This window comes from Adiantum capillus-veneris, chromosome 17 (genome assembly GCF_014529385.1).
Source record: "Adiantum capillus-veneris isolate H3 chromosome 17, ASM1452938v2, whole genome shotgun sequence".
Classification (NCBI taxonomy): Eukaryota; Viridiplantae; Streptophyta; class Polypodiopsida; order Polypodiales; family Pteridaceae; genus Adiantum; species Adiantum capillus-veneris.
The window spans coordinates 123,907,487-124,195,844 of record NC_140947.1 but is presented as its reverse complement, the minus strand read 5'-3'; the positions used below and the strand labels follow the sequence as shown (position 1 = coordinate 124,195,844).

At 43.0% G+C, this 288,358-nt stretch overlaps 1 protein-coding gene across 3 annotated transcripts; it reads right to left on the bottom strand.

The window, feature by feature from the left end:
* Positions 1–68,457: 68,457 nt before the first annotated feature.
* On the bottom strand, positions 68,458–190,558 carry LOC147438012 (DNA polymerase eta-like). Of its 3 annotated transcripts, XR_015184918.1 has the most exons (14): positions 190,328–190,558; positions 190,098–190,235; positions 153,519–153,626; positions 152,802–152,894; positions 152,563–152,693; positions 152,385–152,460; positions 139,075–139,143; positions 137,890–137,970; positions 137,683–137,818; positions 137,385–137,460; positions 90,851–91,439; positions 90,374–90,758; positions 69,117–69,221; positions 68,827–68,965 (listed from the first exon to the last, which is right to left on the bottom strand). XR_015184918.1 is itself a non-coding variant. In XM_086487392.1 (13 exons), exons 1-13 carry the CDS (start codon positions 190,391–190,393, stop codon positions 68,739–68,741), a joined length of 2,175 nt encoding a protein of 724 aa, XP_086343518.1. In that variant the 5' UTR covers positions 190,394–190,556; the 3' UTR covers positions 68,458–68,738. The 3 variants fall into 3 exon arrangements, 2 of the variants coding, with proteins under 2 accessions (XP_086343518.1, XP_086343519.1); XM_086487392.1 differs by lacking the exon at positions 69,117–69,221 and having other exon boundaries at positions 68,458–68,965; positions 190,328–190,556; XM_086487393.1 differs by lacking the exon at positions 69,117–69,221 and having other exon boundaries at positions 68,792–68,965; positions 90,634–90,758; positions 190,328–190,556.
* Positions 190,559–288,358: the final 97,800 nt, after the last annotated feature.

The window sequence follows — 288,358 nt, the reverse complement described above, 5'->3', positions numbered from 1 at the left end:
GTCTACTCAAAAGATTTGTGCCGGACAACACATATGGTAGAAGCCTCCCCGAATATGTAAAGGATGGCCCGCCACATGAGCCGGAGGCCATCCTAAAGTCGCGTTTTGGGCGCCGGGGACAACTTTTCTATGTCAAATGGCGCAATCGCCCCATGACGGAATGCACTTGGGTACCTGAAGAAATCATGCTTCGACTCGGAAGACCCCTTGTGCTGCGCTGCGCTTCTACAACATGCCCACTGAAGAGGAGGACAACACACTACATGGCAACAACATAGAGTAGTCCTCCCCCCCACTTGTAACTAGCATCACCCTAGGTAGCTAGACATTTTTGACAACACTTCACTCCCCCCTTGTAAATATCCGCCTCAAAACCTCAACATCAACTTTTGTATCGGCACCTCTCAAAACCCCGGCTTGACGTGGGCGTCAAGTTCTCTCAACCCGGGGGTGTATATAAGGGAAGTATGTGCCACTTCCCCCAACTTGCCAGCCCCGTTTTCATGTGATTACTTGCGTCCCTTGTATTCGGCACTTTCTTATGATATTGATCATTCGTTCGCGTCCCTCACTCTCGTGTCCCTCTTGCGTTCAGTTTTCAAGTTGCGTTCTTGTGTATGTGTTTGCTTGCCTGCAGGTCCCGTTTGCATCGCAGGTGAGCCGACGCGGCCCCTTTTCCGCGACGCCCCGAACAAGGGCGTCACAGGTGGATTATTAGGTGACCACGGCCTGAGCAAGCTGTAGACGGACCAGGGGGTTGGAGCTGCGGAGCAGCGCAGTGCAGTCGGGGTTGTGCAAGGCGTGAGACGATGGGCTTAGTGGCAGATCGAGGGCAGCAAGGAGGTGACCGCCTGATTCCCGGAGAATCCATGGCGGACTTGTTGGGGACGCAATCCGGAATGAGTGCAGTTGACAGTGGGCTGGAGGGCTACACAGGCACCTTAACAGCAGGGATGAGGAGATGGAAAGGGCTACACAGGCACCTTAACAGCAGGGATGAGGAGATGGAAGCCGCGAGCCTGAGGCAGTCTCTCTCTCTCTCTCTCTCTCTCTCTCTCTCTCTGTGTGTGTCTCTCTGCAGTGTGGTGTAGAAAACTTTACGAAGATATAGGCTATAATGAGCAGGCCAAAATGTCACAGTGAGGCTGGCGCTGCCAATTAATTTCTTCTTTTTCAATCATCAATATCGCACGGACAGGAGTGCGGAGTGTGAGCCTCAATACTAAATAGTAAGTGCCAAGATGTTACTTAGTGCCAAGGGAGTGCGAGAGAGAACGTGGATGTCTGTCGACACTTGGGATTTGCGATGAATTAGAAAAGAACTCCGAAACAATTAAAAGCCTTGCAGTAGCCTCTCGGCTGGACAGAAAAAAGAACTGAAAGAGGGGTTGTTGTCTGGCATTTGTCGGGCACGCAGAGAAGCATTGGGGGCGTGTAACGATGCAGCATGAGAGGCAAGATGCTCATGTCTGACCTTGCAGTGCAAACAAGATGCTGCACAAAGCACGTCTGGAAGCGTCGTTTTTGCCTTAGAATTCCAGATTTGCAGAATCTGGGAACCTGATTGGGGTGTTACGTGGGCAAGCGGTTGAGTTGTGATGATGGGTGAATGAAAAGGTGAGGTGGCGATGCATAGTCGATGAGCTAGCTGAGGCAGCAAGTGCCAAGAGGCATGAAGGGACATAAGCGAGAAGATGGGCAAGCAGTGAAGTTTTTTTAATGTCGGGATCAGCGCACTCTTCAAGGGTGGGGAGCATCGCAAGTACAGAGGGCAGGCAACTGAGTGTCGGATCGGTGCTGGTGGTTGAGGTCGGCAGGTGCATTCTTGTGAGAACCAAGGATGGAGGGGCACTGCATCGTCCGCAAAAAGTGGTCAAGGTGCAGGAGGTGGGAAGAGGTGGGAATTTAGGGCTGGAACGGAACGTTGAAGCCCATGATGACTACCCTGACCCGATGGTCGCCAACAAAGCTGAGGTCTTGGTGGCAGGCAATTTTGCAGAGGGGAGGGTTGGCATGTCACTTTCGCCTGTGGACTCTCTGTTGGAGAAGGAATCTTTGCTCCTAATTAATTAATGAAAGTCGAATGGACCCAGTATGGCCCAAATCTGCTTTCTTTACAGTATGTTTTAAATGCCTGTATAGGTGAGGGTTTGCCTTCTTAATAAGGTGAAAGCTCACATTGGCATTTTAAAATCCCCCCCCCCCCCCTTTTAAAAAAAAAGAGAGAGGTAGTGATATGAGGCGCTTAAGTGAAAGCAGATTTGGGAGGTAAAATTGCCAAGCTCAATGAAGATAATCACTTGAAAGGTATTGTAGGGGGCTACCCCAACGGGAAGCAGCTTCAAAGGGCCCCTTTCAGGTATTTGAAGACTATACTTCCTTACAAGGTCTTGCCCCCAAATGTTGTAGATGGGTACATAGGACTTCGAAGGTGCTCTTCTTTAAAAAAGCCTTCGTTCGAGGAGGAAGAAAGTTTCAAAATGAAGCAATTCTAGAAAGCAAGGACCATTCAAGGATTTGCAAAACTCACAGAATGTGAGTGGCGATAGTATTAATGATCAAAAAATTTACAATAAAAACCAATAAAACCCCTACTCCATCCGAGTCAGGGTGTCTCCACAGCAGCATAATACATCACTGAACGGCTATTATGGGAGCCACTGGACCAGGCAGACAAGACCAGCAACACCGAAGGATACAGGATCCACATGAACCAGAAGACATGACTGGCTAACAATGAATCCACCCTGACATTAGTATAGAGACTGAACTAGGAGTCACCCAATCGATGAAGATCAAAGGGAGACCGAGTGAGGATTCCACCAGGCCGAATGGGCTGCCACCTAGCAAAGAATGTCCACCAGAGCGGTCTATGATAAAGCCGTAAGAGACTGATCGGAGCACATCCCAAAAAAGGAGAACCTACACATCATCATCCACACATTGAAGCATTCCATAAAATCCAAGCCTGCAACCTGCAACCTGTGGACAAGCCAAGGATGAGACTGGAGGACCCAACAAACATAGCACCAATCCACCACCCAAGTGGATGCCGACACCCCACCCCCCCTTCTTCTACAGCTTACGGGTCCTGCCTTCCAAGGGAGTTGGCCGCAACAGCACAAGAGGGACCGTACCAAATGCATGGAAGCCCCCGAGCTTGAAGAGCGTTGCCGGCTCCCCATGCCATGGCCGCCACCTTCGAGGATAGCTCCATCCAAAGTCGTGAGTCTGCAGCACTACCAACGCAACAGAGAGTTTCATTGCACGAGAGCAAGAGGCCCCCTTGGTGACCTGTTTCCAAAAATGTAAGGCCGTTCGACACGAGCGTGCAGATGTGAGGATGCCCATCCAAGGCCCCCTCCCCCCGGGGGCACCCCTAATAGCGGAGGCCTCTCCTCGCCACCTTCATCTGCAAGTATTGAAAAAAAATCCTTGAGAACATTAAGAAAAACTTTGTAGTAAAGATATCATGCATGAAAGCATGGAGTTTATATCTAGAATAGGGTCAAGGGTAGAGTCCAATCTGCAAGCCTAAGAATGGAAACATACTCTAAGTTTCTTGGGCTCATGAATTGCACACCCCCTTTTGAGGAAATGTTGTTCCCTCAAGGCACATGTAGTACTTGAGGTTGATTGCACGTCCTTTGCTAATTAATATACCATCTCCACTCACAATTGTGAGTATGGCAAAAAAAAAAACAAAGGCACATTTAAAAACAGTTGGCCAAGGCAAAATGAAAAAGAAGACATTTTAAGATATATTTTTTTTCATATTCACAATTGTGAGTGGGGATGTTATATATATTAACTTAGCAAAATGTACATTGAACCTCAAGCAATACATGTGTCTTGAGGAGACAACATTTCCAAAAGGGGTTGTACAAATCATGACCTAGATACTTTGTTCTTTCTTTCTCCTAGAGGTCGCTACATTTAAGAGCTTACTATGTGCAAAGCTAGTAGTATCCTTAACAAGGACTATATGGTCACGACGCGTGATATGATTGACAAGCAGAGCTCTACTCGCAAAGTGACCAATGGAAGGAGGCTAGAGTACATGACAGAATTTTAGCTCCAAAATTATCTTTTTGAAACTAGGAGTGTTAGGATGTGTGACATATCACCAACTAGTGGAATTCCCCTCTACATTAGAAGCCTACACATTTGACATCATTGTTTATGCCATCAAGTACTCTCTCCCAACTCTATAAAATAAGCCTAAGCTACACACTTTGTATCCAACTCAAATCCATGCACTACCCTTTATTCTAGCTAACTTTGTACTCATGATTTGCATATAGTTCAATATCAATCTACTTATGAGTTTTTACTTCCATTAGTCTCAATCTCTCTTTAATATCTTTGTATAATTAACCTACTAATCACATAATGAATGGCTCATTAAGGTTTCCACCATAATCACATTCCCTTTTATGTGGTATCAGAGCCGATGATTCATACCTAGGCCTAATTAATTCCGCATTGCTTGGTGTTTTTTTTGTATCATTTTCACTAGTTTTGTACTTTCAATTAATTCCTTTGACCTCACAATACAGTTTCATTGCGCATGTGCCTCGACATGAGCTTTTCATAGAGCCCTAGATTAGTGAGCATTAGCATCCTCAATTAAGCTTGACAATGTTGTGCTTAATCCCTTGTTTTTTTGCAGCAGCTCAGGGTTGTGTGTGTGTGTGTGTGTGGGTTTGCAACATTCAATGCTTAGTCAAGCCCTAAAAGGTTGCCCACACATAGCTCACCTCCGATTAGTGGAATTTAAAGGAAGCGGTTCTCACAGTTCTTGGGTTTGAATGAGAGCTGACCGGCGAGTCGCATGCTTAGTCGTTGTCCAATAGCCCTTTGCCTACCAACATTGGCAGCCCGTGTGTGCCCTTTTTCTCCCATCGTGCCAATGGAGCTAAACCACCCGCTCAGTTCAACTTAACCCCTTTTTGGGTCCACCTCAAAGAGCCCCCCTCCCATGTCTTTGCTTGCCTCAAAAGCTTTTTGGCCCTCTTGTTAGGGGCTCCATCCCATGACCACTTGAGCCAATCTTCTTAGCTATACCTTAGAGAAGAGGAATTTCCCACAACAGCAACCAAGAGTTTTCAAACACCAAAGAAATGTATGTGAAAACCAATCCCAAGATAGTAAAAACTCCATTAGCTTCACACCATACACTTGCACATACATATCCTCACATTTTGCACAAACTCTCTGCATTCATCCTTTGCATCGGACACAAAGCACAATCACTTTCAACTTCACAGAGATGAAAAATATATACAAGGATCAAAACTACTCGACACCGGTTAGCCTCACTTGCATACATTTGCACAAAATTTAGCACACATGCCATGCCAACATCGGCATCTACCTTGACAACACATTTGGAGGGGAGGAAAAGTATCAACAACAACGACAATTTGCATCCAACATCAGCAACAATGACATGCTTTGAAGATTTGCCCAGTAGGACTTCATCTTTGAGCTCCGACATCGAAGAAGTCCCATTTCTATTAGACCTAGCACCTAGTTGTCTGCCAATCTCTAGGGGAGGTGTATTTTGATCTTACAGCCAATTCACAAATCTCTAGGGAGGATGCTTTGACTTTGACCCTACACTTTGCTATTAAATTCTCTAGGAGAGGATACCTTTGTACTTTTGAGTGCTACTATGACACACATTGGAGGATTGTTGGGATGTGTGACACATTCGCACCACCAACTAGTAGAAACCCCCTCTACATCAGAAGCCTACACATTTGACATCACTGCTTGTACCATCAAATGCTCTCTGCCAGCTCTATAAAGAGACATAAGCTACACACTTTGAATCCAACTCACATCCATGCACTTGTGGAAACTCCCACTACATTAAAAGCGTATACATTTGACATTATCACTTGTGCCATCAATGATCTCTCCCAACTCTATAAAAGAAGCCTAAGATACACACTTTGAATCCAACTCACATCCATGCACTACCCATTATTCTAACCTAATTTATACTCATGATTTGCATCTAATTCATTATTAGTCTAGTTATGATCTTCTACTTCCATTATTCTCATCCTCTCTCTCCAATCTCTTTGTAATTAACCTACTAATCACATAATGAATGGCTCATTAACGTTTGTAATTACATGAGCAGATCCCCTTTGATGGGGGCTACACAAGGGAGATTTTAAGAAATTGTAATAAGATAGCATTGTCATTGGAGTGGGGGAGATCTTTCGCCATTTCAAATACTACCATCTTACATTGGGCCCCCTCGCTTTCCAAGCTAGGAGGAGGATCCTTGAATAGATTTTTAAGAAAAGTTGCTAGAAAGGTGAATAACAAAGGGATCTCCAAGTTGGCACATTTCTCTAACAATGTTAACTTTTGCTAGAAGGATGTGGACTAGTTGGTGGTGCAACATAGTATAAATGTGTATGAAAGGCTATTAATCAATAGACTTAAAAGTGTTGTGTAGTAGTCCAATGCCTATCGTTGGGATAGAGCCCAATTGGAAAGATTGGCATTGTCCCAAAGATAGAAATTTATCTCTTCCATAAAATATGGAAACTTATAACAAGATAATCTATAAAGAGGATTGTCATAATAATCAATATATAATTCTCCTAAACTATTTTCTCATGTTAAACTGATCATTTAATATGGGGAAGTTCCAGGGGAGAAAAAGCTAGAATATTGGTTAAGCTAGCAGACCGGCCACAATAGGGATCCAAAGGGGGGGGGGGGGCATCTACAAAAGAACCATGTGCAACAATGGGCTAAAAATACCCTAAGGTTCATCCCATTAAGACTTCCAAAAGGCTAAGGTTCCAAAATTCAAAGGTTGTGTCCAAAGGTCAACCTTAACACTAGGTTGGTAATGGGACACTTTTATGTCCTGTTAAGTGACCATTTTCCTTGAATTATGTCAAGAGTTTCAAAATGGATTTTGAGGTGCTATCTATCTAGAAAGTTGTCTCATGAGCTGAAAAAAACTCGACATTTTTTTGGAATATCAATTCCATCTTTAACCTTGTCCTTGCACAACATTTCACAACCTAAACTGTGTGAAAAAACGGGTCCTTTTTTTGTCTTTTTTCAACTTTTTGCAACTATACCACTCTAGAGTTCATGTTTGTGAGGTCTATAATGCTAGAGAACTATCTTTAGTAGTCCTCAACATGTCCTGATGCTTCTAGGGAGAAATAAACGTTAAAGTTGTAAGTTATGACCAAATTACAAAAATTGTCAAATCCTGTTTTTTAGCCAATTTTAGCTCTTCTATGATTTTTTTGGTGGCTTTCATGATATGCAAATGCAGTGTTGATTTTCTATGTCGCATATTGTAACATAAAGCTAATATTCCTTGAGTTTTGGGGCACCTAATACCCTATTTTGCATAATAGACAACGATGGTTGATTTTTTCAATTATAGAAGAAAACGAAACATTCTAGTATATCAAGTATAGCTTTTTCAATATTGTCAGTTTCTTGTGACAACTACATGCATTTTGTAGGTAGTAACCATATCTAGTCATAAGGATCAAATTTGGATAGATATTGAATAGTTTCTATGGGATTCTACAACTCATAATGTTGAACCCAGTTTTTTCATGTTTGTTGTATTTAGCACTTCATCTTTGTCCCCAAGATTCCCCTTGGTAAGAGATGTATTATTCTTTTGACATGCTCCATGGATCCTTATGAACCTAAAGGACAACAGAGAACTAAGAAAACATGCATATATTATTTGTATTGAGCGTGGCTATAGAAACTTTGATGATAGGTTTGCAGAAAGGTAAAAATTCAACTTTTTTGTACCTATTTCTTTTGGCAAAACAAAAAATAGTGAGTGAGAAGCAATCATATATTCTGATCACCAACCCATTGAAGTTAACTAGGGAATTTATCTCAAGTCCTACAAAAATCCCTAATCTTATTTTGATGCAACAAAACGTAAGAAATGACTGTTTTGATGAAAATGTACTGGTCCATCAACTTTGGAGGCTTGGTGTGACCAAAAGATGAGAAATTTTACAAGTTTCTTATTTTTTCCATGTGTAGTAGGCCTTGAACTATAACCTCATGAAAGGATTTTACAAAATGAGTGGATCTACTATGGTTTTGGACGTTTTTTTCAAAACCCTGAAAGGACACTTTTATGTCCTGTTAGGTTACCAACCTAGTGTTAAGGGAATTGGATGCTTTGCGTGTGACCAAAAAAGTCTTTGAATATCCCTACATAGGAGGGGGCGAGCCTAGCAAGTAGGGGATGAGAGAGAAGGCCACACACACACACACACAAGCTCCCAATACACAAAGGGAATGAGGGACACATGTCAGCTCCCTAAGCCAGATGCCCACAAGGTGTACCCAATTCCTATTGGATGACCCTTGAAGTGGACCAATGAGAATAAGGCTAGAGTAAATTAAGCCTAATTAATTTTAAAACACTTAATAAAAAGAACCAATGAAAATTAAGTCTCCTGGATGATTATTGGACAGCCCGTGAAGGGGTCCAATAGGAATTGAGCAGCCCAATGGGCTACTTAATTCCTATTGGTCAGAATGGGGAAAGGTCCAATGGGGATTTAATTCATTTAAATCAATTAATTTTAATTGATTAAGCTCTCACAAAAGGGGAAAGGGGGACACATGTCAGAAGGCTATCACTTATGCTGCTTAATAGCCATTGGCTTGACTTGGGGAGGTCCAATGGGGAGCCTGCAAGAGCAAATAGCAAGAGGGCTCGCCCAAGAGAGAGAGGGGGCTGATTTTTGCAAGGCATTATCACACACACACTCACACAATCTCATGTGTGAAGAAAGACAAGACTATCTCTTCCCAAGCTTTAATGGAGAGCTCATCACCTACTCCAAGCTTGTGAGATAGAAGCCTACATTGACACACTCTTGGCTTGTGGATGCAAATCCAACCAAGATCCAAGCTTCAATGCATGCTCATCTCCTCTATCAAGCTAATTACTAAGCTAAAGCTATGCTAATATGAGTGATTATGTGAGGAGATGTACATCTTTCTCGTAAGATACTCCTTCTTCCTCTAAATCTACTCTCATACCCTGCTAGCTCTCACCATCTTCGAAGGTGTGTGAGGTCTTGGGTCTGAGAACGGGGATAATTAAAGTTGTGTTTACTAAGTATTTTGCTTAGTGCATGAAGCTTTCATCTTCATTGCACTAGCTAGTCTTGAAGGAACACAAAGAATTGTGTTGTACAATGTCTCTCTTGATGGAAGAAACCATAATACAAAGCCTTTTGGAGGGGGGACCGGCTCCATGAAAATCCGGTCCTCAACTGTTGTCAATAGCTTAATTTCTCTCTCTTTTGAAAGTATTGTTGATGCTATCTAACTAGGTGTTATGCTTTTTGTTGACCTCTCCACCCAAGCACTCTTGTAATTCTCATTAGGAATCTATTCTAATGAAATGCCCACTATGTTCATGCTAATTTCCACTACACACAAGTTTTTAGGCCATTAAATGTTACATTGGTATCAGAGCACAAGGTTTCTCTTTTCTTGCTCAAGAAGGTAGGTCCTCAAGCTAGCTATAAATGGTTGGTATTATTAATTGCCTGTGAGTAAGTAGAATAGGGATTTTTCAGCGTTAACGGGGCATCACCGTCGAGAGCATTAGGAAAAAAATGGACTCTCCATGGGCCTTGTAAGAATCCCTAATTTAAAGGAAGCCTGCCAAGATTAAGGGGGACAAAGGCTTTGAATGGGGCTATTTTGGTAGGGTCTTCTCCACCTTTGACCCCTAAAAAGGTAGGGGGAAGGGAGGGTAACCATTTAAAAGGTAGGGAAGGGAGGGGTAAACCATTTCAAAAGTAGGGGGGTAGGGGGTCTTCTCTCTCTAACTTTTTGGCCAACTTGTAAGTGGCCTCTTAACTCTCCCATGCCACCTAAGCAAATCCGTGGGTCAAAGAGGTCAAAAAAATGACTTTTTTCAAAAAATTTCAAAAAAACTCTATTCCCCCCTAAAAAGTACCCCCAGCATATACACATAATAAAAAAAAGTTTTTTAAGTTAAATTACTCAAAATTCAACATTTTTTGACTCCCTCCAAACTTTTAGGAAATTCCTTCCAAAATTGAAAACTTTCCCTCCTAATCTAAGCTCCTCTCCTACACCCATCCCCCTTGCACCTGCACCTGCTGCTGCACCTACACACCCATCTCTCCATCCTTCAAGCTCCATCTCTCCATCCTACAATGCCTCTTGACGACGTGACCAATGTCCAAGCAAGCTCTTCACGCAGTAGGTCTCCAGGGTTTTTCCTACGCCTACCTCAAGAGTATGTTCCGACAAAGAAAACATGCTTGGGTACATTACCTTCAGCCAACGAATGCCGCGCTCAAGGGGAGAAGAATGTGGATCTCTGGATAGATGGATGCTTGTATCCAAAGGATCCTTCTCTCAATGTTCATCCGTCTTTTACAAACATTCCATCACTATTGCAATACGTTGGAAATGGAGAGCAAGGTTTGTTGGGCTACTGCAAGAGACTCAACAAACACGAGATTGCGCGGTCCGAGATCTACTTGCGTCATTGGCAGTTGCTCAATGGGAGTTTCCACAATCTTCAAGATCAGATGCAAACAGCTACTAGTGCGCTTGAGGAGGCAAAGAGCACCATCACAACCAAGGAAAATGTAATTAAAAAGCTTGAGGATACTCTTTCACACATGAAGAGTACTGCCATGGGAGGTAGGGTGAGGAAACGAGAGTTGTCTGAAATTCAGACTCTTGCACCACGTGGAGGTGCAAGAAAACAAAGGGTGACATCTATGAGGTAACATGTTCTGTCCCTCATGTTGTTTAAGTCTAGTACGGCTCATCATTGTTGTTTTGGGCAATAGGAACTTCGTCCAAGAAACGTGCGGCGGCGAGAATGCGGAAGCTAGGGCTACTTTACTTCGTTCTTGTTTCAACAAAGAGTATTTTATTGGGATGCATGATGCTCCAGAGGCAAAACACTTGAAATACGCAATCACTAAGAGAGTTCTTAGTGATTTTCCTAATATTGTCATTGATCTAGATGTTTAGGATATTTGTGATGCTGTTGGGATTAGTACCAAGGGCTATCAAGCAATACATCAAGTGTTAAAAGATGCATTAAGAAGTCAAGGAGTCACGAAAAACCTATTCCCACTTCCTTACAGAGTGCAAATTGCCAAGAAGGTGTCAAATGAAGATGTTGTTCACCGATTAGGGGACTACTGGTATATTGAAGACACGATGCCTCTTCAGCCGCTCCGTAGCAAATCACAAGGAAGGAAGGGCCGCGGGAAGGGAAGCGCTGTTGTTTCTAACAGTGTGTTGCGGACCGAAGGGTTTGTTTACACCAAATTCAACAATATCTTTGTGGACTTGATACGATTGCAGCAGTCCATGGTTGTTTTCTACAATTTGAGTGATGCAGGTTAGTTTAGAGTTGCCTACATGCTCTATCATTAGGGGAATTTTGAGGTCATTTTTGTGCCTTTTAGCGTGTAGAGAGAGACTGGTCTCAACCAATGGTTCAAGAGCTTCCGTTACGGAACCTCTATTTTTGAAAACTCACAAAAAAAGCAAATAGTCTATCTTTACCGCAACTTTGAGCTGGTAAATAGCAATGTAAACAAGTAAAAGTGCAAAGGCATTTAATAGCTGTCGCTTTTAGAAAGACGTACTTCTCATATTATATTGTTTTCATTTTGCACGTTGCCATCATAAAACAACGTTTGGATTATATCTCATGATCTTTTCCAGTTTTGAACCGTTTTTTGCACATTCTGCTTATTCTTCTCTTGAACTCAGACTAGACTTCTCTGCTCATTTCTTTTTTCACCATGGAATCTTCATCAAGATCAAAACGACCAAGAACTTCCATTGAAGCCATTATCACTTACAACACGACTGATCAAAATGGACAGAGTAGAATTTCTATATTCATGCCCATTGTAGTTTCTATAGACTTTAGACTCAGAAAATCTAGAACAATGTTTTCAGTGAAGACTTTAGACTCAGCAAATGTACTTGAATTTGTGGATGAGGGTTGGAACACCAAAACAGTGAATGGAATCACTTGTTATGTGCAAGCTGGCTCAATTGCTTGCAAATACATGATAGGGACACAAAACTTCATTATGTCATTTTATTACTGAAGATGGCACTATGTTGGTGGTCAGCTAACTCCACTTGATCAAGACATGGAGGACTTCATTGACAGCCCAATAGAAGACATTGATATATGGGTAAACAATGAGCATCTGTCAATTGTAAAGATAAGAGGCATGTGTAGCTTACAACAATTGAGATTGGACCTGCAAAATGATGAAATTGAACTGCCCACAACATTCTGCTTTCAAGTAAATGGTAGAAAGGTAACTATTATGCCTAAAAGTCTCTTGTTCTCTTATTGGTTCTTTATTTAACTTTGACTGTTTTTGTAGGTATCAAAAAGGAATGAAAACAGGCTACAGTGCAAGGACATCTTGGATGGCATTGTACATTTGGTGCCTTAAACATCCTTCAAGGCAATTTTGTAACACATGCCCTGCGAGGATCTTATTTTGTATCACATGACCTACAAGGATCTTATTTTGTATCACATGATTTAAAAGGATCTTTATTTTGTTATTGAAATGCAACTTTTTCAAACATCCAATGATTTGATTTTGTAACAGAGTCTTAAAACAAGTATTCAATTTCAAATATTTGCACTTACATACAAGGGTCCATACAAGGGCCAATTGGTTACAAGTGGGCTATAGAATAGACAATTGGATACAATAGAGAACTGAGAAGCTTGATACAAGTGGGCTACAATAAGCTAGAATAGTTTTTTGGCAGGAGTTTTCCTGTCCCTAGGGGACTTCCTTAATGGGGTTGGTGCTTTTGCAGGAGATTTTCTTTTTGAAGTGGGCTCTTTTGTCCTGGGAGATTTTCTTTTTGAAGTGGGCTTGACTGGAGGGCTTGAAGGCTGCTTCCTCTTTCTCTTATCATCCATCTCTTCACTTGCCTTTTCCTGCTCACCACTCTCTTCTTCATCTTCCAGCTTTGCTTTCCCCTTCTCTTCAACATCATCATCTTCAAATACCTCTTGCAGTTCTCCATTTGCTTCAATCATATACTTGATAATCCATGCTCTTGTCAACCATAGCACTCTCTATTGATCTATACAAGGCAATAGAAAGCAAGTTTTAGGAACAATAAAATGAGAAAAAATACAGCTGGCAAATATGAAATATGCTATACATCTATATCCTGATTGTCATTGCAGTATATGAAGTCCAAGAGGAGCTTGGCATTTGTCAATACCCTCCATCCACATGAATGGCTTTCAGGCTGGATTGGAACCTGCAATTCATTACATGTATTTTTGGGAAAAAATCTTTGAGGATAATCCATTGAAGTGAACAAAGCATAAATAATTCCAACCTTCACCACTACAAAATGGATGTCATTCAGCATCTATAAATCTTATAGTAGCACTATCCAAAATTCTTTATAAATGAGGTTCTGCTTTACTAAAAGTATGTGCTTATGGTTTACAAAATGTGTCTGCTGATATACTTACAATTTTGCTTGACCATGTACTCCAGCAAGAGAATTGACAAAGTAGCATTTTCTTTTCACAATATCAATTGCAATTAAACTCCAATGTGAGCTATAAAAACAAGCCTCAGTTAGCCTTCTAACGTGAATTAGCAAATTCTCTTCACAAGGTGTAGGTAGAAAACTTACCTCTCATGATAAGGAATCAAGAAAAATTCACAGATTTCCAAGTCCACATGAGTCAACCACTTTGTGAGCTCTCTAATGTTTGTCTCTGTCCTGAGAAATTGGGAGATAGCAGGGTCTAAAATCTCCACCTTTTGTTGAAGGTCTGGCTCATATGAATGCATCATTAACCTGGTAAAGAGTTCTTGTTATATAAAGAGTTCTTGCTATAAACAAAAATACAGAGGAAAACAAAAACAACCTAAGGCATGTGATAAGGAGTGGAGAATTCATCTCCTTGGTCCAGTCCTTGAGAATTTCCAAGGTCTCAGAGTCAAGTGAATTGTAATCCTCCCTAGGATCCTCCCCACTGAATAGAGTGACAACAAAACCAGTAGGATTGACACTCCTCAAGAGGGGCACTGGTTGAGGTTCCAACAGGTCAATCTCCTTTCTCTCTGCAATTTCCTTGTCTTACTTGGCTCTCTTTTTCCTTTCCTTTTCCTCTTCTTCAGTAATATCAAAAACTCCTACTTCAGGCTCCTTGGGCTTCCTCCATGGAGGAATGTTGAGAATATTGAATGCCTTTATATCATGCATAGGGACAGGCTCCAAATTTTTTGAAAACCTGTATGTCAGCCTCCTAAGAGTGATCATGTCTTTGTCCATCAGAGTAACCCTATGGGCATGAGCTGCACAAATATAGGCATCTTGGAAAATCTCAATCATAAAGTCCTCAGAAGCCTCTTGGATACATGCCAATGCAGTACTAGTCCACCTCATGGAAATCTTATACTCCTCTACAACTTGTCTGCACAGTCTCTGGAAGGGCAGTTTGGGAATTGCAAGATTGATGGCCTTTATGGCCTTCCTTATCTCTCTTAGACATTTGACCCCCTGCTTGAACTTTCTCTTTGTAAGGAGAGGCTTAAGCTGCACAGGCTTGGAAGCTTTCCTCTGATGTGTATCTTTCCTTTTGCTTGTTTTAGGGTCGGGTAGAGAAGAATCCTTCCTCTGAGATTTGGTCTTCTTTGTGCCAACAGAGGTTGGTTTGCCAGGATCTTTAGAAGTGGATGGTTGGTTTGGTAAAGTACTAGCTGAAGCTATGCTAGTCTTAGGAATCTCTTCTTCATCTTTGGATAGAGGCTCATCAACTTTCCTTGCAGTCTTCTTGGTCCTTGCCATCTTCAAAAGGAATAGGAATGATTGTTGCACAACAAACAACAAACATTAGTAACAAACAACAAACATTTTTTTCCTATTATGACACCCCGTGCGGGATAACCATAGCATTGGAAGTTTCCACCTTCCAAGCGGCTCGCGACCGAGTGACACCCCGTAGGCGAAATAGCAAAGCGAGGAAAAAGTTCACACATACAAAGATCGCGCACGGGGTGACGGGGTGACGATTGTTCTTCTTGGTCCTTGCCATCTTCAAAAGGAATAGGAATGATTGCTGCACAACAAACAACAAACATTAGTAACAAACAACAAAGATTTTTTTCCTATTATGACACCCCGTGCGGGATAACCATAGCATTGGAAGTTTTCACCTTCCAAGCGGCTCGCGACCGAGTGACACCCCGTAGGTGAAATAGCAAAGCGAGGAAAAAGTTCACACATACAAAGATCGCGCACGGAGTGACGGGGTGACAATTGTTCCAAGTGCAGGTAAAATTGGGTTGTGAAAGCAATGCAAGAATCGGATAATAGCGCAGCAAGAATCGGGAAAAATTGGGCAAGAATGTGCTCAATTTGAGTGCTTCTCGGGCTTGTATAGGGCACTATGCGCAACTCCCTAGGTGCACAACTCCCTAGGCGCATACTAGCCGTTGGGCACAAACTTAGAGGCGGAAACCGCTTGGCACACCCCCCGAGGCGGCATTTTTGGCCATATAAACAACCTACCCAACCCACTTTTCCGCTCATTGTCCTTCACAAGGCTAGAAATAAAGCCTCCAAGCGACACCTCGTGCGCGACTTTTGAAGGTGTCGACCGCTTACCCAGTGACACGCCGTAAGCGAATTTATTGAGTGCCAACTCTCTCCTCACCCTCACAGCTCGCATAGCAAGTGACACAATTTGTTGTAATTCTTTCTTGCTTGCTTAGATTTACAACTTGCATACTTGTTTGTAAACCATTATTAGTTTTTTGCATTATTAAGGAAGGGTAGTTTATTGATATATTTTAGTCATAGAAGAAATATATTTCTTAATGTCATGTCTACTTCTTAATGTCTTGATGGACTTCTCTTTTCTCTTTCTCAGACATTTGTGGATTGTCCTAATGGATACAGAGGATATGCAAGAGACCGCTGATGAGAGGCTGATGTCTTTTCTTTACAAAGTTAATGAACTTGCAAGATTTCAAAGTGTCAAAGAGATTTTTAATGATGCCTTTGAGCTTCAACTACTTGTGGATGGCTTCTCCACACAAATTAGTGAATTGATAGAGATATATACAGCATTGACCAAAGATCACAGGCTTGATAATCTTGTTCATTTTCTTGATATATGCAAAGCAGGTAGCTTGGCAAGGACAGGTATTGCAAAGAAGTGTTCAAGCCTTCATCCAGACTGGAAAAAGATCATAAAGCCTTGCAAATTTCATGGTAATATGCATTGCCAGTTGGTAGAGTATGACCTTGGACTTATCATTTTCTTCAATTTACTCCCAACACCAGAGGGCAAACGTTTTCCAAAGCAGATTTCTCAGGCTGAGGAGGACCGGGAGGAGGAGGAGGAAGAGGAGAGGGAGATGGAGTTCCATGAAGAGGAAGAGAAACTACAAAGCATTGAGATGTTGGACATTGCAAAATTTAAAGCAGAAAACATCACTAAAGTGGAGAATGTTGACATTGAGGATGAAGATGTTGATCCTTTGCATTGCACAACAACATTTTCCACATACAAAGTTAACAAAAAGGAATATGTTTTGCTGAATGACATTCAGCATCTTTTTGATCTAAGGGAAGTTTTGGCTGAGTGGGGATGTAATGACATAGGATTCATTGATTACTCTTCTTGCCCCTTAGCAGTCTTGGACACAGAGGCAGAAAATTTTATTGACAGCTCAAGTGTTGGATAGCTTGTGCAGGACATTGTTCTGAGATATGAGCAACAGGGTGTACGTTTTGAAGAGGAGTTCAATGAGATCCAAAAAAGGCTTAAAATAGAGCATATGGGAGAGGAAAAGACCAGAGATTATGAAGTAAGGGCAACTAGATCCATTGATATATGGGAACCTGCCTTTTTTGAGGAGGATGAGTCTCCTAAGGTATGTTTATGACCATTTTTCTTTGTCTAATTAATGTGCCAAACAATTAACCAAGACATATTTTTGCAGATTGAAATACTGGACACAAACAAATTCCTTGGCAGGGGGAAGGGTTCCAGACCATTAAATTTAGGAAGGAACCAGAGCTTGGGACACTTTATTGGGAAGCTCAACAAAGAGACTGTCATTATATTCCATAACAAGTTTACAAGAGAACCATTGCTGCCAATGCTTGCAATTAAAGCACTTGCAAAGGTTGTTGGTTCATATCAGCTTCCTCCAGGGTTAGAGAAGTTAATATTGGTGGAAAAGGAGGAAGCCATCAGAATTTTTGGATTCTTCCCTGGACTTATTGGTTCTAGAGCTGGTTATTTTGCCACAATGGCATCCTATGTGCTTGCCCACATCCTATGGGACCTCATTTCTTGATGTACCTTCAAGACCATGATCTTTGATGGCATTGTGGAGAGCTTTCCACTGGTTATACTTCACATTGGATGAACCCTTCTTAGCATTTACCTTTCCTAGTTTGCCATGAAACCCTAGGAAAGCTCTGCCCTTCACACCACCAACAAAGACCTTTCTAGGCACATTGTTTCCATTTGAAGATCTCTTCAGGTCTGTTTCAATCTTAACCTTATTGAGTTCACATTTCTAAACAGCTTGCTATAACCATCTCTGCTAATGCCTACCTTATCCATAGTATATTGCACATCCTCCTTGTCCAAGCAAGAGCTCTACAAAAATCCCTCAATGCACTGCTCCTTTGCCTTGTTAAACTTCTTCTCTGTGAAAATATTTTTGGCAACCTTGGGAGGTAAAACATCACAATAATGTTTAGCTGCCATTTCCATGTTTGATGCAGAGTTTGGTTGTAGCAAAGTCCTAAATCAAAAGGTACAAAATTAACTGATTATTGATCTTGTCCAAATGACACCAACAAAATAAACAAACAGTGATCAACTAAATTAAATCATTTAATAAAGAACAGCTGCAATAGGGTCTTAATAACAACCTAACAAAAAGATTAACAACCTAACAAAGAAAAGTAACCTACGCATATTAACAAAGAAAAGTAACCTAAGCATATTAACAAAGAATAGTAGCAACTTAACAATATAAAATAAGCATATATACCTTGCTGCTCTGATTCTCCTGCTGCAACCTCCTCCACCACGTCTCAAGGCTTCAATGTTCTTTGACTTCTTTTCTCTTTGTCTGTTTCCTAACATTGTATTCTTTCTTCTAGCTTGTTTGAGCTGAGTTTGTAGCTTTTCGTTGCTCTCTTTACATTCCTCAAGCTGTTGTTTAAGAGTATTTATCATTTGTTTGGCCAAATGATCTTCTAACTTAAGAATATCTCTCTCTACCGCAAGACTCTGTGTATAACCCAGCAACCCTCTTTGACCATCACCCACAAATTTTATCAAAGATGAACAATTTGATAATGGGGGAGTGCTCTTTGTCATTGGGTCCACTGGATACAATCTTCCATCAGTCCAGAGATCAATGTGTTTTTTTTAATCTTGCCGCATTGCTTCAAATATGGACGAGGACACCTCTGCACATTTGTTTCTCTTGCGCACTGGACAATATTCTTCATTTAGCTCAATGTGTAGATGGTATAAGCTTCTCTTCTCCATGGAAGTCTATTAACAGTATTTGTTAGAGATAGTACTATAGAGAAAAGCTCTGCAGATACGAGGAAGAAGACGACACAGAAAAGGTTTGTTTCAGCAAGTGAAATTTTGAATTTTGGGCCAGAACTGACGTTTTCGTTAGTTTTGGAGGGAGTATTTTTTAGAATACTAAAGATCCTAGAAAGATTTGACAATGACATGTTTCCGCGGAGGTAAAAAGGACGCAAACTCACCTTTTTACAAACATTTCACTATTTTTTAAATAAAGTATATATTCTCTCTCTACATATTCTTACAGGGCACAAAAGTGACCTCAAAATTCCCCTAATGGATGTGTCATAACAAGCATTCTGAGGCTTTATGTTGTTGGCAGTTCTTGAAGGCAAGCTTGTGTTCGTGCTGAGGTTGGATGAGTGTGTAATTGTTAAAGGGAGAAAGTTGGAGAGAATGAGCATCACGCTTGTGAATGAAGCCCTAGCTTATGCCAAGCAATCTTGCAGTTCGAGTGAAGCGACACAGCCCTCTTTTAGTGTGCAATCAGAGAAGGATATATGGTGTCTTGGTGCAATTGAAGTTCCAAAAGAGACACATGAAGTCCTTGCATGGATTTTCAGTAGAATCCCATGGGTCACAGAGGTCATTAAAGCTCAAATAAACGGTGAGAAGCTCATGGTTCCAGGACGTGGGGAGTTTGATGTTGAATGGCATTTAGGTGGTGATCTAAAGACCATAAAGTGCATGCTTGGATGCAAACAAGGTGCAAATTCTTTACTTCCCTGTCCATTCTGTACGAAAGGGCACAAGACAAGTCGAGCAACTCAAGTGGAAGGTCAGGACGAAGATAATGATGACCATATAAATAGGGAGTGGCAAATTTCGGTTCTTTCATGTGATATTCTGCAGGTGCCCAATAGGGATAGCAAAGATCCTAGGCGGAACCCCATAATTCCCTTCTCTCTCAACAATGTTCACTTTTGTACATTGCATGCGTTTATGCGAATATTTGATAGGATCCTAAAGCATCACATTGATTATGCTTTCACAATGAAGCCCCTTCAACGGTTAAAAGACTCCTTGCAGGGGGTGGAGACGCTCCTTAATGAGATTGGATGTCACCGATCAAGGGTGAACATTGTAGCAGAGACTTGTAGGGAGAAGACATATGAGGTGTCACAGAAGGTTTCCATGAATGGAGCCAAGGCACGTCGATTTTTCAAGAAGATGTCAAAGTCTCCAATGCAAGTATCCAAGGAAAGTGTCGATCTAGCAAGTGAGAAGCGGTGGGAGTTGTGGAAAGATTTGTGTTCATGCACGACGGACAAAGATCCCAATGTGGAGGTTGCTAACCAACGCAAGCTAGTATGGTCATCCTTTCAAAAGGTTGTGCAATTGATGAATCTTTCAAGCACCACCATTGAGCACCGAGAGGAGTTCAAGAAGGTGCTTTATGAATTCACAAAGGCCGCTAAGCACGGATGGTCTGAAAGCAAGATTACACACTACATGGTTTGTTTTTACGGACTTAATACATATGCCATGTTTGAAAATGCAACTTTTCTATTCGCTTATCTCCTTTTTGGTTGTTTTAGCACATTCTCTATGCGCATGGTGCATACTTCATGGACCGCTATGGTTCGCTTGATATATGGAGTACACAAGGCATGGAGAAGTCCCACTATCGAGCAAAAGGAGTCTACTTCAAGAATACTCGGCATGGTGGTGGTAGTTCACACTCCAACTACCTCCAAGAGATGTTTAACTGGTTTTTTAGGCACACCTTTGGGAGAACTCGTACTATTGAGAAAGCAAGAGAATTGATGTTAGCAAAGCAGTTACGCAACACTTCCCATACTGCAGCATCCGAGAAGTGGAAACGCTCGCGAGCGTCCCTGGGCCATGAAGCTTGGCGTGCAACTAAATATCAAAAAGGCGGCGTTTAGGCGTCGCGTCAGCCGTCCACATGATCCAGGTTTAGTTGTTAAATTCAATTGCTTTATTTGAGTTTCACTCAATTGGCCGCATAGTGTGAAAGGGCCCAAATTTCAAAAAAACCTATTTAAAGGTTGAAGGGGCTCATTTTGTCATTTTCCCTACTAGGTGCTACTATGGCAAGAACAAAACAAATGGCTAGGATTGCATATCCAGAGGGGCCGGATGGCCAATGACTCAAAGGTACAGCAACAGAAGCTGGAACTTCACAAGCTCAAGGTGAAGTCCACACAGAAGAAGCTGGAGCTTCAAATCAGCATGGCCAGTCCTCTACAATAGCAAAAGAGAGACGGAAGCATCGCATTGTTGTCTATTCATCGGACTCCAACGATTCTGATGGCAACAGGGAGGATGAGAGCGACTAGGGCAAAGAAACAAACAGCCAAAAGCAACCATCAGAAGGCTCCGAAGAGACGCAAACGGATGAAGATGCCCCATGGCTTGGCGTCCAAATACAAACTTATCAGGCTCACATGTCTATTGGGGGTGTTGGAATCAGATTAGGAGGTGTTGGAAGTGCCTGTGCAGAAAAAAATAGAAAGAGCATTGTCTACAAGAAGAGGAAGCAAGCTGCCCCAACGCGTGCCAAAAATGCACCTCCACGTCGACCTCAGAAGGTACGAAAGCGCAGCCGTGCTTTTGCGGAGATTCGCCACTATCAAAAGAGCATCGAGCTCTTGATTCAGAGGGCCCCTTTTGCAAGGCTATGCAGGGAGGTTTTGCAATTGTACAACACTCAGTTTCGGATGGGCGCCGTGGCCATAGAGGCAGTCCAAGAGGTAGCAAAGCAATATTTAACTGGCATATTCGAGGATTCTAACCTATGTGCCATCCATGCAAAGCGTGTAACCATTATGCCCAAGGATATGCAGCTTTCTCACCGTTTGCGCCATGAGGAGTAGCTTGTAATTAGGCATCAACCTTTTTGTATTTACGGAACTCCAAGATTGGGAATAATTTGAATACAAGCATCTTTTGATTGTATATCCCACTCTGTGCATTTTATTTGGAAGAATTTGAATATAAGCGTCTTTTATTGTATACCCCACTGCGCATTGTATTGTTTTAATTCTGTACCATGCAATGTAGCACTGGTTCAAGTTTTGTCTACCTTCTATTGTATGTATGTATCCATTAGCTTGTTATTGTGAAAAATTGCCTACGTTTAGCACCTTGGCTAAGTGGGGCATGCACTTCCTGATGTATCCATGCTATGTGACTCACTATTGCATGGCAAAAATATCTACAAAGTGTTGAAAATGGCTTGGAATGCCCCCAAATTGGCTGCCACAAGGACGCGTATTTGGGGCTTCCAGAGGCCTATGGATGGACATAATGCGTGCCCTTGTGGCAGCCTTTCCTAGTGCTTTCCAGACACTTTCCAGTGGTTTCTAGACAATTTTGACAAGCAATAAGTATGTTTTGTTCGCTTCAATTCTTCAATTAGCATAGATGCTGGTGGCAATAAACCCCCCTTAGTCCATGTCAGTCCTATACTCCAAAAAGGGCTTAGATATTGCCACAAAGTTTACTCTTGTGGTTTGTTAATACAACTTTAGGTATCTGGGGCAAGATGGGCTTAAGGTTACCTGGTCACTCTGTTTTGTAACTAGGTATGCTCCTATACTCCAAAAAGGGCTTAGATATTGCCACAGTTTACTCTTGTGGTTTGTTGATACAACTTTAGGTATCTGGGGCAAGATGGGCTTAAGGTTACCTGGGTATCCATGTCTTTCTCTTTTGCAACTGGGTATTAATGTCTTGTCACTCTGTTTTGTACCTGGGTATACTCTTAGATGTGTCCAATTTCATCTGCCACAAGGGCGCGCATTTTCACAGTTCATCAGCTGATGGAAAGCCCCAATGCGCGCCCTTGTGGCAGCATATTTTAGGGACTTCCAAGCCCTTTACTAGGCACATACATAACTTTGGAAGCCTAGATATAACAAAGTATGCATTTTTTAAATTTTAATGCCTGCCAGACCCTTTAGTAGTCATAGGAGAAATTATGGTGCTTCTCATACACAATGGAAGCCCAACATATAAGAAATTCAGAACCTTGCAAGAAAGAGAGTCATAGACAGCAAAAAGTAGTTTCATTAAAGAAATCAATGCTTTACATGGTATCCGGCTTTTGCTTTAGGATCTTTCTAATTACAATTTTCTGGCACTTGGCCTTTTGGAGTGGCTCCCTGTTAAGTAAAGTGGTTGTGATTTCTCGGGTGTCATTAACCCCTACAGCTTGGTTCATGCCGACATGGGCAATAAGGCGCCCGCGAAAGTTTACACCGAAAGTGGATATTGCAAAATCTTTCTTTACAAGCACTACAAGGTTGGCCGTTTGGGCAAGTGTTGTTAAACACAACGCCTTGGAGAGTGAACTGAGAGCAAAAATGTTGTAGCGACCATTGGGAGAGTAGTCGGCAGGGACAAACACCACGACACCAGTGGGAAGTGTGCTGAGGTAGTGAGCAAGTGTCGCTTGAGGTCCGAACGGCGTCCTCCTCCCCCCTGACCGTTGCGCCCAAGCGTCAACCTCCAGAACATCCTGCAGAACATAGGTTTTCTGAGATATGGCACAGAATTGTCATATAACATTAACAAAATCATTTGTAACAATCAAATGTAAGTGAGCATCTATACCTGTTGTCTACGATCCTCCTCATCGGCATCCGGGTGCAAGTAAAGATCAACGCTTGACTTCCCCTTTGGATCAAGCAAAACAGGTGTTGCAGCAGGTGGTGGTGAATCCACTCTTGCGCGTTTAGCCAAACACACGGCTTGCACGGCCACAAACTCCTCCTCAGAGACCTTGGCCTGCTCGGCCGCTGCCACCTTGGCTTGTGCGATCACCACTGTGTTCGCCAAAGTATTCCCCATGGGCAATAAGAGATCATCGTCATGGGAGGTGGTGGTATCAAGATCAAACTTGCCATGGGCATCGAGGATGGCGAAACACTCATCCATGCGAAGCTCAAAGGATTTCTCCAGATCGTGCATAAACACAAACTCCTCCCCACCCACCACAATGGAGGAGAAGCGGGTAATCTCTACCTCAGGGATGGCATCCCAAGTGGTGGTTCCTTTTGGCGGTCCGGAGGATGAACCGACTGATGGAGAGGCCTCCAAGAGGCCTTGAATCCCTACAGGGTAGGTCAAGGCAAGCGTCCTCTCCTCTGCGGATGAGTCAATGGCCGCGGGCTTGGGGTCCTTCACATCAGCCAATACCCCGTTGATCTGCAAGTGAGGTAGCACTACGTCAGGGCCTGTTGGGAACTCGTGAAGGAGGAAGATCATTATGGCCTGAACAAAGAAAAAAAAAATTCCGATCCTTCCCTTACGCATTGCTCGCACATCATCAGCTTCAAGCCGCACATATTGTCCGACGGGTTGTGCTATGGTGGCAAAGCGTGCAAGCCACTGATGAAATGGCCTATCCCCTTGGTAGATGTGGTGGAGAAGGCCTTCAGGGACCCATTGCCCTGGCCGGTTTGGTAACTCAACAATGAATCTCCCCATGCACGTGGAAATGTATGAAGTAATGTGCTCAAGAGATTGAGAGTGGAGGGTCAAGGTGGTTCCAAATCGGGTTGGGTTGTGAAAAATGCTTGAAGCTCAGGGCGATTTGCATGCCCAACCTCAGTAAGGAATGCATCTAAAGCACTAGTAGCATCCATTTCTTCTCTTTACGTGATTGGGTATGCTAGGTCTCTCTGCAATGCTGGGATGAAAATGGTGAAATGAGGAGGTGGTCCTCCTTATATAGACATATTCCATCTCGAAAAAATAAAAATAAATTTACACCACCTTAAAACTCAAGTACAACACCTTAAAACTTTTCAAAATCTTTAATAAAATATCCAATATATAAACGATTAAAGTTACAAGCCAATTCACTTAGACAAGATGATTTCATCTGTAGCCCAATCTTTGTAAACAAGCATAGTGGCCTCCATCCGCCTTCCAATCTATACAACCAAAAATGGCCAATCAAAATACAAAAACCCACAAAAAATAAGAAAAGGTAGCTAAGCAAGCACAAAGCAGACCTTGCGTTGTTCTAGTTTGAAACTTGCATTACCGACATCCTCGAATCCCATTATGACAAAGTGTTCCCGAAGATTGGCAAGAGTCCAATGCGGATTCACTGCAACCACCTCCACCTCGTTGTTCGGCATGCGGACACGAATTTCAAAGGATTGAATCTCTTCGGCTGTCAGCTGCAAGGGTATCCATTTGCCACGTTTGTGCATCAACCTCTCATAGCTAAACCGTGCATACAAGGTGCACCTTGCTTTCAAATACCGAAGGCAAAGCTGCGTGGGGGACACATTGCACTTATAACGGTCACCATCATGCAAACCGTCAACATAGCCCCAATTGACACCTAGAATGGTGTCCATTGCATCTATGTCAACTTCTTTGCAAACAAACATTGTTGGTGTTTCTACAATCGGCAGAGAGCGGAATGCATGCACAAACAAATGAATGGGACAATGCCAACTGAGACCCATCAATCTGGTTGCCTTACCAAACTTTAGGGACCCTTGGAAATCTTGCAGCACCTTGCGCTTGAAAGAAAGCAAAGCCCAATGGTCTGGAGTTGGCCATTGTGCACTCTGCAATGAGGGTGTCTCCACGGCTTCTAACCTACCATAGCTTTGGCTTGACTTCGGCACCACATACTTGTGGGAGTACATGAATATTCGCTGCTTGGTAAGTTTTTTCGATGAAACATTAGGAAACATAAGCTCCCCAATGTGAGCATGCACAACCATGAACGTGCCTGAGAGGCACTCAAGCGGCTGCTCCTCAACTAAGCTGGATGGAAAAACATCTTTACAAATGCCCTTAGTTAAACATAATGATCACATAAACGTAAACATGACATATGCATGGGATAGCTAAACCATGAAAACTTACAATGAGGTGCAAATTGAGTTGAAGCTCTCTTGAGGTGGAGCTCAGCTGCACTGTAGACATGTTTCACGATGGCCACCATTCCGGACTTTGTTTCTTTGAATGCCAATAGCCGGCCCTTCCAATGACGTTCTAATACGCCTCGACACCGTACGCGATGAGGTCCAGCACGTGACGGTTGCATGTAGATCCATGCACCTTTCTTAAATACTTGTGGGATCCATACCCCCTTTGAGTCTTTTGTGTTGTGCAACACAATCTCCTCTATCTCTGGTTTGGGCCGTCTATGCGTGGACATGCTTGGGAAGTTGGGCTTAGGAAGGGATTTGAAAGAGTTGAGTACTGAGGGGAGGGTGAGGTGAGCTGCCTATGGTGGCTATGGTGGCTTTGACAGTGGAGATAGAGAAAGAGGGGAGGAGTGAGAGGTAGAGAGGATAGTGGAGCTGTGGGCTATGGAGTGTGGGACTGTAGAGGGTTGATGGAGGTGTGAGAGAAGGGGGAGCTATGGAGAGAGAGGAAGAGAGTGGTGGAAAGCTTTTGGCTATGGCTGCCTTGACTGTAGAGAGAGAATTGGAGGAGGGAGAAGAGGGAGAGTGTGGGAGAGAAAAGTAATGAGGGAGAGAGAGAAAAGTGGATTTTGGGGGGAAAAATTGACTTTTTTAAGTTAGTTTATGTTTTGGGACAGTTTTGGAGGCAAATGGGTCAACTTTGGAACTTTAAAAAAAAAATTCAATTTTAAGGATTTTTAAGCATACGCTTTTTTTTTTGGGGGGTCCCTCCCTCTTTTATGACACCTCTCTCCTCCTATTTACCCCCCCCCCCCCCCTTAGCCTACCTCCCACCTCTCTCTAAGAACCGAGCATTGAAGAGGGAGACAATTAGGCTGCACCCCTACCATTCCTCCCCCTCTAGGTGATATCCCAAGAGCCTTCTCATTGGTTCTCCCTTAAGCCTTCACTAATCAAAAAGGCCCAAGGAGAGTCCATATTTTTCCTAATGGCTATGGTCATTATAGTGGAGTCCTACGGGGCTTGCCTACGGCTTAACCACTATTGAGCTATTAGAATCTTGATAGGAGCCGGTGCTGTTTTGGTGTCAAAAGACCCTCTCTTCTATTCCTTGCAATTAATGGTATTCGAGCCGCGGGTACAGTAGCTTGAGTGCTTTTTCTAAAGGGGTAAAGAGGAGTACCAACTAGGCCTTGAAGTGCCAAAGTACACCTAAAAGTTGTTAGAATGGCTGACAATAGTAAAGAGAGTGAAATTAATGTTGATAACTTTGATTTTTCTCATGAGCAAGCTACTAATGATGCTTCAATGCTTGTTAACTATCTTGTTTCTAGGCTTCAACAAGCCATGGTCAATCCATCTCTCCAAAGTGAAGTGCAACGGCAGCTCCGTGCTCACGGGATTCTCCAAGCTCATCACCATGACGAGAGAACACCCAGGACGCCTCCTTGTGAGACTCCCAAAAGAGGTTTCTCTCCGATTCGTGAAGAAGAAGAGAATCCATACAAAGGGCTCAATAATTTACTTCTTGTTAATGCATCTCCTTCCCAAAGGAGAATTCAAGAGCCTCCACCGAAGGAACGAGAAAGAAGTGAGTCTCCTGCCACCTTGGCGGAGATGGCTCCACGAAGACGGCGGGCTAAACGCTCTCCATCATCACCAAAGAGGAGAAGACCATCACACTCTTCTCCACGTCATAATTCAAAGAGGGATGATAAAAAGCAAGAGAAGAAAAAGGCGAGAAAGAGGACACCCTCTTCTCAATCTTCTTCATCCTCTTCCTCTTATGAAAGTGATGGTAAAGACAACGAAGATCAAGACAAGAAAAAGGCGAGAAAGAGGTCACCCTCTTCTCCACCTTCTTCAAATTCTTCACCTTCTGAAGAAAGTGATGGTGCAACCTTTGAACCATCAAAAAGAAGAGGCCATAGGAAATCCTATGCCTCATGGAAGAGGTCATCCAAGCTGAAGAAGTTCAAAGAGGGAGGGAAGAGCATCTCTTTCCTTACCTATGATGGCACCTTTGGTGCTATGGACAAAGTCTTGGCCTTTATCCAGCAATTTGATGCGGATTTTGGAGATGAGGGCTTTACGGAGTCCTCTAAGAAACGCCATGTAGCTATACACTTTCAAAAGTCCGCTAGGTAATGGTGGTCTAGCCTACGAGCCAACGGTGAAGCTCCACGAACATGGAAAGCTTTAAGAGATTCCATTATGAAGCAGTTTTTGGCCACCGATGCCAAAGACAAAGTACTCACCGAATGGTGAAGCTTAAAGCTCTCTCCCAATGAATCCATCCACAAATATGCAAGTTTTGGGACCTACAAATCAAAGCCACTGTCTTTAAAAAGTTGGATTTTGGAGAGCAAAAGCAACAATTTTGTGCGGGCTTAACCGAAGAAATGGCGGAGTATGTCAACTCCCAAAGGCCACGTACCATATTGGCAGTAATACACCATACTATGGTGGCCTCACGAATCAATTTGCAAACGGGAGCTAAAAGAAATAATAAGCCCCCGAAAAACAAGGGTTCCAATGAGCCTAAGGGGAAGGACAATGTCCAAAAGTCTCCTAAGGGAAACTCCAATAAAGCTAAAGAGAAAGGAGTTTACAAAGGTAAGAACAAACTCTCTCCTGAAGAGCTTGAGCGTTATTGCAAGGATAACCGTTGTTTCAAGTGCGGCGAACAAGGGCATGCGTACTACGCTTGTCCCCAAAAGAACAACCGCCAAGATCCTCCTAGAGCTTCCTTGGTTGAAATCCAAGAGGAGGAGACTCATCACAAAGGATCTCCTCTATGCCATGCTTGGGGAAAGGTAAGAGAACATGATGCTTTTATTCTCTTTGACCCTGGTTCTACTCACAATTTTATATCTATAGAGTTGGCCACCAAGCTAGGCATACAATCCTACAAGATGGGAGATGTCCTACCCGCAAACAGTGCCTTCAAGGGGCAAGAAGCTTCAGACACTCCCTTAATCGGGAAATTGAGGCTTCATGTCCAAGGCTATGTGGACAAAGAGGACTTCTTTATCTCTCCTCTCAAGCATGAGGATGTAATCCTAGGGGCACCATGGTTTGACCGCCTGGCTGCCGATGTTAAATTTCCTGAAAGGAGAATCTCCTTTAAGTTCAGGGAAAAAGACATGTATATAGATGGTAAGGAAATGGGTAACACTATCCCCATTGTACATACACCAGCTTTCAACAAGTCAATAAAGAGCTCTATTTCCGTGTACATGATTTTTGTTAAAGATTCTGAAAATGAACCTAATGCTTTAACAAAAGAAAATAAAAGCAACCAAAAGGAATTAGAGTTATCCAATTTTCTCAAGGGGTTTCAAAATGTTTTTATTGACGACATCCCTTGTGAGCTACCTCCTAAACGAGGTAATGATGACCATGAAATTGAACTTCTTCCAGGAAGTTCACCGCCTAAAAAACCTCCTTATAGAGTTTCCCAAGCTCAACAAGAGGAGATTATGCGGCAAGTGCATGAGTTAGTTGAGAAGGGCATGGTTAGGCCTAGCTCATCTCCATTTTGCCCACCTGTGCTATTAGTGCAAAAGAAAGACGGCACATATCGTATGTGTGTCGACTATAGAGCACTAAATAGGATCACTATCAAGAATAGGTTTCCCGTTCCACGGGTAGAAGACCTATTTGATAAGCTACAAGGATTGACCTAAAAAGTGGCTATCATCAAATAAGGATAGTTGATCAAGACATTGTAAAGACCGCATTTCACACCACATTTGGTCTTTATGAATACATTGGCATGCCTTTTGGCTTGACCAATGCACCAGCCACATTCAATTGCTTGATGGAGAAGCTTTTCAGGCCTCATCCAACCTTCACTGGAGTGTTCTTTGATGATATTATCATCTACTCTAATTCATTAGACGAACATAAGCAACACCTCCAGGTAATATTTCAAGTTTTGAGAGAGAATAAACTTCATGTTAATCGAAAGAAAAGTCAATTTTTCTTGCAAGAGATTCAGTATTTAGGTCATATTATCTCTCAAGATGGCATCCAAATGGATCCATCAAAGTTAGAGGTAATAAAAGGATGGCCTAAACCAAGGAATCTTCATGAACTAAGAAGCTTTATAGGTATGTGTGCATACTATAGACGCTTCATAGAAAAGTTCTCACAAATTGCGGGACCATTACATGACCTAACAAAGAAAAGCGTTAGGTATACATGCTCTGCTAAGGAGAACAATGCTTTTGAAAAGCTTAAAGAAAAGCTTATCTCTCAACCTGTGCTTACACTACCGGATCTCTCAAAACCATTTGAGGTCCAATGTGATGCTTGTGGTGATTGCCTTGGAGCTGTTTTTCTCCAAGAAGGGCACGCCATAGGCTATGAGAGTCGAAGGCGCGACCCTGTTGAGAAAGCTCTAGGCATATACAAAAAGGAACTCCTTGCAGTTCTACATGCCTTAGACTCATGGAAGCACTACTAGGAACTCCTTTCATTCTGCAAACGGATCACCAAAGTCTTAAGTACTTCATGATGCAGACCAAGCTCTCCGACAAACAAATGAGGTGGGCAAATTTCCTTTCTCAATTTCATTTTCATATTGCTCACATTGCTGGCAAGCATAATCAAGTAGTTGTACACTCTCAAGACGGTCGAGAGTGAATGCGGTTTCCATAGCAACTCACAATTATCTATCTTCAATGATAGATGAGTACGCTATTGATCCCGATTTTAGAGATGTGATTTCAGCCCTTGCATTAGGGAAGAAAGAAGAACCATTTACTTTACAAGATGGTTATCTTCTCTATCGCAATAGACTATGTGTTACTAAGTCACTACGTGAGAAAGTAATGTATGAATCTCATGCTCCACCGTATGCGGGGCATAGAGGGATTCAGTCTACCTTAAAGGGAATTGAAACATATTTCTATTGGCCTACCATGAAAGTGAACATACAAGAGTATGTTTCTAAATGTGTGGTTTGCCAAAAGACAAAATTTGATAGAGGGAAGCAACTTGGATTGCTTCAACCCTTGCCAATTCCTAATTCACCATGGGAGAGCATATCCATGGATTTTATCTTTGGATTGCCTAAGTCTATCCATGGGAATACGGGAATATGGACGATAGTAGACAGGTTCAGTAAACAAGCTCATTTTATACCTATCAAAAAGACTATCAAAGCCCATCAAATGGCAACCCTCTTCATTTCACAAATTTTCAAGTACCATGGCTTGCCAATGTCTATAGGGTCGGATAGAGATCCTAGAATGACCAGTAATTTCTGGAAGGGTCTCTTTGAGAATTTAGGAACAAGGCTAAACTTCTCTTCGGCCTATCATCCACAAACGGATGGCCAAAGTGAAATAGCTAACCTAACAATTCTCGATCTACTAAAAGCCTATGTAACGGAAGTAGATCAAAGATCCCAATGGGAGCAGTACTTACCCTTAGAGGAGTATGCTTACAATAACACTATACATACTTCCACGGGAAAAGCACCTTTCGAGGTAATTGAGGGAAGATCAAAAAGTCCCTTGCTACTTAAGGTACATGGGAAGATCTTCACTGCAGATGAGTATACCGGAGACCTACAAGAATATTTTCAAAAGATTAAGGATGCTATCTCTATCTCACAGCAAAGGCAAAAGGATGTTGCTGACAAGCACAGAAGAACCCAAGCCTTTAAAGAACACAATTCGGTCTTGTTAAAGTTTTCCAAGGCTCGATTAAGGCACACGACGGGCAAGAATCCTACGGGCCACCAAAAGTACTATGCTAAACTAGCAAAAAGGTACTATGGTCCCTTCCAGATTCTTTGGCCAATCAATGAGATGGCCTATCAACTCAAGTTGCCCAATCATTGGCTCATACACAATGCTTTCCATGTGAGCCTATTAAAGCCTTACAAAGGAGAGCCACCTCAAGAACCAACTATTGAAGACCCACTGGAGATCGAGGACCAAGAGGAGGTGTTGCAGCCGAAGTCCATTCTCCGACATGAAGACAAGGTATTAAGAGATGGTAAGACTATCCGACGATATCTTATTAAGTTTAAGAATTATCCTTTTGAAGATGCTAGATGGATGCAAGGCATACAATTAAAGGATAACCTAAACCTTGTCAATGCTTACAATGCTTCCCAAGAGTAAGCAAATGTACAAAATGTTAAAAATGAACAAAGTTTTTTGTCTTATAAGACTCTCTTTTTCTTTATTGTGCACAAAAATGAAGTAGTATGCATGCTTAGATCAAGTTTGCAGAGACGACGTCTTCCAAACACCAAGTAGAGCTTGTCACTCTACTATGGAAGACTAATAGGACTAATGTGCAGACATGCTTGCGGCAGCCTCAGGCTGTCAAGCGCCAAATGGACTAGTCATCCATTGTGGAATGATGTCGTAGGGTAACATACGGATCCTCTACCCGCTAAGAAAAGGACTCATGAATATGCTTTATCATCTCTACACCATAGTCGAGGACGACTATGATTTCAAGAGAGAGGTAATGTCATAATAATCAATATCTGATTCTCCTAAATGATTTTCTCATGTTAAACTGATCATTTAATATGGGGAAGTGATAGGGGAGAAAAAGCTAGAATATTGGTTAAGCTAGTAGACCGGCCACAGTAGGGATCCAAAGGAGAGAAAATAGGGATCCAAAGGGGGGGGGCATCTGCAGAAGAACCATGTGCAACAATGGGCTAAAAAGACCCTAAGGTTCAACCCATTAAGACTTCCAAAATGCTAAGGTTCCAAAATTCAAAGGTTGTGTCCACATTAGGAAAAATATGGACTCTCCTTGGGCCTTTTTTATTAGTGAAGGCTTAAGGGAGAACCAATGAGAAGGCTCTTGGGATATCACCTAGAGGAGGAGGAATGGTAGGGGTGCAGCCTAATTGTCTCCCTCTTCAATGCTTGGCTCTTAGAGAGAGGTGGGAGGTAGGCTTAGGGGGGGGGGGGGAGGGGGGGTAAATAGGAGGAGAGAGGTGTCATAAAAGAGGGAGGGACCCCAAAAAAAAAAAACGCGCATGCTTAAAAACCCTAAAAATTGAAATTTTTTTAAAAGTTCCAAAGTTGACCCATTTGCTTCCAAAACTACCCCAAAACATAAACTAACTTTAAAAAGTCAATTTTCCCCCCCAAAATCCACTTTTCTCTCTCTCCCTTATTACTTTTCTCTCCCACACTCTCCCTCCTCCCATTCTCTCTCTACAATCAAGGCAGCCATAGCCAAAAGCTTTCCACCACTCTCTTCCTCTCTCTCCATAGCTCCCCCTTCTCTCACACCTCCATCAACCCTCTAGAGTCCCACACTCCATAGCCCACAGCTCCACTATCCTCTCTACCTCTCTACCTCTCACTCCTCCCCTCTTTCTCTATCTCCACTGTCAAAGCCACCATAGCCACCATAGGCAGCTCACCTCACCCTCCCCTCAGCTCCTCATTCTCTCTCCACAGTACTCAACTCTTTCAAATCCCTTCCTAAGCCCAACTTCCCAAGCATGTCCACGCATAGACGGCCCAAACCAGAGATAGAGGAGATTGTGATGCACAACACAAAAGACTCAAAGGGGTAATGGATCCCACAAGTATTCAAGAAGGGTGCATGAATCTACATGCAACTGTCATGTGCTGGACCTCATCGCGTACGGTGTCGAGGCGTATTGGAACGACATTGGAAGGGCCGGCTATTGGCATTCAAAGAAACAAAGTCCGGAATGGTGGCTTTCGTGCAACACGTCTACAGTGCAGCTGAGATCCACCTCAAGAGAGCTTCAACTCAATTTGCACCTCATTGTAAGTTTTCATGGTTTAGCTATCCCATGCATATGTCATGTTTACGTTTATGTGATCATTATGTTTAACTAAGGGCATTTGTAAAGATGTTTTTCCATCCATCTTAGTTGAGGAGCAGCCGCTTGAGTGCCTCTCAGGCACGTTCATGGTTTTGCATGCTCACATTGGGGAGCTTATGTTTCCTAATGTTTCATCGAAAAAACTTACCGAGCAGCGAATATTCATGTACTCCCACAAGTACGTGGTGCCGAAGTCAAGCCAAAGCTATGGTAAATTAGAAGCCGTAGAAACACCCTCATTCCAGAGTGCAGAATGGCCAACTCCAGACCATTGGGCTTTGCTTTCTTTCAAGCGCAAGGTGCTGCAAAATTTCCAAGGGTCCCTAAAGTTTAGTAAGGCAACCAGATCGGTGGGTCTCGGTTGGCATTGTCCCATTCATTTGTTTGTGCATGCATTCCGCTCTCTGCCGATTGTAGAAACACCAACAATGTTTGTTTGCAAAGAAGTTGACATAGATGCAATGGACACCATTCTAGGTGTCAATTGGGGCTATGTTGACGGTTTGCATGATGGTGACCGTTATAAGTGCAATGTGTCCCCCACACAGCTTTGCCTTCAGTATTTGAAAGCAAGGTGCACCTTGTATGCACGGTTTAGCTACGAGAGGTGGATGCACAAACGTGGCAAATGGATACCCTTGCAGCTGACAGCCGAAGAGGTTCAATCCTTTGAAATTCTTGTCCGCATGCCCAATAACAAGGTGGAGGTGGTTGCAGTGAATCCGCATTGCACTCTTGCCAATCTTCGGGAACACTTTGTCATAATGGGATTCGAGGATGTCGGTAATGCAAGTTTCAAACTGGAACAATGCAAGGTCTGCTTTGTTCTTGCTTAGCTACGTTTTCTTATTTTTTGTGGATTTTTGTATTTTGATTGCCCATTTTTTGGTTGTATAGATTGGAAGGTGGATGGAGGCCACTATGCTTGTTTACAAAGATTGGGCTACAGACGAAACCATCTTGTCTAAGTGAATTGGCTTGTAATTTTAATCGTTTATATATTGGATATTTTATTAAAGATTTTGAAAAGTTTTAAGGTGTTGTACTTGATTTTGTAAGGCCAAGCGCCAGAAAATTGTAATTAGAAAGATCCTAAAGCAAAAGCCTGATATCATGTAAAGCATTGATTTCTTTAATGAAACTACTTTTTGCTATCTATGACTCTCTTTCTTGCAAGGTTTTGAATTTCCTATATGTTGGGCTTCCATTGTGTATGAGAAGCACCATAATTTCTGCTATGACTACTAAAGGGTTTGGTAGGCATTAAAATTTATAAAGTGCATACATTGTTATATCTAGGCTTCCAAAGTTATGGATGTGCCTAGTAAAGGGCTTGGAAGTCCCTAAAATATGCTGCCACAAGGGCGCGCATTGGGGCCTTCCATCAGCAGATGAAGTGTGCAAATGTGCGCCCTTGTGGCAGATGAATTTGGACACATCTAGGAGCATACCTAGGTACAAAACAGAGTGAGAAGACATTAATACATAGTTGCAAAACAGAAAGACATGGATACCCAGGTAACCTTAAGCCCATCTTGCCCCAGATACCTAAAGTTGTATTAACAAACCACAAGAGTAAACTATGTGGCAATATCTAGCCCTTTTTGGAGTATAGGACTGACATGGACTAAGGGGGGATGATTTCCAGAAGTATCTATGCTAATTGAAGCATTGAAGCAAACAAAACATAATTATTTCTTGTCAAAATTGTCTGGAAACCACTGGAAAGTGTCTGGAAAGCACTAGGAAAGACTGCCACAAGGGCGCGCATTGTGTCCATCCACAGGCCTCTGGAAGCCCCAAATGCACGCCCTTGTGGTAGCCAGTTTGGGGGCATTCCAAGCCATTTTCAACACTTTGTAGATGCTTTTGCCATGCAATAGTGAGTCACATAGCATGGATACATCAGGAAGTGCATGCCCCACTTAGCCAAGGTGCTAAACGTAGGCAATTTTTCACAATAACAAGCTAATGGCTACATACATACAATACTAGAAGGTAGACAAAACTTGGACCAGTGTTACATTGCATGGTACAGAATTAAAACAATACATTGCGCAGTGGGGTATACAATAAAAGACGCTTATATTCAAATTCTTCCCAATACAATGCACATAGTGGGGTATACAATCAAAAGACGCTTGTATTCAAATTCTTCCAAATCTTGGAGTTCCGTAAATACAAAAAAGTTTGATGCCTAATTACAAGCTACTCCTCATGGCGCAAACGGCGAGCAAGCTACATATCCTTGGGCATAATGGTTACACGCTTTGCATGGATGGCACAGAGGTTAGAATCCTCAAATATGCTAGTGAAATATTGCTCTGCTGCCTCTTGGACTGCCTCTATGGCCACGGCGCCCATCCGAAACTGAGTGTTCTACAATTGCAAAACCTCCATGCATAGCCTTGCAAAAGGGGCCCTCCGAATCAAGAGCTCGGTGCTCTTTTGATAGTGTCGAATCTCCACAAAAGCACGGTTGCGCTTTCGTACCTTCTGAGGTTGATGTGGAGGTGCATTTTTGGCACGAGTTGGGGCAGCTTGCTTCCTCTTCTTGTAGACAATGCTCTTTCTCTTTTTTTTCTGCACAGGCACTTCCAACACCTCATAATCTGATTCCACCCACTCTCCATCTAATTCGTGCTCTTCACTATTGACCGGATGTGATAGTGTAGGTCCACTCCCTTTAGGAAGTGTCTTACCCCCAATAGACATGTGAGCCTGATAAGTTTGTATTTGGACGCCAACCCATGGGGCATCTTCATCCGTTTGCGTCTCTTCGGAGCCTTCTGACGGTTGCTTTTGGCTGTTTGTTTCTTTGCCTTGGTCGCTCTCATCTTCCCTGTTGCCATCAGAATCGTTGGAGTCTGATGAGTAGACAACAAGGCGATGCTTCCATCTCTCTTTTGCTGTTATAGAGGACTGGCCATGCTGATTTGAAGCTCCAGCTTTTTCTGTGTGGACTTCACCTTGAGCTTGTGAAGTTCCAGCTTCTGTTGCTGTACCTTTGAGTCGTTGGCCATCCGGCCCCTCGGGATATGCAATCCTAGCCGTTTGTTTTGTTCTTGCCATGGTAGCACCTAGTAGGGAAAATGACAAAATGAGCGCCTTCAACCTTTAAATAGGGTTTTTTGATATTTGGGCCCTTTCACACTATGCGGCCAATTGAGTGAAACTCAAATAAACCAACTGAATTTAACAACTAAACTTGGATCATGCGGACGACTGACGTGACGCCCAAACGCTGCCTTTTCGATACTTAGTTGCACGCCAAGCTTCATGGCCCAGGGACGCTCGCGAGCGTTTCCACTTCTCGGATGCTACAGTACGGGAGGCGTTGCATAACTGCTTTGCTAACATCGACTCTCTTGCTTTCTCAATAGTACGAGTTCTCCCAAAGGTGTGCCTAAAAAACCAGTTAAACATCTCTTGGAGGTAGTTGGAGTGTGAACTACCACCACCATGCCGAGTATTCTTGAAGTAGACTCCTTTTGCTCGATAGTGGGACTTCTCCATGCCTTGTGTACTTTTTATATCAAGCGAAGCATAGCGGTCCATGAAGTATGCACCATGCGCATAGAGAATGTGCTAAAACAAACAAAAAGGAGATAAGCTAATAGAAAAGTTGCATTTTCAAACATTGTATATGTATTAAGTCCGTTAAAACAAACCATGTAGTGTGTAATCTTGCTTTCAGACCATCCGTCCTGAGCGGCCTTTGTGAATTCATAAAGCACCTTTTTGAATTCCTCTTGCGGCTCAACGGTGGTGCTTGAAAGATTCATCAATTGCACAACCTTTTGAAAGGATGACCATACTAGCTTGCGTTGGTTAGCAACCTCCACATTGGGATCTTTGTATGTCGTGCGTGAACACAAATCTTTCCACAACTCCCACCGCTTCTCACTTGCTAGATCGACACTTGCCTTGGATACCTGCATTGGAGACTTTTACATCTTCTTGAAAAATTGACGTGCCTTGGCTCCATTCATGGAAACCTTCTGTGCCACCTCATATGTCTTCTCCCTACAAGTCTCTGCTACAATGTTCACCCTTGATCGGTGACATCCAATCTCATTAAGGAGCGTCTCCACCCCCTACAAGGAGTCTTTTGACCGTTGAAGGGGCTTCATTGTGAAAGCATAATCAATGTGATGCTTTAGGATCCTATCAAATATTCGCATAAACGCATGCAATGTACAAAAGTAACATTGTTGAGGGAGAAGGGAATTAATTATGGGGTTCCACCCAGGATCTTTGCTATCCCTATTGGGCACCTGTAGCATATCACATGAAACAACCGAAGTTTGCCACTCCCTATTTATATGGTCATCATTATCTTCGTCCTGACCTTCCACTTGAGTTGCTCGACTTGTCTTGTGCCCTTTCGTACAGAATGGACAGGGAAGTAAAGAATTTACACCTTGTTTGCATCCAAGCATGCACTTTATGGTCTTTAGATCACCACCTAAATGCCATTCAACATCAAACTCCCCACGTCCTGGAACCATGAGCTTCTCACCGTTTATTTGAGCTTTAATGACCTCTGTGACCCATGGGATTCTACTGAAAATCAAAGCAAGGACTTCATGTGTCTCTTTTGGAACTTCAATTGCACCAAGACACCATATATCCTTCTCTGATTGCACACTAAAAGAGGGCTTTGTCGCTTCACTCGAACTGCAAGATTGCTTGGCATAAGCTAGGGCTTCATTCACAAGCGTGATGCTCATTCTCTCCAACTTTCTCCCTTTAACAATTACACACTCATCCAACCTCAGCACGAACACAAGCTTGCCTTCAAGAACTGCCAACAACATAAAGCCTCAGAATGCTTGTTATGACACATCATAGAGCATGTAGGCAACTCTAAACTAACCTGCATCACTCAAATTGTAGAAAACAGCCATGGACTGTTGCAATCGTATCAAGTCCACAAAGATATTGTTGAATTTGGTGTAAACAAACCCTTCGGTCCGCAACACACTGTTAGCAACAGCACCGCTTCCCTTCCCGCAGCCCTTCCTTCTTTCTCATTTTCTACGGAGCGGCTGAAGAGGCATCGTGTCTTCAATATACAAGTAGTCCCCTAATCGGTGAACAACATCTTCATTTGACACCTTCTTGGAAATCGCCACTCTATGAGGAAGTGGAAATAGGTTTTTCATGACTCCTCGACTTCTTAATGCATCTTTTAACACTTTATGTATTGTTTGATAGCCCTTGGTACTAGATCAGTGACAATATTAGAAAAATCACTAAGAACTCTCTTAGTGATTGCGTCTTTCAAGTGTTTTGCCTCTGGAGCATCAAGCATCCCAATAAAATCCTCTTTGTTGAAACAAGAACAAAGTAAAGTATCCCTAGCTGACGCATTCTCGCCGCCGCACGTTTCTTGGATGAAGTTCCTATTGCCCAAAACAACAATGATGAGCGGTATTAGACTTAAACAACATGAGGGACAGAACATGTTACCTCATAGCTGTCACCCTTCATTTTCTTGCACCTCCACATGGTGCAAGAGTCTGAATTTCGGACAACTCTCGTTTCCTCACCCTACCTCCCATGGCAGTACTCTTCATGTGTGAAAGAGTATCCTCAAGATTTTAATTACATTTTCCTTGGTTGTGATGGTGCTCTTTGCCTCCTCAAGCGCACTAGTAGCTGTTTGCATCTGATCTTGAAGATTGTGGAAACTCCCATTGAGCAACTGCCAATGATGCAAGTAGATCTCGGAACGCGCAATCTCGTGTTTGTTGAGTCTCTTACAGTAGCCCAACAAACCTTGCTCTCAATTTCCAACGTATTGCAACAGTGATGGAATGTTTGTAAAAGACGGATGAACATTGAGAGAAGGATCCTTTGGATACAAGCATCCGTCTGTCCAGAGATCCACATTCTTCTCCCTTGAGCGCGGCGTTCGTTGGCTGAAGGTAATGTACCCAAGCATGTTTTCTTTGTCGGAACATACTCTTGAGGTAGGCGCAGGAAAATCCCTGGAGACCTACTGCGTGAAGAGCTTGCTGGGACATTGGTCACGTCATCAAGAGGCATTGTAGGATGGAGAGATGGAGCTTGAAGGATGGAGAGATAGAGCTTGTAGGATGGAGAGATGGAGCTTGAAGGATGGAGAGATGGGTGTGTAGGTGCAGCAGCAGGTGCAGGTGCAAGGGGGATGGGTGTAGGAGAGGAGCTTAGATTAGGAGGAAAAGTTTTCAATTTTGGGGGGAATTTCCTAAAAGTTTTGGAGGGAGTCAAAAAATGTTGAATTATGAGTAATTTAACTTAAAAATATTTTTTTTATTATGTGTATATGTTGGGAGTACTTTTTAGGGGGGAATAGAGTTTTTTTGAAAGTTTTTGAAAAAAGTCATTTTTTTTACCTCTTTTGACCCACGGATTTGCTTAGGTGGCATGGGAGAGTTAAGAGGCCACTTACAAGTTGGCCAAAAAGCTAGAGAGAGAAGACCCCCTACCCCCCTACTTTTCAAATGGTTTACCCCCCCCTTCCCTACTTTTTAAATGGTTACCCCCCCCCCCCCCCCCCCCCTTCCCCCTACCTTTTTAGGGGTCAAAGGTGGAGGAGACCCTACCAAAATAGCCCCATTCAAAGCCTTTGTCCCCCTTAATCTTGGCAGGCTTCCTTTAAATTAGGGATTCTTACAAGGCCCATGGAGAGTCCATTTTTTTCCTAATGAAGGTCAACCTTAAGGGAATTGGATGCTTTGCGTGTGACCAAAAAAGTCTTTGAATATCCCTACATAGGAGGGGGCGAGCCTAGCAAGTAGGGGATGAGAGAGAAGGCCACACACACACACACAAGCTCCCTTTACACAAAGGGAATGAGGGACATATGTCAGCTCCCTAGGCCAGATGCCCACAAGGTGTACCCAATTTCTATTGGATGACCCTTGAAGTGGACCAATGAGAATTAGGCTAGAGTAAATTTAGCTTAATTAATTTTAAAACACTTAATAAAAAGAACCAATGAAAATTAATTCTCCTGGATGATTATTGGACAGCCCGTGAAGGGGTCCAATAAGAATTGAGTAGCCCAATGGGCTACTTAATTCCTATTGGTCAGAATGGGGAAAGGTCCAATGGGGATTTAATTCATTTAAATCAATTAATTTTAATTGATTAAGCTCTCACAAAAGGGGAAAGGGGGACACATGTCAGAAGGCTATCACTTATGCTGCTTAATAGCCATTGGCTTGACTTGGGGAGGTCCAATGGGGAGCCTGCAAGAGCAAATAGCAAGAGGGCTCGCCCAAGAGAGAGAGGGGACTGATTTTTGCAAGGAATTATCACACACACACTCACACAATCTCATGTGTGAAGAAAGAGAAGACTATCTCTTCCCAAGCTTTAATGGAGAGCTCATCACCTACTCCAAGCTTGTGAGATAGAAGCCTACATCAACACACTCTTGGCTTGTGGATGCAAATCCAACCAAGAGCCAAGCTTCAATGCATGCTCATCTCCTCTATCAAGCTAATTACTAAGCTAAAGCTATGCTAATATGAGTGGTTATGTGAGGAGATGTACATCTTTCTCGTAAGATATTCCTTCTTCCTCTCAATCTACTCTCATACCCGGCTAGCTCTCACCATCTTCAAAGGTGTGTGAGGTCTTGGGTCTGAGAATGAGGATAATTAAAGTTGTGCTTACTAAGTGTTTTGCTTAGTGCATGAAGCTTTCATCTTCATTGCACTAGCTAGTCTTGAAGGAACACAAAGAATTGTATTGTACAATGTCTCTCTTGATGGGAGAAACCATAATACAAAGCCTTTTGGAGGGGGGACCGGCTCCATGCAAATCCGGTCCTCAACTATTGTCAATAGCTTAATTTCTCTCTCTTTTGAAAGTATTGTTGATGCTATCTAACTAGGTGTTATGCTTTTTGTTGCTCTCTCCACCCAAGCACTCTTGTAATTCTCATTAGGAATCTATTATAATGAAATGCCCACTATGTTCATGCTAATTTTCGCTACACACAAGTTTTTAGGCCATTAAATGTTACAAGGATTGTCCGCTCATCCAATTTTGAAGGGTAGATTGGTCAGAAGAGAAGTGGTTGATGCATGCAATCAACATCTGGGAGGCAAAATGGCAAAGTTCAATGAAGATCTTCACTTGGTATTATTGGCGGGGGTAATCCCAACTGGGAATAATCTTCTTGCGAGAGGGACATTTTCTTTGGATGAGTTTTTCCTTCGTATTATATCCAAAAAAATTAAAAATATCAAAATTAAGAAGTAGTAGGAAGAGCTTTAACACTTCTCCAATAAAATATAGCCACTTTTGTAGCTTTAACACTAGTTTGGTACCAAAACAAGACACTTAAGTGTCCTTTAAATATTTAAAAAAAATTAAATGCTACTTGCATTAGACTGTGTATTTAAGAAAACCCTCTTGATATGCTTAAATATGCTAGCTAGAGGATCTTTTAAAGTATAACTTTTATTATAGAGTCTAACATGATTAAGAACTATACTCATCAAGTTGACCCTTTTAAGTCTGCGATTGATGCGTTAAAGAAATTGGCTTTTTAAGCTCAAGAAAAAATGAAGCAACCTTGTAGAAAACTTTAAGTGACTTTTCCACAATTGTGCTATAGATAACTGAAATTTTCATGTGCAAAAAACTTTCAATTTAAAGTATATAAAATAATGGAAAGTGCTACATGTTTTATATGGCCATTTCAAGCATATCGTTGTATACATTGAAAAACATGTTTTTGATGTATTTGTGAGTTTTAGAAAGTGATTCATTGCTTACCCTTTCCATGGAGGACTCAAGGTGGCAAGTAGAAGGGCTTTGGTATGCAAAAATTATTGGATCATTTTAAATATTCAAAATTGAGTAAGAGAAAACTTTGATATTTTCATTCTTGCGACATAAGCATTCCAAACCTCAAATAATATCAAACTTTCCATGTGGATCAACTAAATGTATCAAAGTATGTGGTACCTTGGTTTCAATGTTATTATGGAGAAATCAAGATTTTCAAGAGTTTTTTCACAATAAAGAATTCAAGATAGAGTTCAAGCAAAGAGATTTAATTGAGTTAGGGAGCCAAAAAGATACGTAGTTTCTTGGTTTCAACATATAAATTCATTTGCAATTGTCAAATTGTACTAGAATAGCCCCAATTCCATGAGGGGACCTTCGAAAGACCAAAATTATGCTCTTAATTAGCACGTGCACTACAAGAGGTTGGGTGCTCTTGTGACGCTGTTAGCGATGGAAATACATTGCGTTTTTATACTCCCCGATGTCGCTAAGACCATCGCTAACAGCGTTAATACGGGAACGTCACTACGAGCATCGCTATAATGGTCTTTATATGCGTCGCTATAATTGTCACTATATGGCGACGATCATAGTGACGTTTACAGGCCATTTATAGCGACGTTTATAGCAATGTTGCAAAGCCTTATATAGCGGCAGTCATAGCGACGCCCAAGAGAAAAAAAAATGGTGGCAGAGCATTGAATGCCCTGCCACCCATCAACCATATTGAATGTTTCATTAATTGATTCACCTTTGAAAAAAAGTGCAAGCTTAGATATAGACCCAAAGTAGTCACCCACAAGACAATATAACCATTAACTTCATCATCCATAGTATTGTTTGGAGAATAAAGATACAAAACTGACAAAAGTAAATTGATGAAAGTAAATCAATGACAATTGTACTAATCATAGGAAAAATCACTTGATTGTTAAACTTTGCAAATGTAATAGTTACAACACCATTGTCATTATTGAAAAAATATACATGGTTTTCAAAAAGATGTATAAAAGTCATCTCATGAGACATATGCTATGACAAAAAGAAACTAATGCTTTCTAGTTATGGCTAGACTAATGTCATCTAATCAGACGTCTCATCGCATCCAAGTGATGTATCTGTCGGATTCTGCAAAAAAAACAATAAGACAGCTTTCTGTAAGTATAAACATATAGCGACGTTTATAAAACAATACAACAAATAGAAAAGAGTAAACCCTAATACTAACCATGCCGTTGCGAGAACTCAGAATGTCTATCAGAGCGTTTAAACCCTTCTTGCCTGTGGGCAAGTACTCACGCTCGTACGGTGTGGAGTCACACCTGTCATCGACCACTGTCAAAATATACAAAGAATCCATTATGTTAGAATTTAAAAACCCCTAAACCCTAAACTATCAAACCTAGAGAGCAATGCAAAATCCTTACAAAATCGGCTTCAAATGATGTCCACCCGCCGCTCCCCAAGTGGTGCGAGCTCCCTGCCTCTACTCACGCATTGGCTGCTTCCTTTTGTTGCTTCCACTTGTCGGTATTCTCGTGTGCTTCTTTCTTTGCATTCTTCCAATATTCTTTGGCCAGTCAATATAATATGTTCCACCCATGCTTGATTGATTTTTGCACTTCAGAACGCTTGTGCTGCAGTATTCGCGCATTCGAACCTTCATCATGTCTTCATTGAAGCCGTCATCCCGTGGTTGAACGGGAAACTCGTCATGAAGTATGCTGATGACTCTGTCTTTTAAATCACTTGGTACTTCACTCTAGGTGTTTAGTATGTAGTGTCTAAACACGTGAGAGCAAAGACCGCGCATGCGCGAGATCACCTTCTTGCCTTCATCATCCAAGATGATGCCGCTGTTGAAGTCGACGGAGTAAGGCAAGCCCTCTCGCCGGTGATGCGTGAACCTGGGTGTCCCAGCAGGGGTCTCTAGCGGCGTGTCGATGGGGGTACGGATGTCGGGTGTCTCCACTAGAGTCTAGGCCCCGAAGCGAGGAGTGTCCAACTGGAGTGACTCCTGGAGGAGTAGCTAGTGGTGTGTAGCTGCTAGGAACGGCCGTCAGCCGTGCAAAACCTGGTGTAGATGGTGATGTCGTGGCTAGTGTCGGGGCGGTCAAAGAAGGGGAGGGTAAAGAGCCTCGCCGAACATGAGGCGGTGTCGAGGCATCGGCGGCGGCATCCCCACAACAACCGCCACCGCCACCACTAGAGTGTTGGTGCCTAGACGAGTGTGAAGATCGTCTCGTCAACACCGAAGCTTCAGAGTGTGCTGAATGCTTCGAAACAGAGGGAGACGCGGCCGGAGTAGGAACGCGTGATGGTGCGTCAGAGCGATGACGCTCCACGTACCACTGTCTTTGCTAGGGTGACAAAGAAGAAAGAAACTGCTCATCATCCATACCTGCATTAAACACACGAACATTTAAACTTAATATTCAATGAATGGAGAAGAAAACATGGACAAGCAGAGAGAGAGAGAGAGAGAGAGAGAGAGAGAGAGAGAGAGAAAGAGAGAGAGGGGACTCATAAAGGGGGAGCTAGAGATTCCTGTGTAGAGATATTTCGTTGAATTTCTGTGAATTTGTAAAAGCACTGCGCTCCGAATGCGATGGAAACTGAAGCTGCATCACGAAGGTCTGCTCATAGAAGTTGCTTACTCCACCACTAAATCTAGTTGATCGGGTGAAAGAGAGGCTGAGAAGCAGTAGTAGTGCTTCTTAGTGTCTCTTTCACCCGATCAGCTAGATCTAGTGGTGGGACGAGCAGCATCTATATTGAGCAAACCAGCTTCGCGATTGCAGCTTCAGTCTCTATCCCACGCGGAGCACAGTGCTCGTCGTCCCTGCTTGTGAGAACATACTTAGAGCATACGTACCTGGAGTGGACGCAAAGACCATTAAATACAATGACACAATGATGCAATGACCATTAAATATAATGATGCATATATACAAAAATGGACAAAAAGCCACGTGAATACAATATACATTATAAAACGGAGCTAGATTGTTCAAATACAATATTTATGGCTTTAAGAGGTCTGTCTCTTATCCTCGCAAAGCTCAGCATAAATTCCTATATCTATATAGAGCTCTCCGTTTAAACAGATGTCCCCCGTTTCATTTTGTAGATCCTCTGCATGCACCCCATAGAGAGTAGCAGCTTGATGCTCGTCTGGCACCACCTCAGCGGCTCCTGACTGAGCATCTTCTCCGATCTCCTCCATTGATGCCGTTGTGGTTGGCACATGGTAGACTTCATACGTCCGTGCACTATGAGGGGCTACCTCTATGACGTACCACCAGTTTGATGTAGACTTTGTAGGATGAAATATCACCTGCCAGAGCCACATAACTTACATGAGAGCTTCCAAGCACATAACTTCTAAAATGGGATGTTAACTATTTACATACTTACTTGTTCACAATGCTCGGGTAGTACAAAAGTGTCTCTTAGGTCAGTCCATTTCTTAGTTACATCCACCTCAAGAAAACCAGACTCTCCTCTATGCACAGTAGCGTTGCAACCCTCCATGATTATCTTGAACCATTGCACGTCGAACAAGTCGACAAAAAATCCTATATAATCGATCCTCAAAATCTCTTGTAGCGTGCCGAAGTAAGTAAGTTCCACCACCACAGGATCTGCATCAGAGGACCGTCATCGACTAGACTGTTCAAATTTTCCCATGATTCCACAATCTTGAGTAAAACGCTTTTTGTCAATCCGTTCCACCCTAAAATGTCGACCTTTACACCATGCTGCTGTGTATGACTTATATTACAACCAACAAAGATTATGGGCCGTTCAAACATCTAGAAAGTCACTAGTCGTACATTGCAAACTTACCTTGGTCACGCAACCTCGAGAGTACTCCCACTCCTTCTCAGTCACTTCTTCACCGCACTGTTGTGCGCTTTTCAATGGGTTGTGCAACTATCTTAAGCTCATGAATGCTGGTAGGATCCCCAAACCCGTCCGATAGTGCATCAGTGGTTGTCTTCCCCGTCTCCACTTGAATCGTGCCCTTTGTCGCTCTTGCTTTGCATCCTCATATTGTGAAGTCCACTTTTGCATCACTGGATTGTGAAGCATGCAAAATCGGTTGATTTTAGCCTCTAGATCTTCCGTCATCTTCTTCTCAACACCGAGATTGCACATGACAATCCTAGATATGCGCTCATCATCTATGGTTCACCATAGCGTGTCTCGAGCTTTATCAAATCTGTCTAGCCACTCTCCTATGTACAATAGGGACTTTGATACCAGCCAACCTTCTGCCATGCTACCCTCCGGACGTGCCTTTTGACGCACATATCCCTTGAGCGTTTTCATGAAACTTTCTAAAAAGAACATACATCTGGAATGTACTGTGCCAGCTATTTCCACCTCATCAACTATGTGAACAAGAAGATGCACTGAATGGTTAGCATGGTAGTAGGAAAGTGTTTCTCAAACATGCACACAACCTCCACAGCATTTAGTTTGGCAAATGGTATGGAGTCTACGTTGATCTCCTTTTGTGAGATCCATTGCACCAACTTCGCAAGTTTGTAGATTGTGTTACGGACGTCATGAGACAAACATCCCTCAATGGCCACCGGTAAAATAAACTGCAAAACACGTACAGTAATGATATTAAAGTCCACACACGAATTTGTTACACAATTCCCACTATGAACATAGTCTCTTCATCCCTGGGGGCAAACCGTCATCACACATCTCCTTCTGCTCTAACCATGCTTGTGCAGACATCCTCAGTGGCTCTCTTCCCAAAAAGTCGTTGCGTAACACATGATTCTCTGGAAGATACGCTTGATGACCTTCGTAGATTTGCTTCTTCAATGAGGGCGCCCGACGTGCATTCAGTCTAGGTCCACATGTGACACATGCTCTGTATCCGCTTGTTTGAAGCCCTGCATGTATACACATGATAATAGATAAGCTTGAGAAAAACCAATATTTACAGTGTTTGAGTGAGGAGTGTAAATCACCTGAGCATTCTTCTAGTCTGGGATAGTCATGCATGGTCCAAATTAGAATGCCTCTGATCAAAAAATTCCTTCGACTTGTGTGTCCGCTCATATTCACCACTTCTATGTCAATCCACAATTGTTGTAGCTCTTCCAATAGTGGACGAAGATACACATCCATATTCTTCACTTTATATCACCCCGACACAATCAAGCTTAGCCATGGTGCCCCTTCTTCGTAGTCAACCATGGGGGAATGTTGTAGTGACGATGACAACGGGCCATACATTGTAAGATGTTGATATCTGACCAAATGGATTTACGCCATCCATAGCCAGGCCTAAGTGCAACTTTCGAGCTTCCCTAGTAAAATCCGACCATGTTTCATCTATATGTTTGCAAGCTGCACAATCTGCAGGAATCCATAGCATACCATCCGAAGATTTATTCTCATCATGCCATGATGCGAGGGCGGCCATGGACTTACATTTGAAGAAATGCTTGATGTGAGGAAGCAGAGGAAAATGTCGCAAAACCTTTTGCGGAATTTTTGTTCTGTCGAGATCTACTCGATATCTCTCAGAATCACATTTCAGACACTTCTCCATGTCTATGTATTCCCCTCTGAAAAGAATGCAGTCGTTAGGACAAGCGTGGATCGAATTGTAATCCATCCCCAAGTTTTGCAAAATCTTTCTTGCTTCCTCTGTGGAATCTGGCATCACATTATCAGCTGGCAGTATGTGCTCTTTGAGCAATCTACACAACGAAAAAAATACGGTACAATTGTGTAAAAATCTATCAGATCATTATACATCTAGAGTTTTTTATTAAAGTAAACTAATTGTAATAGATCACCTGAAAAGCACTGTGACGCTAGTGTCACTCCTTCTAAACTTTGTCTTCATGTTGAGAAGAACCAGGAGCGCCTTCAATCTAGACACACGTGCTCCATTATACAATGGCGTATCGGCTTCACTTTTCATATCATCATAGATAAGCCTTTCTGAATCCATGATCGTCTCGATCATTTCATCGATCTTGGGCTCAAACATTGCCTTGTTGGGAATGTGGTCTGCATGATCATCCCCCAAGCTGTCAGAGGCTACATCTTGTGGCCTCACATATGCTGCTTGACCAAAGCGCCTGCGAACACGTCTATTGGGTTGCAAGATTGCTGCATGTTGGCCACCGTCAGAGTCCGAAAAGTTATAATTGGCAACAACTCGATCTATAATACATGGATCAAACTCGCCAAATTCGTGAACGTGTTTCAAAGAAACGCGTCTTGTCCGTCGCACAGCATGCTTGCATTGATTACAAGGACATAAGATCCTCATTGAGAGATAAGTGTTTCGGTTGGACGGCTCCATATCCTCGTCACTACTCATAATGAGGGTAAAAAACTTATAACTTGGACAAAAAATTTAATCTTCTATTGGAATTCTTAGTCTTTTCTCTCTCTCTCTCTCTCTCTCTCTCTCTCTCTCTCTCTCTCTCTCTCTCTCTCTCTCTTTGTTCACACTGTAAACTACCTCACATTCTCTAGTCATGTCCAATCCCCTCACAACTCGGTCTAGAGGTGCACGGAGATCAGAACCACCGGGTTATAATATCTTCTTTATTGGTCAATGCCTATATTTGTGGGTACAAGAAATCTACACACCCACGTCTACACAATAGTGCATGTAGTGGACAAAACCCCTTTGCCTCTTCTCTAGCTATAGCATTTCACAGCATCTTAACATCTTTTCATAGTAGATCTTTGTATGTAGCATGCAGGTACGCCATTCTTGCAATGTAGCTGATGCCTGCTCAAAGCACTTAATTCTTACTCTAGATTTGACGGGCTGTGGTATGTGTGTGTGTGTGTGTGTGTGTGACCCTTGGAATTGTCATCTTGCATCACTAATTTTTGTGTAGGCTCAATTTTCTCTTCCATTGGCTGATCATGATGGCTTATTGTATGGTAGCAGAGTCGAACATGCAGGTGGAATTGCCGGTCCGCATGGACTGTCGAGGCTGTGAGCACAGGAAATTTTCTCATGTAGGAAAACGGAGTGTTTTTCATATGAGCAAGTGTTTTTCATACAATGCTTACCATCATGAGCGCACCTTCATTGACATGCACTAAAATCTAACCTAAATCTAAAATAAGCTAGTCCATCAAACATAAATTTAGATCTAATTTAATCTTAAACTCAAAATAAACATAAATCTAATCTAATTTAACGTAAATCTAAATCTAACGTAAATTAACCTAAATCTAATCTAATATAACCTAAATAAACCTAAATCTAATCTAATGTAAGTCTACATCTTACCTAATCGTTAACGTCTCTTGGGATAGTTTACTACGACGTTAAAACTCTCTTCTTCTCGTGTGTGTGTGTGTGTGTGTGTGTGTGCCAATAAAAAGAGAAAAATGGTATAACCTTTCTATCACCCAAGTGTGGTAGATTGGTTATGCCATTTCCCTCTTGAATAACAGGTCTTGAGTTCAACTCCTCGTTGGCTAGATCTTTAAGGTCTCTTGGGATAGTTTCCTACGATGTTAAATTAAACTCTCTTCTTCTCGGGTGGGTGTGGGTGGGTGGGTGTGTGTGCCAATAAAAGGAGGAAAATGGTATAACCTTTCTATCACCCAAGTGTGGTTTATTGGTTATGCCATTTCCCTCTTGAATGACAGGTCTTGAGTTCAACTCCTCGTCGACTAGATCTTTAAGGTCTCTACGACGTTAAAACTCTCTTCTTCTTCTTCTTCTTCTTTTTCTTCTTCTTCTTCTTCTTCTTCTCTCTCTCTCTCTCCCTCTCTCCCTCTTGTAGTGGTGCTTAAGTATAAAATTATGCCCATAACTTACATGTGACTTGGAAACTAGTCTTTGCAGGGCATTCTATTGTTTTGTAACACTAAGTACTAACACTTGGCTTTTATAAACATTAAAAAATCCATCTCTACAAAAAGATATAAAAAATTTATGATTTTTTTTTGTAAAACGGCTTCAAATTTTACTAAAAATTATGGACTTACCCTAATTCTCTCCATAGGGATTGTATTTTGATATGGAGAAAAATCCATTGTTTTCTTTCCCTTATAACCAACCTATGATAGAAGAAAGGTATGAAAAACTTCTTTCTAGCTTGATAAAAAATTTTCCAAAACTTGGTAGGAAAACAAAACACTTAAGTGTCCAATTATAGGACTAGTGTTAAGAGACTTTTGTGAAAAAATCTCCAACACTACTGATGTTACATAGGTATAAAAATCTTTGATGGAATTAGAGTTGATAAAAAATAATACAAAGCTAAATGAAGGTTTACAGGTGTCTTTCCATGGATATCTTTGATAACTAATTTATTAAGACAGACAATTTTTGCTACTCTTTTGAAAGTAAATCAAATTGTCTTTAAGTAGACCCCAAATTCTTTGGAAAATACCTCAATAGGTATGTGATAGATGTACTAAGTTTTTTTTACCTATATTCAAAGATTGTCGATATCTTTTCCTGGGCATCTTTTACAACTCCATGTTAAGTAGTGAAGTTCCATTTTATGTATAATTTGATAATTTTATAAGAGTAAAATTTTTATTTTTAAGCTTTTCATGTAAATTGCATTTTTAAAGACTTTTTTTATATCTTAAACCCATACGTAAGAAATTTCATGAAGTTTTGATTCCACATACAAAAGCTATGTCTCATTTACTAGAATCCTGATCGGTGCCATTTTTGTGGCTTTTTAACTAGTTGAGTGGTGTAGAAGATGAATATTGTAGACTCGAATAAACCTTAGGATAAGTGGAGATATAAAAGGCAGCATGTGCTTCAGAATTCTATATAAGGACTTGTTCTCTTGAATTGTGGATGTAACTCATGTAACTGATGTAATTGAGTTCTTGAATATGACGTGAAACCAATACACTCTAACTGTCAGTGTAGATAGTGTGGGCAGTGTCCTGTCCAACACGCAAATCGGCCATAAGGCGTCTGAGCCATACACACTCAATCGTAGCTGTGAAAAATTCCATGTACTCATCCTCACAACTGGAAGTGGCCACAATAGATTTCTTCTCAAGCATGATATGCATGAACTCCCAAGCATGAAACAAAAACCACTCGTGGACACTCGCATGTCAAAACAACCAGCCGAATCTGAGTCCAAAAAATCATGTAAGTCTGGCGGCAATGATCTCCTCTTGAGATGAAAGAAGCCAAGATGTAAAGTGTCACTCAAGTAGCAAAAAAATCCTCTTGACATCCTGCCAATGCTTGGACCCTGGGCTATGCATGAATTGTATGATCAGTGAGACTACAAACTGCATATCCGACCTTGTGTTGCATACATAAATAAGGCAGCCAACAACAGTTTAGTAAAGAGTGACATTGGCAGGATCACTAGCATCATGAAGACTCAATTTCAAACATGTTTCCATGGGACTGGCAATAGGTTAGCAATCCTTGAGTCCAAACTTACATAGCAATGTCTCTATGTAACTTCTCTGACACAAGGCAATACCACCATCACACTGCTTAAACTGTATGCCCAACTAATGATGCAACAGCCCCAAATCTTTCATCTTGAAACTAGCATTCAAATCAGCCTTAAATTCAGCAATATGTCTCTCATTTGGTCCAGTGATCAACAAATCATCCACATAGAGAACCACAATGAGAAGTACATCACCCTCACGCTTTACATACAATGTGCTTTTTGTTAACGTTGGATTGTTACAAAAGCCTCATTTGACCAAATGAGTGTCAACCTTCTCATACCAAGCAAGAGGAGATTGCTTCAACCCATACAAAGCTTTCTTACATTTGCACACTTTATCTTCCTGCCCTTTAATGACAAAATGGCGAGGCTACGTTACATAAACTTCCTCACATATGTAACCATTCAAGAAAGCGATAACAATGTCTAATTGATGTACATTCCAACCAAAATGAGCTACTAATGCACATAGAAAACGCATAGTAGTCATATGACAAGTGGGAGCAAAAGTCTCTTCATAATCTATGCCTTTTTTATGTGCATAACCCTTTGCAACAAGTCAAGCCTTATAGCGATCAATCTCACCATTTGGCTTGCATTTCAATTTGTAAACCCACTTTGTACCAATGGCCTTTTTTCCAAGAGGCAAATCACATAAATTCCATGTATCATTTTCTATAAGTGCATCATATTCTGATTGCATGGAAGCCATCGAATTTTTTTATTTTTTTGCTTCATCAAAGGATAGAGATTCATCAATATTACATAAGGTGGACACAGCCAAAGCATAACAATCTGATGCATAAGATGCATGGTGAGAACCTGAACGAGTACGACTAGAGAAAGGTGCATCCAATTTACTATCACACGCAAAGTATGCACCAGCCATTTTGGCATACCTCTAGCCTGCTCATTTTCAATCATTTCCTCATCAAGTACATCATGTACATTTGCATCAGTAACAGGCTGATCTATAACATTTTCAAAAAACCCCATAGGCTGTACATTTGCCTCATTGCAATTTACATTCAAACTTCCACCACTAAAAAGAGGCAAGAAAGTGTCATAGGTGTCCTGTGAGCTTACATTATTGTCTCCAGTACATGACAGCAAGGACTGAATAGAACCCTCCACAAACACAACATCTCGTGAGACCAAGATACACTTTGTTTACAAATGATATAACCTGTAACCCTTGCTTTCAGCACTATAACCAATAAAAATACATTGGTTGGCACCCTTATCATCTAATTTTTTGGGTTGCATTTATGGCACCAAAGCATATGCCAAATAGCCAAAAACATGCATGTGCTCAATAGAAGGCTTTCTATCATGTCATGTTGCATATGGAGTCATAGACTACAAAGCTTTTGTAGGGCACCTCTTAAGTACATAAGTGGCACACATGATGGCCTCAAGCCAAAATAAATGCGGCAAAGCTTGACTTTTGACCATACATCGTGCCATTTTTGTAAGTGACCTGGTTTTTCTCTCAGCAACACCATTTTGTTGAGGCGTATATGACATTGTATATTGGTGTTTTATCCCACGACTAGCCAAAAATGCATTAAATTTATGAGACATGTACTCCTCCCCTCGATCTGAACGGAGGGTGACCATAGTAAATTTTGAGACATTTTCAGCCATAGCCAGAAATTGTTTGAAGCACAAAAACACTTCGTACTTTGCTTTAAGCGGATACACCCATGCATGCCTGGAGTAATCATCAAGGAAATTCTTGATTACTTGGTTGGTCTAAAAAGTTTTTTTGAACGTTGGCCCTTGCATGCAACAACTGGGCATTACTTCAAGTGTTAGAGCATCTCACTATACTACGGCTTTCAATATTTAGTTCATTACATGACTAGCCAACCAAACTTCTCATAGTTTTACATAACGTGTTGCTTTTTGCAACCTCCTAAAAATGGCACACAATGCATAACACTTTACAAAAAAACATTGTCGCATATTAATATCGCTCTCAGTACCAGACCAAGTTGGCACGCACTGCATAAATCTTTACAACAAAACACTTGTCATTGCTCTTAGCACCACATTAGTGTGATACAATAATAGGAGCATCTTAATCAGCATCTCTCTCTCTCTCGCTCTCTCTCTCTCTCTCTGTGTGTGTGTGTGTGTGTGTGTGTGTGTGTGTGTGTGTGTGTGTGCGTCAACACCATGTTTTTCCTCTCAAAAAAAGGGAAAATTACCAAAATACCCCTCTAACTTGTGGAAATTTCCAAAATATCCTTCAAATTTCAAAAATTCCCAGAATACCCCCAATATTTTGTCATAAATTCTCAAAATGCCCTTCAAATTTTCCAAAATTCCCAAAATACCCCCGGTTGTGATAGTAAAGTTCTCCAAAATTAAAAAAAAATTGTAGCTTTTCATAAGAAGGTTTATTTTCTATCATACAAGATGTTAAAACTGGAATTTGAGTTGGTTATGTAGGCTTTGGAGATGAATTGCTTCATTAATTTTAAACGTAATCGCCTTTTTTGTGAGGTCATTTTGTGAAAAATTATATGCTAAGCACTGAAAAATGGATCTCAATCTTCAAAAAGGAAAAAAGATTAAAAATTTTGAAGAATCTAACCAAAATAAATACAAGACTGTTTGGGAATTTCCACAAATTAGAGGGGTATTTTGCTAATTTTTCCTTTTTTAAAAAACTATTTCAAAGGGCGCGCGCCGGCATGGACACTTTTAGAGAGTTTGAGAGAGAGAGAGAGAGAGAGAGAGAGCGTTCAATCAATTATCTAGGAGTCGGGGCTGTCAGCACAAGATTTTCTCTTAAAGAAAACTCTCCAAAACAGTCCGCGTCGGCACGAACTCTTTGAGAGAGAGAGAGAGAGAGAGAGAGAGAGAGCGAGCTCCTTAGCGTTCTTCTTTTGTTCCAAGCTCCTTAGAGTTCTGATCATGGTGGTCATGGCTTTAATTTCAGCAACGCAGGCATAGCAGCACCTGTTGCATCATGATCAAACGTAAGATGAGTTTTCAAGCAACGTCAGCACCATGCTCACGTTCATCGTGCAGCACTGTTGCAATGTCGGTGTTGGAACATGCAAGATCTGATCAGCCAGTTAATTAGGCGGGCGCTCCAAGGTCAAACGATACCCGGTAAGCTCGATTACGTGAGCTACTACATGCAGCCCGTTTTGGGCATCACCTAGCGCTTCGTTTTCATGACAGTCAAAATCGCACGTGACCTCACGTGGCTCCAATGCTAGCCCTGCCACCCATGCTTTGAGCAACTCAACCTGCAGTCCATCTTCAACCCCTAAGTGGCTCCGCAACCCTTTCCGTAATCAGTGTCTTCGATTTGCATTGGCTTCTCTGCAATCTTCTGGGAACTCTTTATGATAATCTAAGCTTGTGTGAAAATTGGAGTAAGTGAGATTATATATGTTGATTGTTTTTTTGTGTTCGTAGTAGGGGGCTACAGAAAAAACGGTGAATCTCTCATGATGCCCATTGCGGGGGGGTGTATGCTATCTGAGCCATAAAGCAGAGGATGGAGGGCCAATCTGTGCAAAATTTTGCGCTCGGGGTTGAGCTTGGCAATGATGTGATGCAAGCGCTAGGAGGTTTTGGGCAAGAGGGAGAAGGAATGTTGGGAGGTGCAAATAAGGCTTTGTAAAGTTGAGGCCCCTGGCAACGAGCAGGTCTGCATGGTTGGTTTAGCGCATTGGGATTCTAGTCAAGGGTGATCTCTATGCATTCAAAAATTGTGGAGGGAGGGGCCTTTGCGGCCTTTTTATTAACAAAGCAAAACCTTATCAGATCCTGGAGGAGGAGAGAAAAAACTCCCTACGAATTGAAAACTTTGAAAGATGATCTTTAGTAGTAGGTAGGACCCCCAATCTCAGAAAAAAGAAAAACAACAGTTGGTCACTTAGTGGCCGGCAAGACCATCACTCTCGAGGTTGAGTCCTCTGAAATTATGGACAAAGTGAAGACTAAAATCCAGGACAAGGAGGGAATCCCTCCCAATCAATACCGTCTCAGTTTTGATGGGAAGTAGCTTGAGGATGGACAAACATTGGCTGATTAAAATATTTAGAAAGAGTCCACCCTCCCCACCTTGTACCCAAGAAGAGAAAGAAAAAAACTTACATCAAGCTCAAAAAGCTCAAGCACAAGAAGAAAAAGGAAAAGCTCGCCATGCTCTAGTCATAAGGATCAAATTTGGCTAGATATTGAATAGTTTCTATGGGATTCTACAACTCATAATGTTGAACCTAGATTTTTCATGTTTGTTGTATTTAGTACTTCATCTTTGTCCCCAAGATTCCCTTTGGTAAGAGATGTATTATTCTTTTGACATGCTCCATGGCTCCTTATGAACCTAAAGGACAATAGGGAACTAAGAAAACATGCATATATTATTTGTATTGAGCGTGGCTATTGAAACTTTGATGAATTACAAGAGGCTATTCATATTAGCGACGCTCACACAACGACGCTCAAAAAAAAATTTCCGGCGTCGTTATAAGCGTCGCAAATTTACAAAGAAATTTGCGACACTCATAGCGATGCCGGTTGGGCTAAAAAAATAACCGAGCGTGCCCAAAAACTCAGATCTCAGATCTGAGTTTTTCAGCGCTCTCGAGCAAGGAGCAAGTAACGTTCTCTCTCTCTCTCTCTCTCTCTCTCTCTCTCTCTCTTTTTCTTCTCCACACACACACACACACATACACACACGAGGAGAGGAAGGAGAGCCAGGTATGCTCCTTCCCTCTCCTCATTCTCATGTTCCCTTCCCCTCTTTCTCTCTCCCTCTCTCTCTCTCTCTCACACACACATAGTGTTTTTGAGAGAGAGAGAGAGAGAGAGAGAGAGAGAGAGAGTACAAACATAAACAAAAACGCACACACACATACATAAACAAAAAATGCACACACACATTGAGAGAGGAAAAGAGAGAGAGAGCATGCATAAACAAAAAACGCACGCATTGAGAGAGGAAAAGAGAGAGAGAACATGCATAAACAAAAAACGCACACATTGAGAGAGGAAAAGAGAGAGAAAACATGCATACGATCCAAAAAAACGCGCACACATTGAGAGAGGAAGAGAGAGAAACTAATTTAACGTCGTAGGAAACTAATTAAAATTAAAAGACCTAAAGATCTAGCCGACGAGGAGTTGAACTCAAGACCTATTATTCAAGAGGAAAATGGCATAATCAATCTATCATACTTGGCATGGGTGATAGAAAGGTTATACCATTTATCTCTTTTTATTGGCACACACATCCACACACGCGCACACACACAAGAAGAAGAGAGTTATAACGTCGTAGGAAACTATCCTAAAAGACGTTAAAGATTAGGTTAGATGTAGACTTACGTTAAATTAGATTTAGATTTATTTAAGTTAAATTAAATTAGATTTAGGTTTATTTTTAACTAGATTTACGTTTATTTATGCTAGATTTAGATTTACGTTATATTAGATTAGATTTAGGTCTCCATAGACTGCGATGTCTGCATGAAGCGGGTGAAGAAAGCCCTCAATGGAATATAGGGTATTGCTGCCTTCACTCATGGTGGGCTTCGTCGATCCAAAAGTACTGGTGAAATGTCTTCAGAAGATAGGGAAGAAGGTGGATCTTCAGGGCGGCAAGAGTCACTATATCCCCGACACAATGACCATCTAGACAACCTCTAGTCATTCAACAGCAACTTCAAAGTTAGTAACAAGAGCAAGAACGGTCTAAAGGGCCAATTGCTGTCGTCAGATGTGGATGGAGATGAGGCAGCGTCACCGCCGGAAGTTAACTCTCACATCTTTAGTGATGAGAATGCCAACTCTTGCCGAGTTATGTGAAAAATTATGTGTTAAATCAGTTTTAAGGTTCTTATAATCCCTGTTAGTTTAGTTCTTTGTTTTTAATATAACATAATTTACGTTAGATTTAGATTTATGTTATATTAGATTAGACTTAGGTTTATTTAGGTTTACCCACACACACACACACACACACACACACACACACAAGAAGAAGAGAGTTTTAACGTCGTAGGAAACTATCCCAAAAGACGTTAAAGATTAGGTTAGATGTAGACTTACGTTAAATTAGATTTAGGTTTATTTTTAGTTAGATTTACGTTTATTTAGATTTACGCTTATTTACGTTAGATCGAGTCCACGCAAGAATTACTTACGGTTTAGGGTTTAGAGTTAGACGAACAGTGAAAAGATGTTAAGATGCTGTGAAGTGCTACAGCTAGAGAAGAGGCAAAGGGGTTTTGTCCACTACATGCAGTATCATGTAGACGTGGGTGTGTAGATTTCTTGTACCCACAAATATAGGTATTGACCAATAAAGACGAGATTATAACCCGGTGGTTCTGATCTCCGTGCACCTCTAGACCAAGGTGTGCGGGGATTGGACATGACTAGAGAATGTGAGGTAAAGAGAGAGAGAGAGAGAGAGAGAGAGAGAGAGAGAGAGAGAGAGATAAGACGAAGAATGCCAATAGAATATTAAATTTTTTATCCAGGTTATAAGATTTTTATCCTCATTATGAGTAGTGACGAGGATGTGGGACCGTCCAACCGAAACACCTATCTCTCAACGAGGGTCTTATGTCCTTGTAATCAATGCAAGCATGCTGTGCGACGGACAAGACGTGTTTCTTTGCAGCACGTTCGCGAATTTGGCGAGTTCGATCCATCTATTATAGATCGAGTTGTTGCCAATTATAACTCGTCGGACTCTGACGCTGGCCAACAAGCAGCAATCTTGCAACCCAATAGACGTGTTCGCAGGCGCTTTGGTCAAGCAGCATATGTGAGGCCACAAGATGTAGCCTCTGACAGCTCGGGGGAGGATCATGCAGAGCACATTCTCAACGAGGCAATGTTTGAGCCCGAGATTGATGAAATGATCGAGACGATCATGGATTCAGAAAGGCTTATCTATGATGATATGAAAAGTGAAGCCGATACGCCATTGTATAATGGAGCACGTATGTCTAGATTGAAAGCACTCTTGGTTCTTCTCAACATGCGGGCAAAGTTTGGATAGAGTGACACTAGCGTCACAGCGCTTTTCAGGTGATCTATTACAATTAGTTTACTTTAATAAAACTCTAAATGTATAATGATCTGATAGATTTTTACACGACTGTATCGTATTTTTATGTTGTGTAGATTGCTTAAAGAGCACATACTACCAGCTGACAATGTGATGCCAGATTCCCAAGATGAAGCAAGAAAGATTTTGCGAAACTTGGGGATGGATTACAATTCTATCCACGCTTGTCCTAATGACTGCATTCTTTTCAGAGGGGAATACATAGACATGGAGAAGTGTCCGAAATGTGATTCCGAAAGATATCGAGTAGATCTCCACGGGACAAAAATTCCACAAAAGGTTTTGCGACATTTTCCTCTGCTTCCTCGCATCAAGCATTTCTTTGCCCGCCCCCACACCAGCCACAGCATCGCCATCTACGCCAGGTTTTGCACGGCTGACTGTTCCTAGAAGCTACACACCTCTACCTACTCCGCCAAGAGCCACCCCACTCGACACTCCTCGCTTCGGGGCCCAGACGCCGGTGGAGACACCTGACGTCCGTACCCCCATCGACACGCCGCTAGAGACCCCTGCCGGGACACCCAGGTTCACGCGTCTTACTCCGTCGACTTCAGCGGCGGCATCATCATGGATGATAACGGCAAGAAGGTGATCTCGCACATGCGTGGTCTTTGCTCTCAGCTGTTTAGACACTACATACTAAACAAATGGAGTGAAGTACCAAGTGATTTAAAAAACAGAGTCATCAGCATACTTCATGTTGAGTTTCCCATTCCAACACGGGATCAGCGCTTCAATGAAGACCTGATGAAGATTCGAATGCGCGAATACTGCAAACACAAGCGTTCCAAAGTGCAAAAAGCAATCAAGAATGGGTGGAACAGGCCAGATTGGCTAGCCAAAGAAGATTGGAAGAATGCGAAGAAAGCAGCGCGCGAGAATCCCGACAAGTGGAAGCAACAAAACGATGTAGCCAGAGCGCGAGTAGAGGCAGGGAGCTCTCACCACTTGGGGAGCGGTGGATGGGCATCATTTGAGGCTGATTTTGTAAGTGTTTTCGCATTGCTCTTTATGTTCGATAGTTTAGGGTTTATAAGTTTTTTAATTCTAACATAATGAAATCTTTGTATGTTTTGACAGTGGTCGATGACAGGACGTGATCCCACACCGTACGAGCGCGAGTACGCAGGCAGGAAGGGCTTAAACGCCCTGATGGACATTCTCAGTTCTCGCGGCGGCATGGTTAGTATTAGGGTTTACTCTTTTCTATTTTTTGTATTGTTTTATAAATGTCGTTATATGTTTATACTTACTGAAAGCTGTCTTATTGTCTTTTTTTGCAGAATCCGACAGATACGCCGCTTGGACGCGATGAGACGTCTGACTAGACGACGTCAGTTTAGCCGTAGCTAGATAGCATTAGTTTAGGGTTTCTCATAGCTTATGTATCATGAGACGGATTTTATACGTCTTTTTGAACCATGTATATTATTACATTTGTCACCGCAGTTCCTTTTGCCAATCAATTCTTTATGCCTATGATGTTGTACAATTGTCATTATTACATTTGCCAATCAATTCATTTTGCCTATGATGTGTACAATTGTCAATTTTGCAAACAATGCGTCTTGTGGGTGACTATTTTGGGTCTATTATCTACCCTTGCACTTTTTTAAAAAAGTGAATCAAGTACAATATGGTTGATGGGTGGCAGGGCATTCAATGCCCTACCACCAAAAAAAAATTCTCTCGGGCGTCGCTATAACCGTCGCTATTTATGGCTCTGTAGCGTCGCTATGAGCGTCGCTATAGTCTTCTGTGTAAACGTCGCTATGAGCGTCTCTATATAGCGACGCTTATAGCGACGCTCTCGTAGCGACGCTCGTAGTGACGGTTTTAGCGATGCCGGGGGTTATAAAAACCCAGTGTATTTCCGTCGCTAACAGCGTCACAAGAGCACACAACCTCTTGTATTCGAAAGGTTTGCAGAATGGTAAAAATTCAACTTTTTTGTACCTATTTCTTTTGGCAAAACAAAAAATAGTGAGTGAGAAGAAATCATATGTTCTGATCACCAACCCATTGAAGTTAACTAGGGAATTTATCTCAAGTCCTACAAAAATCCCTAATCTTATTTTTATGCAATAAAACGTAAGAAATGACTGTTTTGATGAAAATGTACTGGTCCATCAACTTTGGAGGCTTGGTGTGACCAAAAGATGAGAAATTTTACAAGTTTCTTATTTTTTCCATGTGTAGTAGGCCTTGAACTATAACCTCATGAAAGGATTTTACAAAATGAGTGGATCTAATATGGTTTTGGAGGTTTTTTTCAAAACCTTGAAAGGACACTTTTATGTTCTGTTAGGTTACCAACCTAGTGTGAAAAGTCCATAGATATGCCTTGTACTTATTGATATCCATAGAACAATTGATGACAAGTATAACTATGACTAAAGTTGTATAATGGTCATGTAATCTCAAAACATGGGAAGTTTCCACATGAAGCATTCTTAAGTTTCCAAATAATAGCTTTTACTAACAATGGTGCCAACATTTATTCCTTGGGTTCGAAAAAAAATCTCTCTATATCTCTATGTATATATTATTTTTTAAATTTGATTATTTATTTATTGAAATGAGTAACTCACGTGATAACTTTGCTCGGTTTTTTGTTTGCTCAAGAAATTTCACTCAATGCTTGGTACAACTCCAATTTCATCACCAAAATTGAGATCGTGAATTGTACATCTGTCATCCACAAATTTCACAACAAGACCATGTCTAGCAAGTGCAGACATAGACAAAAGGTTCTTCTTGATCCTAAGTACATAGAGTGTATCAACAAGTGTGAAATAAATGTCATTTGCAATAGTAAGCACAATCTTTCCAACTCCCTGAACCGGATAGGAGGCATTGTTGGGGCACAGGTGACTGAATTCCCATGAGGGACATCCTCAAGAGAGGTAAAAAAGTCACAATGAGAGGTAATGTGCTTTGTAGCACCACTATCAAAGTACCACACATGAGCATCTGCAGCAACTGACAACCATGCATCCGTGTTGTTGTCAACCATGGCAAATGCTACACTTGATGTGAAAACTGCTCGAAAAGAGGAGAAACAAAGCGAGAACAACACATGCTATATAGCACAAACCGTAGAAGACTGTAGGGGACCTATTATGCAAAAAATGGCACTGACAGAATTTTTGCACAAAATGACAAAATAGCATACGCAATACTGCTTGTAGTGGAACGGAGGCTGAAATGAGCCCAAATGAAAAATATGAGCAGACCGAGCCCTATGAGTTCTCTTAAAATATTTTTTGACCTGTTGACGCTCACCAAAGCTCATAAAAATTGAAGAAAGTGAGCAGGCGTGTGCTCGAGCTATAGGCAACTAAGCCCGGGAGGATGCAACCTGCTCTAATACCAATTGTTGGAATTAGGATTGCAGGATAACACACACAGCTTGGAGAAGATGAAGGAAGCTCAAGGCACACAACAAAGAGTATATTACTTAATGTGAAATGGAAAGATAGATAGCCCTAGAGTGATGGGTGTATATAAAATGCACGGAGGGGAACCTCCTAGCTAGGGAAAAAATGCCCCAACGGTCCTAAGTGTGTTCACACACATCACTACCACATGTATATGGTAGCATTTCCTACAACACCTATTTGAGCCATTTGAATGGACTCAAATTCTTGCAATAATGGATATCTATTTTAATGAGTCCACTCCAACGAAATCGTGTGATGAATAAGGATATGACATAATGCATATAATGTCAGTGACCGGGTGAACCTTCATCACACTTGGAACAAGACCATGAGGATCAAAGCTGAGATGATGAACCATACATCCAAATAGGATTGGGACATGATAGAATCATATCTGATGCTTACCTTGATGGGGGAAGCACTTTTAACTTCAGTATCTTTGAAACATGGAAACACTAAGACAACCAACTATTAAACCAAAGATAGCCAAATTTCAGGCCATTTCTCACAAAACCACGTATTCTTGGATGCTCAAGGTCAAAGTTAATGACTGCGTTTCTTTGAACTAGTCTTATGTGTTGCCTATAGGGAAGCTATTAGAGCAAGTTTTTCTTGGAAGACCAAGGATACAAACCCCAGTGTCCACATGAATTGGGCTAAAAGAGGAGCTCAATTCCAGCATGTGCGTGAAATTCCTTTAAGTTCATTCATTGGAAAAAAAACCAATGAATTAAAGAGGAATCCAAGGGCTTCCAAAATTTTACCAAAGTGAATGATACTTGGCAAGAAGGCCATTGAAGTAGAATCATTTGTTTTAAAAAAATGATGAAGCAACTACCTCAACCAGCTACAATAATTATGATGTGCTAGATGAGTGCAAAGCTATTATCAACCAAGGCTAGGGTACATGTTGCTTTTCTCATTTGTTCAAAAAAGACCTCATCTATGAGAACGCATATGGATGAAAATTAGTCAAGGTAAATGGAAACCCTCCTAAAGCTTAAAGAAACACGTTCAAGATGTTTGGACAATAGAAACAAAATTGAACGAGGATAGAAAAAGTGTTTTCATCAGTGTTGCATCCCATCACAAGAAGTTTGTACTTTAGGATAGAAAGATGGCAGTGCAACAACATATGTGGGAGGAGTGGAAAGTTGTATGATGGACCAAAGATGCCAAACATATAAATCTAGCCTAGCTCAATGAAGACCTAAAATTTATATATATTGTCAAAGACTTGTCACAATAAAAGCAACAGATTCTAATCAATACCCTAAAGGAATATAGGAATGTATTCGCTTGATCACGCAAGGATCTTAAATGGGTGGATCTGGAGATTTGTCAATGTATAAATTCCTATGCAAGATGACTCAAAACCTACACGTCAAAGGACCTACACATACAATGAAATTTTTGCAAAGAAGATCAAGGAGGAGATAGAAAAGTTTAAAGAAACTCACTTTATTTATGAGATGGAACACACTAATTGGGTGAGGGTATCTCCAATTGTGGTAGTCCTCAAGAAGAATGGAAAATTAAGAATGTATGTGAATTTCAATAAGTCAAACATGACTACCATTTGTGATAACTATCCTCTTCCAATCACATGACATGTCTTAGAAAGGGTGGCATGCAAGAAGCATACAATCTTCTAAATTTTTTTTCGAGGTATATCCAGCTGGCTATACATCCACCAAAAGATTAATATAAGACCACCTTTGCTACATGGTCGGATTTATTTTCTTTTATTCCATTTGGATTGACAAATGCTCCAACAACATTTCAGACACTAATGAGTCAGGCATTCAAAGAGTACCTAAAAATATTCTTGGAAGTGTATATCGATGACATATGATTCACTAAGGGATGATCATGTCGATCATTTAAGAAAGATCTTTGATAAGTACAGATTGTATAGCATTTGGATAAACATTGAGGTGTGTTCACGGTACAGAAAGGTAAAACCCTACATATAGTGTATAGAAATGTGATATCAACGGATCTTAAAAGATCAAGGAAATCACACAATTGGCTAGACCCACTATTTAGTGAAGTACATGCATTCATGGGACACTATGGACATTACCTAAGTTTCCTTTACATGTATTTGGTAAACTGGATAGATTGGTATTATCTCCTTCATGAAAGACATTAGATTGGAATCAAACATTTCATGTACATGTCAACACATCAAACTTTGACAACAGTTGTATATTGGAATATCTAGGTGGAGATAACACAAATTTTCCAATCTATTATGCAAGTAAACAACATAATATACTAGAGAGAAACTACAATGACCCAAAGAGAAGGGTTGGGGATGATATATGCTATAAAAAATCTTGGTATTATCTATTGGAAAATTTTGCATTCTTTGTGAATCCAAGCCTTACTTTACCTAGTTAACAAACCATATACCAATGGATGGATAGTTAGATGGTTTATAATATTCTTGAAATGGAACTTTTTGTCGTGGTATAAAAGGTTACAACACATATTGGGGTTAATCATCTATCCAAGTTTACATCAGGTGTTGGAACCAAAAGGGGTAGATGATGATATACCATATACCCATTTATTCTATGTTGAAATGGTACAAAGATGGTCTAAAAGTATTGTGACTCTAATGACCATTGTGCAATTCAATATAGAGATTCCATTGCCAACAACTCCCAAATCAATGATAAATGTGTCATGTATAGGTTGCTGGAAAGAAGATTTCAATACTAATAAAACTTATATTGGAATATTGATCTTATGTATGTAACCTCATAAGCAGAGTTTTTATTTGAGTCTCGTTTGTAAAATCATCACAAGTATACACTTTGCAAAAGATCTAACCATTAAACGACTCAAATGTCTTGGCATATATTGGCCACCAATGCAACAAGATTTCCATAAGTATCTAGAGAAATGCAAAAAAATACTTAGAAGTCATAAAGCTTGAAGTATTATTCTCATTGGTCTATATATGTTAGTTGTTTTAGGTATCGCTCAAGCTGGCATAGTTGACCATGTTTAATTTGTCTCTCTCATGTTGGTGTAGATGAGCATAAGAGTCAAAGTCTATGTATTTTTAGGTTGGTGGAGTGAAGGAGAAGAGTCCAAAAGACATGCATCAAGTATTGTCATCGCGATATGCTTGGTGATGTTCCATGCAATTTGGATCATTTTTGTGGGTGCACTTCACATGCTTGCAAATGTATAACAAACTTCTAGGTCTTTAGACTTTTCTTTCTAGACTGTTGATCAGCCAACTACGATGAAATTGGGTGAATAGGCTCACAAAGGTAGCAAAGATAAATCTTTATGGTCACTTTCTAGAAACTTGGCGGATGGTGGATCACAATCCATGGGAACTTGCTTTTCCTAATCCATGGACTTGCTTTTCCTAATGATGAAAATTTCCTTTGTTACCTTTCAAAGCCTATTCCTATCTCTTTTCAACTCCATAACTGTTATTATTTTGTAGATCACATGGTGATTGTAAAATCTGACTTTTAATCATGACTAAAATTTTCTTAGTTATTCTTTAGAGCTTGGTGTTGTCATGGATTGTAGTTGGTCATATGCTTCCAATTCTTCCATCAAGAACTAGCTCATCTGATCAGTTTTGCAAGTTCTTAGAACCCATGGATTGCAATCCATGGTGCATAATAAATTTTGCCATGGAAATTTCTCATGTGTCCTTAGTATCCACCAAGACAAGTGACGGTCTAACTTTGCATGGCAAGTTCATTCATTTGTATATAAATTACAATTAAGCACTTCTCTAATATTTTGTGCTACATTGACAACACTTCCTTGATTTTCCATTTACATATATCTCAACAACATTCAAGCCAACCGTAGCGACTTCTCAACAATGCATGTATACAGGCTTTAAACTTGTAAGGGGGGAATGTTATGGGTCATGGTGGTAACTCCATAGCAACAATTGTAACAGTAAAACTTTTTTCTATGAGATGAATTGTATTGGAGCAAGTACCCAAAGATGGTTGGAATATTGAAATGGTTGAAGTTATTGGCCAAGTCAAACATCAAAGCAGACATTAAAATACCCATTTGATTGGAAAATATCATTATATTTTTCACAAATCGGGAATGTATAGAACTACTCGGGCTCAATAAGGGTTCAAACTTGGAATGGGTTCATAGATGCTGAGCCTAAGTGAGTACATCATAGTTAAATGAGTTATTATTGAGCATACCTAACCTTTAAACGTTAATCTTTGTAGAATTACTAGGTATGGTAGTCAATTTTAACTCATTTTGAGAGGTTTTTATCTTAATTGAGCAATTCACAAGACAAAGAAGTTTCTGTCAAGAACTTAACTCAAGATTCTTGTCTTCATTAGGTAGTTTTCCAATTCCAAATCTACAATCTTGATTTCTTGCTTCTTCTCTTTAGGTTAACTGGTATCATTATGTGAATGTGTTGCTTAGAGACACTATCTATGGCTTAAATCTCTCATTTAAGTGGTTTATAATTGTGTTTTTTTGCTAATTTTTTAATTCAAAAAGGGTTAGAAGGGTAATGCTAAGCTAATGCATTTGTAAATATCAGGTATTGCTAAGCTAATGCATTTGTAAATGTGATATTTGTATATAAAACTAAATGTTCATTCAAATTGCTATATCATTATCTATGTTGACTTCCGTACTATTGATTATTCAAATCTGAGTAAATAACCGTCTTTATGTGCATGCCGCTACCTACAAGAATGGATCACAAGACACAACATTCAAAAAACTTACTATTTGTGTGCAATGTGTGTATAGCTCGAAAGAACTTGATTCAATGAGAAGCTCTTCAAGCAATTCACAAGCAAGGCAAAACAATATTAACACCTACCTCATGACATAGCAAATTAGACTAGCCAACTCAATGGTGAGAAACCAAAATTATATATTAAAGGATTGCAGAGTTTCTAGGAGCGTCAAGACTTTATGAACACGCACAATGCATCCAACCCACCCATGGTCACAATAGAAAAGTTAGCATGGCACTATAGCAAGCAACCCATATGTGCAAGAGAGGATACTCTTAGCATTACATGCACATGGAGAGAGTTTATTCCTTGGCCCGTTAAGCTACAAACACCATGGCATCCAGATCACATAACTTTGGAACCCATCTACTTGACTCATCTCCATCAAAGTCTCAACATAGCCACTTGCTTCACAAAACACCACTGTATCTTGTTTGTACAAATTGCAATCAAGCTTGTGTTGATTGAGGCTAAACAAGTAAATTATTAAAATGTAACACTTGCGCATCTTCAACCGGTGACACATTTTGTATCCCTCTTTGTTCCAATCTCTCGATCATGCACGTATGCAAAACTATACATCATTCGTCCAACATAAACACACATAGCATGCACTGTTGAGTTCCCTTCTAACCTACATATGCTTGATTAGGCTATCTATCTTTGAAATTATGTCATTCATTTCAAACCAAATTTTTTACCTAGTCGTAGTCTTTACTTCTGCTCACTCAAAACCTCTCCCATTATCAATAGAATGGTATCATTTATCCGACATAACCCTACATAGGGTGCGCTCACTATCAATTGTAAAGGTTTCTTGTACTCACATTCTACATCTACATTATGCTTTTACTGTTGAATTCACGAGAGTTTGTGACATTCTAGTCTTCCAGTTAGACATTGCAAAATCCATACTTCTTTTTTTATTTCCAAAAAATAAGTGATTCGTTTGAAGTACATATTTGTGCTCACTATCACCCCCTCCCATCAGTTAGATGAGGAACCAATACAAGCAAGTTTGTGTAGGAGGACCCGACAGGAGATAGATGTGCCTTCTCTGATGGAGGAGACACTTTTTCAGTTGGGTTTTCTTCCAAGCGACCGAATTGTCTGTGGTAGAGCACCCTTGAGAGCTGCGGGTACAACCAGGGGGGGGGAAAAAGAACAAAGGCAGAGGCAGCAATGGAAAGAGAAGCAAAGACAGAAACGCACAGATGACAGAGGTGCCTCACATCCCGTATGTAGCATACACAGCATCTGAACCACACAACATTCACCATCACTTTCTGAAGTCCAAGCCATCTCAATCATGCTGTTTGCGATGGTTGGTTGATCATGTCACAACTACACAACTTCCTCTGCACATCAATGAAATGGACCCAAAATGTGATGCACAGCTTTGTTCGATGCAATTTGAAGATACAAGCAACTATTTATAGGAGAAGAATTTGATAGAAGAAATCATCAAAGTCTCTAGAAAGAATAACATAACTAAGTTTCAAGAAAGTATACGATCGTTCCAAATACCACAATAGTATACATAGACTCTACAGAAACTTAACAATTTTTTGCTCTTACATATAATTCTGATATCCAAGACAAGGTTCCTTGTTGACAGAACCTTGTGTAGATTTCAACTGATTTACACCAAAAAAGGTCCTCGAACAAGGAGACCTCTTCATGATTTGCTTATAAAACCAGTCTGTACAAATGTCCTCTAAACTTGTGACCTCCTACTTTCTAAGAATGAAAAAAATTCGACAACGATAGTTGACCCGACTTGGAATTTGATGTTTTTGAGTTGCTGCGTTTTGTCACCTGTTTCTCTGGAGTATGTGCAAGCTTGTGATGCAAAGGCATGTGGCCAACTTCACAGGATGTCCTGGCCTCATATATTTCCTTCAGAATGCGGCACTGCTCATCCACATCAATATCCTTCATGTCCACCTCCAAGTCTGTCGTGGAGCCTGCACAACCAGCAGAAAGTATAGAGCATCAGGCAGATGCTGATTCAAACACATAGAAACACCAACTATTGCTGACATGATGACCCATGGGAAAATCTCAGACATGCATGCATGCAGCATGCGCACAATTCTCTTTAAAGTTCTGTATTACCAGTGGCAAGCCTCAAAGCAAGAAAAGGACGCAAAGCTCAATGATCTCATGTACAAATTGTGTCTCAAGTCCAAGCTTCAGACTGGCACAGGACCCAATGTACATCTGGGAACTCCAAGAAATTCTACTTATGTTACAACAAAGAAAGCGGCTCTGACCATACCATCAGAAATTGAGTTACAACAAAGAAAGCGAGATGTGCACTATTAATGTCAGCAAAAGGCCAAAATGACCTATGAGACCAAAAGTTACAACCATCATATGTGTGGGAATAGAAGTGAATAAAAGATGACCTAGCAACTAGTAAATGAAATACATAGAGCAGGGATGACTAGGGGCATCAAATAGTTACAGGAGACTAGAGAGAGAGAAAGAAGAAAGAAAGAAAGAAAGCTTTATTAACGTCTTCTAGACGCCAAAGTCAGCCTAAGAGACAAAACCATATACATGTGTGTATCCTCTGGATATCCAAAAAAGGACAAAAGTGCTGCAAATAAAAAATGATACAAACTGCTAGAAGTGGCTAGGATAATCTCACCTATCTTTGGGGAGATCCCAGATACTGTGTATAAAAGAGACAGATCAAGTAAGTGCCTCTATGACCAGCGGGGGAGCAGCAAACTCTACATGAATAATCTCATGCGGTATAGAGGCCTTTGCCCTAATCATCCGGGAAATCATAGAGACCAAAGGTCTCTCCATACATCTCCATCCATCAATACTGTCAGCTTGGCTATGATGGTTTATTGATGGTTCCCATATCTGCACTCCATAAAGCATAGCTGAAGTAACCAATGGGCATGGCTCTGGAGGGTCGGGTAGAGATTGCTGTCCTGGAACTTTGTAAAGAGATGTTGCATTTGCGTCCCAAATCTCGGTCGATATGATAGCTGGTGGGGGGAATGCTAATGAAAAAATCTTCAGGCTTATGAATAGCTTGTACAACTTGTAGCAGGAATAGTGTGTCGTGCTCTCTACTGTGGGTGCTCCTCAGTGCAATATGCATGAAACCTCACTCCAACGAATGAAAACACTGTAAACAATGAACAACAGAGCAAACTCAAATGACTCCACAGTAAACTCTGAATAACATGGGACTCCATTGACTCATATGAACCAGTACAAACTCTGGCTGGCAGCACACTCAGCTCCAAGCCCAGAACTCACCGGTACAACGGGGTGTCGAGGCTCAATTGTGTAGGGAGTGTGCAGATGTGTGGAGCTTGACTGAGCATACGACGTTGGACTCAAGACTCAAGAATCATAAAACCACCTACAATAACATCCCAAGACTAAGCAAATATGAGCCTATATACAAAAAGGGCAGCCAACGGATACCTCAAATATCCCTGACAGTCTAGCTGTGCCTATCTTCAAACTGTGGAGGGGAAGACCTGGCCACGGTGTCACTAGACCACCACTTCTGCCACGTGTCAAGTCTACCCAGTGTGAACCCACAACCACAAACTATAACTGACCACGAGCTGTAACTGTCTTTTCGTGCAAAGTGACAATGTAGCCCAGTTACAGGTTGCCCGCCACAAGACCACTCACCGTCCCGGAGAGTGGTGGTATAGCTATCTGCTGACTCTCCAAAAACTAGCAAACATTGTCGTAGGTGATGAATCTCTCCGCAAAAACTCTTGCATCAATGAATTCTCAATTGCATACATCCGCTTCATGTGTAAGTTGCTAGTGAAACATATGATAATGGAACAACACAGCGACTCCTTGCACTATACTGCTATGCCCCAGTACGCAGCTGCTTTGCTGAGTGGAAGAGAGGAGACCGCCAAGACCTGTTCTAGCAACCGTTGATAGTAGAAACTGATGGTGGGATGGACAGACACCTCGAGGTGGTGTGGGGGCTCAGTGTCTGTAGTGGCCCTGCGTTGAAGCTTCGCAGCAACCAAAAACTTATACAGTGAACTTTGAAGATGTTTGGTTAATTTTTTTTAGAACTAACGCGAGAGAGAGAGAGCGGCGAAAGGACACGTAAGATGACTCAAGGCAAGGGCGAGGGTCGATTGGGACTAAGGGCGAAATGGTGAATTATTCCATGCATGTGCTGAATGGCGAACGAAAAAATTCTTTTGGGCTTCAAGGGCGGGGATGAGGGCGAGGAGCGAGGGTGAGGCGGTGATGGGTGAAAGGTGAAAGGCGAGCGATTGGCCATGGACGAGAGAGGGGCAAAGGGCAGTCAGAAGACATCTCAGAAGGGAAGTTGTTGATGTCTATGGCAGTGTGGCGAGGGGGGAGAGCCTACCGGCGAGAGGACAAGAGGGTGAAAGGCAAGAGCTGGACGAGGGGCGAGAGGGCGAGAGAGGGGAAAGGCAAGGAGCTAGAGGTAGGATAAAAGCAAGGGCGAGAGGGGAGAGAGAGTGGCAAGGGGCGAGTGGCGAGAGGAGAGGGGTGACAGGGGATGTAGGTTCGAGTAGGGGTAGATATGGGCGATGGAGGTGAGGCCAACTAGGGATGAAAAGCTCAAAACTTCCAACTCAAACCATTTCTTTACTTAACTCTTCCAAATTCAAAATCACTAAACCAACAGGGCAAGAACTGTGAAGTCTCGCCTCCATCTCTATAGAGAAAACCGAATAATCTCCACAACTATACTCAAATAGGTCAATATATCTGTTGACAATGGAGAATTTAGACACGGCAATTATAGTACACATAAGATATATGACCATCATAAGTGTTATGACTCTGTTGTGAACCTGGACATCTTGTAGCTCTTCTGTTAGCTCACAAGGTACTTCAAAAATCTTGTAGTGCTCTTCAAAAAATAAACAGCCAGCATCTGGTGGATAGAGCTTAAGCTGACCTTTTCTAAGATTTGAAAGAAACATGCCTTCTGTCACAAGACGGGCACCACGTGCCAATAGAAAAGAACAGACTGAACAGATTTTTGGCACTTCAATAACAACTGAACTGAAAGAGAGAGACGACACGCGACACGGAGTGGCGGAATTCCACCCCAGAGAGTATTGGCCCCAAACCTTGGCGCCCCTTTCGGTATTTCTTTATATTGCATCAACACAAATACAAGCCGATACTCCAGACTATGCACCTTCTCAAGGAAGCATGCCAGAGAATGAGCCCTTAGCACATATTTAAAGGCCCTTGGCATATAGAAAGCAGTTTACATGAAAAGCCTTCAAACTCAAAAGCTTCCGGTCCAAAAGCAATGCCAAAAAGCTGCCAGCGCGTTTTCCGCAATTCCGTACAACTGCCACGTCAGCAATCAACGCAAAACGCGGAGCATTCGTACAACTGCCACGTCAGCAATCAACGCAAAACGCGGAGCATTCGTACAGCTGCCACGCCATCAGTTTTTGTGTGAGTGTGTGTGTGGGTCTTGCTTTATTTTACTTCCTTTATGTCACTTGGGCCCCATCGGACGGGATCCCCATAAGTTGGTAGGACTTCTTCTTCTGTTACTTGTTCTTCCTAGGGTTTAGGTCCCTCGGCCAGGATTTGCAAGTTGGCTCCATTCTTCAGGGCTTTGACACGTCAGTAGTTTGTGACATCCCCCCTTCTTGAAAGAACGTAATCGTCCGTGATTACAGCATATCTGCAAAACAACTCAAGTTAGCTCAAAAATTTTATGAGGGTCATTCCGAGGGACAATCAGTTTGCTCTTTTTGTTAAGGAGTTAGCTTCTCCTTTCGGCTCTTTTGATCAAGGAGTTGGGTTCTCCTTTCGTCCAGATCGGAACTGTTGATATGCTGGCATAGTAAAATTAGCCATCACACCCAAACCGCAGTGATCTTCCACGGGTGTCTTGATGCACTAAAATTACATACCCAGGCAATCTCATCCAGTTAGGAATATGTAATAGTTGGCACATCACAATGCAACACAAATGCTTACATATGCATGTCACAAGACACAACATACAGCGCCGTTGAGCACTCCCCCGAGACAAACGGTCTGCGGTATGAAGCTACTCAACGACTACCTCGTCACTCCCCCCGCAAATAACATAGAAAGGTCCAGGCCATGAGCTCAGAAGACTGTACAACCAAACGCTCCCCAGATCGCAATCTGCATTGCTTGGAGACTCAAGCATACAACCAAACGCTCCCCATGCATCGGCCTGCGTCGTTCGGAGGTTTTCTAGCATACAACGGAACGTTCCCCAGACATCGGCCTGCATCGTTCCGAGGTTTTCAAACATACAACGAAACTCTTCCCAGGCATCGTCGTGCATCGTTCCGAGGTTCAAACAATACCAAAACAGTATTTCTCACTTCTCCACCCGGGAGTAAAATCACCAATCATTGAAACCATATTTAAAACTAGAGTCAAACAATTCAAATCGGCACCAAGACACGTTTAAAACAGGTAGCATCCATTTCAAACAAATTTCAAACAATACTTTCTCAAACAATGTTCAAAAGTATCTAACTAAAAAACAACTAGAGAGGTCATTCAGGGCTTTGTTCTGACAACCGAACTTTGAGGACAATTGGCTTGCCCTTCTGCATCACGGTGATGGTTCGGTTCCGGACCTCGAAAGTTGCATCATTCTTGTCGTGCCAGGGTATGCCCAAGAGAACGTTGCAATTGCCCAACTTCATAATGTGGAAATCTGCTTTTCCATGATAATCTTGTATAGTCACTGGAAGTGCACCAATGAGCGGTACCACTTTCTGAGTTTGCCCCGTGGCTAGCTCAGCTTCAATTTCTCCACCCTCTACATCATAATCAAAGTGCATCTCTTCAAGAATTCTGGATGGATGAAGTTCTCCATAGCTCCGAGATCAAAGAAAATAAGGGCTTTCAAGCCGTTGACTTTTCCATAAGCTCTACATAATTCATTAAAACTCTCAAGGTGTATACCATAAATATCGGGTACTAGTCCAATAGCCTTCTTGGCCGGAGGTGGCCCTGGGGATCTATCTGACGTGGGAGCAGAAGGTTGCACTGAGGACGTCGAGGCTCGCTCAGGACATGTATTGAACGTATGCCCTGTTTGGAAACATTTGAAGCACCGGCCTTCTTGTAACAAGACGTCTCGTTGACGTTGTGTCAGACGAGGCCGTTGAGGTTGGTTTTCACAGGATTCCCGAGAATTTGTTCGTTGTTGCCGGGAGTTCTGGTTAGTGGCTGGAGGTTCTTCTATGGTAAACTCCAACTTTCTTTCATGAGCTTGTAGCCGACCACGGCATGGTCCATAAGCTCTTGCATGGTAGAGACTTGCTTGGAGAGACAATATTCCTACAATGGTGATGGTAGTCCAATGGTGTAGCGCTCGCACTGGTCCTCCAAGGAAATGAACTTAAAGAAGGACACCGGAAGGTACACATTGAGAACCTTTGGTTATAGTCGTCCATGGTTTCGGTGGCAAGCATTTTCAAGTTGCCCCAGTCTGCCAAAATCCGGACTTCAAAGATCAAAGTCATGTAACTACGTGCAAAAACTGTCTTGAAAGCTTGCCAGGTCCTTGGAGCATGCGGTTGTGTCGCGATTGAACTCCACCATTGCATAGCATTATCTTTAAGAAATCCCCCGCTGCTCGAGAAATCTTGGATTCTTCTGTATAGTTCCCCAAAGCATAGATGTTGTCGAATTGCTATAGGAACTGCAATGCTTTCTTGCGATCTACTGTCGTGCCGCCATCTTTGAAATCTTTGGGTTGGTTAGGCGCATATCCCGGGTATGGATAATAAGGGTATCCATATAGGCTCCAACCATTGTAGCCTGGTGGCGACGGTGGTGGAGGTGGTGGCAAAGGCGGTTGCACTGGATCAGGGTCAGATGGCTGCACCATATTCCTGAAGACTCCCCCCATTGGAACAGACGGCTGAGAAGATTGCCGATTAGAAGCTCTCATACTTTCTGATGCCGGAGGAGGAGATACCACCTTGGGTATCAGAGGGGGTAACATGTAGTTTAAAAATTGTTCAAAACTTTGCAACATCGGAAGATTCTGTTGAGGATGCCGCGAAAGAATATCGTGAAGCTCGTTGAGCAAAAAGTGCAAATATTCTGCTAAATCCATGAATTCTATGTCTTGGGTTCTTTATGGCTTATGCCCTGTAAGACATAGCAATGAAGACGGGAGCGCACCCGATGCGCGATGAAGTAAGGGTGGGAGTGGCTAATAAGTCCGGGGTCAGGAACCAAAGATACTTCAAGTAAAAATTCAAATATCTCTGTCTGCTCTTTTGTAGGACCGGTATGCTTTCAGAAAAGCACACGCCTAATGCTCTGATACCACTGTCACAAGACGGGCACCACATGCCAATAGAAAAGAACACGTTGAACAAACTTTTGGTACTTCAATAACAATTGAACTGAAAGAGAGAGACGACACGCGACAGGAGTGATGGAATTCCACCCCAGAGAGTATTGACCCCAAACCTTGGCGCCCCTTTCGGTATTTCTTCAACACAATACAAGTCGGTACTCTAGACTCTGCACCTTCTTCAGGAAGCATGCCAGAGAATGAGCCCTTAGCACATATTTAAAGGCCCTTATGAAAAGCAGTTTACATGAAAAGCCTTCAAACTTAAAAGCTTCTGGTCCAAAAGCAATGCCAAAAAGCTGCCAGTGCATTTTGCGCAATTCCGTACAATTGCCACGTCAGCAGTCAGCACAAAACGCGGAGCATTCGTACAACTACCACATCATCAGTTTTTGCGTGAGTGTGTGTGGGTCCTGCTTTATTTTACTTCCTTTATGTCATTGGGGCCCCATCGGACGGGGTCTTCATAAGTTGGTACGACTCTTCTTCTGTTACTTGTTCTTCTTAGGGTTTAGGCCCCTCGGCCAAGATTTGCAAGTTGGCTCTATTCTTCAAGGCTTTGACACGTCAACAGTTTGTGACACCTTCTTTGGCCTTTGCAAGAATTTCCCTATGCAGATTCCAAACGGGAGGATCCCTTCGCCGTACACTCACTGGTCTCACCAGAAGTTCTACAAGCCAATCTCTTTCAAAATCATCAGTGCTTGACTCTTCTGTAAATTCGAAAGAGGCTAATCTTATTTTCAATGACTCACAAATATGGCCGTTTGCTCAACATCTGGTCTAGCAGCGCTGGGTGATCATCACAATCGTCCAAGTTGACTTCTTTCATTGGGTTTGGAGAGGGCACTGCTGAAGATTTCATTGTAGGTGAAGGGGTTGCCGCTTCTAGGAGCATAGAGACATCATGAGCTGGTGTCCTATCAATATTGAAATCAGCATATTCTTGTAACCATCCTTGCAGAAGCCTGTCGTCGCAGGGTAGTTCATCAGACATAGAGGAGAGTTGTGGTTTGGTCGGAGAGTGATACACAGAGGGAGCTGAGGGGCAGATTAGTGTTAAGGTCAACTCCTCTAAAGGAGATTTCTTTCCTCTCATATGATCCTATATATGCTCACCAAGTATAAGGCCTTCCATTGCTGGAGCGCCTGAGTCATCATTGCTTCTAGGCTAGGCAAAGTGACTCTAAGGAAGTTGGGAGATGGGGTATCCTCACGCACGGATTGGATGGAAACCACATAACAAGGTATAGACTTTGTAGCTTCCAACCACAGATCTTCCTCTGGCCCGTCAAGTGGCGTAGGTTGTTCCAATTCGCAGTTGAACTCCACTGACAAAGAACTATGATGTACTATTGGATCCATGCCTCCTCCATGTCAAATGGGTTTCATTGGGGAGTCGGGAGTAAGTATCCACATAGCATTGTTTCCCAATCATAAAGTGCTTTAGTGTGCCGCAACCATGGTCTGCCGATGAGCAAAGGAAAGCCGCCCCCAACCTCGAGAAGACGAACCACAAAAAAATCCAGGCTAAATGTGAACCTACAAAGGCACCTTGTCCACTATGCCCAAGGGTAATCAGTTCTCTCGTCGGCCAAAGTCACTGTAAATGGGGCGGGCCTAGTAGTCTGGAGACCTAATGCCAGCATAGTGAATTCAAGCATCAGGTTGATGCCAAATCCACCATCAACTATGACACCTAAAAATTGTTGCCCCTGAATAGACACAGGTAGACGAGAACTCTTGTGATCACTAAGGGAAGCAGTGGGATAGGAGATTATGTAGGACTCACAGGGTCGCACTAGGAGGTGCCCGCCACTGGACCCTGCACGGGGATACAGAGATTGAATGACTGCAAGGGTGGCGCTTCGAAGATTTGCATCCAGCCTTAGCGTGTTGTAAAGGGACACTTGCCGAAAGGTGTTCTTCAAGATAGTCTCTGCTCTAGGCTTTTCTCCTTGGATCAGGGCTTTCTCTGGGACCCTTTCACAAGACAGGCACCACGTGCCAATAGAAAAGAAAAGACTGAACAGACTTTTAGCAATTCAATAACAACTAAACTGAAAGAGAGGGAGAGCACACATGGCACAATGGCGGAATTCCATCCCAGAGAGTAGTGGCCCCAAACCTTGGCGCCCCTTTCGGTACTTCTTTATATTAACTGAACTCAGTACAATGCCCGTACTCGCGCTCTGCACCTTCTCACTGAAGCGTGCAAGAGATTGAGCCCTCTGCACTTATTTAAAGGCCCTTGGCCTGAAAAGCAGTTACAATGAAAAGCTTCAAACTCAAAAGCAACTGGTCAAAAAGTGCCAAAAGCTGCCAGCGCGTTTTGTGGAATCCGTACAGTTGCCACGTCATCAACGTAAAACGCGGAAATCCGTACAACTGCCATGTCAACAGTGTCGCGGAAATCCGTACAGCTGCCACGTCAGCATGCCAACGTGAAATCCGGGATTCTGTACAGCTTTGCCACGTCATTAATTCCCCACGCAATTCTTCTTCTAGGGTTTAGGCCCCTCATCCAGGATCTGCAAGTCGGCTCCGTTCTTCAATGGCTTGACACGTCAACAATTTGTGACATCCCCCCTTCTTGAAAGAGAGTAATCGTCCGCGATTACAGCATACTTGCAAAACAACTCAAGTTAGTTAAAAAATTTATGAGGGACATTCCAAGGGAGAATCAATTTGCTCTTTTTGTTAAGGAGTTGGCTTCTCCTTTCGTCCAGATTGGAACTCCGAATATTCCGGCATAGTACAATTAGCCATCACACCCAGACCGCAGTGATCTTCCACGGGTGTCTTGATGCACTAAAATTACATACCCACGCAATCTCATCCAATTAGGAATATTCGGTGGTTGGCACATCACAATGCAACACAAATGCTCACATATGCATGTTACAAGGCATAGAAACATAAAGTCGCCGATGAACACTCCTCCGTGCTTCAAGTTCCCTGTGTAAAGAAGTCAAAGGGTCAAGAGGACTTTCCAAAAGTAGTGGAGTGGTCTCTAGCCAAGGAGAGTCGTTGAATAGCTTCCTTGCCCCTTCTATCCTAGTAGCAACAGCGACAAACTCCTCCAGAGCGGTTTCAGGTCAAAGACTCTCTCGAAGCTTTTTTTTTTGTATTTAGACATGGTATTAGATTCACAATTTGGTCTCATAGGTCATTTTGGCCTTTTGAAGACGTTAATATAACATTTCATTTCATTTCTCTCTCTCTCTCTCTCTCTCTCTCTCTCTCTCTCTCTCTCTCTCTCTCTCTCTCTCTCTCTCTCTCTCTCTCTCTCTCTCTCTCACGACATTGACAGAGAGGGCAACAGAGGCGCTCAGCTAGCAGGGACATGGATCCCTTTATTATTATATGCTGATGATATTGTGTTGATATCAGAGTCACCAGAGGGCATGCGGAGACAGTTGGATGCATTGCACAGCTTTGCAAAGGATAGTGGATTGTCTGTGAACCTTGGTAAAACCAAGGTTATGGTGTTTAACACCACACCACAGTGGGTCAAGAGATCGGCACCTACACTAGTATATGGTCAGGAAACTGTGGAGTACACAGATGAATATACATACCTGGGGGTGGTATTCGCAGGACCAAGGTTTACTCTGAGGAGAGCAGCAGAAACTAGACAGTCCAGAGCCTATGCGGCATTGGGAGGACTAGAGAGGATGTGCTCGCAGATTCAGTTTCAAGAACCACGAACAAAGTTATGGCTCTTTGATACTTTGGTTGCTTCAGCTATGCTTTATGGAGTCCAGGTTTGGGGACCATCTGTGAATCATGACAGTTGGAGGAGCATGGAGAGACCCTTGGTAGTTATGATATCCCGGATGATTAGAGCCAAGGCCTCCGTACCACATGCGATTATTCGAGCGGAGGTAGCCGCCCCTCCTATAGAGATTGAGGCTCTTACCAGATCAGTGTCCTTTATGCACAATCTATGGGATACACACAGAGGCAGATATACTAGATTGGCTCTTGAGTCCTCTAGACAGTTAGCGATGCAGGGAGACCCATCATGTTGGTATGCGCATATGACCTCATGGTTTCAGAGGCATGGTTTCAACATGGATAGATGCCTCCTTTTCAATATTCCTTGGATGTACCCTCCCTGCCAGTCACACGGACGGAGATCATTAGACTAATTCGTCAGGATCTTATACAGTTGGACACCAGGAGGACATGGGTAGAGCCGATGCAAGAGTTGGGCACGAAGATGGCTTTCTACAAAGAGCATCTTCTCCAACTCTCGGTAGATGGGTTTGTGATTCGTCAGAGCTACATGGACACTCATTTGTCTCATGGTCTGCGATGTGCTATTGGTCAGATTCACACATCCTCACATCAGCTGGAGATTGAAACGGGTAGATTCAGAGGGATACCACCGGAGTCTAGGATATGCCAACTATGCGATAGAGAGACAGAGACAGAGCTACACTGCCACTGCACTGTGTATGATGAGATACGAGGGCGCTTCCATTGCTTATTCAGGGAGAGTTTTGGACCCCTAGATAGAGTCATGAGGTATCACGATCAGAGATGCCTTGGCTTATATCTACTTGAGCTACACCGACATAGAGATAGTCTGCTAAGGAGACATGGCGTACGACAGTCACAGAGACAGATCACAGACTTCTTTGGATCGAGGGAGCCAGGAGACCAACCACCAGCACAGGGTTGTACCCACATTCATACCAGAGGCACCCTCATTGACAGGGCGACTGAGCTCGGGAGATCAAGACGACCACGACCGAGGCACAAGAGCACACTCCATCGACGGAGACTCCAACAGAGGATCAGAGGCATTCTAGCACGACACCCAGAGTGTCATTGAGGGACTACTCTACATTTTCACATTTTTTCACATTTCACACTTCATTTTCAGTTTTCATTTTTACATTCAATACTTTTTGTACTTGTACTTCAGACATTGTGTTAGATTCACCACTTTGTATCTGATGGTCTCATAGGTCATTTTGGCCTTTTGAAGAAGTTAATATATCATTTCATTTCATCTCTCTCTCTCTCTCTCTCTCTCTCTCTCTCTCTCTCTCTCTCTCTCTCTCTCTCTCTCTCTCTCTCTCTCTCTCTCTCTCTCTCTCTCTCTCTCTCTCTCGCGTAGCCCTGCTCGCGTAATCCTCAGCACCAGCACGTAGGCCTGCTCGCGTAATCCTCAACCTCAGCACCAGCATGCAACAACAGCAGCCCACGCATGTCTCATGGCAGCAGGGCAGCAAAGTGTGGGCTCTTAGATAGATGTGCGTGCAACCATGATCAGCGAGCAGCAAACAGCGTGCGGGCAGCGGGACACTCCCACAGAGGGGGCCACGTTCAGGTTGCAGTCAGCGCCCCGAGAGGGCTTATCAGAACCGTAGGCTGATCCAGTTGGGAGCTGCGTGTGTTCGTTCCATTATAGGTGCTGAATCAGCAGCAGACCCCCGCTGGGGCTGCATCTCAGGTCTTTGGAGTGGCATATGCCCTGCACCCTGCGGGGTAGCCTTTTTGTTGCAAGCTTCCCCAATCCAGGGGGCTGCGGGTCGTACGCTGGACAGTTTTGGGCAGGTTCAGATTCAGGACAGCGGGCGCAAGGCCCTCCATCACTTCTTGTTCTATTGCTGATGCCCGCAGTGGGCTGAGGTTGTGTATTTACCCGCATCGGGTTGTGGGTGTTCCATTGTCGCCTCGTCTCTCAGCTTTGTGTTTAGTGTGGACGTCTTGTGATGGAGGTCATGAGCGCAAACCCAGCACTTCCCGAGAGCTCTAGCCCCTCCCCTTGAGTGGTTTGCATGCAATGGCATCACCAGCAATGAAGAAATCAACTTTTATGACTACCAGCAGGAGGTTAGCAAACATGGAAAAGGAGATGAAGGCGTACAAGACAGAGATGGAAGAGTGGAAGATGGAGAAGGCGGTCTTTCTTCAGTGGAAAATCAGCGAGGCCGAGCTTCGAACTGTGGAGAAAATGGAGCATCGGGCCGAAATTGAAGACCTCAAGAAGCAAATTTCAGCCCTCAAGAGAGACCTAGCCGAGGCCACAGCCAATGGTGGACTAGCAGAGGGAGAAATCCAACCCTCAGTGATAAAAGAACTTAAGGTAATCAAAGAGCAAATGCAAGCCATTAAGGAAGAGGAGAAACAACAGGAAGCAAAAACTTCTTCATGGACAGATATGATTACCAAAACCCATAAGAAAGTGGAGGAAGCGGAGAAGTGGATTTCGGTCGCAAAGAAGGGCAAAGGCAAGGAGGTATCAATCCCCACTCCCACCATCATCAACATGACACTTTAGGAGGAACAACGAAGACGTATGAGGGCCTTGCATGTGAGGGTTACCGGCCTCAACGATCGGGACAAAATTGATGAGGAAGTACAAGAGCTCATGGTACTAATGGGGATGCAAAAACCAACACACACAAGAGCATGGAGAGTTGGTAAGAAAAGTGGAGGTACGGGGGAAACATCGAGAGGAAGAGCTCTCATACTGCGCTTCCCCTCTATTGAGGAGAAGAAGGAATTTTTGAGGAGGAGGCCCACTCTCAAAAAGACTGGTATCTTTCTTGGTGACGATCTCACCCTCTCACAGATTGCCCACATGCAGGAAGTCATGCCAGATTAGGGCCGCAAGAGAAAAAGGGAAGACAGCTTTTTATAGAGAAGGAAGAGTGGTCATTATAGAGAGATGCCCTACATGACGGTGCCAGACCTATGGGACCACACTTAGGATGGCGGTTTGGAACTGTAATGGTTCGTATAGACTTGATGTGGGGGTCTTTGAGGACAGCTTCAGAGACAGAGACATTGTTTTCTACTCAGAGACTCATCAAGCTCCAGGACAGTTGATGCCGTATATATCAGGATAAATATGGGAAACAGCTTGCCGGACATGCACCAGATCTGAGCATGGGACCAGAGGATCAAGAGGTGTAGCAGTTCTTTTCAGAGAGGAGCTCCAGCCACTAGTGCACATAGTTCGGAGAGATGATCAGGCCATATACATGTGGGTGAGGCTGAGGGCAGAGACTGGACGTTTTTTGTACATCGCCATATGCTATTTTCCTCCCAGCACTTTAGTATATGCTTCACCCAGTGGACAGTCTCCTTACTCTGTACTTGATGATGATATTTGCGAGTTCTCCAGGGATGGAGACATCATACTATTGGGGGATTTCAATGCCCGTACAGGCAGTTCACAGACGGTTTTCTATGACACCTCAGAGGAGATGCTCAGAGAGCTAGAGCCAGAGGAGATGGGGCTTGAGAGATGCTCACACGACAGAGACCATAAGAGTATGGGAGATACCTCAAAAGGAGATACGACTAGTCACAGTTTAGCCATACTGAATGGCTTACCGACATTCCCTTCATCTACAGGTTTTACTTGTTTTCCACACAGACATGGGGCCAGTATTGTAGACTATGTTCTGACACATCCGAGCTTTATCTCTCACATTCAGAACTTTACAACGGGGACCAGGCCTATTGGGATAGCAGTAGATCATGCACTTTTGACATTATCAGTCTCCTTTGAGTACAATACATCTCAGGCCCCACAAGGTGGTAGACATCCACGCTATACTTTTACACCAGAGACTAACTCAATCTATGAAGAGGAGATACGTAGACTTTTATGCACATCAGAGCTAGTATACACAGTGGAGGAGATCACATCTATGCTGACAGTGACATTACATAGGGCAGCAACAGAGGCATACCCACACACTCAGCCTGGTCAGAGACGTCGTTCTGGGCACATGCCTCAGAACAGCTGGTATGATGAGGAGTGTCGACAGAGGAGAGCTCAGATCCAGCAGGAGCTTGCACTGGGAGTGATCACCTATAGACAGTCTCGTATTGCTACACGACGACTAGTACGATGGAAGAAGCGAGCTTTCTTGGTCCAGATGGAGCAGGATTTATATAAGCTCTTCCTTAGTAGAGATTCAGGAGAGGCTTGGCGTCTATTCCATGAGCAATCTCCCCCACCAGTGATTACTTCTACGGAGATATGGGGGCAGTATGCAGCATCATTATACACTGTACCTGGACAACCACCACTACAAGATCCACCACAGCCATGTCCGGCTACGAGCACCTTCTTTACCACTGAGATGGTAAAGGAGGCCATTGACAGGATGAAGACCAGACGAGCACAGGATCGTGAGGGTTTGGTAGCAGAGCACATTATACATGCTGGGGACTTGTTGGCAGAGATGCTTGCACGGTTGTTCAACCGTGTCATGTGCGAGGGCTTTCCTGAGTCTTGGAGATTGTCTACTATTGTACCTATCTTCAAGACAAGAGACCCACAGTGCCGGGGAATTACCGTACTATCATGGTAGGACACACATTGGCACTGTTGTATGCATCCATCCTTGAGCATAGGCTGAGCAGTTGGGCAGAGATTATGGGCATACAAGCACCTCGACAGGCTGGTTTTAGGAAGGGTTTCTCCACACTGGATCATATCTTTACACCCAGAGCTATCATTGAGGAGGGTCGAGCACATGGTAGACGGATATATTGCAGCTTTGTGGACTTCCACAAAGCTTTTGACACAGTACCGAGGGCCAGATCGATGCGCCGACTTATGGAATTGGGGGTACATACAGAACTAATATGGGGGATTATGGCATTGTACAGTTCAGTGATGGGTCATGTATGCACACCAGAGGGGATATCTGACATAGTTCACTCGTTGATGAGGTCTTTGATTATATTGACAGAGGAGGAGATAGAGGTGCTCAGCTTGCAAGGACATGGATCCCTCTTTTATTGTATGCTGACGATATCGTGTTGATATCAGACTCACCAGAGGGTATGCAGAGACATTTGGACGCATTGCAGAGTTTTGCAGGGGATAGTGGATTGTCTGTCAACCTTGGTAAAACCAAGGTCATGGTATTTAATACCACGCCACAGTGGGTCAAGAGATCAGCACCTACACACATATGGTCAGGACAGTATGGAGTACACTGATGCATACACATATCTTGGGGTGGTCTTTAGTGGACCGAGGTTCACACTGAAAGTGACAACAGACACTAGATTGACTCGTGCCTATGCAGCCCTAGGCGGTTTAGAGAGGAATTGTTCGTAGGTTCAGTTCCAGGGACCTCGAACAAAGCTCTGGCTCTTCGACACTTTGGTCGCTTCAGTTATGCACTACGGAGTTCAGGTTTGGGGACCATCTGTTGACAAAGCTGGATGGAGTAATATGGAGAGGCCCTTGGTATCTATGATTTCTAGGCTGATTAGAGCCAAGACCTCAGTTCCACATGACATTATACGAGCGGAGCTGGCTGCCCCACCTATGGAGATTGAGGCACTTACCAGATCAATATCATCTGTGCACAACTTATGGGACACCACCAGGGACAGATATGCTAGGCTTGCTCTTGAGTCATCCAGACAACTGGCATTACAGGGAGATACATCATGTTGGTATGCACAGATGAGCTCATGGTTTCAGAGACATGGTTTCAGCATGGACAGGCTGCCCCCTTTCCAGTATTCTCTTGATGCACCATCTTTGGCTCTTACATGGATGGAGATTACTAGACTCATTCGGCAGGATCTTATCCAGCTTGATACCAGGAGGACATGGATAGAACCATCTCGGGAGTTGGGTATGAAGAGGGCTTTCTATAGAGAGTGTAACTAAGTCAGACTTTGTAAATAATTAATTTATTTACGAGAAAAGAATTATCTAATTAGTTGTGTGCACATCAGAATAGATTTAGCAGTTCTGGGGCCTCAGGTTCGCCCAAGTTTGGGCCAGTGCACCTCACGGAGACCCTAGCAGAAAATACCATGAAGCCCTAGCGATTGGGAAATCGGGTCTTTAATGAAGGGATAGATAGTAGCCTCAGATTTCAGGCTCAGAAAATTACCCGCGCTAGTGCAAGCACAAGAATGAGATGGGGTCCTTAGAATAATAACCCTAAGGCCTGATTATTTTACGGCCTTAGGATAAGTTAGTTAAAGTTTTCTTAAATGATTTGCGTTGGACCAAATGACCGGACAAGTGCGAACAGGTAATGCCAGAGCAGTGTCGGTACGGCATTGCGCTCGGGAGCAGCTAACAATTTAATTGGTTGCATCTATGTGTGCAGTTGTGCACTTAATTGCACATTTCATTAACTAGCATAGGATTTTTAAAGTCAAAAGTTGAATGGTTTTTAAATTTTAAAGTAAGTGTGCCAAGTGGCACACTTTTCCATGCAATCTCTCTCTCTCTCTCTCTCACTCCCTCTCTTCATGCTAGCGCCCCCTCTTTTGGGAGGCTATAAGAGAGCAGCCCCTCCCCCTCTTGCCAGGTTGGCAGTGCACTACCCCCCCCCCCCCCCCCCCCCCCCCCCCCCCAAGTTGACCATCCTCTACGCAGTGAAGCTCTCCATTGAAGCTTGAGAGCAGCACCTTGTGGTGTATGTGGAGCCTCTGAGCACCCATCACCTAGAACAAGGCCTCTCATGGTTGCTTGCAGCTTTGGGAGAAGTTTCATCGCGTAAAGTAGTAGAAAACTCTCTTTCTCCCTTGTCTAGCTGCTGCAAATTCCCTGTTTTCAGCCCCTAATCACTTGTATTAGGGTGAATTTCAGCAAAGTCTTAATAGAATCTCATTCCCCACTACCTACTCTACACATACACCAAGTTTGGAGCATTTCCATCGCGAAAAGGACCTCCAATTTGGCATTGGAACACGCTCAGGTAACAATTTCTGGTTATGTGCACAAAATTACAGCAAACGTGTGTGTGTGTGTGTGTTTTGCATGTTTCTGTGGTTGATTAATTGAAGGAATGATTACGTCCAAAGTGGCACAGTTAGCGGAAGGTAGACCCTCATTCGTGAGAGCTTCCGATGAGTTTTGTGGAAGGTAGACTCTCCCCTACGAGAGCTTTCCAAAATCTCGCAGAAGAGGATAGATCCTCTCAGTAGTCAGAGAGCAGTTCCTCTACTCTCTCAATCAGAAGCAGAAAAAGGACAAGAAAGAATAGAGGACGGGCTTTCGCCCCATTCCTGTGCTTGTAAAGATTCTCCCTTAGTAATAAAGATATTCTCTTTATGGGGGGGGACCAGCCCATCTTCTGGGCCCCAATGAAGTGTCAAGCTTTCTCTCTCTTTCTGATTCTCTTGAGTATTTGAAGTGCAATTAAACGTCAGTTTACGCTTCCGTATTTTTGTGACAGAGAGCATCTTCTCCAACTCACGACAGAGGGTTTTGTCACACGGCCTAGCTACATGGACACACATCTATCTCATGGGTTACGATGTGCCATAGGCCAGCTACGCACATCTTCACACCAGCTTGGGATTGAGACAAGTAGATTCAGAGGCATACCAACAGACGGGAGGATATGCCAATTATGCCATGCAGAGCCAGAGACAGAGTTTCACTTCATATGTCAATGCACAGTCTACTATGAGATTCGAATTTCAGGGACGCTTTCACTGTTTATTTAGAGATGGTTTTGACTCGTTAGATAGAGTGATGAGATATCAGGATCAGAGATGTCTCGGATTATTTCTACTTTGAGATACAGAGACATAGAGACTCTATTGAGAATGCATAGACAGAGAGAGTCCCAGAGACGCATCACAGATTTCTTCAGTCCGAGTACCACAGAGGCAGAGGGGCCACCACCACCACAAAGCTCGGTTCCCACCCACACACCAGTGGTACTCTCATTGACTAAGCTATAGAGTTGGGGAGATCGAGACGACCACGACTGAGGAGGGGAGCCATGCAACACCGACGGAGATTGCGGCAGAGGATCCACAGGATTCTAGCACGACACCCAGAGTGTCAATCCGGATAGGCTTCATGCTACTGCTACATTGTATCATGGTGACACTTATCCCCACTTTGTACCTTTGTGGCATTGTACGATTGCTCAGCTTACCAGCCACTCATAGGAGTCAGTAGCACTCCTCAGTTTCTAGTTTGTAGTTTTCTTTGTTTGTACCCAGACTTGGTACTAGACTCACCATTGTAATCGTTTTGGTCTCATAGGTCGTTATGGCCTTTTGTAGACGTTAATATATCATTTCATTTTATTTCATCTCTCTCTCTCTCTCTCTCTCTCTCTCTCTCTCTCTCTCTCTCTCACAGGGGGTTGACTGTGAACCTTGGCAAAACCAAGGTTATGATCTTTCACACATCCAGTGCAGTGAGGAGCGCCGCCACCTTCACAGCAGCAGGAGGACAGGTTGATGTAGTCACCTCCTATGTCTACCTTGGCATCACATTCACCAGCCTACCAGGACCCTTCACTATGAGGCAGGCTGCTGTTGACAGGCTCACCCGAGGATATGCAGCTCTGGCCATGCTAGAGCGGAGGTGCCACCAGGCACACTTTCAGGAGCCCCGCACGAAGGGGTGGCTTTTCGACACCTTAGTCACCCCGGCCTTGATGTACTCGGCGGCAGTATGGGCACCAGGATTGACAGCTGACCAGTGGACACAACTTGAGAGACCACAGGTATATATGATCTCACGCTTGCTCCGCAGCAAGAAGACAGTGCCACACGACATTATTAGAGCCGAGCTCGCCACACCACCTATGGTTGTAGAGGCACTATTCCAGACAGTTTGCTTCATCCAGAGGATGAGAGAGCTACCTCCTGACAGACTTACCCGTAGAGCATTTGAGGCAGCTATACAGCTATCAGAGAGTGGACATGAGAGAGCATGGTACTCACAGGTCAAAGCATGGTTTGAGGGACACGGTCTTGACATGGAGAGCCTACCACCATTCCAGTACGACCCCCACTCACCATATGTTCACCTCTCTCGCAGTGAGAGGAACTTGGTATTGAGACAGGATCTGTGGCAGCTATACACTAGGAGAGTCTGGGCGGCACCTAGCTTGGGGACGAGGATGTCAGATTACAGAGACCAGTTTCTCACCATATTATCTGGGGGGTTCATACAGAGACCACGCTACATGGACACATATATGCCACATAGCTCACGGGTGGCGATTGGTCAGCTGAGAGTGGCTTCACACAGGTTAGAGATTGAGATCGGGAGACATACTGGTGTTCCGAGGGGGGAGCGAATCTGCAGAGCCTGCACAGAGGAGGTGGAGAGTGAGGAGCACTTTGTATGTAGATGCAGAGCATACACTGAGATCAGAGGCAGGTATGAGGCCCTATTTAGAGGACAGCCCACTCTCCGAGAGATCATGGAATCTCGAGATCAGAGACAGCTCGGACGTTTCTTACTAGAGATACAGAGCCATCGGGACACACTACTACAGCCACACACAGCTACACAGACAGAGGGGAGACAATCGCAGCTCACAGACTTCTTTCAGAGGATTTCCGCCCCCCCCTCACCAGACACTCAGAGGGGAGTGACACTCCCACAGGCGGAGGTGAACCGAGCTAGACGACGACCACGAGTCACAGGCTACAGGGGCGCGAGCTCCCACCACCGACAGATCGAGGAGATCCGAGCCCGGGAGCGCCGTGCCACTGAGGAGCGAGTGGCTCAGATGAGGGCTGACCCGACCGCTTTCATCCGGGTAGCCTTGGCACCAGACCCACCCATGTACCACATCTTACACCCCCCCATTAGTACAGGATGGAGCTAGATAGCTTGATGCATTCTCATGATTGTACTACCTTGAGCATACAGACATGCATATACCCCTAGAGATAGAGCTCCATCCCTCCTCAGATACTCCACTACCTACTTTCAGCTCAGTTTTGTATCAATTTTGTTTCATTTGTCTTTCCGATAGACGGATGACATACACACAATGTACATTTGATTTGTCTCATAGGCCGATTTCGGCCTGACATAGACGTTAAAAATCTTTCTTTCTTTCTTTCTTTCTCTCTCTTATCACTAGACTTATATGTCAAGATTTGATTCAACTAGATACCAGAAGCACATGGATACAGCCGATACAAGAGTTGGGCACGAGAATGGCTTTCTATAGAGAGCATCTTCTCCAACTAACAGAGGATGATATGTGATCGGACCGGCCTATATGGACACTCATTTATCCTATGAGATACGATGTGCTATTGGTCAGATACGCACATCATCGCATCAGCTAGAGATTGAGATTGGCAGATTTAGGAGAGTACCAGCAGAAGCCAAGATATGCCAATTGTGTCATATAGAGCCAGAGACAGAGTTACATCACATTTTGTCATTGTCCGGTATACTATGAGATATGAGGCCGCTTTCACTGTCTATTCAGAGAGGGCTTTGGACCGTTGGCTAGAGTCATGAGATAGCAGGATCAGAGATGCCTCGGGTTGTTTTTGCTAAAGTTGCGCAGACACAGGGAGAGTCTCTCGAGGAGACCAGGCAGTGGGAGACATTCACAGAGGGAGATCACTGACTTCTTTAGAGCAGGGACTCATCATCCAAATGAGCATGTTTCACAGCTGACTTCAAATCCCACTTCTACCATAGGTATAATAGTGGACATAGCCATTGAGCTCTGGAGAGCTAGACGCCCACGTCTACGGGAACGAGCACAACATCGACGGAGGCTCCATCAGAGAATCAGGACTGTTCTAGCACGACATGGGAGACGCCCAGTACGACTATTTACACACGCGGACATTGACGAAGCTCTTCAGCGATCGATGCAATACTTTCTCGGACGATGCCCAATGTCGGGCATCCTCGGTCATTCATGATGTTGATGATGATTTCAGTCTGACGATTTTAATCTTTTAGTTTAGTCTTTCACTTTTCTTCATTTTATTTTTGCACCTTTGTATCAGTTTGGTCTCATAGGTCATTTTGGCCTTTTGAAGACGTTTAATAAAACATCTCTCTAATAGTTAAACAAAGATAATTTACATACACATACAGAACACGTGCCAAAAATGTTCAATTGATCAATTGATCCATAACATGGTCACGTGTATTAATATAGTAGACCAAGTATCACACTCAATTGTTAAGCAAAGTCAGAAGTGAAAACAACGCATTAACCAATGTATTTAGGGCCAAGCTATGCAGCACCTTGTTGGTCCACCGGGGCTTCAAGACATCGATTAGGGTTGGACAAGCTTAATGCCGGCTCTACTGCTAAAGCGTGCCTTGCATCTTGTACTGAAAACTTTGCATTTTGATCAACCAGAGATTCGCGACTATTGTTCTTTGCACTATTTGAATATTCAACTTGCACAATTTTCTCCATATCTTTCCTTGTGGAGGCTAGCCCTTCACTCTCACAGAGTAACACACAAGGTTTTTTAGGACCAGTACTTTCATTCAGATACCTTAGCAAACCTTTTCGCTTGTTTGCAAGCTTATCCTCTCCCACAAGTTCTATAGAAGATTTTATGGGAGGCACCTTAGGGCTTTGGAATGAATTACCAAAAAAGTGCTGGATTGACTGAGAACCCTGCAGAATAACATAGAGCAAAGAAAGTTTCTCAGTATGAGACATTTTAAAATGTAACCTCATATACAAAGGTTATAGCAACAGAGATTTACCTGTGCAGGTGCATCATGAAAACCACTTGCAGCAATGGCTAAACGTGTGCATGGAAAGGCATCTTCCAGTCGCTGAAACAGCTGAAATGATACTTGCTGCAGCAAATTGGACAACTCTTTGGATGTCTCCTCATTTTCTGTTCCATGATTATCATGTACATTCGTTACACAACCTGGAGGAGATGTTCTCCTTGTTTCTTCACCAAGACAACCAAAATTGTCCTTGGATGGAGGAGATGCCTTACTAGAATCATGTTCCATGTAAAGAGGAAGCAACTGATCAGGCTCGATCCCCTCACAAGTTTTGAGCACTTCTTCAGTGCTGTGATTGCTACTGCACTTCCTGGAAAGGGCTGGAAAATGACCAGCTTGCTGCTTAACAGCAGAAACTCTTGGAGTTCCAACGCATGCTGAAGCAAGCAACTGTAGTACTGTGTGTGGCATAGAGCATGACTTTGAATGATCTCCACTTTGTCGAGAAATTCCAGATCTATAATAAAGTTGCAAGTTGTGAGGTTGACGATAATTTTCCTTTGCATCACGCAACATTCTGACTGACAACTCCTCAGCCAAGACACCAAGCCACATCCTGAAACATACAACCCAACCGGTAAATGTGAAAGTTCACAGATGCAAGAAAGAGAGAGAACACTTTGAGGAGGGAAATCAAGATGTGTTTTTGCAGAACTTTGAGCTCAAGTTGTTGGACAGGTTGAAAGAACATCGTAAAAGAGCCTTATAAAGCACTTTAGAGTTTTACCAAACACCGAGCGAACTTTTTTGAGCAAACAAAATACTGAGCGTGCCATACATCTAATTAAGGATGCACATCTTGTTGAGCCACTCACCATATAGCTCAATTTAGGCATCTTATGAGTCTATTTTTTCTTTGAATGTGAGTAGAAGTAGAATGTGTAAAATTACTTTGCAATGCCATAAAATGAAGAATCTCTTATTCTCATCTGATTCATTTAGAGGGAAGGCTGGCCTTGTTTCTTCTTGAATAAGTCCTTGGAAGTAATAACTATATTTGTCAGTTTCAAGCTAGCTCTACTACTAATAGAATGACTTGATAATCCTGGCACCCATAAGTGATACATTACAACATAAATGTGTGGTTGGTCCACTCAAACATCAACCTCTAATGCTACCCCATTTTTTTATCACGACAAAGAGACAGGTTGCAAGCTCTAGATCTATTATAAGTTATAACAGGTTGCAGGTAACTACATGCTTGAGGGAAATCATGTCCCTAATAAAAACCTTCTGAGCTTCTTGCCGAGCCACACATTACAACATAAATGTGTGGTTGGTCCACTCAAACATCAACCTCTAATGCTACCCCATTTTTTTATCTCGACAAAGAGACGGGTTGCAAGCCGTAGATCTATTATAAGTTATAACAGGGTGCGGGTAACTACATGCTTGAGAAAAATCTTGTCCCTAATCAAAACCTTCTCAGCTTCTTGCAGCATTATGTGTAAAATCCTTTGTCATGTCTCCATCCCAATAAATTGTCATGTAGCCTAGAGTTTCACACCCCATCAGTACAAGCAAGACATCAATAGGTGAGTGTGGTTGTAAAGAATGTCAATGTTAGAAATTATGGTCAAAACTTTCACTTTTTGGGCATGTATCCGGTCCTTTAAAATGTGTACCACATTGGCATACATGCCAGGCATCTAAGCACGGCCTCCTCTTTTAGTAGCCCCTTCTATTGCATCAATTAAAAACAATCTAGAGAATCTTTGGTCGCCATTGTTGAGCATATTGTCCTACGCATGTTGTCAAAGAGAATACATCTTATGAAGACCCTCAATTCTACATTCATTATAAACAACAAAGAGCTTATTGAACACTCCCTTTGTTGGCCATATCCTACATCTCACATTCCAAGAACTACTAGTGTTCACTTGGCCACCCATTGCCTATTTTTTTCACAAATATGCCAAAAGTTATTTACTTTAGAGAGCATATATAGCTCTTGATGAGAGCTTTCTACTAGCGATGTCATCTCTTTGATTGCATTGACTAGAGGATATGCCATATTGTGTAAAGCCAAACACCACTAGGTAGTTTACAACAATAGTGCGGAGAAGGTGTCTCTAGATGCACTCGTCTACTCTTGCATTTCCTATGCATCTAACACTATTCAAGATTTGTGAGTGCCCAAGATGGCACTATTAGCAAAGGGTTGGTGAGATAAATAATTGTGCTTGACAGAGTCTATTGACTTGCACATATGAAAGACCAATGTGTTAACAAAGAGTGTCATGCCTAGGATGCCATCTGTTGGAATGCATCAATGCAAGGTAGGACAGCAAAGGTAGGTCCAGGGGACTATGGGTCATTTTTTGCAAATGTAGAGAAACTCTCTCCCTCCAAATGCATTATCATCGATTTCACTTTTAGGACCAAATTTCCAGCAAGGAGTGGCCAAGGAATCAAGGCCACAGGAGGGCTTTTTGAATCTACTGCAATCCATAGGAGTGTTAAAGTTCCAACAGCTTTCTGGCTCTTTTTCTTTTTCATATAAATGTGATCCAATTTAACCAAGAAGGCAATTTTATAAAAAATCAAAAAAATTTGCCGCAGCACCGCCCAATCCCATCACAACACCACACGAATCCACCGTCGACGGCGATGGATTCCAGAGGTTTAGTTAGGGTGGTTTCACAGTAGGCGGAGGCAGAAGAAGGGTGCAGAAAAGCAACCAATGGTTGCAAGCCATGCAAGAAAAGGGGTTCACACCATGTGACGGCGGCTCATGCCAGCTCACGGTAGAGAATCCCCCTTTCTTCTTCCGACCCCCTTCTTCCAACCTCCACGTCTGCAAAAGCTGTCCACTTGCTGCCACGCATGCAAAAAGAACTCCAAATGTGTTCTTTCAGCTTTCTTAATAATATTTCAACATTTCTAGCCTCTCTTTTCCACTGGGTAGTGTGAACAAGGGGCGGCAGAATTGCCTCTGCATAATGACTTTCGCCTAGAACTTGCACTTTTGGGGTGCCTCTTCCACCGCCCTCTTATGAAGTGCCTTTGCATAATGACTTTCGCCTAGAACTTGCACTTTTGGGGTCGTGCTCTCCCTCTCCCCCGCCCCTTTTTCCCAGCCTTATCCTCCCTTCACGTCACGTTCTCAGCTCGCAGGTAGACTGTGTTTCAGCCTGCTGTGAGTGTCTCGTCACCACCGCCCTTCTCGATTCAGCAGCAAACACATAATGGCGGCTTCTACTCCACCTCAAAGGGACTCTACAGGAACCCCCTCGCCCAACACCACGGATCCAACCCTTCGACTTGCTCTCACCAGAAGAGCAAGCGAGCTTGATGGCCGAAGTGAAACACTTGCAAGCCACTTCCGTTATCTGCAAGATCATTGGCACTCAGTCGGGGCAAGGTTCGGGATCTACTTCAGGCCCGCCTTCTCTCCGATGTGGGCAAGATCACCGATGTCCAGATCCTCGGGAGAGGGTACTACCAGATAGAGTTCAAGTCCCCAGAGATGACGGCCAAGGTGATTTCGATGAGCCCGCTCGGCATCTGAGCAGCTCGAGCTTACTTCAGACGATGGCATCATGGTTTTGACCCTACTATATATGTGCTTGAGGAGGAGGCCAACTTGCCTATTTCGGTCTGCTTCCCAGGCCTGAGGCGAGAGTACCTCCCTCTCCTCCCCAAGATTGGTTCCATGTTTGGAACAGTTCTAGAGTCTCCATGCACTGCAACTTCAATTGTGGCCAAGGCCGCAGATTACCTATTGTGCGGGTTCTTGTTCAAGACACGCACTCCCTCCCGAAGGTGATACTGCTGCCTCGGGTGAGTGGGGGTTGGATCAGACAGAGTGTGGAGTATTTGGGTCTCCCGAATCAGTGTTTCATTTGCAGACAGATGGGCCATTTGGCAAAGGCCTGTCCTCGCAAGAGATCTCGACCCACAGCGCATGCGCAGCCTCCCAAGGCTGAGCATGCCCTTCAGCCAGATACACGGGACGCACAGGCTGGTACCTCGACAAAGACCAGCGATCAGACAGCTAAGGACTGGCAGCAGGTGCCTGGCCGACGCCGACAGCGACGGGCTCGCCCCAGTGCTCCCCCTAGTGGTCGACCTCCTGCAGCTCAACAGCACTAGGTTCCAATAGGGAACTGCTTTGACCCCCTTCAGCAGGAGCCACCTGAGGAGGCCCCATCCACTTCAGATCCTCCGCCTCCACCTCCTCCTTCCTCAGACGCCGCCGCTCTGCCTCCCTCATCCCCGCCTCCCGTCCCTCATCTCTTCCCGGTGGGGCCCACATCCTCATCACCCAGTCCCTCCCTCACTCCTCAGAAACAGGGGACTGGACATGCGTCTGCCGCGAGTCGATCTCTTGGTAGTGCTTTCACTACGAGCCGTGTGGCTCGGGAGGGACAGCCCCATCTAAGGCCGCCTTTTCTGGTGCAGACTTCTCCTTTTGCAACAATCCCTAGAGGTTTGACTAGCTTTGACATTCGTAGACGCTGGGACTTCTTCGACTACAGCTTCACACGGTTCCTGGATGACTCTTCTCTCGACCTGGAGGAGGCTTGCTTTCAAGTCCACGTTTTCTTTCTTGCAGCTCGAGGCATTGAGGCTTTGGACACAACGGTAGTGGACCCTGCACACAGTTCTTGACTGGCTCCAGGCTACTGAGTTCTCACACCACACAAGGGTGACAGACCTAGTACAGACACTTTGGCCTCTTGCCAAGTTCAGCGTGATGCCACCGGATGCAGCGGGTTACAGGCACATTGTGGTGCATTTGTTTGCTGACACTCAAAGCCCTCCTTGCTATGTATTTGTATATGAGGATTCTTGGACAGAGGATGTAGCCCTACAGGCTGCACGCTCAGCTTGGGCTTGGGTGGGATAGTCACTCCAGATGCGCTTTTCTACAAGTCGTTTGGATGCGGATTACTCCCCATCCAAACGGGCCTAAAAGATAGCGAGGTTGGCTGTTGTTGTAGCATCTGTTTTCTCTCACTGACTCCATGAGGATCATCTCATGGAATGTGCAGAGATTAGGAGGGCCCCAGTTTCCGTGTCAAAGGGATCGGCTGCATCAGGAGCTTCAGCGATACCTTGTGGGTGGTGAGATTGATATTGTTATGCTACAAGAGCATCATCCGTGTGAGAGCCGCAATAGACGGTGTGGTCAGATTTTGTGTGGTCGCTATGAGACGTTTTGGTCAACGGCATTTGGACCTTGAGGCATCCAGGGAGGGGTATGTATGACTATTGCCGATTCTTTGCAGCAGGCCATTGTGGGCAGAGGTATTATTGTATCAGGCAGAGATCAGTGGATTACTATGCAGGTTCAGGGTTGCCTCATGGGTTTCCTGAACATTTATGCGCCCAATGTGGCAAGTGCACGGGCAAAGTTCTTGTCTCAAGTTGTGGAGTCTTTGCCGCTTGCAGAGCAGTGGTGTGTTGGGGAGGACTTCAACATGTTGGAGGACCCCTCTGATCGGATTGGAGGTGACCATGTCACGGTGCATGGGGCTGAGCTAGCAGCTTGGGAGCGGCTATGTATGACTGTGAGGGTTTCTGATGTTTGGCAGCATTCAGGTTTTGTGAGACCCCCTGACAGCTTGGCTTTCTCTCGCTCTGATCGCAGAGTAGGAGGAGTGAATCTATCTAGGATCGATCACTTCTACGCTAGTGACCGCATTTGTGACTTGGGTGGGTCAGTTTGCATCTTGGCTAGGACGTTTTATTCGGACCATGCACCAGTGATCCTCACGGTGACAGATAGACAAAGGAGACGCATCCTTGAGAGGATCTTGTTGGACTCCGAGCTCAGAGATCGAGTGGTGGCTCTTTGGACAGAGGGCTTGGACACGCAGGACTCGCCTGCTGACAGAGTGACCTCTGGACTTGCTCAGCTTAGTCGTTTCTTTCTCCAGGAGTCTACGGCCCTCCTAGCTACAGCAAGGGAGGAGGAGCGACGTCATAAGTTTGCTTTCCATCGACAGGCATCTTAGTGGACTCAAGTGGGTGACAAGGTGATTGGGTCTTTCTTTGAGGTAGTGGGACCTCATCATGCGCACACCAGTGTCAGCCAATTGAGGAGACCTGACGGGTCAGTTGCTTCAGGGCCAGAGGATATGCATGCACTTGCTAGTGACTTTTACCGTGACCTACTGTCACAGAGCCTCAATCAGAGCATCAAGATGCATGCAGAGAGCAGGTTTGGACACAGATGCCTTGTCTTATGACTGAGGAGATGCGCCACATGCTTGAGCTGCCTCTCCAGTTAGAGGAGCTCCATGCGGCCCTCAGAGCACTTCCCGAGGTAGTTGTCCCTGTGAGGATGGTTCGACTCCCAGTTTTTTCCTAGAGTACTGGGACTTGCTTGGCTCAGACCTTTGCAACGCTTTTCAATACATCTTGCACATAGGAGAGATGCCTGACAGCATGAGTGAGGGCTTGATCTACCTCATTCCCAAGGAGGGTGGCTCCTTGGATGAGATTCGGCAGTGGCGGCCCATCACCATCCTCAACTCAGCCTACAAAATTCTAGTCAAGGCTCTAAGTTTGAGGATTCAACCACTTTTAGAGAGCATTATACATGGGACCCAGACAAGTTTTGTCAAGAAGCGCAGTATCCTTGACAACAACTTCGCTTTTTGGGAGACGTTTGCCCTCGCATGCCTCCAAGGTGAGGATCTGGTAATACTTCTTCTCGATTTTGAGAAGGCCTACAACAGAGTTGACTGGGCCTTCTTGGAGGGTACTCTATGTAGGATGGGCTTCTCATATGCTTGGATCAGAGGGGTGTCAGTCCTCTATAGACGTGCACACAGTCAAGTGCTTTTGGCAGGAGGTAGAGGAGATCGTTTCATGCTCACACGCTCGATCAGACAGGGCTTCCCTCTAGCCCCCTTCCTCTTTCTTTTCTATGCTGAGCCGATGAGCAGATTCTTGGTTTCACAACAGGTTGGTCCACGTGGCTTAGCGCTCCCTATTCGGGGCAATGAGCTATTGGATGCTAAGTTTGCGAACAACTCAGCTTTGCACTTGGAGGGCCATGAGGCCAACTTGCACAGGTGTGAACAGGCTCTTGAGACTTTTTGTTGTGCATCACACGCATTGATCAATTGGAGGAAGACAGTGGCTTTCTAGGTTGGCAGTGCTCCTACGCGTGATTGGCTACCAGGTGAGGGTTTTAGATGGATTCCCCCAGGGACTGCAGTTCGCTACTTGGGCTATCAGGTTGGCCTGGACTTGTCTCTTGAGTAGCAGATCGCTCCCCTCCTCCTATTCATAAGGAGGAAGTTGCTACATTGGAGTTCGGCACGACTCTCTTTGGCAAGCAGAGTTGTAGTGGCCAACCAGGTGTTGTTATCTACTATGAGGTACATTACTTCTTGTTGGATCTTCTCCAGCTCCTGCATCAGCCAGATAGAGAGGTTGATCAGGAACTTTCTTTGGTCAGGGCATGACACTCAGATAGCCCAGGCCAAAGTAGCATGGCAGGTCATCACTCAACCTTGTCCTCAGGGGGGGTTGGGGATCATGGACCCAGCACAACAGAGCAGAGCCCTTCTTGGGAAGTTTTGGTGGAGAAATTGAAGCTGAGCTAGCCACGAGGCAAACTCAGAAAGTGGTACCGCTCATTGGTGCACTTCCAGTGACTATACAAGATTATCATGGAAAAGCTGATTTCCACATTATGAAGTTGGGCAATTGCGATGTTCTCTTGGGCATGCCCTGGCACGTCAAGAATGATGCAACTCTCCACGTCCGGAACCGAACCATCACCGTGATGCATAAGGGCAAGCCCGTTGTCCTCAAAGTTCGGTTGTCCAAACAAAACCCTGAATGGCCTCTCTAGTTCTTTTCTAGTTAGATACTTTTGAACATTGTTTAAGAAAGTATCGGCTATCTGTTTTAAACCTGTCTTGGTGCCGATTTGTATTGTTTGACTCTGGTTTTAAATACTGGTTTCAATGATGGTGATTTTACTCCCGGGTGGAGAAGTGAGAAATACTATTTTGGTATTGTTTGAACCTCGGAACGACGCAGGCCGATGCCTGGGGAGCGTTTGGTTGTACAGTCCTCTGAGCTCATGGCCCGGACCTTTTTAAATTATTTGCGGGGGGAGTGACGAGGTAGTCGTTCAGTAGCTTCATACCGCAGACCGTTTGTCTCGAAGGAGTGCTCAACGGCGCTGTTTGTTGTGTCTTGTAACATGCATATGTAAGCATTTGTGTTGCATTGTGATGTGTCAATTACTGAATATTCCCAATTGGATGAGATTGCCTGGGTATGTAATTTTAGTGCATCAAGACACCCATGGAAGATCAATACGGTCTGGGTGTGATCGCTAATTTTACTACGACGGAATATCAAGAGTTCCGATTTGGACGAAAGGAGAAGCTAACTCCTTGATCACACAGCTGAAAGGAGAAGCTAACTCCTTCATCAAAAGAGCCGAAAGAAGAAGCTAACTCCTTAACAAAAAGAGCAAACTGAATGTCCCTCAGAATGACCCTCGGAAATTTTGTTTTAGCTAACTTGAGTCAAGAAGGGGAGATGTAAGAAATTGTTGACGTGTCGACCTACTGAAGAACGGAGCTACCAACCGAGGGGCCTAAACCCTAGAAAAAGCAAAAGCAACAACAGATTTCCAAAAATTGCGTAGCTACAACTGATGTGGCAAATTTCCGAAAAAAATACGTTGGCTGTTGACGTGGCAGGCTGTACGGATTTTCGCGTTTTACGCTGGCTGATAACGTGGCAGTTGTATGGATTTTCGTGACTTATGCTGGCAGCTTTTTGGGCATGGCTTTTGGACCAGATGCTTTTGGGTTTGAGGGCTTTCCCTGTAAACTGCTTTTGGGGCCTAGGGCCTTTAAATAAGAGGCCATGGGCTCATTCTCTGGCATGCTTCCTGGAGAAGGTGCAGAGTCTGGAGTACCGGCTTGTACTATGTTGATGCAATATAAAGAAATACCGAAAGGGGCGCCAAGGTTTGGGGCCAATACTCTCTGGGGTGGAATTCCGCCACTTCGTGTTGCGTGTCGCCTCTCTCTCTCTCTCTCTCTCTCAGTTCAGTTGTTATTGAAGTGCTAAAAGTCTGTTCAGTGGACCAAGGTTGTTTCCGTACGTACGTACGGTATGGTTCCGTACCATACGGTACGTGCGTACGGTATCCGTACGATTCCGTACGTACCACCCAAAAAAAAAAAAACCTCTGAAAAAAAAAAATCGCCGACGGTGCCTATTCCCCGTGGGGTCGGATTAGGTGGGCGAGGCCTTTAATAAGTCCACCTATCCTATACTATTATTATCACAACAGAGAATCAGAGAGTAGAACAGAGTCTCTGCACAGTGTCTGCACAGAGACCAAGGAAGGATTTGCCGCCACCGATAAGGTTCTTTCTCCCTCCCTCCCTCCCTCCCTCCATCCCTCCCTTTGTGTTTGGAGTCTGCAAGGAGGCACTCTAGAGTCCTGACCTCGCGAAAGATTGTAAGTTTTGTATTCAACTTTGAAGTGTGCGTTAATTGTGTTGCAGAGTTATCTAGCGGTTACTTAACTTGTGGGGTGATTTTAAGTGTTTTTTGAAAGTTGTGGCTATGTTTAAGTATTGTGCAGTGTTTTTAAACTAGATAGGTTGTATATAAATTTGAAATTCTTTGTATTTTTAGCTTTTAAAAAATATACTACGAATTTTACGTACCTTATGGCCCAATCCATACAGTACAACGTACAGTACGTACCGAATACTACGTACCTTACAACCTTGGAACTTCAGTCTGCTCTTTTCTATTGGCACGTGGTGCCCGTCTTGTGACAGGACATCACAAAGGCACTACCAGCTGAGTGGCTCACACCTCTAGAGACAGCAGCTCCCGCTCCCAGATGGATGGGGGCCTTCACGCAACTGGAGGTCCTCATCGCAGTTCGAGCTTGCTCAGAGACTCTACCCTCCATGTTCTTCAAGGATAGAGGGCGAGGGTCGACTACACAAAGTCTCAGTAGAGGCTCCACAGATTGCAGAGTGTTGTTTTCAGAGGATCCGAGTAGTGGGCATCTACGGGAGGACTTGTGTCATTGATCCTGACCCAGCAACTCTTGAGACACGCCATTGGAGGCTTTGGACTTGGGAGAGCTGTCCATTGGTATGAGTGCACTGGGATCCTCGAGAGTGGTTTTGGAGGGACCCTTTCTCCTCAGCCAACCATCCAGGGGTCTCTTTCTTTCAGTACACTATTCGATTGGGACGTCACATACTGGCAGCACGGATAGAGGCTCGTCTTGCTGCAGCACCTCATTGGCAGGAGGGTCTCACAGCTGAGTTCTTGTCAGCCTTTTGGGCGAGGTTGTGGAACGCCAGACAGCCGCGACGAGTCACTCTGTTCCAGCGGCTAGTTGCACATAGAGCTACAACAATGGGGAGCTGGCTAGTACATAGTGGCCTTTCGACAGCATGCGCAGCTTGTGACCATCCTTTGGAGAGTCAACGTCATTGTTTGTGCGACTGCCCTATGGCACAGCAAGTTTGGCTTCGGGTCCTTTGGCTGATGCAAGCTCTTTTCACAACACGACACTTGGGGGGTAGTTGCTTGGTCCACTCTCATGGGCCCTGGACTACAATTTGAGCTATCCTCCACCAGCAGGATGCTAGTGATACAGGGGGGTCGACATACACTCTAGCCTGCTACAGAGCTTACCCCACAGGAGTGGTGCACTGAGAGAGAGAGGTGTGTTGGGAGCTCGTTTGTGACCTGACACTCTGGTTCATTTGGCGGGCCCGTTGCTTCCGCATCTTCGAGGCTCGCCTTGTGCCACCAGTAGAGACTGTTCGAGATTTTTGGCTGGAGTTGATCCATACTCTCAGGAGACAGTTCAAGAGATTTAAGGGCAGCTCGGACCGCATGCGGGAGCGCAAAGAGCAGTTCCTTCAACTCCGGCGCCCTGGGCCTTTCTTCACCATGGTCTAGGGTGAGCTCACATGGCAATACCATCCACCTGTGTGGCTTTTCCCTCCTCACATCTCTTGATTTAGCCCTCTCTAGTAGAGGTACGTGTAGCCCTATGGGCAGTTTTATTAACTAATAGAAGGATCTTTTTCTCGGAAAAAAAAGAAGAATGAAACAAACACACACAGCCCTCTCTCTCTCTCTCTAGAGATAGAGCTCCATCCCTCCTCAGATACTCCACTACCTACATTCAGTTCAGTTTTGTATCAGTTTTGTTTCATTTGTCTTTCCGATAGACGGATGACATACACACCATGTACATTTGATTTGTCTCATAGGCCGATTTCGGCCTGACATAGACGTTAAAAATCTTTCTTTCTTTCTTTCTTTCTTTCTCTCTACGAGGAGCTGGACGAGGGCGAGGGCGAGCAGCCTAAGGCGAGCAGCTGGACCAGGGCGAGCAGCCTGAGGCGAGGGCGTGGACGAGGGCGAGCAGCCTGAGGCGAGTAGCTGGACCAGGGCGAACAGACTGACGAGGGCGAGCATTATGTGGCGAGCAGGCTGACAAGGACGAGATGTCTGAGGGGAGGAGACTGAGGCGAAGGCGAGCAGGCTGAGTCAAACCCTCTCGCGCTGCCTTGCTGGACGAAGGACGAGCTCGTCGCGCTGCCAACTTGCTGGTCGAAGGTCAAGGGACAAGCTCTCTCTCTGCTGGACGAGGACGAGGGACGAGGGCGAGCTGCTGGTCGAAGGTGGGGCGAGCTGCTGGACCTGGTTGAGGGCGAACAGTTGGACCTGGTCGAGCTGCTGGTCCTGTGTCAAGAGGGCGAGCAGCTTGCCAAGGGCGAGGACGAGGGCCCTAACCTCTGAAGGACGAGGGAGAGCTGTGCCAAGGGCGAGAGCTAGCTGCCTACCAAGGGAGAGGGCTAGAAGAGCCAAGGGCGACCAGACGAGACCAGTGCCAGGGCGAGGACGAGAGCAGTCAAGTCAGCCAGGACGAGGGCTAGGACTTGGTGACGAGGGCAAGGCCAACCAGGGCGGAGGCCACACCTCAGCTGGTGAGGGCCTTGACTCAATGCTCGCTTTGTTCTTCTCTCTCGGATGGACCAACCAATCGAGGATGGTGAAGCAAGTGGCTTCACCACGCCAGAAAAAATGAAAGCGACATTCAAGCGGAGGAACAAAGATAGCATACTCTCGCCAAGCTCATTGCGGGCAGGGAAAACCGTCAGAATCCAAGATGATTTAATGATGGAGAGGGTTCAAGTGATGATTAAATCTGAGCTCAGCTTTATGAGAGATGACATCAGGAAAGAGATGTACGCAAACGCAGAGAGTTATAAGAATTCTATGTATGCACATATGAGGAAAGAATTCGATAAAGCGATGCTAGATAAGCATGATGAGATGTATCTATCTGTGAAAGGGGAGATGCAAGCTATAATGCGGGCAGAAGTGAATGTAATGGAATGTATTATGCAGAAAAAGTTGGATGAGGCAATTGCAAGCTTTGAATCTTGGAAAACCAATGTGGAAAAGTGCATGAAGGAAAAAGATGCAGTGATTGAAGAACTTGAAGGGGAACTTGCAGCGTGCAAAATTATGCCCAAAACGGAAGGGGGAAATCAGCCCTCGATGTTAAAGGAGCTCGAAGATATTAAGGAGCAGGTGAAAACTCTGCGCGAAGGGGAAGAACTAAACTCGAAAGAGGCTTCCTCATGGGCGGAGCGCCTTTCTAAAACACAAGATAAAGTTGACGAAGCAGAAAAATGGATCGAAGGTGCAAAGAAAGGAAAGGCCCGGATGCCAGAAGCCGCACAGACTTCTACCATCATCAATATGACCATTGAGGAGGAACAGAAGAGGAGGACTAGAGCCCTCCATATGCGTATTACTGGTATCAAAGACACCGAAAATGTAGAAGACGAAGTGAAGGAACTCTTGCAGTGCATGGGCATCCCGGAACCTATGCACACAGGTGCTTGGAGAGTAGGCAAGAAGGGAGTGGATGAGAAGGGAAACGTCAAAGAGAAAGCACTTATTTTGCGTTTCCCGACTTTGGAAACAAGGAAGGAATTCTTGAAGAAGAGACCAGCACTTACGAAAACTGGAATATTTATGGGGGATGACCTTACTTTAGCACAAATAGCACATATGCAAGAGTTGATGCCAGAGATCAAGGCAGCAAGGGAGAAGGGAAAAATTGCCTTTTACAGAGGAAGGAAAGTAGTGGTTTTGGAAAAACGCACAGCATGACGGTGCGAGACATATGGGACCACACTCCGGATGGCGGCATGGAATTGTAATGGATCATATAGGCTGGATGTGGGTGCCTTTGAAGATAGCTTCAGAGATAGAGACATTGTCTTTTACTCGGAGACACATCAAAAATCTCGACAGTTGATGCCAAGTGTGACTGGCTATTTATGGGAGACAGCTTGTCGGCCAGACGCTAGATCCCAGCATGGAAGTCGAGGTTCAGGAGGGGTAACAGTCTTATTCAAGGAAGAGTTGCAGCCGCTATTACAGATTGTCCGAAGAGATGACCAGGCGAGATACATGTGGGTGAGACTGAGAGCTGAGACAGGCAGATTCTTATACATTGCTATATGGTACTTTCCCCCTAGTATATCAGTCTATACCTCACCTAGAGGGCAATCCCCTTTCTCTATACTTGATGATGACATATGGGAGTTCTCTAGAGATGGAGATATCATTCTCTTGGGAGACTTTAATGCCAGGACAGCCAACTCCCAAACGGTATTTTTATGATACCTCGGAGGAGATGCTTAGAGAGATGGATATATCGGAGATGGGACTTGACAGACACTCACACGATAAAGAGCACACAGAGTATGGGAGATATCTCATGGAGATGACAACTACGCATGGTCTGGCCATACTTAATGGTCTAGAGATTTTTCCTTCATCTGGGGGATTCACATGCTTTCCACACAGACATGGGGCCAGTACAGCGGACTATGTCATGACTTCACCGAGCTTCATCTCTCATATTCAAGATCTCAGTGTGGGCCCTAGGCCTGTTGGAGTAGCAGTGGACCATGCTCTCCTGACTTTTTCAGTCTCTTTCCAGTATAGTGTCTCTCAGACACCACGGAGGATTGCACACACACGGTATACTTTTACACCAGAGACGGATTCAGTTTATGTGGAAGAGATTTACAGACGGATGGGGGCAGCCGAGCCTGTATATACAGTGGAGGAGATCACCACTTTATTGACGGAGATCTTGCATGGGGCAGCAGCAGAGGCATACCCACACACTCAACCAGATCAGAGAAGACGTTCTGGGAACATGCCTCAGAATAGTTGGTATGATGAGGAGTGCAGAGAGATGAGAATTCAGATTCAGAGCGAGCTTATACTTGGAGTCATCACATATAGACAGTCTCGGATTGCCCTTCGGCGTTTAGTGCGACGGAAGAAGCGGGCCTTTTTAGCCCAGATGGAACGTGATTTGTATCAGCTCTTTTTGAGCCGAGATTCAGGTGAGGCCTGGCGTCTCTTCCATGAGCACTAACCTCCTCCAGTGATTACCTCTCCCGAGATTTGGGGTCAATATGCAGCATCATTATATACAGTACCTGGGCAACCACCATTACCAAACCGTCTAGAGCCATGTCCAGCCACTAGTACCTTCTTTACCACTGAGATGGTGAAGAACGCCATTGACAAGATGAGGACTAGGAGAGCATATGATCATGATGGTTTGGTGGCAGAGCACTTGATACATGCTAGAGATTTACTGTCAGAGGTTCTTGCGCGGTTGTTTAACCGTGTCATGTGTGAGGAACTACCCGAGTCCTAGAGATTATCTACTATTGTACCTCTTTTCAAGGCAGGGGACCCCACGGTACCAGGGAACTACCGTACTATTATGATAGGGCACACATTGGCACCGTTGTATGCATCCATTCTTGAACAGCAACTGAGTAAATGGGCAGCAAATGAGGGCATACGAGCAGCAGGACAAGCTGGGCTCAGGAGGGGTTTCTCCACTTTGGACCATATTCTTACACTCAGAGCCATTATTGAGGAGGGTCGGGCACATGGGAGACGGATGTATTGTTGCTTTGTGGACTTCCGCAAGGCATTTGACACAGTGACGAGGGCCAGATTGATGCACAGGCTACTGAAGTTGGGAGTACCCATAGAGATCATATGGGGGATCATGGCTTTATACGGCTCAGTGACTGGCCAGGTACGCACTCCTGAGGGGATTTCTGACATTGTTCATTCCACTATTGGAGTGAAACAGGGGTGTCCTTTGTCCCCTACACTTTTTGGTATGTATGTAGATGAGGTCTCTAACTACATTGACAGAGAGTGTGACAGAGGCGCTCAGCTGGCAAGGACATGGATCCCTTTATTATTATATGCTGATGATATTGTGTTAATGTCAGAGTCGCCAGAGGGCATGCAAAGACATTTGGATGCATTGCACAACTTTGCAGAGAATAGTGGACTATCTGTGAACCTTGGTAAAACCAAGGTTATGGTGTTTAGCACCACACCATAGTGGGTCAAGAGATCGGCACCTACACTCGTATATGGCCAGGACACTGTGGAGTACACAGATGAATATACATATCTGGGGGTGGTATTCACGGGACCGAGGTTTACCCTGAGGAGAGCAGCAGAGACTAGACTATCCAGAGCCTATGCGGCATTAGGAGGGCTAGAGAGGATGTGTTCGCAAGTTCAGTTTCAAGAACCACGAACAAAACTACGGCTCTTTGATACTTTGGTTGCTTCAACTATGCTTTATGGGGTCCAAGTTTGGGGACCATCTGTCAATCATGACAGTTGGAGGAACATGGAGAGACCCTTGGTATTTATGATATCCCGGATGATTAGAGCCAAGGATTCTGTACCACATGCGATTATTCGAGCGGAGGTAGCCGCCCCTCCTATAGAGATTGAGGCTCTTACCAGATCAGTGTCCTTTATGCACAGTCTATGGGATACACATAGAGGCAGATATACTAGACTGGCTCTTGAGTCCTCTAGACAGTTAGCAATGCAGGGAGATGCATCATGTTGGTATGCACAGATGACCTCATGGTTTCAGAGACATGGTTTCAGCATGGATAGATTGCCTCCCTTTCAGTATTCCCTGGACGCACCCTCCCTGCCAGTCACACAGACGAAGATCACTAGACTCATTCGTCAGGATCTTATACAGTTGGACACCAGGAGGACATGGGTAGAGCCAATACAGGAGTTGGGCACGAAGATGGCTTTCTACAAAGAGCACCTTCTCCAACTTTCAGGGGATGGGTTTGTGACTCGTCCGAACTACATGGACACTCATTTATCTCATGGTCTGCGATGTGCTATTGGTCAGATTCGCACATCCTCACACCAGCTGGAGATTGAGACGGGTAGATTAAGAGGGATACCACCAGAGTCTAGGATATGTCAACTATGCGGTAGAGAGCCAGAGACAGAGCTACACTACATATGCCAATGCACTGTGTATTATGAGATACGAGGCCGCTTCCATTGCTTATTCAGGGAGGGTTTTGGACCCCTAGATAGAGTCATGAGATATCAGGACCAGAGATGCCTTGGCTTATATCTACTTGAGCTACACCGACATAGAGACAGTCTGTTGGGGAGACATGGAGTACGACAGTCGCAGAGACAGATCACAGATTTCTTTGGATCGAGGGAGCCAAGAGACCAACCACCAGCACAGGGTTGTACCCGCATTCATACCAGAGGCACCCTCATTGACAGGGCGATTGAGCTGGGGAGATTGAGACGACCACGACCGAGACACAAGAGCACACTACATCGACGAAGACTCCAGCAGAGGATCAGAGGCATTCTAGCATGACACCGAGATTGTCATTGAGGGCCTATTCTACATTTTCACATTTCACATTTCACACTTCATTTCAGTTTTCATTTTTATTTTTACTTTCAGTACTTTTTGTACTTGTACTTCAGACATTGTATTAGATTCACCACTTTGTATCTGATGGTCTCATAGGTCATTTTGGCCTTTTGAAGACGTTAATATATCATTTCATCCATCTCTCTCTCTCTCTCTCTCTCTCTCTCTCTCTCTCTCTCTCTCTCTCTCTCTCTCTCTCTCTCTCTCTCTCTCTCACAAGAATCTTCGTGTCCCTCCAACCCTTCGTACATCGCGCATCGGGCGCGCTCCCGTCTTCATCGCTCTCTCTTATAGGGCATAAATCCATTAAGAATCCCAGATTACACATGGGTTCTCGTGAGAATCTAATGGAGATAACACCTCTCAACGGGAAGGCAAAGAAAAGTTGAAATCTGGCATGGGAACCGATGAAAAGAATGAAGATTTGGGGCAAAAAAAAAAATGGTAAATTCTGCGCCACTACAGGTTGACATGGGTGTGAAAAGGTTGATCAAGTAGCTTTTGGGGCCTAATTGTTTTTTATTTACTGCTTTTGGGGGCTCTGCTTTTGGCATCCCTTTGTAATCTTTATAAGTGACCCAAGGGGCTCACTTCTCAGAGCGTCTGGACACGGAGTCTGAGAGCAAGCACCCGCGGTATCAAATTCCATCAAGTGCCCAAGTGTCCTACCTGCTCTTTGATAGGACCGGTATGCTTTGAGAAAAAGCACACGCTTGATGCTCTAATACCACTGTAACAAACTTGGGCACCCCAAGTCTAGAATCTGTCACAACAAGAGAGAGAATCACTTAAAATACTTCACAACTTTAAAATCACAGTTCAATTTGGTCGACACGGCACGGCATGTTCCGTGCCCAGAGAGATTGGCCCCACAGACTGGAGCCCTTTCAGTATTTCTTTTATATTAATCCTTGAGCAAAGTACAACTCCCGAAGGGTCCTATAACTGGCCTATACAACGTAGAGGATGGTACTATTTCAATTACCTGTTAACTTTACACAGAGCACTGAGAAGGGAAGAGAACACAGTTGCGTCCAGCGACTAGAATGTCACTGCGCACACGAGACCGACACCCTGTAGGCCCCAAAGACTGGCACCCCTTTCGGTATTTCTTTAATTTAGAGAGCGGGAATTACAAAAAGAGAGTCCTTGGAAGATAACACCTGCATCCAGCTAGTACGCTCCAGATTCGACAGAATTTCGGCAGCATAACGATACCGAAATCAATCCGAATCAATCTCCAAGCTCAAGACTCTATCCCACTAGTGTTATCCCTCAGTCGGGAGCACAAAACAGTAAATTCCAGGTCGCTGTAATTTCTGGTTCAGTCCTGTTTTTGACCTGATTTGGGCACACGACGGTCCCTACACTGTTCCCTGCACCTTGGGCTTGGTGCCCCTTGATTCTGGAACATCCCGGGCACAAAACAGTCTCAAAACAGAGTAAAAACAGCAAGCAAACAGTGCTGAATTTACTGCGCAATCGAGAGGTTATCACCCTCTCGTGTACCTGCTTTGGTGCAGTAGCTAGCTACACCGGTTCCTGTGCAAAGAGGCTCTTGCCTCGGCACGAAAGCATATTTCCCCACAGCTGTACATAGGTCAAATGAGAAGCCCACTAGTGGGGCATAGCATACTGTACGTAGGGGAGAAAGAGAGTAGTATATAGCGTGCGGGGCATCACTCCCGTCACCATACTGTGCATAGAGGGCAAGGTAAGCATTCCATAGCTTCTGTACCTGTTACAATCCACCTGAGGCTGAAAATGGCGCCCCCTTTGTTGATATGCAGCTCGTTTTTGCCTCCCAGAGTGGCAGAATCGCTCACAGGTTGACACGTCTCCCAGTTTCCGAGTTTGGGCTTTCCCTGCTAAAAATATCTCAACTGGTGCGTCAGTTGACTTGGCAGCAGAGTAATAAAATGTTCCCCTTGTCATTCCAGAGCTAATGACGCAAACACATTTTCCGGTCAAAAATAGCAGTTCCCTAAATTTTAGGAGATGCTTCCATGGCGTCCCTATCAGTCTCCTGACCATCATTGAAGACTACCATTTGACCAACATCTACAATGTGGGTTAATTTACTGGTCCCTTTCAACTTATAAAGTTGCAGTGACTTGACGAGTGGCCCAAATTCCAGTTTGGCGCACACGAGCTTCCATACTCATCAGAATTCAGTGCTAACTGGCCCGGGCAGTACTTGTCTGACCGACCTAGATCCCCGATGTGAGAAACCCATTTGGCTACAGCCGTTTCACACTCGCCATGCAATGTCCACTTGCACCTTTTTCAAGGGTTCCGGGACAAACAAGTAAAAATAAAATAAATATATCTAATACTTATTTACGGAAGGCAACAGGAAAAATACACCTCCTGGTGACAGGTCCTCTGCTCTCAGACTCTGCGTCCAGATGCTCTGAGAAGTGAGGCCCTTAGGGTTCTTTTATTCTTACAAGGGATGCGCCAAAAGCAGAGCCCCAAAAGCTGTTTATCCCAAAAGCAATAAACTCAAAAGCATCTTGTCCAAAAACTGCCCAAAAAGCAATCAACGTAATTTGCGGAAATCCGTACAACCTGCAACGTCAACAGTTGTCAACGCAAAACGCAGAAATCCGTAATGTCTGCCATGTCAGCATGCCAGTGCTAATCTCGAAAATCCGTACTGCCTGTTGCCACATCATTTGTCCGCCCTCACTGTCTGCTACCACGTCATCACTTTGTGACACCTTAATCCGTGACTAGGGGTTGGAAATTGATAAGACTCCTGCTCAGTAAGCTGCTATTCTTGTAGGAAATCCCACTAGGTCACCATTGATTGACATCCCCGGATTGCATCAGTCCTAGCAACATTCTTGCAGCCCGAACAACTGTAAAGTAGCTCTCAAGACCAGGCCCACGCGCACAGGGTGCCTAAGGATGGATCAGCCAGTCAATGTCAGAGTTGACAACATTTATGAAACCCCCCCTAAATCCAAAGCGACATTTAGGCGGAGGTTTCAAGAGAGCAAACTATCGCCAGGTTTTGTGATAGCAGAGAAACTTTCTAGAGTCAAAGATTACTTTTGTTATGAGAAGGTACAAGTGATGATTAAGGCGGAGCTGAGCCTCTTAAGGGGTGACATTAAACAAGAGATGTATGCAAATGCGGAAACTTACCAAAAGCTATGTACGCTACTTCTTGTCACGGAAGCAGCTTTTGGAAAAGCAGATGCTGTGGGCTAACATCTTGTCACAGTTTCACTTTCAAATTGTCCATGTTCAGGGACAAAAAAATTTAGTAGCAGATGCATTATCTCAAAAGCCCCTAATCTTGGCTATTTCCGCGATTCATCACAGAAGCTTCGAGGATATGGTTGACCAGTACGCCACAGATCCCGACTTTACCGATGTTTTTACTCGAATACAGAATGGGAAGACAGTTCCAGGATATTCCATACGGGATGGCTACTTGATGAAGAAAACGATGTTGTGTGTCACACAACCTTTGAGGGAAAAGGTCTTGACAAAGTGCCACTGTCCACCGTGTACAGGTCACCGCGGCATCGATACCACCTTGAATGGGGTGGAGCGTTATTTCTATTGGCCGAGACTCAAAAAGGATATGGACGACTTTGTTCGTAGTTGTTTAGTATGCCAAAAGGTCAAGTTTGACAGGCATAAGGCACAGGGATTACTACAACCTTTACCCATTCCGACCCGCCCCTGGGAAAGTATTGCAATGGATTTCATCTTTGATCTCCCGAAGACTCGGAGTGGGCAAGATGGCATTTGGATTGTCATTGACAAATTTAGCAAGCAAGCTCACTTCATTCCAATCAAGAAAAGAGTCAAGCCGGACCATTTAGTGAGACTCTTCATTGCTCAGATATTTCGGTTAGATGGCATGCATGAGACCATCGTCTCCGACAAAGACCTCGATTCACCAGTTATTTTGGAAGGATATTTGGGAGAACATTGGCACACGGTTGCAGTTCTCGTCATCATTCCACCCGCAGACAGATGGATAGCAAATTCAGTGGTTTTGGATTTATTAAAGTCTTATATTTCTGATCACAAGACTCAATGAGAAAAATACTTGTCCTTGGTGGAATTTGCCTACAATAACATGGTTCACTCTTCAACACGGAAGGCGCCATTTGAGGTAATCGAAGGTGCTAAGAAGATCCCTCCCTTTCTAAGCACTAAAGACAAGATTTTTAAAGCCGATCAGTATACGAGAGATTTGGACACTTCTTTTGCCAAGATTCGAGGGGCTCTAGAGAAGTCTCAAGCACGGCACAAACAGGCAGCGGATCAACATTGACGCGACTTGAAGTTCAAGGAAGATGATTGGGTGCTCTTATGTTTTGAGAAGGCACACTAAGGAAACGAAAGGGAAAGGAGCGGCTTTTTCCAAAGCTTAGCATGAGATATTATGGCCCTTTCCAGATTACAAAAAAGACAAATGATATATCCTTCAGACTTAAGTTGCCAGATACTTGGAAGATTCACAATGCATTTCATGTGAGTCTCTTGAAATCGTTTAAAGGTGAGGTGTCAGTTGATGGGGAGCCTGATGAGCAACCCGAAGTGAAAGAGAGTGAGGAGATACTCGTTCCAGAACAGATTCTGGCACACAAATAAAAAAACGTGAAAGGGAAAGTGATTCGGCGGTTTTTAGTGAAATTTAAGAACTATCCGGCATTGGATGCGAAGTGGATGGAGGAGGAGGACCTAGCAGATATTCCTCAGATTTTGGAACTTTACCTTGAGGCATTCGGTTTAGCTGCGTCTACTCCGAGAGATCCCGCAAATCAGCAAGGTTGAATTTGATGCGAGTCACTCCGCTCCTTTGTCACAGATTACCTAGATTGAATAGGGACACTCTCTTTGGGTTTCAAGGATACTGCTGTGCTGATAGTATTCTGTTGTATGACTTTATGAAATGGAATTCCCGAAATTGAACATGAATTATTTTTTCTCTCTCATGTGACTTGTTTGAGTGTAGGAACTTAAAGACAAAATGACTGCAGCATTTCTATCTTGACAATCTCTATAGACATGATCGCAATAACAATTAGTCAATCTGACATCAGTGAGGTCAAGGATGGATGTAGATGCGATTACTAAATACGTTGCTGGCAGTCATGGTCTGAGATTGAGAATGAACTTTTATGTGATTGATTTGAGTTCATGTGATGTGACTGTCATCTATGTGCAAGTGCTAGATTTGTGTGGTTCTATTGTGTCAGTACATAGAGTCAGTGTCTATTGAACTAGTTTATGGCCTCTGTCTGTTTTGCGGGCGTAATCGAGGGCGATTACCATTCTTTCATGAGGGGGGTATGTCACAAACTGCTTACGTGGCATGACCATTAATAAAGAAACCCCTAATAAGTTGTTCCAACTTATGGGGTAAGTGACGAGGCGCCAAAGGGACACAAAGAAGCATTAAAAAATTGTGTAAAAATTGCTGACCTAGCTGGCTGTACAAACGTCCACAATATGCGCTGCTGACGCGGCAGGTGTACAGAATTACACAAATTGCGCTGACTGCTTTGGGCGGCAGCTTTTGGCACCAGATGCTTTTTGCACCGAAGCTTTTCATGTAAATTGCTTTTCCAAGGCCATGGGCCTTTAAATAAGTCCCTTGGGCTCTGGCTCATTCAGAGCTGACGAACCAGTGAGCAGAGGAGAGCCCAGGGCACTTGTACTTGCTTGATTATTTTAATACAAAAAGAAATACCAAGAGGGGCACCAGTCTTTGGGGCCAATCTCTCTTGGCATGGAACTACGCTGGGCCGTATCGTCTCGAATTGAACTATGATTTCAAAGTTTTCAAGTGTTTAAAGTGAATCTATCTCTCGTGTCACGACAGATTTTAGACTTGGGTGTTCAATTTTGTTACAATTTCTGAACCCACACACACAGGTGCTTTGAGAGTTGGCAAGAAGGGAAGTGATGAGAAAAGAAGGCCCAAGGAAAGAGCACTCATTATACGTTTCCCTACACTGGAAGCTAGAAAGGAATTCCTAAAGAAGAGACCGGCACTCAAGCCAACTGGGATATTTTTGGGTGATGACCTCACTCTAACACAGGTAGCACACATGCAAGAGCTGATGCCAGAGATCAAGGCGGCGAGGGAGAAAGGGAAAATTGCTTTCTATAGGAGAGGGAGAGAAGTGGTGTTGAAAAAACGCACCGCATGACTGTGCGAGACCTATGGGACCAACCTTAAAATGGCAGCATGGAATTGTAACGGATCAATGAAGCTAGATGTAGGCGCATTTGAGGATAGCTTTAAGGAAGAGACATTATTTTTTACTCGGAAACGCATTAGACTCCTCGCGGCACATTACCTAGAGTGACAGGTTACCATTGGGAAACTACTTGTAGGCAAGAAGTGAGATCAACGCATAGAGGACGGGGGTTATGAGGTGTGGCAATCCTATTCAGGGAGGAGCTACAACCCCTCATTCGTAATGTTCGGAGGGATGAGCATGCCGGATATATGTGGGTCAGAGTGAGAGCGGAGACAAGGAGGCCACTCTACATTGCAATATGCTATTTTGTCCCCCAGCACACCTCATTATGCATCGCCAAAGGGGGAGTCACCTACATGATATTGGATGAGGACATATGGGAGTTCTCTAGGGATGGAGATGTCATTCTTTCGGGAGACTTCAATGCCAGGACGGGCCAGTCTCGGACAACTTTCTACGATACCTCAAAGGAAACGTTAAGAGAATTGGATGTCAGTGATATGCCAGGTGTTCGTAGGATGAAGAGCACACTGGATATGGGGGATATCTAACAAATTTGGGGACTGCACATGGACTTGCCATCTTGAATGGCCTCCAGAGATTTCCAACGTCGAGTGGATTCACTTGTTTTCCTCATAAACATGGGGCCAGCACGGTGTCACGTGCGCACTTCACTTGCGCCACATGGACACGCTTCTGCCATAGTCTAGCATGAGTCTTAGCTTAGGACTGAGCCTTAGGACTGAGCCTGGCACTTTGTGAGCCTCTAGCAGGACATGCATGTCCAGGCCAGTCACAGTTGCATACCCTCTCTTGCACAGTCAGTTAACATGAGCATTTGTACCACGTGAACCCGTGCATAAGAACCACCTCTTATAGCCTTGAAATAATAAGTGACATTTAACTTATGATTTATTAGGCCAGATCATGGAAGTCTAACCCAGATTGCTCAACCCAGCACTTTGGAGCTTTAAAGGGCAGCCAAGGCCAGCACTAGATGGCAGAGGAGGCAGCAGTAGCAAAGAAGATCCAGCGTTTCCAGGCCTCCCTCTCCAGCAGCATTTTCAGCCTTGCAGTCATCAACGTTTCCAGCCAGTAGAAGCAGCGTTTTACACAGATTACAGCCAGCGTTTTACAGATTTTCAGCCAGCATTTTAGCATCAGTTAGATCAGCGTTTTCAGCATGTAGTGGCAGCGTTTTTCAGCCTTTGATCGTTGCACATCCTCGCCGGCTTATCGTCATCACCCAATCCGTAGCAGATAGTTTTCAGCCATTTTAGCCTCAGCATTTTGTCTGCTGCAGACGTGACCGTCGTCGACCTCCCCGTCTTCGGCATAGTGCCGGCACGACCCTGTCGTCGACAAGGTCCCCTCAGAACCGTCGCAACTTCACCGTCTTCGACACAGTACCGTCATCGACTTCATCGTCATCGACAAAGACCCTTAGTACCTCATCGTCAACTTTATCGTCTTCGACATAGACCTCGTCATCGACCTCCCCGTCTTCGACATAGAACCGGCAGTACCCGTCGTCGACGTCATCGTCTTCGACATAGTCCCCTTCAGTACCTCAGTACCCTTCAGTATGTCAGTACTAGTACCCAGCATTAATAGCAACACTACCCATTAGCATCAGCATCTCAGCATTTAGTCATTGTAGTAGCGTTTGTGCAAGAATAAAGAAAGTACTTGCTTTGGCACAAACACCTACGCATACTCGATACACTTTTACTTCAGAGACTGATTTTGTCTACATAGATGGTATTTGCAGACGCTTATGCACAGAGGATCCGGGGAGACCTTTAGGGGAGCTCACTTATATATTGACGGAGACACTACAGGATGCAGAAGTAGAGGCTTACCCACACACTAAGCCTGGGTAGTGACGACGTTCTGGGAGCACACCCCAAAATAGCTCGTATGATGAGGAGTCCACAGAGACCAGAGCCCAACTTCAGAGGGAATACTTCTAGGAGTCATTACTCACAGTCAGTCACGGATTGCTTCTCGATGTTTGGTATGACGGGAGAAGAGGGTGTTTCTAGCTCGGCTAGGCAGGATTTATATCAATCGTTTTTGAGCCAGGATTCATGTGAGGCATGGCGACTCTTCCATGAGCACTCCCCCCCACCGATCATCACTTCTACGGAGGTATGGGGTCAGTATGCATCATCTCTCTACACAGTCTCAGGGCAACCACCTCTTCCAGATCCGCTAGAGCCATGCCCACATACATGTGCTTTCTTTACCGCCGAGATGGTAAAGAAAGCCATTATCAAGATGAAGACTAGGAGAGCATATGATCACGATGGCCTGGTAGTAGAGCATTTTATACATGCCGGAGATTTGCTTGCAGAGCTTCTAGAAGTGATGTTCAACCGTGCCATGTGTGAGGGCCTACCTGACACTTGGAGTTTGTCCACGATCGTACCTATCTTCAAGTCAGGGGACCCTATGGAGCCTAGGAACTACCACTATCCTGATTGGACACACATTGGCACGGTTGTACGCATCCATCCTTGAGCAGTCGTTGAGTAGATGGGCAGAGAGAGAGGGTGTACGAGCAGCAAGACAGGCGGGCTTCAAGAGAGGTTTCTCTACTGATGCTTTTGGAGCTCAAGGTTTTTGAGTTTAATGCTTTTGGGGGCTCTACTTTTAGCAACCCTTGTAACCTTTATATAGAACCCAAGGGGCTCACTCTACAGAGCATCTGGATGCAAAGTCTAAGAGTGAGCACCCGTGGGCAATTGTACTTTGCTCAAAGATCAATATAAAAGAAATATCGAAAGGGGCGCCAACCTTTGGGACCTATTTCTCTTGGTACGGAACTACGCCAGACCGTGTCCACTCTCTCTTAAATTTTTGAAGTGTTTTGAAGTGAATCTCTGCGGTGTCGCGGTAGAATCTTGACTTGGGGTGTCCAAGTTTGTTACAGTGGTATCAGAGTACGGCCGATTTCTCTTCTACCGGGAAATCCAATCCCTTTTCTCGTGACACGGATTCTGAAAAGAATCAATCGACCTCTTCTGCAACCGTTGAGGCGGTAAGAGGCAACATAGAAGATTTAAACAATTTAACAGAAGATGAGTACGGGCCACCTCGGCCTACACCTTTTGGAGATGCAACATCAACAACAGGTTGACGAGTGCACAAAGCAGATGCTTTAGTTTGCTAAAGATCCCCAGTTTGCAAAATTTTTGACTCAGCAGTCTCGACGGCTGAAGTGCATACTCAGTGGCAGAAAGCCACCGAACCACCAATTAAACCGGCACTCAAGAAACCTCCTACTCCGAGGATGTTTACAGAAGAAGAACTTCAAGAGGTGGTTTAGACCCAGAACAGTTAGCTTTTGGACACAAAGAATCAATTGAAAAAACAATTGAAGAAGTGCAAGAAGGGGACTGACTACCCTGGTTACTTGGGCCGTCAATCTTCTTTTGCATCTGCAAGAAAGCAGAAGAAGCGTGTGCGTTTTGAAGAACTACCCAGTTCTTCTTCCTCTTCTTTTGACAGTTTTTCTAGCTCTTCCGACTCGAGTGAGGAGGACAGAAAGGGCAAGAAGCGAAGCAAAAAGCAAAGCTTCGGAAAGAACGAGAAAAAGGCAAAGAAACTCAGATTCCGACCAGTTTCTGATAGCTCTACGAAGGAGTCATCCTCTGACAGCTCAGACTCTGACGACCACACGTTTTATGCAAAGAAGAAGCACTTTTACAAAGCCAACCAATACGACTTCCTCAAAGACGAGAGCAAGAAGACAAAGGAATTTAAAGAAGGTGGAGAGTCGATAAAATTTGAATCCTTTTCCGGATTTTGAGATGCTCCGAGGGCTTTGGCCTTCATTCAGCAATTTAACATAGCTTTCTTTGGAGGACATTACTCATAGCACTCCAAGATCAGGAAGGCTGCATCTTTTCTAAAAGGAAATGCTCGAATATGGTGGTCCACTCTTCTTCTAAGGAAAGAAGCTCCAGTCAAGTGGTTGAAATTCAAACGGCTCTTTATTTCTTCTTGGTTGACCGGGGAGTACAAACGGGATGTAAGAGTCGCTTGGAACCATCTTCAAATGACCAAGGGAGATTCTCTGGACGCATATTGCAAGAGGTTTTGGGAATCTTTTCTACCGACCTCTTCATTTAAGAAGGTCACCTTCAAGGAACAGATTGAGCGGTTTGTTGCGGACTCCCTGCAGAGATTCGAGATTACTACCTTGAACAAAAGTCGGATTCTATTCAAGAATTAAAGGGTCATGCGAAATGGGGGTTCTCGATACATTCGGGGAACTTGACTTACCCCACTGATGAAATCTTGACTCAAAGGACCAGACAGACCTCCAACAATGAAAGTAAAAAGAAAAAGAGTCCCCAAGAAAAGAAGGATACATGACCCCGACTGACTCTTAGAGAAAGGGCTAACTATCTCAAAGAGGGGAAGTGTTTTGGTTGCGGGGAACAAGGGCACAACGTGGTAGAAAAAGCAAGATGAAAGTAGGACTGGTACCAGATTGCATGGGAGCCGACCCAAGCCAGATAGATGAAACTGCAGAACTTTGTCGAGCTTGGGGCAAAGTGAAAGATCAAGAAGCCCTTGTTTTTTTCAACGGAGGAGCCAAGGCCAACTTCATTTCACCTGAGTTGGCGGCGGGCTTGAGATTCCGCCCGGCAGGTAGGGGCCACTAGCAGAGGCAGTTCTAGCGGCGCCCGGAGGAGATGTAGCCATTACGTCTAGCATTGGCAAACTTCATTTGCATTGTCAGGGGCATTTAGAGCACGAGGACTTTACATCATGCCTTTGGAAGGGTGTGACGTCCTCCTAGGAGTCCCTTGGTACCATAAGAACAACGCCATGGTCGACTATCGGGCCAAGAAAGCAACTTTGACAAATGAAAAGGACAGAAAAATTGTACTAGATGTAAAAGTGAAGGGCGAGTCCGTCCCTATTGTATCGGCTTCGGGCATTTCCAAATTAATGAAATCCAGTCTTTTTGTTTACTCGATCTATTTTAAAGAGTTAAAGGATGAACACAGAACGAACATGTCTGAACTAGACAAAGAACGCCAAGATTTTCTCCACTCACATGCTGATCGTTTCTCTAAAGGCCTGCCAGGCGAGTTACCCCCATCTCATCCTGAGGATCATACTATTGATTTGATTCCTCGAAGCACACCACCGAACCGGCCACCTTACCGTGTTAGCCGAGCCCAGAATGACGAAATCATGAACCAAGTAAAAAACCTTGAAAAGGGTCTTATCCAGAAGAGTACTTCACTCTACTGCTCTCCGGAACAGATTTCCGATTCCAAGGATCGATGATATTCTTGACCGACTTCACGGATCCTCTTGTTTCAGCAAAATTGATTTGAAAAGCGGATATCATCAGATCAGAATCGCTCCGGGAGATGTCTACAAGAAAGCCTTTCGGACAAACTTTGGTTTATACGAATTTTTGGTGATGCCTTTTGGACTTACAATGCTCCAGCGACTTTCAACCGAATAATGGATAGGATTTTCCGAGAGCATTGATCTTTGGTCGGCACTTTCTTTGATGATATTACAGTTTTCTCCAAGGATGAAGCAGAACATCGACACCATCTGCTATTGGTCTTTCAGGCATTGCGTCATCATAGATTAGTTATCAATGCCAAAAAGAGTGAATTTTTCTTACCGGAGAGGTAGCTTCCCCTTTGCACATTTTGACTCAGAAAAGAGTCCCTTTCTCATGGGGACCGACAGAGGTGACTGCCTTTTAGACACTTACGGAAAAACTGACTACAGGACCAGTGTTGGCTTTGCTAGACTTGCAAAAGCCATTCGAAGTTTATTGTGATGCTTGTGGTCGTAGTCTGGGAGCAGTCTTAATGCAAGAAGGCCATGTGATTGCTTATGAAAGCATATTGTTTTCAAGACCCGAATTGACAGCACAGATTTATGAGAAAGAACTATTGGAAGTGATCCATGCTCTTACTCAGTGGCGACATTACCTACTCGGAGCCGATTTCACGATCTTTATTATCAGAGTTTACGCTACTTCTTGTTATAAAAGCAGCTTTCGGAAAAGCAGATGCGGTGGGCTAACATCTTGTCACAGTTTCACTTCCAGATTGTCCATGTTCAGAGACAAAAAAACTTGGTGGCAGATGCATTGTCTCGGAAGCCCCTAGTCTTGGCTATTTCCGCGATTCATCATAGAAGCTTCAAGGATACGGTTGATTGGTACGCCACCGATCCAGATTTTTCCGATGGATTCACTCGGATACAGAATAGAGAGATAGTAGCAAGATATTCCATACGGGATGGCTACTTGATGAAGAAAACGATGTTGTGTGTTACACAGCCGTTGAGAGTGCCATTGTCCACCTTTTACGGATCACTCCGGCATTGATGTAACAGACTTGGACACTCCAAGTCAAGAATCAACCGCGACAGCACCCAATAACCACTTCAAAGCAATTCACAGATCCCAATAGATTTGCACTGGCCCGACAGAGTTCCGTGCTTAGAGATATTGGCCCCATAGACTGGCGTCCCTTTCGGTATTTCTTTTTGTATTAAAAATCAATGTCAGAGTACAAGAGCGGTTAGGGTTTCACTCTCAGACTCTCCGTCCAGATGCTCTGAGAAGTGAGGCCCTCACCGCATCTTTAAATGTTACAAGGGATGCCTAAAAGCAAAGCCCCAAAAGCCTTAAAGCAAAAGCAACTTCTCTCTCTCTCTCTCACTGAGAGTCAAAAAATAAAGCAATTTAACCCTTTCTCTCTCTCAATTTCATGCGTAGCCAAAAAGCAGCTGAGAATGCGTCGCTAATGATTTTTTTCAGCTTTTCGTGATTCACACCACAAAATCCAAAAGCCTCCGTACATTGCTGCCACATGCCACTGCCCCGCCTGATTAGGGTTTCCAGTCAGCAGTTAGGGTTAGGGTTTCCAGAAATTAGGATTTCTGAAAATTAGGGTTTCTGGCAGAAATTAGGGTTTGCAGGAATTTTAGGGTTTCTGGCAAAATTTAGGGTTTCTGCTGTCAGTAGCCACGTCATCACTTTGTGTCATACCCCCCTCTTGCAAGCATTGTAATCGACCGCGATTACGCCTGCAAAACCGACAAAAGCCATAAACCGTCTTAGCAGACACTAACTGTTAGTACCTACGTACTAGGAACACACATCTAGCACATGTACCAAATCGACAGTCACATCACACGACATCAGAGGACATCACCAGACATCACATGACATTCAACATTCATGCGGATCTTAGAGCATGATTTATCGGCAATGTAGCTAGCGATCACATCTAGGTCTAATCGGGACCTCATCGATGTCCGATTGGCTAACCCCTATTGCAACCATGTCTATTTGAGATCAATCAGACCAAAATGCTGCAGTCATTTCGTCTATCAGTTCCTGCACTTAAGAGAAGTCAAGAATAAATCAGTATCAACATCAGGAATTCCATTTCATTAAAGTCATACAGCAGAATACTGTCAGCTTTCAGTATCCCTAAAGCTCAAAGAGACATCAGTGTCTAAATCAAGGCATCTGTTGACAAAGGAGCGGAGCGACCCCCCTCTTGTGCATCCCACTGCACCAGATCTCTAGCCAAGCTGAAATCTGGTTTCCGTTTGGAATAGACTATGCTAAACCAAAAGCATCTAGGTAAAGTTTCACAATCTGAGGAGTGTCTGCTAGGTCCTCCTCCTCCATCCACTCCGCATCCAATGCAGGATAGTTCTTGAACTTAACCAAGAACCGTCTTCGGACTTTACCTTTATTCCTCGTATCCTTATGTGCCAAAATCTGTTCAGGAACAAGGATCTCCTCGTTTTCTTCCACTTCGGGTTGCTCATAAGGCTCCCCGTCATCACGCAAATCACCCTTAAAAGGTTTCAAGAGACTCACATGGAATGCATTGTGAATCCTCCAAGTATCTGGCATTTTCAATCGGAAGGAGACATCATTTATCTTTTCAGTGATCTGGAAAGGTCCATAGTAGCGCATACTAAGCTTTGGAAAAAGCCTCTCCTTTCCCTTTTTCTTTCGTAGGCGTGCCTTCTCAAAACGTAAGAGCACCCAATCATCCTCCTTCAATTTCAAATCGCGACGATGGCGATCCGCTGCCTTTTTCTGTCATTCTTGAGACTTCTGCTAAGTCTCGCGAACCTTGGCAAAAGCCGTATCCAAATCTCGCGTATATTCATCCGCTTCAAAGATCTTGTCTTTCGTGCTTAGGAAGGGTGGAACCTTCGCAGCACCTTCAACAATCTCAAATGGCGCCTTCCCCGTCGAAGAGTGTATCATGTTATTGTAGGCAAATTCCACCAAAGGTAAGTACTTTTCCCATTGAGTCTTCTAATCAGAGATATAAGACTTCAATAAATCTAGAACCACTGAATTTGCAATCTCACATTGCCCATCAGTCTGCGGGTGGAACGATGACGAGAACTGCAACCGCGTGCCAATGTTCTCCCAAATTGCCTTCCAAAACAAACTCGTAAATTTGGGGTCTCTGTCGGAGACAATCGTCTCAGGCATGCCATGTAATCTGAAGATCTGGGCCACAAACAGTCTCGCTAAGTGATCCGGCTTGACTGTTTTCTTCGCTGGAATGAAATGAGCCTGTTTGCTAAATATGTCAATAACAATCCAGATACCATCGTGACCACTCTGTGTTCTCGGGAGATCAAAAATGAAATCCATCGCAATACTTTCCCAAGGGCGGGTGGGTATGGGTAAAGGCTATAACAATCCTTGTGCCTTATGCCTGTCAAACTTGACCTTCTGGCATACTAAGCAACTGCGCACAAACTCTTCCACATCCTTTTTGAGTCTCGGCCAAAAGAAGTATATCTCTACCCCCTTCATGGTGGTAGCAATGCCGCGGTGACCCGTAAAAGATGGACAGTGGCATTCAGTCATAACCTTTTCCCTCAACGGCTGTGTAACCCACAACATAGTCTTTCTCATCAAGTAGCCTTCCCAAAGGGAGTATCCAGCTACTGTCTCCCCATCCTGTATCCGTGTGAATATCTGCAAAACTGTATCTGTGGCATACTGATCGACCATATCCTCGAAGCTCCTATGATGTATCGCGAAAATAGCCAAAACCAACGGCTTTTGGGACAAAGTATTTACCACCAATTCTTCTGTCCATGCACATGGACAATCCGGAAGTAAATCGTGACAAGATGTTTGCCCACCGCATCTGCTTTTTCCGATAGCTGCTTCCATGACAAGAAGTAGCATAAACTCCCATCATCTGTGAAAAACCGTAAAATCGGCTCCGAGTAGGTAATGTCGCCACTGAATGAGAGCTTAGATAGCCACCAAAAGCTCTTTCTCACATATCTGTATTGTCAATTCCAGCCTTGAGAACAATCGGCTCTCGTAGGCAATGGCATTGGCCTTCTTGCATTAAGACCGCATCCAGACAACGACCACAAGTATCACAAGCTACTTCAAACGACTTTTGCAAGTCCGGCAAAGTCAAAACTAGTCCCGTAGTCAATTTCTCTTTCAAAGTCTGAAAGGCAGTCACCTCTGTGGGTCCCCACGAGAAAGGGACTCCTTTCTATGTCAAGACGTGCAAAAGGGAAGCAACCTCTGCAAACTTTCGTATGAACCGCCTATAGGACGAACACAGTCCCAAGAAGCTTCTAACTTCATGGACATTCTTCAAATCAGGCCAATCACGGATAGTCTCTGTCTTGGCCGGGTCCATTTGCACTCCAGCTGCTGAGACAATGTGTCCCAAAAAGAGTATCTCTGGTAGGAAAAATTCACTTTTCTTTGCATTTATCACTAACTTGTGATCTCGCAATGCCTGAAAGACCTGAAGTAGATGATCTCTGTGTTCTGCCTCCTTCTTGGAGAAAACAATGATGTCGTCAAAGAAAGTGCCAACAAATAGTCTGTACTCTCGAAAAATCCTGTCCATCATCCGGTTAAATGTCGCAGGAGCATTGGTTAAGCCAAAAGGCATCACCAAAAACTCAAAGTAGTCCGAAAGGCTGTCTTGTAGACGTCTCCCGGCGCGATTCGGATCTGATGATATTCACTCTTCAAGTCAATCCTGCTAAAGCACGAGGATCCCTGTAACATGTCGAGTATATCATCGATCCTAGAAATCGAAAATCTGTTCTTGATGGTGATTTTGTTGAGAGCTCTATAATCAATGCACATCCTCCAAGATCCGTCTTTCTTCAAAACCAACAACATAGGAGAGCAATACGGTGAAGTACTAGGCTGGACAAGACCCTTTTCCAAGAGGTCTTTCACTTGGTTCATAATCTCTTCATTCTATGCTCGGCTCACACGATAAGGCGGCCGGTTCGGTGGTGTGCTTCCAGGTGTCAGATCAATGGTATGCTCTTCAGGACGAGGAGGTGGTAACTCTCCTGGTAGGCCCTCTGAGAAGCAATCGGCGTGAGAGTGGAGAAAATCTTGGCGTTCTTTATCAAGTTTAGACGTATTTGTCCTATCCTTATCGCTCAATTCTTTCATAAAGATTAAGTAAACAAACAGACTGGATTTCATTAATTTTGAAATGGCCGAAGCCGATACAATAGGGACAGACTCGCCCTTCAGTTTTATATCAAGTACAATTGTTCTGCCCTTTTCTATAGTCAAAGTCGCTTTTCTCGCCCGATAATCGACCACGGCGTTGTTCTTGTGGTACCAGGGAATCCCTAAGAGAACATCACAACCCTCCAAAGGCATTATGAAGAAATCCTCATGCCCCAAATACCCCTCACAATGCAACCGAAGTTTGCCAATGACAGGTGTAGTGGCTACGTCCCTGTCGGGTGCCGCTAGAATTGCCTCCGCAAGTGGTCCCATCCGATCGGGAGTAATCTCAAGCTGCGCCGCCAATTCCGGTGAAATGAAGTTGGCCTTGGCTCCTTCATCAAAGAAAATCAAGGCCTCTTGATCTTTCACTTTGCCCCAAGTTCGACAAAGTTCTGTACCCTCATCCATGGTGTCGGGATCGGTACTCACACAATCTCGAACCAGTCCTGTTTTCATCTTGCCTTTTCGTCCACGTTCCCCAACTACTCTCGAACTCTCATGCCTCTGGTCGTCCTTATCATTATGTTCTTTCTGTGCCTTTTTAGGGCACTTCGCAGAGATGAGTCCCTGTTCCCCGCATCCAAAGCACTTCCCCTCTTTGATGAATCGAGCTAGCTCCTGAGGAGTAAGCTTGGGTCGTGCATCCTTTTTCTCTGGGTTGCTTGTTCTTTTCCTACTTTCATGTCGAAGTGTGTTCAGCTCTTTGTGTCATGATCTCATCGGTTGGGTAAGTCAGACTGCCAAAGTGAATGGCAAAACCCCGTTTCGCATGACTCATCAACTCCTGAATAGAAGCTAACTTCTGGTCCAAGCAGTGATCTCGGATCTCTGTAGGTAGATTCAAGGTAAACCGCTCAATCTGTTCCTTGAACGAGATCTTCTTAAATGAAGAGGCGGGTAGAAGAGAGCTCCAGAATCTCTCGCAATAAGCGTCCACTGTATCCTTCTTGGTCATCCGAACATGGTTCCAAGCAGTTCGTATATCACGTTCATACTCTCAAGTAAGCCAAGAAAAAATAAAAAGCCTTTTGAATTTCAACCATTTAACTCGCGTAGTCTTGCTTAATGGAAGCGTGGACCACCAAGTTCGAGCATTCCCCTTAGAGTAAGAGGCAGCTCTCCAAATCTTAGAGTGCTTTGAGTAGCGTCCTCCCGCGAAAGCGATGTCAAACTGGTGTACAAAAGACAAAGCCTTCGAAGCATCTCTATATCCCGAAAACGTGTTAAATTTAATTGACTGTTCACCTTCCTTCAACTCTCGGACTTTCTTGCTTTTGTCTTTGAGAAAGTCATACTGGTTGGCTTTGTAAAAATTCTTCTTCTTTGCATAAAAGTTGCTCTCATCAGAGTCTAAACTGTCTGTAGACGAGTCCTTTGTAGAACTGTCACTCACGGGGTGAGATTTCAACTTCTTTGCCCTTTCCGAACCGTTGCTTCTTGCTTCGCTTTTTGCCTTTTCTATCTTCTTCGCTCGAGTCAGATAAGCTAGTAGAACTGTCAGAAGAAGAAGAAGAGAACTGGGTACTCCTTTGAATCGAACACGCTTCTTCTGTTTCTTTGCCTTTTCAAAAGTTGTCTGACGACCCAAATAGTCCGGGAAGTCAGTGCCTTTCTTCTACTTTTTGCCGCCCTTTTTGGCTATCTTTTGCGTGTCAAAAAGCTGAGCAATCCGTGCATCAACCACCTCTAGTAATTCCTTCTTTGAATACTGTTTGTGATCAAAAGGTTTCTTGAGAGCGGGTTTCAGGGGTGGTGTAGTGATTTTCTGCCACTGTGCATGCACTTCTTGAAAAGAAGTCTCGCTCATATATATTGCCAATTTCGGATCCTTCGCAAAACTGAGCATCATCTTTGTTGCATCGTCGATCAATTGACAACGCTTCATCACTCTTTGCTCCACCTGAGTAGGCCGAGGCAGGCCATACTCTCTGTCTGAATCTTCGTTGTGATCCCTTCCCGCAGCTCCAGATGCAGAGGGAGTCGACTGATCCTTGCGTGAAGCCATAGATGCCGTGGAAAAAAAAAATTGGGGATCAGATTCCCCGTAGAAGAGAAATCGGCCGTGCTCTGATACCACTGTAACAAACTTGGACACTCCAAGTCAAGGATCAACCGCGACAGCACCAAATAACCACTTCAAAACAATTCATAGATCACAATAGATTTGCACCGGCCCGGCGGAGTTCCGTGCCTAGAGATATTGGCCCCATAGACTGGCGCCCCTTTCGGTATTTCTTTTTGTATTAAAAATCAATGTCAGAGTACAAGAACGGTTAGGGTTTCACTCTCAGACTCTGCGTCCAGATGCTCTGAGAAGTGAGGCCCTCACCGCATATTTAAATGTTACAAGGGATGCCCAAAAGCAGAGCCCCAAAAGCCTGAAAGCAAAAGCAACTTCTCTCTCTCTCTCTCTCACTAAGAGTCAAAAAATAAAGCAATTTAACCCTTTCTCTCTCTCAATTTCATGCGTAGCCAAAAAGCAACTGAGAATGCGTCACTAATGCTTTTTTTCAGCTTTCCGTGATTCACGCCGCAAAATCCGAAAGCCTCCGTACACTATTGCCACGTGGCACTGCCCCGCCTGATTAGGGTTTCCAGTCAGCAGTTAGGGTTAGGGTTTCCAGAAATTAAGGTTTCTGAAAATTAGGGTTTTTGGCAGAAATTAGGGTTTGCAGAAATTTTAGGGTTTCTGGCAGAATTTAGGGTTTCTGCTGTCGGTAGCGACCTCATCACTTTGTGACAATCGACACCACCTTGAAAGGTGTGGAGCGTTATTTCTTTTGGCCAAGACTCAAGAAGGATGTGGACGACTTCCTTCGCAGTTGTTTAGTATGCCAAGAGGTTAAGTTTGACAAGCATAAGGCACAGGGATTACAACAGCCTTTACCCATTCCCGCCCGCCCCTGGGAAAGTATTGCAATGGATTTCATCTTTGATCTCCCGAAGACACAAAGTGGGCACAATGGCATTTGGACTGTCATTGACAGAGTTAGCAAGCAAGCTCACTTCAGTCCAGTGAAGAAAGCAGTCAAGCCGAACCATTTAGCGAGACTGTTTATTGCACAGATATTTCGATTACATGGCATGCTTGAGACAATAGTCTCCGACAGAGATCCCCAATTCACGAGTTTGTTTTGGAGGACTATTTGGGAGAACATTGGCACACGGTTGCAGTCCTCATCATCAATCCACCCGTAGACAGATCAGCAATCTGAGATTGCAAATTTAGTTGTCTGAATTTATATTAGTCTTACATCTCTCATCAGAAGACTCAATGGGAAAAAATTGTCTTTGGTGGAATTTGCCTACAACAACACGGTTCACTCTTCGACGGGGAAGGCGCCATTTGAGATAATTGGAGGTGCTCCGAAGGTTCAACCCTTCCTTAGCACTAACGACAAGATTTTTGAAGCCAGTACACGAGGGACTTGGACACTTGTACAGTGCAGCGGAATGAATGTTTGAACTTTGCTCAAGATGAGTGCTCCGAACTGTGCTCAAGGTTCCTTTTTGTTCTTATGGAAGGTACATCCTTGCGTTCTTAATGAGAGAGTGCAGTGATCACAAACAAAGTGAATGGACACTATGCGTACAAGTGTATGAGACTGAGAGAGAGAGAGAGAAGAGAATATGACACCAGAGACGTTGTAAAACCCTCCTCCCAAGGCCCCACTCTCTATGGCGAGAGCGGTCTACTTATGACTGCACGAATCTCTACAATGATTGGACTTGCCGACGATGTCGACGACGATGAGGACGACGACGAGACAGCTGAAATCTGAAAACTCTAAGGGCTGAAATCTGCAAATCTTTATATGCTGAATTCTGACTCTATGTCGGAGACGATGTCGATGACAACGATGCAACGACGACGCGCTGAAAACGCAGATGCTGAAATCTGCGTTTTCCGGGCTGAAATTGTAAACCTTGCGAAAATTGACCGTGCGGCGAGGAACTGCTGCGGGAAGCTGAGATCTGCGAGGTTCGGGACTTGATCTGCGGTGTCTAAGGGCTATAAGCTGAAAATGCTGGGGTTTCTTGAAGTTCCGTTGCGGAAAATCTGCAAAACGCTAGGGCTGAAAATCTGCTCTGCTGTCGCCGGTTGTCTTGCTGGGCAAAATGCTAGGCTGATCTGTTGTTGCCAGGTCGCTTCAATGCAAAAACGCTAGACTTCTTCGGTTGAAACGCTAGGTACTGGATGCCGACAACGCCAGGCTGGCTGCTCCAAAAACGCTAGGTCTCTTGGGGGGTTCTGCTGAGAAGGTGCTTGTTGAGCGTGTGCTCCTGCTGCCTCTTCTACCAATGAGTGCTAGTCTAGGTTTGCTTATATACAAACTTACTCAATTTGCCCTACCTACTTTCCAACAAAAGTCACTTAAAAATAATAAGTGAAAAATGGTAAAATACGCTAAATGCACTAAAAATTCCCCTAAAGGATTCTGATGGATTCTGATGGGATTGCTTATGATCATGCTGTGTGCAACTAGAGGATATGCATCTACACTAAGTGACTGGGCATGCACGGTCTGCGAACAGACTCACCAAAAGTACCAGATCACCTCTAAATCTAGACTGACTGGACTGACTGAACCCTTGTCGTGCTGTAGCTTGTCCACGGACACATAGGGTTGGATGTGTCACGTGACATCCCTCCTTTTCAAAGTGAGGTACTGGTACCGAACTGTATGGCGTCGAGGGAGATCGCCAATAGCATCCGAAATCCTGGAAGGGACTCTTCGCTGGCCCACTCTGATGTATGGGTCGTGCGGTACTTGAACTTCATAAAGGTCTGCAATGCTTGCTTCTTTGAGCCGCGCCGAAAGCGGCACAAAGTCTTCTGTGGCTCCTTCAATGCTTCATCTTTGTCTATAGTCATGCTTTTTTCTTCTTCAAGAATCTCCATGGCTGAAAATTCCTGAAACCATTTCCAACACAAAACCATGAAGTGAGTGGAAACAATCTCGTCTTCCTCAAAGACTGTGCAAGCAATGTAGATGAACAAAGAGACGGAGTGCCAAACCATTCACCACATACACGCAAACAATGAGATCGAATCTTTCTCTTCTGATCTAAAGCAATCAACTATGGCAATTCACAACGGAAATGCCCATGCTTGGTGCTCATACTTTCATGTGTTAGTTCTACGAATGTGTCGTGCCAAGGAAGAAACATGGAATGTGACGTCCTTGAATGCATACTTTTCAGCTTTTCATGAAAAATCCGCATACATTTGTGCTCATTCATGAGTAAAACGTGCTCAACGTACAATATGTCATGCCTAGGAAAAGGGATCACATAAAGACGCTGACTAAAATACAGGAAACGATCACGAATGAAACACTCGAACAATGCATGCGTACGAATCATGCGAACACATAATACTTCATGGGAGGGTTCTTTGGACCTAGGCTCAAGAGCCAAGATCGGTTCTTCATGAAGAGGTTCTTTGGACTTAGGCCAAGATTGGTTGTTCGTGACTAATCGAATCTGCAATGAGGTTAGCTTCACTAAAGAAAGTATCAACTAACACATTATCCTTGTGAACAATCACATCATCTTCATGCAACTCATCATGCTTGTGAGAAATCACATCTTGATCATGCAAATCATCATGCTTGTGAGAAATCACATCTTGATCATGCAAAATCATCATGCTCATCATTATCATCCAAAGCATCATGCTTATCATTGTCATCCAAATCATCATGCAAATCATTGTCATTCAAATCATCATGCAAATTCTGCGTGTCATGCTTGGGAGAAGAAGAGACTGAGAGAGTCTCCGTCTCCTGAATCTCTTGCATATGTGCCTGCACTTGAGAAAAGAGTCACAAGAACTCTTGCATGTGTCGGTCGCTCTGTTCTTGTCTGGCTTTGGCTGCCTTTCTTTCTGCTTCTCTTTCTGCTTTGTTTTCTGCGTGTCTGCAATTTATTTCTGCTTTTCTTTCTGCGTGTCGTTCTTCGCGTTCTAACTTCATATCCATCACCATCTTGTCGAAAGCCTCCATAGCAGTTAGTGCAATCCTTGGCGTAGATGGGGAAGGGGGAGGGTCGGAAAAACCTCTTGGTGGGGAAAATTCTTCTTCCGCTTCGAGTGATGACCATCCATTGAAGTCTTGGGTTCTTGTGGGTTCTTGTGGTCTTGGGTTCTTAAGTTCACGAGGAACTTCGGTTCTTGCGGGTCTTGGGTTCTTGAGCACTTGAGGTTCTTGAGGTTTTCTTTCGCTTGCAATCTGTGTTTGAGAAGGATCTTCTCTTCACCCAAGTTTTGCTCTTTTCCGCGGGTGCACCCCTTGGCGGCCTTGCGCTCACACAAAGGTTGCTTTTCCCCACCTCACGTCGATTGGCCGGCCGCTAAGTGCACAGTCCGCTCTCAATGAGTGAAAAGAGGCACAAGGGGAGGCTGGACAAGCCCTTCTTTCTTGGGATTCCTGTCACTCTTCAAAAACACGATTAGGAATCGACACGCCCAAGCGAACTTGGGTTCGTGTGACCTCAACAAGCAAAAAAAAATTTAGTGGTTCTTGTGGTTCTTTCCTTGAGTGATACAGAACACTGCCAAAGCTCTGATACCAACGTAAGGTGCAGCGGAATGAATGTTTGAACTTTGCTAAAGATGAGTGCTACGAACTGTGCTCAAGGTTCCTTTTTGTTCTTATGGAAGGTACAGCCTTCCGTTCTTAATGAGAGAGTGCAGTGATCACAAACAAAGTGAATGGACATTGTGCGTGCAAGTGTATGAGACTGAGAGATAGAGAAAGAAGAGAATACGACACCAAAGACGTTCTAAAACCCTCCTCCGAAGGCCCCACTCTCTATGGCGAGAGCGGTCTACTTATGATTGCACGAATCTCTACAATGCTTGGACTTGCCGACGATGTCGACGACGATGAGGACAACGACGAGACGGCTGAAATCTGAAAACTCTAAGGGCTGAAATCTGCAAATCTTTATCTACTGAATTCTGACTCTATGCCGGAGACGATGTCGATGACGACGATGCAACGACGACGCCCTGAAAATGTAGATGTTGAAATCTGCATTTTCCGGGCTGAAACTGTAAACCTTGCGGAAACTGACCGTGCGGCGAGGAATTGTTGCGGGAAGCTGAGGTCTGTGAGGTTCAAGACTTGATCTGCGGTGTCTAAGGGCTGAAAACTGAAAACGCTGGGGTTTCTTGAAGTTCCGTCGCAGAGAATCTGCAAAACGCTAGGGTGTGATGCAGATGCAAAAACGCTAGGGCTGAAAATCTGCTCTACTGTCGCCGGTTGTCTTGCTAGGCAAAACGCTAGGCTGATCTGCTATTGCCATGTCTCTTGAATGCAAAACGCTGGACTTCTTCTGCTAAAACGCTAGGTACTAGATGCCGACAACGCCAGGCTGGCTCCTCCAAAAACGCTAGGTCTCTTGGGGGGTTTTGCTGAGAAGGCGCCTGTTGAGCATGTGCCCCTGCTGCCTCTTTTGCCAATTAGTGCTAGTCTAGGTTTGCTTATATTCAAACTTACTCAATTTGCCCTACCTACTTTCCAACAAAAGTCACTTAAAAATAATAAGTGAAAAATGTCAAAAATAGGTAAAATAGGCTAAATGCATTGGAAAATTCCCTTGAAGGATTCTGATGGATTCTGATGGGATTGCTTATGATCATGCTGTATGCAACCAGAGGATATGCATCTACACTAAGTGACTGGGCATGCACAGTCTGCGAACAGACTCACAAAAGTGCCAGATCACTTCTAAATCTAGACTGACTGGACTGACTAAACCCTTGTCGTGTTGTAGCTTGTCCACCGACACATAGGGTTGGATGTGTCACGTGACAACATTGCTTTTGCCAAGGTCCGGGAGGGTTTACCGAAATCTCAAGAACGACATAAGAAGGCAACAAATCGACATCGACGAGATTTGAAATTAAAGGAAGACGATTGGGTGCTCTTACGTTTTGAGAAGGCACGCCTACGAAAACGAAAGGGAAAGAAGCGGCTTTTTCCAAAGTTTAGCATGAGGTATTATGGCCCTTTCTAGATTAAAGAAAAGATAAATGATGTCTCCTTTCCACTCAAGCTGCCCGATACTTGGAAGATTCACAATGCATTCCATGTGAGTCTCTTGAAACCTTTCAAAGGTGATGTGCTAGTTGATGGGGAGCCTGATGAGCAACCCGAAGTGGAAGAAAGCGAGGAGATACTCGTTCCAGAATAGATTTTGGCACACAAGGAAAGAAAGATGAAAGGTAAAGTGATTTGGCGAATGTTGGTTAAATTCAAGAACTATCCGACATTGGATGCGAAGTGGATGGAGGAGGAGGACCTAGCAGATACTCCTTAGATTTTGGAACTTTACCTTGAAGCATTCAGTTTAGCATAGTCTACTACTCCGATAGAACCCCGAATTCAGCAAGGGTGAATCTAGTGCAACGGGTTTGCACAAGAGGGGAGTCACTCCACTCCTTTGTCAACAGATTATCCCGATTTTGAATAGGTTCATTGATGTCCCCTTTGGGTTTCAAGGATACTAATGGGCTGACCGGTATTCTGCTATATGACTTTATGACACGGAATTCCCGAAACTAAATATGATTGATTTCTACTCTCTCTCTTGACTTGTTGAGTGCAGGAACTGAAAGACGAAATGACTGCAGCATTTCGGTCTCATAAATCTCTATAGACATGATCGCAATAAGGATTAGTTAATCGGGCATCAGTGAGGTCCGGACTGGATCTAGATGCAATTACTAAATACATTGTTGGCAGTCATGGTCTGAGATTTGGAATGAATTTTTCTGTGATCTGTCATGTGGTGTCATGTGATGTCGAGTGATGTCCTATGCTGTCGAGTGATGTGACTGGCATTTTTGTACAAGTGCTAGATGTGACATGTCTAGTGCGTCGGTACTAACAGGCAGTGTCTACTCAACAGTTTATGGCCTCTGTATATTTTGCAGGCGTTATCAAGGGCGATTACAATTTTTTCAAGAGGGGAGTATGTCACAAATTGATGAAGTGGCAGTGCCCAGACACAGACAGTACGGATTTCCGTGTTTGGCGCTGACAGCTGCTAACGTGGCAGGCTGTACGAAAATCCCGCTTCTTACGCTGACATATTGACGTAGCAAAACTGTACTAATTCTCCACGTTTTACGCTGGCTGGCTGTACGGATCTTCGCAGCCTACGCTGAGTGCTTTTTACTGGCAACTTTTTATTAAGATGCTTTTGGAGCTCAAGGCTTTTGAGTTTAATGCTTTTGGGGGCTCTGCTTTTTCCCTTGTAACCTTAATATTGAACCCAAGGGGTTCACTCTGCAGAGCATCTGGACACAGAGAATCAGAGCGAGCACCCGCGGGCAGTTGTACTTTGCTCAAAGATTAATGTAAAAGAAATACCGAAAGGGGCGCCAGTCTTTGGGGCCTATTTCTCTTGGCACGGAACTACGCCGGTCGGGCCGTGTCAACTCTCTCTTAAATTTGTGAAGTGTTTTGATGTCACGTGCGCACTTCACTTTCGCCACGTGGACATGCTTTTGCCATGGTCTAGCGTCAGTCATAGCCTAGCCTAGGACTGAGCCTGGCACTTTGTGAGCCTCTAGCAGGACGTGCATGCACAAGCCGGTCATAGTTGCATACCCTCTCTTCCACAGTACAGATTTCAGCATGATCATTTTCCAGAGCATAGAACCCTTTTTTCCAAATTACACGTTTCACTTATTTATTAATAAGTGACTTTTGTTGGAAAAGTAGGTAGGGCAAATTGCTAAGAATCTATAAAAGAAACCCATTGAGCACTCAATAGAGGCAATAGACAGGAGGGCTCAAGTGAACAAGAAGCGTGCAACAGAGCAGCCCCTCTTAGCGTTTTCTTAGAATGATGACTAGCGTTTTTGGAGACAGCTTCAGCGATTTGCAACCCCTCCATCAGCGTTTTCAGTATTCCCGCACCCTTCCACTTCCATCGACAAGAAACCCTTGAATTTACCTCCAAGCAACCTTACCTTTTAGCTTCACCCGCAATGTTTTCACGAAAGGACTATTCGGGTGGTAGTGCTTGCTTGCACACAGAGTCAGCACAAAGGCTGGTATTCTGCGACAGTAGTAAGGCTACCTAGTAACTCGTATGGTCGGTGTTTACATCGTAGCAGAACCTATATCCGTAGTATCCACCCGCTTGGACGAATTTTCATTGGTTATGCATCCACATGCATTAGAAGCACTCAGCATCAGAAGTACAGATAGAAGTTCGACAGTTGTGCCTCACTTTTAACAGGGGAGGATGTCACGTACGCACTTAACTTGCGCCACGTGGACATGCTTCTGCCATGGTCTAGCGTCAGTCATAGCCTCGCCTAGGACTGAGCCTGGCACTTTGTGAGCCTCTAGCAAGACGTGCATGCCTAGGCCGGTCATAGTTGCATACCCTCTCTTGCACAGTACAGATTTCAACATGATCATTTTCCAGAGCATAGAACCCTTTTTTCCAAATTACACATTTTTCACTTATTTATTAATAAGTGACTTTTGTTGGAAAAGTAGGTAGGGCAAATTGCTAAGAATCTATAAAAGAAACCCATTGGGCACTCAATATAGGCAGAAGACAGGAGGGCTCAAGTGCACAAGAAGCGTGCAGCAGAGCAGCCCCTCTTAGCGTTTTCTCAGCATGAAGACTAGCGTTTTTGGAGGCCAGATTCAGCCATTTGCAGCTCCTTCACCAGCATTTTCAGTTCAGCATTAACCTCGCATTCCCGCACCCTTGTGGTAGAAGATCCTTGCCGGCTCTGCCCCGTCGCAGCAGATGCACTAACGCTCAGTTTTCAGCCAGAAGTCAGCCAGCGTTTTCAGCACTTTCCTCACCAGCGTTTTCAGCCAGCAAGGTCAGCAATCTCAGCCCGAAGACCAGCGTTTCAGCCCTTGATCACATCGGATTCAGCAGCCATAATCAGCGTTTTTGCATCAGCCAGTAGACGCAACCCCTAGCCTCGTCGTGGTTGCAGACCCCAAACCATCAACCGCGCTAGCAGTTCGGCATTTTGCCCTAGCATCGTCGTCGACATCATTGTCATCGACATAGTACCCCTCCAGTACCCAGCATCAGTAGCATCAATACCCATTAGCATCAGCATCACATTTGTGCAAGAATAAAGAAAGTACTTGCTCTGGCAACAAAGCAAGGGGGCCTTTGAGGGTTGGGACCCGACATCCTTGTGTCGTCTCTTTTCTCTCTCTTGTTTCTCTCTTTCTTTCAATTCAGCTCAGTTCTTTCAAGTGAAGTGAAGTGTCCCTTGTGTTTGTGTACGGAGTATTAGATCCGAGCAGAATCCTTATTCTCTTTCGTAGCACCTGACATTTGAAGTGAATCTCTGTTGTGTCGTGGTAGAATCTTGACTTGGGGTGTCCAAGTTTGTTACACCTCTAGTCTCTATGATCTCTCGGATGATTCGGGCTAAGGCCTCAGTGCCACATGAGATTATTCGAGTTGAGCTATCTGCCCCCCCTCTCATAGTTGAGGCCCTTATGGGATCAGTTTCCTTCATGCATAATTTATGGGACCTTCCCAGAGATAGATATGCTCGGCTAGCCCTCGAGTCATCCCGACAGCTAGCGCTACAAGGGAACACAGCATGTTGGTATGGGCAGATGACATCATGGTTTCAGTCACATGGCTTCAACATGGATAGACTGCCTCCATTCCAATACTCCTTGGATGCACCCTCCCTTTCTCTCACACGGACAGAGACCACAAGACTTCTACGTCAGGATTTCATTCAACTAGATACCAAAAGCACATGGATACAGGCGGTACAAGAGTTGGGCACGAAGATGGATTTCTATAGAGAGCATCTTCTCCAACTAACAGAGGATGGATGTGTGATTAGACCGGCCTATTTTGTACACTCATTTATCCTATGGGATACGATGTGCTATTGGTCAGATGCGCACATCATCGCATCAGCTAGAGATTGAGACTGGCAGATTTAGGAGAGTACCAGCAGAAGCCAGGATATGCTAGTTGTGTCATATAGGGCCAGAGACAGAGTTACATCACATTTATCACTGTCCGGTATACTATGAGATACAAGGCCGCTTTCACTGTCTATTCGGTCTATTCAGAGAGGGCTTGGGACCGTTGGCTAGAGTCATGAGATATCACAACCAAAGATGCCTCGGGTTGGTTTTGCTAGAGCTGCGAAGACACAGGGAGAGTCTCTTGAGGAGACCAGGCAGTGGGAGACATTCACAGAGGGAGATCACTGACTTCTTTAGAGCAGGGACCAGTCTTTTAGTTTAGTCTTTCACTTAAATTCATTTTATTTTTGTACCCAGACATTGGATTAGATCCACAAGGATTGTATCAGTTTGGTGTCATAGGTCATTTTGGCGTTTTAACTTTTAAAGACGTTTACTATAACATTTCATTTCAGTTTCATTTCTCTCTCGGGATAGTTTCCTACGACGTTAAAATACTCTTCTTCTTCTTCTCTCTCTCTCTCTCTCTCTCTGGGTGCGCCTGCGTGTACGACAAGTACATTAAAGTTGTAGTTTGCAAGCCCAGAAAGACTTGAAAGAATTGCTGACTGCTTATCCAGGCTCCCTCGATGGCGACTGCTGAATGACATCATTATTTTCTTCAATATAACTTGCTCTTGCATCAATTTATCAAGGGTGTTGCTCATATTTTCTCGGAAATTTGGCTTTGCTCTGTTTTCTTTGCTCATCGATTAGAAAGCCTCAGCACTCACAGCTGCATTAAACTATATGACATAATTATAGGCTTCAAATGATCCTCTTCCTATATTCAAGGAACTCTTCAAATTTTGCAAATGCATGCTTTCTGTTTCTGACCAATAACATTAAAGGTGTCCAGCATAGAATAGAGGAGAACCTGATAACAGAAATATCATTTGTAGCTTGGAAAGACTTGGCTGCTAGCATGGATTTAGTTGTCTGCTTTCCTTGCACTGCAATTTTTTGAACAAAAACTTGCAAATTGGTAAAAGCCATCACCACAACTAATCTAAACTTCAAGAGAAAAGCACAAGTTCAAACATGTAATTCCTATGAATCTCAAACAAGTACTTTGGCCTCCTGTGACCAGTGCACATAACAACACTGGACATAAAATCAGTCCCATATCATGACCGACTAAATCGAATGTGAACCAAAACACATATAATGATTACCCTTATCTTCATGAATTCCTCGTACAGCTCTATACACATAGTTTCCAAGACGGTCACCAAAAGATGCCAGCAAGCTTTTCAAAGGCACCTTCTGAGCATCTCCAGCAGTCTTGCAGTTCCACTTCTCAGAAAGCTCCTACATACTTATCACCTTTAGCATCTTTGAAGAGGAGAAGTCAAACCACAAAAAACAGAACAAGGGTTCACCTCGCCTATTTTACCACCCAAAAGTTTGACCTTCTTCAAAGGAAGTGCGTTCATCAGATCAGAAACCGCCCCTGGTAATACCTGGCAACAAGGACAAGCTCAAATGCTATCATCAAGCTTGATTAAATAAATCACACGAAGTGGGTAGAAACCGCAAATAACGTTCCGACAATTGACTAGTAGGAGAAACTTAGCACAAAGGCTTGGTAAACATTGATGTTCAGGGGGTCCACTCTATAATCATGTTAATATACCACTAGAGTTTAACAGGAGGGGTTTATAATTATTGAGAATTTGAACAGTTTAACAGAGATACATTAACAAGAGGGGTTTTTTTATCCATTTTGGATAAAAACCTGTTAATTCATGAAAAAAGAGGTGTCTATCTATTCCAACGCACGTTATATAGGGGGTTCTTAATAGTGGATGCCCCAAGCATTGATGGCGGTGAGGTATTTACTCTATATAGGACATACCACTTGTTTTACTTCTTCAGCTTAAAGACAGTATTGCATCCAAACATGATCCAAACTGCTAGTGTTTCTTCAATACTTTCATTAACAAAACTGTGATGCAACCAGCTCATTAAAAGGTAGAAGAAAAGAGAAACTGAGCATACTAGGCCATCTTCATTGGAAGCTTGCACGCTTAATTTCAAAGATTTTCTCAAGTTTTAAAAGAGTTCTGAGGTTTCAACGCAAAAAGTTGTCCTCAAAAAGTTGAACTGAAGTATAGCCTTGGTCCTCCACATGTTAAACCATAAGATAACATATATGTTTTTTTGTGTGTGCACCCCTCTTGTCAACAATCGAGAATGGAGTCTCAAAAGAAGGATAGAAGTCAATACTGCCTGTGAAGAACTTGTATGCCAACTATGTGAAAAGGAAAGGTTTATAGATCTTGAAGGTTATAGATCTTGTAATAGCACAACAAAGCATTCACAGGTTAGACATTTACACAACCAAGACATGCCTTGGCCACTAGGTTTTAAGAAGCTTAAACATTGAAAATGAGCAGAACCATGTACTTTTGTCAACATAAGGACCAAAGAGTCTCAAGATTGGTGAGTGACCTTGCTCCAATCCTCTTTTCTAAACTTTGGGTCGACCAGAATCAATCCATCCACAGAATTCCCCACAGTACATGAAACTCCAATTAGATGAAACAAGCTTACCGGGAACTTACCAGAGTCTGCTGATCTGGCTTATTCCTAGCGGATGCTATCTTTGCCAGAAGTTTATTGGTTGCAATTCCCTAGAGAAAAAACAAGGTAGAAGGCAGTTAAGGAAGAAGTTTATTGGTTGCAATTCCCTAGAGAAAAAACAAGGTAGAAGGCAGTTAAGAGGTCAATGACTATAATAAAGGAATAATATGTGCGTATATTAAGAGGTCAATGGCTATAATAAAGGAATAATATGTGCGTATACAGGATCAAGCAAAAAGACGACATCATTGCATTCACCACTTGATAAAGATTCATCAATAACAGATTCTTGTACAAAAAACAACTAAAATCAGGTCATGACTCTCGAAACATCACATCTTTGAACAAAGACCAAGAAGTTAGAGAGGGGTGCCCTAGCTATAGCAAGACAAATGTTGTTCTTCGTGCCTCTTCCTTGTCACTAGCGAGCCCTGCCTGATTACTTCTGTCCGCCCTCATTGCACCTCTACATGTTATTCTGCCCTGCGCACCGCCTCACATGCACAATCCCTGTGTGCCATATTGGACATGCTACACCTACTTCCACAGGCATTGGGCAAACAGTGTCCATAAAGCATAGGAAGGGATTTTGTACCAGAAATTTTGTGAGCCTGTTTGCAAGGACCACATTCTGGACGAGTCCATAATGGTTTGTACAGGGTGTTTGGCGGGTGTTATTACAATGGGCATCCAGCAATATCAGCATGTAGATTAGGATGGGACCAAGTCATGTCCCAGGTGTTGTGCCAATCAGACGAGCCATTTGAGGGATAAGCACTTGTTTAAAGACCAAACCTATGTGTACACATTGCACATATTCGCTTACAATTGGGGAGTTTATGGGGTCCAAGGTGAACAAGGTCTAAAATATGGAACTCATATTTAAGCAACCATACTCCAGCTTGAGCGCCCTCATAATATGCGGGAGAATAGAAACGGGGATAGCCCGTTCTGCCTTCTGGGCCTTGCCATCTTCAGGACGCGTTCCCACTTGATGGTATTCTTGAATGCAGTTTTCGGTATGTGCCAGTTCGCTTCTTATTTCAAATAGAGAATTATTGTGCCCTGTTCCAAAATGCGTTCCAATATCCTTCGCATCAAAGACGAGTGTCTTAAGTAAGGAATACTTGTCTCTTTTTGCGCATTTTTGGTGCCTTATGGCCATTAAAGCCTAGCTCCTAGCTAGAATTTCCATTTTCCCACTTCTATGTAGACTATCTATCACTCCCCTTCCCGTTCCTGTTCCCAATCCAGAATCTCCTCACCATTCCTCTTCTGTGTTCCATGTTTTGGAGTATCTTAAATCCCTGCATCGGTGTTTTCCAGCCCATCACCTGGCTCTTCTACAGCAGCCCGTGGCCTAATTGGAGACACCGTATCTGCAGCCCATCCTCCTCACCATTTAACCCATCAGTCCTCCATTCCTATCGCCCCCTTCTTGCTGGTTCTACCCTGCCCCTTTGAGCAGCCAGATCTGAGGCCCCCGAAACCCTTGAAAATGTGCAAGTGGACACTCCATGGCCAGTGTGAAACAACTGCAGCCAAATGGGTTTCTCGCATCAAGAATCTAGGTCGGTCAATCGGTGAGTCGTGACTGGTCGCCCAGTTAGCACTGAATTCTGATGAGTATGGAAGCATGTGTGCGCCTAAATGGAATTTGGGCCACAAGGCAAGTCACTAACAACTTTATAAGTTGGGAGGGGTTAGGAAACTGAACCATAAGCAACATAGTGGACATATGTCAGCAGGAGAACCACCTACTTGACATCTCACACTCCAGCAGCTCAGGCCCAGCTTGGGGGCGCCCAATAGAGAGAGAAGGCTGAATTTATCATTTTGCGAGTGGATTTTCACATCACAGCTTTAATGGAAAGCTTGCCTTCTCCCTTGTCTCATGTAGCGCGATGATTCCACTCTAGTGCATCTCTCGCCCCTTTACACATATGGTAAATCCCCACTAGTTGGGCTCCTCAAATGACTATGTATAGTCTTGTGGGTTTTATGCACGTTTGCCAAGGCAAAAGTCTTCTGAACAGGAACCGGATTAGCTAATTGCTAATCCCCTACAAGTACACACAATTCCATCACGACAGATTGCGAAATAGGAGAGTTTTCTCGCGTGAAAACCCGTCCAAAACAAAGGGGAAGTGTCCCATTGCATGCAAGAGCTCTTGACACACTCATAGACGTGTTTGGTCCGCTCAAAACGATCCAAGACACAGAGTTTTAGCTTGCTGCGTTTATTTGCAAGTTTAGGGTTTCGCACTTGAATTGTAAGATAACACCTGCGAAGCTTCGGGGAAGCCTAGGGGTGCTTATACAGGAGTTAGGGCACCTATCACTAACTAAAACAGGAAATTACAGCGTGCTGAAATTTACCTACAGCTCACGGAAAGCTCCTAAACTGCAAGCGAATCCGTCCTAGACTTATACTTTTGACCTACAGAGATTTTGGCGCCGTTATGCTATCGAAATTGAGTCGAAAACCTGCAATTTCAGCCCTTGACAGTTTTGAGCAGCTTGGTAAGAGTTTGGTCTAAGTGTTCAGGTCGTTTGTTTTCAATTGAATAAAGAAATACCCACAGGGGCGCTAGTCTTTGGGACCTACAGCGTGTCGATCTTCGTGTGCGCAATGACATTCTAGTTGCTAGACGCATCTGTGTTCTCTCTTCTTCTCAATCCTCTGTGTAAATTTAGCAGGCAATTGAATTAGTACCGCCCTCTACTATGACATTCTAGTTGCTAGATGCATCTGTGTTCTCTCTTCTTCTCAATCCTCTATGTAAATTTAACAAGCAATTGAATTAGTACCGCCCTCTACTATGTGCAGGCCAGTTTCACTCAGAGACCCTTACGAAGAGGCGGCTCGCTTTGAAAGCAGATAAGGAAGTATTACAAGACAATTCCATGCAAGAGCTCATCGCTACATTGCTTACCCAACATGTTGAGACCAACGAGATCCAAACCAGATTACAAGAAGTCTACGACAACCATCATGGAGGCAGTTCTTGCATCAAGTGCAGTCACCAGCCATGGCTGACAACAATCATGTTTTTAGCATGTCGTCTGCCAAGGACAAACTAGATGGAGACAACTACACAAGAAGAATGATATGGTTGTATTTCTTATGGGGATCAATGATCTCAATGAGTATCACAAGTGTGATGACATGGCACTACTCAATGGACTAAAAGTCCACCCAAACCTGGCCGGACATTGAATCAAGCCAAGTATTAAAATTGCATCTACAACTGCTAACAAGGCAGCAACTGTCACAAATTGTTGATGTGTCAAGCCACTGAAGAACGGAGCCAACATGCAGATACCCGTTCGATGGGGCCTATACATAAATAAAGCAGGACCAGCGCTCCCACACACAAGCTTGCGTAAAACCTGATGACGTGGCAGTTGTACAGACGCCCACGAATTGCACTGATAGTGCCACGTGACAACCTGTACGGAATTCCGTGTTTTACACTGCAGATGCTAATGTGGCAAAACTGTACGGATTTTCATATTTTCTGCTGACTGATTTCAGCGCCTGCTCTTGAGCCAGATGCTTTTAGAACTTGAAGCCTTTCATTTAACTGCTTCTCATGCCAAGGGCCTTTAAATATGAGCCAAGGGCTCATTCTCTGGCACGCTCCACGTGGAGGTGCAGGGCATGGAGTACCAGAGTTGTACTGAGTTCAAGCAATATAAAGAAATACCGAAAGGGGCGCCATCGTTTGGGGCCAGTGCTCTCTCGGGGTGAAACTCCGCCACTCCCCCTCTCATGTGTTGTGCATCTCGTTCACACTTCAGTTCAGTTGTTATTTGAAGTGCTTAAAGTTGTTCAGCCTCTTCTTTTCCGTTGGCATGTCGTGCCCGTTCCCGTTACAGCCAACGGATTTTGTGTTGCAACTCCCAAATCCATACAATAGCTTTTGGTGCAGGCTCTTGCCGTGAGATTTTGGGTTCTGCTTTTGGCTATCCAAAAAGCATCTAAGGCGCCCAGTTTGGGGGCCCCATGTAACCTATAAAAAAGCATCAAGGGCTCCCCCTCTAGTAGATTAGCTTGGGAGCACTGCAAAGAGGAGTCCCTCAACCGTTGTACTTTAGTGATCATCAAGAAGAAAGAAATACCGAAAGGAGCGCCAGTCTTTGGAGCCAGTCTCTCTCTCTCTCTCTCTCTCTCTCTCTCTCTCTCTCTCTCTCTCTCTCTCTCTCTATTTTTCGCATTTATTTTCACACTTTTCAAACATTGTAACAGATTCACCACTTTTGTATCAATTTGGTCTCATAGGTCACTCTGGCCTTTTGAAGACGTTAATATAACATTTCATTTTATTTCATCTCTCTCTCTCTCTCTCTCTCTCTCTCTCTCTCTCTCTCTATATATATATATATATATATATATATATAGAGAGAGAGAGAGAGAGAGAGGGGGGAGATCACCCTAGCATTGGTACTTTCACGCTTCTTCTCCTCATATATGTCGATGATGTGGTTCTCTTTGCCTACAAGGCCCTCCTTCTACAGAAACTTTTGGATGCAGTACATGCATTTTGCAATGCAACGGGCTTGTCAGTCAATGTAGCCAAAACAAAGGTAATGTCGGTCCACACATGTAGAAATGAGAATCAGCCCATCATCACGTATGACAGGCAAACACTCCAAGCGGTTGAGAGGTTCAAGTACTTGGGCATCTATGTACCTTCAAACCATGCATGGGGAAGTTGCACGCAAAACAGAATTGATGCAGGACAAGCGAAATACTATGAATTTGAGAACATATGCAAGCAAAGTGTCACAAAGCGATGGGAAATCAAGTCTATGGCATTTGATGTATGCGTGGTCCAAACAATACTTTACGGTGTAGAGGTATGGGGGGGGAGTATCCCCGATAGCACTTGGAATGACATTGAAAAGATACAGAAAAAAATCCTATGTAGACACATGGGGATCAAAACTACCACCCCATACTCAGTGATGCTTTTGAAGACAGGCAAGAGACCCTTGGAAATGCAAGCCTTACAGAGGGTACACAGATACCTCATGAAAGCTAAGATGATGCCGGAGAGCCGTCTACCCCACATGGCATGGCAAGCCGGATGTAAACTGCAAAAGAATTACAAGAGTAAATTTCTCACATCCAGTCTCGTAGAAAACATACGGAAATGGTTCTCTAGATGGAATGTGGGAGACCATGTGGATATGCATATAGAGGAAGCCACTGAACATGAGCATGGGCTGAATTTTGACAGAAGCATACTTGAAGCCCTACACACTAGATGGAGTACAGCAGTACACAGGTCCAAATTTGAATACTACGGCAAACACATCAATACACGATATTGGGAGACCTACAAGACTGGGGACACCCAGATGCATATCAGGACACCTATGTCCCACCGGGCAAGACGGGCCATTACTTTGATGCGGACGCGATCACACATGCTCAAGATTGAAACGGGAGGGTGGCTGAATATTAAGGAAAATAGAAGGACATGCACACAATGCAATTTAAACAAAGTGGAAAGCGAGGCCCAAATCACCATCGAGTGCCCAGCATACGCACACATCCGTGCTGATTTCCCACTGCTATTGCAAGGGGATGTCACCTTTGAGGAGCTTCTCTCTCGGACACACCCCTCCCCAGTAGCTTTAGGCATCTACTTTGCCAAAGTATTGGATCATCACACAACACTCACACACAAGAAAGCTACTAGCCGACTACCCCCTCTACACACATGAGGGGAGCATCTTTTAAATTTTTTTGTGGTCCCATGGGTCATTTTGGCCCCCCGAGGACGTAAATACAACATCATCATCATCATCATCTCTCTCTCTCTCTCTCTCTCTCTCTCTCTCTCTCACATTATATGCTGATGACATTGTGTTGATTTCTCACTCCCCGGAGGGGATGTAGCGTCACTTAGATACTTTGTACACATTTGCTCATGATAGTGGATTGTTTGTTAACTTGGGGAAAACCAAGGTTATGGTGTTTAACACCACACCACAGTGGGTCAAGAGGTCAGCACCCACATTTACATATGGCCAGGAGACGGTGGAGTATACATATGCATACACTTATCTTGGGGTAGTCTTCAGTGGACCGGTGTTTTCATTGAGGAGAGAAGTAGAGACTAGACTGACGAGAGCTTATGCAGCCTTGGGAGGATTGGAGAGGATGTGTTTGCACGTGCAATTTCAGGAACCTCCAACAAATCTCTGACTTTTTGACACTCCAGTGGCTTCAGCTATGCTTTACGGAGTTCAGATTTGGGGACCCTCACTGGACCATCATGGCAGATCTGGTAGCACTAATGGATGGAGATGTATGGAGAGGCCTTTAGTCTCTATGATCTCTCAGATGATTCTGACTAAGGCCTCATTGTCACATGAGATTATTCGAGCCGAGCTAGCTGCCCCCCTTCTCGTGGTCGAGGCAATTACTAGATCAGTATCCTTCATGCATAGTTTATGGGACCTCCCCAGAGACAGATATGCTCGGCTAGCCCTTGAGTCATCCTCACAACTAGCACTACAGGAGGATACAGCATGCTGGTATGGGCAGATGACATCATGGTTTCAGTCACATGGTTTCAGCATGGATAGACTGCCTCCGTTCCAATACTCCTTGGATGCACCCTCCCTATCTCTCACACGGCGGACAGAGATCTCTAGACTCATACGTCAGGATTTGATTCAGCTAGATGCCAGGAGCACATGGATATAGCCGACACAGTGGCTTCTATAGAGAGCATCTTCTCCAACTAACAAAGGATGGATATGTGATTAGACCCACCTATATGGACACTCATTTATCCCATGGGATACAATGTGCTATTTATTGGTCAGATGCGCACATCAGCGCATCACTTAGAGATTGAGATTGACAAATTTAGGAGAGTACCAGCAGAGGCCAAGATTTGCCAGTTGTATCATATAGAGCTAGAGACAGAGTTACATCACATTTTTCATTGTCCAATATACTATGAGATACAAGGCCGCTTTCATTGTCTATTCAGAGAGGGCTTTGGACCGTTGGCTAGTCATGAGATATCACGATCAGAGATGCCCCTGGTTACTTTTGCTAGAGCTGCGCAGACACAGGGAGATTACAGAGGGAGATCACTGACTTCTTTAGAGCAGGGACTCGGCAGTCAGATGAGCAAGCTTCACAACAAACTTCAGAGCCGACCTATACCATAGATATATTAGTTGATAGAGCCATTGGTATATTAAGCTTAATATACCATAGGCATATTAAGCGTCCTTGCGATCCTCATCCGACGCAATCAAACACCAATCTAAAAAATACGGTTAGAAAAAGACATAACAAGAGTTCCATTTTGCTTGAGGCCTCCCCAATCCTCTTTCAACCGATCAAAGGTACTGCAGTGGCATAAAACAAGCATTGAGTTTGTCTTGGAAGTTGGCCCAACTCTAAGACAATAGTGCACCATCCGCGGCATGCTCAAGATGCTCGACCAACTGTGCCTCTTGCCAAGCTTGATACCAATTAATGGCATCACCCAACACATACATGACAGCAGCAAAAATTTATTGTTACTGTTTTTCTTGTTAGTAGCAAAATAAGCGTTAAATTGATGCAACCAAGATAAATCCCAGAAGCGTCCATCTTACCATCATACTTACGAAAGTCAACTTTTCAATGATTGGATTGTTGGAGTCGACGTCTCTACCTGGTCTGCATGATGACTTGCCAGCCTCCTTGAGTGAATCCCTCTTCAAGGAGCACTTGCAGGGCCAAGTCTTGCATGCATTGGTCTCGCATCGCCTCATGCTCTAGCTCCATAGCTACCCTCTTTTCTTCAACCGCTATACATTGAGCTTTGCGTGCCTGCTAGAGCACCTCACGCTCTAGCTCCATAGCTACCTTCTTTTCTTTCACTGCTATACGTTGAGCTTTGCATGCCTGCTCACGCTCTAGCCTTATAGCTACCCTCTTTTCTTCAGCAGCTACAGGTTGCGCTTCTCGTTCCCTCTGTAGCACCATCTCCATCATAGACTTTACCAAAGCCTCCATAGAATTTGGTGCAATCCGTGGCATAGATGGGGACGGAGGAGATCTAGAGATGGTCCTCCTGGTGTAAGAACTTCTTCTTCTCCAATTCCACTTTCAGCACCTTCATGCAAAGTATCCATCCCGCTTCTGGTGATGACCATGCATTGAGTCTTGGGGTACTTGGGGTAGCTGGGTACTTGTTGTACTTCGGTACTTGGGATTCTTGGTACTTGGTACTGCTTGCAATGTACGTTGAAGAAGGCTTTTCTCTTACCCAAGCTCAACTCCTTCCTGAGGGTGCACGGGTGCACCCCTTGGCGCCTTGCACTCACACCCCAGTTGCTTTTTCCTACCTCACGTCGATTAGCCTGTCGCAATGTGCAAGGTCCGCTCTCAATGAGTGAAAAACAGAAACGAGGGGAGGCTAGACAAGCCCTTCTTTTCTGGGTTACCTATCAATCGTCAAAAACACAAATTAGAGAGATCGACACGCCAAAGTGGTCTTGAGTTACGTGTAATCTCAAACAAGTAGAAAAAAATAATGTGGTTCTTTATGGCTTAATGACCCTTAAGACAAAGCGATGAAGACAAGCGTGCCCAATCCGCGAGGACTAAGGGTGGAAGTGGTTAATAGGTCCAGGGCAGAGACACGAAACTTCTTTAACAAAATAAATCTAAGAGAGGTTCTTTAGGTTCTTTCCTTGAGTGATTATACCGAGCACTGCCAAAGAGCTCTGATACCAATGTCATGTGCAGCTGAAGTAAATGATGGTGAATGCTCACGATGAGTGCTCAATGCGTACACAAGGTTCCTTTTACTAAATGAAAGAGTTTCTTTCTTTCATGAGAGATGTGCAAAGACTAGAGAGAGAAGAGAGTGATACTATGAGTGAAGTTTCTGTGAGTAAAGGAGAGAGAGAGAGAGAGAGAGAGAGAGAAGACTAACACCAGATGGGGTCCCAAACCCCCTCCAATGGGCCCCCTCTCTATCACTAGAGAGGTATTTGCTTTAGATTGCACATATGCTGAAACAATGGTCCTAGATGTTGAGATGATGATGGATCTTGCTATAGGTGTCACAAATTGATGATGTGGTAGTGCAACCCGGACACACACACGACGTGATGACATGGCACAACTGTACGGACACCCGGATTTCGCAATGACATGATGACGTGGCAGACTGTACGGATTTCCGCATTTTGCGTTGATTGTTGACGTGGCAGTTGTACGGATTTTTTTAAATCACGCTGGTGCTTTTTGCTGGCAGATTTTGGGATCATTGCTTTCGGAACAGTTTGCTTTTAAGTTTAGCTGCTTTTGGGACTCTGCTTTTGGGCATCCCTTGTAAGAATAAAAGAGCCCTAAGGGCCTCACTTCTCAAAGCATCTGGGCGCAGAGTCTGAGAGTGAGCACCCGCGGGTTCATTGTACTTCGCTCAAAGATTAATACGAAAATAAATACCGAAAGGGGCGCCAGTCTTTGGGGCCAATATCTCTTGGCACGGAACTACGTCGGGCCGTGTCGACCAAATTGAACTCTAATTTTAAAGTTGTGAAGTATTTTAAGTGATTCTCTCTCGTGTCACGACAGATTCTAGACTTGGGGTGACCAAGCTTGTTACACTCGTATCATAAATGAATTGGATATCCTTTCGATTCGAGATAAGAATGATGAATTTGACCCGATAAGTATCATGAATTTTGAATGAAACTAACGTTTTATGGAAGTTCCTGCTATTTGTGAATGGATAACAGGATTAAGAATGAGATAATGATGATTTTGAAGCAGTGACAGCTCTCGAATGAACCTGATAACGAATCATGAAGCACGACTGCTTCAATGGAATGAATGATTGAACCACTCTGTTCATTAGTGATGGATTGGGATTTGCGGAAAAGAATTCTCGCACATGACAGTGCTTGAGGCAAAATATTTCTCGCACACGACAGTGCTTGAGGCGAATGACTACTTGCAGATGACAGTGCTTGAGCCGAAAATCTCTATAGACATGATCGCAATATGGGGTTAGTTAACCTGACATTAGTGAGGTCCGGAATGGATATAGATGTGGTTGCTAAATATGTTGCTGGCAATCATGGTCTGAGATTTCAAATGAATTTTTTTCTGTGATTTGTCAAGTGATGTCGAGTGATGTCCTGTGATGTCGAGTGATGTCAACAGTTAATGGCCTCTGTTTGTTTTGCAAGTGTAATCGAGGGCGATTACAATTCTTTCAAGAGGGGGGTATGTCACAAATTGATGACGTGACAGTGTAACCCAGACACACACGGCGTGCTAACGTGGCAGAACTATACGAATACCCGGATTTTGCGCTGACGACGTGGCAGACTATACGGATTTCCGCGTTTTGCGTTGACTGCTGATGTGGCAGTTGTACGGATTTTCGTAAACCACGCTGGTGCTTTTTGCTGGCAGATTTTGGGATCATTGCTTTTGGAACAGTTTGCTTTTGAGTTTAGCTGCTTTTGGGGCTCTGCTTTTGGGCATCCCTTGTAAGAATAAAAGAGCCCTAAGGGCCTCACTTCTCAGAGCATCTGGACGCAGAGTCTGAGAGTGAGCACACGCGGATTCATTGTCCTTTGCTCAAAGATTAATACAAAAATAAATACTGAAAGGAACGCTAGTCTTTGGGGCCAATATCTCTTGGTACGAAACTACGCCGGGCCATGTCGACCAAATTAAACCGTGATTTTAAAGTTGTGAAGTATTTTAAGTGATTCTCTCTCATGTCACGACAGATTCTAGACTTTGGGTGCCCAAGCTCATTACAATAGGTACTTGGATCTGCAAGGCTAAGGGCTGAAAAATTCAAAACGCTAGGGATGCTGAATGGGATCTGCAAGCTTGACAAGGCTATGGGCTGATTTGCTATGGCCGATGTCGGCGATGGGTTGAAAACTGAAAACGTTGGTACTGATGGCTGGATCTACGACGGTACGGCAAGGTTATGGCTGAAAATTGAAAACGCTGGCTGATCTAATGGCATAACGTTGCGACTATGGCTGAATCTGCAACTTCTAAAAGCGCTAGGGGCTGAGAACTGACGACGATGCAAATGTACTACTTTAGACTAAAAACGTTGGTGGGCTGAGTATGCTGATGGAAAAACGCTATGGATGCTGATGGTGGTACTGCCTACAAAAACGCTAGAGCATGGTGTTATTGGTGCTTGTACTACAGGTACTCGTCTTATGCTTGAGAAGTGACCACTAGGGTCACTTATATATGGGATTAAAGCTTTGTCGAGCGATGCCAATAAAAATCCCATGATTTCTTAAAATGTCACTTATTAATGAGTTAATAGACTCACTTATAAGAGGTGCTTCACATGCAGAGAAATAACTAGGTTGGGTACTAATGCAGCTGTATGGGAACACTCCCCAATGCCTACACCTAGCAAACACTGGTTGTGCTCATGTGCAATCCGAAGGTATGCAATTAATCTAAAGTACCTGAACATGCACATCCTACATACAGGCTCACAAGGGTGCCAGAACACTTTCTAGGTTGTCCTAAACCCTAGAAGTAGGAGTTACAGCTTAACCACATGCACAGAGGGTTAGATGTGCACGTGACAGGAGGAGACAACTATGTTGAAGCCACATGAGAGGGTCCTTGGATCTTTTCTTCCCCCACAGCTTGCAACCCTCTTTGAATTTAGAAGGTCCTTCATCCCCATTTTCACGCCTCCACTACTCTTCTACAATTGCTATGTTGTTATGACATTTGGCAATATAAGTATACATTGACAAAGAGTCAACGAGATCGTCCCAACTTGTGGTGTGGCGTATGCATCACCATTTTAATGTAGTACCTATTTAGTTACCTTTCCTTTCTCGACCAAAGAAATTGCATATGGCCAGAAGCCATCGACGTCATCAAAAACATCTTTAACAGGCTTTGATCCTCTCTTTGGAATGGGCTTTATCTTCGCCCCATACGTGCTGCTTTTACTACAGAGATGGCATGATTGGTTACCATATTCTCCATTGCCTTCCGCATACCTCCTTTTTCAAAGTTCTTTTCCAATGGCATGCCTGTCTCACGCAAATAGATCTTCCAATCCTTTAAAAACGCAAGATCTCTTTTCAAGCATTGATGCTATCACAATCTCTTCTACCATGATCTGTGTTATCACACCATATACGCCTATGCATGAAGCCTTCTTTACTTTGGAATTTTTTCCCAAAAGGTTGCAATTTCTCTTCAAGCCTGCCAGCTTTAATTTTATTTCTCGCATGCCCTTAACAAGCTCATCAAGCATAAAATTGTCACCTTTTTGAATCACAATAGTAGGCTTCATTGGAATCTCAAGCATGCTAAAGGTAGTAGTAGCACCATTCACCACCATCTTTGTCTCTACGTCGTTGCCTCTTAGCAAGCAATGAGGCCGAATCCTTAACCTCTTTCCACTCGATCTTAGACCATGTTCTGTATTCTCGTCTTTTGAACGTAACTCTTTTAACTTTTCTTGAAGTTCAAACCTACAGCTTTAAGAGACAATTCAATCTTTTCGCTTTCCAAAGTATATCGCTCTGTTCTTGATCCCTTAAAAAAGTTTTTTTTGTAGCCCTTCCAAAGTCCTCCATATGGTATTCCTCCTTTAAGGCTAATTTGAATTGCTCCCAATCTCTTCTATGCTCTTTCCTGATTCCCTTACATGGTCTCTAATCTTAGGAACCACAACAAGCTCAAAACTTCCAATCATATCCGCCTTTATTGATCGTTGTATATCCATCTCCTTCACATAATCACCAAGATACTTTGTGACATCTTTCCCTTCAAAAAAATCTTTTCATTCACAATAGTCAGAAGGGCTTTGGTTGTTGACACCTCCCTTCTTTTTGCAGCTTGTTGTTGTTGCATAAACATAGCAAATGCTTGAAACGTTTGCAGTGTACCTTGATCAAAGCGCATTCCTTGTTGATCTTGTTGATCCATCCATGGCTTATAAGTTTTGAATTGAGACCTTTAAAAAGCTTTTGAACCCTCAACCTAGCCTATTTCACGTCCTTCTGTCAGTGGTGAGCTTCTATGACTTGGTTCTACTTTGAGCTCAAGGTGAGTGAGACAGCGTATGACCATGAATATTTTTCTCCTTTTCTGAAGCATGACAAACTTCCACATGCACAATGCCAAGGTTTGAGATGTAACACCAGGAGAAAGTGCGGGCTGGAGCAGGCAGTCTGATGAAAATGGCAATATGTGTCTACAGTTGATGAGCAAACAAAAACAGATATGAAAGGTTACCACTGAGCAAGTGTACCCCAACTTAGATCTGACATCATTTCGTATCTGTTCTGCTACAATTGCTCCTGCTAATAACCTGCACTGCAGTAACATACAGAAAAATTTGTCTAATAAAGATGAGGTTTGGAACAATATTGCAGGTCATGAATAGTTGAACAGAACAAAAAATAAAACTCACCTCCTATTAACAAGATCACAGACATCAAATGACCCACTCTCAATAACCATGCCAGCTTTTCCCTCGGGATTCCCAAGAAGACGTTCCAGCTCTTGACTCCACATGCAAGCTTTTGTCATGAAAATTTCAACCTAACCAAAAAGTCATGGCAATCCATACCTACATGATGAGAAGTGGCCATACCAAAGCCAGAAAATAAATGCCCTCTGCTGAGCTCCACAGCTAAGAAATGCCCTAACCTTCTTGGTTACATCCAAATAAGCTTCATCAATGCTTGCCCGCTCACAGATGTCAGCATACTCCTGGAATATGTCAAATACGCATCTTGAAGCCTGCACAGATTGCCAAATCTGTCAATGTATTTGTATATTCTCCAACGTGTCATCATACAGAATTTCCAAGTAAAGGAAAACTTAATCAGTGAGGTTCAGAGAGCAGTGTTCCATGTTTTTGAGTTGTAAACGCCTATGACTTTCTACGTCTCACTGTCCATCTTGTCTTCCCAAGCCCACATGGGTTCAAGTTTTACCAGCAAAGGTGCTCGGCCTTGGACTGCATAAACTTTTAACTTTGGCACAGTTGACGATTTATATTTAGAAGACCACAAATTTACACCCAAAACGCTTGCAACAGCATCATTACACAAAAGAAATGCGACTTTTTTATCCCATGCTCAAATTTTTGTCGCAAACATAGATAATACTTTCTGGCATCATAAGCAGACCACAGACCAACTAATCACATTACCAGATTAGAAATCACATAAGTTGTCTAGATCTATCATAACATATAAGTTATAACAGACAAAACCAGTTTATTACTTACAGTGCCTAATTGGCATGGACAAGCATTGATGATAGTGCACAAAAAACATGAAACTAAGCAATTTGGTGAGAAAAGACATAGCAACATTGCAACAAAGTTCTGGAAGAGCAAAAGAAATATCACCTACATACCTGTCGATACCTTTCTAAAGACACCTTTGAGGTGTCACGCCTAGCAGCTACACCATCCCCTTTATCATTCCCAATAGTTTCAACATGCACAAGCTGCAAATCTGGACACTACAAAGCATGGAAAAGAGTTTCAGACCGAAATTGCACTTCCATCAAACATTAACAAGGTAGGAAATGTCACAAGCAAGTCTGCACAACAATATCAAAATCCTCAATCTCAAACATAACACTTATTGAAGGACAGAATGAGAAGAATAGAGTTGGCACCAGAAAATGGGCTGGTTCCTACGCCTTAAGGAGTGTTTCTTCTAATTACTATGTAGAAAGTTTACAAGCACATAACAAGAGGGTGGCCCATTTGGCGATGACAATATCTCCAACAAGGAATTGTTTCTCACCCCCCCCCCCCCCCCCCCCCACGCGCGCACACACTATATTTGCAGATGCAGCATATGGCCAGCTTTTTTGGGGCATCGCCCTCATATCTCCAGAATTTTTACTCTCTTCACCTCTAGCAGCTTATTCTCTTTAGAGATCATAGCCTATCTATAACAATTCTGGCAAGTGCTCTAACACGAGAGCGGTGAACTACCACAATCTGCAAGACTTGATACACTTTAAGATTTCAAAACAACCAAATAACTAAACAAAACCAGAGAATGAAGGGAGATGGAGAAAATAGTGGGTGTGTTTGCATGAGGGAGTCGGTGCCCCTAAACCGCCACTAACAGTACCCATTGTTGGGTATTTGTTATTAATTGAGTGTGTATAAAACAGAAGGTAGGAATCTGCAAGTCTTCTTTGGAAACGCCTCAACCTTCATGCACTAAGTATGTGTGTTCCTGACTTATTGAACCGCTCCTCTTGGTCCAATACCATTGGGACTATCTCCTCCCAAGTAATATTCAAGCGACCACTCGTAATCTGTGAAAAATAGAAGGGGAAGGCAATTGGGCCACAAGCTGAATGGCCATGTCCTCCAAACTAATCCTCTTGCCCATTTGAAGTATCTCCTACTAGAGTTCCTACATCTTGTTGATGTGATCCCTCATGGTTGTCTACTTGGCTTCTAGCATCTGCTACTGCACCTTCAAACAATCCCCTTCATCAGGGAGACTCGATCATATAAAGCAGCAAGTCATTCCCAAATCGTCTTTGAGTCCTTCATCAATCGTATGTGAATGATTACTGGTGGTGTACTATTGAGGATGATGAATGACCGAATCCGAGCATTGACGCGTCTTCATAGCTTCCCTCCTGCTGCGTCCTACGGCCATTCAATTGCTGATTTGTAGGAAAGGTGGGTAGATTAGGGATCTTGATTGGTTGATCTCCAACATCGGAGTAAAACTGCAACCAATCTCCCCAATCCTCATCGCTCTTTGTTCCTCCATTTGCAACTTCCCCGTATACTTCTTCATCATGGATTGAATTCTTTTCAAAAACGTCACTCCCGTCCATGCTTAATGAGAACTTGGGCATGTGAATTGGCTAGGACCCGTTGAAATGAAGAGGGTTCTCTAAATCAACCACAAACAGCATCAAATCAGCCCCAAGAGGGTGAAAAACAGTAGCAACCAGCCATATGCTCCTCTCTGTCACGAAAAACAACCACTACAAAAACTCACACAAATCACCAATCCGACTTGAGAGCACACCGTGGCTCTAATACCATGTCAAAGATGCAACGGAAAAGGTGAATCGAATGAAAATCAAGTCTGCGACTACGAGCACAACTCCTCTTGATCACAGGCAGCCACCAGATCTTAGATCCACACAATGAAACTCCTCCAAACCATTCTCAAATCAATGGGTGGCCATCTTTTCGACAATCGGCAGCCCTCCGGCGTGCTAAGGAAGCAGAACGCAACACTGTAGTGTACACAAGCGGGAGATGAGAGCACTGTGAGGGAGAAGAGAGATCATTGAGAGAAAATGCTGCAAAATACAAGTGCTACAGAGAAGATGATGGTTCGATCTCAAAACACTAGAGAGAGGAGAAGAGGAAACGCTAGAAAAAGAGTGTAGCGATCCCAAAAGGCTAGCGATCTAGTCAATGTGATGTACAAAGAGGGGAGGCACGGAGTCCCTATATAGGGACTCACCCCACTCGCCCATCTCACACAAAAACCCCACCACACATAAATGGGAGTGCCCTCTAATACGTATACAAACTCAACCTAATAACCTACGAGGTTCATTAATGCCACATCACCAAAACATGCCACTAGAGACTGAAAACCTCTACAAAATTGAGACTCTCACCCGTAAGCACATAGGAATAGGGGTCTGTGTCATCCCAACCTCCCGGGTGGGCACATATATAGCTCATACCGCCAAAAAATATTACGTCTACCTCAAACACGTCCTGCCACACCTACAAAACAGTCCTCACCCCCTAATTTGCTCCTGGAAGATACTAGAGCCATCACGGGACAGTAGATGAAACTCTAACACTCGATAGGTAATTCATTAGAATCCATGATGAAAAGTTATCTCATCTCCGATGAATAAACCAATCACAACCAATCTCTCTCTCTGTAAACCTTGGTAAAACCTTGCATTGCCTGTAAACCTTGGTAAAACCAAGGTTATGGTGTTTAATACCACACCACAGTGGATCAGGAGATCAGCACCTACTTTCACATATTATCAGGATACTGTGGAGTATACAGATGCATACACGTACCTTGGGGTAGTCTTCACTAGGCCGAGGTTTTCTTTGGTGAGAGCAACAGAGACTAGATTGACTAGAGCTTATGCGGCCTTGGGAGGCTTGGAGAGGATGTGTTCGCAGGTTCAGTTCCAGGAACTTTGAACAAAGTTATGGCTCTTTGATACTTTAGTTGCCTCAGCTATGATGTATGGGGTTCAGGTATGGGGACCTTCTTTAGGCCAGGATGGCTGGAGACGTATGGAGAGGCCCTTGGTGTCTAGTGATTAGAGCCAAGGCCTCCGTACCTCACGCTATCATTCAAGCAGAGCTAGCTGCCCCCCCTATGGAGATTGAGGCGCTTACCAGATCAGTCTCCTTTGATCTCTCCTTTGTGCATAGCCTCTGGGATACTATTAGAGACAGATATGCTAGACTGGCCCTTGAGTCTTCCAAATAGTTAGCGATACACGGGGACAATTCGTGCTGGTACGCACAAATGACATCATGGTTTCAGACGCACGGCTTCACCTTGGACCAGCTGCCCCTTTCCAATACTCTCTTCAGGCACCATCACTCTCTTACGGGTGGAGATTACTACTCATTTGTCAAGACCTGATCCAGCTGGACACCAGGAGTACATGGATAGATCCTCCTCAGGAGTTGGGCACGAAGATGGCTTTCTACAGAGAGCATCTTCTCCACCCCACAGGAGATGGATTTGTGATTCGACCCAGCTACATGGACACACATATGTCTCATGGTTTGCGTTGTGCCATTGGTCAGATACGCACATCCTCACATCAGCTCGAGATTGAGACTGGTAGATTCATAATGGATACCAGCAGACAGTAGGTTATGCCGCTTATGCCAAATAGAGCCAAAGACAAAGTTACATTACATATGTCATTGCACAGTGTACTATGAGATACGTGGCCGTTTCCACTGCCTATTCAAAGAGTGTTTCGGTCCTTTCTCTAGGGTCATGAGTTATGAGGATTAGAGATGTCTTGGACTACATCTACTTGAGTTACACAGACATAGAGACACTTTACTGAGAAAAGCTAGAGAGACAGTCCCAGAGAGATTACAGATTTCTTTTCACTAGATATAGGACAACCAGAGAAGCAGCCACCACCGCAGAGCTCGGCCCACACTCACTCTGTAACAAAGTGATGACGTGGCTACCTGCTCTGCAGGAAACCTAACCCTAAAATCAAAAGCCCTAATTTTGATGAAACCCTAATCCTAAAATCAGAAACCCTAATTTTGTTAAAACCCTAACCCTAACCCTAATTTGCTGACGTGGCCTGCTGTACGGACACCAACGTGATTTACAGAAAGCTGGGCAGATTTTGGCTTTTGCTTTTACTCAACGCAAGAGATGAGAGAGAGAGAAGCTTTTGTTTTTACTTTATAAAAGCATAGAAGAATGAGAGAGGAAAAGCTTCTGCTTTATTTTAAAAGCTTTTGATTGGACAACTTTTTGGAACTTGCTTTATATTTTATAAGCAAGAGAGAGAAAGAGCCTTTGCTTTATTTATGGGCTTTTGATTTTTAGCTTTTGGGGCTCTACTTTTGGCATCCCTTGTAACTTTAAATATGTGAGCAGGCTTCTCACAACTCAGAGCATCTGGATGCAGAGTCTGGGGGTGAGCGCCTGCCCGCACTCTCGTACTTTGAACTCAGATTAATACAAAAAGAAATACCGAAAGGGGCGCCAGTCTTTGGGGCCAATATCTCTAGGCACGGAACTCCGCCAGGCCAGTGTCGAATAAATTGTGAACTGTGAACTGTTTTGAAGTGGTTATTTGGTGCTGTCGTGGTAGATTCTTGACTTGGAGTGTCCAAGTCTGTTACACACTCGACCATTACTGGCACTCTTATCGAGCGAGCATTGGAGCTACAGAGATTCAGACGACCACGACTAAGGAGAGGAGCTACACAACATCGACAGAGAGTACAGCAGAGGATTCAAGCTATACTCTCTCGACACCCAGAGTGCAGATGAGGATGGATCCTCACCATTTCTTCCCCCCCATTCTGTCATTGTTTCACACTGTGTTACATCCAGTTTACTGAGAGTTAATTGGGTACCTATTGTATCAAATTTCACATTCACATAGTCCCACCTTGTAGCAGTAGTATTTTTGTGTCACGTGACACACCCAACCCTATGTGTACGTGGACAAGCTACTTCATGACAAGGGTTCAGTTCAGTCAAGTCAGTCTAGAATAGGAAGTGATCTGGCACTTTTGTGAGTCTGTTCGCAGACCGTGCATGTCCAAACACATAGATTAGATGCATATCCTCTGGTTGCACACAGCATGACCATTAGATTCCATCCACATCCCATCAGTAGCATTTTTACAGTGCATAGACCTATTTTTCCTATTTTTGACATTTTTCACTTATTATTTTTAAGTGACTTTTGTTGGAAAGTAGGTAGGGCAAATTTACTAAGTTTGTCTAAGTATAAACCTAGCGCTAGCACTTTCTGACAGAAGAGGCAGCAGGAGCACCTTGCTCAACAAGCAACTTCTCAGCAAGACCAACCCCCGTGACAACTCTAGCGTTTTCAGCATTGCAGAAGGCCTAGCGTTTTTGCATCAGATCAGCCAGCATTTTTGCACTTGCAGATTCACAGCAACAATAGACAGCAGATCAGCCCTAGCGTTAGCAGATCCCCCCACATCAACAGATCAACCCTAGCGTTAGCAAATTTCCACCGCAGAATCCCAAATCAGCCTAGAGTTTTTGCACTTGCAGATTCACAGCAACAATAGACAGCAGATCAGCCCTAGCGTTAGCAGATTCCCCCACAACAGCAGATCAACCCTAGCGTTAGCAGATTTCCACCGCAGAATCCCAAATCAGCCTAGCGTTTTTGGATCAGCCAGAGACCTAGCGTTTTTGCAGATCTTCGCGACAGAAGCAGCAATAGCACCAGCGTTTTCAGTTTTCAGCAGCCAGACTCCATCCACAGTAGAACCCCCAAACCTCGCAGATTTCACCTACCCCCAGCAGATTCTCGCCGCACGGTCAAATCCCGCGTAGTTTGCAAATTCAGCCCAGAAAACGCAGATTTCAGCATCTGCGTTTTCAGCGTGTCGTCGTCGCCATCGACATCGTCATCGACATAGAGTCAGAATTCAGCAGATAAAGATTTGCAGATTTCAGCCCTTAGCTGTGAAGAACACGCTTATTATGTGTGTTTATTCATACTTAAACTTAAATGAAAACTGAACTCTGAACAGAACTTGAGAACAAGAGACTCAGAGACTGAATGTTTGATTGATTGAAATGTGTTACAATGGTGTTCTTATATAGAATCTGAAGAGACACAATGAAGAGACGTGACCCTTGGTCAAAAGACATGACCCTAGGCCAATAGTCGTGTCTCTCTGCTGTAGAGTCGTGACCATTCGGCATAGAGGTGCAGCCATTCGCCGAAGAGACATGGCTATTCGCCGAATAGATGCGACTCTTGGACGAAGAGGTACATCCTTTCAAGAGCAGGAGTTTCTGATCTGGTACGTCTTTGTATCTGCAAGAGAACCAGGCAAGAAAGGTAATACAATCATGAAGAACACGTCACAATCGTGACATTCCCTCCCATTTAAAATAAAACCCTGTGTATTAAATTATAGACATTCGTTTATCAAAGAACTCTTGTAGAAGTTGAGGATATTGTTGCATATCTTCATCCGTTTGCCATGTAGAATCTAATTCATCAAGATCTATCCACTTGACTAGGAATTCTGTAGTAATCTTCCGTCTTGTCTCTTTCTGACGAACATCAAGAATAAGTTCTGGAACTAGAATCAAGTGTTCTTCCTCTATTTCTGAAACATAGGATGAGACATCTGGAATAACTGAATCTCCTGGAATATATTTCTTAAGCCAAGAAATATGAAATGTTGGATGAATCTTTCCCCATGCTGGTGGAAGTTCAAGTCTGTAACTGACTGTAGAATACTTCTTCAAAATCTTGAAAGGACCATAATATTTGGGCCGTAATTTTGGAAAAACAGACTTTACTGTCTTATATCGATGCGAAGCAACATATAATAACACCAAGTCACCTTCCTGAAACTCTGTATGGCGACGATGTTTATTTGCTTGCTTTTGATAAGTCTATCGAACATGTGCCAGCTTGTCGTTGATTTGAATAAGAATATCTTGCATTTCATTTACCAATTGATCTGCCAAAGCAACCTTATGTTGTATCACAAAATTTGTAGGAATCAACGGAGTATGTCCAAAGGCTGCCTGGAAGGGAGTCATGCAAATTGCTGAATGACAGGAGTTATTGTAAGCAAACTCCACCAATGGCAAATATTTTTCCCAAGAATTCAATCGAGTCTGTATAAAATGTCATAACATTTCTTCTAATATTTGATTTACTCATTCAGTTTGTCCATCAATCTGTGGATGATAAGCTGAACTGAACAAAAGATTCGTTCCCAATGATTTGAATAAAGAGGTCCAAAAATGTCCTGTAAACTTTGGATCTCGATCTGAAATGATTGATTTTGGTAATCCATGGATTCGAAATATATGTTGCATGAATAATGAAGCAATATCTGGCGCCGAAGCTGTCATTCTGCAAGGTATGAAATGTGCCATTTTAGAAAATCGATCCACTATCACCAATAGCTGATTATTTCCTTTGGAATATTTGGGCAACGTTGTGATGAAGTCCATGCAGTTGCTTTCCCAGCGCTCATTTGGAATTGGTAACGGCTATAACAATCCTTGCGGTAATTGTCGTGACGCCTTCATAGTTTGACAAGAGTGACAAGCCTTGACAAAGTTCACCACATCTTGCTTCATTTGAGACAAACAGCTGTCAATAATTTGTACGTTTTGTTGATTCCAGGATGAGCAGCATAAGGTACTTCATGATGTTCTTGAATAATCATTTTTCACAAACGCGAATTATGTGGTACACAAATTATGTCCTCATAATACAACAGATTATCCTGCATTGTATAAGCTGCAACCAAGTTCATTTCTGCCTGTGTAGGAGTGTTTGTTTGAAGCACTCGAAAAATTTCAACAAAATCTCGATCAATCAAACATTCAATCTCTGAGTCTCTTGTTCTCAAGTTCTGTTCAGAGTTCAGTTTTCATTTAAGTTTAAGTATCAATAAACACACATAATAAGCGTGTTCTTCATGATTGTATTACCTTTCTTGCCTGGTGCTCTTGCCGATACGAAGACGTACCAGATCAGAGACCCTTGTTCTCGAAAGAATGTACCTCTTCGTCCAAGAGTCGAATCTATTCGGCGAATAGCCATGTCTCTTCGGCGAATGGCTGCACCTCTACGCCAAATGGTCACGACTCACGACTCTACAGCAGAGAGACACGACTATTGGCCTAGGGTCTATAGTTACCAGGAACGGGAAACCGGAATGGGAACGCGGAACAAAATGCCATTCCCTGTTACGGGTACTCACGTTTCAAACACGGAACGGGGATTCGGAACGGGAACTTGAAATGGGAACGGGGAACGGAGACCTGAAAACTCCCTGTTACTATGCTAGGGTCATGTCTTTTGACCAAGGGTCACGTCTCTTCATTGTGTCTCTTCAGATTCTGTATAAGAACGCCATTGTAACACATTTCAATCAATCAAACATTCAGTCTCTGAGTCTCTTGTTCTCAAGTTCTGTTCAGAGTTTAGTTTTCATTTAAGTTTAAGTATGAATAAACATACATAATAAGCGTGTTCTTCACAGTGGTATCAGAGCAAATTTTTTTCCCGGGCCTTTGAACTTGGCGTCTAACTAGCTTCGTCGTTGCCTACCCTTCCCGCAACCCTCACCTCGAGAGTTGTATGGCAGCAGAGGAAAGATGGTGGCCAATTGCCTACGTGTATGCGGTAACTCTTAACTGTTCTCTTTAATTCAGAGAAGAAAAGAAAAAAGGAATATTAAGAGGGCAGACAGCAGTGTGTGCGAGTGTGTGGCGTACCCAGAATATATGTGTGGCGTGTACCCGAAGGCTCGTATGTACAGCCGGTACATGCAGTGTTGTGCCTTTTCGTCGCACCTCTTCCCAAGCAGCAGAGCACATCACCAAGCGAGATCCTCAAGCGACAGCAGAGTTCAGAGTTCGTGCGCTGGCTGAAAATGTTTCCACGCTGGCTGCCTTACGAAGCGTTGCTGAGTTTTTTTACGCTGAGGTTATTATTTTACAATTGCTGCCTGACCCTTCATAAGCTTATAATTTATTAAAGTGCCCAGCTGCCCTAAATTTGGGTGACCGGCCATAAGAGGTGTTTCATTAACTTAACCCAGTTATACAGCATGGCTACAAATGATTCCACGCAACGAACCAACATCACAGCGAAACTGTGCAACGTTGGCCTTCTTGCGATTACTTCTTCTGGCCACACACTCCGCATCGCGGACTTTACCTTCTCATGGATGATGACGCATACGACGTGCCTGTTCCGTACCTGTCATACGTAGACAACATGCCGGAAGAAATTCTTCACGAAAATCCTCCTCCCCGCGAGATTAAACTCATCTCCGATTCGTTGGAACCCGACATCATACTAATTCTAGATTCTCCAGAGCCGGAAATTGCGGAGATCCCTGCGTCTATACCTATTCCTGCACCCGTTCCAGAGCAGGCTGTTCCGGAAGTACCAGAGGGGATTCCGTCTCCCACGTACTCTCCCGAACCTCTGAACCCTCTCGAAAGAGAGTATCTGGTGCACATCTCGCAACGCCGTTTTGGGTTCCAGAGGTGGTCAGTGTGGCGGATTACCATTCGGTGCAAGCAGACAGAGTTGCCACGTTACAAGTTTCTTTTGACTCGTTTCCCATTCGTCGCACATCATATTCCGGCTTGTTACGTGGATAACCTCTCCGAGATCCAGACTTCCCACACATTAATTTCTTTCCACGCAGAGGAAGTCGTGCCAAATTACACTCCACTGACTCCAGAGCTCGACAAGATCGAGGATTTTACGAAGGACGACCCAGCATTCGCTGAGTTCGCGGAGCCACTGCACACACCGCCTACTTTACATACAGGTTGGTCTTTTCTAGCCTCGCCTCGCTACGAGTTGTGAGCTCGTCATATCGGACTAAAGGACACAGCAGGGACAGGTGGACGGAGCCGCACTCTTAGCCGCCATTCAGCAACAATTTGAGGCCCAAGCTTCACGATAGGCCCAGTTCGAGTCTATGCTCCAGTCCTTGTCAAATGAAGTTAAAGCCCTGACACAGCCGACACCTCAGCAGGACAGCAATTCTACATCTTCCGTACGCGGCGAAGATCAAGCCATGCCGGATCCACCTGATGAGGTTAACAATCCTGAACTTAAATATTTATTTCGATTAATTACAGAATCTAATAAAAAAAAAGTGGACATCAAACCCCCTGAACCTTATGATGGTCGACGCAATAAGCGGGTGATTGATCAATGGATTTTTAAGATGGACAATTATTTTAATAACCTGGACACAATGGAACCAAAAGAAGTAGCTTTGGCTGCTAGCCTCCTAAAAGACACTGCCTTTCTTTGGTGGCAAAATCGGGTTGCCTTAGGAAAACAAACACCGACGCGGGCCAAATTCAAGCGCGCAATATGCAAAGCCTTTGTGCCAGCAAGTGCTGATTTTCATGCCCGATCTATGTTGCGTCACTTAAAGCAAACAGGCTCTGTGGCTGCTTACATATCTCAGATCCAACGATTGAACTTGATTATGTACCCTTTGCGGTGGACCTCATCATTGGTTCCAATGTATAAGCGGCCTCAACCGTCTAACCTGAGACGAAACGCTAATGCAGAGACACCTACAATGTTACCTTTTAATTCTGACCAGTTTGCCGATTCTACTTCACAGCAAGACAGAGGCAAACGTGTTGTTAACACAATTCGCGTTTCCAAGGTGGCTACATTTTTAATGAAAAATGCCCAGAATACTATGCCCATACCGAGCAACTTGTCTAATCAAGTCTTAAGTCTCCTTGACTTCATTCATGGCAAACCAATTAACATTTTGGTTGATAGCGGATATTCCAATAATTTTGTGAGCACCAACATTGTGCATCGACTACAATTACCTATTGTCCAGAGTACTCAACCGTACGATGTTGAGTTAGCAGATGGGTCATTCTTAACGTGCAACACAATTGTTCAGCAATTGCCCTTTGACATTCAAGACTATCAGGATAGTCTCACTTTCGAAGTAATGCCATTATCCACTTATGATATGATTCTTGGCCAATGTTGGTTATACCAATATGACCCTCTGATCAGTTTCCGAGGACATACTATAACTCTTTGCAAGGGTGGCCAGCTTCTTACTCTGAATGGCTTATTTCGTGTACAACCGGTGACTGTCGTTTCTGCATTGCAAGTTAAACGGATGGTACGCAAACCCGACAATTCTACAACACTGTTAATGATACGTAGCATCGACGATGATACAGCTGATACAGTTCAATCCAAACCAGCACCAAAGCCAACAGCTTACCTTGAGCAACCATTCTATAAACCATACTTGGATCTTTTTCCTGATGACTTGCCGAGCACCTTACCTCCTCGTCGACCAGTGGATCATCCGATTGATTTCATTCGTGGCAGTGCTCCGCCTACACGAGCTCCATATCGAGTCTCATATTCTGAATCTCAGGAAATTCAGAGACAACTAGCAGAATTATTAGATAAAGGTCATATTCGTCCAAGTAAAAGTTCTTTTGGTGCTCCAGTATTGTTGGTTAAAAAAAAGATGGTTCGATGCGCTTGTGTATTGACTACCGCGCATTAAACAAATTAACAATTAAAAACAAATTTCCTCTTCCACGGATTGATGAACTGTTTGACCAACTTTTGGGTGCTAAAGTATTTTCGAAGATTGACTTGAAGTCTGGTTATCATCAAATCAGAATCAAAGCAGGTGATGAGTATATAACAGCATTCAGAACAAAATATGGACATTATGAATTTCTGGTAATACCTTTCGGATTAACCAATGCTCTTGCATCATTTATGACCTTAATGAATGAAATTTTTGATCCATATCTGGATAAATTTGTCATCATCTACTTGGATGACATTCTGGTTTTTAGCAAAGATATTGCAGAACACAAAGAGCATCTTCGTTTGGTGTTTTTGGTATTACGGACTAATGTGCTTTATGTCAACAAGAAAAAAAGCGAATTTTTCAAGGATCGGATCGAGTATCTTGGTCATGTTATCTCAGCTGATGGAATAGCAGTCGACCCTCAGAAAATCAAAGTCATTATGGAATGGCCTCTTCCAACAACAATATTTGATGTTCGTTCATTCTTGGGATTAGCAAATTTCTATCATACCAAGGTTTATAGATTTTCAGATATTGTTGCTCCTCTATCAGAGTTGACGAAGTTTGACAAACTTGCGTGGTCTTTAGAAGCAGAAAAGTCTTTTAATGATCTCAAACAAGCCTTAACAACTACTCCAATCATGGCCATTGCGGATCCTACAAAACCATTTATTGTGATGACAGATGTTTCAGATCGTGCTTCTGGTGGTGTATTAATGCAAAATGATAGGGTTATTGCATTTGATAGCAAGAAGTTTACTGCTATACAAATCCGTTATCCAGTCTATGACAAAAAGTTTATAGCCATTGTCCATGCATATCGTACATGGAAACATTACCTTTTGGGAGCTGACTCTGTTGTCAAGACAGATCATCAATCATTGCAGTATATTTTTACACAACCAGTTATAAACCCTCGACAAGGACGTTGGGTGGAATTTTTGGCAAATTTCCACATGGTCATTGAATATGTACTAGGACTTCAGAATTCGGTAGCAGATGCACTTAGTAGAATGCCTCAAGCTACGAATATGGCAATTTCTACAGCTACATTTGATATTCGTGATTGTTTTAAAATGAATACTTGATTGATCGAGATTTCGCTGAAATGTTTCGAGTGCTTCGAACAAACACTCCTACACAGGCAGAAATGAACCTGGTTGCAGCTTATACAATACAGGATGATCTGTTGTATTATGAGGACAGAATTTGTGTAGCACATAATTCGCGTTTGCGAAAAATGATTATTCAAGAACATCATGAAGTACCTTATGCTGCTCATCCTCGAATCAACAAAACGTACAAATTATTGAGAACTGTTTATTATTGGCCTCAAATGAAGCAAGATGTGGTGAACTTTGTCAAAGCTTGTCACTCTTGTCAAACTATGAAGGCATCACGACAATTACCGCAAGGATTGTTACAGCCGTTACCAATTCCAAATGAGCGTTGGGAAAGCATCAGCATGGACTTCATCACAACGTTGCCCAATCTTCCAAAGGAAATAATCAGCTATTGGTGATAGTGGATCGATTTTCTAAATGGCACATTTCATACCTTGCAGAATGACAGCTTCGACGCCAGATATTGCTTCATTATTCGTGCAACATATATTTCGAATCCATGGATTACCAAAATCAATCATTTCAGATCGAGATCCAAAGTTTACAGGACATTTTTGGACCTCTTTATTCAAATCATTGGGAACGAATCTTTTGTTCAGTTCAGCTTATCATCCACAAACTGATGGACAAACTGAATGAGTAAATCAAATATTGAAAGAAATGTTACGACATTATATACAGACTCGATTGAATTCTTGGGAAAAATATTTGCCATTGGTGGAGTTTGCTTACAATAACTCCTTTCGTTCAGCAATTGGCATGACTCCCTTCCAGGCAGCCTTTGGACATACTCCGTTGATTCCTACAAATTTTGTGATACAACATAAGGTTGCTTTGGCAGATCAATTGGTAAATGAAATGGAAGATATTCTTATCAAATCAAGGACAAGCTGGCACATGTTCGACAGACTTATCAAAAGCAAGCAAATAAACATCGTCGCCATCCAGAGTTTCAGGAAGACTTGGTGTTATTATATGTTGCTTCGCATCGATATAAAACAGTAAAGTCTGTTTTTCCAAAATTACGGCCCAAATATTACGGTCCTTTCAAGAATTTGAAGAAGTATTCTACAGTCAGTTACAGACTTGAACTTCCACCAACATGGATTATGTACCCTTTGCGGTGGACCTCATCGTTGGTTCCAATGTGATAAGCGGACTCAACAGTCTAACCTGAGACAAAACGCTAATGCAGAGACACCTACAATGTTACCTTTTAATTATGACCAGTCTGCCGATTCTACTTCACAGCAAGATAGAGGCAAACGTGTTGTTAACACAATTCGCGTTTCCAAGGTGGCTACATTTTTAATGAAAAATGCCCAGAATACTATGCCCATACCGAGCAACTTGTCTAATCAAGTCTTAAGTCTCCTTGGCTTCATTCATGGCAAACCAATTAACATTTTGGTTGATAGCGGATATTCCAATAATTTTGTGAGCACCAACATTGTGCATCGACTACAATTACCTATTGTCCAGAGTACTCAACCTTACGATGTTGAGTTAGCACATGGGTCATTCTTAACGTGCAACACAATTGTTCAGCAGTTGCCCTTTGACGTTCAAGGCTATCAAGATAGTCTCACTTTCGAAGTAATGCCATTATCCACTTATGATATGATTCTTGGCCAATGTTGGTTATACAAATATGACCCTCTGATCAGTTTCCGAGGACATACTATAACTCTTTGCAAGGGTGGCCAGCTTCTTACTCTGACTGGCTTATTTCGTGTACAACCGGTGACTGTTGTTTCTGCGTTGCAAGTTAAACAGATGGTACGCAAACCCGACAATTCTACAACAATGTTAATGATACGTAGCATCGACCATGATACAGCTGATACAGTTCAATCCAAACCAGCACCAAAGCCAACAGCTTACCTTGAGCAACCATTCTATAAACCATACCTGGATCTTTTTCCCGATGACTTGCCGAGCTCCTTACCTCCTCGTCGACCAGTAGAAGTTGATGCTTGATTGCCGTATGAACGTTTGTCCGGGTAAGAATTTTGACGAAATGATTGTCGGCCGCGACGACGTCGATTAAAATTAGACCGATCATTTTGAAGATTTGGCCTACTATTCTGCGCTCTCGGACTCCAAACACTAGATCGGGACAACGAACTAGCAATTGATTGGGACTGTGAAATATTAGAATCATTATGTGATTTATTGCCTGAATAAGAGACATCACGTTGGTTTCGAAAGGGGGCACGGGATCCGCGACCAAATGCGCGATCAACGGCTCGACCAGACGGAAAGAGATCTCTGTGAAAGTCAACTTACCGTTCCACATATGAAATGGCGTCTTCAACTGTAGGGGGGTTTGCCTCATGTACATCATCGCGAAGGGTGGGCTCAAGTCCATCGACGAAAAAATGCCGGGAGTAATGGTCATTATCTCCAAGTTCAGTCGTTGGAACTGAGATATGTAAGTAGCCATAGAGCCTGTTTGCTTTAAGTGACGCAACGCAGATCGCGCATGAAAATCAGCACTCGCTGGCACAAAGGCTTTGCATATTGCGCGCTTGAATTTGGCCCGCGTCGGTGTTTGTTTTCCTAAGGCAACCCGATTTTGCCACCAAAGAAAGGCAGTGTCTTTCAAGAGGCTAGCAACCAAAGCAACTTTTTTTTGTTCTGTTATGTCCAGGTTATTAAAGTAATTGTCCATCTTAAAAATCCATTGATCAAATCATAAGGTTCAAGGGGTTTGATGTTCACTTTTTTTTAATTAGATTCTGTAATTAATCGAAATAAATATTTAAGTTCAGGATTGTTAACCTCATCACGTAGATCCGGCATGGCTTGATCTTCGCCACGTACGGAAGATGTAGAACTGCCGTCCTGCTGAGGTGTCGGCTGTGTTAGGGCTTTAACTTCATTTGGCAAGGACTGGAGCATAGGCTCGAACTGGGCCTATCGTGAAGCTTGGGCCTCAAACTGTTGCTGAATGGCGGCTAAGAGTGCGGCTCCGTCCACCTGTCCCTGCTGTGTCCCTGAGTCCGACATGACGAGCTCACAGCTCGTAGCGAGGGGAGGCTAGAAAAGACCAACCTGTAGGTAAAGTAGGCGGTGTGTGCAGTGGCTCCGCGAACTCAACGAATGTTGGGTCGTCCTCCGTAAAATCCTCGATCTCGTCGAGCTTTGGAGTCAGTGGAGTGTAATCTAGAATGACTTCCTCTGCGTGGAAAGGAATTAATGTGTGGGAAGTCTGGATCTCGGAGAGGTTATCCACGTAACAAGCCGGAATATGATGTGCGACGAATGGGAAACGAGTCAAAAAGAACTCGTAATGTGGCAACTCTGTCTGCTTGCACCGAATGGTAATCCGCCACACTGACCACCTCTGGAACCCGAAACGGCGTTGCGAGATGTGCATCAGATACTCTCTTTCGAGAGGATTCGGAGGTTCGAGAGAGTACGTGGGAGACGGAATCCCCTCCGGTACTTCCGGAACAGCCTGCTCTGGAACGGGTGCAGGAATAGGTATAGACGCAGGGATCTCCGCAATTTCCGGCTCTGGAGAATCTAGAATTAGTATGATGTCGGGTTCCAACGAATCGGAGATGATTCGCGGGGAGGAGGATTTTCGGGAAGAATTTCTTCTAGCACGTCGTCTACGTATGACAGATACGGAACAGGCACGTCGTATGCGTCATCATCCATGAGAAGGTAAAGTCCGCGACGTGGAGTGTGTGGCTAGAAGAAGTAATCGCAAGAAGGCCAGCGTTGCACAGTTTCGCTGTGATGCTGGTTCGTTGCGAGGAATCATTTGTAGCCATGTTGTATAACTGGGTTAAGTTAATGAAACACCTCTTATGGCCGGTCACCCAAATTTGGGGAGGCTGGGCACTTTAATAAATTATAAGCTTATGAAGGGTCAGGCAGCCAGCGTAAAATAATAACCTCAACGTAAAAAAACTCAGCAACGCTTCATAAGGCAGCCAGCGTGGAAAAATTTTCAGCCAGCGCACGAACTCTAAACTCTGTTGTCGCTTGAGGACGTCGCTTGGTGATGTGCTCTGTTGCTTGGGAAGAGGTGTGGCGAAAAGGCACAACACTACATGTACCAGCTGCACATACGAACCTTCGGGTACACGCCACACATATATTCTGGGTACACCACACACTCGCACACACGGTTGTCTGCCCTCTTTATATTCCTTTTTTCTTTTTTTCTCTGAATTAAAGAGAACAGTTAAGAGTTACCGCATACACGTAGGCAATTGGCCACCATCTTTCCTCTGCTGTCATACAACTCACGAGGTGAGGGTTGCGGGAAGGGTAGGCAACGACGAAGCTAGGTAGACGCCAAGTCCAAAGGCCCGGGAAAAAATTTTGCTCTGATACCACTGTGAAGAACACGCTTATTATGTATGTTTATTCATACTTAAACTTAAAAATGAAAACTGAACTCTGAACAGAACTTGAGAACAAGAGACTGAATGTTTGATTGATTGAAATGTGTTACAATGGCGTTCTTATATAGAATCTGAAGAGACACAATGAAGAGACGTGGCCCTTGGTCAAAAGACATGACCCTAGGCCAATAGTTGTGTCTCTCTGCTGTAGAGTCGTGACCATTCGGCGTAGAGGTGCAGCCATTCGCCGAAGAGACATGGCTATTCGCCGAATAGATGCGACTCTTGGACGAAGAGGTACATTCTTTCAAGAACAAGGGTCTCTGAACTGGTACGTCTTCGTATCTGCAAGAGAACCGGGCAAGAAAGGTAATACAATCTTGCAGAACACGTCACAATCGTGACATTAGCATTTTCAGATTTCAGCCCGTCTCGTCGTCGTCCTCATCGTCGTCGACATCGTCGGCAAGTCCAAGCATTGTAGAGATTTGTGCAATCATAAGTAGACCGCTCTCGCCATAGAGAGTGGGGCCTTCGGAGGAGGGTTTGACAACAGTCTGGTGTCGTATTCTTCTCTCTCTATCTCTCATGCACTTCCATTCACAGTGTCCATTCACTTTGTTTGTGTCCATTGCACTCTCTCACTAAAGGAACGGAAGACTCTCTGTAACAAACTTGGACACTCCAAGTCAAGAATCAACCGCGACAGCACCAAATAACCACTTCAAATCTATTGTGATCTGTGAATTGTTTTGAAGTGGTTATTTGGTGCTGTCGCGGTTGATTCTTGACTTGGAGTGTCCAAGTTTGTTACACTCTCCCTTCCGTAAGTAAAAGGAACCCTTGAGCACAGTTCGGAGCACTCATCTTGAGCAAAGTTCAACATTCACTTCCGCTGCACCTTACATTGGTATCAAAGCTTTGGCAGTGTTCTGTATCACTCAAGGAAAGAACCACAAGAACCACATAATTTTTTTTGCTTGTTGCAGTCGCACGTAACCCAAGTCCTCTTGGCTGTGTCGATTCCTAATCGTGTTTTTGAAGAGTGACAGGAAACCCAAGAAAGAAGGGCTTGTCCAACCTCCCCTTGTGCCTCTTTTCACTCATTGAGAGCGTACCGTGCACTTAGCGGCCGGCCAATCGACGTGAGATGGGAAAAAGAAACCTTGGTGTGAGCGCAAGGCAGCAAAGGGGTCGCAAAAAAGAGCAGAACTCGGGTGAAGAGAAGATGCTTCTCTAGCACAGATTGCAAGCGAAAGAAGACCCGCGAGAACCTCAAGACCCGCAAGAACCTCAAGAACTCAAGAACCTCAGAACCCAAGAACCCAAGACCCACGAACTTAAGAACCCAAGACTTCAGTGGATGGTCATCACCCGAAGCGGAATGGATACTTCGCATGGAGGTGGTGAGCATGGAAGTGGCGAAGAAGAGTTTTCCTCACCAGGAGGTTTTTCCGACCCTTCCCCATCTACGCCAAAGATTGCACCAGATCCTATGGCAGCTTTCGACAAGATGATGATGGACAAGAAGTTAGAACGCGAAGCAAGAAAAGCAGAAAGAATGGCAGAATTTGATCGTGAATGCAAAGAAAGAAAAGCAAAAATGGATCGCAGACACGCAGAAAGAAAAGTAAAAACGAAGAAAGAATGGCAGCCATAGAACATGAGCACAAGGAAAGGAAAGCCACCTTGTTCCGATTCTTTTCCTATGGCAGCTTTCGACAAGATGATGATGGACAAGAAGTTAGAACGCGAAGCAAGAAAAGCAGAAAGAATGGCAGAATTTGATCGTGAATGCAAAGAAAGAAAAGCAAAAATGGATCGCAGACACGCAGAAAGAAAAGCAGAAACGAAGAAAGAATGGCAGCCATAGAACATGAGCACAAGGAAAGGAAAGCCGCCTTGTTCCGATTCTTTTCTCAAGTGCAGGCACAGATGCAAGAGATTCGGGAGAAGGAGACTCTCTCGGTCTCGTCTTCTCCAGCATGATTGTCACAAAGTGATGATGTGGCTACGGACAGCAAAAACCCTAATTTCTACCAGAAACCCTAAAATTACTGCAAACCCTAATTTCTGCCAGAAACCCTAATTTCCGGAAATCGCAGAGGCTTTTTAAAAAAAATGATGAGCGACGCAAATTTTGCTTTTTCTCTATGCAATGAGAAAGAGAGAGAGAATTTGCTTTTGCTTTCAGAAGCTCTCTGTGAGAGAGGGAAAAGAGCTTTTGCTTTCAAGCTTTTGGGGCTCTGCTTTTGGTATCCCTTGTAAACTTTAAATAAGTGGCTTGGGCCCTCACTTCTCAGAGCATCTGGACGCAGAGTCTAAGAGTGAAACCCTAGCCACTCTCTTGTACTTTGATTCTTGACTTGGAGTGTCCAAGTCTGTTACAGTGGTATCAGAGCACGGCCGATTTCTCTTCTACGGGAAATCCGATCCCCAATTTTTTTTCCGCGGCACCTATGGCTTCAAGCAATGATCAGTCAACTCCCTCTGCATCTGGAGATGCGGGCAGGGATCACAACGAAGATTCCGGCACGGAGTATGGCCCACCTAGGCCTACTCAGGCAGAGCAGCAAGAGATGGAGCGTCGTCAATTGATTGGCGATGCAACAAAGATGATGCTCAATTTTGCCAAGGACCCGAAGATGGCAAAATATATGAACCAGACCTCTTTGGAAGAGGTACAGACGGTGTGGCAGAGAACCACAACACCACTCCCAAAACCCGCTCTCAAGAAACCTTCTGCCTCCAAGAAATATACGGAGAAGGAGCTGTAGAACGTGGCTGATGCACGGATTGCTCAGCTTTTCGACGTGCAAAAGAAAGACAAAAAGCACGGCAAAAAGCAGAAGAAAGGCACTGATTTCCCGGGATATTTGGGTCGTCGGTCGACATTCGACAAGGCAAAGAAACAGAAGAAGCGTGTCAAGTTTGAAGGCTTACCCAGTTCTTCTTCTTCTTCTGACAGTTCTTCTAGCTCTTCAGACTCAAGCGAAGAAGACAAAAAAAGCAAAAAGCGAAGCAAGAAACAAAGCTTCGAAAAGGGCAAGAAAAAGGCAAAGAAGGCTACATCTCGCCCAGAGACTGACAGTTCTACTGAGGACTCGTCTACAGACGGCTCAGATTCCGATGACGGAAACTTTTATACGAACAAGAAGAATTTTTTTACAAAGCTAACCAGTATGACTTTCTCGAAGATAAAAGCAAGAAAGTCCGAGAGTTTAAGGAAGGTGGCCACTCGATCAAGTTTGATACTTTTTCAAGATACTCAGATGCTTCGAAGGCTTTGTCTTTTATACAGCAGTTTGACATCGCTTTCGCGGGAGGATGCTATTCAGAGCACTCCAAGATTCGGAGAGCTGCCTCTTACTTTAAGAGGAATGCTCGTACTTGGTGGTCCACGCTTCTTTTAAACAAGACTGCGCCAGTTAAATGGCTGAAATTTAAGAAGCTTTTTATTTCTTCTTGGTTGACGCAAGAATATGAACGAGATATACGAGCTACTTGGAACCATCTTCGGATGACCAAGAAAGATACAATCAATGCTTATTGTGAAAGATTTTGGAGCTCTTTTCTACCCGCCTCTTCATTCAAGAAGATCTCATTCAGAGAACAGATTGAGCGGTTTACCTTGGGTCTACCTACAAAGATCCGAGATCACTGCTTGGAACAGAAGTCAACTTCTATTCAGGAGTTGATGAGTCATGCGAAGCGGGGCTTTGCCATTCACTCTGGCAGTCTGACCTACCCCACAGATGAGGCCATGACACAACGAGCCGAACAGGACTCCGAACAGGACTTCTGGGAATGAAAGTAGAAAGAAAAAGAGCAACCCAGAGAAAAAGGATACACGACCCAAGCTTACTCCTGAGGAGAGAGCTCGCTTCATCAGAGAGGGGAAGTGCTTTGGATGCGGGGAACATGGACATATCTCCGCGAAGTGCCCTAAAAAGGCACAGAAAGAACAGAATAATAAAGACGACGACAGGCCTGAGAGTTCGAGAGCAGCTGAGGAACGTGGCAGAAAAGGCAGATAGAAAAACAGAACTGGTACCACATGGAGTGGAACCTGCACCGAATCTAATGAATGAAAGTACAAACTTTGCCGCTTTTGGGGCAAAGTGAAGGATCAGGAAGCTCTTTTGAAGGAGCCAAGGCCAACTTCTTTTCACTTAGAATTGGCGGCTCGATTTGGAGATTACGCCCGACAGACTGACTGTAACAGACTTGGACACTCCAAGTCAAGAATCAACCGCGACAGCACCAAATAACCACTTCAAAACAATTCACAGATCACAATAGATTTGCACTGGCCCGGCGGAGTTCCGTGCCTAGAGATATTGGCCCCAAAGACTGGCGTCCCTTTCGGTATTTCTTTTTATATTAATCAATCATCAAAGTACAAGAGAGCGGTTAGGGTTTCACTCTCAGACTCTGCGTCCAGATGCTCTGAGAAGTGAGGCCCTCACCACTAATTTAAAGGTTACAAGGGATGCCCAAAAGCAGAGCCCCAAAAGCTTCAAATCAAAAGCAATTGCTCTCTCTCTCACAGAGAGTCAAAACATGAAAGCAAAAGCATTCTCTCTCTCTTTGTCATTTAAGTAGAGAAAAAGCGAAATTTGCGTCGCTCATCATTTTCCAAAAAAAAAAAAAAAAAAATTAAAATTAAAATTTCAGCCTCCGCGATTTCCAGAAATTAGGGTTTCTGGCAGAAATTAGGGTTTCTGGCAGAAATTAGGGTTTCTGGCAGAAATTAGGGTTTCTGTTGTCCGCCACGTCATCACTTTGTGACATACCCCCCGCTTGAAAGCATTGTAATTGACCGCGATTATGCCTGCAAAACCGACAAAAGCCATAAACCCTAATTTTCGGAAATCGCGGAGGCTGAAATTTTTTATTTTTTTGGAAAAAGATGAGCGACGCAAATTTCGCTTTTTCTCTACTTAAATGAGAAAGAGAGAGAGAATGCTTTTGCTTTCATGTTTTGATTCTCTGTGAGAGAGAGAGAGCAATTGCTTTTGATTTGAAGCTTTTGGGGCTCTGCTTTTGGACATCCCTTCTAACCTTTAAATTAGGGGTGAGGGCCTCACTTCTCAGAGCATCTGGACGCAGAGTCTGAGAGTGAAACCCTAACCGCTCTCTTGTACTTTGATGATTGATTAATATAAAAAGAAATACCGAAAGGGGCGCCAGTCTTTGGGGCCAATATCTCTAGGCACGGAACTCCGCCGGGCCAGTGCAAATCTATTGTGATCTGTGAATTGTTTTGAAGTGGTTATTTGGTGTTGTCGCGGTTGATTCTTGACTTGGAGTGTCCAAGTCTGTTACACTGACGCCACAGGCAGAGGTAGTTCGACTGGCCCCCGGATGGGATGTTGCCATTACACCGAGCATTGGCAAACTTCGTTTGCAATGACAGAGGTGTTCAGGGCACGCGAGTGACGTTCTACTCAGGATCCCTTGGTACCACAAGGACTACGCCGTGGTTGACTACCGGGCCGAGAAAGCGACTTTGATAAATGAAGGGCTTAGAGATTGTACTTGATGAACTTCAGTTTCTTACTCATTCTTTTGGGAGAGAACTGAACGATGGATAAAGGTTGAATATGTTTTGACCTGATCAAAAGAACGCCAAGATTTTTCTCCACACTCATGCCGATTGCTTTTCAGAGGACCTGAAGATCAAACCATTGATCTAATACCTGGAAGCACGCCACCGAATTGGCCACCTTACCATGTGAGCCGAGTACAAAATGAAAAGATTATGAACCAAGTGAAAGACCTTTTGGAAAAGGGTCTTGTCCAGCCTAGTACTTCTCCAGTGTTGTTGGTTTTGAAAAAGAAAGACGGATCTTGGAGAATGTGCATCGATTATGGCGCTCTCAACGAAATCACCATCAGGAACAGATTTCCGATTCCTAGGATCGATGATATACTCGACAGGTTACAGGGATCCTCCTGCTTTAGCACGATTGACTTGAAGAGTGGATATCATCAGATCAGGATAGCGCCAGGAGATGTCTACAAGACAGCTTTTCGGACGACTTTTGGGTTATTTGAGTTTTTGGTGATGCCTTTTGGCTTAACCAATGCTCCTACGACATTTAACCGGATGATGGACAGGATTTTTCGAGAGTACAGGCTATTTGTTGGCACTTTCTTTGACGACATCATTGTTTTCTCCAAGAATGAGGCAGAACACAGAGATCATCTGCTTCAAGTCTTTCAGGCATTACGAGATCACACGTTAGTGATTAATGCAAAGAAAAGTGAATTTTTCATACCAGAGATACACTTTTTGGAACACATTGTGTCAACAGGAGTGCAAATGGACCCGGCCAAGATAGAGCCTATCCGTGATTGGCCCGATTTGAGGAATGTCCATGAAGTTAGAAGCTTCTTGGGACTGTGTTCGTACTACAGGCGGTTCATATGAAAGTTTGCAGAGGTTGCTTCCCCTTTGCATATCTTGACACAGAAAGGAGTACCTTTCTCGTGGGGATCCACAGAGGTGACTGCCTTTCAGACCTTGAAAGAGAAATTGACTACAGGACCTGTTTTGACTTTGCCGGACTTGCAGAAGTCATTTGAAGTATATTGTGATGCTTGTGGTCGTAGTCTAGGTGCGGTCTTGATGCAAGAAGGCCATGTCATAGCTTATGAGAGCCGATTGTTCTCTAGGCCGGAGATGACAACACAGATATATGAGAAAGAGATTTTGGCGGTTATCCATGCTCTTACTCAGTGGCGGCATTACCTACTCGGAGCGGATTTTACTATCTTTACAAACCATCAGAATTTACGCTACTTATTGTCACAGAAGCAGCTTTCGGAAAAGCAGATGCGGTGGGCGAACATCTTGTCACAGTTTCACTTCCAGATTGTCCATGTGCAGGGACAGAAGAATGTGGTGGCAGATGCTTTCTCTCGGAAGCCGTTGGTTCTGGCTATTTCCACGATACATCATAGGAGCTTCGAGGATATGGTCGATCAGTATGCCACAGACACAGATTTTGCAGATATTTTCACACGGATACGGGATGGGGAGACAATAGCTGGATACTCCCTTCGGGAAGGCTACTTGATGAAAAATGTTGTGCGTTACACAACCGTTGAGGGCAAAGGTTATGACTAAATGCCACTGTCCACCTTTTACGAGTCACCACGGCATTGCTACCACCATGAACGGGGTAGAGAGATACTTCTTTTGGCCGAGACTCAAAAAGGATGTGGAAGAGTTTGTGCGCAGTTGCTTGGTATGCCAGAAGGTCAAGTTTGACAGGCATAAGGCACAGGGATTGTTACAACCTTTACCCATACCCACCCACCCCTGGGAAAGAATTGCAATGGATTACACAGAATGATCACGATGATTTTCCGATTACATGGCACGTCTGAGACCATTGTCTCCGAAAGAGACCCCAGATTTATGAGTTTGTTTTGAAGGCAATTTGGGAGAACATTGGCACGCAGTTGCAGTTCTCGTCATCGTTCCACTTGCAGACTGACGGGCAATTTGAGATTGCCAATTCAGTGGTTTTAGATTTATTGAAGTCTTGTATCTCGGATCAGAAGACTCAATGGGAAAAGAACTTACCTTTGGTGGAATTTGCCTACAATAACAAGATACACTCTTCGACGGGGAAGACGCCATTTGAGATTATTGAAAGTGCTACGAAGGTTCCATCCTTCTTGAGCACGAAAGATTAGATATTTGAAGCGGATGAATATTCGCGAGATTTGGATACGGCTTTTGCCAAGGTTCGCGAGACTTTGCAGGAGTCTCAAGAACGACAGAAAAAGGCAGCGGATCGCCATCGTCGCGACTTGAAACTGAAGGAGGATGATTGGGTGCTCTTACTTTTAAGAAGGCACGCCTAAGAAAGAAAAAGGGAAAGGAGAAGCTTTTTCCAAAGCTTAGTATGCGATACTACGGACCTTTCCAGATAACTGAAAAGATAAATGATGTCTCCTTCCGATTGAAACTGCCGGATACTTGGAGGATTCACAATGCATAGCATGTGAGTCTCTTGAAACCTGTTAAGGGTGATGTGCTTGATGATGGGGAGCCTGATGAGCAACCCGCAGTGGAAGAAAACGAGGAGACCCTTGTTCTTGAACAGATTTTGGCACATACGGATACGAAGAAGGTAAAGTCCGAAGGCGGTTCTTGGTTAAGTTCAAGAACTTTCCTGCATTTGATGCGAAGTGGATGGAGGAGGAGAACCTAGCAGATACTCCTCGGATTGTGAAACTTTACCTCGATGTTTTGGTTTAACATAGTCTACTCCAAACGGAACCCAGAAATTCAGCTTGGCCGAAGATCTGGTGCAGTGGGATGCACAAGAGGGGAGTTACTCCGCTCCTTTGTCAACAGATGCCTTGATTTTGATACTAAAGTCACTGATGTCTCTTTGAGCTTCAGGGATACTGAGAGCTGACAGTATTCTGCTGGATGACTTTATGAAATGGAATTCCTGATTATGATACTGATTTGTTCTTGACTTCTTGTGAGTGCACGAACTGATAGACGAAATGACTGCAGCATTTTGGTCTACTTGACCTCGAATAGACATGGTTGCAATAGGACATCGATGAGGTCCCAATTGGACCTAGATGTGATTGCTAGCTACATTGCCGATAAATCATGGTCTAAGATCCGAATGAATGTTGAATGTCATGTGATGTCCTGTGATGTCTGGTGATGTCCTGTGATGTGACTGTCGATTTTGTACATGTGCTAGATGTGTGTTCCTAGTACATAGGTACTAACAGTCAGTGTCTGCTAAGACGGTTTATGGCTTTTGTCGGTTTTGCAGGCATAATCGCGGTCGATTACAATGCTTTCAAGAGGGGGGGTATGTCACAAAGTGATGACGTGGCTACGGACAGCAAAAACCCTAATTTTTGCCAGAAACCCTAATTTCCGAAAATCGCGAAGGCTATATATATAATGATGAGCAACGCAAATTTTGCTTTTTCTCTATGCAATGAGAAAGAGAGAAAGAATTTGCTTTTGCTTTCGGAAGCTCTCTGTGAGAGAGGGAAAAGAGCTTTAGCTTTCAGGCTTTTGGGGCTCTGCTTTTGGCATCCCTTGTAAACTTTAAATAAGTGGCTTGGGCCCTGACTTCTCAGAGCATCTGGACGCAGAGTCTGAGAGTGAAACCCTAGCCACTCTCTTGTCCTTTGATTCTTGACTTGGAGTGTCCAAGTCTATTAAAATGATACACAAGAATTTTGCATGATAATGATGAGCATGATGATTTGGATGATAAGGACAAGCATGATGATTTGCATGATGATCAAGATGTGTTTTCTCACAAGCATGATGATTTGTATGATCAAGACGTGATTGTTCACAAGGATGATGGTTTAGTTGATGCTTTTTCGAGCGAAGCTAACCTCCTTGCAGGTTCAATCAAACACAACGAACCGATCTTGGCTCTCGAGCCTAGGTCCACAGAACCCTTACAGGAAGTACTATGTGTGCGAATGATTCGTCAGCACGCGTTGTTCGAGTGTTTCATTCGTGATCGTTTCCTGTATTTTAGTCAACGTCTCTTTGTGATCCCTTTTCCAAGGCATGCCATATTGTACGTTGAGCTCGATTCACTCATGGATGAGCACGGATGTATGCGGATTTCTCATAAGAAGATGAAATGTTTGCATTCAAGGAAGTCACATTTCATGTTTCTTCCTTGGTATGACACAGTCGTAGAAAGAGCACAAGAAAGTATGACACCAAGCATCGGCTTTTCCATTGTGTTTTGCCAAAGTTGATTGATTTAGATCAGAAAGAAAAGATTCTATCTCATTGTTTGCATGTGTTTGATGAACGGTTTGGCACTCCGTCCATATGTTCATCTACATTGCATGCACAGTCTTTAGAGAAGACTAGATTTTTTCCAGTCACTTTACATGGAATGGGTATGTTCATGTTTTTGTGTTGGAAGTAGTTTCAGGAATTTTTAGCTTCAGAGATTCTTGAAGAAGGTAGAAGCATGACTATGGACGAAGTCGAAGCATTCAAGGAGCCACAGAAGATTTGTCGCTTTTGGTGCGGCCCAAAGAAGCAAGCGTTGCAGACCTTTATGAAGTTAAAGTATCGCATGACCCACGTATCAGAGTGGGCCGGCGAAGAGTCCTTTGCAGTATTCCAAACGCTATTGGCGATCTCCCTCGACGCCATACAGTTCGGTACAAGTACCTCACTTTAAAAAGGAGGGGATGTCACGTGACACATCCAATCCTATGTGTACGTGGACAAGCTACTTCATGAGGGTTCAGTTCAGTCCAGTCAGTCTAGAATAGGAAGTGATCTGGCACTTTTGTGAGTCTGTTCGCAGACTGTGCATGTCCAGACACTTAGATTAGATGGATATCCTCTGGTTGCACACAGCATGACCATTAGATTCCAGTCAAATCCCATCAGTAGCATTTTTACAGTGCATAGACCTATTTTCCCTATTTTTGACATTTTTCACTTATTATTTTTAAGTGACTTTTGTTGGAAAGTAGGTAGGGCAAATTGACGAAGTTTGTATAAGTAGAAACCTAGCGCTAGCACTTTCTGGAAGAAGAGGCAGCAGGAGCACCTTGCTCAACAGGCAACTTCTCAGCAAGACCAACCCCCGCGACAACTCTAGCATTTTCATCATTGCAGAAGGCCTAGCGTTTTTGCATCAGATCAGCCAGCGTTTTTGCACTTGCAGATTCACGGCGACAGTAGACAGCAGATCAGCCCTAGCGTTAGCAGATTCCCCCACAATAGCAGATCAGCCCTAGCGTTAGCAGATTTCCACCGCAGAACCCCAAATCAGCCTAGTGTTTTTGGATCAACCAGAGACCTAGCGTTTTTGCAGATCTTCGCGACAGAAGCAGCAGTAGCACCAGCGTTTTCAGTTTTCAGCAGTCAGACTCCACAGTAGAACCCCCAAACCTCGCAGCTCACCTTCCCCCAGCAGATCCTCGCCACACGGTCAGATCTCGCGTAGTTTGCAGATTCAGCCCGTAAAACGCAGATTTCAGCATCTGCATTTTCAGCGTGTCGTCATCGCCATCGACATCGCCATTGACATAGAGTCAGAATTCAGCAGATAAAGATTTGCAGATTTCAACCCTTAGCATTTTCAAATTTCAGCCCGTCTCGTCGTCGTCCTCATTGTCGTCGACATTGTCGGCACGTCCAAGCACTGTAGAGATTTGTGCAATCATAAGTAGACCGCTCTCGCCATAGAGAGTGGGTGTCACGTGACACATCCCAACCCTATGTGTCCGTGGACAAGCTATACCACAGCAGGGTTCAGTCAGTTCAGTCAGTCTAGATTAGCAGTGATCTGGCACTTTTGTGAGTCTACTCGTAGACCGTGCATGCCCAATCACTTAGCATAGATGCATATCCTCCGGTTGCACACAGCATGACCATCGGAATTCCCATCAGAATCCATTAGCATCATTTAGGGGAATTTTCCAGTGCATTTAGCCTATTTTCCTATTTATTGGGATTTTCACTTATTATTTTTAAGTGACTTTCCTACAAAAGTAGGTAGGGCAATTTTGCTAATATAAGCAAACCAAAGTTCACTTTCTGGCAGAAGAGGCAGCAGGAGCTTCCCGCTCAACAGGCAACTTCTCAGCGGTACCCCCCTCAGCACCCCAGCGGTTTTGGACCTCCATCATCGCGGGCAAGTTTCCATCCCTGGCGTTTTCCACAACAGGCCATCGCCATCACCTCTCAGCCTCCTAGCGACAGCAGGTTCTCAGGATCGCCATCAGAGTCTGGATTTGCTAGCATTTTTCCCAGATAAGCATTGGCGTTTTTGCAAGCGTCATCAGGCAGTAGCGTTTTTGCTTTTGGTCCCAGAACAGCCCTAGCGTTTTTGGCTAGCAGCAAAGGCACATCAGCGTTTTCAGTTTCAGCCTCTAACCGCCACAGATACACGCAGTTTTCAGCAAATACACAGTAGCAAATCAGCCCCCATATTGGTTGCAGATGATCCCCCATTTTCAGCCATAAAAACGCAGCCAAAACAGTCATTTTCAGCCACCGAACAGTCCCGAAATTCAGCAATTAGAAGATCTCAGATTTCAGCCACCAAGTCGTCGTCGTCATCACCGTCGTCGTCATCGGCATAGTCCCATTGCATCAGTCCATTGCATACGCATTGTACACCTTTGTGCAATCAAAGTAGACCACTCTCGCCGACGAGAGTGGGGCCTTCGGAGGAGGGTTTTACAAACCTCTCGGTGTCGTATCTCTTCTCTCTCCTTCTCTCAGTCTCATTCATTTGCACGCACAACATCCACTCACTTTGTTCGTGACCACAGCACTCCATAAGACGGAAAGCTCTCTCTTTCCCTAAGAACAAAAAGGAACCTTGAGCAATAAAGATCACTAATCTTGAGAAAATACAACATTCATTCCGCTGCACCTAACATTGGTATCAGAGCTTTGGAAGTGTTAGCTTTACTCAAGGAAAGAACCACAAGAACCACAAGAATTTTTTTGCTTGTTGCGATCCCACGAACCCAAGTTTACTTGGGCATGGCGATTCCTAATCGTGTTTTGTTGAAGAGTGACAAGAATCCCAAGAAAGAAGGGCTTGTCCAGCCTCCCCTTGTGTCTCTTTTCACTCATTGAGAGCAGACCGTGCACTTAGCGGCCGGCCAATCGACGTGAGGTGGGAAAAAGCAACCTTGGTGTGAGCGCAAGGCCGCCAAGGGGTGCGCCCGTAGAAAAGGGTAGAACTCGGGTGAAGAGAAGACCCTTCTCCAACGCAATTTGCAAGCGAAAGAAAACCTCAAGGACCCCAAGCACTCAAGAACCCTAGATTCTCACGAATCAAGGACCCCAAGAACTCAAGAACCTCAAGAACCCAAGATTCTCACGAATCAAGGACCTCAAGAACCTCAAGAACCCAAGATTCTCACGAATCAAGGACCTCAAGAACTCAGGACCCCAAGAACCCCAGTTCCTCGTGAACTTAAGAACCCAAGACCAGCAAGAACCCAAGTTTCTCGTGGACTTAAGAACCCAAGACCCCCAAGAACCCACAAGAACCCACGACTTCAGAATGATCATCACTCGAAGCGGAATGGATACTTCGCTTGGAGGTGATGAGCATGAGAGAGGCGAAGAAGAATTTTCCCCACCAGGAGGTTTTTCTGACCCTTCCCCATCTACAACACTGATTGCACTAACTCCAATGGAGGAGTTGGAACTGTTGTTTATGGAACAGACTTTACAACGCAAGGCAAGAAATGCAATAAGAATGGCAGCCATAGCGCGTGAGCGTGAGCAAGCACGCTTGGAAGCCAAAGAACGACAAGCCACATTGGATCGTGAATTCAAAGAAATGGAACGCAGACACGCAGAGAACCAAGCAAGACAAGCAGAATTTGATCGTAAGAACAAAGCCCTCAAAGAACAGAGCGATCAACAGAACAAAGAGATGTTGCGACTCTTTTCTCCATCTCCGGCACAGATGCACCAGAATCGGGAAAAGGAGACTCTCTCAGTCTCTTCTTCTCCAAAGCATGATACACAGGATTTGCATGATTGTGTGAAGCATGATGATGATTTGATTGACCATGATAAGCATGATGAGTTGCATGAAGAACATGTGATTGTTCACAAGGATGATGTGTTAGTGGATGCTTTTCCTAGAGAAGCTACCCTCGTTGTAGATTCAATCAATCACGAAGAACCGATCTTGGCTTTCGAGTCGAGATCCAAAGAACCCCCATAGGACGATTTGATCATTCAAGAAGAACCGATCTTGGCTCTCGAGCCTTGGTCCAAGGAACCATCACAGGAAGTATTATGTGTTCGCATGATTGATATGCACGCATTGTTCGAGTGTTTCATTCGTGACGGTTTCCTGTATTTAGCATCGTTATGTGATCCCTTTTTCTAGGCATGACATATTGTATGTTGAGCACGTTTCTCTCATGGATGAGCACGAATGTATGCGGATTTTTCATGAAAAGTTGAGAAGTTTGTATGTAAGGAAATCGCATTCCATGTCTCTTCCTTGGCATGACACAGTTTCCGAAAGATCACATGATAGTATGAGCACCAAGCATGGGCATTTCCATTGTGATTTGCCACAGTTGATTGATTTCGATCAAACAGAAAAGATTCGATCGCATTGTTTGCATGTGTTTGATGAACGGGTTGTAATTCCGTCTCTATGTTCATCTACATTGTATACACAATCTTTAGAGAAGACAAGATTTTTTTCCTTCACTATACATGGAATGGGTATGTTCATGGTTTTGTGTTGGAGATGGTTTCAGGAATTTTCAGCCATGGAGATTCTTGAGGACGAAAGAAGCAGATCTCTAGACGAAGTTGAAGCAAGAAAGGAGATTCAGAAGACTTTGTGTCGCTTTCGGCGCGGCCCAAAGAAGCAAGCGTTGCAGACCTTTATGAAGTTCAAGTACCGCTCGACCCACACAGCAAAGTGGGCCGGCGCAGAGTCCCTTCCAGGATTCCGGATGCTGTTGGCGATCTCCCTCGACGCCATACAGTTCGGTACCAGTACCTCACTTTGAAAAGGAGGGGATGTCACGTGACACATCCCAACCCTATGTGTCCGTGGACAAGCTATACCACAGCAGGGTTCAGTCAGTTCAGTCAGTCTAGATTAGCAGTGATCTGGCACTTTTGTGAGTCTACTCGTAGACCGTGCATGCCCAATCACTTAGCATAGATGCATATCCTCCGGTTGCACACAGCATGACCATCGGAATTCCCATCAGAATCCATTAGCATCAGTTAGGGGAATTTTCCAGTGCATTTAGCCTATTTTCCTATTTATTGGGATTTTCACTTATTATTTTTAAGTGACTTTCCTACAAAAGTAGGTAGGGCAATTTTGCTAATATAAGCAAACCAAAGTTCACACTTTCTGGCAGAAGAGGCAGCAGGAGCTTCCCGCTCAACAGGCAACTTCTCAGCAGTACCCCCCTCAGCACCCCAGCGGTTTTGGACCTCCATCATCGCGGGCAAGTTTCCATCCCTGGCGTTTTCCACAACAGGCCATCGCCATCACCTCTTAGCCTCCTAGCGACAACAGGTTCTCAGGATCGCCATCAGAGTCTGGATTTGCTAGCATTTTTCCCAGATAAGCATTGGCGTTTTTGCAAGCGTCATCAGGCAGTAGCGTTTTTGCTTTTGGTCCCAGAACAGCCCTAGCGTTTTTGGCTAGCAGCAAAGGCACATCAGCGTTTTCAGTTTCAGCCTCTAACCGCCACAGATACACGCAGTTTTCAGCAGATACACAGTAGCAAATCAGCCCCCAGATTGGTTGCAAATGATCCCCCATTTTCAGCCATAAAAACGCAACCAAAACAGTCATTTTCAACCACCGAACAGTCCCGAAATTCAGCGATTAGAAGATCTCAGATTTCAGCCACCAAGTCGTCGTCGTCATCACCGTCGTCGTCATCGGCATAGTCCCATTGCATCAGTCCATTGCATACGCATTGTACACCTTTGTGCAATCGAAGTAGACCACTCTCGCCGACGAGAGTGGGGCCTTCGGAGGAGGGTTTTACAAACCTCTCGGTGTCATATCTCTTCTCTCTCCTTCTCTCAGTCTCATTCATTTGCACGCACAACATCCACTCACTTTGTTCGTGACCACAACACTCCATAAGACGGAAAGCTCTCTCTTTCTCTAAGAACAAAAAGGAACCTTGAGCAATAAAGATCACTAATCTTGAGAAAATACAACATTCATTCCGCTGCACTTAACAGTGGGGCCTTCGGAGGAGGGTTTGACAGCAGTCTGGTGTCGTATTCTTCTCTCTCTATCTCTCATTCTCATGCACTTCCATTCACAGTGTCCATTCACTTTGCTTGTGTCCATTGCACTCTCTCACTAATGGAACGGAAGGCTCTCCCTTCCGTAAGTAAAAGGAACCCTTGAGCACAGTTCGGAGCACTCATCTTGAGCAAAGTTCAACATTCACTTCTGCTGCACCTTACATTTTGTTCTACTTTCTTTTGTACCCAAACATGGTATCAGATTCACTATTTTGTAACAAATTGGTCTCATAGGTTATTTTGGCCTTTTGAAGACGTTAATATAACATTTCATTTCTCTCTCTCTCTCTCTCTCTCTCTCTCTCTCTCTCTCTCTCTCTCTCTCTCTCTCTCTCTCTCTCTCTCTCTCTCTCCGGTATACTATGAGTTATGAGGCTGCTTTCACTGTCTATTTAGAGAGGGCTTTGGACCGCTGGCTAGAGTCATGAGATATCAGGATCAGAGATGCCTCGGGTTGTTTTTGCTAGAGATGCACAAACACAAGTAGAGTCACTTGAGGACACCAAGCAACGGGAGACATTCACAGAGGGAGATCACTAACTTCTTTAGAGCAGGGACTCAGCAACCAGAGGAGCATGCTTCACAGCAGACTTTAGAGCCCACTTCTACCAGAGGTAAATTAGTGGACACAGCCACTCAGCTCGGGAGAGCTAGACGCCCACGTCTACGGGGGCGACCACGACATCAACGGAGGCTCCACCAGAAAATCAGGACTATTTTAGCACGACATGGGAGATGCACAGCACAACTATTTACAGAGGTGGACATTGACGAAGCTCTTCAACGATCGATGCAATACTTTCTCGGACAACGCTCAATGTCCGGCATCCTTGGGCGTGGACGATGATGATGATGATTTCAGTCTAACGATTTTAGTCTTTTAGTTTAGTCTTTCACTTAACTTCATTTTATTTTTGTATCCAGAGATTGGATTAGATCCACAAGGATCGTATCAGTTTGGTCTCAAAGGTCATTTTGGCCTTTTGAAGACATTTAATATAACATATCATCTCTCTCTCTCTCTCTCTCTCTCTCTCTCTCTCTCTCTCTCTCTCTCTCTCTCCACATGATGAAAACTAGGAGAGCATATGATTACAATGGCCTGGTAGCAGAGCATTTTATACATGCCACACACTTGCTTGCGGAGCTTCTAGCAGTAATGTTCAACCGTGCCATGTGCGAGGGCCTACCTGATACTTGGAGTTTGTCCACTATCGTACCTATATTCAAGTCAAGGGACCCTATGGGGCCTGGGAACTACCACACCATCATGATTGGACACATGTTGTACGCATCCATCCTTGAGCAGCACTTCAGTAGATGGGTAGAGAGAGTGTGTACGGGCAACAAGACAGGCGGGTTTCAGGAGAGGTTTGTCTATTCTCCTCCTATTCACACACTCAGAGCCCTTATTGAGGAGGGGAGATCACGTGGGAGACGGCTCTATTGTTGCTTTGTGGATTTCCGCAAAGCCTTCTATACAGTTCCCAGAGCTAGATTGATGCACAGGCTGCAGGCGATGGGGGTACCCAAAGAGTTGATTTGGGGGATCATGGCTCTATACAAGTCAGTAGTGGGGCATGTACGCACTTCAAAGGGGATTTCTGATTTGGTTCACTCCACTATTGGGGTGAAACAAGGCTACCCGCTATCTCCTACACTATTTGGCATGAATGTGGATGAGATTGTTGACTACATTGAGAGCGATGGTGATAGAGGAGCACAGTTGGCAGGGACGTGGATCCCACTACTGTTATATGCTGATGATATTGTGTTGATTTCCGACTCCCCGGAGGGGATGCAATGTCACTTAGATGCTTTGTACACATTTGCTCACGATAGTGGATTGTCTGTTAACCTCGGGAAAACCAAGGTTGTGGTGTTTAACACCACACCACAATGGGTCAAGAGGTCAGCACTCACTTTTACATATGGCTAGGAGATGGTCGAGTATACAGATGCATACACCTATCTTGGGGTAGTCTTCAATGGACCGGCGTTTTCATTGAGGATAGCAGCACAGACTAGATTGGCGAGCTTATGCAGCTTTGGGAGGATTGGAGAAGATGTGTTCGCAGGTTCAGTATCAAGAACCTCGAGCAAAGCTGTGGCTTTTTGACACTCTAGTGGCTTCAGCTATGCTCTATGGGGGGGGACCCTCAGTGGACCACCAGGGCAAATCTGGTAGCACTGATGGATGGAGATGTATGGAGAGACCTCTAGTCTCTATGATCTCTCGGATGATTCGCGCTAAGGCCTCAATGCCACATGAGATTATCCGAGCTGAGCTAGCTGCCCTCCCTCTCGTAGTTGAGGCCCTTACTATCAATTTCCTTCATGCATAATTTATGGGACCTCCCCAGAGACAGATATGCTCGGCTAGCCCTTGAGTCAAACAATAGCTAGCGCTACAGGGGGACACAACATGCTGGTATGGGCAGATGACATGATGGTTTCAGTCACATGGCTTCAACATGGATAGATTACCTCCATTCTAGTATTCCTTGGATGCACCCTCCCTTTCTCTCACACGGACAGAGATCACTAGACTTATACGTTGGGATTTGATTCAACTAGATACCAGAAGCACATGGATACAGCCGATACAAGAGTTGGGCACATAGATGGCTTTCTATAGAGAGCATCTTCTCCAACTAGCAGAGGATGGATATGTGATCAGACCGGCCTACATGGACACTCATTTATCCTATGGGGTACGATGTGCTATTGGTCAAATGCGCACATCATCGCATCAGCTAAAATTTTAGACTGGTAGATTTAAGAGAGTACCAGCAGAAGCCAAGATATGTCAGTTGTGTCATGAAGAGCCAGAGACAAAGTTACATCACATTTGTCACTGTCCAGTTTACTATGAGGTACGAGGCCGCTTTCACTGTCTATTCAGAGAGGGCTTTGGACCGTTGGCTAGAGTAATGAGATATCAGGATCAGAGATGCCTCGGGTTGTTTTTGCTAGAGCTGCGCAGACACGGGGAGAGTCTCTTGAGGAGAGCCGGCAATGGGAGACATTCAAAGAGGGAGATCACTAACTTCTTTAGACCAGGGACTCAGCCACCAGATGAGCATGCTTCACAGCAGACTTCAAAGCCCACTTCTACCAGAGGTATATTAGTGGACAGAGCCACTGAGCTCGAGAGAGCTAGACGCCCACGGCTACGGAGGCGACCACGAGATCGACAAAGGCTCCATCAGAGAATCGGGACTATTCTAGCACGACATGGGAGACACCCAGTACGACTATTTAGAGAGGCGGACATTGACGAAGCTTTTTAGCGATCGATGCAATACTTTCTCGGACAACGCCCGGCATCCTCGGGCATTGATGATGACAATAACGATGATTTTAGTCTGACAATTTTAGTCTTTTAGTTTAGTCTTTCATTTTACCTCATTTTATTTAATTTATTTTTGTACCCAGACATTGGATTAGATCCACAAGGATTGTATTAGTTTGGACTTCCTTCTCTCTCTCTCTCTCTCTCTCTCTCTCTCTCTCTCTCTCTCTCTCTCTCTCTCTCTCTCTCTCTCTCTCTCTTCATTGTCGCCTTTTGCAGATGCTGATAGTACATTTCTATTTCTTATTTCTCTCTCTCAAAATACAAGGCTTCACACTCTAACGTTACAAAGAGGCAGACTGCCAGTTACAAAATATGGCAGTAGCCAAAATCTCCATGACGGATACACGCAAAACTTTAGGTGACAAATTACTAGTTAGTAATTTCAGAGCTAAGCAAGATAGACACAGCCATAATACCTTGCGCAGAGCATCTGCAACTCTGTCGTGTCGGACAATCCCAGCAGCACGAGCAGCATAATTGACCGCAATGAGGCCCTCCCATTGCTGCACAGCCAGCGGCTTCTCTACAGGAATGCCCAACCTTGCGCGCTCCACCTGGGTATCACCAAAGAAAGTTTCTTCCTTCAGCTCGACAATGGCATGATGTAGAAGAACAGCTTCACCAACGTGGACTATGGAGAGCCTACCGCTGCGTAGAAGCAATCGAGGTCGACGTGAAGTATGACAGACAACGAAGGTGGTTCTCTGTCCATCGTCCAAGCTTCCAGCTGATCTAGCAGCAGCGTTACAAATTTCCAGAATTTTGGCGCCACGTAGAGCCAGTTGAGAGAGGGCTCTCTCTCCTCTCTCTCTCTCTCTCTCTCTCTCTCGTTCAGCTTTTGGGATTGTTCCTACGATGTTGAAAACTTCTCTTTCTTCTTCTCCTCATCTTCCTTCTCCTCTCTCTCTCTCTCTCACTCTCACACACCCAAGTGTGGTAGATTGGTTATGCCATTTCCCTCTTGAATAACAGAACTTGAGTTCAACTCTCCTCGTCCGCTAGATCTCTTGGGATAGTTCTCTCTCTCGTGTGATCAAGGAATAGATGATGCAGAGTCGCAGACAAGATAGGATATCCGTCGTACTCAAAGGGACCCCAATGTGCATTGTGATATGATGTGAGTTCAAACATTCTTAAGTGAACCAAGAGAAAACTACATACTTTTTTAAATTATTTGCACCCTTCAGTGAGGGTTAATCAAGGTGAGCTTTAGTAAGGACCACGCATGCATTAGGTAACGGAGTGTGCCCTTAGACTATACTCGATAGTGCTATCACATGTCCTAGCTAGATGTTGTGGGATGAGGACTTTGTAGGTTTGAATAGGTGAAAATTGTATGGTGTAGACATTTAGATATGCTCAATTGAGTGGGCTTGATGCACCCTATGCCTAGTTGACATGTATTATGTTAGTTTTTCTCACTTGTTGCTATTTGATTGGGTTTAGTGCCAAAGCTATGTTAAATTATATTGCTAGAACTACTTGGTTTATTTATTTTTAATGAGTGTTTAAATTATGCACTAAAATATTGCCAAAATACTACCAAATTTTATCCATGTTCTTGTCATAAGATTCCCTTGTGATTTACAGCTTTACAAACCTTAAAGTGTTGTAGTTTCGAACTTGTAGTCATAGTCTTCACCTCTTATTTCAAAATTCCACACTTTAACATTGAGTTCCACATTAATATAAATGAAAATAGCAAACATGCAATTTTTTTTGCAAAAAGAGAAACTTAATCTTTTCAAATGCAAAGGTTATTATGAGAAGGAGATAGTTTACAAGGAGACGATCCATGAAAGGCAGAGTTGTCAATGAGCCTAGACAGAGGACAAATGCAGTATGCTAGCATTGGGGCACAAAAGGATCTATCGTATGCTTCCAACTTTACTCATGCATCTCTTGTTGCAAAGGATGATGGTCTGATTCAAGATCGAATCAATATTTTTTGTGCACCTTCTTGTCACTCCACATATAGAGTGGTTTGCATTTGATGATTATAGTTGAAAAGAATGTTTGGAGTTGGGCAACAACTAGGCATCTAAGATTTTTTGAGTAGAGATGTAGGTTTGATTTTCCAAACAATTTCATTTTTGTTTGAAGAAAGTATAACATCAGCCAAGCTCACTAAGAGCTTGACTAGACAATATCTATGACTTTGGTTATCATGTTTCCTTTGGTGATCGATCTTGGAAGATCACAACAAGATATCTTGTTATGGCTACATGAACTAATTATGGAACTCTATATGTGTTCATATAATGTGTCCAACATGAGGAAGCATGTGGTTGGCATGTTAACTAGGTATCCTTTCTCCTTATGGCATCAAATGAGATAGTGTTACACAAAATTAAGGGTGAATCCTTTCTTGTAAAAAGGATGAGGCTCATGATTTTATTCAAAAGTTCTTGGCACAAGCTTAGCATGATGTAGAAAACAATTGAAATCCACAATAGAGGAGAGCATATGTTTGGTGTTTTCTAAAAAGGTTTGGAAATGTGTAGCTCTAGCGGGGGTTTGGCTTTGTAATCTTCGTCGTCCTCCATATACAAGAACGGGTTTGTAGCATGGTTTTGATTCTAGAGTTTCCCCTTAAATTATTGGAAAAAGTACCAATGCAATGAATAATCTATAATTTGATACGGTTTTAAATGAGAAGGCTCTAGAGGAATTATAGCCTAGGAAGCCGAGTAATTGGCAATGAAACATGTTACCATGTTCCCAAAGATAAGTGTAAAGAATCATGGAGATGTGTGTTTCCTTGATATTGCATTGGCAAGATTGGATGTTGTCAAATGGGGTATGAGCCTAGAAAATTGTATGTAGTCATGATGTTATATTCAATAAGCACAAGAGCCATGAGAAGCCTGTAGTTGTTGTGTGAATGAGTGCCTAAATGTGCATGATAATAGGACAACAAGTACAATAACAACACGGTCAAAGTTCTCTTATTGTAATGATAGTGAAGTGGAAAACATTGCCTTGTGTACATCCTTCTTTCTTTATTGGCATCATTGAATACAACTCTGTACGTGTAATTTTTTGTGTGGGATGTTGTCTAGTCATAATACACATAACTCAAAAGAACTTATAGTTCAATGTTGGTAAAAGGGGAAGTTGGAGACCTCCTCTAAACTTTGCGCGTGTAGTTTTTTATGTGGGATGTTGTCTGGTCATGTTACACATAACTCAAAAGAACTTATAGTTCAATGTTGGTAGAAGGGGAAGTTGGAGACCTCCTCTAAGCTCTGTTTACACATACAATATCTTCTCACATTTCTACATCTCTCTGTTGAAACACATTAATTCAATTGCCAGGTGTCGTGCGTCTTTCTCTCTCAAATTCCCCACAGCAAGCAGCTCGGCATAGACGTGGCTCACTTTACAAACCGTTAAACCCCGACATCTTTGGTGAACCTGACGTGAAATGAGTCGGGGTGGGAAATTTTTGCTAAGAATGATGTCTATTCTATAGGAGGCAGTAATGCAACAAATGATGCAGCAGTTTGTTGCTTATATGCAATAGCAACAGGCTTCCCAACAATAGCATAATTAGCATGAGCAAAATCGTAGAGCACGACAAATGCTTACAAATAAACTGCAACGGTTTGAAGGCCAAGATATTACCAAATTTCACAATATCTAGAAGCAATCTATGCAAGATAATGGAATCAATGACCAAAATGAAGTAGAGGAGTTTCATCTAATTGTGGTGCTTGAACTTAGGGCTCGAATTAGAGAAATTCACGTGGCTCAAGTACCAAATTGGCAGGAATTCAAGAAGGCTTTGCAAGGAGAGTACTTTCTTGAAGATTCTCAAAGGGTAACAAAACAAAGCTTCATGAAGTGGATGTAGAAGAAGAATACAGGAATTTGAAAAGATATTTGAGCAGATATCTACGGCAGAGCAACATTCAATGAAGCCCAAAAAGGTTGAATTTTTTATTCAAGCTACTAATCCACGACTTCAAAAGAGTTTGGTACAATTACTGGAGGACTCAACACGTGAATTGGGATTAAAGTGCGATTGGAAATAGTCTCTAAAGCGGTTAATATGATCGTGAAATGGCAAAGGAGGGTTGATAAGCTGATTGTGGCCAATGATATGGATGATGTTGAAGAGGAAGCTAAGGAGAAATCATCTTCAATAGTACCCAAAGTGGAGGAGCTAGTTCTCGACGAATAAGGAAAGGTATACAAGAGTTAAATTTGAATTTAAAAGCGGTAAAACTTGAAGGATTAGCTGCAAAGGCATCGATTAGGGGAACCGGGGGAACTTTGGAAAGAGCTTTTTATGGAGAATGGACAGGTTGACAAAATTATTGAAAAAGATCTCTCCATCATGTTTATGCTAGATTCCCTAATCTTATGCAAAAAGCTCACTCCGCCAAAATGAGTGATAGCCACTCATCACCTACTCCATGTAACTCCTCTTTTCCAATTTCTCCTCTCTCTCTCTCTCTCTCTCTCTGGCACACATCAAGTCTATATATCTCTCTCACAATTCACGGAAAGGGTCACATGAACATAAAAAATCCACTTAATTACAAGATCAAACCACTTGAGAATAAGTATATCTCTATTCAAAGGCCCAGAATATCTACTCTAAGTCATGGGTTGGTGGATCTAACTACACAAATTGGAAGCGGCCCCAACAAAGATGCTGCCTTTAGGGCACGATTCACCTCATTGGCATGCCTCTTGTCTCGCTTTTGCATCTCTCTAAGTCGATGGGCTTGCATTTCCAAAACGGTGAGTATTTTGGTGGAGAACTCCTTGTTTCTCTCGAATATTGTCATCATACAGTCCATATGGCTTCCCAATAAATCCAACACCCACAATCTCCTTCGTACTAGACGACAACGTCGTTCTCGTTTGTATATTGCACGAGCACTTGTCAAACAAACCAATGCCCACGTTCCATACCTCCTACACAACAAATGAAAGTCAAAGCTAGTAGAAAAACATTATTTTAGATAGAAGGAGCCAAAGTGTACCTCTCATAGGTATCCCATCCTCCTCCTCTTTCGTCCAATCATTCGCCTTTAGCGAATCGAACCAGGCGTCGTCCCTGACGATATGTCAATGGCCTCTGATGTACCAGTGTGCTCTTTGCTCATTGTGGACACTGACAATGTGCACACAGTCCTAATTTCTTTCTTGAAAATTGGTGTCTTACAGACAACTATGTTTAGGTGGTCTTCATGCCATCTAGCAGAACGACCGATATTACGAACCATGCCATAATTATCTGACTAGCAGACAACTACAAACACGCCTTTATCATCCATTGTTGCAAGTGCGAGTTGAGCGAGTTGTCCAAACTAGCATACTTCCATTTTGTTCCAATCTGGCACATCAAAATCAAAATTCCCATACACAGGAGTATTGGATGGCAAAAATAGAATAGAAGCGTTCACTGCAGACTCAACAGACGACCCATCATGGAATGGATGAAGGAATTTCTCCACAATGTGTGGCTTCACAATGCTCAGCAAAGAATTCTTCAAGTCATCCTTTGTCTTGTCCAATCTGAATACGGTCGCCATCACTATATGCAAAAACCCTCAAATAGATCAAGCAAGATCCTGATCCACATGGCAGCTTCCATTCAAGAAGACCACTTATCGGTTGATGGGTATGTAACTAATGGCGGGTCCGAGACATGCAATATTTCTGTTTCCAGACTTGTTGCAAAGTCAATTACTTCCTTTGCAGACATTCCACTTCTTTTTCCTGAACACCACAAAGATAGCAAAAAAGAAGTGAATCATGCTTTTCAATTCCTATGAACGGCAACACAACTCATGTTTTTCCTTGATACGAGCCACTCCTTGCGAGTCTGACGCTTACCCAAAATGCTCCATCTACACAAAAATATCAAAATGTTTATCGAAAATTAACTTGCATGAAGGTATAGGAAAAAGGTCCTGCTGAAACTAGCAACTTTGCTACCTGAGATGTTGTAGCAAACCCCTCTCCCTAAGGCATTTGCACACTAGACTCTACCGTTGTGGACATTCGTGTACCTCCACACACTCTTCTTTCCTATCCTTTACAACGTCATTGTGTGCTCTTTCCTCGTTGGGAGGGAAGTACCCCTCATCGTACTCCAAGAACCATGGCAAATCCTGGTAAAGTTTTACTCTTGAAGTTACGTGCTATTTACATTGGGTTGAAAATATGCTCTGCTTTCTCAACTTCAAGCATTGTTTGTAAGCTTTTGACACTTCTAATGTTGAAGTTGTAATGTCATAAAAACTAATATCTAATTCTCCCAAATGATTTTCTCATGTCAAACTGATCATTTAATATCAGGAGGTACCAGGGGAGTAAAAGCTAGAATATTGGTAAGGCTGCCAGACCGGTCTCAACAGGGATACAAAGGAGGGAAAATAGGGATCCAAAGGGGGACAGTCTGCAAAAGAGCAATGTGCATCAATGGGGCTTAAAATACCTAAGGTTCAGGTCCATTAAGACTTCCATAGGCTAAGGTTCCAAAATCTAAATTAATAAATCCAATGGCCAAAAGGGGGAAAATTGGATGGTTATGGGAAGACTAAAAAGTCATACCACCCTAGGAAGGAGGGGGCAAGCACTAAAGGTAGGGGAAGAGAGAGAAACACACACACACACACACACACACACTCCCAAGCTCTCCCTTTACACAAAGGGAATAATGGACACATGGTAGGCTCCTAGCCCAGATACCCCCAATCTCCCCTCAAATCCTATTGGATGGCCATAGAGGTGGACCAATAGTAAAATTAGTCTAATCAATTTAAAAATGCTTGATAAAATAATTAATATAAATTAAGCTCCCTGGAAGACTATTGGACAGTCTACCAAGGGGTCCAATGAGCATCCAACAGCCCAATGGCTTGCTTGATTCCTACTGGCTAGAAGACTAAAAGGTCCAATGAGAGTTTAAATAAATTATTTTAATTACCTAAAGCTCTCATAAAAGGGGAAAGGGGGACACTTGTCACAAGGCTATCAACTATGCTTCTTAATTGTTATTGGATAAGCTCTACACGAGCCAATGGGAAGCCAGCAAGAGCAAATGGGAAGATGGATCGACCAAGAAGAGAGAGAGGTTGGCATTTTAGACTGAGCAATTTTTGCTACACACACACAACTCATGTGTTGAGAAAGAACTCCATCTCCTTCTCCAAGCATTAAGAAGTAGAGGCCTACACCAACAACTCTTGGCTATGGAATGCAAATCCAACCAAGAGCCAAGCTTCAATGGCATGCTCATCTCCTCTACTATGCTAATTACTAAGCTACACTATGCTATTAGAGTGATTATGTGAGGAGAATACTTCTTTCTCGTAAGATACATCTTCTTCCTCTCAATCTTTCCTCATTCCCTACTAGCTCTCACCATCTTTGAAGGTGTGTGAGGTCTTGGGACTGAGGCTAGGCCCACTAGGTGTGTTTTTCAAGCATAATTTGGTGCATGAAGCTTCCATCTTCATTGCACCAATGAGTTTTGTCAAGGAACACAAAGCTTGTATTGTACAAAAGTCTCCTTTGATGGGAGAAGCTATAATACAAAGCCTTTTTGGAGGGGGGACCTGCTCCATGTAAATCCGGCCCTCAATTGTTGTCAATTGTTCTATTTCTCTCTCTTTCAAGTATTTTCTATGCCAAACTAGCTAGGTGTTGTGCACGTCTGTCGCACGTGTCAATGCAAGGAACTTGCCAATACACTGTGTGCGAGCCACAAATGGCTCCAAGCACGCAACTAGCCTAAACTAGTAAGCTCAAAGATGGCGATGGTGTGTCACTCACCGCTCTACGCTTGCTGTCGTGGAGGATTCCCCGCCGCGAAGAAGAAGGAGCCGCCGCTACGTCGCGCTCAACCGCTTCACCGCCGCCGTGCCGTCGTCGCAATGCTCGATCGCACTCTCTCTCTCTCTCTCTCTCTCATGCATACACACACACACACACACACACACACACACACACACACAAAAAGAGGTGAAGAAGAAGAAGATGGAGATGGAGCAAGAGCAGTCTTCAATTGCACAAATAAGAGAATCCCTGAATTTTAGGTTTAGTTGACTTTTATATGAGCTCGCCCCATTCACACTTGGGCGCCCATGCTTAGCCAACTAATCCCTTGAATGTTCCAGTTAGAGTGGGCCTCTCATCGGCGATCACTCTTACCCTTTTCCTATTGGACCGACAAGCCCGACCCATGACTCAAAACAATGTAATGTCCGTGGATGTGCCGACGCCTATTTGCCAAGGTCAGCACCAAGAGATAGGTGGCGTTGGGCAGTCCCCAAGCCTCATATTTGCTTGGTGTTGACTTCACTGCCGCCTGTCTTCGTCACCAAGGTCAACACCAAGTGATAGGTGGCATCGGGCACTCCGCAAGCCTCCTATTCGCCTAGTATTGACTCTACTGCCTCTTGTAATGTCTTTAACCCCAAGGTCAACACCAAGCGATAGGTGGCGTTGGGCAGTCCCCAAGCCTCCTATTTGCCCAGTATTGACTCCTCTGCATGTATTGTAATCACCTCACCAAAAGGGTCTCCATCGACTGTTACACCAAGGTCAACACCAAGCGATAGGCGGTGTTGGGCAGTCCCCAAGCCTCCTATTCGCCCAGTGTTGACTCGTTGTCTGACTTGTCGATTAACATGCCCCCCTTCCTGATGTAGATTTCGTCCTTGGAATCTATGGAGTTGAAGCTCGTTGTCAAGGTGGAAGAGCATTTAAGATGAATGTCCTTAGTTTTCTTCAGTCACTGCAAAATCAAACAAAAGTGGCACAATAAGTGTATCCTTATAATCAATTAAAAAGAATATGCAGTTGTAGGCAGAGAAATTGAACGGTAATAGAATTTTAATCCATTTTTCAGCAAAAAACATTAAATTGTAATATAATCAAATGCATAAGCAGTTGTAAAGGAAAAAAACTAAACAAGTTCGGGGTCGCTAATTTAACGATCGAAAGGCACTAAAGATCGACTATTAATACCATGGGCAAGCTTCTCAATTTTCTCTTGTCAATTAAGTTGTTTAATCGCGAGAGCCAAGTATTTCATGTCCAAGGCTGACTAGAGGCTATACCTAGAAGACCTTGTAGTTAAGCTACGATAAAAGGAATTTCTCATGAAATCATCGTCTGACTGATTACCTTTTCCCCCCAAAGTCTTTTCCCGCTGATTCAATTTTGATGTGTGTGCTTATTTTGTATGCCTTGGGTTTTTTTCTTTTCAAGGAAAAGCATCCACACTGGGAACCTCTAGGGCTCTAGTACCATAGGTGATACATGTGAGTGGAGTACCAAATCAAGCTGAGGTTTCTATTCCAGCTTAAGATTTTACATTGTGGCACTTTGATTTTTTGTTTGTTCGTTTTCAGCATTTTAATTTTGTAACTTTGGGGGGTCATATAACATTGTTACCCTCCCTAGGCTCATCACATCAGTAAACTTCCTTTATAATACTTAAGCTAAAGGTCAATAGGAACTAAGCCCACTAGAGATCCCTAGTACATTTCACACAATGTTGCCTAAATCGGATTAAGAACCTAAGTAACCATTGATTATTAGAAAGGCATTCCCCATGGTATTAAGAGAAGACCTCTAACACACCTAGCTTAGTCAGACTGCTTGATTTTTAAACCTAAATAAGTGATTATGACAAAAAATTACATTGAATCTAATGTTTGATACTAAGCAAATGTGCTGGATATTATGCTACCAATCACAATTAAAGCAGACAAACATGGATGCAAAAAGATAAGGAGCAATGCTAATGGACAAGAAACACCTGTTTGTGTTGATGATCGCGCTTGATTTGAAAAGTGGATGAGAGAAAGATTCCATGAAAGTCCAAACCCTAACCACAGCAACACGTTCCCGTACACACGAGGAAACACAAATAGTACCTCTAGGAGGCACATCAGTGGGAAGAAAGAACTTTGCTAATCACTAAACTCTAAAACAGAGACACTCCTATCGTACTAATCCTACCTACCCTCCATCACTTGAGTGATGAGGATCAAAGGTGATTTATGACATAGGTTTCTGTTTCAGTGCACTGGATGTGAATGTGTAGGTCTGGGTCAATGTTTTGACTGTTATTGTGCATACTCGTTTGCTAATTGCTCTTGCCCTTTTTTTTTGTGAGTATAAGGCTTTATATATACATTCCCTAAGATTGGGAGATCGAGAGGTCAGGGAGGAAGGTTGAGAGGGGAGTGAGTGAATGTTGACTGTCAGCAAACAGTCCCCCCTTCCTTGGGTAGATCATACCATTTGAAATGTGCTCGTCACCCTTTGAAACCAATTGTTCCAGTTGGTAATAGGTGAGGATTTTTGCCAGTAGTTTTCTATTACCTTAGGTGCCTCGTCGAGTTGCAAGGGTGGTAAGGTACTCTCCCAAGATCGAACTTGAAGTGATTCATCAGGTGATTCTTGAACACTGGGAGGTGTGGGTTCCTTTGTAGCTTTATGGAGCTCCACTATTGTAGGCAAAGACTGTGGAGAAGCTTTTACCTCTATGGATTCATTACATGAGGAGCTAGAAGCTTTATTCGTTTTTTCTATGGTTGAGTTGAGTAAAACAAGCCTTTCTCGCTTGGGAACCCATACTAGCTCCGGATCCGGTGTATAGTGTTCTGTGATTTTTCCTTTCCCACGATCTTTCATCGGCTTTGTCATCACAGGGTTTGACTTACATGGGTCAGGTGATAGGTAAGAACACAATCTACGTTTTGGTACCCAGATTTGATCATTTCCTTGATAGTAGCCTTGGGCTTCCAATAGTCGTTTAGGAATCCAACGCGACGTTTCCTTACATTTCTTGGAGCGAGTGGGACGTTTCTTACAAGGCTTCTGTTTTTTAACATCAACCATGGTCGCTAAAGAAGATTTAGGGACCCACTTGTATGTTTTCTTTTTTATATGAGGATGAGTCTTGTCAGAATCTATATGCATTGCTTCTAGCATATTTAAGGGTACGAGTGATGGCATTTCATCCCCCTCATGTGTTATCTAGGTCATCCCCCTATTTCCCCAAGTGTCTATGGTTGCTGCTAGGTGGATCCAATCCACATTGTCCGACTCAGTCATCCCACGTAGTACATCCATATAAGGAGAATCTTCCCCAACGTCAGTGTCCGCTTTACACATTAACAATACTGCAATGGGGCCGAGTGAATTGTGGTGTCAGATCTATGATCAATTATAAACCTGTTTCCTAGAGGATGTGCTTGACCAGTTACAAGATCCACTCGAATGATAGAATCTTGGAACTGCAAGTAGACATGGTTTTTAAACCAGTCATGCACCATTTTTGCTTCCCTCATGAAAGGACGTCCTAAGATCATCCCCGATGCCATAGTGTGTTTGGAGAAATCCATAACAATGAAGGTAATCCTTATTTTATGTCCAAAGACCTTGATCTTGAGATCTTCTAGCATCCCAATAGGTTTAACAATAGACCCATTGGCCATCTTCACTACTATGGTTGTGGTCGCAAGGTGAGGTCTTCCCATAGTTTCCCATCAATTTTTAGTCACAATGCTAACCCCGACGCCACCATCAAGGATTCCCTTCACAGTTAATCCCTTAGTAGTGATTGGTATGGTCGCATTGGATTCATCACCCTCAAAGTATTGTCCCAACTTGTTAACAGGAATTTCTATAACAAGGTTCTCATCTAGGTTGGGTTGTGGATCTAAGTGTTCCTCCTCTATTGGCATCTCCCTAGCTCCATCCATTTGTGCAAATTGTGGTAGCCCAAACTTCAGTTCTCCATTGAGGAAGGCTCGAAGAGCTGAGACTAGCTTAGGGTCCTTATGTAGTTTGGACATGATGGTGGTTCTAACTTCTGAAGACATGAAATCCATCAATTTGGCAATGTTTAACAACACCTTTTGGGTTTCAGTCCTTTGACGTGGGGAAGATGGGATCTCCATTTCTTCGATAAGATCAGGTAATCCCTCTGTAAACATTGTTTCCATCAAGAAGTGAATACGCCCACTTTCCCATGACTTTAAGTCACTTTCTTCTTGGATGACACTAGGTATGGCTAAGGGTCTATGGACTTGGTGAGGTTGTTGTTGCGCAGGGAACACAGTGTCTGTAGTCTGGATCCGCCTAGGTGCTGGTTCTAGATCCCTTTGGGTATCTTCTACCAAACCCCTTAATTGCTTGACTCGCTCAATCTCCTCTGTAGGGTTTGGATAAGTTCCTATCTTCTTCTTGGATCCTGGCCATTGTGGCTCCTGAAGATCTTCCTTGTTGGTTTCTCTCTTAGTAGCCGTTTTGGTCTCCATGGTTTCACATGAATCAGAATCCTCTTCAACGTCGTTCATATATACGGGGTCGTCACCAGTCCCTATGTTGGTCTTTGAACTGGGTTCCAACTTTGCTGCTTTTTGTGATCTCCTTCTTCATGTTTTCTTCTGTTTTTGAGATTGGGCAATTGATGCCCTGTCTCTTTCCTCAAGAATATAATTTTGTTTTTGGAGCATCGATCGTGTGTACCTTTACTGGTACCACAGGTGTACTTTGTGATGGCTCCTCGGTAACTTCAATCAAGTTTAATGGCGTGATCTTCGGTGCATTTGGATTATTTGGACATTGGGCAAAAATGATCTATGCCACATCGATTACACATGAGTATCGACATTGTAGACATGCTTGCTTGATTGGTTTGCATTAGTTTGGCATTCTTTTGTACCCTAATAGGACACTCGGCTAAACGATGTGGACCTCCACACTCATAGCATTTAAGAGGTGGTCTCTTAGCAGTGTAATTGATATTTTGGCCTCTTGCTGCAAGAGAAGCTACTTGATATACATGTTTGACTTGTCCCCAATAGTCCTCCATGTAGTATTGTGGACTTTCTTCAAGCACATCCATCCCATAGGCAATATTAGGGTCCAAATCTCTCTCACAGCCTTCCAAACAAGCAATAGATGACTCACAACCCACTTGATTCACAGACGTGATTCTCGGATGTGGTGGTTGCGGTCCTAGCACTGGAGGTGGTAAGGGTGTTGTTTGAACAACATTTTGGGCCCTAGGGACCATGTGTTGTGCTGTTTGTTCAAGAGGTGGGGCCGGCATCAATGCAGGCACTCGAGGTGTGTCTGTCCATGCTAAGGTTGGTCTATCGGCCATCGCGCGCTTAAATACTATGCAATCCTTAGCTTGATGACCATACCTTCCACAGGCATTGTAATTCCCATTGAATTTTACTCTAAAAGTAGGGCATTCACTGGTACTATACGGTCCATAGCATACTGAGCACCATTGTTGCTCCCTTCTTGGATACATATGATTGTTTTGTGGAGCACGATTGTTTCTAAGACTCTCTTGAATAGCCTTGGTGAGATCTGCTAAAGTCATCTAAGATATCTTTGGCTCCTTAGCAATAGGCTTTAGGGTCATTGGCGAATGCCCCGATGCTTGCGAGCTTACAGATTTAGGCTCAACAGATACTCTTTCTCCTTGAATCATTAAATTATCCTCCAATTGGATCGCATTGGTGGTGACTGCTTCCCAAGTGGTGATACCTCTAATGACTAGGCCATTGTAGATATCCTCATGTCGTAATCCCCTAATGAATCTATCAAGCAATTGATTATTATTGAAGGCTCATTTGGATTACAATGAGAATTCAAATGCTTTAAGCGACTAAAAAAGTCTCTCACTAACTCTCCTTCCTCTCGTTGGGCTTTCTGGAGCTGAGAGGCTACACCCCAGAGTACTCCCTCTCATATGTATTCTTTCAACAACAATCTCCTAAGAGTAGGTTAAATCGTTTTTTCTTGCACCCTTAGGGTTCTATACCAATTTCCTGCCTTTCCACTTAAGGTTAGGCTTAAAGCATTACTCTTATGCAGGTCATTGTGTTCTCCTAGAGAATCACATATTTGTTCAAACACTTCGATATGCTTTCTCACATCCCCGTCTCCACTAAATTTTTGTGTGAGCTTGGCTATTTTTACTGCCTTACTTCTAGGCTCTCTATCAGGCGTGTTACGCATATTCTCAGCAATAGATCGACCGATAGCTTGAGAAAATGTTGCCAAGTCACCTAAGCGAGCAGGTACCGTGGGTGAAGGCGCTCCAGAGACTACATGTGGAGTAGGTATTCGCATTGGGCTTGGCGCATAGGAAGCCCTTGGGTTCCATGTTTGGTACGGTGTTGTGCCATATGGCGGCCCAAAGTTCATATGTGTGGCCCTAGGCATAGCAGACGTCGGATGTGACATGCTAATGCTAGCCGGTATAGTCCCATGGAAATAAGAGCTTGGGTGTTGTGGTTATGGAGAATAGGTTGTTGCAACAATGGGAGGGATAGGGACTACACGAGTGCGATGACCCATAGGTGCATACAATTGGTACACACTTGTAGGTACCATTGCAAGCATTGAGCTACTATGTAGTAGTGCTTTACTAACAAATGAGGTCCATGTTGTGTTTCTCGGCATGCCCATCATGGGGGTAGGCATGGTAGCCATGGTGTCATCAAGGGAAAGACGAGCTAGACTTGGAAAGGTAAAGCTATCACTTGTGGGCTCAGATTGCACCGAGATCGTTGGCGATACAACATATAGGGGATCCATCAAACTTACCAAGGGAGTCTCCATTTGTGATAAGTTCGGTTGTTTAGCCTTTCCTGTATCCAAGAATCTCATGAGACCCGTTGAAGGCATGTTGATCCCCTTGTTCTGTCTCTCTAACTCAATGACCCTATGGATGACCTCACAAACTCTTTGTTATTGATCCTCCACACTAGTAGCACCCATTGTGGATTATAGGACATCTAACCAACCCAAGTGATAGGTGTGATCTATGTATAGATCGGTTAGAGTTTCCGTTTGTAGTTAGTACTTCCAATTCTCATTTAAGAACGCTCCATCTAGGATTGAGGTAATGGGGGTGTCCTTTGAGCTAGATGCAATGTTGCTTTCTAGGGGTTGGCCCTTAGTGGTTGCTAAGTCAGGAGCACTCGATTGCTCTCTTAGCAAGGATATTGACATAGGGGCTTTCGCTTTTAACTCTCTTCGTTGCTCCGCCTTGCGTAAGCTCTCGACTTCCTTTTCCCTAGCTGCAATGATATATCGCTCAACCTCTTGCACTTCGGCAAGGCTTCTACCATCGAGTAATATGACCTCGAAGGGGAATAGCTCTGAAGAGTCAGAAGGTGCAGTGAATGAAGTATTCACGTGCACATTCTCTAAGGGCATAGGGTCTACGTTGGTCATGAATGGAGAATTTACTTCCCCACCCCCCTCATTTACATCATTAGCTCCATGTTTGGAGCGAGTGGCTCTACTAAAGGTTTCCTTCAAGCGGCTAAGCACGCTCGGCCCGGACCGCGGGCCCATGGCATGCATGTTTTGGCTTGAGCTATCAGGATTAGGCATTGGGAAACCCTCCATGACGTCGTAGTCAAAGGAAGAGTCGCTAGCCACTATGTTTGGGTCTTGGTTTGTACTACCTTGGGTCCCCGCCGAGGGCCCGGAACCTAAGGTAGGTGGATATTGAGAACTCGCGTAAGTTAGAATTCTCTCTAGTTGCTGCATCTCTAGCACACAACCAGAGCGCAGATGCATGTGCCTTTGGCACCCTACAAGCATCGGCGAATAACTTCGAAGGTTAACCGCTTACTTTTTTAGGCGTCCGTTTTCACTCGTTTTTTAATGTTTTTAATGATCGGTTTTTGGTTTAAAGTGTGTGATAGCTCAAAACGAGCGTATCACTTAGAGGGTCGCAGGTGCTTTACAGCACAGCGTTCGGTCACCTGAATATCCGTTGGTCCTCAAAAAAGTCGATTTTTAGCTACGTGTGAAGCTAAAATACGTAATTTTAAAGGGCGACTGAGGCCTGAGCCTGAGCGTGAGCTTGGGCTTAGGTCTGGGAGGTATTCCCGATCGTAGTCCTACCTTTAATTTTTTTGGGATAAGGTCGCCGCGGCCTGCGCGGGAGCGCACACACACTCTACCTACCTAGTTACAACTAATACACCTACTGTTGCACACTAACACACTTCATTAGCTCTAATAGATCTACTTCCTACTTACTGTACTTTACATTACACAGAACTAAAAACCTTAATACTAACACCTTATCACAAAGAAAACACAGTACCTTTCAAAATGTCATTAACAAAGAAATACACAGTAGCAAAACAAAATCCTTCTTCTCAACACACACACACCTTCCTTCCCTACCTTTCCTACAATTGAAATTGCACCACAAAGAAGCACAAAGTGCCACTCAAGCTTAGTGTATGGCATTTCCCCGGCAACGGTGCCAAAAATGTGCGTGTATATTGCACGTGTCAATGCAAGGAACTTGCCGATACACTGTGTGCGAGCCACAAATGGCTCCAAGCACGCAACTAGCCTAAACTAGTAAGCTCAAAGATGGCGATGGTGTGTCACTCGCCAATCTATGCTTGCTGTCGTGGAATATTCCCCGCCGCGAAGAAGAAGGAGCTGCCGCTACGCCACGCTCAACCGCTTCGCCGCCACTGTGCCGTCATTGCAATGCTCGATCGCACTCTCTCTCTCTCTCTCTCTCACACACACACACACACACACACACACAAAGAGTTGAAGAAGAAGAAGATGGAGATGGAGCAAGAGCACTCTTCAATTTCACAGATGAGAGAATCCTTGAATTTTAGGTTTAGTTGAATTTTATATGAGCTCGCCCCATTCACACTTGGGCACCCATGCTTAGCTAACTAATCCCTTGAATGTTCCAGTTAGAGTGCACCTCTCATCGACGATCACTCTTACCCCTTTCCTATTGGACCGACAAGCCCGGCCCATGGCTCAAAACAATGTAATGTCCGTGGATGTGCCGACGCCTATTTGCCAAGGTCAGCACCAAGAGATAGGTGGCGTTGGGGCATTCCCCAAGCCTCATGTTTGCCTGGTGCTGACTTCACTGCTACCTGTGATGTCTTCGTCACCAAGGTCAACACCAAGCGATAGGTGGCGTCGGGCACTCCCCAAGCCTCCTATTCGCCTAGTATTGACTCTATTGCCTCTTGTAATGTCTTTAACCCCAAGGTCAACACCAAGCGATAGGTGGCGTTGGGTAGTCCCCAAGTATCATATTCACCCATTATTGACTCCTCTACATGTATTGTAATCACCTCACCAAAAGGGTCTCCATCGACTGTTACACCAAGGTCAACACCAAGCGATAGGCGGTGTTGGGCAGTCCCCAAGCCTCCTATTTGCCCAGTGTTGACTAGTTGTCTGACGTGTCGGTTAACAGGTGTAAATTTCTATGTTGCTTTCTCCAATGAAGTACTCACTCTATGCTCATTTGGAACTTGTTCTTAATGGAATGCTCACTATGTTATCATTTTTCGCTACACACAAGTTACTAGTGCATTAAATGTTACACTAGTATCAAAGCTATTAGTTTCTATTTTCTTGCTCAAGAAGAGAGGTCCTCAAGCTTGCTACAAATGGTTGATGTTATTAATTGCAAAAGAGTAAGTAGAATAGGGATTTTTCATCCTTGAAGCACGCCTGCTTTATGCAGTTAACGGGGATACGGTCGAGAGCTATGGTCTTAATATGGAGTCCTACGTGGCTTAACCATTATTGAGATATTAGAACCTTGACAGGAACCGGTGCTATCTCGGCTCTGTGAAACCCTCTCTTCTATTCCTTGCAATTAATAATATTCAAGCCACAGGTATAGATGCTTGAGTGCTTACCTTTGAAGGTAAAGAGGAGTAGTAGCTAGGGCTTGAAGTGCCAAAGTACAAGTAAAAATTTACATCTAGATTTTGCTAGTATGGCTAACAAGGGAAAAGAGATTGAAATGAATGTTGATAGCTTTGATTTTGCTAATGAAAGAGCAACTAATGATGCCCCTATGCTTGTAAACTATCTTGTTTCTAGGCTTCAACAAGCCCTTGGAAATCCATCCCTCCAAGGTGAAGTGCTACAACAATTGCACACCCATGGTATTCTCCAAACTCCCCACCAAGAAGAGAGAGCTCCTAGTGAGACTTCCAAAAGAGGACTCTCTCCAATAAGGGAAGAAGAGGAGGATCCGTACGAAGGGCTCAAAAACTTACTACTCGATGAGGCATCTCCCTCTCAAAGGAGAGCCCAAGTTTCAACGGTAGAGCCCGCACCGAAAGAATGAGAAAGAAGCGAGTCTCGTGCCACCTCGACGGAGATGGCTCCACAAAGACGGCGGACAAAATGCTCTCCAACACCCCCTAGAGAAGACCATTGCATACTCCTCTTCACCATAATTCAAAGAGGGAAGAGAGGAAACAAGAGAAGAAAAAGACGAGAAAGAGGTCACCCTCTTCTCCATCTTCCTCATCCTCTTTCTCTTCTGAAGAAAGTAATGGTGTAGAAAAGGAGAAACAAGGGAAGAAAAAGGCGAGAAAGAGGTCACCCTCTTCCCCATCCTCCTCATCTTCTTTCTCTTCTGAAGAAAGTGATGGTGCAGCTCTCGAACCACCCAAGATAAGAGGCCATAGGAAATCCTATGCCGCCTAGAAAAGGTTGTCCAAGCTCAAAAAGTTCAAAGAGGGAGGAAAGAACATCTCTTTCCTTACCTACGATGGCACCTTTGGTGCTACTGACAAAGTCTTGGCCTTTATCCAACAATTTGATGTGGTGTTTGGAGATGAGGGCTTCATGGAGTCCTCTACGCTACGTCATGTAGCTATGCATTTTCAAAAGTCCACTAGGGAATGGTGGTATAGCCTATGAGCAAACGGTGAAGCTCCACGAACGTGGAAAGATTTAAGAGCTTCCATCATGAAGCAGTTTTTGGCTAGCCATGCCAAAGACAAAGTACTCACCGAATGGTGAAGCTTGAAGCTCTCTCCCTATGAATCTGTTCACAAATATGTAAACAAGTTTTGGGATTTACATCTCAAAGCCACTGTCTACAAAAGGATGGATTTTGGAGAGAAAAAACAACAATTTTGTGCAAGTTTATATGAGGATATGGCGGAGTATGTTAACTCCCAAAGGCCTCGCACCATATCTGCGGTCATACACCATACCATGGTGGCTTCAAGAATCAACTTCCAACAAGGGGCTAAGAGAAATATTAAGCCCATGGAAAATAAGGACCTTAGTGAGCCTAAGGGAAAGGACAACATCCAAAAGTCTCCCAAAGGTAACTCCAACAACAACAAAGCCAAGGAGAAGGGAGTTTATAAAGGCAAAAATAAACTCTCTCCTTAAGAGCTAGAGCATTATCAAAAAGATAACCGTTGTTTCAAGTGTGGGGAGCAAGGGCATGTCTATCGTGCTTGCCCCCACAAGAATACACGTAATGAGATATAGGTAATCAAAAGGAATTAGAGTATCCAATTTCCTAAAGGGATTCCAAGATGTTTTTATTGACGACATCCCTTGTGAGCTACCTCCCAAACAAGGGGATGACGACCATGCAATTGAACTTCTTCCACGAAGCTCACCGCCTAATAAACCTCCTTATCGAGTTTTTCAAGCTCAACAAGAGGAGATTATGCGGCAAGTGTATGAGTTGGTTGAGAAAGGCATGGTTAAGCCTAGCTCATCTCCATTTTGTTTGCCAGTTCTATTAGTGCAAAATAAAGATGGCACATATCGTATGAATGGCAACTATAGAGCACTAAATAGGATCACTATCAAGAATAGGTTTCCCATTCCACGGTTAGAAGACCTATTTGATAAGCTTCAGGGGTCGACCTACTTGAGTAGGATTGACCTAAAAAGTGGCTATCATCAATTAAGGATAGTTGATCAAGACAGTGTAAAGACCGCATTTCGCACTACGTTTGGTCTTTACGAGTACATTGTCATGCCTTTTGGCTTGACCAATACACCAGCCACATTCAACTGTCTGCCTCACCGAAGCTTTACTGGAGTGTTCTTTGATGATATAATCATCTATTCTAATTCATTAGACGAACACAAGCAACACCTCCAGGTAATATTTCAAGTTTTACGAGAGAATAAACTTTATATAAATCGAAAGAAAAGTAATTTTTTCTTACAAGTGATTTAGTATTTAGGTCACATTAGATGGAATCCAAATGGATCCATCAAAGTTAGAGGTAATAAAACGATGGCCTAATCCAAGGAATCTAAATGAATTAAGAAGCTTTATAGGTATGTGTGCATACTATAGACGCTTCATAGAAAAATTCTCACAAATCGCGTGACCATTACATGACATAACAAAGAAAAACGTTAGGTATATATGGTCCACCAAGGAGAACAATACTTTCGAAAATCTTAAAGAGAAGCTTATCTCTCAACCTGTGCTTACACTGCAGGATCTCTCAAAACCATTTGAGGTCCAATGCGATGCCTGTGGTGATTGCCTTGGAGCTGTTTTGCTCCAAGAAGGGCACGCCATAGCCTATGAAAGTCGAAGGATCAACCCTGTTGAGCAAGCTCTAGGTATATATGAGAAGGAACTCTTAGGAGTTCTACATGCTCTAAACTTGTGGAAGCACTATTTATTGAGGACTCCTTTCATTTTGTGAACGAATCACCAAAGCCTTAAGTACTTCATGATGCAGACCAAGCTCTCCGACAAAAAAATGAGGTGGGCAAATTTCCTTTTGCAATTCCATTTTCATATTGCTCACATTGCTGGCAAGCATAATCAAGTAGCCGGTGCACTTTTTAAGACAACTGAGAGTGAATGAGGTATTCATAGCAACTCACAATTATCTATCTTCTATGATAGATGAGTACGCTATCGATCCTGATTTTGAAGATGCGATTTCAACCCTTGCACTAGGGAAGAAGGAAGAACCATTTACCTTACAAGATGGTTATCTTCTCTATGGCAACAGGCTATGCGTTACTAACTCACTAGGTGAGAAAGTAATGTATGAATCTCATGCTCCTCCTTATGCGGGGCATAGAGGGATTTAATCTATCCTAAAAGGGATAGAAACATACTTCTATTGGCCTACCATGAAAACAAGCGTACAAGAGTATGTTTTAAACTATGTGGTATACCAAAAGACAAAGTTTGATAGAGGGAAGCAACCTGAATTGCTTCAATATTTGTCAATCCCTAATTCAACATGGGAGAGCATATCCATGGATTTTATCTTTGGATTGCCCAAGTCTATCCATGGGGATACAAGAATATGGACAATAGTGGACAGGTTTAGCAAACAAGCACATTTCATAGTGGTCAAAAAGACTATCAAGGCCCATCAAATGGCAATTCTATTTATATCACAAATCTTCAAGTACTTTGCTGCGTTTGCAGAAATCTGATATGGTTGCTTCTTTGCCGCCTCTTGAAGCACCTGTCAAACATGTTTGTGAAGGATGTATTTTGGGTAAGATGCAGCGTTCTAAGTTTCCAAAGGATGGTTCAGTTTGGGCCACATGCAGGTTGCAGCTTGTGCATAGTGATGTTTGTGGGCCCATGCAAACTCCGTCCTTGGGCAATTACCTTTACTTCGTGACTTTCATTGATGATTACTCTAGGCATGCATGGGTGTTTCCTCTTAAAGCGAAGTCCGAAGTTTTTATGTGCTTCAAACAATTTTTGGCTATGGCTGAAAATGTCTTGAAATGTACTATGATCGAGGGGGGGAGTATATGTCTCATGAATTTAATGCATTTCTCGCTAGTTGTGGGATAAAACACCAATGTACAGTGCCTTATACACCTCAGCAAAATGGTGTTGCTGAGAGGAAAAACAGGTCACTGACGGAAATGGCACGTTGTATGGTCAAAAGTCAAGCTTTGACGCATTCTTTTTGGCTTGAGGCCATCATATGTGCCACTTATGTACTTAACAGGTGTGCTACAAAAGCTTTGCAGTCTATTACTCCATATGAAGCATGGCATGATAGAAAGCCTTCTAGTGAGCACATGCGTGTTTTTGGTTGTTTGGCATATGCTTTGGTGCCACAAACACAGCGCAAAAAATTGGATGATAAGGTTGTCAAATGTATTTTTGTTGGTTATATTGCTGAAAGCAAAGGTTACAAGTTATATCATCCGCAAACAAAGTGTATTCTGGTTTCACGGGATGTAGTGTTTGTGGAAGATTCTGTTTAGCCCTTGCTGTCATGTACTAGAGAGCGTAATGTAAGCTCGCAGGACATTTATGACACGTTGTTGCCTCTTTTCAATGGTGGAAATACGAATGTAATTTCCAATGAGGCAAATGTATAGCCTATGGGGGTTTTTGAAAATGTTACATATCAGGCTATTACTGATATAGATGTACATGATGTACTTGATGAGGAAAGGGCTTAAAATGAGCAAGCTAGAGGTATGCCAAAATGGCTAGTGCACACTTTGCGTGATAGTAAATTGGATGCATCTTTGTCTAGTCGTACTCGTTCAGGCTCTCGCCATGCATCTTATGCATCAAATTGTTATGCTTTGGCTGTGTCTAGCTTACATGATGTTGAGGAGCTTCTGTCTTTTGATGAAGCACAGAATTCAGAAAATTGGATGGCTGCCATGCAATCAGAATATGATGCACTTATAGAAAATGACACATGGACTTTATGATATTTGCCTCCTGGCAAAAAGGCCATTGGTACGAAGTGGGTTTACAAGTTGAAACGCAAGCCGGATGGTGAGATCGATCGCCATAAGGCTCGACTTGTTGCAAAGGGTTATGCACAATAAAAAGGCATAGATTATGAAGAGACTTTTGCTCCCACTTGTCGTATGACTACTATGCATTTTCTATGTGCATTGGCATCTCATTTTGGTTGGGATGTACATCAAGACATTGTTACCACTTTCTTGAATGGCGACATATTTGAGGAAGTTTATGTAACGCAGCCTCGCGGTGTTGTCATAAAAGGACAAGAGGACAAAGTGTGAAAATGTAAGAAGGCTTTGTATGGGTTGAAGCAATCTCCTCGTGCTTGGTATGAGAAAGCTGACACTCATTTGGTTAAACGAGGCTTTCGTAACAGTCCAACAGAAAGCACATTGTATGTAAAGCGTGAGAGTGATGTACTTCTCGTTGTGGTTCTTTATGTCGATGATTTGCTGATCACTGGACCAAATGAGAGACATATTGCTGAATTTAAGGCTGATTTGAATTCTACTTTCAAGATGAAAGACTTGGGACTGTTGCATCATTACTTGGGTATACAGTTTAAGCAGTGTGATGGTGGTATTGCCTTGTGTCAAAAAAGTTACATAGAGACATTGCTATGTAAGTTTGGACTTGAGGATTACAAACCTATTGCCACTCCCATGGAAACAGGTTTGAAGTTGAGTCTACATGATGCTGGTGATCCTGCTGATGTCACTATTTATCAAACTGCTGTTGGCTGCCTCATTTATGTATGCAACACGAGGCCGGATATTCAGTTTGCAGTCTCACAAGTCAGCAGATTTATGCATAGCCCAGGGTCTAAGCATTGGTAGGCTCTCAAGAGGATTTTTTGCTACCTTAGTGGCACTTTACATCTTGGCTTGTTTTATCCCAAGGGGGGATCATTGCCGCCAGACTTACATGCTTTTCTGGACTCAGATTGGGCTGGTTGTTTTGACACGCGAGTGTCCACAAGTGGTTTTTGTTTCATGCTTGGAAGTTCATGTATATCATGGTTGAGCAAGAAGAAACCTATTGTGGCCACTTCGAGTTGTGAGGCTGAGTACAACGCAGTCTTCACAGCTACGATTGACTGTGTATGGCTCAGACGCCTTATGGCTAATTTGGGTGTTGGACAGGACACTGCCAACACTATCTACACTGACAGTCAAAGCACATTAGCAATTGCAAGGAACCCAATTTTTCATGCTCGCACAAAGCACATTGAGGTGCATTACCACTATGTCAGGGAGAGGCTCTCAGCAGGAGAGATCAGCTTGGCTTATGTGCCAACATAGGACAACCTTGCAGATCTTTTCACAAAGGCATTGTCTTGTGAGAAGCTTGAATCTTTCCACAAAGCTTTGGGCTTACTCCTCTTTGTGGACTGATCATGTCCTCAGAGCATGGCACTTCCCTTTACTCATGTGCCAGCTCTCGTTCACCGCATCACTCCAGGGGGGATTTGTTACCATATACATGTGGTAGTGATGTGTGTGAACACACTAGGACCACCGGGGCATTTTTTCCCTCTTTAGGAGGTTTCCCCCCCCTAAGCATTGTATATACACCCATCCCTCTAGGGTTATCTATCTTTCCATTGCAAATTAAGTAACACACTCTCTATTGTGTGCCTTGAGCTTCCTTCGTCTTCTCCAAGCTGTGTGTGTTTCTCTGCAACCCTAATTCCAACAATATGGTGGCCAACACTTTTTGCAGATGCCAAAGAATATGCTCGAAGGCATGTCAACGAGCTAAAATACCAACCCATATAGATAGCATGCCCTTAAGACCAATGATGGGGGCTAGAGCTTTTGCAAAATGGGGTTTAGACTTTGTTGGGCCAATACAACCACCTGCTTATAGAACCCAAGCTCAATATATCATTGTAGCTACGGACTATTTGACTAAGTGGGCCGAGACTAAAGCAATTCAAAAGAATGATGCTAGAACCACAACCACATTCTTATATGAGTACATGCTCACAAGATATGGACTGCCAATAGAAATAATCAGTGATAGGGAAACTCATTTCCTCAATGAGGTAATTGAGTATCTGCTTAATGAGTTTATGGTCATCCATAACAAATCAGCTCCCTATCACCCACAAGAAAATGGACAAGCTGAGCATAGGAATAAAATCCTTAGCTCGGTATTGACTAAAGTGGTTAGTTCAGGAAGGAAAGATTGGGAAATGAATCTCCATGCTGCTCTATGGGCTTATCGAGTTTCATTCAAAATAGCTTTAAATGTTGCATCCTTTAAATTTGTTTATGGTCTTGATGCCATACTGTCGATAGAATTTCTATTGCCGACACTAAGGGTAGCTAAGGATATCGAGTGGATTGGACATGAATTGTCAGAGAGGCTTGAAGTTCTAGAAAATCTTGATGAGCAAACGCTAACAGTTGTAGCTCACATCTATGCACAAAATCAGAAACCAAAAAAGTTTTTTGATTCCCATCTAGTTACAAAAATCTTCAAAAAAGGGGACCTAGTTTTAGTTTATTCCCTTAAGCAACACATTCCCAAGTTTAAGAAAAAGGGAACCGGACCGTTTCTCATTGAAGATGTATCTCCAAGTGGAGCAAGTAAGTTGTCCACCCTAGATGGTGAACCAATGGCTAATTGGATTAGAGGATGCCGTTTAAAGAAGTACAATTTGCCACTAACCAATGAATTGATAGAAAAGATGCATGCAGCAAAGCAAAGAAGATAAAACAACAGCAGGTCATTGATGAAGCCCAAGAGGAAGCTCAGCTTCGAGTACTCAGAAGGAAAGCTACTCTAAAAAGTCAACAAATACCTATTCCCATCAACGCTCTGGAATTAGATGAATGACTATGGGAATTACAGAAAGATGCAGTGTCAACGGATGATGAATGGTTAGATGGAATGGACCTTCGCATCAAAGTACAAGTGAACAATCATAGCACAAATGCATTGGTCGATACAGGAGCTCAAGTAAATGCAGTCAATTATTCCACGTACAAGAAAGCAACAAGTCAGTCTTTGACAACAGGAACATCGACTATTAAAGGATGCAATAAGAACTCAACACCGACATTGGGAGTAGTCAACTTAAATGTGATAGTATATGGATGTTCATGTCCTCATCAATGTGTATGCTTACAAGATGAACACATGAATGAAACAATGATTCTTGGAATCTCATGGATGCGGACTTACAAGAGAGTACTATATTGGGATACCAACCAGCTCAAGTTATCACCTAAAGGAGGACAACTCATTGTTCCAATTGCACCAAAAGCAAAGAGGAATGGAAAGGAGGTTACCAGCAGAGCAAATTACGAAGCAATCAATCTTATCTATCTTATAGAAAAGCAAATACTACAAGTAGCATGCAAAGAGTCAGGCAAATTTGGGTACCAAAAGCACAGCTTAAGGACAAGCCGATTCAAATTTGGGTTCCCAAAACATCATCTACTGTACCAAAGATGGTTCCAAGAGTCAAAACACAAAGAGGAGCATCTTCGAGCAGGGAACCTAAAACAAAATGGATTTGGAGAAAAAAGGAGCACTTATCTTTTTCGCAAACTGTAAAACCGATGAAGCAATGGAGAGTTAAGTCTCAAGAGACTCAACCACAACATTTTGACCGAGACAAACCAAGATACCAATGGTGGGAAAAGCTCGACAACAACCATCATTATTGATACCAACAGCTCAGGAAATTAGTGTGCCAATGCATCATGACAGTACAATAAAGCAAAGATCACACAAACTACAAAACGTGCTCTTTGGAAGACAACAAAAGAAAACCTCGACAGCAGAAACCCTTGAGTTAATTACCCAAGACCCAACTCTTGCACATCATAATGGTTTGAATTGCATTGATCTTCAAAGCATGGTAGAGCCAACCAAAGCTAGGCATAGACACGATTGTTCAACTCATGCACACAGTCGTCCTGGAGTACGCCATCTAGGAGGGGTGGAAGGGAACTAAGTAATTAAGAACAATGTATGAAGAGGGAGGAAAGAGTTTGATGTTAATGTGTGATTTTTTGCAAAATTACCTAATAATGTCCTTAACAAGTCATCAACAGGGAAAATTTAACTGATAACATCTCCCTGATGAGTGTAAATAGTGTATATACTATGAGAAAATCATTAAAACTTGGTCTTTTTTGGTTATTTTTCATCATTTTTCTTGATATTGGGACTTAAAAATGGAGAAATCCAACAAAAAAGAATAAAGCTGTGTTTTTCAATGGATCTTCCTAACTTATGATATTTTCACTTTGCTTTTTTAGCGCATTTTGTTATTTTCTTTGATTTTTTCAATAAACAAGTCAAAACTTAATAATAAATAGCAAATGTGCTCAGATGGAAAAATTGAAGATAAGCTGATGATCAGAAGGACAAGGCGGAGAGACACAAAAAAATTTCAATCAAATCGACAGATGAAAACGGGAAGCCTAAATTAGGCGACCAAGGCCTACTTTCGCAAATTCTTGTAGAACGAGCTACATGAATCTGATTGAGGAAATTTTAAGTCTAACATAGATTTCAAGGCCTAGTAGGACTAATAGGGGAATTTGGGAAAAATTGGTTTGGGAAGTCCGAGTATAGATATCCAAGGTAGTCTAAAATCACCTCATTTCCACTAGTTGCCCTTGGAGAAGAGAGCTCTCGACCTTCTTCGCGCACGATTTCTGGAGTCCACAGTTGCCCGTTTACAGCGTCGTCTCACACGAGACATGAGGGATAAGCTCTATGCTTATAAATGATCAACTCTATATGGCCGGTAGTTAGTCTAAGCCCATGGAAAAAACCCTAGAAATTGAGGAGTGGACAAAGTCCTATGACCAAAAATTGACCATAGTGGCCAGTCAGCTCAACCAAATCGAACGAGACTTGAACTGTAGCATGCCCCTATATAATAGAATACTTCTATATCACCAGATGACCATTCGACTGGGGTCGAGGGAGGTCCCAAGTAGAAAAGCTAGGTTTTTTCTAGATGCCAGAATTGGATTCTGACTCCACAGACAGTTTACAGACTGGGTCTGTACACAATGTACATGGATGGTTTCATAAAAACAATCAAGGCAAGCTCTCGAAAAGCAAAAAACAGCTCGAAGGCTACAAAGCGTCAAATTTGACATATGAAGTCAAACTGACTCCAAATGGGCCAAAATTGGATGGGTAGCTTCAGGACTATGTAGCGGACAAGTCCATAGCTTCAAAAGTGACTAACCAACTCCACAGGCCATGTAGTCACAAAAATTGGTGATTTCAAAGTCGACAAAGCACGAAGTGATGCTAACAAGACAAAACTTTACCAAATTCAATTTAGGACTTGTTTTAGGTGTATTGAATATGTCTAGGTTAAAAATTGTCAAGTTTAGCAAAAAAAATTGATTGCTGTAAATAATCACGATTATTTACTTTTGCACTTTTTTTGGCTTGGAAATGGTACCTTCACTTCACCTATCCCTTGTACACACTTATTACATGCCAAAATGAGCCAAAATGATCAACAAAAACTTGGAAATTATATAAAAAAAGCAAAGAATTCTTTCCAAACCAATTTTTGAGTTACCAGTCACATTTTTTGATCCAAATCACATAATCTTGCATACACAGGGTCTACATCAAGCCTAGAGCCAAGTTGCAACAAAAATTGTGCATTTTGATGAAGAAGTTAATAATCGCGATTATTTACTTTCTTGCCAAAATGGGGGAAAATTGCAACTTTGACCTTATGAGACCAAAGCACATGATGTCCCGAGCCCACTAACTAGATTTGAGCTAATTTGGATCTCAAAATCTCAAAGTCCCTTTATATCTACTGTTTCAGAGACGCAAAGCCTAAATCTGGTACCATTTTCACTCAATACACTCAATTGAGCCCACACTTCACTCAGAGTATCTAAATGCTATATATTTCAAGCCTGTGATGTCAAAAATGCAAAAAGTTAGAAAAATCCCCAGCTGTAAATAATCGCTATTATTTACTTTCGTTGCAAATTTTTGCCTGAACTGTATGATTTTGATCTTTACATGTTTTATACATCTATGCATGCACCAAAATTGATTTAAAGCAGATTAGACTCAATTTGTCAGCAATTCAGACTCAAGGCCATTTCAGAGCGGAAATTGCAAGAAAATTTCAACTTTCGCACTATATTCCCCTAACAGGAGCAATGCAAGCTGCAGAGAAGGCCAAGAAAATGGTATCCCAAAAAGAGAAGCTGTAAGAGTTGCCACCCTACCAACTAGACCCAAGTTCAGTGAAAACGGCAAAAGCAACATACTTGTCAAGAGAACAGCTTGAGGAAAACAATACAAAAATTTTCACTGGTAGGTTTAAGAGTGAAGAAGGACACCAAGTAGAGCTGCATATGCTACCAAAAGAGATCTATGATGTCGCTGCAAAGCCAGACACAAAAGAAGCTAACAGAAGGCTGGGCCTCAGGGACTTCTACGACCAAGAACCATGTGGCGTAGATTTCTAGAAGGCCTATGAGCTACTGTCTACAATTAAAGAGGATGGATCAGCCCAAATTATTGACCAACAAGGGCAAAAAGTAAAAGTGGTAATCACAAAGGAAATTGTGGCCGAGACACTGAAGTTGCCGACTGAAGGGATGACAATGCGGGCCCGGGATAGAAAGACAGCAGGCACCTTCACGAAGGAGACTGTTGCTGCAACTTTTTCCGACCTCATCCAACGGCAAGTGGAAGAACCAGCACGTCTGTACCACCAGCACTTCCACTTTCTAGCAAGGAGACCGCCATGATAAACCACACCAAATCATGCAGTTGCGACTACATTCACCCAAGTGTTGAAGTCGACAACGAGGCAACCGATTGATCATGCGTAGTATGTGCTGACAACACTGTAGGGCACCAAGAAAGAAGATAAAATCACCTATCTGGGCGCGCTTGAAGTACTGACAAGAATAGCATACCATGCTATTGGCATGGCCAACAATTTGTCACCAGCCCCAGACCAGAACACATGGATTGTGTTTGCACAGCATTCTTCAAGAACTATGCGTTCATCAAAGCGAGTTTATAAATCTGATGAAGAATCTGGTGAAAGCTCCCATGAAGCTCATAGCAGTGAGAGCTCGGACAATGAAGAGAGGAGGGCTAGGATTGAAGAGATGAAGAAGAAAGGAGTAGCTGCGCACCAAGAGGAACCTCAACAAAAGAAGGCGAGGTTTGAAAGAGAAAAAAAAACTTACGAAAGAAGCTGCCAAGCTGTAGGTGAGGACCTGGAAAGGTGGATTCCAAAAGAGATAAGGGGACCCAGAACTAAGAACCCTGTAAGGAAAGAGGCAGAGGATCCCACAGACTTCCTTGAACATGTACGCAGAGGCAGAAGCTCTCAAATTAAAAGAAGCTCAAGAATCTGAGAGAAAAGCAAAAGAAGATGCAGCAGAGCAACAAAGATAGGCGGAGGTTACGGAACAAAGTGAGACACAACATGAACAAGAAGAAATGTCTCCTAAGCCTACCTCACCCGCTATGGAACATGCAGACCACACAATGCCAAGCTCTCACCCTTCACCAACATTTAGACCCAATGAGGGCGAGGAAGCCAAAGAAAAGGAGCCTCAATAGCAAGCAGCCAGTTTTGAGCAGCCCAAAGCAATAGCAACAGAGGCCACACCATCTATGGCCACCCAACAAGAAACAGCCAAGGCATCCACAAAGCCTCAAGAAGTAAAGGCAGCCGAGGCAACCACAACGCCTCGAGAAGAGGTAGAACCCCCGCCGCAACCACAGGAAGCCACCACAGAACCACTCAAGAAGCTACAAGCTGAAACGGCTGAAACATTTAAGCAGCCTATAGAGTTTGAATAATGGGAGACAAACAACAAAGTCATCCTACAAGTTAATGAATATGCCAAGCAGATGCAGGTGATAATCAAAAAAATGCAAACAACAGTACTTAGCCACAGTGTTAAGGCCTAAGAGCTGGAAATGGTCATCGATGCTCTACAAGGAGAATTGGATGACAGGATGAATGCCATCTCCGATCTACAAAGAAAAATCCAAGAGCTGAAAGCTGAAGCCGAACAACACCAGCTAGCCAAAGGGACGTGACAAAAAGAAATGGAGGAGCTGGCCAAACTTCTCACCAAGTTATCAGATGCCTGCAAGACCAAAGACCAATAGCTGACAGAGATAACAAATGAACTCCTAACCACAACTCTGTCAGTACAGAAGATCCAAGTGCAACTCAACGTAGCAAATGCCTCTTTGCAATACTCAGAGTAAAGGATCAATGATCAGGCAGCCTTTTTGAGACAGATAAGAGAAATCTTGCTGTCGCCTCGATCAAAGGCACGGAAGAAGTCTATAAGGCTTTGGAAAAGAGGAATAAGGATCTAGAGCTAGAGCTAAAGCTAGAGCAATCATAGAGAAGAGACCTTGCACTAATGCGGGTACAACGCGAAGAGCAACTGCTGAAGGAGATAGCCGAGCTAAAAAGAGTCAATCATATATTAAGAGAGGGACAACTAGAGACACAAGAAGAACCTGGTACCTCTGAGCAACCGACCATTGAAATTCCCTCATTCTCTTTTGCTGAGATGAAAACACAGTCGACAGAAGGGCTAGGAGGAGAAGAGGGTTTTCAGGTACCATTGATTGATGTTGAGCAAGTGCCCACGGTCCAACTTTCTAAAGTTGAGGAAGATACACTAAAGGAACAGGTTGCTCAAGAAACAGATGCAGAATGGAAAGCAACGATGGATTGGGAGTTGAGAGTTCTCCATTCAGTTAATGTCACTCAACTCACTCCCAACCAAATCAATGCACAATGGCATCAACAATCATTGCCATACCCTCTGATCAAGGTAGAGCTATAACAAATAAAAGAAAGGCTATATAAAGATATGCAGGCAGAAGACACAGAGGATGTCCACCCCAAGTGGAGAAAGAGCTGGCTGAACAAGAATACAAGATATCTGATTCTGTTCACAAGAGCACCTGCCGCACTACAAAAAGACCCAACCTTTTGTCCTATACCAAGAGTAAGGACATGGCAAGCATATAAAGCCCTAAGAAAGAAGCGTCCTACATGGTTGAACTATCCAAGATCTCGAGCTCCAGAGCAAGGAACACCGACAGAGGAATACATAATGAAAACACTAATGGGTGCCATGACTTTCTTCAAAAGTCTTCCCGACCTCTCATGTGCCATGCTATATAAGATTTTCCGAATGCTGCTCACATGTATTTAGGTCTTTCACGAGCCAGAGCAAGCAGGGGCACCATGGATGTCATTCCTCGAAGACAATAAGGGCCTTTGCTACGACTTAAGTGGCCAGCCTTCCGAAGAAGTCCTTTACGGCTTCTACACCTGATGCATGTTTTGGCCTTCAAGCAATATGTTGGCGTTCAAGGAAGCATTTTATATAGGGTTCTTCACTTGGAGAACGAAGATATTTGGGCCAGTTGATAAGCAACCTAACCTCTAGATTTGTTGGCTATTCAACCATTGAGCTTAAAAACAAAGTCACCATGCAGTTCTTGCAGGTTCCCGACAAAGAGAGAAGACTGAGATATGAGAAAGCCTTACATGCACTTAAAGACAACCTCACCAATCGTCAACCCAAAGACTACTTCAACCCATGAAGCTGTGTGAAGGAACCACACAGGCGAGGAGGGGGGGAATGTTAGCAGCAAGCTAACTCGGATATCATTTTCAGAGCTTTCATTGTAAAAACATTTATTATTTTGATGAATCGGGAATATTGTAACTCCTACTTTCCAGATAAACAGTGTAATTGATGAGCCGAGGCTACAAGCTTCTAGATTGTATCAACCTGTCTTTAATTAGAGCTCCTAGATTATTAGTTTTGACCACCAAAAACCTTGGCTAAGGTATAAAAGCCAATTTTTGTAAGTAATAGAAACATACCGTGAGTTGACGCTCACTTCTCTCCTTCTCGCGCTTCCTACTCCTTTCCTGGTTGTGACATTGCAGTGCAGTCTGTTGCGTTGCAACCGCAGGTAAGAGCTCTACGCATTGACGTAAGCATTTCATGGTAATCCATAGCTTTTGACGTTACTGACCCGCGGCCTAATCTCATCATAAGTAGGAATTTAAGCTTCAAAATCATAAAATAAGTATAGGCGGGGCATTGGGGCATCATTGCTAAGCATTTAGATGCATTCTGGGTCGAAAACGTCTAGGTCAAAAACCCACTGCTGTTAATAATCGCGATTTTTACACTTGACCTATAGTGAGATTTGAGACCATAAGCATGTGTGCTTAGGTCTTTCCTAAAAGTTTCGTAACGTTTGGATGTTGTTTGATGCTGTAACGGATGTGATTTGTTTCCCGATGAGCGATTAGCTTTTGGTGATTTCAATCATTTGAGTGTAGCCTGAGTTAGATGCGAGTTGTTTGTTGTTTTCCAAGAGATTGACAACCTCTTATAGTCTCTATGAACTAGTCGATTCAGCTTCGTCCCATGGATTGACAATTATATCCGTGGTTCTCGCTATGTCTGCAAAGATAGGAGTGAGGTTAGACACCCATCCCACACAATGGCATGCTCATCTCCTCTACCATGCTAATAATCTAAGCTATGCTATTAGAGTGGTTATGTGAGGGGAATACTTCTTTCTCGTAAGATACATCTTCTTCCTCTCAATCTTTCCTCATTCGCTGCTAGCTCTCACCATCTTTGCTGGTGTGTGAGGTCTTGGGACTAATGCTAGGCCCACTAAGTGTGTTTTTCAAGCATAATTTGGTGCATGAAGCTTCCATCTTCATTGCACCAACGAGTTTTGTCAAGGAACACAAAGATTGTATAGTACAAAAGTCTCCTTTGATGGGAGAAGCTATAATACAAAGCCTTCTTGGAGGGGGGATCGGCTCCATGTAAATCCGGTCCTCAACTATTGTCAATTGTTCTATTTCTCTCTCTTTTCAAGTATTGTCTATGTCAAACTAGCTAGGTGTAAATTGTTATGTTGCTTTCTCCAATGAAGTACTCACTCTATGCTTGGTTGGAACTTGTTCTTAATGGAATGCTCACTATGTTATCATTTTCTGCTACACACAAGTTACTAGTGCATTAAATGTTACATGTGCTTCCGTAACCATCTAACATACTACAGAGCATTATGAGCAGCAAATTTAACTTGTTTATTCCTAATGTAAATATATAATGTACATACCTACAAAGACACCTTTTTCTTGCATCCGCCAATGCCTTGCACACCTCACATTGCAATCCATCTATCAAAATACCTAGCTCATAAGCAAAGGTCTTGCCCATATGCAGCTGTTTCGCGTCCTTGAGGAATGAGTCAATGTCAAGATTGGGCATCGATTTCAAAGGTATACTCCGGATAGTGTTTTAGACATTCTCTGCCTCTTTTACAATTGATGACCAAAAGACCTCAATCCGTAACCAGTCACAAAAGACAACAAACTCTTTTGTATGAATTAAACATTATGTATTTCAAATATTCTCTCCGCCTAACTAGAGAACACCAATGTTGAGAGTTAAGCCACTTACCAGTCTGAGGGGTGTCCAAACTCTTCACATCTCTTGGATCACTAGAAGCCATCCTGTGTGAATGTAGGTTTTTTTGATAGGCAAGAAGGTCCGCACATGCTAACTCGTACAATCGTTCCTCCCTCACCCACTTTGGATGGTTGGTCCACTTGATTGTGTGCAATATCCTGCACGGATGTCCATATGGATCAATTTTGAATTGTACTCTAAGCATATTTACTTATACCAGTAGAGAATTAGAAACAACCAACCTCCACCAATCATCTCCCAAGGCCATATAAAAAATGGCCAATGCATGTTTTGTATCTTTTTTTTTGAATGGCCTGTCGATTTCAAAGAATGATTTTTTGTATTGGTTCTGAAACTCTGATGGAAGCATTCTATCCTTCTCTGCTATAATCTTTTTCAGGGCAAGGGTATACTTTTCCTACACACATGGTGCAATGATCATTATATTCTTTGACAATAACAATTTGTGCTAATTACTAATTGAACACTTCAATGCCACTTACAGGATGAAGAAGCTTTGACATCATAGGGACGGGCACATTGTACCATGATTTCTATCCTACCCTCTTGTCAATGTCTACCTGCATCCAGCTATAGACCACACACGGTAGTTTCTCCATGATGGCCTCCTTTGAAGCAAGGCCCATTGCCCGCACCATCTATATCATGTCCATGTAGGAGGTAGCCATGCATCCTATCTCGTTTAATCTACATGGGATTGAAAAAACAAACAAACTTTAAGACAATTTGATACTAAAGGTAGCTGCTCAATCAAATAGAATCAAAGGATCTTATGTGTTCATATGCATAACAATGCTCAACATATCAGCCTCGTTCGAACTCTTGGGTGCAGATTGATGTCTTTCTTGTAGGCAACACCTAAAACCAAAGAGAAGGATACATATGAACTGCATTTAAGAACACACAAGAAAATTAAAATCATTAACAATAGAAATTACTCTCTCTAAGAACTCCCATCCAAGCGGCTAGCCTACGTTTCCATCCCAAGCATACAACATTTTTCCGAGATCATTTTTGATAACATCTTTGGCAAATTGTAACATCTTCATTGATTGGAAATTCAGCTCTAGCATTTGCCCCTGCTGTCATGTATACCTCTATTTCTCTGTCATTGACCTCTTCTTCGGAGTTGTCAACGTTGGCTACAAATCTAGATGATGCTCCTTCCTAAACTTTTGCTTTTCCTTTTGCTCCCTTTTTAGTTTTCTCTCATGTCGCAATAGGTGGTGATGGCATAGTGCTTATTGGCATGCCTTTCGATAGGGATACACTAGCAGATGGAGACATTTCTTGTGGTTCTTCCTTATTGTCTCCATAACTTACTGATAAACAAACAATGCAATAATGGTCATTCAAATTTTTTTGTAAGGGACATTTAGCAGTTTACACTCAAAGAGAAGCCAATGTTATGCCTTTATTGAGATAGAGCAAAAAAATACCAAATCGCTTTTAGGCCATGCAATAAGATTTTTTTTGCTTTCTTCAGGATAGTCATTTCTTTGTTCATCGAAGGAACGTGAGGGAGAGGAGCATCCTTGCCATCATATACTTTTAATACTACAACGGAGAAGCAACCAGATGGCAATCTGCTCCCATGAAGCTTAGCCAAGTTTGAAGTCTTGTCTATTTGCCCTACACCAACCTACACCAATCACCTCTCCATTGTAAATAGACTCAACGTAATTGCTAGTATCAGTTTTCTTGGCCATCTTTAGTTCGAACAAAAACTGAAGCATAAATGCTTTGATCTACAAAAAAGAAGTGAAATTTTTATCTTTTTTTTACTCTCTCTCTTCCTCTCCCTTGTTCCCTCTCCCTCCCTCTCTCTGGAGCTACCACTATTTCTCTCCCTTTTTTTGTGGATCCTCTGGAATTTCTCACCCTTGCTCTCTCTCCCTCCACCTTAGCTCCCCTCCCTCTCCCTCTATCCTTCTTTCTCCCATTTTCTCTCTCTTGCTCATGCTCTCCTTGCATCCCCTCCCTCTATCTCTCTCTTCTTTCTCCCATACTCACTCTCTCTATCTCTCTCTTCCTCTTTTTCTCTCACTCTCTTGCCCCCCTCTCTCTCTCCCTCTCTTTCTCTATCTTTTCCTCTCCCTCAACTCTATCTAGAGCTACTCTGTCTCGCTCTCTTTCTCTCTCTCTCTCTCTCTCTCTCTCTCTCTCTCTCTATATATATATATATATATGTTTGTTTTCTTTCTCTCCCTCTCTCTATTCTCTCTCTCTGTGTATCTCACTCTCTACTCTATCTAGAGCTACTCTCTCTCTCTCTCTCTCTCTCTCTCTCTCTCTCTCTATATATATATATATATATATATATATATATATATGTTTGTTTTCTTTCTCCTTCTCTTTCTCTCCCTCTCTCTATTCTCTCTCTCTGTGTATCTCACTCTCTACTCTCTCTTTCTCTTGTCTGTAGTGCAACCGTTTTTTGACCTAGTAGATAGCAGTTCACTCTTTTGGCCATAACTTCTTCATCCGAACTCCAATTTGGGTGATCTATAGCTTCAATCGAAGAGCACAATGCCCTCTACACATTGATGTAAAGAGAAAAAATTTCAAAGTTATGTACGGCACTTTTGTAGTAGCATTTTTGAAGTAAACAAGTTCAGGAAAGTTGACTCTCATCTCTTATTTTACATACAATGTCTTTTGGCACTCGCAAGGGTTCTTCTTCTTCAACAAGGTCCGCAACCATTATAGAAAATGATCCAAAATCTCCTAAGTGTGGAGATAGCAACACGACCACTTAACCAACGACATCGGAAACCATGATCATGGCATACTTGGTATCGTTGCAACAGACCATAAACAAACAAGGTAAAGACTTACGGTCACTTGCAATGGAGAATGGCATGCTAAGGGTTCTTGTGGTTGAAAATGAGGTTTACCTTGGTCTACAATCTATGTCCTTGATTCTTGTGACATTTGCAACTTTGAATTTGGAATTAGCAGTACTTGTAGTTGTTGCTTACTACCACTTAAAAAGGAGAGTAATATCATTATTTCTTCTCTGTGGGCCTTGTGCTACTCTAACCATTGATGTCCAAGGATGACATCTGCATGCATTTCGTTTAAAGGATTTATGTAACACTTTACCTGCTCTTCATTATTTTGGATGCTAACAATAGCAACCAATTCTTCTTGACTTGCATCCATACCTAACATTGCTTTGCTATCCTCTTTACCTGGAGTGATCTCGAGTATTCTTTGGATATTGTTTGCAACCATATTGCACTCTACTTCTTTATTCAGTAGTGCATTTCATTTGACACCTAATCCATTTGTACTGCTGAGGAGGATAGCTATTCTCATTGGTGGTTCTCTTAAAGGTCTTTGTATTGTTTTTGCCATAGTCTTGTTTTGATCTAGTTTGGTCTCTATAAAAGGTAATTTGAGACTTTGTTTTCCATTAGGATTTCTATCTCTTGATTCAACAAGCAATGTTTGGATCTTTGGACTTCATATTGTTGCTTGGTTATTTGCAACCTCACTCTTCTCAACTGATGGCTTTGATGACATTCTCTGTTCAATAGCTTTCATGGTTGTTGTTTGCTATGTTTGATCTACACTTGCTATTGCATTATCTACTTAAAGCTCTTTTGAGGTTCTATCGGGTGGAGATGAAACATCTTTCATAAGCTTTTCTTTGGCATTAGTCTCCATTTTAAGTGTATTTGAGGACTTTGTGTTGTCTTCCGCGTGTGACCAGTCCTGGTCTTCATTCTTTATTGTCTTTGAAGACTACATCCTTTTTATACTTCGCATCTCTGTAATCTTTTGGGCCAGCGGTATTCCCAATATGATGTTATCCATTATATCTGTAACATTTAATGGCCTAAAAACTTGTGTGAAGCGGAAATTAACATGAACATAGTGGACATTTCATTAGAATAGATTCCTAATGAGAATTACAAGAGTGCTTGGGTGGAGAGAGCAACAAAAAGCATAACACCTAGTTAGATAGCATCAACAATACTCTCAAAAGAGAGAGAAATTAAGCTATTGACAACAGTTGAGGACCGGATTTGCATGGAGCCGGTCCCCCCTCCAAAAGGCTTTGTATTATGGTTTCTCCCATCAAGAGAGACATTGTACAATACAGTTCTTTGTGTTCCTACAAGACTAGCTAGTGCAATGAAGATAAAGCTTCATGCACTAAGCAAAACACTTAGTAAACACAACTTTAGTTATCCCCGTTCTCAGACCCAAGACCTCACACACCTTCGAAGATGGTGAGAGCTAGCAGGGTATGAGAGTAGATTGAGAGGAAGAAGGAGTATCTTACGAGAAAGATGTACATCTCCTCACATAATCACTCATATTAGCATAGCTTTAGCTTAGTAATTAGCTTGATAGAGGAGATGAGCATGCATTGAAGCTTGGCTCTTGGTTGGATTTGCATCCACAAGCCAAGAGTGTGTCGATGTAGGCTTCTATCTCACAAGCTTGGAGTAGGTGATGAGCTCTCCATTAAAGCTTGGGAAGAGATAGTCTTCTTTTTCTTCACACATGAGATTGTGTGAGTGTGTGTGTGTGATAATGCCTTGCAAAAATCAGCCCCCTCTCTCTCTTGGGCGAGCCCTCTTGCTATTTGCTCTTGCAGGGGCTCCCCATTGGACCTCCCCAAGTCAAGCCAATGGCTATTAAGCAGCATAAGTGATAGCCTTCTGACATGTGTCCCCCTTTCCCCTTTTGTGAGAGCTTAATCAATTAAACTTAATTGATTTAAATTAATTAAATCCCCATTGGACCTTTCCCCATTCTGACCAATAGGAATTAAGTAGCCCATTGGGCTGCTCAATTCCTATTAAACCCCTTCACGGGCTATCCAATAATCATCCAGGAGACTTAATTTTCATTGGTTCTTTTTATTAAGTGTTTTAAAATTAATTAGGCTAAATTTACTCTAGCCTAATTCTCATTGGTCCACTTCAAGGGTCATCCAATAGAAATTGGGTACACCTTGTGGGCATATGGCCTAGGGAGCTGACATGTGTCCCTCATTCCCTTTGTGTAAAGGGAGCTTGTGTGTGTGTGTGTGTGTGTGGCCTTCTCTCTCATGCCCTACTTGCTAGGCTCGCCCCCTCCTATGTAAGGATATTCAAAGACTTTTTTGGTCACACACAAAGCATCCAATTCCCTTAAGGTTGACCTTTGGACACAACCTTTGAATTTTGGAACCTTAGCATTTTGGAAGTCTTAATGAGATGAACCTTAGGGTCTTTTTAGCCCATTGTTGCACATGGTTCTTCTACAAATGCCCCCCCCCTTTGGATCCCTATTTTACCTCCTTTGGATCCCTAATGTGGCCGGTCTGCTAGCTTAACCAATATTCTAGCTTTTTCTCCCCTGGCACTTCCCCATATTAAATGATCAGTTTAACATGAGAAAATCATTTAGGTGAATTAGATATTGATTATTATGACATTACCTCTCTCTTGAAATCATAGTCGTCCTCGACTATGGTGTAGAGAAGATAAAGCATATTCATGAGTCATTTTCTTAGCGGTAGAGGATCCCTATGTTACCCTACGACATCATTCCACAATGGATGACTAGTCCATTTGGCGCTTGAGAGCCTGAGGCTGCCGCAAGCATGTCTGCACCTTAGTCCTATCAGTCTTCCATAGTAGAGTGACAAGCTCTACTTGGTGTTTGGGAGACGTCGTCTCCGCAAACTTGATCTAAGCATGCATACTACTTCATTTTTGTGCACAATAAAGAAAAAGAGAGTCTTATAAGACAAAAAACTTTGTTCATTTTTAAAATTTTGTACATTTGCTTACTCTTGGGAAGCATTGTAAGCATTGACAAGGTTTAGGTTATCCTTTAATTGTATGCCTTGCATCCATCTAGCATCTTCAAAAGGATAATTCTTAAACTTAATAAGATATCATTGGATAGTCTTACCGCCTCTTAATACCTTGTCTTCATGTCGGAGAATGGACTCGGGCTGCAGCACCTCCTCTTGGTCCTCGATCTCCGGTGGGTCTTCAATAGTTGGTTCTTGAGGTGGCTCTCCTTTGTAAGGATTTAATAGGCTCACATGGAAAGCATTGTGTATGAGCCAATGATTGGGCAACTTGAGTTGATAGGCCATCTCATTGATTGGCCTAAGAATCTGGAAGGGACCATAGTACCTTTTTGCTAGTTTAGCATAGTACTTTTGGTGGCCCGTAGGATTCTTGCCCGTCGTGTGCCTTAATCGAGCCTTGGGAAACTTTAACAAGACCCAATCGTTTTCTTTAAAGTCTTGGGCTCTTCTGTGCTTGTCAGCAGCAGCCTTTTGCCTTTGCTGTGAGATAGAGATAACATCCTTAATCTTTTGAAAAGATTCTTGTAGGTCTCGGCTATACTCATCTGCAACGAAGATCTTCCCATGTACCTTAAGTAGCAAGGGACTTTTTGATCTTCCCTCAATTAACTTGAAAGGTGCTTTTCCCGTGGAAGTATGTACAATGTTATTGTAAGCATACTCCACTAAGGGTAAGTACTTTTCCTATTGGGATCTTTGATCTACTTCCGTTACATAGGCTTTTAGTAGATCGAGAATTGTTAGGTTAGCTATTTCACTTTGGCCATCCGTTTGTGGATGATAGGCCGAAGAGAAGTTTAGCCTTGTTCCTAAATTGTCAAAGAGACCCTTCCAGAAATTACTGGTCATTCTAGGATCTCTATCCGACACTATAGACATTGGCAAGCCATGGTACTTGAAAATTTGTGAAATGAAGAGGGTTGCCATTTGATGGGCTTTGATAGTCTTTTTGACAGGTATAAAATGAGCTTGTTTACTGTACGTGTCTACTATCGTCCATATTCCCGTATTCCCATGGATAGACTTAGGCAATCCAAAGATAAAATCCATGGATATGCTCTCCCATGGTGAATTAGGAATTGGCAAGGGTTGAAGCAATCCAAGTTGCTTCCCTCTATCAAATTTTGTTTTTTGGCAAACCACACATTTAGAAACATACTCTTCTATGTTCACTTTCATGGTAGGCCAATAGAAATATGTTTCAATTCCCTTTAAGGTAGACTGAATCCCTCTATGCCCCGCATACGGTGGAGCATGAGATTCATACATTACTTTCTCATGTAGTGAGTTAGTAACGCATAGTCTATTGCCATAGAGAAGATAACCATCTTGTAAAGTAAATGGTTCTTCTTTCTTCCCTAATGCAAGGGCTGAAATCAAATCTTTAAAATCGGGATCAATAGCGTACTCATCTATCATTGAAGATAGATCATTGTGAGTTGCTATGGAAACTGCATTCACTCTCCGCCGTCTTGAGAGTGCATCAGCTACTTGATTATGCTTGCTAGCAATGTGAGCAATATGAAAATGATATTGCGAAAGGAAATTTTCCCACCTCATTTGTTTGTCGGAGAGCTTGGTCTGCATCATGAAGTACTTAAGACTCTGGTGATCCGTTCGCAGAATGAAAGGAGTCCCCAATAAATAGTGCTTCCATGAGTCTAAGGCATGTAGAACTGCAAGGAGTTCCTTTTCGTATATGCCTAGAGCTTGCTCAACAGGGTCGAGCCTTCGACTCTCATAGCCTATGGCGTGCCCTTCTTGGAGCAAAACAACTCCAAGGCAATCACCACAAGCATCACATTGGACCTCAAATGGTTTTGAGAGATCCGGTAGTCTAAGCACAGGTTGAGAGATAAGATTTTCTTTAAGCTTTTCGAAAGCATTGTTCTCCTTAGCATACCATGTATACCTAACGCTTTTCTTTGTTAGGTCATGTAATGGTCCCGCAATTTGTGAGAACTTTTCTATGAAGCGTCTATAGTATGCACACATACCTATAAAGCTTCTTAGTTCATGAAGATTCCTTGGTTTAGGCCATCCTTTTATTACCTCTAACTTTGATGGATCCATTTGGATGCCATCTTGAGAGATAATATGACCTAAATACTGAATCTCTTGCAAGAAAAATTCACTTTTCTTTCGATTAACATAAAGTTTATTCTCTCTCAAAACTTGAAATATTACCTGGAGGTGTTGCTTGTGTTCGTCTAATGAATTAGAGTAGATGATAATATCATCAAAGAACACTCCAGTGAAGGTTCGATGAGGCCTGAACAGCTTCTCCATCAAGCGATTGAATGTGGCTGGTGCATTGGTCAAGCCAAAAGGCATGACAATGTATTCGTAAAGACCAAATGTGGTGCGAAATGCGGTCTTTACAATGTCTTGATCAACTATCCTTATTGATGATAGCCACTTTTTAGGTCAATCCTACTGAAGTAGGTCGATCCTTGTAGCTTATCAAATAGGTCTTCTACCCGTGGAACGGGAAACCTATTCTTGATAGTGATCCTATTGAGTGCTCTATAGTAGACACACATATGATATGTGCCATCTTTCTTTTGCAATAATAGCACAGGTGAGCAAAATGGAGATGAGCTAGGCCTAACCATGCCCTTCTCAACTAACTCATTCACTTGCCGCATAATCTCCTCTTGTTGAGCTTGAGAAACTCTATAAGGAGGTTTGTTAGGCGGTGAACTTACTGGAAGAAGTTCAATTGCATGGTCATCATTACCTCGTTTAGGAGGTATCTCACAAGGGATGTCGTCAATAAAAACATCTTGAAACCCCTTGAGAAAATTGGATAACTCTAATTCCTTTTGGTTGCTTTTATTTTCTTTTGTTAAAGCATTAGGTTCATTTTGAGAATCTTTAACAAAAATCATGTACACGGAAATAGAGCTCTTTATTGACTTGTTGAAAGCTGGTGTATGTACAATGGGAATAGTGTTACCCATTTCCTTAGCATCTATATACATGTCTTTTTCCCTGAACTTAAAGGAGATTCTCCTTTCAGGAAATTTAACATCGGCAGCCAGGCGGTCAAACCATGGTGCCCCTAGGATTACATCCTCATGCTTGAGAGGAGAGATAAAGAAGTCCTCTTTGTCCACATAGCCTTGGACATGAAGCCTCAATTTCCCGATTAAGGGAGTGACTGAAGCTTCTTGCCCCTTGAAGGCATTGTCTGCGGGTAGGACATCTCCCATCTCGTAGGATTGTATGCCTAGCTTGGTGGCCAACTCTATAGATATAAAATTGTGAGTAGAACAAGGGTCAAAGAGAATAAAATCATCATGTTCTCTTACCTTTCCCCAAGCATTGGTGGTTGTTCTTTTGGGGACAAGCGCGGTACGCATGCCCTTGTTTGCCGCACTTGAAACACCGGTTATCCTTGCGATAACGCTCAAGCTCTTCAGGAGAGATTTTGTTCTTACCTTTGTAAAATCCCTTCTCTTTGCTTTGTTGGAGTTGCCCTTAGGAGACTTTTGGACACTGTCCTTCCCCTTAGGCTCATTGGAACCCTTGTTTTCCGGGGGCTTATTATTTCTTTTAGCCCCCGTTTGGAAATTGATTCGTGAGGCCACCATAGTTTGGTGTATTACCGCCGATATGGTACGTGGCCTTTGGGAGTTGACATACTCTGCCATTTCTTCGGTTAAGCCCGCACAAAATTGTTGCTTTTGCTCTCCAAAATCCAACTTTTTAAAGACATTGGCTTTGAGTTGTAGGTCCCAAAACTTGTCTACATATTTGTGGATGGATTCATTGGGAGAGAGCTTTAAGCTTTGCCATTCGGTGAGTACTTTGTCTTTGGCATCGGTGGCCAAAAACTGCTTCATAATGGAAGCTCTTAAAGCTTTCCATGTTTGTGGAGCTTCACCGTTGGCTCGTAGGCTAGACCACCATTGCCTGGCGGACTTTTGAAAGTGCATAGCTACATGGCGTGGCTTAGAGGACTCCGTGAAGCCCTCATCTCCAAACGCCGCATCAAATTGCTGGATAAAGGCCAAGACTTTGTCCGTAGCACCAAAGGTGCCATCATAGGTAAGGAAAGAGATGCTCTTCCCTCCCTCTTTGAACTTCTTCATCTTGGATGACCTCTTCCATGCAGCATAGGATTTCCTATGGCCGCTTCTTTTTGATGGTTCAAAGGTTGCACCATCACTTTCTTCAATAGGTGAAGAATTTGAAGAAGGTGGAGAAGAGGGTGACCTCTTTCTCACCTTTTTCTTGTCTTGATCTTCGTCGTCTTTACCATCACTTTCATAAGAGGAAGAGGATGAAGAAGATGGAGATGAGGGTGTCCTCTTTCTCGCCTTTTTCTTCTCTTGCTTTTTATTATCCCTCTTTGAATTATGGCGTGGAGAAGAGTGTGATGGTCTTCTCCGCTTTGGTGGTGATGGAGAGCGTTTAGCCCGCCGTCTTCGTGGATCCATCTCCGCCGAGGTGGTGGGAGACTCACTTCTTTCTCGTTCCTTCGGTGGAGGCTCTTGAGTTCTCCTTTGGGAAGGAGATGCATCATCAAGAAGTAAATTCTTGAGCCCTTCGTATGGATTCTCTTCTTTTTCCCAAATCGGAGAGAGACCTCTTTTGGGAGTCTCACAAGGAGGCTTCCTACGTGTTCTCTCATCATGGTGATGAGCTTGGAGAATCCCATGAGGATGGAGTTGCCGTTGCACTTCACTTTGGAGAGATGGATTGCCATGGCTTGTTGAAACCTAGAAACAAGATAGTTAACAAGCATTGAAGCATCATTAGTAGCTTGCTCATGAGCAAAATCAAAGTTATCAACATTAATTTCACTCTCTTTACTATTGTTAGCCATTCTAACAACTTTTAGGTGTAAAATTTTTAGGTGTACTTTGGCACTTCAAGCCCTAGTTGCTACTCCTCTTTACCCCTTTAGAAAAAGCACTCAAGCTATTGTACCCGCGGCTTGAATACCATTAATTGCAAGGAATAGAAGAGAGGGTCTTTCGACACCAAAATAGCCACCGGCTCCTGTCAAGCTTCTAATAGCTCAAGCCGTAGGCAAGCCCCGTAGGACTCCACTATTAAGACCATAGTTCTCGACGATGATGCCCCGTTAACTGCACAAAGGCAGGCGCACTGCAAGGTTGAAAAATCCCTATTCTACTTACTCACGGGCAATTAATAATACCAACCATTGATAGCTAGCTTGAGGACCTCCCTTCTTGAGCAAGAAAAGAGAAACCTTGTGCTCTGATACCAATGTAACATTTAATGGCCTAAAAACTTGTGTGTAGCGGAAATTAACATGAACATAGTGGGAATTTCATTAGAATAGATTCCTAATGAGAATTACAAGAGTGCTTGGGTGGAGAGAGCAACAAAAAGCATAACACCTAGTTAGATAGCATCAACAATACTTTCAAAAGAGAGAGAAATTAAGCTATTGACAACATTTGAGGGCCGGATTTGCATGGAGCAGGTCCCCCCTCCAAAAGGCTTTGTATTATGGTTTCTCCCATCAAGAGAGACATTGTACAATACAATTCTTTGTGTTCCTTCAAGACTAGCTAGTGCAATGAAGATGAAAGCTTCATGCACTAAGCAAAACACTTAGTAAACACAACTTTAATTATCCCCGTTCTCAGACCCAAGACCTCACACACCTTCGAAGATGGTGAGAGCTAGCAGGGTATGAGAGTAGATTGAGAGGAAGAAGGAGTATCTTACGAGAAAGATATACATCTCCTCACATAATCACTCATATTAGCATAGCTTTAGCTTAGTAATTAGCTTGATAGAGGAGATGAGCATGCATTGAAGCTTGGCTCTTGGTTGGATTTGCATCCACAAGCCAAGAGTGTGTCGATGTAGGCTTCTATCTCACAAGCTTGGAGTAGGTGATGAGCTCTCCATTAAAGCTTGGGAAGAGATAGTCTTCTCTTTCTTCACACATGAGATTGTGTGTGTGTGTGTGTGTGATAATGCCTTGCAAAAATCAGCCCCCTCTCTCTCTCTTGGGCGAGCCCTCTTGCTATTTGCTCTTGCAGGGGCTCCCCATTCGACCTCCCCAAGTCAAGCCAATGGCTATTAAGCAGCATAAGTAATAACCTTCTGACATGTGTCCCCCTTTCCTCTTTTGTGAGAGCTTAATCAATTAAACTTAATTGATTTAAATGAATTAAATCCCCATTGGACCTTTCCCCATTCTGACCAATAGGAATTAAGTAGCCCATTGGGTTGCTCAATTCCTATTGGACCCCTTCACGGGCTGTCCAATAATCATCCAGGAGACTTAATTTTCATTGGTTATTTTTATTAAGTGTTTTAAAATTAATTAGGCTAAATTTACTCTAGCCTAATTCTCATTGGTCCACTTCAAGGGTCATTCAATAGGAATTGGGTACACCTTGTGTGCATCTGGCCTAGGGAGCTGACATGTGTCCCTCATTCCCTTTGTGTAAAGGGAGCTTGTGTGTGTGTGTGGCCTTCTCTCTCATCCCCTACTTGCTAGGATCGCCCCCTCCTATGTAGGGATATTCAAAGACTTTTTGGTCACACACAAAGCATCCAATTCCCTTAAGGTTGACCTTTGGACACAACCTTTGAATTTTGGAACCTTAGCATTTTGGAAGTCTTAATGGGCTGAACCTTAGGGTCTTTTTAGCCCATTGTTGCACATGGTTCTTCTGCAGATGCCCCCCCCCTTTGGATCCCTATTTTCCCTCCTTTGGATCCCTACTGTGGCCGCGGTCTGCTAGGTTAACCAATATTCTAGCTTTTTCTCCCTTGGCACTTCCCCATATAAAATGATCAGTTTAACATGAGAAAATCATTTAGGAGAATTAGATATTGATTATTATGACAATATCTTTTGTCGTGATCACATGCAATTGGGCTAGGATGGTCTTTGAACCTATTGAATGGCGGTGGAAATGATTCCCCAGCATTTTGCTCGTTTGTTTCTAGATATGCTAATGAATTTAGGAGCATCTTCCAGCTGAGGTTGGCCACATATTTTTTAAGTGTGGAAAGACATGAGGTTCTTTTCTCGAAAAAACCTAGCTTTACTTCACTTGACAGCTTTTCTTCTTGTTCATTAGTAATGTTGCACTTGATCTTCTTAAGATCTCTATCTGTACTGACCGATTTTGCTATGGAGGTGTCCTTGGATTGAGCTTCTTTTGCATCTTTTGGGCTTTGATCATTTGCTTCAGTCAATGCTGGCTCGTTTGGCTTTGTTGTTGCACCTTTTTCTTGCAACTATTGCACATTATTTGCATGCATTTGAGTAACCTTTGATCTTTAAAGATCCATTGTACTTTCTGGAAGAATTTGTCTCTTCGAAGGAGATTTTGGTGCTGACCTTTGTGTAGCTTTGTGAGCTTTAGCTTCCATTGATTTTGAATTATGCTTCACCTATTCTGGCAGCTTGAGGCTTTGCATCATCTTCAGATAGTCTTTGAATTCAGTTTTACCATCCATAGGGGTTTGCACAAATTCATGGGCTTGTTGGTATTCATTGCCATCTGCATCTTGATATGCATATGTGAGCTTGGTCACATGCAATTGCTTGAACACTATGGAATTTGTTGTGCATTTGCCTACAGATTCTGTAGGAATCTGGGTCAATTGGGTGCTTTGAACAACCATATGGTCTTTCAATGGCTTTTGCTTTGAAGGGGTATGGCTAGAAGTTCTAGGGCTTCTAACTGACATTGTGGTTCCTAGTACAAGAGTTAAGCTTGATGGATTTGTAGCTCCCCCTTCCTAGGGTGATCACTAAAGCTTTCTCCATGGGCTGACGCTAGTTTGATCTCACCTTTTGGGACTGTGAAGGCATACTGTGGGTAGCACTGCTGATGTTTGGCATCTGGAATCCTTTTGCATAGTTTCCTATGTACCTTCGTGAAACATGACAAATGTTTTCACACGTCCAACTGTAGATGGAATTGCCTTTGCCTTGAATTTTCTATCCCGTGGGTCTCCTATGATATGAACTTCTGTGGTTTTAGGACCCAAGGCATCATAGATTTTGGATTCCCGTCTATATACATCCATTTTGATCATAATATGTGCTTGCTCGATCATAACGTTGAAGCTTGACTTCTGATGGGTGAGAGTTTGGCTATGCACAGATTTTTGGGTTTACTCGAGTAATATCATTCATCTCTAGAGAGGATGGGCTATAATAGATTCTTTCCTTTGAAATGAACCATCCTTCCTGATCTATCATTGGACACAATTCTATGAGTTGGTATGTGGGCATTTCAAACACTGGTCGACTATTTTTGTACAGTTGCTCTTTTTGGTCTACATAGTGTGCATATGAATTATGTGTGCCATACAATTCTAACATGATTATCTTTGATGTGTCCCTTAGAGTCGTGAATGATTGCACCTAGTGACAGTGGATGCAGAATCATTTGCCGACCTAATGCTCTTTTCAACCTTTGGTGATAAATGGACACTCTGACGAAATTCACGTATAAATTTGTTCTTGAACAATTCCAATTTAAGCTTTTCAGGTGCTCATGCATCTTCATCAAATTTTGAACTTGTAGTGCTTTTACACGTGCTTCTAATGGTAATACAGAACATCTGATTGTGTCAAAAATGAGGAGTAAGATGCACTTACATTGGAATTAGCATATCCAATTTGCTCAGTGCTTTAGTTTGTGGTTGCTATGTCCTTGTTGCCTAGATTTCTTCGACAATCCTCTGGAAAATGTCCACCTTTTCTTCCACAATTTGAGCAATACACCATGGTTGGTGGTATTTCAATTGGTTCGTCCATGTCAAGCTCTTTCTGAGAAGTTTCTGCCTCGATGTTGGCCAAATTGTTGAACCTTCTTTTAAAACACTGAGCATCAAGCTATAGACTACTCCGTCTTGACCTTTGTACTGCATTTGGCTTTGTTCTTCGATTAGATTGGCTTCTATTGGCTGATCTGTTGGATCTTCCATTTCTGGATCTCTACTGTAGATTTGACCATTATAATACATGTATAATGATCCTGATTGTATATGCACTAACTGTATGGTTTTTTGACTTGTGCAGAGGTCTGGATAATCCCTTGGATATATTTTCTGCACTTCTATATGACTTCATCTTTGAGCTTACAATACCTAGCTCCACTAAAATTTGTAAACATCTAGGAGTTTTCTAGATCTGGCTCTACTTTGATCAATAGGATCTTGGCTCCTGTGTTGCTTTTGTTGCTCATCAGGTACCTATGGCCACCTTTTGAATTTGCATATAAGACTTTGTCTCCATTGTATCCATAAAGCTGTAAACTCTACTCTACTATATTTGTGCCTTTGCTGCTATTGACTAGATTTGATTTACTTGAACTCTCTGCTCGACTTGAGTCCATGTTGGCTTGGTGTGTGAAGTCATCCTTTAGCAAATTTTGATGTTGCCCATTCACATATCGCTTGCTTTGGCTTGCCAAGACTTCTTTTTTGCCAAAGCAATTTTGGCAGTTGAATGCTTTCTAGACTCACAAGAGTTGGGTGACTCTAGCTTGAACTCGTCAGAATTGACTATGGTCTTTGAAACGATGAAAATCTGGCTCTAAATAGCCTAATATGCAATCAATGTGGATTGTGCCCGTGTTCATCTAATTCTCGACTCAATTACAATGCAATTGCTTTCACTTGCCCGTTTTTGACAATCACTTCCAGCTCCTTGACTAAATTGCGGAAATAGTTTATAAAGCTGGGCTAGACCAATGATGTTTTCCACCAAAGGGGTCAAGATCTCGTTAGGAGAATTTTTTTTCAACTATCTAGGCCAAATTTTGAGCTCTGGCGAGTTTTGTGACTCGACTTTAACCAATTTTCACCAAAATCTACTAATCTTGACCTTGATTTGCAAATTCGGCTTGTGAAGTCTACCCTAACAATTGGACTTTTTTGAAATTCAATTTTGAGTTGAGTTTTTTGAGCTGTCTTTTGCGGTCGATTGGGTTTTAACATTTGCTCAGTTTCCTCGATCTCTAGTAGAGCAGTTTTTTCTCTTTTTGATACGTTTTGAATTCTCTCGCAGATCACGGTTTTTACTCGATCTTTTCTTTTTCGTTGTTTCAATTTGCAGGCTTTTTTTCGCTTTTCTGCTCGACTCGCTTGTTGCTAGTGCGGTGTGAATTTCTCGATGGATTTTATTTTTCTTTTTTGCCTCTTTTTAACTCTTTCTCTCCATTTTATTTTTTGTCAAACTTCTAAATTTTGTGATTTTTTTGATATTTTGTGATTTTCAACAGATTTTTTGAGAAATTTTTGATTTTTAATGGATTTTTTTGTGTTTCCTATGAATTTTTTGATTTTTTGTGTGATTTATCTATGACTTTTTTGAATTTTATATCATTTTCCAATGACTTTTAGGAATTTTTGCAAATTTTCAATACCTTATTTTTTATTTTTATGATTTTTTTGGCTTTTTATTAATTTTTGTGTTTTTAAAGGATAACTGACCCTCTCCTAAATAGTCCTATTCATTTTCTCAACAATTCCATTTTTGAGCAGGTGTATATGGCATAGAAAACTCCCTCCTAATGCCTCATTTGCTACAAAAGTCCTTAAACTAAAATGAGATGTACCTCCCCTGTTGTCAGTGCACAAAGCCTTCAATTTTTGGCATGATTGGTTATCTGACATAGCTTCAAGAGGTAGACCCAGACCTTTCGAGTAGAGTAACCTATGAAAGTCAAAAAATATAATGCCCCCTGCTCTCCCCCCCCCCCCCCCCCCCCCCCTTCCTCTCTCAACACTTATGCGGTAGATTACTATGAAATCAAATCTAGAGGGTTTTCGATCCAATGATGATGAGGTAAGCCTAGTCTATCTCCATATATGTAATGATCACACAAAGTAAAATCAAAATAGTTTTAGTGATATAGCCAAAATGCTGTAACTATTTCATTCCCTTCTGACTCATATAACCAGCTATGCGACAACTCATTAGAAGGCAGTTCGACTATATAAATGGAGTTCTCTTTCATAAAAGAGACATACAAGGAATATAATAAGCCAGACTTTTGGCCTTTGAGCATGAACAAGTTACCTTTTCTGATCCTCCAAGAACTATTACCAAACACTGTAGTGTAACAATGCTTCTAGGCTCAAATCAAAAGTGAAGACTAGTACATCTAACGATTGCGGCAGGTCAAGAACAACATCAAAATGTGGAGACTAAATAAAATTGAGCTCCACTATCTTCACAGTGCTCTTAGGAGGTGCAAAACTTATGACAATGGATTTACCCTTCTCTCTTTGCAGAAAATGACAATCCTTTTTCATGTGTCCCTTCTTGTGACAATGGTAGTACTTACTGCTCCTTGTATTAGGTCCACGGATCTTGCTACATGCATTCTCTCGATCTTGAAAATGACTACGACTATAACTACGATGTCTCTACCTTTGATTGTTTCTCTTCTACTTCCACTTGCCATATATGCATCACCATGCCTAGTAGTGTCAAGAGATTGATGTTGAATATCTTCTATGAGCAAAGCACTAGTAACATCACTAAAAGCAAGCTTACCCTTGGGGCGGAGTTACTAATGGCAGTGTTAAATGTATCCCATGATGCAAATAAAGAATATAGCAAGAAAATGGCTTTTATTTCACCATCAAAATTAAGCCCCTTTGATGTCAACTCAGAAAACACACTGTTAAACTTGTTCAAATGTGAATAGACACTTCTACCTTTTCTCATGTTAAAACGCATAAGCTTATTCATTAAAAAACACTTTCTTTAATGCACTCTTACCATCCCATGCTAAGCTTTAAGGCTCCCACAATTCTTTAGCATTGGCCTTGTCCATAATCGTGAAGAATATAGACTCACCTAGATGCAACCTAATAGTTTCCATGGAAAAAAACATCAAGCTCCTCCCCTTGATCATCACAGTGGTACAAACCCTCTTTGCACTCTTTCAATGGTGCTACAAGTCCTTTGTTAAATAAGAAATCAAGCATTCTTTACTTTCATATAGTGAAATTTGTGCCATCAAATTTCTTAATGTAGTAATCTTCTTTCGTAGAAGATCCATTCATATTGATAAGAGCTAACTACAAGACAATAATGCTAAGAACTTATGGCAAAGTTTTTGCAAAACAAATTTAACAGAGTCTCTTTTGCTCAAAGATCAAAATCTCTACAAGAAACTCAACAAAATCACCACAATGTCAATGTAAAGAGTGATGTAAGCAGACTAGAGGACTTGTGGGAGTAATCCAACATAGTCTCCTCTATATAGAAATCAAAATCTCAAGTAAAATTCAACAAATCAATGTATAAATTGTAACCAAAGTGTTGACAGGGCATAAAATAGTATATACTGCTCAAAAAAATCTTCAAAATACTATCAGCTTGGTGTCAAAGCACCTATATCATGTAACAACCCTCACAAAAGCTATGCAGACATGACTAGCCATACAATCTCAGAAAGAATTCTTCTTGATCAAGTTGTAGAAACAGTGAGGATTGCCAAAACAAGCCAAAATTGGCTCCACAACAAGGTACAATGGCCGTATCTGCAACATAACGTACATCCAAAATGTGAAAATGTCTTTGCAAAACCATGAGACATGCACTCAAACATGAGCTAGTTAGATGCAAGAAAAATCTGGACCAAAGTGAGCTCCTTGTGGTGGGGAGTAAACATTGCTCTCAATAGAGCTCAAGCACACACAAGGTGCTAATCACGCACATCTATACGCATGAAGCTTCCAAAAAGAAGAAATCGTTGGTCAAAAATCTCCCATTAGACCTAGTATCTATCATTGACAAAGCCTGTCAATTGCAACCAATTAGTCTAGGCAAAATCAAACCATAGATGCCATGCATATGGTAACTTTTACTTGTCAAATGTAAGAAAGACAAACTCATAGTGGGAATCATGCCAAGAAAACCTATAAAACCTATATTTGTGTAGACTTGTGAGTCCAACGAAGTGGTGAAAACTTGTACTTGTGAGTTGTTAATGGCTAAGTACACATAATCAGTCTACAATAGGCATACATAAAAAACTCGATACAAAAATGAAGCACTAACAAGCTCAACAGTAACTATCAAGACTGCTCTCCCTAATGATGCCGTGGAAAAATGTTGTGTTAATGCCAAATCTGGTGCCAATGTTGATACCAAAGAAGCTGATGCCAAATTTCTTTTACCAAATAAAAGTGCCTCATTGATGCCAAGAGCCGATTCCAAGAAGGAAGAGAACCTCCAAAGTAGTGTGTGTGTGTTGTAATATGCACACATTCCCTCTCTCTTTCTCTTGTGTATGCGGAGAGAGAAGTAAGAAAATTTCTCTCCCTTTGCTCTCTTCCAATGTCAAAAAGAAATCCACATATGTGTGTGCACACACACACACACATGCTTGTCGGCTGCATACACAGTCAAGAGCTCTCTCTCTCTCTCTCTCTCTCTCTCTCTCTCCTCGCTTACCATAGTGCTGCAAAAAATGGCATTGTTTCCTGCTTCATGACAAGTGATTGAAACAACATGAACATTGTTTGAAACATCATTGGGTGTGGTTAGATGGTGCTAGTTCACAATTCAAAGCACATAGAGATTACTATTTTGTGTCCAAGTACTATCAAATGACAAGTTTGCACATGACGCCTAACTTATTTTGCAAGACGGACAAAGGATGCAACATATCTCCAACATCTCATGCAAATGTTTTGAATCCCAATCCAAGAGGATTGGTTAACAAAAAGAAAACCCACCAGATAAACCCAAAAATCCCTTTTTGTATGACAACCTTTATGATGTGTTGTGAGATACCAATCTTGAGAAAATTATGACAACAAAACTGGCAAGCTCCTAGGCTGAGGCTGGAGGAGATCTGATGTGCTCTCTCTCTCTCTATGCCAATGTCAAGAAGAAAAAGTGTCTTGAGGCCTTCCATGTTGAAGTTGAGATGAAGCTATCTCTTTTTCTCTCTCTAAGATCTCTCTCCTCTCATACTCAACTTGAATGCACAATCTATGTAATGGGAATGGCCTATGAACTTTGAGAATAGCGGAATTAAGAGAATTAAGGTGAGCATTTTTGTGAGATCACTTTGAGAACATAGAGGGTGAACTTAATTGATGGTAGCAACATAAACATAGTACTTAATTAACTTGGCATGAACAATACTTTTGCAAGAGAGAGAGTATTAGAGAACATGACAATAGTTGAGGAACGAATTTACTTGGAGCCGGTCCCCCCTCCAAAAGGCGTTTGTATTATAGATTCTCCCATCAAGAGAGACTTTGTTACAATACAATCTTTGTGTTCCTTGTGACCTTGGTGAAGCCTCAGTCCCAAGGCCTCAAACACCTTCAAAGGTGGAGAGAGCTAGCGGGGAATGAGGGTAGGGAAGAGGAGGAAGAAACATTCCATAGGAGAGAGAAATAGTTCCTCACTTATCATCACTCTTCTTGCTTAGCACAACATAATAGCATATTAATGAAAATGAAGAAGATGGCAAGATTAAGCATTGAAGCATGGCTCTTGGTTGGATTTGCATTCCATAGCCAAGAGTGTTGGTGTAGGCTCTCCGCTTCTCAACAAGCTTGGAGAAGGAGATGGAGCTCTTGCATTTTGCACTCCACACAATGAGAGAATGTGTGTGTGTGTGTGTGAGAGAGAAAGGGTATACCCCCCCTCTCATGCTTGGTCCACACCTCTCTCTCTCTCTTGTATTATTTTATTATTTCATTTGGACACGTGTCCTCATTTTTATGTATCTAAATTCTCATTGGATCCCTTTAAAACCTAAGCAATAGCATTCAAGCACATCATGAGGGCCACATGTGGAGGATCATTTGAACATGTGTCTTTTATACTTATTAAGTCATTTGGTTGAATTGAATACTTCAAGGACTTAGTCAATCAAGCAAGCATATGTCTTTTATGCTTCTTAAGTCATTTGTTTTGAATTGAATACTTCAAGCCTTAGACAATCACGCATGGACGTTCATGCCTCTTGAGAATTTATCTTTGAATTTAACATTTTAAAAACCTTAGTCATTTAAGCATAAAAATCACCTCAAGGTTTGGGCAAGGTTCCCACAACCACTATAAGCATCTTAGCACCTCATGCTTGGATACGATTCCCACCTTGAAGTTAGCCTTAGCTTACGTAAGGTCAAATGACTTTTTAACGCTAACTTTTGGAGGTCTCTTTGATAGACTACCTCCATTTGGACCCCTTTTGAGATGTAACCATCTCTCCTCTTGGTCCCTTGCTGAGGTACGTCTAGAAGCACTTATTGCACATTGCTCTTTGGTAGACCGTCTCCTTTTGGACCCCTATTGAGATGCAACCATTTCTCCTTTCGGTCCCCTGTTGAGATAGGTCTAGAAGCACATATAATGATATATTAACTCTTGTTCCCCTCTTATCTTCCTATATTAAGTGATCAATTTAATATGAAAAAATCATTTGGTAAAGTTAGATATTATATTTTGTGACATTACCTCTCTCTTGAAATCATAGTCGTCCTCGACTATGAGGTAGAGAAGATAAAGCCTAGTCATTAGTCCATGTTTCTTAGTGGGTAGAGGATCCCTTTTTACCCTACGACATCATTCCAAAATGGATGACTAATCCATTTGGGGCTCGGGAGACTTAGCTGTCGCAAGCATGTCTGCCCTTTAGTCCATATCATACTTCGAAAGTAGAGTGACAAGTTCTACTTGGTGTTTGGGAGATGTCGTCACCACAAACATGATCCTAAACATGCATACTTCTTAAATTTTGTGCACAATAAAAGAAAAAGAATGAGTCTTATAAGACAAAAATGTTGTTCATTTAAAATGCATTTTCATTTGCTTACTCTAGTTTAGCATTGTAAGCATTGACAAGGTTCATATTATCCTTAAGTTAGGTTCCTTATCCATGTAGCATCTTTAAAAGGATAATTCTTAAACTTAACAAGATATATTGGATAATCTTACCGTTTCTTAGTACCTTGTCTTCGGGTGTCGAAGAATCGATTCGGGCTGCAACACCTCTTCTTGATCTTCGATCTCTAGCGGGTCCTCCATTATTGGTTCTTTTTGTGGCTCTCCTTTGTAAGGCTTGAGTAGGCTCACATGGTTAGCATTGTGAATGAGCCAATGGTTGGGAAAATTTAATTGATAAGCCATCTCATTAATTGGCTTAAGAATTTAAAAAGGGCCATAGTATCTTTTTGCTACTTTAGCATAATACTCTTGGTGGCCCGTAAGAATCTTACCCGTAGTATGCATTAGATGAGCCTTGTGAAACTTTAGCAAGACCCAATCATTTTTCTTAAAGGCTAAGGCTCTTCTGCATTGGGTATTCAAGCCGAATAACGTGTTAGCTCATGGGCACAGTCTCTTAAAAGCATGCAAGCAGTCCCAGTTAAAGTAAAGTTTGCATGGCAAGGAAAAAGGTATATATGTAAGGTATTTTTTACAATCAATTAATAGCATGTGTTAATTTTCTGGCTAGTGTCGAATCTCTCTCCCTCTCTCTCTCTCTCTCTCTCTCTCTTGTGCTGCTGCTCATCATCTTGCCATGGATTGCCTCCAGCATCACCCACCATAGCCTCGATCCCCAACATCTGGTATCAGAGCACAGGCTCTCCAAGCACGCCGTAGGTGTGGTGGGCTAACCTCTCAAAACGCTGTCCTTAGTGCAGGGAAAATCCGTAGGCAGGGTAGTCGCAAGAGCATCTCAAAATGTTGCCGCTGACAAGGTTAAGGTCGTTGCAGGCGGACAGGCAAGACACAAACTCAGGTGCTCCGAGTAGGCCAATCTACGAACATATCAAAAGACACTACTTGTAGCTTCTCAAGATGCTATCAGGTTTGCAAGGTGGTGCATGTAGAGTTAACCAAAAGACTTGCATTTTGAAACGCCTACCAAAACGTAGCCCTGTTGTAGCAGTTGAACTGCCTCTCAAAAAGCTGTCTTCAGCAGTGTGATTTTGAGAGCATCTCAAAATGCTCACATTCGGTTCTATGCACTACAGCCCATATACCTGTCCACAAAAGCATCTTAAAATGCTGCAGTACAACCTAATACCAGCAAAGACACCTTTTGAAATTCTATCTAGCATAGCTAGTCAAAAAAGGCACAACAAGTTATGGCCGGCTCAAAGCTGCACCTTAAAACACCATTTGTGATGCATGCAAACCAACAAAAGGCTTCTCAAAACACCGTCCAATTTGGAAAATATTTGTCTGCATGAGAAGAAAGCTGCAAATGAACAAAAGCAAGCACTGGAGTTCCATTGTGGCGAAATGGTTATCCAGCCTATTAAAGCTAAAAGTGGAGGTAGAGTGAGGTATCAACTCTTTCTTCAGTACATGTTGATCTGAAAAAGACGAAGAACATCCAAAAGAAAACGGTTTGCTTCCAGCACCAAGAGGTACATCAATAGATGCGGAACATGAAGATCTGCTTTGAGATTGTGGTACAAGACTTCAAAAACTATTTTTTATCTGCTTAGTGTCATAGAAATTTTATGTTTGTTTGTCAACAGAGTCATATACTTTTCAGTCAAAGCCTTCTTTCAGCTTGTCTGTTGTCAATTATTGCCATGCCAAAAACTTTGAACGGGTTATAAAAACTGCCACATAACAAGTGGTAAGACCACCCTTTGTTGTTTGATTGAGTTCTAGTATGTCTCACACTGATGGTTGTTTGAGGGAAGTACACACACAAACCTATGCTATAGTCAAGGGGGGGGTTTCTACTCATGGTTTCAGGTGAATGAACTCTACCATGGTATGTCTCGAGTCCATTGTCAATAGTTTGGGCTTGAGGGGTGGGGGGGGGGATGGGTTGTTGGGTATTCAAGCCCAATAATGTCTTAGCTCGTGGGCACAGTCTCTTAAAAGCATGCAGGCAGTCCCAGTTAAAGTAAAGTTTGCATGGCAAGGAAAAAGGCTATATATGTAAGGTATTTTTTACAATCAATTAATAGTGTGTGTTAATTTTTTGGCTAGTGTCGAATCTCTCTCTCTCTCTCTCTTTCTCGCTTCTGCTGCTGCTCATCATCTCACCATGGATTGCCTTCGGCATCACCCGCCATAGCCTCGATCCCCAACATTCTGTGCTTATTAGCAGCAACCCTTTTTGCCTTTGCTGTAAGATGGATATAGCCCTTTTTACTCTTTGGAAAAGATTCTTGTAAGTCTCGGCTATATTTATCAGCATCAAAATCTTCCCATATACCTTAAGTAGTAGGGGACTTTTGGATCTTCCCTCTTTAACCTTGAAAGGTGCTTTCCCCATAGAAGTATTACAATGTCATTGTATGCATACTCTATAAGAGGTAGGTGCTTCTTTCATTGAGAACGTTGATCTACTTCCATGACATAGGCTTTTAGTAGATTCAAGCATCGTTAGATTAGTTATTTCACTTTGATCATCCGTTTGTGGATGATAAGCCAAAAGAGAAATTTAATCTACTTCCTAGATTTTCAAAGAGACCCTTCTAGAAATTACTGGTCATTCTAGGATCTTTGTCCGACAGTATGGATGTTGGCAAGCCATGATACTTGAAAATTTGAGATATAAAGAGGGTTACCGTTTGATGTGCCTTAATAGTCTCTTTTTTTTTGACAGGCATAGAGTGTGTTTTCTTGCTAAGCCTGTTGGTTGAAAGAATCCAATTTGCTTCCCTCGATCAAATTTTAATTTTTGGTATACCACGCATTTTGAAACACTCTTGTATGTTTACTTTTCATGGTAGATCAACAGAAATACAATTCTACTCCTTGAAGAGTAGATTATGGAATCCCTCTTTGCCCCGCATAATGAGAAGCATGGGATTCATACTTGACATTCTTATTGTATAGGTGAGTAACACATAGCCTATTGTCGTTTGGAAGATAACCATCCTTCAAGGTTAATGGTTCTTTTTTTTCTTCCCTAATGCAAAGGCTGTAATTACCTACTTAAAGTCTCGGTCAGTAGCATACTTATCTATCATAAAAGATAGATCATTGTGAGTTGCCATAGACACCACATTTACCCTTGGCTGTTATGAAAGTGCACTGACCACTTGATTGTGCTTGCCAGCAATGTGAGCAATATGAAATTTAAATTGCGAAAGAAAATTTGCCCACCTCATTTGTTTGTTGAAAAGCTTGGTTTTTGTCATGAAGTACTTGAAACTTTGTGATCCATTCGTAGGATGAATGGAGCCTCGAAGAGATAGTGCTTCCATGTGTCTAGGGCATGTGGAACAACTAAAAGCTCTGTTTCATATATGCCCAAGACCCGTTCATCGACATTGCGCCTTCGGCTCTTATATGCTATGGCATGCCCTTCTTGAAGCAAAACTGCTCCAAGGCAATCACCAGAAGCATCGCATTGGACCTCAAATGGCTTTGAAAGAGCCGGAAACATAAGGACTAGTTGAGAGGTAAGCTTCTCTTTGAGCTTGTCAAAAGCATTTTGTTCTTTAGCAATCCATGAATACTTAACGTTCTTCCTTGTTAAGTCATGCAATGGTCCCGCTATTTGATAGAATTTTTCTATGAAGCATCTATAGTATGCACACATACCAATAAATCTTCTTAGCTCCTGTAGATTCCTTGGATTAGGCCATGCTTTTATTACCTCCAACTTTGATGGATTCATAAATATACCATCTTGATAGATAATGTGACCTATATATTGAATCTCTTGTAGAAAAAATTCACTTTTCTTTTGATTAACGAAAAGCGTATTCTCTCTCACAACTTGAAAGATTACCTGGAGGTGTCACTTGTACTCCTCAAGAGAATTTGAGTGGCATGAAGATTTTTGTCTATCGTAAGTTTGAATGCAGCTGAAGCATTTGTTAGTGATCGTATTTAGTGCTCTAAACTCGATACACGTGATATGTGTCATCTTTCTTTTGCACTAAAAGTACTGGTGAACAGAATAGAGAGGAGCTAGGCCTCACTATCCCTTTTTGCACCAATTCATGCAATTTGCCTCGTGATCTCCTTTTGTTGAGTTTGTGAAACTCAATAAGGAGGTTTATTAGGAGGTGAGCTTCCTAGTAGAAGCTCTATTGCATGGTCTCATCATCCCCTCATTTTGGAGGTAGCTCACTAGGGATGTCATCATTGAAAACATCTTGGAATCCATTTAGGAAACTAAAAGACTCTAATTTCTCTTGATTCCCTTTATTGCTACTTGTGAAAACATTAGAATCATTTACAGTTTCTCTAACAAAAATCATATATTTAAAAATAGAGCTTTTCATTGACTTATCAAAAGCAAGCATATTTACCAGGGATATGGTGTTCCCCGACTCGTTAGCATCTATGTACATGCTCTTTTTCCTGTAGGTGAAATAGATTCTCCTTTTAGGGAGCTTCATGTTGGTAGCCACGCAATTGAATCATGGTGCCCCTAGGATAACATCCTCATGTTGGAGAGGAGAGATTAAAAAAAGTCTTCTTTGTCGGCGTAGCTTGTTGGAATTAGGGTTGCAGAGAAACACACACAGCTTGGAGAAGACGAAGGAAGCTCAAGGCACACAATAGAGAGTGTGTTACTTAGTGTGCAATGGAAAGATAGATAGCCCTAGAGTGATGGGCGTATATACAATGCACGGGGGAAAAAACCTCCTAAAGAGGGAAAAAATGCCCCGGCGGTCCTAGTGTGTTCACACATATCACTACCACATGTATATGGTAACAAATCCCCCCTGGAGTGATGCGGTGAACGAGAGCTGGCACATGAGTAAAGGGAAGTGCCATGCCCTGAGGATAGGATCAGTCCACAAAGGGGAGTAAGCCCAAAGCTTTGCGGAAAGCTTCAAGCTTCTCACGAGACAATGCCTTTGTGAAAAGATCTGCAAGGTTGTCTTGTGTTGGCACATAAGCCAAGCTGATCTCTCCTGCTGAGAGACTCTCCCTGACATGGTGGTAATGCACCTCAATGTGCTTTGTGCGAGCATGAAAAACTGGGTTCCTCGCAACTGCCAATGCGCTCTGACTGTCAGTGTAGATAGTGTTGGCAGTGTCCTGTCCAAGACCCAAATCAGCCATAAGGCATCTGAGCCATACACACTCAACCGTAGCTGTGAAGACTGCCCTGTACTCAGCCTCACAACTCGAAGTGGCCACAGTAGGTTGCTTCTTGCTCAACCATGATATACATGAACTGCCAAGCATGAAACAAAAACCACTTGTGGACACTCGCGTGTCAAAACAACCAGCCCAATCTAAGTCCAAAAAAGCATGTAAGTCTGGCGGCAATGATCCCCCCTTGGGATAAACCAAGCCAAGATGTAAAGTGCCACTAAGGTAGCGGAAAATCCTCTTGACAGCCTGCCAATGCTTAGACCCTGGGCTATGCATAAATCTGCTGACCTGTGAGACTGCAAACTGAATATCTGGCCTCGTGTTGCATACATAAATGAGGCAGCCAACAACAGTTTGGTAAAGAGTGACATCAGCAGGATCGCCAGCATCATGTAGACTCAACTTCAAACCTGTTTCCATGGGAGTGGCAATAGGTTTGCAATCCTCAAGTCCAAACTTACATAGCAATGTCTCTATTGAAATTTTCTGACACAAGGCAATACCACCATCACACTTCTTAAACTGTATACCCAAGTAATGATGCAACAGCCCCAAATCTTTCATCTTGAAAGTAGCACTCAAATCAGCCTTAAATTCAGCAATATGTCTCTCATTTGGTCCAGTGATCAGCAAATCATCAACATAAAGAACCACGATGAGAAATACATCACCCTCACGCTTTACATACAATGTGCTTTCTGTTGGACTGTTACGAAAGCCTTGTTTGACCAAATGAGTGTCAGATTTCTCATACCAAGCACGAGGAGATTGCTTCAACCCATACAAAGCCTTGTTACATTTGCACACTTTGTCCTCTTTTCCTTTTATGACAAAACCGCGAGGCTGTGTTACATAAACTTCCTCAAATATGTCACCATTCAAGAAAGCAGTAACAATGTCTGATTGATGTACATCCCAACCAGAATGAGCTGCCAATGCACATAGAAAACGCACAGTAGTCATACGACAAGTGGGAGCAAAAGTTTCTTCATAATCTATGCCTTTTTGCTGTGCATAACCCTTTGCAACAAGTCGAGCCTTATGGCGATCGATCTCACCATCCGGCTTGCGTTTCAACTTGTAAACCCACTTCGTACCAATGGCCTTTTTGCCAGGAGGCAAATCACATAAAGTCCATGTGTCATTTTCTATAAGTGCATCATATTCTGATTGCATGATGGCAGCCATCCAATTTTGTGAATTCTGTGCTTCATCAAAAGTCAGAGGCTCCTCAACATCATGTAAACTAGACATAGCCAAAGCATAACAATCTGATGCATAAGATGCATGGCGAGATCCTGAACGAGTACGACTAGACAAAGGTGCATCCAATTTACTGTCATGCAAAGTGTGCACCAGCCATTTTGGCATACCTCTAGCCTGCTAATTTTCAGCCCTTTCCTCATCAAGTACATCATGTACATCTGCATCAGTAATAGGCTGATCTGTAACATTTTCAGAAACCCCCATAGGCTGTACATTTGCCTCATTGGAACTTACATTCGTATTTCCACCACTGAAAAGAGGCAACAAAGTGTCATAAATGTCCTGTGAGCTTACATTACAGTCTCTAGTACATGACAGCAAGGGCTGAACAGAATCTTCCACAAACACTACATCCCGTGAAACCAGAATACGTTTTGTTTGCGGATGATACAACCTGTAACCTTTGCTTTCAGCACTATAACCAACAAAAATACATTTGACAGCCTTATCATCCAATTTTCTGCGCTGCACTTGTGGCACCAAAGCATATGCCAAAAAGCCAAAAACACGCATGTACTCAATAGAAGGCTTTCTATCATGCCATGCTTCATATGGAGTAATAGACTGCAAAGCTTTCGTAGGACACCTGTTAAGTACATAAGTGGCACACATGATGGCCTCAAGCCAAAAAGAATGCGGTAAAGCTTGACTTTTGACCATACATCGGGCCATTTCCGTCAGTGACCCATTTTTCCTCTCAGAAACACCATTTTGCTGAGGCGTATAAGGCACTGTACATTGGTGTTTTATCCCACGACTAGCCAGAAATGCATTAAATTCATGAGACATGTACTCCCCCCCTCAATCGGAACGGAGGGTGCCCATAGTACATTTTGAGACATTTTCAGCCATAGCCAGAAATTGTTTGAAGCACATAAAAACTTCGGACTTCGCTTTAAGCGGAAATACCCATGCATGCCTGGAGTAATCATCAATGAAAGTCACGAAGTACAGGTAATTGCCCAAGGACGGAGTTTGCATGGGCCCACAAACATCACTATGCACAAGCTGCAACCTGCTTGTGGCCCGAACTGAACCATCCTTTGGAAACTTAGAACGCTGCATCTTACCCAAAATACAGCCTTCACAAACATGTTTGACAGGTGCTTCAAGAGGTGGCAAAGAAGCAACCATGTCAGATTTCTGCAAACGCAGCAAACTGGCAAAATTCAGATGACCAAAACGTGCATGCCAAAGTTTTGCATCTGAAATAGCCCTTGAATCTGCAACAACATTTGCAAATTTTTTTCCACACTTGTCATACAAAGTGAGCTTATATAGCCCACGGTACAAAAGCCCAGATGCAACAATTTCATCACCAAAACTGAGATCATGAACTGTATATCTGTCATCCACAAATTTGACTACAAGTCCAAGTCTAGCAAGTGCGGATACAGACAAGAGATTCTTCTTGATCCTAGGTACATAAAGTGCATCAACAAGTGTGAAAGAACTGCCATTAGCAGCAGTAAGCACAATCTTTCCAACTCCCTGAACTGGATAAGAGGCGTTGTTGGCACAAGTGACAGAATTCCCATGAGGGACAGACTCGAGAGAGGTAAACAATTCACGATGTGAGGTAATGTGCTTTGTAGCACCGCTGTCGAAATACCACACATGTGAATCTGCAGCAATTGACAAGCATGCATCATGGACAGCAGGATTGTAAGTGCACTCTGCGCTAAAAGCCCATTCTACATCAACATTAGCAACACAGTCTCCTTTCACAGAAGACTCAACAATGGCTGCATTTGTAGTGGAACCAGCATTTGCAGTGGAACCACCCTCTTTCTTCTTAGCCTCTTTGGCCTTCAACTTAGGACACGACTTGATCAAGTGATCATTGGCTTTACAATAATGGCAACGCATCTTCTTTTTGCCCTTATCACCAGAATTGCCAGACGAAGTGCTGCCAGCAGAAGCATTAGGAACATAATTTTTGCCACTCGCAGCAGAACCATAAGAAGTGGCTGCATTACTGTTACCACCCTTTCTTTGAGAAGCAATAAAAGCCTGTTCAACTGCACGCTGTCTAGTCCTATTTTTTTATGGAAAGTGACTCTTGCAATAGCAATGTGCATAATGCATCAAACTTGACAACTTCAGGATTTCCTTGGGTCATCAGTCTCCAAGTACTAGCAAAATTCTGGTAGGAATCTGGTAAGGCATCAAGAATAGTCTGCACTAGGGAACTGTCTGAAATGACTTCATCTGCAGAAATGAGTTGCTCATTGATATCCTTGACACTAGCAAGGAAAGTGTCCATATCATCTTCCTCATGCATAATCTTCGACTCCAGATCTTTATGCAGCAAAGCAATTTTAGCCTCATTGCGGCTTGCATAAAGACCTGCTAAAATATCCCAAGCCTGTTTTGTAGATTTTGTTGAACGGATGTGAGGAACAATGGTGCGCTTCACAGACAACGCAATCACTGCATGAGCCTGCGCATCCTTAACATCCCAACGAGCTTGTTCTGCCGTAGGCAAAACAACTCTAACAGCTGCAATCCTTGCAGCAAGACCTGCAACATCCTCAACATCGCCTACATCCTCAGAACCAGGACGTACATCAATGCCCTGCACAATGTTCCAGACACCCTTTGACACAAGAACATGTTGCATCATATAAGCCCACATAGGGTAGTTGTCCCCATCCAACCTGTCCTCAACAGCAAACATCTTGAACACATCTGTGTTGTTGTTGTCAGCCATGGTAAATGCTGCACCTGATGTGAAAACTGCCCGAAAATAGGAGAAATGGAGCGGGAACAACCTGTGCTATATAGCACAAACCGTAGAAGACTATAAGGCACTTGTTATGCAGAAAACGGCACTGACATAAATTCTGCACAAAATGACGAAATAGCCTGTGCAGTACTGCCTGTAGTGGAAACGGAGGGCGAAATGAGCCCAAATCAAAATTCTGAGCAGACCGAGCTCATTGAGCTCACCCAAAATATTTGTCGACCTGCGAACGCTTGCCAAAGCTCACTGAAATCGGAGAAAGTGAGCAGGCGTGTGCTGGAGCAGCTGGCGACTAAGCCCGGGAGGACGTGACCTGCTCTGATACCAATTGTTGGAATTAAGGTTGCAGAGAAACACACACAACTTGGAGAAGACGAAGGAAGCTCAAGGCACACAATAGAGAGTGTGTTACTTAGTGTGCAATGGAAAGATAGATAGCCCTAGAGTGCCGGGCGTATATACAATGCACGGGGGGAAAAACCTCCTAAAGAGGGAAAAAATGCCCCGGCGGTCCTAGTGTGTTCACACACATCACTACCACATGTATATGGTAACATAGCTTAGTCTCAACTTCCCAATCAAGGGAGTAACGGAAGCTTGCTATCCCTTGAAAGCTGTGTCAACATTTACAGTATCTCCCATCTCAAAAGCTTGAATGCCCAACTTGGTGGCCAACTCCATTGATATGAAATTGTGAGTAGCCAGGGTCAAACAAGATGAACTCATCATGCTCCCTTACTTTCCCCAAGCATAGGAGAGGAATGAGCCTTTGCAATGAGTATCCTCTTTTGGAGCTTCAAACATGGAAGCTCTAGGAGTGTCATGATGTATATTTCCTTTGGGGCAAGAATGATAACCATGTCCTTGCTCCTCACACTTAAAGCATTTATGGTATTTTTTAAAAGCCTCTAATTCTTTGGGAGAGGGCTTATTTTTACCTTTGTAAGCTCCTTTCTCCTTGGCCTTGTTGTTGTTGGTGTTGGTGTTGCCTTGGGAAGATTTCTCTTTCCTTTAGATTTATTTCGATCCTTGTTTTCCATGGGCTTGAAATTTCTTCTCGCCCCTTGTTGGAAATTGATCCTTGAAGCAACCATAGTCTGGTGGATGACTTTGGTGGTAGTGCTAGGCCATTTTGAGTTGACATACTCAGCCATTTCTTCAAGTAATACCGCACAAAAGTTTTGCTTTTGTTCAATGAAATCTATCTTGAAAGACTGTAGCTTTGAGATGTAAATCCCAAAAATTGTTTACATATTTGTGAATAGACTCGTTGAAGAGTAGCTTCAAACTCCACCATTTGGTAAGCACTTTGTCCTTTGCATCGCTTGCAAGGAATTGATTCATGATGGAAACTCGTAGAGTTTTCCATGTCTTTGGGGCTTCACCGTTGCCACGAAGGCTAGCCCATCATTGACGAGAAGATCTCTGGAAGTTCTTAGCCACATGGTGTATCTTGGAGGAGTCCGTGAAGCCCTTGTTTCCAAAGGTCTCATCAAATTGTTGGATGAAGGCCAATACTTTGTTAGTGGCACCAAAGGTGGCATCATAGGTGAGGAGAGAGATACTCTTTGCTCCCTCTCTGAATTTCTGGAGCTTTTGGGACCTTTGCCATGCAGGGTAAGTTTTGCGATATCCTCTCCTCTTGTATTCTCTAGGAGAATAACCATAGCTTTTGGTGGAAGAGGAGGAAGGATAAGAAGAAGGAGAAGAAGAACGAGAAGAGGGTGACCTCTTTCTTGACCTTTTCTTTGTTAGTTTACTCTCTTCCCTTTTGAAGTTATGAGGAGAAGGACTATGGGTTGACCGTTTCCTCTTGGGAGGAGTTGGTGATAATCTAGACCGCCATCTTCATGGAGCCACATCTTCAGAGGAACTTAGGGATTTTCTTCTTTCTCGTTCTTTGGATTCATCCTCTCTTATGGGAGAGAGTCTTGTTTTGGGAGTCTCATCAAGAGGCCTCCTAAACTCTCTCTCCTCTTGGATAGGAAGGGAAAATCCCATAAGCAAGAAGTTGTTGCGTAACTTTGGCTTGCAAACTAGGGTTGCCCATAGTTTGATGCAACCTAGTAACAAGATAATTGATAAACATGGGGGCATCATCATTAGCACCTTCATGCGCAAAATCAAAGTTATCAATGTTGTCAGCCATGCTAATTATACTTATGTGTTTACTTAGTGTATTCTTTGGCAACTCAAAAACTTAGTTGCTACTCCTCTTAGCCTTTGAAAATAAGCACTTAAGTATCTACACCGACGGCTTGAATTGGTTAATTATAGAGAGTAGTGGGGTGGGTCTAGCATAGCAGAATTGCCGAGGGATAGCTCCTTTTGGACTTCTTATGGCTCAATAATGGTAAAGCCATAGGCAAGTTTAAAAAGACCCCATAATTAAGAACAAAGCTCTCGAGGTGTGCACCATATCCCACACAGTGGGCTCAACAAAACCGATAATAGATCCCAATCCCACTTACCCTAATGTATTTAACAAAATCAACCATTATTAGGCTACTTAAGGACGTCTCTTATTAAGCAAGAAAAGGCTCTGATAGCAATGTAATGGGAATGGCCTATGAACTTTGAGATTAACGCAATTAAGAGAATTAAGGTGAGCATTTTTGTGAGATCACTTTGAGAACATAGAGGGTGAACTTAATTGATGGTAGCAACATAAATATAGTACTTAATTAACTTGGCATGAACAATACTTTTGCAAGAGAGAGAGTATTAGAGAACATGACAATAGTTTAGGACCGGATTTACTTGGAGCTGGTCTCCCCTCCAGAAGGTGTTCGTATTATAGATTCTCCATCAAGAGAGACTTTGTTACAATACAATATTTATGTTCCTTGTGACCTTGGTGATGCTATGAATATGGAAAGCTTAATGCGTCACGAGCTTAACATAAAATTTGCAAAAATCATTAACTATCCCAAGCCTCAGTCCCAAGGCCTCAAACACCTTCGAAGGTGGAGAGAGCTAGCGGGGAATGAGCGTAGGGAAGAGGAAGAAGAAACATTCCATAGGAGAGAGAAATAGTTCCTCACTTGTCATCACTCTTCTTGCTTAGCACAACATAATAGCATATTAATGAAAATGAAGAAGATGACAAGCTTAAGCATTGAAGCATGGCTCTTGGTTGGATTCGCATTCCATAAGCCAAGAGTGTTGGTTTAGGCTCTCCACTTCTCAACAAGCTTGGAGAAGGAGATACACCTCTTGCATTTTGCACTCCACACAATGAGAGAATGTGTGTGTGTGTGTGTGTGTGTGTGTGTGTGTGTGGGAGAGTATACCCCCCTCCTCATGCTTAGTCCACACCTCTCTCTCTCTCTCTGTGGTATTATTTTATTATTTCATTTGGACATGTTTCCTCTTTTCCTCTTTGAGATAAATGACTTAATTATTTATTTTTATGTATCTAAATTCTCATTGGACCCCTTTAAAACCTAAGCAATAGCATTCAAGCACATCATGAGGGCCACATGTGGAGGATCATTTGAACATGTGTCTTTTATGTTTATTAAGTCATTTGGTTGAATTGAATACTTCAAGGACTTAGTCAATCAAGCAAGCATGTGTCTTTTATGCTTCTTAAGTCATTTGTTTTGAATTGAATCCTTCACGCCTTAGTCAATCAAGCATGGACGTTCATGCCTCTTGAGAATTTATCTTTGAATTTAACATTTCAAAAACGTTAGTCATTTAAGCATAAAAATCACCTCAAGCTTTGGGCAAGGTTCCCACAAGCACTTTAAGCGTCTTAGCACCTCATGCTTGGGTACGGGTCCCACCTTGAGGTTGCGTAAGGTCAAAGGACTTTTTAACACTAACTTTTGGAGATCTTTAATGAAGCTAACCCTAAGGTCTTTTAAGCTCCATTAGATGCACGTTGCTCTTTGATAGACTACCTCCATTTGGATCCGTTTTTAGATGTAACCATCTCTCCTCTTGGTCCCTTGTCGAGGTAAATCTAGAAGCACTTATTTCACATTGCTCTTTGGTAGACCATCTCCTTTGGAACCCCTATTGAGATGCAACCATTTCTCCTTTCGGTCCCCTATTGAGGTAGGTCTGGAAGCACATATATATATACTAACTCTTGTTCCCTATATTAAGTAATGAGTTTAATATGAGAAAATCATTTGGTAAAGTTAGATATTATATTTTATGACAATCTATCCTAAGAAAATAGTTTTTATGTTTTTAATTTTAGACATACCTACACTATGAATCACAAGTTCTTCTAGAAAGTCATAGAGCTTGAAGATACCTCTATTTATAAAAAAAATGAATTTGACTTTTGTAGCTCAAGTTATGAGCAAAATAGTGACCTACTATCAATATATCCTAAACTAAGCAACCTATTTCTCTCTCTCTCTCTCTCTCTCTCTCTCTCTCTCTAAGCCCATAGAAAGCTCAATCTCTCACCCCTTGCGGCTTGTGGAGTTCAACCCTTGCCAATTGGAAAGGGATGCAAGAAATGGCCCTATGAAGGTGTTGATTAGTTCAAACTTGTTTCGACCTTATGGAATTTGTAGAAAGTTTAAGGCTAGCTCTAAGAAAATGGAACCGATGCAATTGTTGGACCTAGCTTGGGAGCCATTGTAACAAATTGTTTTGTATAGTCAAATAAGAGGCCACATAGCCGTACTATAGACCTAGTGCAATGATGGTGAGGTGGGGTTCCACACTCAAATGCACTGTCCCCTCTACTGCAAGCCTCAAATGAAGATTTTTTGTTGTGATTTGCATTAATGGAAAATACTCCACAAGTGTAGCAACAATTTGCCAAAATATCTCTATAGTAAGATATTGTCAAATGTAGAGAACTGTTGTACTCCACCTCTATAGAGGAAAGCTATTGCTCCAAGAGAGAGATCCAGGGGGCACCAAGAAAGATATAACAATGGGAAAAAATCTACAAACATGATGAATACTCGAACTGAAAGAGAACACTTGAAATAATACAAGGTGAGCCAAAGTTCTTCACTCAGATGCATTAGTCCATCAACTAGGAATTCCTTGTGGTATTCCTTTATCGACCTTAGAGTTGTGTATATAATTTTTGGTGTGAGCTTTGATCTCCAAACTGATGATTTTGGAGCTCGCACAAAGCCTTTATTTATAGGAACCTGGGCCTTGCATTTACATTGTGCTCAACAACACTGAAACAATTGCTTTAAAAATATGGTGCTTCAAAAGATCACAAAAGTCAATACTTTTTAGTCATTGTCACCCAAAAAAACCAACAGCCACAATTTGCAAGATCACCCTCATCCATACACTGCTATCTCAGCAGTGTGATTTTAGCGGCAAATCAAGATGCAAATTCATCGCAAATTGTGGGTCCCTCCATGCAACTTTGGATTTTGGTAGGTCTTGGTCTTTGGGCTAGCACATCCTCTCCTCTTTTGGTCTAGTGAAAGCCACATCATCAAGTTGTGACATACCCACCCCCTAGAGAAAATTACTTGCCCATGATTAAACCTACAAAGAGAAATCTTAATGCTGAAAACTACTTCTAAGATAGATCCACACACCCATTGTAAAAGGAGTTCCAATAGGCTTGCAAATGTTGTGCTAGAAAGAAGGAAAAAAAAAAACAATTACACGTTTAGAGGAAAAAAAGGGATCTCAATGTGGCCAAGAGGTTGGATCCACAAAAACTCCGAGAAGTCTAGACTAAGTGATGTGCACCAAGCTCATTCTCCATATAAGGAAAGTGGTTTTGCGGTGTTGAAGCTATTGTACACCACACCACATGGACGACCACTAAATGGTGCCCTCTCCATAGGTAGGGTCCTCCAAGATGAGGGAAAGCTAGACTAAATAGTTTGATTGGGGATCATCCCTAGAAAGTGGGCATGGGAACTTCTTCTACATCTAGTGCAAGGCAAGGAAACCACCTAGAGATGAGAGTTGCCAGATATTGGATGTCAAACCTTTTGTGTATATACCCCTCCTTTTTGTATATGAGTTATGCTATGTTATAAAGATATTGCAATGTACATTATTGTATATTGAGTGTGAGACTCTATCTCTCTCTATTTCCTTCTCTCTCACTCTCTCTCTACTGTGTGTAGCCATGGATGTTCCAAGTTTCAAACCACATTAAGCTAATTACACCTTGAGCTCATTGCACCCATCGTCGAGACCCACCCCCTCCCCCCCCTCCCTACAAAAACTGGTATCGGAGCCACCTTTCGATCCTGATCCGCGCTTCCCTCATCGGGCTCAGCTCCCCTTGAAACCTTGAATCTCTTGAGCTTGAAGCTGCAGGTCGAAGCAAGATGGAGTAGATATCAGCAAAGCAATTCTGGGTTGAGTAAATCAGAAGGATCCCTTGGTTGAGCAAGGAAACAAGCAAGGCAACTCATGAGAAAATGAGCATTGGAATTGGAAATCAAGCAAGAAGCTCCAGTTCATAGCGAGACATGGTAGAGCATGATCGAGCAAAAATTGGAGAACTAGCACCAGCATTGGGCAATTAGGGAGGTAGCGTGTGCAAAAACTTTGGCAAAGCACATACAAAATCGATTTTACAGGCAGTGAAGCTCACAAGCAAATCAAGGCTAAATTGGGGCAGAGGTCGAGCAGGTCTGGGTAGTTGAGAGAGCAAATCTGGTAGTACCGAGGCAGGTCATAGGAGAAATTGGAGTATTAGCAAGGGAATCCAAAGTTTGAGAGCAGTGAATTCTAGAGAGCAAGGCCTCACATACACACACACCTCGACTTTGTGAGATAGACCTCTGTAATATTCGACACATCAATTGATTTTTTTTATAATAATAATCCTAAGGGTGGTTTCACACACCCTCTCCTTCCCACCGGCTTGACAATCCAGCTCCCGCTCATAGGCTCAAATTTTTCTTCAAGCAATACTTTAAGGGATTCTCCCGAGAAGTGTCCATTTGTTGCGGCTCGAGCCCTTGTGAGGGGTGCATTCCCATGAGAGATCTCCCCAAAAGCTTCTATAAGTGAAGCCAAGAACCAAAGAGCAAAAGGTGCTTGTCCTCTTCCATAGAGGCTTCTCCCAAGATAGGTGCTCTCTTGAAGCTAAAAAAATTTCTAAAGGGACATGTAGCTAAGGATGGTTAATTCAATAAGTTTTGTAGAAATTGCGGTAAGAAGGGGCATCCTCCTTCTAGGTGCCATTCAAAGGATCAAGGTGCCATCAGCAATAACAACAACAAGAAAGGAAAGAAGCCATTGAAAGGAGCAATTTATGTAGTCGAAGAAGAAAGAAGTAGGGGATAATTGTTTTGTTACATATATACTTTGAAGATACACCTTCTCTAGTTCAAGGGGAGGTATTATTATTTTTCATCTTGGGTGGACAATTCTTGTCATCCTTAGTGGATAGTGTCATCTTGTGTGGATAAGTGGGTCTTCATTATGTATTACATGCCCAAGGGGAGGATTGAAAGGTGGATATGGGAACTCCTTCTACACCTAGTGCAAGCTTTGAATTGACACATAATATATATATGTGTTTGGCTACTTTAAAAGCCATCTAGAGATAAGAGTTGTCGAATATTGGCTATCAAACCTTTTGTATATATACCCCTCCATTTTGTATATGAATTTTGCTATGATGTAAAGATACTGCATTGTACATTATTATATATTGAGTGTGAGACTCTATCTCTCTCTATTTCTTTCTTCCTCTCTCTCTCTCTCTCTCTCTCTCTCTCTCTCTCTCTCTCTCTCTCTCTCTCTCCCTGTGTGTAGCCATGGTTGTTTCAAGTTTCAAACCACCTTAAGCTAATAACACCTTGAGCTCATTGCGCCCATCGTTGGCCCCCCTGATCCCTACAATCCGCACCAGTAATCAATCATGTTAGATAAGCGACTCACTAAAACTTGTAAAACTGCACAATTGCAAGACTTGAAACAATTAAATTGATCACACTTGCACTGTGTAGACAATCTGAGAGTGGTGTCGTTCCCCTTTAGAGAGTATTGGACTTCAAGTTGAGTACACCCATTGGCATTTCTTTTGTATTGATAACGAGATTTGACAAATGTCCATTCATCAACTCCCAAATCTAATGATTACAATTGACACATAGCCTTCTATTTGAAGGCACTTGGCCTTTAAAAAGAAACTTAAAAAAAATCATAAAACTTTTTGCTCTAAGAGTCAATGCTTTAATAAAACTGCCACCCAAAAAAGTAAAAAAGCATAAGAGCTACCATGTGAGCAATTCCATCTAGCATCCCATGATTTATGACAGATTTCATGGGACATTCCACGTTAAGTTGGGTCCTTTGATTTCCAGTGGCTACCTACCTCATCTTTTCCACATGCCATATCACTCTTTTGTCACACACCCTATCTTAAAGAAAAGTAATCCTCCTTGTTTACACCTACAAAAATAGAAACTCAACCAACATCATTAGCAATTATTATTGGGTCTAAGTGTTGGGGTGTGTGACACATCCGCACCAACTGGTGAGAACCTCCTCTACATTAGAAGCCTGCACTTTGACATCATTGCTTACATCATCAGATGCTCTCCATCTACTCTATAAAAGAGTTCTAAGCTACACATTTTGTATCCCCATGCAATACCCATTATTCTAGCCCACTTTGTTCTCATGACTTGCATCTAGTTCATTATCGTTCTAGCCCACTTTGTACTCATGACTTGCATCTAGTTCATTATCAATCTACTTATGATTTGATACTTCCATTATTCTCGATCGCTCTCTCTCTCTCTAATCTCTTTGTAATTAACACCATGATTATCAATGTACTTATGATTTGATACTTCCATTATTCTCCCCGTCTCTCTCTCTCTCTCTCTCTCTAATCTCTTTGTACTCTAGTTCATTATCAATCTGCTTATGATTTGATACTTCCATTATTCTTGATCTCTCTCTCTCTAATCTCTTTGTAATTAACACACAAATTATGCCATGAATGCCTCACTCTCATTTCCACCTTAATCCCATTCCCTTTCATGTGGTATCAAAGTTGATGGTTCCATGTTGAGGCTTGTCTCTATCAATCTTCCTATTGGCATGCATATTCTTGATTAGCTCTCCATTGGTTAGTGTGAGCACGTTATTGGGTTTAAGTCCCTCAAGACACTACTCTCCTAGCTAATTAGTTGGCTAATTAGCATTAGGTCTCAATAATTGCATGTGTGTTTATGTACCATTAGGGGCTGCATCCTCTTCTATGCTAGATTAATTGGGATTTCTCTTCTCAGTCTCGTTTAATTGCCTAATTAAAATTTCCCTCATTTAGATGCATATGTAAGAGTATTTTTAGGCCCTTTTTTGCATAATAATTGATGCAATTTTGAAGCTAGACATCAATTGCATGTGTATCTGTATCAATTCCCTGTTGCACAAGCTCTCTAATGATCTCTAAATCTTTGGACATGGAGCCCATTATCCCATTCAAAATCACCTCAACTTTGGTTGTGTGTAGCCTCTTGAAGCTGTGTACACATTTTATATAACCAATATTTGGAAGTACTCCACGTGGATATTGGATTGAGTTGGTTAACCGTATATAAATATATTGGTTGACCCCCTGAAGGTGCCAAGAACAATGCCACCTCAAGTTTCTAGGAAATTTTTTTGGATAGACATCAACAAAAGTTAAAGCTATAGCTTCTTCACGTGGACTCCATCGAGGTCCAAGACGAGAGTGTTAACCACCATGCCAAGCTATGTACTTCAGCATAGGGTGCCAAAAAACATTAAAAATGGAAAATCCACTGAGGCTGTCACCCAATTGGCTTTGTTCATTTCCTCATCATGCTAGCTCCTTCTCACCTAAGTGATTGCCGCCGACTGCTGTAGATACTCTCCACGCTCAGCTCGAGAGTGAGCATAGAAAAGCGGCAAAAAGGTGCATATTCAAAGCCTTCAAATTTGATGCATTTCAATAGCCTTTAGTAGTTGCAGAGGACCACTCTGGTAGTCCTCATGCTCCCTCCTCCTGCATCATGGCCCCACTTTGACCATCCGGCAGAAACCATTGGCCAAACTTGGCATGTGCCATCACATAAGCAACACAAGAATGGGAATTGAACCCATGAAGGTCCTTTCATAATGAAGTGGTTCCCACATAAAACTCAAGCCCATCATTTTGTGTTTTATATTCTAAGCAGCCCCTTATTGCTAAATCAGTTATGAGCCTTATAACACAATCTATTGCTATGTATGCTCTCCAATATGGAGACGATTAATGTATACTATGCAAAGCTATGAGCACCAATTTGGAAATGAATGTAACATTTGGCACTGCACAAAACCAAGCTCCACACGACCAAGCAATGTACGCAAAATCCAATCCCGAGATTACTCAAGTGGCTTCAAACCAAGAATTTGCACACACATAGTCTTGCATATTTTACAAAACTTATGCATTTACACTTTCACGAATAAAAAAGAAAGATCATAATTGGCTTCACAAATATGAAAAAACTTTATGCATTTACACTTTATACAAACCTTATGCATTTGCACTTGCACAAATAAAAAGAAAGATAATATTTGGCTTCACAAAGATGAAAAAATGTGCAAGGATGAAACATTGTCCGATAACAGGTAAGACCATTCTCACTAGCACATATTTGGATAAACTCTAGCACACATGCCATGCTAGCACTCATGCCATGCTGACTTTGGAATCTACTTTGAATATTTTGATGACACATTTGAAGGGGAAGAAATTTTTGGGAATGGGATCATGCTAGCTATGGTGGATGAAAGAGAAACATAGCGTCAATGTGTGAGTGTGTGTGTAAGCAAGGTTATCACTCAAGTGAATTAGGTTCCATGATAGAATTAGCTTGGACTCATAAACACAATCTTGAGTATTGACTTAGCTTAGCACAAGATCACCATAGACAAGCATGTAGTGCAAAATAGATTTGTGTTTATTCATTCATGAAATGAGCTTTAACACTAGTTTGGTACCCAAACAGGACACTTAAGTGTCTTTTTTTTACAAATTTAAATTAAATGCTATTTGCATTAAACGGTTAATTTAAGAAAACCCTTTTGATATGCTTAAATATGTTAGTTAGAGGGTCGTTTAAAAATATAACCTTGCATTTTAGAATCTACCATGATCAAGAACTATACTCCTCAAGTTGACCCTAGTAAGACTACGATTGATGCTTTGAAGAAATTGCCTTAATAAGCTCAAGAAAAAATGAAACGACCTTGTAGAAAAATTTAGGTGAATTTTCCACAATTTTTCTATAGACAATTGAAAGTTTCATGTGCAAAAAGATCGACTTTGGAGTATATAAAATAATGGAAAGTTCCATGTGTTTGATATGGTCATTTCAAGCATATCGTTGTATACAAATAAAGGTATGTTTTTGATATATTTGTGAGTTTTAGAAAGTGATACATTGCTTGCACTTTCCATTGAGTAGTCAAGGTGGCAAGTAGAAGGGCTTTGGTATGCAACAATTATTGGATCATTTTAAATATTCAAAATTGCATAAGAGAAAACTTAAATATTTTCATTCTTGAGACATAAGCATTCAAAACCTCAAATAATATCAAACTTTCCATGTAAATCAACTAAATGTATCAAAGTACATGGTACATACACAATTGGGGTGCCTAAAACCTTGGTTTCAATGTGATTATAGAGAACTCAAGATTTTCAAGAGTTTTTGCACGATAAAAAATTCAAGATAGAGTTCAAGCAACGAGATTTAATTGAGTTAGGGAGTTTAAAAAATACGTAGTTTCTTGGTTTAAACATATAAAGTCATCTGTAGATGTCAAATTGCAGTAGAGTAGTACCAATTTCATGAGGGGACCTTTGGAAGACCAAAATTATGCTCTTATTCAGCATGTGCTCAAGTATGAATTTATGTCTATAACTTCCATGTGACTTGAAAACTTATCTTTGAAGTGCATTCTATTGTTTTGTAACACTAAGTGCTAACACTTGGATTTTATAAACATAAAAAAAGGCCATCTCCACATAAGATATAAGAATTTTATGATTTTATTGGCAAAACATCTTTAAATTTTACTATAATTTATGATTTAGAACTTACCAAAATTCTCTCCATACAGATTTTATTTTGATATGGAGAAAAATCCAGTGTTTTCTTTCCCTCATGACCAAGCTATGGTAGAAGCAAGGTGTAGAAAACTTATTTCTAGCTTGACAAATAAATTGCCAAAACTTGATGGAAAAACAGGACACTTTAATGTCTCAGGACACTTAAGTGTACAATTACTGAACTAGTGTTAAGTAGCTCTATAGCCTTGCTCTACAGCATGTGGGATAATTCCACTCTTCTCTCCTTGACTGACACTTTAGGGCAAATCTCACACTTTACAATCCTCCCCTTGAGGTTTGGACTATGACAAAATACTGAAGATGCATGATCCACACAGGATGATAAGCTGATATCCACACAGGATGGTAAAATCCAAACAGGTTGACAAAATCCACACACGATGATAATATCCACACAAGAAACTAAAAGTCCTCCCCTACAAGTAGAGAGGCTGCATCTTCAAACTACGTCTTCATAAAAAACAAGGTTGGTCTTTCCTTTGTCTTCTTCGTCTTCTACTATGTGAGTTGATCCTTTGTTAGGTCTCTTGCCTTCGTAGCTTCTGATGTTGCTTCTACTACTGCTGCTTTCCACATTGCTACTGCCTCCATTTGAGTAGCATCTAGAAGGCGGTTGTCCCTTCTTACCACATTTGTTGCAAGGATTGTTTGTGTTATAAAAATGTAAACAAGCGTGCGAAACGACTCCAAGTATGTAGACATGTAGTAGTGTTAGTGTGTATACGCGCTTCACCAGGGGCACTTTTCTCCCACTGGGTTTTTCCCCCTGGACATCTGGTGTGAAAGGACACCTTATCTCTTAGGGTTTCATATAAGCTTTGTAGCTCTGAGTTTGTATAAAAATATTATTATTCCAATACAGAAGGAGAAGACACAGAGCTTGTGTACGAGATCTCTGTAGTCTCTCTCTCTGTATTGGAATAATAATATTTTTATACAAACTCAGAGCTACAAAGCTTATATGAAACCCTAAGAGATAAGGTGTCCTTTCACACCAGATGTCCAGGGGGAAAAACCCAGTGGGAGAAAAGTGCCCCTGGTGAAGCGCGTATACACACTAACACTACTACATGTCTACAAATCCCCCCTGTAGTGATAGTGTGAATCCGTACAAGGTAGCAGATCATCATGTGTATGAGAGTAAGCCCAAAGCTTTTCGGAAAGCTTCAAACTTTTCTAGTGATAACGCCTTCGTAAATAGATCTGCAATGTTATCCTGTGTAGGACAGTAAGTTAGTGTGATCTCCCCTGCATGTAGCCTTTCCCTGACATAGTGGTAGTGAACCTCTATGTGCTTTGTTCTTGCATGAAATACTGGATTCCTTGCAACTGCCATAGCACTCTGACTGTCAGTGAAAATGGTAGTGGGTGCCTGTTGACACTCACAAAGATCTGCCAATAACCTGCGTATCCATACACAATCAACTGTTGCCGTGAAAGCTGCCCTGTACTCAGCTTCACAAGTTGATGTAGCCACTGTGGGTTGCTTCTTGCTTAGCCAAGATATACATGCATTTCCCAAGAAAAAACAATTGCCACTTGTGGAATGTCGTGTGTTAAAATCACCAGCCCAATCTGAATCGCTGTAACCAAGAAGCTGCATAGAACTGTGCTTTCCATACATATCCCCCCTTGGAAAGAACATGGCAAGATTAGGGGTACCTGAAAGATAACGAAGTATGCGCTTCACAGCTTGCCAATGATGCATACCTAGGCTGTGCATAAATCTGCTTGCTTGTGAAACCCCAAATTGAATGTCTGGACGAGTGTTGCCTGCCAAATATATCAAGCAACCAACCGCTGCTGCATAAGTATGTACATCAAAAGTTTCTCCAGCATCGTGCATGCTCAACTTTGATCCAGTTTCTACGGGTGTAGAGTTTGGCTTACAATTTTGCATACCAAACTTGTCCAAAATTTTATGCAAATATTTTGCCTGCAACATGTATATGCCATCCTCTGATTGCACAAACTGAATACCCAAGTAATAATGTAGCAAACCAAGATCAGACATCTCAAAGGTTTTTCTCAAAGCATCTTTAAACGCTTCAATTTCATTTGCATTATTTCCTGTAAGAAGCATATCATCCACATAAAGTGTTAGCATAATGAGAAGTCCATCTCTCTTTTTGACATACAAAGTACTTTCTGCTGGACTATTCTGAAATCCCTGGCCAATCAAATAAGTATGTATCTTCTCATACCATGCTCTTGGAGCCTGTTTGAGACCATACAAAGCTTTACGCAATCTACATACCTTTTGCTCTTGACCTTTTACAACAAAACCACTTGGTTGAATTACATAGATTTCTTCCTGCAAATCACCATTCAAAAAAGCAGTTTTGATATCCAACTGATGCACTTTCCAACCATGATGAGCAGCAATTGCAACTAGTGATCTAACTGTGGACGCACGAGAAGTAGGAGCAAAGGTTTCATCATAATCTATGCCTTTCTGTTGCGCATAGCCTTTTGCCACAAGCCTTGCTTTGTACCTGTCAATAGTACCATCTTGTTTCCTTTTTACCTTAAAAACCCACTTTGTACCAATAGGCTTTTTACCTGTAGGCAAGTCCACTAGATCCCATGTATGATTCTTATGAATAGAATCAATTTCTTGCTGCATAGCATCTTTCCACTGAACACACTCTAAAGCTTGTTCAAATGAATCAGGCTCATCTGCATCACAAAGAGTGCTAAAGCAAGCCAAATCTACTTGCTCTCTGCCAAAAGTAGTACCAGCACGTGTTTTTCGTGGCAACGGTGCATCCAACTTGCTATCCTGCAAAGTTTTCTGAACCCATTTAGGCAAGGTTCTTTCTTCCCTGAGAACTTCTTGCTCTTCACGCACAATTTCCTCTACATCATGAGGTGTCACATGCTGATCAAAAGATTGATCAAGATTATCAACCTGTTGTGATTCTTGATTCTCCACAAAAGAAGGAAGCAAACCTTCAAATACATCATGTGTCTGCATATGAGGTACATCAAAAGCAACCATAGGTTGAGCAGTAGTTTCTGCAAAAATTACATCACGACTTTCAAAAATCTTGTTTGTAGCAGGATTGTAAAGTCTATAACCTTTACTTCCACTACTGTACCCCACAAATATACATTTGATTGCCTTATCATCAAGCTTCCCACGTAACTGCTGAGGGATGTGAGCATAAGCAAGACAACCAAAAACACGAAGATAACTGACTGAAGGTTTTTTGTCATACCAAGCTTCATATGCAGTAATGGTCTTCAAGGCACGAGTAGGACACCTGTTCAAAACATGTGCTGCACAAGCAACTGCCTCCATCCATAGCTTATGAGGCAAACTCTTAGCCTTGAGCATACATCTAGCCGTCTCCATTAAAGACCTGTTCTTCCTTTCTGCAACACCATTCTGTTGTGGTGTGTATGGCATAGTGCATTGGTGTTTAATGCCTTTCTTTCCCAAAAAATCCTTAAATGCACCTGACATGTATTCACCTCCTCGATCGGTACGAAGAGTCTGTACTTTGCAACCTGTTTCATTTTCAACCATGGCGACATAATGTTGAAAAACTGCAAACACATCTGACTTTGCCTTGAGTGGATACACCCAACAAAACCTGGAAAAGTCATCAATGAAGGTCACAAAATAAAGGCTGTTTCCTATAGATGGCGTCCTCATAGGACCACATACATCACTGTGTACAAGCTGCAACTTTCGTGTCGCTCTAACTGAACCATCCTGCGAAAATGCAAATCTGTGCATCTTTCCAAGAACGCAACCTTCACATACATGTCTTGGTGGCATCTCCAATAAAGACAAATCATGCACCATATTATGACGTTGTAAAGTCATCAAACTGCCATAACCAACATGCCCAAATCTAGCATGCCACAACTCAGCATCCTGCATGGCCTGAGTCTTTGTTTCTGCAATACATACCTGAATCTGCTTTTCATAACGATCTAGCACAAATAGTCCATTGTCCAGCGTACCTGTAGTGATAAGAGAATAACCATTCTCTCGATCTCGTACAACACATCTGTCATCCTCAAAAATGACCCGAAGACCATTTTTTGCAAGAGAGGATACAGACAACAAATTCTTCTTGATCCCTGGAACATATAAGACATCTGGCAAGCATAAATCTGAACCATCTGAAATGGTAATCAAAATCTTACCAACGCCTTTGATTGGATAAGAAGCATTATTTGCACATGTCACCTTCTTTCCTGCTGGAGCTGCATCCAATGAACAAAACAAATCCTTCCTTGAAGTAATATGCCTGGATGCACCACTATCAAAGTACCAAATCATTTGTGTCTTGTCAACACTGTAAGGAGAAAAATTTGAACATACTACAAAAGCATAAGAATCCTGCACAAAGTTTGCAGACTCTTCTTTAGCTGTAGAAGAATCACCAGAAGCTGAAACAACCAAACTTGACTCTTTCTTCTTTTCTTTAGCAATTCGCTTTTTACACTCACTAATGTAGTGACCAGGTTTCTTGCAGTAGTGACATTTACCTTTCTTCTTAGACTTGTCGGAATCACCTTTAGACTTCTCTGAAGATTGTCCTGCACTAGACTTGGAGTGATGAGCACTCTCTTTACCCCTGTTTTTGTTCTGTACAACAAAAGCATGATCCATACCATCCACCTGTAAAGACTTGTTCTTACGTGATTGATCCTCCTGCAATAGCAAAGCCACTAACTCTTCAAAATGAAGAGGGTCAGGATTAGCTCGCAAAGACAGAGTCAAAGAAGTCTGAAAAGTCAAATAAGATGGTGGTAGTGAATTGAGTGTTTTGGAAACCAAGTCCTTCTCTGGAATCACTTCATCAATGCTAAGCAATTGCTCTTTAAGATCCCTGATTTTTGTAAGATGCTCGACAATATTGTCACCTTCGTCCATCTGTATTTTGTCAAGTTGTTTCTTCAAAAACTCTATTCTGGCAGCGTTTCTTCCTCCAAACATAGCTTGCAGAGTGTTCCAAGCATCCTCAGAAGTTCTGCAAGATCTGATATGTGGTGTGATTGTCCTCTTTATGGTTAAGGCAATCACAGCCATAGCCTGTGCATCTTTAGTATCCCATCTCTTTTGCTCTGGAGTGACTGGTGAGGGTCCTGCACCAATAGCTGCACCACGACCAGGCGTGGCAGGTGCAATGCTACCTGGACGAACTTCATCTCCAGATACATAATCCCACAATCCTTTACCAACCAAAACATTTTTGGCCATAAAAGACCAAAGAGAATAGTTGGTACCATCCAATTTGTCTTCGGATGTAAACGCACCAAAAATCTCTTTTTCCGTAGATTGAGCCATACTGTAGATGCACACAAGAGAGCAAAAGAACCTCCAAGAGATTCACAAATCTCCTCTCCAATCCAAGCAAAACTCTACACAAAATCTCAGCACAAAGCTAAGACAAGCTGCTTCCCAAAAGAACTGTTTACCTGAAGAAAATCTGTCAAAAAGCACACCCTCTTGATCTAAACGCCTCGGAAAAGTAACTTCTGCTACGCTGCTCAGAACGAAATTTTGAGGGCTCGAACGGCTTCGAAAGGGGGGTAAAACCCTAGGTCGCGTGGTCAGAATACTCCCGGAACGTCGAGGATGCTCCCACGAACAAATTTTCCGAAAACTGCCTGAAAACTGCGATTGCGCGCGCGGACGCGAAAACGCAAGTAAAGGCTCTGGAAATCACCTTGCTCTGATACCAATTGTTGAAGATGATGAAACAGGAAACAGAAGGAAGATAGCAACTCAGAGTAGGAAGAAGATGGAGAAGGAGAAGACACAGAGCTTGTGTACGAGATCTCTGTAGTCTCTCTCTCTGTATTGGAATAATAATATTTTTATACAAACTCAGAGCTTTGTAGTCTCTGCTTTGTAGCTCTGAGTTTGTATAAAAATATTATTATTCCAATACAGAGAGAGAGACTACAGAGATCTCGTACACAAGCTCTGTGTCTTCTCCTTCTCCATCTTCTTCCTACTCTGAGTTGCTATCTTCCTTCTGTTTCCTGTTTCATCATCTTCAACAAAGTATAGAGAGACAAGAAACGGTGGGACGTTAAAGAACCGTAAAGTAGATAGGGATACACAAGGGGGTTAAGGGGTGATTGAGGTGATAAATAGGGTGGGACACCAAACGCGTTTCGCTCATAGTGAGCTTATCAGTGGTGTGAGTTTAGAGATACAAAAGGAGGTGGTGAGAGGGTTTTTATAGAGGGGCAATTTTAGGTGGGAGGTTTTTTGGGGGAAAAGGGGAAGTTAATGGTAATTTACTCAAGTACATAGGGAAAGAGTTAGGGTAGAAGGGGTGGTACCTGTTTTATTGGTGAGAGGTAGACAATGTGTACCTAATAGAGTTAAGAGGATGGTGTGATTTGATGCCAAAAATTGTGGGGGGGGGGGGGAAGTGGGGGGAAATTATTTATGAACGAGTAAGTAAAGGGTGTAATTGGTAGGCGAGACTTTTGCAAGGGGTGTAGCGGGAAGAAGGCACGGGATCATTGGAAGGAGGTATGCCAAAACACATTTGGGAGTATGGAGAGTTGTACGGGGGGGGGGGGGGGGGGGGGGGGGATTGTACGGGTTTGATGGAGAGAGGAAAAATTTGATGGGAAGAAGATAGCGGATAGCGTAATAGGTATCAACCTCTACTACCCATAAGAGCAAAACAATCAATCATGGAGAGCTGCTACATCATAGGTTAGGGGTACAAAAAAGTGGAGCTTTCCAAATTTTTATGAGTCGAAGGTGGGTGGCGACCTAATAAAAAAGGGGTAGAGAGCCCTACCTCGTAGGGAAGGGGTGCAGAAAAGTGGAGCTTTTCGAATTACTATTCGCAAAACTTGTGTGGCATGCTTTACTAGAAAGACATGTAGTCCATCCAAAAAATTATGGGTGTCCGTCGGGGTGGTGTAAGATATGCACAAGAAGTTTATGGATGCTGGGCCCTGAGGTCCAACAAATGGTGGGTCTAGGTAGATGTGAGAGTGTGGGATTGAACTGGCAGGCTCGAGCAATAGGGTTACTGATACAAAGAGAGGGTGATAGCCTTCTTGTGTAAGGCGTAAAAGGTATCTTGAAGGTTATGGGGAGTGTTTTATCAAAATGGAGTGATGGTTTCATGAGGGAGGTACGGTTCTGATAGGAAACTTTGTTCAACACCTTATGCAGAAAGCCTTGTGGGTAGCCTTTTGTCCTAAGGTGTTTGTAGAAGAGGCTGCGGATAGTGAGGAAACCTTCCAAGGAGCTCTCCAAGTGATGATGAACGCCACTTTTTGATGTGTAGGGTGCCAAGAGATCCAAGGGATGTAGTTATATGCGTATAAGAGTTTTTGATGGCAATGGGAGTCCAAGATGCATGAGGAGGCAAACTTGGTACCTTTATGGAATTCTATGTCAAGGATAGTGGCGTGGTTGGGAGAGATGTAGCTCGAGATTCTAATGTGTTCTTGAAGTGGTTTCCCATAATCATTCAAAAGAGAGGCGAGGGAAGAGTGAGAGCCAACCCATAGTCCAAAGGCATCATCTACATAGCGCTTGAAGTAAAGAAGGTTTGGATTGTGTAAGAGAGAGGAAGAGGCTTCTAAGTGGCATAAAAATAGGCATGCATACACTACGACAAAATTGGAACCCATAGCTGTGCCCTTGACTTGTTTCCAAAAATTTCCTTTGAAGGTGATGTAATGGTGCGATCAGATGAGGGTCGCAAGAGAGAGGATAAAGTGAGTTTTAGGGGGGTCAAAATGGGTAGCTATGGAGGCTTTGAGGGCTAAAAGTCCTTGGTTGATTGGAATACTGGGATAAAGGGCTTAGACATCAAAAGTAAAGAGGAGGGTATTGGGTGGGAGGGGGAGTTTGTTAAGTTCTTGGACGAGGGTGAGAGAGTTTTTAAGATTTTTCTTATAAGTGAGGAGGATAGGGAAAGTTCCAAGTGCAGCCATAGGGAGGCTTTTTCAAAGATATAGCCTTTGTAGGAGAAAATAGGCCGAGTGACAAGGGAGGGTTTGTGGAGTTTTGGAATGAAGTATATGGGACAAGGTTTAAGCTGTTTGTCAAGGGGCAAGAGGATGAAGTTATGATCTAAAGCTGGTAACACCAAAAATTGGATGGTAAGGGAGGAGAGGAGGGAGGCAATAAAGGAAAAGGGGATGGTAGAGCAAGGCTCATAAGTGGAGGTATCATTGAGGTGGGTGAGTGCATTATTTTCATACCAATCCAAACATAGGATGGCCAAGCCTAAGTTCTTGTCTGCGGGTTTTATGACAATTGAAGGGTCCAATTTGAGACTACGTAAGGCTTGTGAGACAAAGCAGGGATGCTTTGAAGGAGGGAAGAAATTAGAGTATACAAGGTGGTTAAGGTTATTGCGTAAGATTAGATTGAGAGCGGGGTTTTCCAAGGGCGTCTTCCAAAGGGGATTCGATACTTTGAAAGGAGAAGGTGGTAGGGTTGGATGATTCTTGAAAAAACGTTTTAGGTTGAGAGTTATTGCCATCTTGTTATGTGCATTAAGAAGTGAAGAGGGTGAAGGGTTAGGAGGAGGGGGGATGTATTTTAAACCTAAAGCTAGGCACCGCTTTTCCGGGAGAGAGAGTATCTTAGGCGTAAGGTTGTGCACTTTAAAATTGGAAACCTCATTATCTAATGAGAAAGATTTAAGCCTACCAAAAAGGAGAAGCTTGTAGCCTTGAGGGTTTGTAAGGGGTAGCCAATACTTTCTTCTAACCCGCCCTTTGTAGGTTGGAAGCTCAAGGTAATCTTTGCCAAAGGGTAGAGGCGGTGTTGGAGATCCAAAGATAAGGGAGGAGGGGGGGCTTTGAGAAGGAAAGATGCACCCATGTAGTGTGGTGTTGTAGCCCTAGTCCCTCCTCCCTCTCTCTTTTCCCGAGCGCTTTGGATTACAGTGAGAGGTGTGATTTATAATTGAGGCTTTCTTGTGGGAGGAGGAGGGAAAAGGTGATGAAATGGGGCGAGAAATGGTAGGGTGTGGAGGGCTAAGAGGTTTAAGAGGGTAGGCAGGATTGATAGGCGTGTTGAGGTGGTGGGTAGAGTTAGGTTTTTTCTTGTAAGGAGGAGAATCTTTCTAGGGAGATTCTAAAGGTCGTTTAATGGTTGAGAATTGAGGTGGTTTAGAAGCTATGGATGGGTGTTTTGATGGCGAGGGGTGGGGGTAGGTAGAAGGTCTAGGGGATTGGAAGGGTTTTTTGGAAGGGGGATAGAAGGATCTTTGTGAGGATACGCAGGGTTTTTTGGGAGGGAGATAGGGTTTTCTTGGCGGAGGGAAAATGAGGTTTAGTGTGACTTGCACTTAAGTGCTCCGTCACCACTTGCTCCACAAGCTCTTTTATAGTTTTTTCTTTGGGGAGAGAAATGACTTCCTCTTCCAAAGCAATGATGGATCTTTTACGTGTACGAATGGCATCTTCCTCCTTGGTAGCATTAAGATGGGCATTCAAGATGTAAGTTTGGATTTTAAAGAGGAAGAGTTTGAGAGAAGATCTTTTCCATTCTTTAAGCTTGAGGCTCCAATCATGCTTTGACAAAAGAGGGATGGAGATCAAGAGCAACCTATTGTTGAGATCATTGAGACGCTCCTCAACAAGTGCATGGTAACCATCTAAATAAGCTTGGAGGTTTTTATGAGAAGGGTTTGTGCTTGGATAAGAGCTTGCGTGGAATTAAGTTGAAATTGTATGGTGAGTGAAGCAAGCTTGGCGTTGAGAAGAGCTTGGGCTAGGGAATCATCAATGGTAAGTTTTGGAGGTTTGATACAAAGGCTATTGGGAGCTTTTTGATTACGTAATAACTCATTGAGGTGTGCCAGGAAACTTTTAGCTCTTCCTAACTTGCCATGTAATTTTTTGAATTCTAAAATAGAATTGGAAAGAATCACCTCAAAATCAACATGCTTCTTGAGTTGCGGTATCATTGCCGAATTGGTAGGGGGGTAGGTTGAAGTAGAATCCTTCTTGCAGTTATCCATTGGTTTTTTGAGAGCCCGGGGTATGGCAAGGGTGGGGGCAAGGTCACATTCAAATGGTTGTGGTCCAAGCCGTTTTTGGCGAGGACTGAAGAGAAATCAAAGGAGTCTTTGGAGAGCTTTTCCAACTCCTCCCTAGTAAGACTACGATTGATGCTTTGAAGAAATTGCCTTTATAAGCTCAAGAAAAAACGAGGCGACCTTGTAGAAAATTTAGGTGAATTTTCCACAATTTTTCTATAGACAATTGAAAGTTTCATGTGCAAAAAGATCGACTTTGGAGTATATAAAATAATGGAAAGTTCCATGTGTTTGATATGGTCATTTCAAGCATATCGTTGTATACAAATAAAAGTATGTTTTTGATATATTTGTGAGTTTTATAAAGTGATACATTGCTTGCACTTTCCATTGAGTAGTCAAGGTGGCAAGTAGAAGGGATTTGGTATGCAACAATTATTGGATCATTTTAAATATTCAAAATTGCATAAGAAAACTTAAATATTTTCATTCTTGAGACATAAGCATTCAAAACCTCAAATAATATCAAACTTTCCATGTAAATCAACTAAATGTATCAAAGTACATGGTACATACACAATTGGGGTGCCTAAAACCTTGGTTTCAATGTTATTATAGAGAACTCAAGATTTTCAAGAGTTTTTGCACGATAAAAAATTCAAGATAGAGTTCAAGCAACGAGATTTAATTGAGTTAGGGAGTTTAAAAAATACGTAGTTTCTTGGTTTAAACATATAAAGTCATCTGTAGATGTCAAATTGCAGTAGAGTAGTACCAATTTCATGAGGGGACCTTTGGAAGACCAAAATTATGCTTTTATTTAGCATGTGCTCAAGTATGAATTTATGTCTATAACTTGCACGTGACTTGAAAACTTATCTTTGAAGTGCATTCTATTGTTTTGTAACACTAAGTGCTAACACTTGGATTTTATAAACATAAAAAAAGGCCATCTCCACAAAAGATATAAGAATTTTATGATTTTATTGGCAAAACATCTTAAAATTTTACTATAATTTATGATTTAGAACTTACCAAAATTCTCTCCATACGGATTGTATTTTGATATGGAGAAAAATCCAGTGTTTTCTTTCCCTCATGACCAACCTATGGTAGAAGCAAGGTGTAGAAAACTTATTTCTAGCTTGACAAATAAATTGCCAAAACTTGATGGAAAAACAGGACACTTTAATGTCTTAGGACACTTAAGTTTTCAATTATAGAACTAGTGTTAAGTAGCTCTACAGCCTTGCTCCACAGCATGTGGGATAATTCCACTCTTCTCTTCTTGACTCACACTTTAGGGCAAAGCTCACACTTTACAATCCTCCCCTTGAGGTTTGGACTATGACAAAATATTGAAGATGCATGATCCACACATGATGATAAGCTGATATCCACACAGGATGGTAAAATCCAAACAGGCTGACAAAATCCACACAGGAAACTAAAAGTCCTCCCCTACAAGTAAAGAGGCTGCATCTTCAAAGTATGTCTTCATAAAAAACAAGGTTGGTCTTTCCTTTGTCTTCTTCGTCTTCTACTTTGTGAGTTGATCCTTTGTTAGGTCTCTTGCCTTCGTAGCTTCTGCTGTTGCTTCTACTACTGCTGCTTTCTCCATTTCTACTACCTCCATTTGAGTAGCATCGAGAAGGTGGGTGTCCCTTCTTACCACATTTGTTGCAAGGATTGTTTGTGTAGCAGTCTTTCGCTACGTGTCCCATTATTCCACATTCATAACACTTTCTTCCGGTTGATGATGTTGATGGCGAATGTATTCCGCTTGAGGATGTTGGGACAAAGGCCCCTCCTGATGGAGTTAATGAACCTCTTTGCTTTCTTTCTTCTGCTTGGACTGAGTTGATGACATCTTGAAAAGGTGGAGCCGGTTCTTTTTCTTCAAGAATTGTGACTAAGTGGTCATAAGAAGGTGGAAGTGCACTTAATAGTATGGCCACTTTGTCGTCTTCTGGTACTTCGAACTGGATGTAAGTGAGCTGCATGACAATGCTCTTAAGCCTATTTACTAGGCTAGCAATGTCCTCCCCTTCAATCATGGCGATCTTGTAAAGTTGTCTTTTGAGACTAACTTTACTTCTTTTGGCCCTGGCTCAAAAATTGCTTTCTAAAACATGCCAGGCATCATGTGCATGCATACATTCGTCTATGAAATGCACATAATTGTCAGCCAAAGACGTGATGATGATTGCTAATGCTTGTTCGTCTTTGGCCAAATTCTGTGCACTTGTTATGAGTGTAGATGCCCTAGTGTGCACTCCATCGGGTTTGGCTTGTTGCTCTAAGGCAGTGCTGATGACATACCATAAGCATTTTTCATAAGATATCTTGTTAATTTTGTTTGCCAGGTGTGAAACCCTTCCCCGTTGAATTTTTCTATTCCCTTGTCCCCCATTTGTGCTAATAGAGGGGTCTTAGCTTAGGAGACTCTCCTAGCTAGTGTCTACCTCTGTACACGGTGCACAAGAATTTAAATATTTTATTTCTAAGTTGTGCTTTGGCTGGGTTCATTTCATTGAAAGTTAAAAGAGGAGGGAGAGAGAGAAATCCCTTTGTGAAGCTCCTCTTCACCGAAGTGAAGCTCCTCTTCACAAGGAGGTATCCACCTTTGTTTTTGATTGATGGGCTTTATAAAATGCACTCCTCTTGGAGTTCCTGAGATTTATGCACAAAAAATTACCCTTGAAGCCTTTCACTTGTAGAAATTTCCTTGTGGAAGAGAGCCCTCAGTGAGATCTTTGAAGTTTCAAATCTTGATAGGGTTGCCTTCGATCCTTTTGTAGGAGCCTTGATGCGGGACTGCTTGATTCTTGCAAAACGCTCACGGGATTGTGCTATTGTGTGAAGCCTTGGGGCAAAGGGGGGCCAAGACTCCCTTTGGGAGTTTCTGTGCTTCAGGGGCGTGGGAAGGGGATTTTAAATGGGCTTCCGGTAGCTCAAGCAGGCGAGATCAGGCCGGGCAGCGGGCTCCGGGCAGTTTGGGCAAGCGGGGGTCGCACGGGCATGCACAGGCAGGCGGGGGCAGATCACCGAGAAGGCGGGGAACAACGGACACGCGCAACAACAAGGGCTGCCGAATGATAAATCAGGAATGCAGCCGGACGATGGCAGACCCGAATTCTCAACTCAAAGTGATTTACCGCAGGGCTGAGGTCCGCTAGTGGACGCCCTTGCCTTTTGTGGTATGGCCCCTCAAAAGGATGGTCAACTCGTAAAAATAGGAGGTTCACACGGTGTTGAATCATAGATTTGCCTTCCCAAGACAAAAAAGGGAGAAGAATTTCCTCTTTGGCATTAAATGCACCACACACACTAAACAAAGCTTCTGAAAATTGTTCTACAGAAAATCCAGAGAGTGGAAGTGTGCAAGAGGAAATCAATCAAGCTCTAGAATGTGCAAATGAAGGGCGATTTGAGCATGGATCGGCTTGATGGAAAGAACTTGAATGGGGCTATGCACACACACCAAATTGAAAATGCCAATATGCTAAATAATGAGCAGCTATTGAATGCAAGATGAAAGTTCTTGATGGAAACTTAATGCATTCTAATGCTAATTAGGCTTCCAATTGGCCAGTGAGTAGTGGGTCAAGAGTCTTAGAACATGCTCATGCTAGCCAATGTAATACTAATTAGGCATGAGATATGCAATAGAAGAGCAGACCTCATGGATCTAGCTAATGATTACTAATGAATGCTAATCGTACAAACATGCAAGTGCATAATAGCAAACCTAGTTAGCATAACCGTGGCTCTGATACCAATTTTTGGGAATGGGATCGTGCTAGCTATGGTGGATGAAAGAGAAACATAGCTTCAATGTGTGAGCCTGTGTGTAAGCAAGGTTATCACTCAAGTGGATTAGGTTCCAAGATAGAATTAGCTTGGACTCAGAAACACAATCTGAAGCTCACCATAGACAAGCATGTAGTGCAAAATAGAGTTGTGTTTATTCATTCATGAAATGAGCTTTAAGTAGCTCTAGAGCCTTGCTCCACAGCATGTGGGATAATTCCACTCTTCTCTCCTTAACTCACACTTTAGGACAAAGCTCACACTTTACAATCCTCCCCTTGAGGTTTGGACTATGACAAAATACTGAAGATGCATGATCCACACAGGATGATAAGCTGATATCCACATAGGATGGTAAAATCCACACAGGCTGAAAAAATCCACACAGGATGATAATATCCACACAGGAAAATAAAAGTCCTCCCCTATAAGTGGAGAGGGTGATCTTCAAAGTACGTCTTCATAAAAGACAAGGTCGGTCTCTCCTTTGTCTTCTTCGTCTTCTACTATGTGAGCTGATCCTTTGTTAGGTCTCTTGCTTCGTAGCTTCTGCTACTGCTGCTTTCTCCACTGCTACTGCCTCCATTTGAGTAGCATCGAGAAGGTGGGTGTCCCTTCTTACCATTTTTGTTGCAAGGATTGTTTCTTTAGAAGTCTTTCGCTACGTGTACCATTCTTCCACATTTATAACACTTTCTTCCGGTTGATGATGTTGATGGCGAATGTCTTCCCCTTGAGGATGTTTTGACAAAGGCCCCTCCTGATGGAGTTAATGAACCTCTTTGCTTTCTTTCTTCTGCTTGGACTGAGTTGATGACATCTTGAAAAGGTGGAGCCGGTTCTTTTTCTTCAAGAATTGTGAGTAAGTGGTCATAAGAAGGTGGAAGTGCACTTAATACTATGGCCACTTTGTCTTCTTCTGGTACTTCGACCTGGATGTAAGTGAGTTGTGTGACAATGCTCTTAAGCCTATTTACTAAGCTAGCAATGTCCTCCCCTTCAATCATGGTGATCTTGTAAAGTTGTCTTTTGAGAGTAACTTTACTTATTTTGGCCCTGGCTCCAAAATTGCTTTCTAAAACATGCCAAGCATCATGTGCATGCGTACATTCAACTATGAAATGCACATAATTGTCATGCAAGGAGGTGATGATGATTCGTAACGCTTGTTCATCTTTGGCCAAATTCTGTGTACTTGTTATGAGTGTAGATGTCCTAGTGTGCACTCCATCGGGTTTGGCTTGTTGCTCTAAGGTAGTGCTGATGACATACCATAAGCATTTTTTCATAAGATATCCTCTTAATTTTGTTTTGCCAGGTGTGCAACCCTTCCCCTTTGAATTTTTCTATTCCCTTGTCCCCCATTTGTGCTAATAGAGGGGTCTTATCTTAGAAGACTCTCCTAACCAGTGTCTACCTCTGTACATGGTGCACAAGAATTTAAAGAATTTAGTTGAAGTTGTGCTCGGCTGGGTTCATTTCATTGCAAGTTAAAAGAGGAGGGAGAGAGAGAAATCCCTTTGTGAAGCTCCTCTTCACCGGAGTGAAGCTCCTCTTCACAAGGAGGTAGCGACCTTTGTTTTTTATTGGTGGTGTTTTGAAAAATGTCCTCCTCTTGGAGTTCCTGAGAGTTATGCACAGGAAATTACCCTTGAAGCCTTCTGCTTGTAGAAATTTCCTTGTGGAAGAGAGGCCTCGGTGAGATCTTTGAAGTTTCAAATCTTAACAGAGTTGCCTTCGATCCTTTTGTAGGAGCCTTCATGTGGGACTGCTTGATTCTTGCAAAAGGCTCGCGGGATTGTGCTCTTGTGTGAAGCCTTGGGGGAAAGGGGGCCAAGACTCCCTTTGGGAGTTTCAAGGGCGTGGGAAGGGGGTTTTAAATGGGCTTTGAGCAGCTCGGGCAGGCGGGGTCAGGCTGGGAGGCAGTTTGGGCAAGCGGGGGCAGCACGGGCAGGCGGGGAACAACGGACGCTCGCAACAACAAGGGCCGCCGGATGATAAATCAAGATTGTAGCCGACTGGTGGCAGACCCGAATTCTCAACTCAAAGTGATTTACCTTAGGGCTGAGGTCCGCCAGTGGGCGCCCTTGCCTTTTGTGGTATGGCTCCTGAAAAAAAGATGGTCAACTCCTGAAAATAGGAGGTTCACATGGTGTTGAATCACAGATTTGCCTTCCCAACACAAAAAAGGGAGAATAATTTCCTCTTTGGCATTAAATGCACCACACACACTAAACAAAGCTTCTGAAAATTGTTCTGCAGAAAATCCAGAGAGTGGGAGTGTGCAAGAGGAAATCAATCAAGCTCTAGAATGTGCAAATGAAGGGCGATTTGAGCATGGATCGGCTTGATGGAAAGCACTTGAATGGGGCTATGCACACACACCAAATTGAAAATGCCAATATGCTAAATAATGAGCAGCTATTGAATGCAAGATGCAAGTTCTTGATGGAAACTTAATGCATTCTAATGCTAATTAGGCTTCCAATTGGCCAGTGAGTAGTGGATCAAGAGTCTTAGAACATGCTCATGCTAGCCAATGTAATACTAATTAGGCATGAGATATGCAATAGAAGAGCAGACCTAATGGATCTAGCTAATGATTACTAATGAATGCTAATCGTACAAACATGCAAGTGCATAATAGCAAACCTAGTTAGCATAACCGTGGCTCTGATACCAATTGTTGGGAATGGGATCGTGCTAGCTATGGTGGATGAAAGAGAAACATAGCTTCAATGTATGAGTGTGTGTGTAAACAAGGTTATCACTAAAGTGAATTAGGTTCCAAGATAGAATTAGCTTGGACTCATAAACACAATCTTGAGCATTGACTTAGCTTAGCACAAGCTCACCATAGACAAGCATGTAGTGCAAAATAGAGTTGTGTTTATTCATTTCACAGAGAAGCATCAACGACACCAACAATTTGTAGCCAAATTCGCAACAAAACACAACAAAAAACACTATGAATATTTGTAGTAGGACTTCATTTTTGGTCTTTGGCATAGGAGAAAGCCCCTACAAAAAATACTTTGAAGATTAGTAGTAGGACTTCACTTCTAATCTTTGATATAGGAGAAATCCCCATTTGTATTTGACCTACCACCTAGTTGCCTATCATTCTCTAGGGGAGGTATATTTGGCCTATACCCTTCTGTTAAATTCTCAAGGGACAGGCATCTTTGATCCTACACCCAGTTGACAAATCTCTGGGGAGGATGTTTTGACTTTGATACTACACCTTGCTATACCTTTTTAAGTTTGGGTGCTACTATGACACACACGGGGAGGCTTGTTGGGGTGTGTGACACATCGACACCACCAACTAGTGAGAAGCCCCTCTACATCAAAAGCTTACACTTTGACATCATTGCTTACCTCAAAAGATGGTCTTCCTCTACTTTATAAAACAAGGTTAAGTTATGCACTTTGTATCCAACTCACATCCATGCACTGCCCATTATTCTAGCCTACTTTGTACTCATGATTTGCAACTAGTTGATAATCAATTTACTTAAGATTGGCTACTTCCATTAGTCTCAATCTCTCTCTCTCTCTCTCTCATCTCTTTGCGTCTATTAGTAGCTCCCTCTCCCTCTCTTTTGTAATGGACACTTGACACATATGTTGATGATGTAATATATTGGTCACATAGGTCTCTTTAGGCATTTTGGAGAGGTTAATGAACATTTCATTCCATCTCTCTCTCTCTCTCTCTCTCTCTCTCTCTCTCTCTCTCTCTCCCCACACACACACACACACACACACACACACACACACACATTTTTTACATGGATTAGGAGTTCATTGCAATCATGGTCTCTCCAAGATTCCATGTATTTAGAGTTTATGTATATTCAGTCACAACAATTTTAGTCACATTTTAAACAAAATAGTTATAGACAAATGGAGATGTATATTTATGTGGAGAAACTCGTGGTGATTATGTGCATTTTTTCAATTAACTCGTGATGCCTACAAAGAAAATCAGCAAGAACCCACTTGCCGTCAAAGTTGCGATGGCATGTAAAAGCCCCCACAACCCCAATGTCTCACAGCCCATTGATGTATCTAGTAGCAAAGGTATGCAATGGAAGTGAAATCTTGTAAGCTTGCATTGCATATATGTTTAATTTTGTCTTTCCTAAAGGTTAAAATGTATAGGTAACCATTGGCTTGCTCCAAAGGTGAAGATACACACCAAGGGCATCTTTTGCATAATAGTGACAGATTTCAACGTAGCATGGCCTAAGTATGGTAGATAGCGATTCTATGGCTATTGTCAATGGTACATGTGATTGAGAAGACGTGGCTATCAGTTTTCACACAAAGTCGTGTTACTAGCAAGAAGGTCTATCTAAACACCGTTAAGGTATAATTTTTTGATGAGATTATGCTTCTCCATCAGGAGCCTCCTCCAAATTAGGAGGTAGGGGTCTCCTTTGCAATGGGTTTTGTGTATGGAAAATGTCAAAAAAACATAGTTGATGATCCACAAAAGCAGGCGGCATGAGTAGTTTATACGGATTAAGTTACGACTAGGGTACAACAGAACAACGAGACTTGGGAGAAGGAAAAGAAGAGCTCGCAAATAATGAACGGTCCCCTAAATTTTACTTCTCACATGTTCCTCTCTTAAACAGAAGTAATTGTCCTTGTTTACACCTACAAAAAAAAGAAACTCAACCAACATCGTTAACAATTACCATTGGGTCTAAGAAAAGATAGATATGAAAAAAAAGTCCTTTAAAGTGGTGCAATTTAAAGTGAAAATAAGGCATGGATTTCAAGGGTATTTCAATTTTAAAGATTTTTTTTCTTTTAGTTTTGGGGAGGAAAATTTAGCATATGCATCATCATGCAAAGTACTGAGATGATGGTGAGTAATGGACATCGAGAGAGGTAGTCTGACTAAAACCATCCTCTCAACTTCCCACATTTGTAGCAGCAGCAACCACCATTTTCAATCAAGCACACTAGTGAAGCTCTTATCTATACTAACTTCAATCTGCCAGCAAGATACACATCAAGGGGTCTCCACAATTAGAAAATCCTCCATATCATGTGCGCTCAAGGAACAGTTAAATAATCCCTCTTCACATACATGTTCTCATGAATTAAATGACTCTTCTTCCTTTAAAAAATGTTGATTTTTATTCAAAAGTGATTTTTAAAACCCCTTCTCTTTATGTAAACATATAGCTTTATTGAAGTTAAAAAAGCCTCTTTATGAACTCACGTTCTATAGTGACATATTTTAAGGTGGACCCCCTAGGGATACATAGGTCTCCATTGCCAAAAAGTTTCAACAATCTTGAGTAGTTGGAGGTATAGGTCTCTCTCTCTCTCTCTCTCTCTCTCTCTCTCTCTCTCTCTCTCTCTCTCTCACACACACACACACACACACACACAAACACACAAACACACACACACACACACACACACATGTGCTATAGTTACATATTTTAAGGTGGAATCCCTGGGGATACATAGTTCTCCATTTCTAGCGAGATACAACAATCTTGAGTAGTTGGAAGTATAGGTCTCTCTCTCTCTCTCTCTCTCTCTCTCTCTCTCTCTCTCTCTCTCTCTCTCTCTCTCTCTCTCTCTCTCTCTCTCTCTCTCTCTCTCTCTCGCGCGCGCATGCTCTATTGTTTACAAGAGAATGCATGTATAGTCGACTCACTGGAAAATGTCCATTAAGAATGGCTAACTAACTAGGTTTATGTCCCTCTGTGTTCATCCTTAATTTGTAGTTGATGCTCATTACGGATGTCTCTCTCTCTCTCTCTCTCTCTCATGCTTTGTTGCTTACAAGAAAATGCATCTATATCCAAATTTTGCATGCACATGTCTATTAGCAACTCTCCTTGTCTTTTGTAATGGGCAGTTGACACATCTGATGATGATGTAATGTATTGGTCTCATAGGTATTTTAGGCATTTTGTAGATGTTAAGGAACATTTCATTGTTTTCCATCCATCTCTCTCTCTCTCTCTCTCTCTCTCTCTCTCTCTCTCTCTCTCTCTCTCTCCCCCCCCCCCCCCCCCCCAACCCGTTCCTAAATTTTGCATGGATTAGGAGTTCATTGCAGTCGTGGTCTCTCCAAGATTCCATGGATTTATGGTTTATGTATATTTAGTCCACAATTGAAACAATGCGGTTAGAGATATATGGAGATATATATGTCTTGATTTCTCAATCTTTCTTAGCTCCTATTACAAGCTTCCATGGTCTCCCTGGAATAATAGGATAGGTAGTATCCCCTTCTTTCATCACAAGAAAGTCTATGAGGCATGTAATACCCATCACATTTACCTTCATATTATGAACTATGCCCAGACACCTTGCCTTGGCATGGTTGGCCATCCTCATCCACACATTTTATTTGACCACAATTATAATTCCTACATCCCTCATAGCAGCCTCTATCATAACATGTACTTGGGCTCCACCATCAATGTATGCATGTACCTGCATCTTCTTCTCAATAAGAGCATCAATGAGAGGAAGCACATCCACTAGATTGCCTACCCTTAAGGCCAAATTTTGCACTGTGTGCACATTTCCCTAACTCATGGAAACCTAGTAATGACATTAGTGGACCATTGTCTCCTCAAATTGGGATTCAATGCAAGCAAGACCACTACAAGGAATTATGGCACCACTACAAGGGATTATGGGAGTCATTATGCTCAGCTTGTGATGGCAAGAGTGCCTCCAACAAAGTTTTTCTTTTGCAAAAGCTCATGTGTTTGAACATGAAAGAGGGCAGGAGTGTCACTTCACATTTTAATGAGTTCAAAAACTTGTTTTCACAGCTTACGTCCAAGGGACTCAATTTCAATGATGAAATGAGAGCCATTTTCTTGCTTCTTTGCCTACATCATGGGACACATTTAACACTTCCATTAGTAACTCTGCTCCTAAGGGAAATATGTTTTCAATGATTTTACTAGTGTTTTGATCATGGAAGAGATTAGACATTATTCTCTTGACACTAGTGGGCATGGTGATGCATAAATGGCAGGTGATGGTCATCCCAAGTAGAGAGGTCGCAGTGCGAGGTTCATCACAGGACCACAAGAATGCTTGTAGCAAGAATCGTGGATTGACCTACACAATGTGGAATGCTATCATTTCCACAAGAATGTCCATTTTAAGAAAGATTGTTGCATTTTGCAATGTGAAAAGGTAAAACCATTGCCAACTTTGAACCTCCAAAACACAGTGTCAATATTGAGGAGCTCGGTGTAGTTGAGTCTCCACTTGGAGAGATTGTTCTTGCATGATGCAACCATCAAATTTCCTAATATTTAATGATTATTTGAGTCCAAATGCATTATTGGATCTTGATGTGTCTTATGCACAAAATTGAATCATTGATTTAGGTGTTAATTTCCATGTTACTCTCCATAGGGAATGGTTCTCCAATTAAGCTTCTATGCATGGTTTGGTCAAGCCTGGTGACTCATATCAGATTTACATTTGTGGCATTGGAGATGTGAAGCATGTGTAGTGGCATTGAGTTTATGCTTTGAGGTGTTAGACATGTACCAAAGTTGATAAAGATCTTAGTGTCAGTGGGTCAGTTTGATGATTTAGGATATACTACCATTTTTTGCAATGGTTCCTGGATGATTCGCAAGGGAAACTTGGTCAAAGAGGTTGAATATCACAAGGTCGAATTCAAGGATGTAGCCTCAAGTGAAATCAAACAAACAGCCCAGTCTATTGGTGATGTTCCTACCATTAGTGCTCCATAGGGAGTAGAATCTGGCAGTAAGGT

Coding starts and splice junctions, on each gene's coding strand:
- LOC147438012 (XM_086487392.1), bottom strand. CDS start 190,393: ATGGACAGAGAACCACCTTCGTTGTCTGTCATACTTCACGTCGACCTC. Junction 139,144..152,384: donor TGGGGTACACTTGCTCAGTG/GTAACCTTTCAT, acceptor TTTTTTCTCTAG/GGAATTGCAACCAATAAACT. Junction 137,971..139,074: donor AGCCAGATCAGCAGACTCTG/GTAAGTTCCCGG, acceptor CCTTGTTGCCAG/GTATTACCAGGGGCGGTTTC.